General features: G+C 34.4%; 4 protein-coding genes and 1 non-coding gene across 12 annotated transcripts; 1 reads left to right on the forward strand and 4 right to left on the reverse strand.

The window, feature by feature from the left end:
• Window positions 1-623: 623 nt before the first annotated feature.
• Window positions 624-22842, forward strand: Kaz (E3 ubiquitin-protein transferase Katazuke). Of its 2 annotated transcripts, XM_089646615.1 has the most exons (9): window positions 624-829; window positions 5829-5984; window positions 6390-6527; window positions 10078-10155; window positions 13393-13522; window positions 15868-16004; window positions 17277-17415; window positions 18555-18895; window positions 22591-22841. In XM_089646615.1, the coding sequence occupies exons 1-9, from the start codon at window positions 791-793 to the stop codon at window positions 22687-22689; spliced, it is 1257 nt and encodes a 418-aa protein (XP_089502741.1). In that variant the 5' UTR covers window positions 624-790; the 3' UTR covers window positions 22690-22841. The 2 variants fall into 2 exon arrangements, with proteins under 2 accessions (XP_089502741.1, XP_089502742.1); XM_089646616.1 differs by lacking the exon at window positions 10078-10155 and having other exon boundaries at window positions 22591-22842.
• A 1316-nt stretch (window positions 22843-24158) lies between these two features.
• Nelf-A (Negative elongation factor A) lies at window positions 24159-48139 on the reverse strand. Its single transcript, XM_089647026.1, has 8 exons — window positions 47929-48139; window positions 44277-44534; window positions 37159-37336; window positions 36238-36411; window positions 35496-35681; window positions 32177-32880; window positions 31213-31312; window positions 24159-28443 (listed from the first exon to the last, which is right to left on the reverse strand). Exons 1-8 carry the CDS (start codon window positions 48136-48138, stop codon window positions 28235-28237), a joined length of 2019 nt encoding a protein of 672 aa, XP_089503152.1. The 5' UTR covers window position 48139; the 3' UTR covers window positions 24159-28234.
• A 4629-nt stretch (window positions 48140-52768) lies between these two features.
• Window positions 52769-62674, reverse strand: LOC149411542 (cilia- and flagella-associated protein 58-like). Its single transcript, XM_089646677.1, has 6 exons — window positions 62548-62674; window positions 59952-60076; window positions 58696-58853; window positions 54987-55083; window positions 54825-54891; window positions 52769-53049 (listed from the first exon to the last, which is right to left on the reverse strand). Exons 1-6 carry the CDS (start codon window positions 62672-62674, stop codon window positions 52769-52771), a joined length of 855 nt encoding a protein of 284 aa, XP_089502803.1.
• Window positions 62675-64391: 1717 nt separating this feature from the next.
• Window positions 64392-151364, reverse strand: e (nonribosomal peptide synthetase ebony). 7 transcript variants are annotated; one of them, XM_089646885.1, is made up of 16 exons: window positions 150922-151364; window positions 106097-106183; window positions 83971-84103; window positions 83517-83670; window positions 79926-80059; window positions 78803-78970; window positions 74608-74834; window positions 73794-74067; window positions 73160-73327; window positions 72032-72190; window positions 71472-71611; window positions 70248-70338; window positions 69281-69638; window positions 67945-68211; window positions 67360-67543; window positions 64392-65834 (listed from the first exon to the last, which is right to left on the reverse strand). In XM_089646885.1, exons 2-16 carry the CDS (start codon window positions 106142-106144, stop codon window positions 65697-65699), a joined length of 2643 nt encoding a protein of 880 aa, XP_089503011.1. In that variant the 5' UTR covers window positions 106145-106183; window positions 150922-151364; the 3' UTR covers window positions 64392-65696. The 7 variants fall into 7 exon arrangements, with proteins under 7 accessions (XP_089503011.1, XP_089503009.1, XP_089503012.1 ...); XM_089646883.1 differs by having other exon boundaries at window positions 106097-106188; XM_089646886.1 differs by lacking the exon at window positions 150922-151364 and adding an exon at window positions 143887-143918.
• On the reverse strand, window positions 148642-148714 carry TRNAS-CGA (transfer RNA serine (anticodon CGA)). The gene has a single exon. It is a non-coding gene; the product is annotated as a tRNA-Ser (tRNA).
• Window positions 151365-288358: the final 136994 nt, after the last annotated feature.

The following is a 288358-nucleotide window of genomic DNA, read 5'->3' on the forward strand; positions in this document are numbered from 1 at the left end:
CACTTCGCATAGTAATTCATTGCATTAAATAGCGATAATTTAAATTGGAATAGGTAATTTATTATGAAGTATTCTTCTAATATAATGTTAATTCAAATTGTTTAAAGGCGACCAAGGTGAGGAAATATATTTAAGAATGTTTCTGACTAGCATAATGCACACAGTTTTCAGTGTATTGATATTATGCGTAAGATCTTAATATAAAACCGAGACAATTAAATGTTTTAAGTAATTAGACCAATGCAGGGTACGATTGTCAGCATATTACCGAAAATGACCCCAGAACTTGTATTAATGTTATTAATGAAAGATTGGCATGGTTTATATTAAGTAAGTACCTATTTGAAGGCGTTTTTGATTTTTATGACGAAAAAAAAATGTTATAATTTTTATTAATCCATTTTTTGAGATCGTTGCCTTGAGTGTCAAGTAAAAGAATTAATGCAAACACGGCGGTATCTCAGCACCATCAGTGGCGTGTTGTCCCAAACCTCTCTCAAAAAATGAAAAATCATAGTCATAGATTTCAAAGCAGTCAAAGTTAAAACATGTAACTTATTTTAGTTTTTATAGCCATAAAAATATTAAAAAAGAACGAGTAAATATTCGTCAGCTGGAAGGAGCAAATAAATACCTACCAACTCTCGCAGGTTTTGTTTTCTTTATCGAATTTGTGACACATTGTTGGGGACCCCTAATTCATGGATTTGATAACGAAAATTTGATTTGTCTTACTGTGATTACTAGTGATTACTTTCTGAAATTAATCAAGGCAATATTAAGGTCGAAAATGAACGATATAAAGTCACTAGAACATCCAACTCTGAAGGTAATTTTGGTTCCACTCTTTTGTTTCATTATATTTCTCCATATTTTTTAATGGAAAATATTGCTACATTTTTCAGATGGTTTTTTAGGTTGAACCTGTTTTTCAGGTTTTAATTTATCGATTTTCAATTGTTTAAATATAATATTTTCGCAATCTGAGCGACGTAGCCCTTTAGAAATTGATACGATGGCGTATTAAGTATGTTATATACCTACTCATCTTGCCATTAATAACAATTAAACTATAAAATACGATTACATTATTTTATCTATTTCTGTTGTATATCAATGCATATGTACACGATACAATGTCAACATTATATTGTTATAATCTATTATTTCAATCAACTTTGTTATAACTGATAGAACTATCTTTAATTGTTGTTGGGACAAACTATTTGCATAATTATTTGGCAGCTGACCTTAACCCAACTGATATTGATTTACCTTATAGACATTGATGGTTGTAACACATATTTAATCACTGCAAGTCTCCTATGAGAGCAGATTCTATTAGATACAGTAGCATCAGTTGGAGTAATATTACGCTCCTGGTGTAGACATTACTCTGTAAAACGAATATAAATGAAAAACAAGTGAATAATAGTGTTTCATTTGAAAGAATCCATAACAAGACTATTTTACATACTGTCCTTGAGAATAATGTTATAATGTGCGATGATGTTTTTTCTAATTAAATTATTGAGGGGACACTCTTCAATGTTTCTAAAAAAGTTATTCACACATGTCATTCCTGAATCCTGCTACATTCTGAATTAGAAAATATCGTTGAAGTATTGTTGTGATTCAATAATTTATTATTTATTTTAATTTGTTTTCTCAAACTTGAAAAAATATTACTTTCATCTTTTGTGTCTCAATCATAATTGCCAATGAAAAGATTAATTCACCTACAAATAAATCAACAGATATACCTGTATATCCTATATTAGTGTTTTTAATATTAGTTTCACATCTACCAAACCTGGATTACTTAAACTTCGAAATTTAACGCCTGCTAGTTTCAATATCAATAAACAAGTAGTCAACAATGGTGATTTGATTTTTTGAAGTCAGCAAATACTATTATAATTTAGTTCATTTTATTTCAATGGCGTTTGCTTGTGACATACAAATCCCCACATGTGCACCATGCTTCTTACAATATTGCATAATTATCATAATTACACTGATAGCATTTGAAGTTAATTATGTACTTATGGTCCCGTATATTATCTGCCTGTACAATAAATAAATAAATCACAAAATATGTACATTCTAATGCAACATCACATTCATTGATCAAATGAATTGTACACATATTTTTGTAATAGTGATCGTCGAACCAGTGGATGCAATCTGTTAGCCATAAGTTGATTATAGTTTGACTAGTTAATAATAAGATAGATCATTGTAGAAATTTATTATTTGTACAGTGCCCTTAAGGTAATTTTTCTCAAAAACAGCGCTACACAAATCATTAAAATATTATTATTACGTAGGCAGGTTACTTTGGTGCTGCATAAAATCCGCCTCTCGCACATCATTCCACATTTCTGGTATTTTATTTATTTTTATTTCTTCGTCTTACGTCTTTCATTGTTTATGGATCTTTTCCGCACACATCATCATGGGGCACAAATGCTCTCTCTGGCTGCGGTCCTTCGCTATTCGCCTCCAGTCCCCATACCTTCCCATCCTGCTCCAATCCTGTACCATGTAATCCACGTTTGGGCTATTCATTTAGTTATGAATTCGTTCTACATGTCTAGCTAGCCTATCGCAGTCTTTGTGATTGACAGAATCTTACAATATTCCCCTTCCTCAATGAAATTTTCGAGTTATGATTTCTTTTCAAATTCTTTATATGTAATTCATTTTTGAGGGTAGATATAAAATCAACGCTAAAGAGAAATATGTGTATTACGTTTAAATAGTGAAATTTATTTTTTCCATTTTGGGTTTGGCACCATATATCGCAGCTGGTAACCGGACCAAAAAGAACATGATAAAATAATAAGTAATGTTAGATTAGGTTAGGGGGTGCATGGACCAGATCTTCACATTGCTTATGCTCACTGAGAAGTTTCTGGGAAAAAACCAGAAACTTTTCTGTGCCTTTGTAGATCTACAAAAAGCATACGACCGAGTGGACAGGAAAAAGCTATGGAAGGTGTTGTTCAAGTATGGAGTGAATACGAATCTGAATCAGGAAATTGCCTCTCTGTATGAGGGAAGCGTTGCATGTGTTAGGGTGAACGGTGGTTTTGCTGGGTGGTTTGATATCACAAAAGGTGTTAAACAAGGCTGCGTAATGTCACCTCGGTGATTCAATCTATACATGGATAATTATATGCAAGAATTGAAAGAGGTGGGATTGGGCGCGAATTTGAGTAATCTGAAAGTATGTCGCCTGCTGTATGCTGATGATTCGGTGCTGATTGCTAATAGTATGGAAGATCTACAGTCTCTCGTGTATAGGATGAACGAAGTATGTATGAAGAATGAGTTAATGATGAATGTAAGTAAACCTAAAGTAATGGTGTTTGAAAGAGAGAGTACGAAAACAGTGTGCAATATAGTTGTGAATGAGGAATACTTTGAGCAGATGGAATGGTTTGTGTATTTAGGAAGTATGTTTACGAGAGATGGGAAGGCTGACAGAGATATTGAAAGAAGGGTAAATGCAGGTAACTCCATTAATGGAGGACTGAACGCAGTTGGCGCTGACAAAAAATTGTCCAAAGAAGCGAAGTTAGCAGTCCACAATGGAGTGCTGGTACCTAACCTGATGTATGGAAGTGAGGCGTGGAACTGGCAGAGAAAGGATGAAAGCAGACTGAATGCTGTTGAAATGAGATCCCTGAGGCATATGTGTGGTAAAACCATGTATGATCGTGTGAGAAATGTAGAGATCTGCAAAAAGTGGAAGGCTGATGTAAGCGTAATGAGTAAGATTAAAAAGGGACGCTTCGATGGTTTGGGCATGTAGAGCAAATTAGCGAAGCAGAGAGTGTAAGGAGAATATATCGCACCTCCGGTGCTAAACTGTCACTTATGCAAGTTTTGTCAAAATTGATCTAAGTATGAGAAAAAATAACTAATGTACCTCTTTACTTGGTGTGTCATCGTCGTTTGTGTAGTGCGTATAATTTCCATGTGAGGGTAGTTATGTCGTTATGGTTTTGGTGCAAATCTAACCTCCACTGGGAGAAACAACGTTTGATTGGTTAGTTGCGCGCGGCACCCCGCACAAATAGCAGTCTCCTGGAGCTACAACGCCACTAAGGTAATTATGACAATTCATTTTTATGATTTTGGAGCAATAACAACACTTAAGTTGGTGGTGACATGAAATAATAAAGATACTTGTGTACGTAGTGACATTGTTTCCCCAACCCTTATGATTTATGGTATAATTTTCGTTCGATTAACAATTGTGACAATGTTCCTGATTCGTGGGGCGAAGAAGACTGGTAAACCATTTGTTGTAAAAGAAATGAATTACGATGATTTCTTTGATTTGAAGTCACTTGAGGAAAACATGAAGTTCAATATAGCAAAAATTTAAACGGAGATGTAATCAAAACTGGTGATATTAAATGCATTAAATTCACAAAGAATTGTGAAAATTACCAATATCGAACAACTTACAAAACTGAAAACTGGGAGGAAGCAAAAGCTATAATTCAACCAAGAGGAAAAAAATTACGCGGAAGTAGAGGCAACGCCCAAAGAATAGATGACATTCCCTTCAAGCAAGCATACACTTCAAAAATACCAATTACAGAACGCAAAAAACGTGATTTATTGCAATTAGTGGAGGCAAATATCATACCAAGATACTATGAAAGTTTCTATAATGATCTCATTTAATTTTTTGTGCTTCTAACATTCTATAAAGTCACATTTCCACTTGCAGGGAAAACAAGTTTATTGAAACCACATCGTTAAAGACTCCCTGATTTTCCTGGGAATGTGAAAATAAATTTAAGGTTCTTGTTTTTTTAAGAGTACCCAATTAGTACAAAATTAATGCTAATTAAAATAATAATAAGTAAAAGAAATTGTATTTGTTTGATACTGTTGTTAATTGCGTAATTATAGTATTTAAATAAGAACCATACGTGACCAATGACTGATTTAATATGAAACATCGCTGAAAACCGTTCGTAAAATGGTAAGAAGACTGAGATTAAAAAGTCTGATTAATAGTAAAGTTCTATAGGTAGAATTAAGAAAGTTTGTTATACTGCTTTGATATTTTAATTAATAAAACTTTAGAAAAGTATGATATCGTGTTTTGATTGTTATGACACAATTGCCTGGTAAATTGTTTTCTAGTGCCATAATGTCACTTCTGGGAGGGTTGTAAATTTAAAATGTTTATATTTTTTTATTAAAAAGTTGTGAGACGTTTGCTTTTACTTTGATATGAAGTTTAAAGTTGTAGTTTAAATAATTACCAGTTCATTTTTTAGACAAGAAGAACTATACATTATAATAGGATGTCGAATTTTCAAACGCTTCTCCTGAAAAATTACATTATTTGCATAAGTGACAGTTTAGCACCGGAGGTGCGATATGATGCGAATACAAATGGCAGCAGAAGTCGGGGACGCCCGAGGAAGACATGGCACGATCGAGTAAATAAGATACACGAGTCGGGCCATGTCAAGAGTCAGAATAATAGAAGAGTATGTATGAATGTGAATGAGGCAAGAAGTGTGTGCCAAGACCGAGTTGTTTGGTGGTCCGTCCTCTCTGCCTACCCCGAACCGGTGTGATGGTTAGTTAGTTAGGTTTAGTTGAGGTTAAGTCACTGTTTTCTCTTGTCATGGTACCATTGAAACTGAGGGTTGAAGCATCACAAATGTAATGTATAAAATTGGTTGTTTTGTCCTTATTTAAAGTCTGACTATGAGTTGTTTTCTGGGTTTGTCACTTGGTCAGGTTCTAAAATAATGTATTGTAATGTTTGTTTGTTTGTTTATTTACAGGTGCCGTATGAGATATTTAACAAGAAGTACCGGCAGGCCCAGAAGACCCTGGACGGGGAGGTGCGGCAGGTGCAGAATGTGGTCAACGAAATTGAGAGCGGCCTGAACAAGGAAAACCTCCCCGCTGAGGAGATCCAGCGCCTGCTTGGGGGAATGGTAAACCAACCAACCAACTCTTTATTGATTATATACCAATTCACTCCCAATTAAATACATTTTCTATCATTACTACAACATGATCCCTTGCAACCATACATAGTGTGAATGGATCAAGATTCTTTCAGCTCACCTCACAATCCTAAACAAAATACCACCCAATAGTAGAAAGTCCGCTCATGAAATCCCGGACCCGTACGGGCTCCGGTCTTGGTTTGAGATTCCAACGATAGTGCGGGACCTAGTCTTAAGTGGTTTTTCTTTAACCTGTCTCACAACAAAGCCAAAACAGTTGGCTATATACTTTCTCGAGCTATACCGACAGGCGACTGGGGGGCAGTGATTATATTATAATTTGTGCGTTGTTGATGTCCCAGCTTTTATTGTAACAATGATGATCACCAGGTGGAGAAACTGCAGAGCATGAAGCGAAAGGCCTCCGAGGCCATCACGGAGGAGATTCGGGCCGGCTGTGTCTGTAAGAGGAGGCTGGAGCACCTCAAGGAGCATGCAGATACTATCTCCGATCCCAGCATCCCACAGGTTATTCCAAACAATGTACAACTTACATCAGATATCACACCATTATTATAAATTCTTCCTACTTAGAGCATTAGAAACTCTAATAACTAGCTCTAACTTGCAAGTTTATGTGCAAAAAGACATAGTTGAACAGTTCAGTTCTTTTTCTTCATAAACCTTCTGGTCATCGATCTTTAGACATTGGCCTCTCTCAAATGTCTTCAGTTTTGTTGATTCTTGGCAGCTCTCACCCATCAGAGAAGCCAGCAGTTATTTTTAGGTTGTCAGCCCCTCTCACCTGTGGGAAATGTTTGCTTCTTTTCCCCAGCTGAAGATGCCGTTTAAGGATATTGGAATTCCAATGTTCTGTTAGCATTGTTAAATGCCCTGCATAGTTCCACTGGCGACTACGATAGTAATTTCGTTAGTTGCTGTAACAATCGCCCTTGTGTTTACAGCTTTGTAGATATTTACTGCAACTTGGGCAGAAGTAAATAAATTAATATCATTATACCAGTATTTTCATTTAATTGGTGTCACTTGAACTGCCGACTGTTGTTTTGGATTCACCGACCATGACTCATCACCATATGTGATTACTGGTTTGACATTGGTATTATAAATACGAAGCTTTGTACATCTAGCCAAGAGCTATTATGTATTTCTATAAACTGTCTACTGTCAAATCTATTGCTGGAATGTTGGATGCGTAGATAGGCATAACAAGCTGCTTAACCTCTCGGACAAAGACTATTATTTACTTTGTGTTCCTTTGCGATCTGTCAAAACGTGAAAATTTTTGTGATATTTACGAGTTTTGTTAAAAGCTTCATAACTCACGTTTTGGGAAACGTAGCCTCATTCTAAAAGATGTTTTGGAAAGATTATGAAATTCACTATCGTATTGTATTGTTATACGTAAATTTTTGTGTTTCTAAATATACATTTTCTGACAACGTCAAAAATATGTAAAAATCGCTGACCATTATTTCAAAGCTGTGAAAAATGTACTTTTTTCTGAGTATCATAAAGAAATAACACTTTATATATTGAAGAAATATAATTAAAAGCTATTAGTCACCTCAAAATATTGACCGTCCAAACTAAAATATTTTTAATAAATTATTTAGAAACGCAATAAATTATGAACGAACAAGATGACTGATCCAATCGACTTAGATAATGCACCTCTACATTCCATAGATATTCTTTAATACAGACGCGTAGCGTTATTCATTATCGATACTCTGTTTTTTAAATCATGGCAATCCGTATACTAGTGATGGAAATAAATCGATTTTTGTAAAATCTCGCGCGTTTACGTGAAAAGACGTTCTAATGTCTTGACCGCTATTATCATATTTACGTCTTTTGACGTTCTAATGTTCTGAGTGGTTAATTGAAACTGATTTGCGATATTGTTGTTATCCACACATTATCATGTGCTCAATACTTGGAGCTTATTCTGTGATTAAAAACTTTGCTGTGGAGGAGCCTGGATACAAACCAAGAGCTTTGAAACATCCAGCTGCAAAACTACTAAAGTCTCCATCTTTATTTAGGATTTTTTTTCTTTATTTAAATATTGTATTTATTTATTAGTCTTCAAAGGTATTGTCTTGTTAAACTGCAACCAAACAGTTTGTCAACAGAATGTTCAATAACAATGGAAATACAAGGTTAAATAATATTATTATGAACACTAATTATAAATACTATACATACATTAAATATAAACTAAAAATTGATATAACCACCTAGTATAAAGTATCTCTACTTAAGAGCAGCGGTGACTCGTGGCTTTTGGGTGTACTAGAGTGCTAAGTTCTCCTCGGCACAGGATCTCCAAGTGAGGAGGGCTAAGAAATACTCTCCATCTCTTTTATATTTGTGTTTCATATTGTATTGTATCTTGTAAAAATTATATTATATAGCAATTAAATAACATTTATATAAGTTGGTAATTCACAATTTTTGATACTATGTACTTGGTCACATGTTGAATATTTTAGACAGGTTATATTCCAGGGTTCACTGTCCATATTTATTATGATATATATATATTTTTTTTTAATTGCCGGCAACCCAGGCGTTTATTGCAATAACATAATCATATACAAACATGAAAGTAAAATATTGATACAAGCATGCCTTCATTCCCTGCTTTTTCTTATATTCATAAATGACCTTGGCTTGAAATTAAACTGTGATTATGCTTTTTTCGCCGATGATCTTAAAATTTTTCGTAAAATTAAGTCTGTTACCGATCATCTAGTGCTTCAAAAGGATCTCGATACACTAAATAACTGGTGTACTGTCAATGATATGCACTTAAATGTTACATTTTAAACTTTACTCGAAATAAGGTTATAAAGAATTTTTCCTATTTCATTAATAAGATTATTCTTAAGAAAGTGTCTTTTATAAGAGATCTAGGAATTACTATTATTGATTCCAAATTCATATTTGATTTACACATTAATGACATTAAGTCCAGATCACTTAAAATGATGGGATTTATTCACAGAATAACTAAACCTTTCAAAGATCCTCAATCAATTCTAACCCTTTACTATGCCTTAATTAGAAAACTTGAATATGGAAGCACTATTTGGAAACCACATTATTGCAAGTATGAAAACATTATAGAATCGGTTAAAAAAAATGCTTAGACTATTATCTTTCAAATGTGGACTACATGACCATCTTAGATCGTACGACGCACGTCGTGAATACTTTAAGATTGATACACTTAAAATAAGAAGGCAATTGACTGACCTAATATGTTTGCATAAAATTATACAGGGCCATATTGATACCTCATTATGTGTTAGCAATATTGAAATAAATGTCCCGAATTCCCATTGTGACACCACAGCATTTTTCACCTGAATATTTTTAAAAATAATATCACCTATTTTAGTCCTTTGACCCAAATGTGTAGACTGTACAATAAGATTGAATGTGCTGAAGTAGATATTTTTGTTGATAATTTGTATGGATTCAGAAAAAAAATTCTGTTATTGTTAAATAATATGACTGATTATATTGTGTATTACTTGCATCTCTTACTTTTCTGTAATATTTATTTTTGATTTTTTATTTTTATTTGTTTTATATTTTAATCTTTATTTAGGTATATGAGAATTCATGTGCCTTTGTATGTGTATTTGTATTTTAACTGAGTTTTTATAACTGGATTGTTCTCACGTAAGTGAGATCGTCTGTAAAAACCCATTATAAATAAATAAAATTATTATTCCTACAAAACACTTATAATATTGCAAGTATTCAGTCTTCAATTTACTTAACAATAATTCATTTGCGCTAATGTAGGCTACTAGCTGATTTTATATTAAACCTTATTAGTTCAAACAGATAAGACCTATTCTCATTGCCACAGATAATTGTATGGACTTATTGATTTTTTACAATTAGTTTAAATTGGGTTACATGTTATTATTAGGCGAGCTTAAAATTTAACAGATTACTTCATATAATTAGCAGTTGCTTATGAAAAGCATGTGAAAATAATGAGTAGTTTGATGATTTTATTATTTTCTCTTAACAGACCAGCGAAACGGCCCACGAAAGCCTCGGGCTCTGCTGCCTGTCTAAGGACCCTGGCTACATTCCTGGGAGTGAGAGGGTACTTGAATTATTAACTCTATTATTACATCAACTTTTTCATGTTAACACGCACACTGCTGCTAACCCATAAATAATCCATTTATGAGAATTAGGAGAAGATATACGAAACACATTTTTTTTTAACAATCTCGCATTTTGTTTTGAGTAGCGCCTACTATTAAATTATAAAGCTTTTAAGGTCCCACTTCCACGGACCGTCTTATTAGAGTAGCCATACATCGTTGCTGTGAGGAGTTATACCAATTGAGCAAAGATATTATAATACAAGGAGATATGCTGTCAAGTAATTTTACTACGGAACCGTATATCGCCGATTTTGCTAACCAATACTATTGCACTAGAACAGATTCCCGTGCCTACACGTTCCGACAGCGTTCATCATTAGCAATACTTTCAAATGAAGTCGGGTAGGGATTACAAAAATGTACAACATGTAATTACACAAATCGGTATAAAAATCGACATTTCAATTGAATTATTCAATTTTATCTTTCATTTGATAAAGAGTCATGGGGCTTTTACATTGGATAGATTGAAATGAGACAATGAAAGATGATACTTGTTGTGTTGAGTCACAGCGCTTATTTTGAGTCAGTAGTGTTGCGCAGTTGGGAGATGACTCTGGACCGATGACGATGACACCAGGTGTAGGCGGCGATGACTGCGATGGAGTGGTCGAGGCGGTGGTCAGTGAGTCGACACCGCATTGGTTGAGACCGGACTCGTGGATGTGTTCATCACTGGTGAAGATGTGGAGTCTTTTGGGTACTCCAGTGTGAACGAGGTAGCTGAAGGTGCGATGGACCTGTTCGGCAGATGTACGGGAGATGCAGGCCGGCGATGATGTCGCAGGGCTGAGGATCAGACCGGCGAAGTTGTCGCAGGGCTGAGGATCAGACCGGCGATAATGTCGCAGGGCTGAGGAGCGCCGGCCAGGAATTATAGCCAGGGTCAGGGCGCTGATGTGATCCCGAGGAGTCCATATTGATTCGTAGTCCGTGCAGAGCCGGGTGTAGGTAAATAAGGTCCAGTAGCGGCACGGTGAAGTAACAACGGGGCGCGACGCGGGGGGAACCGGCTATAGCGGCCGACTCCTCAGTACGCAGCAAGCAGTCGCAGAGCTCGCTTGTTGGTCACTCGTAAAACTGCCAATTAATGACTGACTTAGTACATCTCGACGCGCCTCATTATATAGCGGCCCGGTGCGTCGAGAACATTCAGACCTTGTAGGTAGAAACGCCGAATTGCATCTACAGTGCTCCCCTACAATGCGTTTTGCATTGGCGATCCTTCCAGAATATTCTCGTTGCATCGCAAAAGATTAAATAAAAAATAATAATTGAAAACTTTTTCAGTTTGAAAATTTTCAGAAATAATATCTTGACATAAAAAAGTATGTTTTGAACTAATAATTATTGGTATATTCATTTGCTAAACTATGTAGACTAATAGTTGGCGAGTTTGCTACATAATTTGTTTGTGAATGGTGACATTGAAATAGGTCCTTGTGCTTAGTGTGTCGAGTAGGTAGTTTCGTGAACTAGCTGAAGTACCCGGCATTGTCTGGGCTTTACAGTTTTTCGAAATCAGAAGCATTTCTCAAACTTTTGTCTGACATATTCATAGGCTTTAAACTAGAATATAATAGATGTGAAGGGTTTGCAAAAGTATTTAGTCCGGCAGTATATTTCGTTTTAACGGTACATCCTGATGTTAGCCTTATATTACACATTGTCAACAGGTCTCTGACTCCACTGTCAGAGCTCTCTAATAACTTGTTGATCTGCATTTATCAGATTTATTTTTTTAATGCATTTATGACATCTGTCATTGATTAAATTTTTTTCTGAAATTGCCTTTCGGTTGCTTAAAGACGTTTTATGTGCAATTTTTAAGATACATTTAAATTTAAAAAAAAAACCAATAATAGTCAATACCAGGTCCCTTTTTTCCCGTTGCGTCAATCCATTTTTCTTTAATTTGTCCTTCCTTTGGAAAACTGAAATAATGATACTATAAGTTTAAAAACTGAGATAAATTATTGTTTACCTAACATAAATAAATAATCACATTTTTTTTCATGTGAATAATGTACAAGAGTCCCAACTGCTCCCATCCTATGGAGACAGTGAGACTGGCATCCCTAATTGGAGTATGTTGTGAGGCCGAAGAGTAAAATTTCTTTACTCTGCCACGCACAAATTATCTAAACAAAAATTTGTTTCAACTTAATTACCACAAGAAGCAACTATTTATGTCCGGAGAGATGGTAAAAGATACATTTAAGTAACATTTTTCATAGGTAAAAAACAAGTTATAGATAATAATATTTAGTATTTGAATAGAAAAGCAATTTTTCTACCACCATCAGCTTGTACAACAAAAATAATACATTTAAAAAACATGTATTATTGTGAAATATCGATAGTCAGTATTTAAACATAATCGCGTCCCATCACTAGCTTTGGGATAACAGCTTGGCTGGCGAGTGCGTGGATTGACGTCAATAAAAAAATCATAGAAAATTGTTATCGTATTCTAATTTTGTACTTTCAGTATGATATTCCATTTGTTTTGAAGTTTACTTGGCGTGACGCATTTTCACAAAGTTACACTGAACAAGACGGCATTTTTAATAAAACGAGGACGAACGAAAATGACGATTAATGAAATCTTTACGTATTGAAATCATGCTCAGTAGACTGTGATCTGCTGACGGTCTGGCGGCCCTTTTAGCATATCTCCTTATATTCTATTATCTTTGGAATTGAGGAATCTCCACCAAAGTCATACAAAATTGTTTTAAATCGAGTACCGCATCAACTCGCCACTGATAGTACAAGTCCTTATGCAGAAAAATACCATTATGTGAAAAATTTAATCTAAGATATTGGCTGTTAAACATTTAATTTTAGTTTAGTGAGCATTTAATTTTAACCGGTCAGTAGCTGAGTTGGCATCGCGTTTAAGTCTCATCTAGGCGTTGTGAGTTCAATTCCTCCTCTGGCTAAGTCCTCCATCACGACACGTGGTGGTAGTAGGAGATTTAAAATATTGTCACCTTATTTGTAACCCGGAAATGTTTGTCTTTCTTTTTAAAAATTAATTATAAACATTGAAAGTCAAATAAATTTATGTGTAACAATGTATTTCAATTAAAAGACAACACGTTTTATATGAATAGTAAAATTTATACAGTACATATTTATTATACGTAACTAAACTGCATTTGTAGGCATCTTTGAACCAGTGGAGGAAGACTCGTCTGGACAGAATGCTGATAGAATACTTTCTTCGTCAGGGTTATTACCAGGCGGCTAATGATCTCGCTGACAAAACCAACCTCAGGGAACTCACCAATGTCGGTAAGTTCTTGTTCACTTTCAACTCATTGATGTACAGTTGACATATTGTAAAAATGGAGTGTTGAAAGGAAAAATAATGTAACTTTAAAAAAGCACTTGGATCGTAGTGCCTTTTAAAAGTTACTTTATAGTGAATATTTTTCACATGCCAAGCGGCCCGCCATGCGATGGCTCACACTACTCGTAATAACTTCTGGACGGTGTGTAACGAGGTTTTAAAACTTACATGGAGCTTCGATACCTCGAGTCCCGCTCGCCCTGGAAATCCGACGGCGGACGAGACTACCCGCCACACGCAAGATTGGGTGAACTCCAGACAAGGCCCGTTCTCATACTTCACCGCGGTGCCATCTGCAGCTCGCAGTCTGGAAGCACCCCGAGAGCCCAGGAGGAAGACAACCGGATGGTTTCCCTCATCGCCCGGCAGTCTACAGCCAAGGACCTTCCGACATTTTCCGAGGACCCGGTTGAGTGGCCGACCTTTCACGCACAATAAATAAATCAATCGCAATAAATCGTAGCGGACGTCACAGCCCACGGACTACCAACTCCCCAAACTCGGGAGAGGGGGATTGCGCAACAAATACGGCGCGCCAGCTTTCAGCAGGTACTCTCCGCCCTGGATCGCCACCAGCTACTATACTCCTGCTCTTCGTGACTGCTTCTTTCCAGATCTCAACTGGATCTTCTTTGACTTGGCTCCCCCCTGGATTCCTGCCTCTGTTTGCCTCTTCCCGCACCGAGATAAAGCAGATTCTTGCCCCGACTTGGCAAGGGTAAAGCAGATTCCTGTACCGACCTGAGCAAGGATAAAGCAGATTCCTGTACCGACTTGAGCAATGCTAAAGTAGATTTCTACCACGGACTGACCGGCCCCCTATAATACAGTCTATGTAAAAGACCTAGCTGGTCGATTACAACTTGATTTTTTAAATTGATGTTCTTGTAAATTGTATTGTCTTACCAGATAATGTCTTTATAATTTATGAAAATCATAAACATGGTTATAACGAGCACGAGGGGACTGACTAAATTTGCTCCTTATAGCCAATACTCAACAGAAACCTGAAATCTTGAATTTCACTGTCAACCCCTTACCCCTCAACGAAAAAAAAAAAAAATCCTCTTGTAGGTCGCGGGCTGTTCGAAAAATAGGCAAAGCGGCCTGTTTGCTGAAAAAGTTGTGCATCACTATCATAAATTTACCCCGAGCAGGGATGTAGGTACTCTTAACTAGGTACCTTCATAAACATAATAACGTAATACAAAAGAAGATGTAAAAAGTGAACAAATTTGCAAAGCTAAAATTACGCACGACTTTTGCAGATTTTATGACAATTTTACATAGTGCTCAATGGATAGCAACGTTTCACATAGCCGAATCTTACACAGGTAGTGCCATAAAAATATGAATCCTTCCCTAACGGGATAGGAAATTTCCACCAGCCACCTTTGTGCGCCGGGCAGCTAACTGCCGCACTATACCGCCCCTTTGTTTGTTACGACTTAACTAGAATAATTCACAATTGTTCTTTTTTTTTTCAGACCAAACGGACCCATTCCATTCAAGTATTCAGAAACTTTTCAGTTAAATAAGTGTAATTCACAATAAACAAAAGGCGTACGAGGCTTTCCTGTGAATAATCACAGTACTATGACTTTAGAAATTGAAAAATTATGATAATTTACTTTCACTTTTCACAGATAAAAAATCAACGTTCGCAAGTGACGAAACGATGAGCTTGAATAACAGAATTACATTATATTGAGATACATTATTTCCTTGCCAAGCGAATAAAATCATATACCGGTCAGTAGCTGAGTTGGCATCGCATTTGGGTCTCACCCAGGCATCGCACATTCAATTCCTCGGCTGGCTAAGTCTTCCATTACAAAACAAGCAATATTTTCTGCTTTCTGTGGTGGTAGTAGGAGAATTTCAAATATTGTCAGGTTATTCGTAACTGGGGAATGTTTGTCTTTCTTTTTAAGTAAAATTAAAAAAATATATAATAAGACATTTATTTTTTAAAACTTGAAAAGCATGGAATTTTTTTTTTGTATTTTTGATATGTAGATTTCAAAGAAGCCATTTATCAGATGTGAAATCAAAACAAAACTATTCAGAATGTTAAGAAAAATATTGAGTTATTCCATTTTTTCAATCTGTCAGAATCGGAAGTCAAACATAACCTCATACATATTTGAATTTACTATAATTTGTTCTAAAATTGTTTGTGTTACTTGGTGTTGCCTTAGTAATAAAAAAATATTTTATTAAATGTGTAGACTTTCTTGACAAATTATAATTCCTCATGTTATTATTTTTAATTATATGATTGTAGACATATTTACGGTGGCCCGAGAGGTGGAAGGTGATTTAGTCAACCATGACACGGTGCGCTGCCTGCAGTGGTGCGCTGACAACAAGTCCAAGCTGAGGAAACTCAAGTCTAACATGGAGTTCAAGATAAGGATACAGGTTAGCACCATTCACTCACTGTGGATATACAAGCATAGCTGAACATAAGGGTTTCAATCTAACTTATTTATCTATTTCATCATGTTTTGTTATTTATTATATACTAACTGACGTGTAACCGGCGTTGCTCGATGTTTTTACTTTCTATAAACATAATATGCATGTATTATGTATATTCTCCGAATAATAGTGAAAACATTATCAAAATCTGTCGCGTAGTTTAGAAGAACCAAAACGCACAAACAGACAAGACGCAGATAGCGACATTATTTTATTACTAGCTTACGTATACCCGGCGTTGCTCGGAGACTTCAAAATGATTTGGGGTTGAAAATGTAGTTTTGGGGTTGTGAGATCCGATTACAATTCCGTAGTACATTATTTTGATGTATCTCGTAAGGTTTAGACAGCGTTAGCAATTTAAGCTCCCAAAAATATAATTTTTAATAATATAATATAATATGCATGTATTATATATATATAAACCTTCCGGAAAAAACATCTAAATGATAGTAAAAATCCTATCAAAATTCGTTGCGCACAAAAAGAAAGACCCGTAGTATAGAGATTTTATTTAATACTATTTGGAGATTTATTATTTGCCTAAGGGCCCGTTCCCACTTCCGTTTTCAAATCAGAGGCGGGTCCCGTTTTAAAAATGGATGCTCTATGGCCCTGTTCACACCTCCGTTTTAAAATCGGAAACTCTTGGAGAGTTTCAATAGAGATATTTTGTCCATGAGGTAATTATAATCAATGTTTTGTACAGGAATATGCAATGTAAATATTGAAAAAGGGAGACCATAACGTAGAGTTATAACTCCAGTTGGAGAGGGTAATGTAACATGATACAGATGCCTAAATTATTGAAGTCTTTTTCAGATCTCAGACATACAAAGGATAGTTTGCTGTCCAGTATAATACCTAGGTCAATAATTTTACTAATGCAATTAAATTTTTTTTATCATTTAATGTATATTCATTATTTATTCAGTACAAATTAATGGATGGACATTTATTTATGTTCAATGCTAATTTGTTGATTATCTCAAGTTAGTTAATCATTGTAAATATAAAAATAATTAAAAAAGTAATGCATTATTATCTCGGATCATTGCTGATGACTAAGAGAGAAAGCATAACCTTACACACATATGCATACTAATATTGCTGTCCATCTTTCTCACGTTGGTTACATTTATTCAGTGTTGAAATAATTCCCGTAACGTTTGAGCGTTTAATGAACATGTGTGTACGGTTGTTGATTTGCAGGAATATATAGAGCTGGTTCGCCAGGACAGGCGCCTGGAGGCTGTGAAGCACGCCAAGAAATTCTTTTCCAATTACGAGGAGGGACAGCTGCCTGAGATACAGCAGTGCATGGGCATGCTGGCATTCAACCCTGACACAGGTACAGACGCTCTCAAGCCTACTCATTAAATTCTTTTCCAATTACGAGGAGGGACAGCTGCCTGAGATACAGCAGTGCATGGGCATGCTGGCATTCAACCCTGACACAGGTACAGACGCTCTCAAGCCTACTCATTAAATTCTTTTCCAATTACGAGGAGGGACAGCTGCCTGAGATACAGCAGTGCATGGGCATGCTGGCATTCAACCCTGACACAGGTACAGACGCTCTCAAGCCTACTCATTAAATTCTTTTCCAATTACGAGGAGGGACAGCTGCCTGAGATACAGCAGTGCATGGGCATGCTGGCATTCAACCCTGACACAGGTACAGACGCTCTCAAGCCTACTCATTAAATTCTTTTCCAATTACGAGGAGGGACAGCTGCCTGAGATACAGCAGTGCATGGGCATGCTGGCATTCAACCCTGACACAGGTACAGACGCTCTCAAGCCTACTCATTAAATTCCATATGTTGAATAAACCAATTAGAGTAGTAGAAAGGTAATGCATGTTAAAGATTAATTAATAGAGCAATTTTAGGAGATATTTCTCCCAGAAGTCAAACACCGTATTTCTCCCAGCCTGATACAAACTCATAAAATTCATCATTTTGTATTACGATGAGATAAATTATACGGTATTAGAATTAGAAAGAGAAAATAACACGCTTTCAGTTTGCAAGCAAAATTTTACCATAGATGATCCTGAATTTTTTTAAATAATTCTATGAAACAACATTTAAGCCTTGCCAAGGTTTGCAAATTTTTTATTAAATATTTTTTATATAAAATGAAAAAAGTGCCAAATGACTTTTATGATACCTTTGTCTAATATAATAGTTTTGTGTTCAGTTTACACATTATCTCCTGAGGCCTCAGCATATTCTGTTAGAAGGTCGGAGAATTTCCGCTTTGGAATAAAATCCAAATAAATTGAGGGGTTAAGAGAAATACACTGCAAAATATCAAAGGATCTAGGGGTTAACAGAACCAAACAAAAAAATAGTGAGAATCTAGTGAAGATAAAGTAAATATGTAGTTATCTTTATGTACCAAGGAGTTCAAAAAGTTTATGAAACTGAATATAAAGAACTACTAACAATAATTGTTTTAATTTGTGCCATGATAATTCCATAGAAATTGAGCCGTACAAACAGCTGTTTCGGCTTGGTCGCTGGCAAGACCTGGTCTTGCAATTCCGCCGCGAGAACTACCGCCTCCTGCAGCTGCCACAGCAGTCCGTCCTGTCGGTAACCCTTCAGGCGGGGCTCAGTGCCCTGAAGACCCCGCAGTGCTACTCCGTCACGGGGCGCGTGGCCTCGTGCCCCGTGTGCAGCGAACCCCTCAACTCCCTGGCCGCCTGCCTGCCGCACGCGCACTGCTCGCAGTCCCGCCTCGTCTGCCGCATATCGGGGGAGCCGCTCAATGAGAACAACCATCCCATGATGCTGCCCAATGGACAGGTGTACGGGGAGAAGGTAATTAACAAGATTCCCAGACTACCCTGTCACAGGGTGCGTGACAGAGTAGTCTGGGAGAATGTAATAATTATAACAATCAACTTCTGAAGGCAACAGCTGATAGCGTGACTGTAACCCCTCTTGCAATTTTCTCATAAATTTTCAAATGCAGAAACAGATCAGATTATCATTAATAATAGACCACTTGCATCACATTTAAACAAAAGTTTCGATTCAGGCAATAATTCTAACTTCATGCGCTCACGAGGCAACTGAAAATGGTTGCCAACTACCTGTGGCAAACCGGTTGTCGAGCTTCTCTCCCTTCTTCTTCTCAATCAAGTGATGATGAAGCAGCCATTATTTTTTTCTTTTCTTAACATAATCAGGAAGCCTTATAGTCGTGGGATAGTCTAAACGCGGGAATTTTTCAACCTCCTGATCAAATTTAATGTTTTCCTGCTCGGCATATAGACAAATGCAAATTTCTTGAACACTGACATATCTATGGGCAACCGAAACGCGCAGGCGATTTGCTAGTGACTGGTTGCGTCGCTGTTGAAAAATGGTTGCACCTTGTGTGGACCGCCATTGAAATACACAGGATAGCAACATGAGTTGCCAACTGGTTTTTTTCAGTTGCACCGTAAGCGGATGGACTAAGTATACTATTTTTTTATTTGTATTTTGGAAACCATGATGATTTTTTGAAAATTTTACTCAAGACAAATTTCACATCATAATATCTGTTGAAAATATCTGTTGAAAATCTGACAGACAAACAGCGGACTCTGTAATTTAATCTGTAATTTTTTTTTAATTGTGTTTTATTGTTTAACCGTTTGGGTGCCAATCGTCGATTTTCGTCGATTCGTGTTTTAGCGAAGATTGCCGATCGTCGATTTCCGTCGATTGCGTCAGTCTTGTTCTGATTCGCGCGTACGTCTGTACGTAAAATTCTCATTTTATCGAAACGCCTGGACTTCGGGATCCTCCTCCGCGTGATTCTAAACCAATATTCTTTAATAAAACACCGAAAAAATCATCGAAATCCTTGAAAATTCAAAGAATTTATGGGGTTTTTAAAAAATATATAGTTTCATAAAAAATAATGTTTTTTTGGTGGCATTTTACAAGCAATTGTATTAATTTTTTTGGCTCTCAAACGGTTAAACATTGATTCAATTACTGCATACTGGTCAGATATTTCTTTGTGCAAAAATACTTCTGCTATCGTGATATTACATTATAATTTTACGTCATGAGCTTGCGAGAGGCCCGATGCGTTATTTTTCGAAAAGTAGCAACCTTAAAGTAAAAAATGATGTCAAATGAAAAACTTCAAAGTCAATGGAACTCTCAGTGTTGCTATATTTAAAAAAAAATCACTGTGTAATTTTATAAAAAATAAATAAAGAAAATTGTAGAATGGACATTTTTATATAGTGTCATGACGAGATAAAAAAAAAACAGATTTATTATTTTTTTATTCAAAAAAAGCATTCATTTATAATTTTTTTTTGGTACCATTTTCGAAATCTTGGTAGAAAGATCTGTCCACACTAGAGGTGGGTGAGTTCTGCATTTTTCCGGAGGCATCCGAGGACTGCTTCCTTTTAAAAGAACTCGAGTTCTTGGAGTGGGTCCCGGGTCCGAGTTCTTGGGTGCGGACTGGGTACTGGGCGACTACCGGGACGCACGGGTCCGGCCAAGGACTCGGCACTCGGACTCGGATAGAACCCGCGAAAGAACTCGGACCCGTAGCAGGACAAGGACCCGCACAAGAACTCGGACCCACACGAGAACACGGAGTCAATCCCGTCACCCATCGCACCCGAGTCGCGAGTTGTGCAGTTTACATTTTGGCGAAGTTCAACGAAATCTATTCGTGTCTTGTCGTGTTCCAGCTGATTGGGCTACGGCTAATGCGAGGCCGTAACGGATGTAGTATTAGGTTCCAAGTTCCAGATGATAATTTTAGCACACGCGTAAGCAGTAATAAATCAAATGTAGTAACATAAATTTCGGTTGTCGTTGAGAATTTGTCGTTTTCATAATCTCTGTCCATCGATATAGATAAAGGTACTTGGTCGAAGCCTCTATCAAATGAAACTCAGTAAAGGCGAGATGTTTTAAAAACAAAGTCAGGAAGTAGTTAGGTACAGCATTGAACTATTAAAATTTTAACAATTAACAACATGTTTTAATATCTATTTATTCTAGTCCATTTTTTTTTACTTTTACAATACATACACACTTTGTTCAATATATTATTGTAGGATTTGTGTATATTATATACTTGATTTGTGTATATTATATACTTGATTTGTATATTTTTCCTTTTGTATTCTTTTCCGTTGTAGTTATTAACAATGACAACAAAAAATACAATATTTACAATGAAGTGTTATGGATATTATAAATAATAGGCAAGATGCTTTTTAGTGGCTTGTGTTTTTTAGAAGATAAATAAAAACATCCACTGGAGCGCTTTTCGTCAAATTTTTGCAAGTATTGCAATATCTTAGTAGCACCTCTAGGTACATCCTAGAGTACTTAGTGAGTCTAAAAATATTGGAAAAATGGTAAAATCTAGGTGAATTCATTGGCTATAAGCCGCAATAATCATTTCTTATTGTTTCAATACTAATATTTTGAGGAATGCTGTTAATTGTATCGAATGGCAGAATTGATTGCTGAAACAGAATTGATTGATAAAACTATCGACAATACTAGGGTAAGAATCAATTTTTTTTAAAGTGAAAACCCCAGTCACAGCCTAATTTTTATACACCTAATTAAATTAAATATTACTTAACTTATTTTTTTTTACATCACTCAAATAATTTATTGCTATTATTGATTTATTAGTACATGTCAGTCGATATTATTATTTAACTAATTAGCTCATCGGTTTAGAAAAGCAACTCATAACCCCAAATAACTCCAATAAGTACTAGATATTAAACAATAAACAAAACATCCACTTACTGTAAAGCAGGTAAACAGAAGATGTCTTCACCACCAGAACTTACCACTCACTGCAGGACTCGCGAGGCCGGTGGTGGAGGGAGGCATTCGGGTTCGAGACCCCGAGTCCGAGTTTTCTGGGAGTTGTTGATTAGAGGCATTCGGGTCCGAGTCCAAGTCCTTAGAGGCATTCTCGGGTCCGGGTTCTCTGGGAGTCGTTGATTGGAGGCATTCGGGTCCGAGTCCCAGACCGAGTTCTCTGGGAGTGGTTGATTACGAAAAGGAGTGGGAGTAGGACCCGCTTCCCGCAAAGGACTCGGGCTCAAGGACTCAATCCGGCTGAACCTACACATCGCTAGTCCACACGATTTTTTCCAAGTCATTATAAAATACACACAAGTGTACTTACTGAAAAGGTAATCTTTTGTCTTTGAACACATTCTGTTGTGGTTACATCGTCAAACCTACTTGTTAAGAGATTTTGGCCCCACAGTTGCTAACTGATGAATTTTGGCACTGTTCCTTCTCGCAACATGATGATTAGGCCGTTCTGACTTTATCTTAGCCATGCGTTTAACCTCATCTTGGTTATTTTTATTTGTTGGTTGTGATCTATCTGTCCATGTCTCTTACATAACATAGAATTGGGACAGCTTTGCAGTAACCTGATATATCAGACATTTGCACTGGCGATGACATATTGATTGTGCATAAAGTTAACATGTTACGTTATCTCATTACAGGCTTTACAAGAGATGATGAAGGAGCAAGGTGCCATAATTTGCCCAAAGACCAAAGAAGTTTTCTGTATAAAGCGGGTGGAGAAAGTCTATGTGATGTAGAAAGATTGTTTGAAAAGAAAAACACATCTTTTTGAAGGCCGTATATTATATTATGAACGTATCCAAGACAACATACGTCAGTTTGTAAACTTTATTTTTTAACTCTTATAAGTAATAGATATTATATTTGATCTGAAATCTAAATCTTTTCTTAATTCTTCCCACACCCCTTTTTAACTCTGTGTTCTGTTGCAACTTTTTTCCAATTTTTCATTACGTAAAGTGTAAAATAAATATGCAAAAAGTTTCTAGTTTTTTAACGTTCAAGAAAATTGGAAAAAATGTCACAGGAAGTGTATAATGTCACAGGAAATGTATAATGTCACAGCAAGTGTATAATAATTTATCAATGATTTTGCAAGGCTCATCATAACAATCAAAATATTTGTGCACTCTGCGCATAGGATTAAGAAAGCCCAGTGCTCTGTCTCACTTACACTGGCCCTGACATTGTAGATCTCCATTCCTTTTTAAATTCATAAAAACTGTTTTGTATTGGAAATTTAAGCTTCGATTAGACAAATATGTGGATCACGAAACACACCCACTATTCTTTATTCTGTGGTTGTGTGGGTACAAACCCACAATGTCCTGACACAGTCACCCACAAGGCATTTATTGTGTTATTCTGTGGCTGTGTGAGTACAAACCCAAAATGTCCTGACACAGTCACCCACAAGGCATTTATTGTGTTATTCTTTATTCTATGGCTGTGTGGGTACAAACCCACAATGTCCTGACACAGTCACCCACAAGGCATTTATTGTGTTATTATTTATTCTATGGCTGTGTGGGTACAAACCCACAATGTCCTGACACAGTCACCCACAAGGCATTTATTGTGTTATTCTTTATTCTATGGCTGTGTGGGTACAAACCCACAATGTCCTGACACAGTCACCCACAAGGCATTTATTGTGTTATTCTTTATTCTATGGCTGTGTGGGTACAAACCCACAATGTCCTGACACAGTCACCCACAAGGCATTTATTGTGTTATTCTTTATTCTTTTGCTGTGTGGGTATCAAACCCACAGTGACCTGACACAAAGTTAAATGCGTGGATTACTCGCTACGGAAGTTGGGTTTGGTAAAAATTTGTTGCCTGAGGAAAAAGGAAATATGTATTGAGCAATTTTTTTCCATCTATTAGTTATTATACATACAGTAGAATCATTTTAAAGAGATTCTTGCTTGTGTAGTGGTGTACTATGTGGTAAGACTACTCTGCAGGGTAAGAGGGGAATGTGGGTTGGTGTTTCAAACAATTTTTTCAATCCAATTTGAACCACCATCGGAGAGTGCACAAGTACATTTAAATGTGCACTCTTTAAAATGATTCGCGTGTACATCATTTGAAAAGGGCATAATAAAACTAATATGTAATTAAAAAATAATTTTGGTTGTCTGAAAATTTTATTCATAACATTACATATTTTAATTTTATATACAATTTTAAATCGGCCAGTGAATATTCCAAAGATTTTAATCTAAACAAAGCAAAATAAAATTTGGTTTGTTTAGTTTTATACGAATAGGTATACACATATTAAATAATCAAAAGAAAATGAGATTAAATCACGATTTGCTATTATAATAAAAATAAGGTGCACATTCCTAATAGCCTTGTAAAATACTGGAATATTTAATAGAAGGCAGAAATAATATATGGTGGATGTAAAACATGTTTTTTTTTTAATCAAAAATATTACTAACATTGCCACAGAACATGTGAAAGATTTTTATCATTAAAATATGATTTTGGAGAATGCAAGATTCAATCAATATTTTTTATTTGAGTTTCACTGCTTCTAAGCCTGAGAGCTTTAAAATAAGGCAAGGGTCAGCAGACCGCAGCTTGCAAGCCAAAATGCGACTCTTTAGACATTGACTCCAATTTCACCTCCACTCAATCAGCCTTATGAAATGATGCCGCCAAACGTACTTTGACTTTACAGTGATGTCAACTATATTTAGCTCTAAATCTAAGTAATCAGCTCAAAAAAATAGATAAAATTAAAATTTTACATATTTCTGTTTCTTGGCTCAACTTGGCTCTTACTTGAAAGTCTGCCGATCCCTAAGATACACTATGGGAGAGATGGTGAGGGCTGCCTATCCAGCATGAATTACTGAACATAGCTAAAATCCATTTCGAGGGCTTAAAATCGAACAACAGTATCTACAAAAAAACATACAAATAATTCTGTAAAACAAAAAACATGCCATTTTTGTAGATAAATTGTTTGACTTTAAGTCCTTGATTTCAATCAATGATTATAAATGGTGTTCTCTCACGAAATACTGTAATAGTGAGACATTGTTTATGATAAATCATTGTTTATGCTAACTTTGTAGACCAGTCAGCTAAGATGCACCAAAGGAGGGTGCCATAATGAAAATCTTTCTACATTGAAATGAAAAGAATTAGGATTTTTTCATTATCACTGTGTATAATATTAATACACAGATGCGCATTGTGTTAAATACAAGTTAATCTAACTTAAAAAGTATAAAACAGTTTAGAAATGGTTATGTTTGTATAATAACATAATAATAGAAAGACTCACATTTCTAAGGCTAACAGAATATAGGTGGGTTTGTGCAATGAAAAGATCATAAGAATTATCGAATTTCCCATCCTATGATTCCTGGCCAGGTTTATCATTGTCACACGGCCTGACTACTGCAATACAGGCCAGTCTACACCTTCAGCTGAAGGGTTTGAATAAGCACCGGAACTATGAGCAGGTTCACATTGGGTCTTAAATGTGTTTTATTTAAATAGCACTATTAGAATTAGTGGGATGCGAAAGACTGTCGGCGACTACACGTTTACCAAAATTTTTGTCACGATTTTACCGTCGGGTACGAATATTATTGGCATAACAACTTGTATTGCACTATTCACGGCAAGACACAATGTGAAAAGCTAGAGTTGACAACCGTCCAACGACGATAGTGTCGGTCCGACCTAATGTGAACCTGCTCAATCGTTAGGTGAAGACGCCACGCCTTGCACATATTATATTGAGGAAGTTTTTGTCAATGATATCAGATATGCCATAAGGTGTAGGTGAACTAATTTTAAACCTTGCCTAAACTTTCCTATCGCAATCCCTTCTGTTGTGGTACCAAAAAATTAATTTACAGTCCACTAAAAATAAAACCTTTCAATTATTTTACTTTAAATTTGGCCATTTTATATTCGCAATAACGTAAAAAAAAATTTTTTCATTGAATATTCAACATTTAATTTAAATTTTGACAGTTAGAAAAAGGGCTGGGTTTTTAAAAGAATTTAATATATAAAACTACGCAGCCATTTTTACAGACAATAAAATGCGACGTGGAGATACTATTCCATAATGTTAAGGGGTACTATACACAATAATTATTCACTTCAATCAAATGGTCACATTCATGCTAGATGCAACCGACTTTTATACATTCAAAAATAAAAATTGTATAGTCACCCCTAAAGTGATAAAACTAATAAAAACATAACACAGACTTAAAAATAACACTAGCATGGCGATACTACACAACTGATGTTTAAAGCAGAATAAAATACACTAACCTAAAATATAACACAGCATTGTTTATGAAAAATTAACGAATTACCCAATCTAATTACATACCTACGTAATGTATGTATGATTGTGAACGGCTCTTTGTCTACCATTTTAGTGTTAGGAGATGAATAATCTTTTTGGCGGCGATGAAACCCATCAGCTTTGAAAAAGAATGAATCTGTTACTTTTATGAAACTAATCAACTTTTGGGTTATGCTATGTTATATTTTCATTTAACCAATTCACCGCTTTTTTACCGCGAGAGTTTTCTTTGCCTCCAGCGCTAAGCGTATTTATTTATGCATTTGTTTTAAAAGAAAACATTATTCCAGCCCTGGCCAACCCGCGGGCCGCATGCGGCCCGCGGCGCCCATACGTGCGGCCCTGTTAAACATGTTGATTACTATAAAAATACATTTTTTGTTTGTTCAATGTGTGTTTTCTTTTCACATCTGGCTGTAGTATTGTTTTCTTCACATTTACCTGATTGTACTTTCAGATTACCTTTGCAACAATGTCTGTACGTGCGGCCCTTTGTAAATTTTAGGTCGTCAATGCGGCCCGGGGTGCAATTTGGGTTGGCCAGGGCTGCGTTATTCTATCAACAAAAATGCCACGCACGCATTCGATTCTAAATACGGACTGCGGTGAAAAGGTTAAATATACAATATTACCGCTTAAAACAATGAGTTATAGTAATCTATATATTTTCCAATAGCTAATAACAATTGAATATAGTCTTTCTAGAATGTGTGTTAGTATGACGTATAGTTAGTACAATACAATCCGATTTTATAAAGTGAGGAAAATTTAAGCCATTTTTTAAAAAGTTTAAATGTATTTTTATACTTAATTTTTAATTTGGCTGTCAAGTGCACCGTGAAACAAATATGATTGTTTTCTTACAAAAGTTTGTAAAAACAAATAAAATACTTTAGAAATACAAGTATTTTACAAGGAACGTACAACAACTAGCGATACATACTCAATATTTTACTTTTAAAAGCTAAGAAATCTAGCAATCCAAAATTTAAAACCCCAATGATATCAGAAATTTAAAGCAATCCAAGAAGTCATGACGTTAAATCCAATCCAAAAAGATGATTATTTAATTTACAATAGATTTTAAACAAATCATTTTGTTAAAAATTGAACATAAGTGGGTAAGTATTAAAGATTTTTTTTTGAGAATGTTTTAATAATTGTGTTGTGTAGGCAAAATAATAACCATTTAAAAAAGGCATACATCGGGGAAATTCAGGCACTAAAATAATATGTATGTAGCAATTTATCAATATATAGCAGAACATCAAAAGATCAGAAGTTCTAGTTTCACTGTTTGGACCCAATAAAATAAAATCTTACAAGACCATACATAACATATTACTTGTAGTTAATGTAAATAGTTTTTTCCACTGCAATACTAAAAACATTTTTTTTAACATCAGATTATTATCCACAGTTTTAAGAGTTGCCGTTAAGTCTTCCCACAGGCAGTATGTAATTTGTTTTTGCAAAAGCAATAACAAATCTCACCAGTTAGGACGGGTTGTTTCACAGAATTTTGAAAAATGTATCAATTTAATTTTTAAGTTATGTTATTATTTCAGTTATCTGAAACAACTGGCCAATAATGATATAATAACAGAACTTCAATAGAGTCAGTCCTTTACAGAACTAGAAAACTAACTTTGAAATTTGATGAATTGTTTAAATTCTGTGAAACAACCCGTCCTTAGTGCTGTCAAATGAACTTTTGTAGTGACAATAATGTTGCATCACATTGGGCTTGAAAAAGAATGAATAATTTTTTTTATATACAAGACTATCTTTTCAAATGGTTTTAAAAAGTAATGAAATATTTATATTTAAACAACAACCTTTTTTAAGCTGAAATTTAAAGATATTTTAGTGGTTTCTGTTAATCTTCACTCACTTTATAAAAAGGAACGGCTATAAGTAGTTGTATTCTAACTGACGTGCTGGGGCACTGGTTGCGGTGTGGCCCCCTCGATGGCGCGGTACTTCTTGATGCGCATCCAGTGGCCGTTGTTGTAGTTCATCTGGAAGTGTGTCTCGCACAGCATCGTGAGGTAAGTGAAGTCTGTCTGGCGGACATTTTCTTGATTCTCCGACAGTTTGATGGTTACGATGTTACCAAGGTTGGGACAGGGGTTTTCTGTAAAACAAATCATGTTTTGAGAAAATCATCTACTTCTTAAATTTTGACAGTATGTACGGCCGTCACAAATGTGATCCATCGGCAGATATCTGCACATGGATGTGGCATATGGTAGTTTCACTAAAACATTGTGTGAAAATGTTTTAGTGAAGGGATAGATTGGGTGATGCAGCCAGCGTCATTAACCTCTCGAATGTCGGAAAATCGTCAAAATACCCCCAACTGTTGCAATTTGCATAACTGCATGAAAATTACCTTGATGAGTTTTGTTCAAATATCGGGATAAAAACAATTTTGTTTTTTTTTACGATTTTTTTCTGTTTATCAGATAATTTATCTTATTTTTCATATATATTTCATAATTATATGGTAGGACATTTCCCAAGCAATTTTAAGCAACTTAAAAAAAAAATGAGATGCTAGGGTGTATACTACATTAACTCGCAAAAACAAGTTTTGACATATGGCACTTTGACTATAAAAACGATATAATTTGTGAAAAATTAAGATTCATCTTTATTTTGAAGTAATATGATTTGAAACAAAATAATGAAAGTTGAAAAATGGTTGGTTACCATTCTTTACACAAACACACAAAACAATTTATGGTATAAAACATATATTTATATTTTCCAAATCTAATTAGTGCAAAAAAGCAAAAAATTATCAGTGCAAAATATACGGTATATACAGTTCTAAAAAGATTTAATTTTTCATCCACAATTAATTAACTGGATCCACGTGAATCACAGAAGATGCAATCGATTGATAACATGACATATCATGAAATAACAACATTTTCAGGCAAACAATAGCATGTGCATGTACATACCAATAAAAAGCATAAAATAAATCAATCAAAGTTGTAGCGTGTAAAAAGTATTCATTGAAAACACTTTATGCTTAATATATATCTTATATACAGGATTTTCCAATAAGAGGTGTTATTTTGATATTTAATCGTAAAATATCAATGGTTTCGTTGGTTGTGTGGCACGTAGCGCCGTCTTGTTGAAAGTAAACGTTGTCCAGATCAATACCATCCAATTCCGGCCATAAAAAATCATTAAGCATCTCTCGATAGCGCAATCCATTCACCTTAACTGTTGCTCCAGCCTCATTTTCGAAAAAGTAAGGTCCAATGACTCTGCCGGACCATAAACCGCAGCAAACTGTCACACGTTGAGGATAGAGAGGCTTTTCAACAATAATTCTTGGGTTTTCCGAGCCCCAGATGCGACAATTTTGCTTGTTGACAAAGCCACCGAGGTGGAAATGGGCCTCATCACTCAAGATGATTTGCATTTGATTCACTTAAGTGAATTTTAATAATTTCAATGCGTTGTTGAAGCGTGTATCGTTCCATTTTTATTAATGGCGTAGTTTCTACTTGTCAAATGTCAAAAAATGACAGCTTCAAAAGTAACATCTACCGAAATAGCGGGCTATTCAAAATAACACCTCTTATTGGAAAACCCTGTATATCCTATAATATATCTTCCTTACTTGAAGAGTTTGGGTTATTCGGGTAGAAAACGTGGAATCTGCTACACTCTCAAAAGAATCCACAGAATTTACAATGTTTGCAATCCATTAATTGTGGTGACACAGAACATGGTATGTGTCGGCCATCCATCAACTTGCATCACTTACCATTCTTTACTTGAAACAGTATGTTGGGTATCATTGAATAATACAGTATGTTGGGTATATTGTTACGTATATAGGTATGTCTGCTGCTATATACACATGTGTGCTTGCATGCACACATATTAAAAATTATATATATGATTATGTACATTTTTACAATCTAATGCTAATTTACTTCTTTCTCCTTTCTAATTTCTATCTTCTACTTTTTATTACAATTTTTCCAAAATTATTAGCTTCATCTATAGTTACTAATTTCAAATGTTTACACTAGATTTCATATTTCATACAAAGTAATTATACTCAATTGGTCACCATGAAACAGGCAGCCGCCTAGTATGGTGATTCATTATATCTACTTTATGTAAATTTCAAAATAATGTAACATGTATTAAATAAATAAAAATAAAATAAATAAATACATATCTCAAATCGTCCGTTAAAACAGCGCTACAAATACGAGAGTGAACTCCAGCGAAAGAAGACATAGATAAACACCGTTGAAAATGTCAAAAAACAAATGTCAGTTAACATGGTCTACACCCGGCAGGTCAAAAAAGGAAACAAAGCCAAGTATCCAATGACAACCCTGGTGAACTTCAAGCAAGGGACTGGATTACTGTCAAAGGTATAAGGTGAAAGATGGGAGATCACAGTGGGCGACAGTGGGCCTGCATGCTTAACCACTTCCAGATTTGTAGATGTTCAGTTTACGAATTGGCCATTCTATTGAATTACAAATATTAATACAGAAACATATGAAACTGCTTACTACGGTTCAAAGCCAATGAATCCACCTAATTTTCACAATTTATTCCATATATTAAGGTTTTATAATATATTTATTTTTTAATACCTAAAATTGATAATTCATAAATATCACCTACCTAAATTTGGGTAGCTATTGCCCGAGTGGTTAAGGACCATGATTTCTATTATTCGATTATATATTTTCAATATCAAACTATTTAAAATTTTTGCTTAGATTTGTGTTGCCAGTAGTTATTTGACTGTTTTCGATCACCGTAATGCTGATTTGTATCGTCGCATCATCAGTATTACGGAAAAAATATTGTGCTTTTGGATCAGGATGAATTAAATAAATAAGCTCAATACCTCTGGATCCTGCCATGAAGCCGAGAATGAGGGCTTTTTCTGGTCTGGTCACCCGATTGGCATTCTTGAACATGTCTTGGGCTTCAACCATTTGGTCTTTCTGCAAAACAAAAAAAAAACAATAAAATCAGCTCTAAATAATGAACAACTTTTGGTAAAGAAATCACCTTTCTATGGTCTTTCACTAAGACCACAGACTAACTGTAGTTATGTTTAGCAGCGGTGTACAGGTACATAATTGTTTAATTGTGAGACTCATTTTATATAATGTATCTATTTAACTTCCGGTGACTCGGTGTCATTAAGTAACTATATAGGAAGGACACCACTCCACCACCCCGGGAACCATTTATTGGATAACCAACACCTCTGCCATAGGTCACCCTGAGTGATTCGCTACGTTTGGTGATTCAGCAGGGGTGCCCGGGTTCATCGGGTGAGGTGTGTTAGCTGTTTGGGGAGATCCTTTGACCTCCAACTGGTCTCTTGACGCATCGCCTTTCGCCGCAGTGGGAGGGATATATTCATACGTCCGTCACTCCTGGACACACTGAAACCTAGATTCCTACCCAACCCTCATACCTCTTTCCTTCTCAGAATTTTCTCTTTTTCCTTTCCCTTAAAACACCCCCAAAGATGACACAGGCCCTCAAGGAAATTTTTTACCTCCAGGCCTCCTGTGTGGAGCTAATGTAAATAAAAAAAAAGTTATGTCCAGCTAAAAAGCAGCGATTCTGACATTTGTCCCAAGAGACATAAATTGTAGCTCTCGTTGTGTGATATATTTTACATTCGTCAACAACAACTGTTCTCATTTTATTCTAAAACATGCCTTTACCTTCCCAGAACTTCCTCTCTTTAGTTTCCTTAAAAAAGACCCTCCACACATCATCCCAAAAGATGATATAGGCCTTGAGAGAAATTATTTTTAATATCCTGTGTGGGGTTAATAAATACAACTAACCGTAAGCGTGAGACTTCTCCTGGGCAGCATTGTGGGTTGCGCAGGTTGTGCCGGCTGCGCCGAAGCGTCCTGCGCCGACTTGAGCACTGTGGCCGCCTTTTGCTGCATCAGCCCCACGGGGGTGGTCATCACCAGCCCAGGCGGGTTCCCGCCTTGCACCTGCTGCGCCTGGATTATTACATTCTGTTGCCCGCTCAGCTGTTGCACCACTCCGGGAGTCATCTGCTTTACATTCGTCAACAGCACGGTCTTGCCGCCTTGCTGCACAATCGTTTGCCCTTGCGCATTCGTCGCCGCTTGTTGCAAAACAGAATTTGACAAGATGACGGGAACTCCGCTCGAAGTCTTCAAGATATTCTGACCAGATAACAAAGTACCACCAGGACCCGCCGTGACAAGCAACGGTTTTTGTCCCGGTTGCCCCGTTATCAAAAGCTTCTGTTGTGTTCCTAGGATGATGGGTTTCTGTCCAGGCGATTGTTGTATCAGTATGGGGTGTTTGGCCGCTGATAGGGGTGTATTTGCCGTGACAGCGGTCAGGGCTGGCGGGGACACCTCGATGGTGGGTGATTTGATAGTTTGCGCTGTGGAGACTATGATGTGAGGACTGTTTGGGGTGGTGGGTGTGGAAGGGTTGGATTGTGTAGAGGTTGGGGTGACGGGGGTGACTGCTGGAGATTGCACGGTCGAAAGAGGAGGTAAAACTGCAAGAAAAAAAACAATTTTATTAAAAACAAACACAAAAATGATATTTAACTAGCGGGCCTGGCCACTGATCAGCCGGCGGGAAGCATCTAAAGTCATCTCATCACGCTTGCCTCTCATGCGAGGGCCATCTTAAGTAATTTATAGGATTAAGTTCTAAATGTATTGGGTATAAGTATGATACAGAACCGAAAATCAGATCTTTAGCGACATCTTTAGAAATATGTTCAATAAATATATTCGTATATATTGGGTAAGGATTTCAAGCGCCCGTTTTCCCCTTCAGCTCGTTTCAAATTTGCAGCATCGGTTTAAACGCTCTCGTTTAGCGCATAGGCGCAATATACGAATAGTGCAATATCAGTGGAACGACGCGCCGCTTGTCATTTTAGGCTGATTGTTAATTTAGGAATTTCTTTTACAATATCATTACGCTAGAATAATAATAAATAATTTAAGAAAATGTTTAGTACAAAAATGTATTAAAGCTAAAAAAATACATTTTAATTTTTGAGATTTGCAACCAGTCTATGTTACGCGGCATCTTGTTTCGCGTATTGGAGAATTTGTGTTGGAACACTATGTGTTTTAATTTAAATATAATATTTTAACTAACATAGTGCCACGACAACTGAATTTAAATTGATTAATATTAAAAAAAAAAAAAACAATACAAGGTTGTTTTTCATTATGAGGGGAATTTTTTTTATCGATATTTAAATAGAGAAAAATATTTGAAAGATTGCATACCATGTAAATAAGTTTATAAACAAATCCTTATTTATTAAAAACGTTCATGATATCAGCGCATATATACATACAGCCCGGCTGGCATTGATAATCAGTAATGCTTTATCTACTTGATTTTCTTAAAATAAAACTTTATGCAGGGTAATATTTCATTGTTTATATAAACATCGACCCAAAATAATTAAGAGTTTTTTTACAATTAGTTAAGATATGGATGCATAATTTGAGCAAGGTTTACACAAAGAATCATCATGGGAAATATTTTTAGTGAAGTTTTAAAAAGTATTCTTGGTCGGCGAGACGAGATGAACAAATGTGTCACATGGAGGTGAAATCACCCATATATTTGAAGATAGCCAATGGGTTAAGAATCAATAGATTAAAGGATTGGTTTTAGTAGACAGATGAAATTAATCTGCAAACGCAATTTATACACTTTTGAGAGCAAATAACTATTTGGTTCAATCTGTTTTTTTGCCGAGTTAGCATTAAGTATATTATGATCATAATTAAAAATTCATTTAACTTAAAAATTTGTGTTCTATATTTTTTACCAGCTGTGGCTCAGTCTGTCTGTGCGGATAGAGAAAAATTAGCGCGTGTTGCTTTAATGTCCAACAGATGGTGCTGTTTTCCAAAAAAGGCATGTTTTTACCTGTCACAGGTGAATTCTAGATAATATAGGTATCTAAAAACATTTTCATATTCAAAAGCAACGTTGTGTCAACATTTCAAAGCAATCGTTGAAGAACTTTGGGAGATTTAAGATTTTGAACAAACAAACATTTACATTTTTATTTATATAGATGCCAAAGTTTAAAAAATAGAAACATATTTAATTTTTCTACTATCCTCGTGCTAGGTTCGAGAGAGTATCAGGGACTGGAATTCAGAATTGCAGCCCCACAAATATGGCCTTTCCCTGTCAGGAGATTTTTCCATCAGTAGCCCCCGTGCTGGCAATAATCAAAATCTAGGAGTAATCATGGCACAATGGAAGAAAGCATGCGGAATGAGACAATCCAAGTGGTCATAGATGGTTCAAACCTCCAGCAAGCCAAGCATGTATTCAATATGGACAAAACGGCCTATTTGGTCGAGGGATGAGGCTCTCGACTTGCAATCTGGAGAACGTGGGTTAAAATCAGGCATGCACAAGTGAATTTTATTTGTTTAATTTGTGTTATTTCCTCATTAAAAATAATAAATAGTTTATTTGAGACACGTTCGAAAGTGGAAGATACTCTTAGTATCACCCTGATGTAAGACCACCATTCAGAATTGAAACATTGCTTGAGACCGGTCGGTGGCCGAGTTGACATCGCGCTTGGGTCCCACCCACGCGTGGTGTGTTCAATTCCTCGGCTGGCTAAGTCCTCTATCACAACACAAGCAACATTTTCCGCTTTCTGTGGTGGTAGTAGAAGATTTTCAAATATTGTCAGGTTATTCGTAACCCAGGAATGTTTGTGTTTTTTGAAAAAAAAAAAAAATGGCTTTAGCCATGTTTGGTGACCAGATTTGAATAGCCAGGTACCTCACCTCCCCACTACCTTCAGTATCACAATGAACTCCGATCGGGGATGCCATAGTCTAACTGGTTCCAGATGGTTGGAGCAGTTGGGACAAAAAAGATCAGATAGTGAAAAACTGGACAATATTTAAAAAACCACTACCATTATTATAAGTGGAAAATGTTGCTTGGGCAATGATGGAGGATTAAGTTAGCACAAAAATTGAACCCACGACACCTGGGAGGGAACCAGGTGAGGGAGCATTTGTTCACTAGCTCACATCGGTCGATAAAGAATTAATCAGGAGTGTTTAAACGATTGGTACCACAATAAGCAGTAATGATTAATACCTTGGTCTTGAGGCGTAGACGGCATGACATAGTTGTTGAGACCTCGGGCGTACTCGGGCAAGGTGGAGGTGGAGGGGGCTGCGGCTCCGGGGGTGGCGGGGGTCGGAGTGGCACCGGCGGCCACGGGGACGCCGGCCGGGGCCACGTCAGCTTCCAGGGCAGCCTTCTTCTGCTGCTCTTCGGCTTCTACATAAGATAATAATAAATAAATAATAATATTTGGAAGATTTGTATAGCGCTGTTTTTGTGCAAAATCACCTCAAGGGCGCTGTACAAACATATAATACATTTATACAGATATAATCATTTTGTGGACTGGCTCTTAATACAATTTATTAACATACATTTTGTGGAAAACTCTAAAATCGCTGTTATGAGAAAACAAGCATTTAAGTTTAGTATTGTACCAACTTCAAACTTTTTAATCAAAATAAACTGCAGTTTGTGTTAATTTATAAAACATGGCTTAACACGATGTGTTCATTTAAGAATATCTTTTTCATTTGCGTCTGTTTGATTTTTAATTACGAATAGTCGGTTTATTTCCAAAATGGTAGTAATTAGTAAAATTTTCCACAACTTTTTGGTCTGGCAAAAAACAACAATAATCAGATACGGGAAAACCAATAATTCATCTATACATTTTAAAGCATAACTTGCAAAAATTGTTTTATTTCCCAAAATAATTCAATTAGCGCCATCTACGAAGTTATACCCTTAAAGGTGGAGATAGAACTCTTACCAAGAAGTTTCCTCCTCTTCTTCTGATGGATGGTGGCGGGCTGGTCTGCGATGTCGAGGATCTTGATGGCCCTGTCTCCGGCTCGAGCCGTGGGTGTGGGCGGCGTGATCCTGGCCGCAGTTCGGATACCACCGCGGCTGATGGACCATCGAGACGGCAGGCCTTTGAGAGGAGCTGGAATATGGGATTCAAACATTTTTCAAGTTACTTTTGAGGTTTGTGTAACACAATAAATAACACGCTAGATTATGATATTATTATTATCAAAATAAGTACACATAAAACTTTGACACATTGTTTGCAGGAAGCTAGTAAACACGTTTTTCGCATAGTTTGTAATTTTGTCATAATTTCAATAATAAAAAATTTAATATAAGGTATAATACTTCAGAAGTAAGGTATAATAGTTATAGAAATTTTACAAAGTGTTAGTTTTGAGTGTTTGAGATGATATATACATGGTGTCCAGAAACTGGTAGTGCAAGCAGGAAACTTGTGAATCATCATATGGTATAACTTTTATTGATTAGTGCTTTCGTTTTCGAGTAAATCAAGTCTGAAGTTTGCATTTTTTAGATCATATTTGAAAAGAATCGGTTGCTAGGGGTTTAATACCAGCTGTTTAATCTATTTTAAAATGCGTTGAAGCGTAGACCCAGCTCGTAAAGTTTTTTTAACCATTAGTTGCAGAAAAAATAAAATTAAAATTAAATGGAAATGCTCAAATTGAAAAAAAAGTTTTTTTGCATTTTCTATGTGACGTAGATTCACCAGTTTCCCACTTGTACTATGAGTTTCTGGACTGGTAAACACTTTCAATTATCTACAACGCCTATGGATGATTGGCTGATGACCTGAAAAGAGCTGGACGTGTGAAGGTCCACAAAGAAAAAAGAGATAGTAAAAAGAATGGAACTGTACTTGTATCAGTCATTTTTCTGGGCATGCCTCGACTGCGCACTGGCACGGTGGGCGCCACGGACTTCTTCATGTTGGACATGGCATCCATGGACTTCTGTAACAGTTCGGCCCGCAGCGCCGCGCTCTTGGGCTTCCGCTTCAGCGTGAAGTGCTTCACAGGGTTGGGCTGCTGGCCAACCTGATGGAAAACATAATAAGCATTCTTAAATATGTGGATTTCCTTTTAATAACTATAATATACTTTTAATAAATATAATAACTATAATACAGCGGAACTTCCGATTGCGAGTAACTTGGTTTGCGAGTGTTTTGCCAGACAAGCTAATTTTTCTTAACAAATTTTACTTGATAAACGAGCAATGCCTTGCTATAAGAGCAATTTTTCTGCCAAATGTAGGAAAGAAAACCAAATGTGGTGGAAATGAAGCAAACGAGTAAGGCTGAAGCAAACGAGTAATTAAGGCGATTATCATGTCAATACTTCTAATTTATTTTTGCTAAGCACCTTATACACTGGTGTTAAGTGGTGTTTGACCCAGGGTACAAATAATAATAATTGTATAAACTTTGTTCGGTAGAACGCGCCAATCTAGGTTAGAATTAATCATCTAGAATGTTTATACTCAATAATCTCAGGTGTGAAAGTTCGCAACCAAGGTCGCGTGTCAGCATCATGATAGTTTCCTTTGTTTTAGGATGGTATCTCAATGTACATAAATAAAAGGCGGTGCATGGATAGATATTACATGTATTAGAAACCTTTTGGACATTTTGCTGATGAGCCCTAGCTCAACAGGTTAACATAATTATATAATTTTGACTTACCCCAAAGACCGACCAGTTTTTAGCTATCTGTATCTAAACTATGGGAGAAGCGACGGAACGTCCCGCACACCCATTCGGCGGCGGACATAACTCCGTAGAAGCGTGATCCGTCTTCTGGAAAGGTGGATATACTCCTCCTGTCCACATCCATGAACTCCAGCTATCTATAAGCGCGTAGCCGTTCCTGGGGATGCTGCAACCCATACATAGGGCTCTTTCTCGGCCCGTCGAACACGTGCGATGTCGGGATTCAAACTCCAGAAATCAAAAAGAACGAAGTTCCCGATTGACAGCCATGCATGGCACAAAATATAAATCGCGTATGATCCAATCCTACACAGGATTGACCGTTACTTTACGGATTCCCGTTCAATCGTATACGGCGGTCGCGTGGTCCGTCCGTAACAACTTCCGTCCAGCGAGATCACTATTACCCATTTCGGGAATGGTTATTTTACGGTCACAAAAACGTTTACCGCCGTGCCCGTAAGCAAGATCGCACTCATCGGCGACAAAAAATAAGGAATTACATTCCGTACAATTAATTATTCAAAAACGAAAAGCACTGCGACCATCGTCTGTACAGTCTACGAACCCACGCGTTGACTGTCCAGCCAAGAAGTGTTTTGTTTTTCTGTTTCCGCCCGGTACAGATTTTAAATTTTAAATTATGATTCGAAATTTTACCAAAACCAATACCAGCGACAATCGCCCAGTTCCTAACTAGGTTAGAGAATCGGCGAGGATAAATGTGATGATGCAGAATAAATTAATGAATAAAATATTAAAACAAAAGGAGTCTAGCCCTGCATCATAACATTACCCCCCTCGCCACCAAATGTTTGCCCTCAAACATATAAAATTGTCGAAATAACCTAACCCTATTCTTTCCAGGTCGGTCCAAGGGTCTACTACAACAGAAGAACAAAGTTAACAATAAATATCAACAGTAGATAATAATCATCAATAGGAAGTATTCAAAGAACAAAAATTAAACCAAAGTGAGAATAGCGAATGGGCGTGCCGCAACTCCGGTCGCACTTCATCGAACGTAAGGCAGGATGAACAGGTTTGCGGTGCAGCCATTCTTACTTAAATAACTATAATATTGTAGGAACTAAACTTAAAAACTTAATCTAAACATAACAACCAATGTTACGTGAACGGGATCCGCCAACACCCACAGCTTGAATATGCTGGGTGAAGACTAATTGACTTAGCGTCATGGACAACCGTTGACGTTACATTTATAACTAACGTAATACCTGAGTGTCTATCACATTCATTTTACACAACCAAATGCAAAAATGCATCACTGTCCCAAAATAGGGTTATAAGCCCGTCAGGCAACACTTTTTAGGGAGCATAGCAACCCTCACTTATCACTGACTCTACTTCTCCATAGGAGATAAGAAAACACTTTGTCGATGTTTCTACCTAATCTACCTAACTAGGTCGTATGGGGGTGCACACAAAAGAACAGAGCAGTTAATGAAAATACACAATCTTATTTCAACAAAGAGTGTTAAGCAGTCAACAACCATCGCATAAGAATGGAGCCAAAGTAATAGAGTATACAGCCATCAATATAGAAGGTGCAATCGTGTTAAGTGATATGCAACTATTATTAGTGCAGTGATCTAGGTATACGTCCAACAGTAACGAAGGCGTAATCGATATTGTTATGAAACAACTTATGGTTTTCTCTTTAAACCGTTGTTCAACAAAGTTGATAATAGTCTCGCAGGACAATACCAACAAGTACGTAATACAAACTTATAATATTCATAATATGAATTCTATAACAATAGTAAAGGAACATCCCAGGTTACTTACATGATAGCAAGATTTAATACAAAAAAAAAACAAAAATTCATAAATTGAAACATTAATTGTAACAAGTAACACCAGTGTATTTACCGACATAACTGATGACAAGTAAATGGATCAACAATAAATAAAATTAACGTTTATCGAGAAAAATTTGACTCAGAACATAAGGAAAGGTCTCAGTACATCTCCCCATGTTCTGGTCTTAAGGTTAAATATAAGAAAATATGATTCAAGGATCAACATATCAACAAAGTGGCTTAAAATGTGGAAGGATCGGTGGTGGGATATCGTTCCACATTATAATTCAGAACCTTACTTATAAAGGAAAACAAGTAAGTTATGTCTCGTTTCATCAGCAATAAAGCGAACAGCTCCATTTTATCACTAGGAGATTAAATGTTCAGTGCACCGCTTGGTGCAGTCTTTAATATATTTTCAGGACCCATCAAGACATTTACTGTAAAACAATGACAAAAATATCCGTTTACATATTAATGATGAAACGAGAACAACCAGTGTTCAAGCACGTAATTTGTAGACAATGCTTCTTTGTTTTCACCATCATGAAACGAAAGAGACAGTGGGAATGTAACTCCTTACATTTCAAGATGTTATATCCTAACACATACTACATGTTAAGGTATATTAGCCAATTTCATTATACAAAATTCATAATATTTTTAAATGAGTGTTCATTTGTTCACTTGAAGTCTGTTGTGTACTTAAGTTTAAGTAAATAAATAAATTATTACTAATAAATAAATACTAAATTAATTATTACTAATTCTAATAAGGTTTATTTCTAGTCCATTCAATTCGAGCATTCATACCGGAGTTGATGGTTAAAATTGAAAATTAGTTACGAGACATTTTTTTGTTAATAGTTTGTATTATTTATGAGAATTGAGATAAAATTATTTTATATATAATAATTTATGTGAGTGCATGGCACGAACTTTTTGATACATATATTAGAATGAATGAGATTTTTTATATAATGAATGTGCTTGACTTTGTTTATGAGTGGCTCTTTTCATGAGCATAACGTACGACAATATAAATGCGTGCATGTTTATAATTTAGACTTGTTATATTTGAGAATAATAGCGTGATTTCCAATAAATCACTACAAATAGTATCGTGTGAAAGAGAACATACAACTCAATTTCAAATAGAGTTTATGAATTTTATGTGTTAAGTGTCGTGTTAGGGTTGATCATCAACCTCCAAGAACAACCCGAACCACTCAAACATATATCTCACTACGAAATACTAACGTACGTACATAGATCAGAGGACAACAGGCCTTTCGCCTCCTGCAGGAAAAACCGTCCACAGGCAACGAATCCCCCGCCTTCCAACTGATGATGCAGTACAGTGTTCCGTACTTGAACCAGCAGCCCAAGTATAATGATAAATTAATGAATAAAATATTAAAACAAAAGGAGTCTAGCCCTGCATAATAACACTGGATCAGCATCTCATAGCATGTTTTTTATGTAATAAGACGGTTTTTGGCACAAAAAAAAACAACAAATACGAGTTTCGGAAGCATAATACACGGTGTCCGGAAACTCCTAGTACAAGCGGGAAACTGGAGAATCTACACCACATGGGGAACCAAAAAAAACATAAAGTTTTTTGATTTGAGCATTTTCAAAAAAAAAAAAAAACCAAAAAAAAATATTTTTCGGCTATTTTAGGGTTAAAGTTTTTTCTGGTGTTTAGGGTTGAATAACAGATGTTTTAACCCTGCAGAGCAGAAATATTTTATGATTACACCGGGTTAAATGAAGGGTGATTTCAAAATAATGCTTCAAATCCGAGTTTCTTCATTTGTTTTACTTTCAAATAGTTTTAATTAGTTGGGTAATTTGATCTTCAGTAATAATTTATAAGAATTTGATTAAAAAAAAAAAAAAAAAAAAAAAAAAATCAACTTCAAACTCGATTTACTCGATAACGAAAGCTCAAATAAAAAAAATATATACTACAAAATCGACTCCAAATGCGATGTAGATTCACCAGTTTCCCGCTTGTACTACGAGTTTCCGGACACCCTGTAGAATGATTTTTAAAGGTCTATTGGACTAACTAAATACAAAAGAACATCAACATCAAATTCCTCACCATCCAATTATTCGTATCATATCATACACCTAATACATATCACTTTTGTCCAAATTCACAAACAGCGGAAATTGCTTCTGAATTTTTCATTTAAAATCACCTCACCCTCCAATTATAAGGAAGCCACCCTAATAGATATCAATTTTATCCAAATTCACCAACAGCGGAAATTGCTTCTGAATGTTTCATTTAAAATCATTATGTATAGAGCTCGGTACTTTAACCTCATGTGCCAACATATATTTTTATATATTATATATTTTATATATTTTTAAGGATATTTTCAAAAAATCATATCTCGTACCGTCCCGCGCCCAAGTGCTCTAAATTGCTGCGCTTCATGTCAATAACATTTAATTATTCGCAAAGGATCTGTTAATTTAGTGTATTATATAGCGGTGTTTAACTTTAAAAACTTGTGTTTCTTTTAATCCAACCTTGATAACGTAGTTAATCATTAATTAGAAGCTACAAGCCAAAAATGTGTATATTCTTGGTATACCTTATATCGTAGGTAATAGGCATGAAAATCGCTTGTCAAACGGAGTCTAGAAAAGTTTGATTTCAAGCAAAAAACTGGTTTTTACTTATTTTGTAAATAATTTTATAAGAAAGCAAAAAAATTAATCAAGTGAACTGTCACAGATAACCTTAGCTATAAAACTGTATTTTTTAAAAGTTGTTTTCTTTATGCGTTCATACATTTCTATTGAAAAAAAAAATTTTTTTAGTGGTTTGCATTTATATTTTTTATCGAGTAATTTATTTTTTTATTTGTATTCTACTCAAGCGAAGCGATAGGAAAACCTTCAATTTAACTAAAGCATATTTTTTGGTTTCATAATGTACACCAATTTGTTATAAACATTAATCAAAATAGTGATTTGGCATTAAGCTTCACTTTATAGACTTACTTGAAAGAACTTCTTTATTCTCATCAAATACTCACTTTTAACATTGTGCTTATTTGTGCGTAATTTTAATTACTATAACAATGTCTGGCTTCACCCACGAAGGTGGCTTCACATTCATTATTAGGTTTATGGGCTACATGATGTAAATTACACATGGAAAATGGACATTTTAAAAATTCCTTTAATTAGTAAAAAGCAATAGTAAGTGATTAATAGTTAAATCATTTTATCCTTCAAAGTGTTACTACATTAGAAAATGTACAAAGAGAACTATATTTTGAATTCGGTTTAAAACATACGAACTGTAGCATAATTGTAAACGTCAAACACTCGACATTATTGTTTACTCACGTTTCAATGGATACGGGCCATTTACAATGTTGCCACCTCGTTCTCGGCAAATTCACAACGAATTTATCAGGTAAGTTTGTCCTCACACTAACGTAGGTATGCCTTTTAGTATGGAAAAAAAAGTTGGAATTTTGGAAAAGGGTATTTATTTTTTTTACCCTTACCACCATGTGGAATCAACCCCCTAAAGTTAGTGCACTTTACCCCCGGACACCCTGAATACTAATTTTATAAATATATAAACCTGATAAGATGATACATTTACAAAAACATCATTTTGCAAAAAAACAAGCAAGCTATTACAAAATATAGCCCATATTAGCCCATGGCGAAAATTAAATGTCAGCGATTTCAATTCAATTCAATTTATTATTTAAATACATTACAAAATTGTTCATTTTAGTGCATTTTTAAATACATTTGCAAAGAAGAACTATTACATAAATATAAACAGCAGGTATATCAACTATACTAGTAGTAACAGAGATTGCCCTTTAAAGGCAGCTTCTTTGATACTAAAAATGTTAGTCAAGAAGTTAACCCCAAGTTTGGGCAGTTGCATTATTTCGTATTGGCATATTGAGGCCGCTAAACCTTCCTCCACGTACTTGGGTAGATTATAGTAAAATAATAAGTGTTCGATACTGCAGAGTAAGAATCCTTTTGAAATATGGAATGTACAGATATCAAAAATAAAAATCAGTATGCAAATAGGTTAGATCTTGCCTGGTAAAACACTGTGTAGACCCTGACCTTAAGGTTGCAATACTGCACTTTGTTTGACTCTGTTACACCTCGGATAATAGCCTCTTCCCTCCTTTGGATATCTGACCTAGCAGCACACAAAAGTCCAACTGGCAAGCACAACAATTGTTCCCCGAAATAATTTTCCTTTATGCAACAGGCTCGATATCTAGTGGCTTTCGGACCAGATCCTCTACAAGCATGGACATAGCAGATACCTCTTACAGTGTATGTGAGGGACAGATATTTCTTAAACTACTAGTAATTGCAAACAATTTGTATAGAAAAGATAAAATAGACCAGCTAGTACACAATCCTTACCACGGAGACCAGCGCCGCCTTATTAAGATAGTGGCACTCGAGCGGCAGCATGTGTAGCTGCTCCTCGTGCTTGCCCAGCAGCTTGCGTAGCTCGCTGACCATGTCGGAAAAGACGGGGCTGGCCGCATCCTCACGGGGACGCTGCGTGTTGAGCGAGCCCGTCTCCGGCAGGGTGCGCATCACCTCGGCCAGCATGGACACCCACAGCTCCGAGTCCAGGGAGGCCATTTCCATGATTTCGTCCAATTCGTGACGCCACTATGGAAAAGTATAATGATTATAGCTAGACCCAAATAAAAGAAGGTTACAACACCAATTATACACGACAGTCAATCATTTGATCAGTAGCATCATCAGCTATCGGAAGGTGGAAATAACTAAAATGCACACCAGAATATAAGATAAATTCTAACTTTGGAGAGAGCACTTTCGGAGTATTGGACCCTAAAGTTTGAAATAGATTGCCACATGATCTTAGACTGAGAAAAGATTCAACAGAATTCAAAGTGAAATTTAAAACTCTTTTTTTAAATAAAATTAAAACTTATTGCAAGCTATTATAGCTAGACCTCAAACAAAATAAGGTACGTGGACACATGTCTCTTGCTATGCGAATTTATTAGAGAGAGCGCGATTTATTAGTAATTCGCTAGCGTTCGTTGGTGGCTTGCCACGCTGCATTTGCCTCCCGCACCGCACTTTATTTTAAACGATGCTAGGCAAGTCTTATGTTTTTGGTCAAACAGTTGTAACATAGTTCTTCAAAAATGTGGAAGCAACTTGTTTTGGTGTATGGCAAGTTTATCGGCGGAGCAAAGAAAAGATGGCGATGGAGGCGATGTTTGGCGAGACTGTAGCCGGATTTTGCCAGGAATATCGACAAAGTTTAAAAGAAGTGTGTTATTTCTTCGTAGTAATGTAATTAGAGGAGTTTTCCAAACGAGTTCGTCTTTTCCCCCGTTGAAGGCGTGATCTCCTGCGTTTTTGTAGTCTAACCATGATAAAAATGGCTGACATGGTTGGTGCGGGCGTCTCCTTTGTTTAGTGCCTGATTGGACTTGAAAAGAAGCCCTGGAAATTATGTCGAGAGCCAGACTATCCTCATAAAGCTCATATGTACGCAGTTGGCTGAGAAAAGATCGGAAACAGATTGCCGCTTGATTCCCGGACACGAGGGATGGACCTCGTTACCTTCATTCCAAAAGAAATCCTGTAAGAACGTGCCTGGAGGAGAATGATGCCTTCAACCAGAAATCATGCATTCGTAAAGTTCCTCTCTTTTTCTCTCTCCCTGGCTTACTATGCCAAATATAGTTATTATTAGAAGAATTTTATCACTACGTTACACAGTATTTGTAAGAGTATTCAATTATGGCTAGTGTCTTGCCCGTTGCACCCAACAGGGGTGATTAAATTTTATTAATAAATCAAAATGTAGACCTGACCCGTCCAAATCCATCAAAACCAGACCCGACCCGACCCGACCCGATCCATCCAGACAATTTGGAGTGTGACAGATTATGAAATTATGGAGTGTTGATATTTTGTATAATACTAGCTGTACCACGCCACGCATTGCTGTGGCTTGAGATAGAGAAACAAGCGCATGTTACTTTTGCGTCCAACAGATGGTGCTGTTTTTAAAAAAAGAGCATGCTTTTACCTGTCATAGGTGATATCTATATAATATAGGTATATAAAAACATAAGCATATTCGAATGCAACGTTGTGTCAAAATTTCAAAGCAATCGATGAAGACCTTTCAGAGATTTAAGATTTTCAACAAATGAATATTTAAATTTTTATTTATATCAATATAATGATATTTTCCTTGTGATTTGAACGACACATTCAATTAAAACACAATTGAGTTTCTCTGAAAGGAAAGAAGAGGTTTATTTTGTTAATCTCACAAGATTTACATAAAGAAACGACATTTAATGTTATTAATTCTTATGTCAATTCCTTAATCACAATCACGATAGCAATTACCAATTATTGAAATTATTCCCATCAATCTGCCTTGTCACAACCCATAGATTATTTTTACTATGTCTTAAACCATAGATTATGAAATATCGAGTCGACTGTGTAGGTACTGTGGCGCACATCCAGCCAGTGACAGTCCACGACACACACAGCCACAATGACGAGACAAGCTCGGCATTGCCTTGAATTAAAGAAAATTATATTTTTCTTTACATAAATAATAACATAAATAGACCTCAGTAGAGCAAAAGTGTAATTATTTAAGTGACACTCTCTATGGGTCACAATCATATCAACTGATGGCCTCCATGGTTGTGTGCTTAAGATCTTTGACTACGAATCCAGAGGTTGCGGATTCAAATCTCGGTGTGCGTAAGGAATTAATATATTTGCATCACGTTCCACATTGGTAGATAGACAGTGATGTCCTTGCCAAACATCACTGAGAAATAATCTTTTGTCTTGCTGACGCCTACTTATTGTTAATAGCGAAAAATGGAAAAATGTAAAGAATCAATGAATTTTAATGTCCAAAAAGATTTTACTGTTATGCGTAAAGTTATACAGCCTTTCCTTTGTATGATAGGTATTAGTCACTAGCTATTAAACTAAGTATAATATATAAATAAGTTAAGTGATAGGCATAGATTAAATGCATAAATTAAGTTGTTAAGTGCCCTTGAGGTGATTATCAGTGATTAGACGCACTACAAATAATCCAATCATTATTAAAAGCGAACTTTTTTCAATTTCTGTAGGTACTTTTATTTTTTGAAGCCGAATAAAAAGTTTGAAACACGCTGTACGTACGAAATGCATCTGGGTGAATACTGTGTTGGTGTCAACTGTTGCTGCGATTCCCGTATAAATTCAATTTTTTTCTATTTCCCGCCTAAACCTCACAATAATATTATATGAATTCAATGTACATATTCAAGAAATATAAGTATAATTCCCAAGAAAGCTTATACAGATAACGTTTTTGAAAAATTCACCTCCATGGGCACATAGGAGGGCCTTTTAGATTTGTTATTATGAACTTGCTTTGATTTTCATAAAAGGGAATCAAATGTGAAATGGCGTAATATTAGCCTGCTGAACTATATCTGTAATATGCGAAATGAATACTTGCTCTAGGCATACTTTTAGCAATCAACTGGTGAATGTAAACAAATTTAACTATCACAAAATAACCTACAATCTGTCACCAGTATACTGCGTCTATTATACTACAACTAAATATAGTGCATGTTGCACCTCAGTAATCCACGTTATATGGATAAACATGGCTTGCATGTGACGTTGAAGCGAAAGGTACGTTAAAGCATAATTTGTTTTAAAAAATAACATTAAAAAAATAATGTGACATTTTAATATTGCTGTCATAAGGAGAAGTCATCGTAATGGTAACTTAGATTATGCATACTATGCTATTGACTGAATATTGTTAACCATATAACATTTTTCTTATTTAGGTAAATAAAAATATATAAAAATGCTAAATATTTTGTGTATCAGAATATTTTTTATACCAACTTCAAATAATATATACAACAGGTCTTATGACGTCGCGACGATCTCTTTTACTCCTGTCTATTTGGCATGGGAGTGAAGAGGAAAGTATGTTTATGTATGGCAAAATGACAACAAACTGAAAAGTTACCTCCTCAACATTTCTGCGCGGGATATGAAAGAAACTCAGCAATAATTTTAGTTTAACTTGGGTTTGTAGTTCGGGAAAACAGTCTTTAATATTTCTCAACACTTCGGTATTCAGTTGGGTGCATATCGAACCACCCGTCCACGAATCGTTTGATGTTCCGAGCTTATTATGAAGCCACAAAGATGTGTCACTGTCTCGTACGTTCGCCATCTTGGAGTTAAAAAATTGTACTGACGACGTAGTGATGCCATGTCAGAAAAACGAAAATTAGTAGCCAGATGTGAAAAATCTACAAATAGCTATAAAAACCTGTAGGTCGGCAACATTTTTTTGTCGATATATTTTATTAGGTACTTACTGATTAGGTCCAAAATTTCCCCAAATTTCACCGATGAATACGTACAAATTTTTTTGTTTACACGAATTATTAGGAACACCCGGCGATGTGAGATAACTCATGATTGATAAATAAATAAATTAACTTCTCACACGAGGCCTAGATAGGAAATAAGTTCCATATGGCGTAATATGTCAGTTTTGGGGATGCCAAGAAAATGGTGCACATTGAGGACACAGGACTCTAAAATATCAAAAGGAAATTAAAATATCAAAATTTTCACAGGGTCCCAAACTTGGAGGGGACGCCGGCTAGGTGCCAACACGATACACATTGAGGACACTAGACATGGAAACAAATATTTCACATTTTTATTTAAGCGGAAAATGTCGCTTGTGCAATGATGGAATTCGATGTATTTGTACACTAGCCGGTTAAGCTGATATGTTTGAAAGTCTTCCATTTTAAACAATACTGAAAGTTTCCATTTAAGAAAATACTGAAAGATTTCCGTCTAAATATTGTTTGGAACGACTTTCCGAAAAACAAAAATCGAAAGCATTTATTGGTTTGCCCTCCGTCCTAGAAAAAAATTCGCCTACTGCTAATAAATAATTCATATTCCAAACCCCCTTCACACAACACATAGGTTCCTCTGGGGTTACCATATGAAAAATTCGCCTGCTGCGCTTTTCTGTATTTATGTCTGTGTCTTTACAGCATTGCGCTCTTAAAATTCTGTTGAAAAAATTACAGCGCATTGGTATCCAGGGCCATCATATATTTAAAAATTTAAATGGTTGGGTCATGGGTTGGGTGGTGATTGGTTTAGTTATGGCTGGGTGGTTATTTAGAAAACAGGAGCCAAAGAGTGCTTATTAACGGTAACCGGATAAATCATCACAATGATAATTCACACATCTCCATTGATTGAATTTATTATGTATTTCTGTTACATTACCTACTTCATACGAATTAACCCTATAAATTTGATTGTCCTGAAATGGGAAACCTTCCTAGTTGGACAGTAAAAGATTCACTATTCTGTAATTGTATTTTTTAGTATCTAATAAATAAATGAAAACAAATCTAATAAATAAATTATGTTAGGCAATGAAAATGTGCCGTATTTCGAATTTTCAAATTTAGGTTTAAAAATCACTAATTTATCGTCAATAATAAAATATTACCTTTCGTGTGTTGTTTTGTTTTCTGGAAAAGGCTGCATTATATTTCGTCACCTAAAGAATTTATTTTTTTTTTTTTTTTCCGACTTTATGTCCGGGTTAAATCTTCCCCATAGGAAAAACTAAACACTTCCACACACTTTTCCACAAATTATAATCTAGTCAATCAACATTATGCAAGTGCATTATATAAGCAAAATAAATACAAAACCATACAAGAACAACACGTTAACTCACCAGAGATCAAATGAGAAAATAATTCACCGACTCCAGATATTTTCATATCAGAGGGTTCGGCTCGGTAGAACTCCCTAACAGGGCCTATCAATCCTACTGATCCCACAACATAAATATTTAAAAATCTTTCGTAATCCTACATGTATTTAAAATGACTGATTTTTGCATTTTTATATATAAATTTTTTGATAAATCTAATATGCCTAAATTTTTAATGAGAGAGCTAGGTATAATACCGGTAGCCAAAATAACAAATGGTAATATTTTTATAGTCTGAGAATGCCAAATTCTTTTTATCTCATTTCTTAAATCTGTGTATTTTCTTATTTTTTCATTAACAGACTTTTGAATATTACAGGAATTAGGAATAGCGACATCAATGATATAAGTTATTTTTTTAATTTTATCATGTAAAACTATATCGGGTCTATTATGACTAATCGTTCGGTCTGTTAGTATAGTTTTATCAAAATATATTTTATAAAATACGCTTTCTAAAAATTAATTAGGTTCGTATTCATAATATGGTATTATATTACGGCAGTCAATCAAGTTTTGTTTAATTACCAAACTTTGAATTATTTTTAAAACTTGATTGTGCCTAAATGTATACTCGGACGGTGCTAATACAGAACATCCCGATATAATATGTTCTATTGGTACCGGAAAAGCCAAACATTTTCTACAAAAATCATCAATTTGATTTGTATCTTTGATTATGTGCTTCCTATAATTTTTAGTATTAATGACTCTATTTTTAGTTTTAATGGCGAGCATAAATCCTTCTATTTCTGCGCTCAACTTTCCAATACTCAACTATTCTTTTGACAAAAATTTGTCAACATACGTTTGGTTGAGTTAATTGAAGTGTTTTGCGTGTGAAATTTTATTTGTACAAGAAACTAATAATTCCTGGTTGGGATTTATAAAAATGTTGGCATTCGTCGTATAAATTTAAAGGTGTAATGTTTCTATCTGCCTTGCAAATTATTTTGTGCATTTCTGAGCTATGAGATTTCCTATGGAAAAAAGTTCTTAGCATTTCTACCTGATTACGATTCAGGGAAGTTATTTTGACTATACAAAATGTAAAAAAGTAATGTTTTTTATGGCAAAATTATTGTTGTTCCTTGTATAATTTGGGAGGTGGTTTGGGTGCCGTCACGGGAACTATTTATTAGATAACCAACACCTCTGCCATAGGTCACCCCGAGTGGTTCACTACGTTTGTTGATTTAGTAGGGGTGCACGGGTTCACCGGGTGAGGTGTGTTCAGGATGATCAGGAGAGGAGAGGCTGATTTGGGGAGACCCTTTGACCTCTCCAACTGGTCTCTCGACCCATCGCCTTGTACCGCAGTGGGAAGGGTATATTCATATGTCCGTCACTCCTGGACACACTGATCCCTAGATTCCTACCTAACCCTCGTACCCTTTACCTTCCCAGAACTTCCTCTCCTTCCATTCCTTAAAAAAGACCCTCCACACAGCATTTCGAAAGATGACATAGGCCCTGAGGGAAATAATTTTCCTCAGGGCCTCCTGTGTGGGGATAATGAAAAACAAAAAAAAAATAATATCGGGCGGGGTATACTTTCTGTAGTTCTCGTTCTCTATACATGCATTAAAAATTGAAAAATGAAAAGTCCTTTCATCTTACTGGTTACACTTTCCTCCTACTTCTATGCAATAAATCTTTTATTGCCTTAGCTGCACGTTGCAGTATTGCTTGTTATTGGAAGAGACAAGAAAAAGCGAGAGGGGGAGAAGATGCAAGAAGCAGGCGAGCCAAGAAGAGCCAAGAAGAGTCAAAAAGAACCATGAAAAGCCAAGAAGAGTGAAATAGAGGTAAGATAAAGAAATTCAATTTCTTTATTCCTGTCCATCGTAAATTCCAATATTGTCTTATTAGGTATACCGGTCGATTGCTCTCCAACCTCCTTCTTATCCTTAGAGCATGTGTTCCAGGTCCTGACAAATCAGTGCCCCCTGATGTACCGGTTCCACGGGGAAGTGCTCTTGGCTGGGGTGGTAGAAGCGTATATGTAGTATCAATCTAGTGCAAGTGGATTGAATAGTGTTTTCAATCCACATTCAATAGTAGGTGGTTCAGTTTGGGGTTTAATCGGGGAAGGTTTTACTATACAAGGTGTCCGGAGGTAAAGTGCGCTAACTTCAGGTAATTCAACATGATGCTAGAAGTAAAAAAAAAAGTAACTTTATCGAAATCCGAATGTTCATTTTCTCATACAAAAATATTTTTCCATAGAAGAATATTTATTTTCCCATGCAAACAATTGATTTTTTTTACATAAAATATACATTAGAATTTCGAAAAAAGTTATTTTTTCTTTTTTACTTCTAAAATCATGTAGAATCATCCCCCAAAGTTAGCGCACTTTACCCCCCCGAAACTCTGTGTAAATGGATTTATAAATATAAACAGTACTACATTTGTTTGAATCCGCTTTATTTAAATAATTATTGCTCTACCGGTTTCTGACGGGACCTTCCTTCATCAGAAGAATATTAAAACTAACTTTCTCCGATTACGTTATATCTAAGGACGGGTTGTTTCTCAGAATTTGAACAGTTCATCAAATTTTCAAGTTTTGAGAAAGTTCTGTGAAGAAACTGGCCCACAATGATATAATAACAGAACTTGAATAGGACTTCCACAGAATTTGAAAATCGATATTGAAATTTGATGAATTGTTCAAATTCTGCGAAAAAACCCATCCTAAATTTTTTAATGGTAATTTTAGCCACAGTTTTTTGTTATTTTCCAGCTTTCCTAAGCCCCCTTGACGTGATATTTCACAAAAAATGGCTTTCGTCTTTTCAATGGTTCACAACGCCTTGGAAAGTGTAAATAAGTGACCAAATAGAAAAAAAAACATTTATTGTAATAAAAGTTGACATATTTACAATTTATATATATATATTTAAAAATAAAAATAATATGATAAATTATAGTTGATTATAAAAAGCTACAAATATTCATCATAAAAATGTTCTAAACAATACAAAATTTCCTAATAAAAATATGAAGTATCTACAAAGATCACTGTGACGTATTTTCAATTAAGATCCAGAACATTTTGAGATTTTGAAGTCTTGGAAACATTTGGAGAAAGTCTATAACCCCCTCCAAAGAATTTGCTCACAGGCTGTTGGGGGGGACGTTCCGTCATGGTTTCCTCATGAGCTACTTGAATCTTAGGCATTATTTCAGCAGAACTGTTTTCCTTCTTGTCCCTCTCGAGGTTGTACAGTTTCTCTTTGAGCTCTTTGATCTCTGATTTAGCTGCTCCCACATCCAGTTTATACTCCGAAAGTTGGCATTCTCTCATACTGAGCTCTGTAGGAAAATAACATAAATAATAATGCAAGTGTAAAATAAATTAAACTTTGAAACACCAGATCCTTTCCAAGGGGCTAGATGCTTAAAATAAAAAATGAACTCTTTGAATGTTAAGAAAAAAATACTAGATAAAAAATAATAAAAAAAAATAAAGAAAATAAACCAATAACCCAAACCAATACTAAATTAATGCAGACACATAGCAGTTTCATTGGTCCTCGTACATTTAACCTTCTACCACTACAAACTCAAATGATAAATAAAAAGATAGAATATATTAAAGAGGTAAAATTATGGCTGAATGAGGCAGATATTGAAACGCTTTTACTATAAATTTATTGATCCTTTCTACAACTCACTTGCTGAAACTTTATAAACTATTGTACATAATGTTTTCTCCTTACTTTTTATAATAACTATAAACAAAAAAAACTTTTTCTACTAATGTATATTTATACTTTAGGTACTTGAAATAAAGTAATCGTTTTATATTACCCACACTCAGGCAATGCCTTAGTGGGTTTTCATTTCTTGTGTATACTATTTGGTATTATATATTGTGTTATTATATACTATCTATTAATATGTATAATATGTGTAAAGAAATGAAAATAAATAAAGTAAAAAAAAAAAAAAATGTGTTTCAAGCGCAAGTGATTCTGTAAATTTTTTTTATGCACTTTCTCATGGCTGGTTTAAATCACATCTCAAAAAATTCAGCTAGGGCGAAATTTCCAATGCCACAATCGGTTTGTCGGCCAGAAAAAATTCTTGTCACTGGTGCACAAACGGTTTTCCAGAGGAATTGTACGAGGAAGATTTTAAATTAAAGTAATGTGTTTGGTACTCGAACATCAACATCGTTGCAGTGCTTTAAGAAGCTCTGCAGCGAATGGTTGCTGACAGCACAGTCAACCGCACAACATCATCATTGATCGAATTTAAAATGAAAGGGACACCTACTTGTGATTATTTTTTATTTTATTTTATCTGTGTATTTTATGTAAATTTAATCCTGAATATATATTTTATTTTATTTTAAAGAAATTTGTATTTTTTTATATTTGATTTATTGAATTAGTTTGAATTTTGATGTTTTATATAAATTATTAATTAAAAATTAAATTAAATTTATTATTGAAAAATTGAATTATTATTATTATTAATTGAAATGTTTTATTTAAATTAAACGATTTATAACACATTATATTAAAGGCACTGCTGAAAACCAGCTACATTCCCGGAGAAATCCGGAATGTACAGCTGAGCAGTTGCCCTTTTGGCAATATAATCATCTAAATGTATGTATAATAACTATATGCAAACATGTAAAAATTATTGTCAAATAAACGTTTTTATTATTATTATTATTATAATGTATTGGGAGCATAAATAAACCACTCACCTTGGGAGTTACCAGAATACTGACAAGAAAGGTAGAAAGTTTTGGATTTTGGTAGGTACCTATCTACTTAACATAATTTATTTTTTTATTGATCCAATTTTAAAAGTACATACATATAAAAAATGTTCAGTTGCCACTGGCCCATTTTGGATAAATGCTTTATTGTTAGTTTACTATTGAATTAAATGCACAAATTGACCGTTAAAATGAAATTCACTGAAATCACTACAAAAAGCCCTTCTTGTTGTTTCATCTAGTTAGTGTATTCACAAGTATTTAATAACTTTTTTTTAAAGTTTTGCTACATGAACCAACTAAATCTTTATTTATTTATATACAGAAGTCAAAGAAAGTTTTCATCACAAACCTCCAATCAATCCTTTGATCTGCTCAGTTTGAGTGAAATTGATTTTCTTCAACTTAACAATCTCCGCCTGAAAGAAAAAGTTTTTCATCGACTTTAACCATTTTCCCCAAAGTCTGAATTCATGTACCTAGTTAAGTACTTTACAATTTTACCCTTCCTAACCTTCAAATCTGGGGCAGGTCCCACAGGCATGTTTTCTTTGAGCGTTTTACACAGTGTTTGGTACTCTGCTACCTTTTGTGATTTATCTAATAATTTCCTGCAACAAATATCATACACAATATTATAAAGATTGATACTCTGTAAATGAAATCGTTACATGTGTTAGAAGAACACACAGAAAAGAAAAAAAGATTATTGGCACATTGGGGAAATGAACTTAGGACCTTCTGCTATTTCTGATATTTGTAGGAAATGAATTCGAGAAATATATGCATCATGTGGGCACAGCGGCTGTGGGAGCACTTTATCTTATCCAGAGACAGTGAGAACCCGGGCTGTATCTCAGTGGGGTCATGTACGAGACGGGCATTTTCATGCCGGCCGATTGCCACTCAACTTTCGGCCAATCTTCTAGTTCTAGAGTGAGAGATAACTGGAGGAGCGTCTCTCCTTCCATTCAGAATGGTTTTTGGGACATCAAGTGGCATGCAGGGTGAGAGACAACATCATCTTGTAGAGGTATTATAAATTAATCCTTATAATTTTTGAGACTTATCTAGCTGTATGAATAATAATCTGATAGTATTATTGTCCCAGCGTCTGGACGGTGTAGGCCCTCTGATTGGTCAAATTAAAATTGTGTGATTCTGATAAATTCTGCATAGGGTGTCTGCAGGCAAAAAATACCAATCTGCCCCTCAATTTTAAGCAACCGTAAGGTTCATTTCGGTTTGCAGGCGACTGGATACAAAAAAAAATAAGACATTAAAAATTAAGACACGATTTCATACTGAAAACGAATCGCCACATGTAATACGATATTCTTCAAAAATATCGTTTCTGCTCATATAATTTTTGGATAATATCGAAGAAAATATGTTTTAGAAAGTTCATAATCAATTGGATTAATTAAATTACAGTGAAAATGATCCACAATTACGTGATTACGTTTGACGTTTGACGAAAAAAGCACGCGTTCATTCAATATGGCCGGCAATAGCTGGCCGATAGAGCGCACCTCTGGCGGTGTAAAAACTAACCAAATAACTGGCGCGAATATTTAAATATGCAAAATTACTTGACCATTAAGCGTTTCATAAGAAGATTTCTTCTGGAAGTTTATTTAAACTTTGCAATGGCATTTTTCATTATTATTTATAATTTGTTTTTGCTTATTAATTATATCTGATTTTATATTGACATGTTTTCTAATTTCTAAAATTTAAAAATTATTTATTTGCGATGCTTTAATCCTGATTGTTTATTTATATCTTAAGAAATAGGGTAAAAATACCGTTTGAAGAGAATATGTTTAATTTTTTTATTCAGTATTTCAACTATCAATTTATTAGAATAACCGTTATTAAATGTTATTTGTCTTATGAATATATTGTTTTATGGTTACATGCTATTTTTTTTCAGGTCTTAAAATACTTCACACAGGATATAAAGCATCGCAAATAAATAATTTAGAAATAAGAGAACATGTTTATAAAAGCAAGATTAACAAGAATTAACAAGAATTTTTTTTATAAACTATCTTTTTAATATTTTCCCACTTAACTGGTCTTTCATATTGTAATTCCTAATTTTATAAACCCAGCCTACTCTTACCCCTCCCCCCCTCCTTCCACTTCTTTTTTCCAATTGTAATCTATATTTAATTTTTGACTTCGGTGTATACTTCGTTCATGAAACATGTATTGGTTGTATATAATAAAGTGATTTAAAAAAAGTTATTTGTTTTTTAATAAAATAAAGTTTAATCGGATAACATTATTTTATCTATTTCCGTTGTATATCAATGCATACGTACATAATAAAATGTAAACATTATATTTATTTATTAATTGGACAATTTGCATGGCGCCGCTTTTGTGAGATATCACCTCAGGGGCGCTATATTGTAATAATCTACCTTTATATATATAGATTTTTATTCTCCTGATGAAGGTGTATATATAATCTAACTTTAAACTTTATTAGATACAGTAACAGTTTTAGGTAAAGAATTACCACCAGTTGGAGTAAAATTGACACCTTTTAATTAAACCGACTGCTAATCTCATCGCACAATTAGATCCTTTTATTCATAAACACGGGTACAATTAATCAATATGTAATAATATATTATTTAAGTCAACTTTGTTATAACTATATTTAATTGTGACAAACTATACGATATTGATTCAACTTATAGACATTGACGGTTGTAACACATATTTAAGCACTGCAAGTCTCCTATGAGCTAATTATATTAGGTACGGTAACAGTTAATATCAGTTGTAGACAATAATAGTAGTCAATAATAGTGTTTCATTTGAAATAATCCATCACAAATACGTAAAATTTCATTTATGTATTTAAACAACTATCATTCTTATTATGCGTAAATTTAGCATGTTATCATACATTAACTCCTTCCTGTTCCGTGTTTTAACTATATATACTGACCCTCTCTCTGTGAATGACCTGATATCTACCTATTATGTAATTGTTGTTAATATCACTTAAAATGGGCGAACTCCAAGCAAGTGCCGCCCGCAGGGCCTAGCAGAAAAAAACCCGCGAAGCGGGTTTTTAACTGCTAGTAAGAATTTATTCCAGAATGTATGCAAGGATAGCGCAATGCAATACATTCCATATTTTGAAATAATATAAAAAATAATTAGAATAAGAAAAATAATAATACATAGATAGGCACAAAAAAAGCAGAATTTAAGTGAAAAATATGTGCAAGCAGCCGTTTAAGGAGGATATTTGGACATCTTCCGTCTCCTGAGGGCCATTAGGGGGGACTTCATTCAGGCAACCACGGCAGTGATGATTGTGTTATTTGATTGGCGTAGTCTGCGCCATAAGTTTTCCACGTGGTGGCGGAGAAGCGCTCTGAAAGAGTGCATTCGTCCCTCCATGAATATATTTCCGTAGCGCTGCAGTATCTCGGTAGGCGGAATAGTTGGCAATAAGCATTAATGTAAGCGACTTTTAGCTTATGCCATTGGGATGCAGTGAAATCCACCCACAGTTCTGACGTATACAGTAAAGTGCAGAATGAGTTGAAGAGTATTTTTTTGACGTTTGTACTGCAAAAGTAAATACGCCTCGACAGCATACCTGCTCTAATGGATATCGCTCTTCTTTTCCTTTCCATATCCTCGATGTTTTTCAGGTCGTCTGTGATAATATGTTCCAGGTATTTGACGCTACGACTAACATCCATTTTCGTTCAGTCTAGCCATACTGAAGGTTTTAGCATGTTTTCGTTTTTACATTTGAAAACCATAACAATTGACTTGGACGTATTATATACAAGGTTATGATTTTTTGTAAAATCTTCACATATTTGGAGTAGTTTCATTAGTACGCTAAGTGACTGTACTAGAAGAACCATATCATCTACATAATTAATATTATTTACACATACTCCTTGAACATGGCAACCTATTTTAGTGTTATTAAGTCTTCGAATTAGTTCATCAGTGTATATATTGAAGAGTGTTAGAGACATGCTTTTTCTTTGCCTTATGCCACTTTTCAACTAAAATGGGTTAGAAAACTCGCTAGACCATTTCACCACATTTTCTTGCTGTGTGTGCCAAATTGAAAGAATCGCTATTATGTGCTGTTCTCGAAAGAATCACTATTATGTGATGTGCATTTTGTGCTGGGTTCATTAGTTAATTTTTGTGATCTCACTGATACGTACTTCTGCATTATCTTCACCTTATCGAGGAGTTCTAGAGTGGTGGGGTCTGTTCCCTGCAACTTCCTCCACCTGTGGATATTGAGCGGAGTGGCTAATGACTCCTCCAATGCCCTGACACGCTGGCGCTCCCGATTCAGGTTCCTCTCCAGGTTGAATACCTATTGATAGACCCATTAAAATACAGCAAGAGATTACTTAATAAATGAATAAGTAACTAACGTTTTTTAAAAATAAATTTAATCCCCGCATTTTCCCAAAAAAATGTTTTTCCCAGGAAAAAACCCAAATCTTGAAAGTCTTAGAGATTCCCTGTAATTTGAGGAATTCTCCACAAATTGGAAACCCTGACGTGGATGTTGTAGCCCATAGATATATTACTAATGTAGACTGGTTGCCATGGATCAGCATGTTCAGTCGTACCAACCAAACAGTGTGTTAATGTAAATGTGTTTTATTCGTTTTTAAATGACGATTTATAAATTCTATGCATAATAAAACTTATATATTCAGAATCAGCATTTGTTGATCTATATTCTATACTATATGAATATATATAATTTTAAGGACGGGTTGTTTCGGAGTATTTGAACAATTCATCAAATTTCAACGTTTATTTCTGGGATCTGTGAAAGTCCAATTCAAGTTCTGTTATTATATCATTATAGGCTAGTTGCTTGACAGAACTGAAATAAAAACAGAACTTGAAAAAATCTTTCACAGAACTTGAAAATGAACGTTGAAATTTGATGAATTGTTCAAATACTCCGAAACAACCCGTCCTTTGCCATAATATTTTCCACTGGAGTTCTTTATTATTTAGGTACAAAGAAATGAAAGATTACTTGAAACAAATAGGTTGCCGCAAATCAGTCCAGATTACGATGTCTGTTGCTTCAGTCGGAATCAGCGAGTCATTTGAAAGGAAAAGAGTTATGCATATAGTTAGAAGTAGGGGGTGTTCATTAATGAACAACCCCAGGCTCTCGGTGGCCCGCGTTGTGACCTGCTAATTTTCTGTAATCTCCTACTTTTTTTTAACAAAATAACTTTATTTTATAATTTCATTCAATAGACTTATTTCATAATTTCCACAAATATTTCTCCAACCCTCTTGTTTTCCTGTCAATAATTCATTCAAGCAGTCAAAATAACTCCTTTACTTTTATAACACTTTAAATCAGTGATGCACAACCTGCGACCCGCAAACTCATTAGTGAAGCCAACGGTCCCATTAAAATATATTATACATGTTTTACCTCAAGACGCATGTCTGTCATATTTTGAATGCCCTTTGCCAGAAGGTTCTTCTCTCGACGCAATCTTTTTATTTCTAATCTTAAAAGCTTGATGTCATCCAACCGCTGGGCATAGGCTTTTTCTCCTGATAATGATAAACAGATTACATTACTATTTTATTTATTCATCAGTTTTAGAAATAAAGATATGTATAAGACATATAAGTTTTACATAAAATTATTTCGTTATCAGTCTTACTAGACAATGTCTCTTCTGAAAAAGGTAACCAATGAAAGAAAACTTCCCATAATATTATGTCACGAGTATAAGAGTTCCCAACCGGTCGATCGCAAAGAGAAATTTGGTCAACCCCAATTACGATTGAATTTTTTTTAAATAACAATTCCATATTTTCATATAAAACTAGTGGATCCCCCAAAATGCTTTGCTATTGCTAATGTCTTTCTCGGGCGCCACCGATTTCATCCACCATTCACTACTGTATACCATAATTTTACCGTTAAAAAACTACATTACATCGACTTTCATTTGACTCTCATGACTTATTTATGTATTTATTTCACGCCTATTAAGGCTATTACATACATATATATAAAAAATATTTACGAAATTATACATGAAAATAGTGCAGGCGACTATTTAAAATAATTGCAGAAAAATAACTATAAAGTCAAAATATCACTGAACTTGATCTACACAGCATGCAGGCACAAAACATAAAAAATCCAAAATATTTTTTTCTGTTTCAGTTGACAAAATTATTATGTGTTAGTCAAATCAAATTAAATACCTTTATTAAAATATTCCACTACTTGATGAAAAAAACTTCAATAGGGTATGCTTACATATTGAAATTGATGTACAAAATATATCAACAACATCGTAGTATTACGATGCAGAGATATTGCGTTAAGTATTCCTCGGGCGTCCCCGACTTCTTCGACTATTTAAATATCTATGAACACTCCTGGCACTTATAACATCAAACTTTGAAATTTTCAGAGATATCGGTCAACAACTTTTCGAGTTATGCAAGCACAAACATACACAGTCTGAATTTTTATATATTAAGATTAGAAACCAGTTGGAATTTAACTCAACCATTTGGAATGCATTTTATAATATAAGATGTTGTCCTGCACAGATCGCCTTCTATGTAGGGAAGTTAAAATTTGTGGATGTATGTATTATTTGTTGTGATGTATTTTGGGAAGAGAAATTTGAAGAAAATTTTTTTTTTTGTTAAATTTTTAGATCTCGACCACAGTGCCATGTATCGAGTTCAAAACTATCCTATATTTCAAGCTGGAACCAACCATACACGTTCACAAAATTTCATTGAAATCGGTTGGGCGGTTTTGAAGATTAGCTTCTACGAACACAGTGACACGTGATTTTTATATGTTAAGATAAATAATATCCCGTTGTAGTTGCTAGATTTGATCGTAGCTGTTGATGAAGTGGTTTAGTGGTCAAAGCAAAGGACCTTCTTGTGCTTCATTTGAATCGATCGCCGTGAAAATTAAGATGAAAAGTAGTTCCCAACTTAAAAAATGTTGGATTCCCTGTCTTAGTATATGAACTTCACTAGCCCTGTTCACACACTGTGATCCTAGCGTTTGAGGCAGTTCCCAAAGAAGAACAAAAATTACAGTCAAAAGGGCAAACGAAATCAATAAGGGACTTTAGTCCAGTTAGGTTACCTATCTGAAAGAATCCTTAAAATCTACATACAAAAAAAATATATATATAATCAGCTACAACAATATCTAGAATGTTGCACTTTTAAATCTTATCACTCTAGCTCACTGCAAAGTCACGAGCCACCCTTGTACGACTGGATAATACAAAATCTGGTTTAATTTCTGGAACCTCTTCTAAAAGCCCAAAAAATGGTAATATGTGTCATTAACAAGCAACCGACAAGATACCCCTCCACTCGACTCCTCATAGAGTATAAGGTCTTAAACATACGACAACTCCACCTAAAATTTTCGCTAATACATTTCCTGTTCAAATATAAAAACAAAACTCTTTTACAACACAACTACACCACCAGAACAATAACCAACGGTCACTACAAAGTACCTTCACTACATACCAGGTCAGATCAAAGACAATTTTTCTTCCTAGCTCCTAAAATCTTTAACCTTATCCCTGAAAACCTAAAAACCGTGAGTCAACCCCATTCCTTTAAAAAACAAATTAGGAAATGGATCCTTACACACGGAATACATTACAACTACAATACCCATTCATTCTACACTCTATCAATTTAATCACCTTTCAGACAAAACATAATATATCCTTATTCCCTAACTTAGCGGTATAGTATATACATAATTAATTAGTGTGATCTATTTACTAATAATTCTTATAATTCTCTATCTTCTCCATTCTCTTCTGGCAACCCAAACTAGCTTTACATCATTTTTCTTTTTCATATTATAGTAATGCATAGATTCTGTTCAAACTGTAAAATTCACCCGCCATAACACAGGGTCATCCATAGCATGGAGGGTGAAATATCACAAAAACCATATGTACCCTCTAAGTCTTGTATTAATAAAATAAAAAAAAAAAATATAAACTAACCTGTGGAGAGTGTGACCAAGAGCATTTTAATTTTCTCATCTTGAAGACAGAGTTCATCATTCTTCTTCACCAGCTGCGTTCCAATGATATCCCTCTCAGCGGTCAGTTGCTCGTACTTCTTATCCATTTTCAACAATTTGGGGTTTTACCGTACTGTATAAAACCCAAATATTATATAAAAATATTTTAATTAAAAGTTAAGAAAATTAAAAATCTTAGCATTATAAAGTGTAATAATGACGTTACCATACAATACTTGCTATTGTCTCACAAACTCAAGAAAATGTGGCAAGTAAGAAACACTATTATGTATTGTATGACAATGATAGACATTTAAAGAATATCTGCGTATGAATGAAATAAATGATAGCGGGTGGCATTTTCATTAAATACTATATTCTACATCACGGGTGTGACTGAGACAACAAGATACGCTTACTCGTTTACCTTATAAGACACACAAAGAATACTGCATGATACGACCTACTGCTATTAGGTTGTCTTTCTTACACTTATGTGTTGCTACGTTCGTTATCTCACTTTAAGCTTGCCCAAATCCGCTGGATGCAAAAGCTCTTTATAAAAACAACACTTGATTTCAACTATTTAGGTCGGTGGTTTAAGTAAACACGCACAATATATGATTTAAGATTTTCACGGCCAAAAGTATTTTTGTTATTTGTTTTTGGGGTATTATGCCGTGTTGCGCTAACTCCTTCTTTAGCCAACGTTTCTTTCCAATAAGACATCTGCCCTGATGATGGACACTGCAATGCTGTCCGAAACGTTGGCTAAAGAAGGAGTTAGCGCAACACGGCATAATACCCCAAAAACAAATAACAAAAAACGCACAATATAGGTTTTTAGGGTTTAGTTTGGGTTATTTTAACAGTTTGTGCGTATTTCCTAACCTTCAAACATAACTTTGAATGAGAAAAAATGGAACTTTAAGGCATCTTTTACCATCTCCCATGACATAAATGGTTATTTCTTGTAGTAATTAAGTTGAAACCAAGTGCTGTTTATAATTTTTTTCATATTAAGCGTGCAGCAGAATTCGATACGATCAGTGTAGGGTTTGCCGAGTAATTAAAACACTTTTCTCATTACACACGAAGGCATTTTCACGCTTTTTCAAGGCAATTTACTTAGAGGTAGCACATGATCTTACGCAACATGTGGCAGCTTAGTAATTAAAACCATAAATAAACCACTCACACTAAAACTAGGAAATCGAAGCACTACAATTGACTTGCTTTTGGCTTGGCACTTTGAGATTTCTACAGCGTGTCTATATATATTAGGTTTGATGTACAAACATGTTAAATATAAATGAAATATTTATGTTATTAAACTTTACCTCTTTAGAGGTATTTTATATAATATAACACATAGCAAGGTTGTTTTGTAAAATGAACCAATTCGCTAGTATAAAGTAATTGAAAACTAATAATTTGAAAAAAGTAATGAGCCTTTGAGTGTTTATTTGTTACCGTGGAAACAAATAAATGAAAATGCATTCACTACCAACACAGAAAAAAATTATCTAAGTACACTATCCTACTTATTTAGAACAGTATTGATCAAACAGAATCATTATTTTATTCTAATATACCCAACAATGACCTTTATGGTGCATTGATTGAGAAAAGGGTTTGATTCTGTGTTAGCTAAACCTTCCATTATTGCACAAGCAACAATTTCATCTTTTTATAATGAGAGCTAGGAAAATTCAAACATTGCCATTTTATTAAAATTCCAGGATTATCAAGTCTCCTAAAAAAAATGTGACAGAAAAATAAACAAACAGCACATTTTATTATCAATTTATATTTATTTCCATAAAATTATTACACTTAGAGTTGCTAAATAAAAATAAATATAGTTTTCTTAACTTACATATTAAGCTAGATGCGTGGATAAAAATAGTAATATTTACAAAATACGATGCGTAAAATAGATTATACTATATTAAACTAGGTACTCACAAACCAAATTATATTACAATACTAGGTACTCACAAACCAAATTATATTACAATACTAGGTACTCACAAACCAAATTATATTACAAAGCTAGGTACTCACAAACCAAATTATATTACAATATAAAATTGCACAAAGATTTCTTACTCTAAATTAGTAAACCAAACTAGGAAAAAAGAGATTTAAGAAACAATCAAATGTTGTATAACTGATCCCAATGCTTATTGTAATACTATATAATACTTGTAATAATAATATAATGATTGTCGAAAAGTATTATAAAATGAAATTATAAGCACAGTATTATATTTGTAATAAACATAGTAATCATTTGAAAATATATCTTTTAAAGAGCATTCATTACTTAAACATATTAAATCACAGCAGCATTCATAATAAACATTAATTTTCTGAAAAATACAGTATTCAACTTCATTCTGGTTTATTTATGTTCTGGAGGGGGCACAGACAAATCCAAATAATTTAAAATTAGTAATGTTTCAATATTAATATACTACAGGCAAATTTAAATATTAAGGTACATTAAAAATGATTGTATTTAATAACGAAATATAACTTAACAGCAATACATAAACGTAATGAATTTTTTAAAATAAATCAATGAAGCAGTAGGTACCTAACCTAAAAAATTGGTTTTATTTTATAATACTTGTAAGTTACGTTATTACGTAATATGTACTTGGCAGTACTTATTTAAAAATATGTACAAAAACATTTAACACCCTACTTACCTACATAAAATTTTAAAAAAAATATTTTCATTCAAATTTTATTAAAATTCTTGACACTCAAAAAGGGAATTTTTATGGGAAAATTTAGATTCCTGATTTTATAGATATTAGCATAATTTATCTTTGAACCAATACAAATATTCAAGATCGTCTTCACATTTCGACGCCAGAATCCCTAAACCTTTTTACAGTCAACGAGAATCACTAAAATGTTGCCATTAGTGAAACAAACGTTGCTATTGGTTAGCTGCTAAAAACTATGATGCTATTTAAACTAGGTTATTATATTTATTTTAATCTAATGATATGTTAAAATGCGCACTGAAAACAAGTAGTGTCGGCTTCACTAAGATTAGCTTAATGTTGGTGAAACGAGATATATATTTTTACTCTCACCAAGCAGTGCAAAAGTCTAATGCATGGGTTTCCAACTGACGATAGCGGTTTGTGAGTCCGGGGCCTGGGCGAAGGGCGCTTTGCCCGCGGCGTTCACAAATTGGTTCACCTGGTAGACGCACATTGCCTCGTAGCCCATGAATTCGGCCAGTTGCTGGAATTTAAAATACACATGAATAGAATCTGGGAGAAAACTGGAAAAATTGCTTTCACTGGGATTCTCCTCTATAAGAAATTATTAACCTTTTCACCACATTCCAGATTTATATAGTGCGACACTGTTTTGTGACATTCATACATTTTGTATGAAAACGAAAACATACACATAGTACAATGCGTTGTCCTGGAGGCATGGTTTATTAGCACATGAATGAATGCGGGTAGCGGTGCATAGAGATTTATCCTTAGTAAAGTGAAGCGCGTTTGTTTATTGGGTGATGCTTTTCTGTAAGTCATCCATCATTTGTAATTGCATTCTGATGATGAGAACACTTCCCCTCCTGTAGGGATACAAATAGTAGTTCTGTGAACAGTAGACTTCGCGTAGTGTTTTTTACTCCAACTTGACAGCTACCAACAGTCGCAATGCTGGCGGAATATACAGGTACTATCTTGAAAGGATTGAATGGACAAGGAATGCACAAACAAATTTAAAGATTGTTGAAAAGTAAAGTGGTCGAGTCAAAACAGGATTTCGCTACTCTCAGTCAATTACGTGAAGCCAATGCACTTTTTCAGAAGATACATCGAGTAATAAGAAAAAGGATGTTGAAACTGGTGCGAAGCTCTATCAGCACTTCGTGTACCAGAACTTTCATTGGGTATTTGGCAATATCTCCTGGTCCCACAACGTGGCTTACCAGGTATCTAAGCCTTCTTCTGGCATCATAGTAGAGTAGGAGTTTTATCATCGTCATCACATTTCCTACAGATATTGGTGCTTTCCACTCTCAAAATCGGCAGTATCTCTGAGATGGCCGTATCCTATTTTGGATCTTTTTGTGCCCTTTAGTACACAGTACACCGTAAGCAGTGGAGTATTCTTGTATACTTTACAGCACAAACTAAAACGGACTTATAAAAATCTTTTATCTCCTTTTGTATTACTAAGACATAGAATTTAAGCAATGTTAGAAAGTCGAAACATCACGTTTTGCATTTGCATCTAAAAGTTTGCGAAAGATTTCATATTTTGTGAATTTTTTATTAATTTGAACTGAACAAGAGTTCCAACTGCCCCCAACCGTCTGGAGCCAGTGAGACTATGGCATTACCAATTGGGGAATGTTGTGAGGTTGAAAGTAGCGGGGAGGGGAAGAGGAAGGTTGTGAAGTACCTGGCTATTCAGATCTGGTCATCAATCACGACCAAAGCCACTTCAAGCAATGTTTCAATTCTGAATGGTGGTCTTATACCAGGGATACTGGGAGTACCTTCTACTCTCAAACGTGCCGCAAATATACTATATATTATTTTAAATGAGTAATTTGCATAATAACACAAATTAATCAAACAAAATTTACTTGCGCACCCCGGGATTCGAACCCGCAACCTCCAGCGTGCTAGTCGAGAGCCTTACACCTCGACCTCGGAGGCCGTCAAAGCTTAAGTCAGTTACTTGGCCGTTTAAGGATTAGTAACTTCTAAGTAGTCTTTTTATAAAAACATTGATATGTTACCTGCGTCAGAGGGCTCGTGTTAGTGGTGAAGATGCCAGCAAATCCTTTCTGTTTGGCCAACCTCACTAGTTCCTCCTCCATGCTCTTGATGACGGAGACATTCTCCTGAGCAGATAATGTGGGGTGGGTCGCCATCATGAAGGAGTGCAGGATCTGGCCAACTCCAGATGGAAGACGTTCCTCTCTGAAGATACACCAAACAAATCTCTAATAATTCATTTATGGTACAATACGGTAGTGATTTTCTCAATGTTAATGAATAAAATATTTAATATTGACCCTGCAAGGTCCAGATCCGGGTAAGATGTTTTTGATTGTGATATTTAATTAATCTTTCAAAAATTAAACACTCACAAAGGTGTAAGCATTCATTTTCTTCAAAGGATAAATTGAATTGACATGTTCTGCAAATCGGTCGTCATTCTAGCTGTTGTAGCTAGTTAGATGGGCTCGAATGAAGTTGTCCGGTCAAAAAAAGAGTTTAGATATTTTTAGTTATCAATCATTTTTCCATGTTTGTTTGTCATTTTTCACTATAATTCTTTACTCCATGTTTAAGATTTAGTGTGTTGGAAAGATTCTCACCTCACTGGCTCCTCCAAAAATTCCAAGAACTCGAAAATAGTGACTAGTTCATTGTTCAGCTCTGGTGAAGGTTCATCTCGAGCATCAAAGTTTAGGGAGACTCCTAGAAATAGTCCGTCTGATTCCCTCCTGACCACAAAACTGAGGTCTTTTTGTAAAAGGTCCTGCCAACCACCATCAATCATCTCGCTGTAGTGTTCCCTTTTGATGGCGGGTTTCAGCCACATTTCCAGATCAGCCTTTTCGTAGAAGCTTGACACAATCGCGCTGAAAAAATTCAATCATTTTGTTAATTTATAGTCTTAATATGCTAACGTCTGTCGTACACACTCGCTCCTTCTGCTCTCTACATACAGAAGTGCTGCCATCTATAATGTGATTGCAAAATTTCAACTATTGAGCTACTCTTAGATATTTTAGATTTAATCGCAGATTATTTTTGACATTATTAATTATTGAAATTATTATGTGCTATTATAATATAATTATTAATATATACTGTAGTCTATTCAAGCATCGCTTTACAATCTTAATACGAATATTTTCAATTCTGCAATCGCTTGGTAAATGTTATTCCAATATTTTTATGGTGGAATAACTTAATGAGTAAAACCCACAAATTGTAAGACAATATTAAGGACTCTCAAACGAAAAATGTGAACCAGAAAAGACAGAAGAAGATTCAGTCACATCTAGGAAATGAACCCAGGACCTCTTCCTTGCCCCCCGGCAAGAGTTTCCACTTCCCCAAGTGCTCCGACAACTGAGATAATTCGACCTATTCAACTTACTGTCATTTTAAAGTGCATCATACTTCGACTAAGAGCTACCAATACTACATATCTTCATTTTCTTAACACACATTTTTTGGCTGCTATCTTTATGAATGGTTGCAAGATTCTACCAGAATCAAATTGAAATCTAGATAGTTTCTGACTAAATAGAAGTGGTCGAATCTTTTTTTGTCGTTTCAGTTTCACATTTTTCATTTGAGAGTCGTCAATGATTAAATGTAATATCCTTCAGAGTAATTCAGATGGGTGATGATGATGTTTGCTCATAAATTTAAATTGCAAATTTTTTTTACATACCTATTACAATGTACAAACATATTATAATAATGTAACAACCATGAGTCTGAAGTCTAGGATGAAAGGGATAACATGAGAGAACATGAAGAAAGAAATATAAAAGAGTGTGATCAATTGTCTAGCATCTCTTCTTCATAAGCTATTATTACGTTGTGTAAATTAGAGTCTATTGACTATTATTCCGCTATTCTATTCATGGTATAATGAATTAATGTTATATAAACATCATCTTCATTAGTACTTACTATTCAACTTCCTGTTTGTGTTTATCATTGAGGGGTTCCATGACGAATTGTTCAGTCTTTCTGTGATTGGTGATCAGCTTCGGATCGGAGGTTATCTTATCGAGGACTTCGCCGAGATTCTCAGCCATGATGAAGTCGGTGATGCCGATCTCGTATCCCTGCTCCTTGAGTTTAGTAATGGTGTAGATGGAGTTGAGGCTGTTTCCCCCGAGGTCGTAGTAGTTGGATGAGATGGACACGGCAGTTCTGGCAGACCTGCCAATGACGGATCCGATGGTCTGGAACAGGGTTTCAGCGGCTTCCATCTTGCTGGCTAGGATACCGGTGTAGTCGATGTCCAGAGCTATGGCGGCATCATCTAAAGAGAAAAATCATATTTTTTATTTATTTTAAAGCTAGTACCATTTTTGAATTCCTTTAAAAATGTGCAGAAGATTTAATGTTTCGTTATTTTGACGTAGAAAATGCCACTGGCTGGTAAGACGGCTGTCACCGACGTTGACCAGTCAACAACGCCATGAACAAAAATGAACATATCGTTTTGGCGGCAGATCAAAAAGAGCACATTTTAAATTGTTATTTTAATTATAAAAACACACTACCTTTTGATCTACATAATTAATTAAAAATACATGCAGGTTCGACAATTGTATTTAACAGATTAAATAAAGTAAATTAATTTTCCAATATTTCATAGTACCGTGTAAAAGCCAATCGAAATCTTGGGAGGCAGTTTTTTTAAAGTGAATACCGCCAGAGAGAGCCAGTAGGATTGGGTACCCTCTTTTGGGAGTGTTGTGATGCAGAATTAAATGGGTGGAAGGTCGAGAAGTATCTGATTGTTCAGATGTCGCTGCTTAGTATAATGAATTTTGTCTACATCAGGGATGATATTATAAGTTTTCATAAATAAATTGGACCATGAAAGTAGTGAGGGAAAAAAACTGTAGAGAGCCTTAAATCTTACCATTATTATTGGTGTTTTCATACATCTTCAGAAGGGTTTGTCTGTCGTTCTTGCCATTTACGAGTAGAGGTATGCTATCTAAGATTATCACCTGAAACATAATAAAATAAACAATTATTTTTTAATGTTTGTTGGATATAACTACATATGTTCATCCTATGTTCAAATGCTGTGCCGTGGACACTGTAACATTTCGCATAGTGTTACAAAGTCCATCATCAGGACAGTTGTGTAGATTGTGAAGTGTGTGTTTATGTCAATCCTCTTAGAGCCAGTATTTTAGTATAATAATTAATCAAATTAATGTGGTTTTCAGCATTAAGTTTTGGTGTAGAAATCAATTACCGCATTCCAAAAACAATTAAGTTATTTTTTATTTGGCCTTGTCGTCTCTGTTAACGGCGATGCACTACGTCATGTAATATTTTAAATTGAGCCCCTATCAATAACAACCCTTACGTAGATGGCAATAAGGTTTAAATTCACGCTTAACACCATCCGCCTGTTTTGATTTATGCAAGAAAAAAGCATGGCCAAAAAGTGCCTTTTATTTTATTTTGTGGATGTTCAGGCATAAATAGTTAATTTTTTTTCGATCATTTAATAAATAACTTAATTTGCCACATTATACAATAAAATCATAACCGAAAATGGGTTCGTAAGTAGAAGATTTTGAACTTTAAAGCAGTTTTCATAGGCATTTACATTATTTATTTCTGGGCTTATAAAAAGACTTATCTAAAAAATGCTCGATTATTTAAAAGGCCAGGATGTATTCTACTCGCAGTATTTAATTGAAGCATCTGAAACATTTCTAGGCGACCAAATTTTCAAACCAAAAACACATGATTTTGCATTACTACGTATGGCATCGCCTTAACGAGGTTTTTGTGGATTTTTATTGCCTCCGGAAGTAGGTGTGCTCGATGCGTAAAGCGTCTTTCCAGACCAAATTCAAATCTTGTTTCAAAATTTCTACCAAAAATAAATCACAATTTTACTTTTGGCTCTGAAAATCTTAAATCATAGACAACGAAAATGATTAGTTCATCACCAGGGCAAACTTCTCCCTGTACATTAACCTCCAGCAGGACAGGGTATCAGAAGTAGAAGAAAAAGAGGATTTATTCATAAAAGGAATGTATTTATAAATATGAAGGGTTTGGGAATAATTTCTCTCTCACATTATTCCTTTTTATTGAATGGGAAGTGTGAATATTTTACCTGGGGAATCATGTAGGCAGCCAATTTATCTTGGAGCTTGCTCTCCACATTCAGTCCAGTCAGCTTGGAGTCTGGAGCGCAAGTCACAAAGGCGAGCAGGGCCTGGTCCATCTCACCTGGCTTATAGCAGAGCACAACACCTAGAAATAATACATTAAACATTATAAACCACAACAGTTTAATCAGTAATAAATTAAGCTTTTCACTTAGATTTATAGAGGGAGCTTTGATAGATAATGCTACTAACCTAATAAGCCGGGTTAGTCAGACAAGCTGCCAATATAATTAAAATTAAGTAGGTATCTATTACTTCAACGTCGTCAGCCTGAGATGATAAATAAACTGCAGAGTGACATAACCGATACTCTGCGGGGAATCCGCTTGCATAGCACAGGTGTAAATTATTGTGCGTTAGATTTAAGAATTTCGATTCCTACATTATTGTGTAAACAATTACAAACACTATTAAACAATATGAGATTACAAAGAATGAATTGATTGCAAACATACAAGAGAAGAAACATGTTTATATCTGTATTATGAATGAATGGGTCTTGTACCTTTGTCGATTCCGTCAATGGTGACGACAGCCTTCTCCACTTCGGTAAGGTCAACTCTGTGTCCTCGAATCTTGATTTGCGAATCAGTCCTTCCCTCGAACACCATAGTTCCCTTTGTGATCCTGGCAAAATCTCCAGTGCGATAGAGTCTTGAGAATTCTGTCGACAAAAAGTTATCATTGTAAAAATTATCTTTATTGGGACTTCGACAACCCTTGGAATGTCCTGGCAGCCTCTAGCAGCCGAGGAAATGCTTCTACCTCCACCGGTCTCCTGCTATCTTGCTTAAGTTTTAAGGAACTCATATTAGCTCATACACTCACACCCTTCTTGAGTGGAAGATACTCTCAGTATAGCCCTCCATTCAGAGTTGAAACGTTGCTTGAAATGGCTTTGACCATGTTTGGTGACCAGTTCTGAATAGCCAGGTACTTCCCACCTTCATCTTCCCCATTACCTTCAGCCTCACAACATACCCCAATTGGGGATGCCTTAGTCTCACTGGCTTCAGACAGTTGGGAGCAGTTGATACTCTTGTAGGGTTTCACATAAAATAAAAAATAAAGTCTCCGAGAGATGGCGCATGTGAAGTCATCCTTCTAGTTTCTTGTATCTTTTTAGTTTTCACACAAGATGCATGAGAAGGAAAAGCTCGATGACGTATGTACGGGCTCTCTCTGAACCTAAGGACGGGTTGTTTCTGTTAAAGATTTATTCAAGTTCTGTTATTATTTCAGTTCGGTCAAGCAACTAGCCTATAGTGATATAATAACAGAACTTGAATAGGATTTTCACAGAACCCGAGAATGAATGTTGTTAATTTGATGAATTGTTCAAATTCTGCAAAACAACCCATCCTAAGAGGTGCCTTTTAATGGGGTTGGCTATCTTCCATCCTTGCAACAGGTCGTGCTCCTATAGTTTTATCTCCAGTTTTATAAATCTTGTTGGGGACTAAGCTTCAAATAATTCTATAGGTTGTTTAATTTATTGTTTTTCAGTTAGATTGAGCTCTTGGAGTTTTGTCATTATTGGGAATATACATGAAATAAAATAGTACGACTAAAGTGGGGATAGGAATACTCTGAGATAAAATATTTAATAAATATTGCAAATGAAAGTTCTTACCTGGACTCTGAGCAAGTGGATTAGAGATGAATCTGTCCACAGACCTCCCATTGACATACCCAGCAGCCAAGTTGCAGCCAGATACCCACAATTCTCCCATTTCTCCAATTGCCACGGGGTGTAGGTCCGCATCCAACAGATACACGGTGGTGTTGAACACAGGGTTGCCTGGAATAAAATAATGTTGTGAATTTAACTTGAAAAAACCACTGAAGCTCAACTGGAAGCATAAAAAAATATACGCAGAATTGTACCTACATAAATCATATATTTTACTTGACAGTGATAGAATTACCTAATGCAAGGCGCTACATATTGACCGTATCGGCTTGGAGAATTCACAAAGACATCTAGTAGGAAGTTAGATAACTGATGCATGTTTTTATTTATTTGGCGCGAGTGTTAGAACAATAATGAATAATATTCGCCATACGAGGTACTGATGTTATCAATTACATTTATTTAATTTTTTTTGTGAAAAAGAACGAATCCAACTGTTGATGCAAATTTTCATCAATGGCGTTGGTTGTTGACACCAGTAGTGTTTTAATAGTGAGTTAACTCACTAACCAAACCCGTTTTTAATGAAGAAGAAGCATTATGTTAGAAGTAAGTCATAGAAAAACTGTTGTACCTATGGGAACGTGATCCATATCATTTAATTCCTCAGCACAGCTCACGCTGTAATATGTCACATCGGCCATAATCTCCGTGCTTCCATAGAAGTTGCACAGCTGCCGGCCGGAACCAAAGTGCTTGAAGAACTCCCTGGCCAGGGTGGCCGAGAGGGCCTCCCCGGAGCTGATCCACAGGCGAAGGGACGAGAGCAGTTGGCTCTCTGGAACTTGGAGGGAGAGATAGAGAAGCATTGAGCGGAGAAGCGATGGGACCAGGGATAGACGTTCAATCTGAAATAAAATAAATAATTTTTGAACTGATTAACCACTCTCCACTAGCAAACTGGAGAATGCGGATTCAAATCTCGGCGATTGCAAATAAATTTTAATTAATATAAATTAAATTTATGTTATTTCACATTTTATTGATTTAAAATAATATAAAGTGTATTTGAAAGATGGAAGATATTTCGTTTAACTCTGAATTCTGTATCACCCTGGCGTAAGACCACCATTTAGAAGTTTTTTGAAATGGATTTGACACTCCCACCCAGAAATCGTTGGTTTAATTCCTTTGCTTGTTCCTCTAACATTTTCCGCTTATAATGATGGTAGTAGAAGATTTGCATTATGCTAGTCTCACACGAGCGCTAAACTCTCATAATATAATGTGGGCTTGGCCTATTTCACTATAGCGCTTTCCATACATTCTCATTGGGAATTGGTATATAATAGGTAATTGACTTGCATTATTGTGAGGTCATTTGTAACTAGGGAATGTTTTTCTTCCTTTTAAATGCAACAACGTAACATCTAAGAAAATGTATTTACCTTATAATCTGTGAGCATTTTCACCAATCTCTCAGGATCCCTGGTGATGTTCTTGGGAACCACCAGAATGGTAAGCCCATGCAATAGGGGAGCCCAAATCTCGCAGATAGAGTCCACAAAGGTCAGGGCCGTCTTGAACACGCAAACCTTCTCCGTCGCCGAGAATGGGAAGGCAACATACTGCCATTGTAGCCGGTTCTGGATGATGTCGTGAGGCAGCCTCACCCCTAAAAATAAATTTAAAAAACTGTTATTGAACTTGAATTGATGGAGAACTTAGTTTGCGATGAGTTTTTAGTAGCGATGCAACGTATAGTGAATTGGCCGGATACCGGATATCTGGCATATGCTTTGACCGGGTATCCGGCCACTACTAAGCGTGAAGTGTGCATGCAAGAAATGATACGTTCAAGGTGAAACTCGTTAGAAAGCACATCCGCGCAAAAGCTTGTCTTTATTCATAATAATTTGCCATTAATGAATTTTGTACTACGTACCTAACCGTTATGGTTATATACTTAGTACACAGAAATACTTAGGTTTGTAATAAATGTTAAAAGAAAGTTAAAATATTTGTTGATAATAATAAATGATGAATAGTAACTGGATATCTTTAGTTTTTGGTTTAAGGCAATCCGCATATGAGAGACTTTAATTGCGGTGACAGTTGGAAACCATTCAAAAATCCATACAAATTCAAAAAAGTCTCGTCGCTTGTGTGCGCACCTCCGTACACAGTAATGGATTTTGACACACGCAACTGTTGCGACATTACAACTAAAGTCTCTTGTGTGTCGATTGCCTAAATCTGAATTCTGTTGAATTTTTTATCACTTTTAGATCATGTGACAGTCTATTCCAAATTTTAGGGTCCAATACATCCGTTTGATAAATTCCCCTATCTTAACAAACGAGTTGCAATCCAAAGCGCAGACGTCACGTGGGAATGCTGTCCTTGTTCTACTGGTATTTCAATGGTAGGTGATCTGAGGAACTAGCGTCATTGATAACATTTTTACACGGTTGACATTAATTTGGTCACATGACGATGGGTCGTTTCTACGACTCATACTTTTTTAAACTTTTAGGCTGTGGAATGATTTGCCGGTATGTGTGTTTTCTTCGTCCTTTAACATGGTTCTTGGAGAGATTAACTCCTTCATTTCCTCAAAAAGAGTTAGTAGGTATCTGGTGTGCATTTTGGTTGTTTGGTTTCTGCAACTTTCCAATAGCTGATGACACTGCTGACCAAAGAGTTTATTGCGCTGAATTATTGTTTTCGAATAGGCACAGTTCCAATTAGTAAACTGGAGCCCTTCTGTTTGGAGTGGCCATCAGCCAACGTAAATATCAAAGTCAAAAGCCATCAGAAAAGATTTGTGACATTTTATTATGCTGTTTCCTGCTGTGCATAATAAATGTTTTCAAGGAATATGAATTAATAAACAATATTGGTTTGATTATGTTTTCACAATGAACATAATATTTTACAATTTTTGTAAAGTTCACTTTTTGTAACCACCAACAGTATGATTGTAAATACATTGCATCTGCATAAATATTTGGAATACCTTTGATGATTTACTACGTTGATAAGTTATTTATTGTTTATAATACATAATTATTGGCCTACTTCCATAAGGTTGTTAACAACGATCTACATAATCAGTACAAATTGACCTTAAGGGAGTAATAGTTGTTTTCAAGCCTTGTGAATTCTTTTATCATCCCCACACAAGAAAATGATGCAATAGGTTCGAAACATACCTTCAGTAATCAAAGGCCTCTTTCAGTCGTTGTTTTGAATGAATAATATTATGTATTTGTAGGGATTAATGTTACTTTACCTCATCTGATAATCACTTTCATGATTTAGTTGTTTCACAGAATTTGAACAATTTTTGTTTATTGTTTATTGTTTAAAGAAACAATGTAAAGACATTGTACCCAAAGATTATACATTGAGAGAACAATATTGTTAAATTAATTTTTCTACAAATTGAGTACCTACATGGTACCTATCAAGCTAATTCCAGCCAATTCATAACAGTATAATGTGGTAAACGTGTAGGGTAACTATATGTTGATAATTTGTTTGTAAAAAAAATATAATTAACTATTTATTTAAAAAGGACCAGAGAGAAGAAAAAAAAGAATTACTTTATAAAAGACAAGGATGAAAAATATACATGTACAACATAAATTATTATGCCATTAATTTAAAAGGAAAAAGATGAAAAAAAATGTTGGCAATCCTCGGCTAGCACAAATAATTTAACATTCTTTTTAAGTACACAATAAATTATACGACTTAATGTGTTCTGGAAGGCTATTAAATAGAAGTGGAGCCTGTTACAAATGATTTCTTTGACCAAATGAAGATTTAGTGTGAATTGCCACAAAGTACTTGCAGTACGAATTTGCTGCGTTCTTTTGGCAATGCCCCTAATGGCGCATTCTCAGCTGATTTATTCTACGTGTCTCTGCGGTCAATTTATAAAACAAAAGTCCAGTCTCCATTTAACTTTGGGTTTCTAAGGAAAAGTCCGTTCTCACTGATCTATTTGATAGATTATAGATTCTATGAAATAGATCATGTGTGAGCCCAGCATAAGAAATTAATTCCTTATAAAGTACATAATCTGTTTATCTGACGCCTCAAGCAGCGTAAAACTGTGATCTCTGTTGTCATTAAATTTGTATTTACTGATTTTTTTGCTTATAATTTCCAGGTCATATTAATTAATTGTAATATTAATTCTATCAACTTTTGAGTAGGTATATAAGGTCCAAAAAGTACGACAAGATGTTATAATTATTGTATATAAAAGCACAGATTTTTCTGCATGGAATTTATAGGTCCAACGCAGCTATTTCCAGCTCGTAATGTTAATTCAATCTTGAGCTATAAAGCTTTTTAATTCATTCAAGTGTGAGAATATAAGTTAAATCAATAATGATAATAATACTTGGATGATTTGTATAGCGCCGTTTTTGTGAAAAATCACCTCAAGAGCGCTGTAAAAATTCATATACATTTTTTCTTAATGCTCTGTCTTATTACTAACAATAGACTAGACAATCTCTGATAAAAACTTTGACTATAACTTATAACGGATTGCATCCACCAGTTCGTCGATCAATAATACAAAAATATAAAAAATTAACATAATAAGGAAGTTGAGTGAAAAATATTTTGACTTATAAAAAATAGGTTCATGTAGATAAAAAAATATCGATTCTAAAAATATAAATATATTTCTATATTATTATTCTTAGAATTAGTTAAACGTTCTTGAAAAAGCATTCAATAGCAATAGACTGTATACGCTCCACGATTGGTCGAAAGAATTCTGACGTCACATGTGTCGTGACTTGTACGTTCAACGGATCACCTATGGTGCATCTCTTTCTATTACATGAGAGATGGTCGGTTTAGATGAGAGAGGTGTATAGGCCAAAGGTTTATTTGGGTTTGTCAAATATATGTACGTATTTGTTGTTATTATTATATGAAATGGATTTCTAAAGATACATATTCGTATAGTGCTTTATAATAATATGTTGTTTATTGCATAACTTAGAAGTTTTTATTATTATACATGTCACATAGCATGTGATACACTTCAGGCCGCCGGCCGCCCAGAAAGGTCTCACAGTGAACTGGGCTGTAAACCGTTATTTTACTTTTGGTCTTTACTTTTCTGCGCAGTGGTCCTGAATTAGCGCGTGGAACGTCAACAAGTAGCGACGGCAATACCGTACAAGTACCGTACCGGGCGGGAAAAGCAAATATTCTAACTTAAAATATTAATTTAACTATGAAATCTTAATCAATTTTCTTTTTTTTTAATAACATCAATTCTAATAGACGGTTAACATTGGTAAAAAAATTACTGGAATTCCTTGTTGAAGAATTAAAATTTTTTCCATACAAAATGCTTGAGCGTCGTGGTTTTCACAGTTCTAATGACGTCACACCACACCCCGCCTCTTACCGCTCGGATTCCGCTCGTTTTGGCGGGCTTAATAAAATTTAAACTTTGAGAATTAATTTAATTATGAAAACAAACTTGCCAATTTTTCTGTTACATATTTTTAAGTGTACAATAAGAAAAAATAATGTTGAAATCTCGGACGAAACCGGGTTGTAAAACTAGTTGTATCTATAAAATGTAAATGAAGTATTTATTACCTTTTGGGATGCCTGTACTGCCAGACGTGTAAAGGACTATGGCAAGATTTTCCGTAGTTTGCTTCAGGCAAAACTTCTCAGGAACGTTTTCAGAAGATTCTTCCAAAGTGTCTTTACAGAGGGCGGCATAGGACAGAGCTTCTGTACCAGCGTACGCGTCTGTTTCAGCTGAAATTGACATCAAGGAAATTATTTATTTATCACAGAATTCTTGTATTTTTATTTAAAGGCCTTTAAAAGTATCGGTAAAGCCGGGTCTCGTACACACAAACATTGGGCCATGGCCATACATTTCTGTGTATAAATACACAGTGTTTTGTTTTCCACGGCACAGGGCCTTGGAAATGACCACAATGATTCATGTTTTCAAAACATTTGATCAATCTTTTGAAAACATTTCTTTGCATGAGATCCGCCTTAACCATTCCTAATAAATGTTGTTTGTTGTTGCTTTTATTTCGTTTTTTTGTTTTGTTTTTGTGTTTTCTTGTTGTTGTTTTTGTTGCTGTCCATGTTTGTTTGTTTGTTTGTTGTTTTGAATAACCTGACTATATTTGATTTGGTCCTAATTCCAACATTATAACAAAAAAATGTTGCTTGTTTAATGTTGAAGGGCATAGCTTGCATAGGATTGAACCCATAACGCCCGGTTGAAGCTCGATGCATTTGTCCACTCAGCTATCAACCAGTTATAAAACGGGTGGGAACTACGATGGTTATCTCTGTCACCAAGAGCACAGACTGTTTTATCTTCCGACCTGCAGGACTTAACTCTCCAATGGTCATGCCGGCCATCTTGTTATTAAATAGAATCATTTCGGATATTGATATATTTAACATCAATGAAGCAGTGTTTAAACGGCAAGTTTTGTTGCTGCTCACATAAAATTTGTTTTAAAAAATATATTTTTTCCAATATTATATTGAAAAAAAAAAGTATTTTGCAATTTTCTTAAATTGATAAAATGTTGGAATAATAAAATTATATTGGAGGATCTGAAAGGAATTAGAGGCCGATTTGATTCAATGGCTTTAGGTGTCTTTGGTGTAAGAAAATGAAAAGGGTGGAGGGGGTCGTGTTAATGATTTCATCATAATGCTGTTTATTAGCAAGAATGCTGACCAGTATCATCATGAATGACGAGTATGGGCTTGGACTCCTTGAGAATGTGTTTGACCCTCTGCTCCGGGAAGGTGGGATCCAGAGGCAGGTAGGCAGTGCCTGATTTCCAGATGGCCAACAGGGTTATCAGCAACCTAAGAGGGAAAATATGAACAATGGTTAGTATCTCCAAATAAAAAATATATTTATACATGAACTGTAACCGCACAAGAAAAAAGAATCTGGCAATTAAGTCTCGGCTGAGACTCGAACTCAGAACCCCTACTCTATCCGGGAATAACATCAGATCTGACAATTAAGTCTCGATTGAGACTCGAACTCAGAACCTCTACTCTATTTGGGAATAACGTCTTTCACTTAAGTCTTGACTGAGACTCGAACTCAGAACCCCTACTCTATCCGGGAATAACATCAGATCTGACAATTAAGTCTCGATTGAGACTCGAACTCAGAACCTCTACTCTATTTGGGAATAACGTCTTTCACTTAAGTCTTGACTGAGACTCGAACTCAGAACCCCTACTCTATCCGGGAATAACATCAGATCTGACAATTAAGTCTCGATTGAGACTCGAACTCAGAACCTCTACTCTATTTGGGAATAACGTCTTTCACTTAAGTCTCGACTGAGACTCGAACTCAGAACCCCTACTCTATCCGGGAATAACATCAGATCTGGCAATTAAGTCTCGATGGAGACTCGAACTCAGAACCTCTACTCTATCGGGGAATATCATCTGCCAATTGAGCATCCGAAACATTTTTGAATTACGTCATTTTATGATTATGTCACTTAAAATTAGAAGGTCTTTAAAATAATTCACGGCCATCTTGATGCTACATTATGTCTTAACAATATTGAAATAAATGTTCCCAATTCCAATTGAGACGCCATAATATGTTTCAAATGTGTCCACTATATAATAAGATATAGTGTGCTGAAGTAGACATTTTCGTCGATAATACCTGACTGTACTACATATAGTACCTACCTACTCCCAAGGCCTGTTTAATGGAAATGATAAGAGATTAAATTCAATAAATGCAAATTTCCTCCTTAATCTGGAATGACGCTTTTACGCGCGGTACCTACACAACAAACTTTTCCTTGAGACCGCTAATTTAATCAAAGCTATCGATTTTTCCTGCACAGGCAGCAAATTATCACAGTAAATATACTTATTACTAAGGTAGGTACATTAATTGTTTACACAAGGGCGTTTCGATAAGTTATTGTACCTTTATTAAAAGTTTTTATAAACATAAATTAATAATTCTAAGGTGTTGTAAATCTTTGTCGGTTGGAGACTTCGATTACAATCCATGAAATGCTCTGTCTATAATTCTGCAATGGGCATTTATATACATAAATAATTTAGTAAATTGGGTAAAGGGCTAAATTAATAACCCTTGTACCTCGTACGCAGCTTTTAACGCGTATCAGAAGAGAGAGAGCATTGTACCTGTCAAAAAATCGCTGCAAGTTCATAATTGTGTATTATTTTTGTCTTTTATTATCCTTATTGACTTCTACGGCAAATCGGTCATTATCTCTAATTCAAAATAAAAAATATAGTCAAATTATTCGTATTTTTGTTAAAAACGGGACTGCAGGCCTTAAACGAAAAAAATCCTAACTAACTGTCGATAAAACACGAATATGTTATTAGAATGTCGGAATAATTTTTTTTTAAACATTTAGTAATTTTCGTCATATCAGGAAAAGGACATCTGAATGAACACGTGTTCCGATATATTCTTAATTGAGTAATATTTTATTAGCAAATGGATTTCAATCAAGTTTTTATTTGGGAGGCGGGTTTGGGTACCGTCGCCCCGGGAACATTTTATTGGATAACCAACACTTCTACCATAGGTCACCCCGAGTGGGTTGTTACGTTTGGTGATTTAGGAGGGGTGTCCTGGTTCATCGGGTAAGATGTGTTCGTGTTCTTGTGTTCTTCGTAGGAGGCACTTGCCCACCAGCTGCGTGGCATGCCAGATCAGGAGAGGCTGGTTTGGGAAGACCCGAGGGATAGATCATTCGTCCCTCACTCCTGAACACACTAATCCCTGGATTCCTGCCCACCCCTCGTACCTTTTTCCTTCCGAGAACTTCCGCTCCTTCCCTTCCTTAAAAAAACCTTCCCTTCCTTAAAAAGACCTTGCCCTTCAGCTGGGCAGTTCGAAATAATCTTTCAAAAACAAAATTAACGAACTTAGCTTTTGTATTTTAAATACTATGAACAATGTTCTTTATTATTGAGTAATAATAATAATAATAATATCTTTATTAAGGAAAGTTTACACATTACAACTATACATGCATATTATGGTGTACATTGATTTGTAACTTTTATATTTAAGGTTATAAAATTAACAAAAATGAAGAACTATTAATACAAACATAATATTGTGAAGGTAAAAAGAAAATAAAAGTACAGTTGTGGTTTCTCAAATACCGCCTCACTAGGCTAGCCTGTGTTGAGGCAGAATTTTTCGTATTAAGATATTAATACTTGTATTAAGATGTATTCGCTCAATAATGTGATGACTTCAATAACTGCGAATTTGGGTGAACGCACCGGTGAAGGCCCTATTCTTATTTTTGATCGAAATTTTTACATTATCTTTGAAATTTTTTTGTGAATCACATTGTTTTATGCTGTCTGGAAGAATGTTGTAGAGTCTTTTCGCAAAGTATTTAAAGTTTCGTTGACCAAACGTAGTATGTGTTATCGGTATTTGTAGTAAGTTTTTGTTGTTGCTTCGAGTACATCGTGTATTTGAACTTTTTACGTAGTAATTATGTATATTTGAGTATAGATGAGTTAGGATAGTTTTTGCATATAGCTGCCGAACATCAAACACATTCATAATATTAAAAATTAGATTCGAAAAATAGTAATTCTATCACTCTTAGTACACGAACATAATCCTACCTTTATAGACAGGCTCCCTATTTATTTTGCGCAATCACACACTTAGCAGTGGTGTCCGGATTCATGGAGGTGAGGTTTTTTCATGTATTGGTAGTGGATGCGCATACCCGCCAGCTACGTGGCGGGCCGGATCGGGAGTGGAACCAACCGACCGACTAATCCGGACTCTCTCGACCCCAACGCCAACGCCTTGCATTGCAGTAGGAGGGATATATTTACACATTGACCCCAGATTCCTACCAACCCCCCTCATTCCCCTTTCTTTCCCAGAACTTCCACTCCTTCCTTCTCTTGAAAAGAATCCAAGCACAGCATCCCAACTATCTGGTAGTTTCGTATAGTAGGCGAGCTGCTGGAACACCCCTTTTAGTCTATCAAAATGTAAGTAGGTTCTTACTTTACGCTGATAAGATTAATATGACTATGGCAGTAATGTCACACATCTTAATCGATATTATTTAATAACTTTGCAGTACTTACGTAAAATTAATTGAAAATCCCGCTGCACCTTTTACAGCATGCATGTCGAGGAAATAACTCTGCCTCCTTTGATCGATTAAAACAAGAGTATTGATGTAATTACTAAAGTTAGTACTCCGTTAATTAATACGTGTAAATTCGATTTAACAAGTGAAGTGTGATTGATTACCTGTCTGACGGCTGCATGCAGACCGCGACGATGAAGTCGCCATCAGAGTTGGGCTGTAAGGTCTGCTCGGAGGCCCTTTGCAGTATGCCTCTAGCCAGCCTGTTGGCTGAAGAGTTGACCTGGCTGTAGGTTGTTTCATTGATGGCACCATTTTCTGCAGAATCAATAAGATTCATTATTTTCAAGGAGACTCTTGTGTGAAGTTATGATAATCAAACGTACTAAATACTAATTACGGTTTTCTCTGCGTGAAATGTGAAATATTCCTATCTGTCCATATGTGCGTTCTGGATTCCGCTCCTATGAACGCAATTTCATATTGTAATAATTATTCATGTTTGTCTTTTTCGTCTTTGATATTGTTTGGAAGTTCACTGCACGTACGCTCCTTAGATAAAACCGCCATCGGAAATTCATTAGGGAACTGAGCATAATTGATTCTTTTTAGATTTACCTTGGAAGATAATGGCCGCAGTGTCCTTAAAGGTTTTGGATTTCAGCCTCTCCTCGAACTCATGGTTAATCCTCTTCTTGTACACATGTCTTCGCTCCCCTTTGACTATGGACAGATCTGGTATAGACCCCATCTGGAAAAGAACAAGAATATCTTTATTAAAATCAAGGAAATTCACAGAAATCTTTTATCGAATCAATTTGGGAATGTATTTGGCCTGTTGTTACACCACTGCAGAAAAAATCATTCAATTCGCTTTCAAGGATAGGTTATTTATAGAATTTGAGAGCAAAATACTGACTTAAGCTGCTGGGATTAAAGATGTGGCAACAAATGAGAATAGCAATACTTGCTTTTGACCTTCATTTATCAAAGAATAGTAACAGATCATTTATCCAGATAAGTGATAAGCAACCTTTTTTTAAGCGGAGGGCCAATTTATCCATTTTAAATTTATTCTCTGGCCGCAGGGGGTCAGGGCCCTATGCAGGCGCAATCGGAGCAGTCCGCTCCGGGCGCCAACTTGCCAAGGCGGCAAGGAGTCAAGGAGCCAAGGGGCTGTAAAAATACAGCCTAATACAGCGACCTTTGGTTTTTCTCAAGGCCGGTCTTGCATACAGTTTGACAAAGGTAGTTGAATTTGCAGGGTAGTAGGTATAGCAAACCTATTTATATTTTGAAAAACCGTATTTTTTCAAATTTATCATTCCGAACATATAAAAAAACTTGCGATTTTGGGCCACTGATTCAAAACAGAGAGAGAACATTTTAAAAATAATAATACTTGAATGATTTGTATAGCGCCGTTTTTATGCAAAATTACCACAAGGGTGCTGTACAAAAATATAGTAGGTATATGTCTACAATGATCTTTCTTATTACTAACTATTTTTTTGCGAAACCCTAAATATCATATTTTGTAGTACAGATTTTGAAAACGTAAAATATTTGATCATAGCACTCGGGAATCCGAAGTCCAAAATAAGAAATATCTAACTCTCTTTTCTCTTATTTAAGTATTTTCGGAAATATGATTTGGCGTAAGCGTACCTATGTATTTGTGAATCTTTGCGTGAAAAAATTATAAAATTCGATTGAAGTAGAAAATCAAAAACAACATTTGATTCATCCAGTCTAGACCGAACCAGAAATTACAATACTTTTTGGTTCCGTGATCATAGTTTACAACTCATTCTAATATCACAACAATGAACATGATAATAGACGCATTTAACATCTGTTTCCGATTTATAAATTAAATACTGTCTGATAGTTATCTGTAACATTTATTGCTTCCGGATTTTATTACAGGATGCAATTTAAAACGCTGATAAAATCGTTAAAAATACCATATTCAAGCGTAAGTAGAGTACTATAATTAACCACGCTCCTACCTTTGTTGCTAAACATCCTCTCAATTACAAATAATTAATAATCGATTTCTTATAATAGCAATTGCAGTAACCTTCCTAAAAAACCGACGCATCTAAATACTTACGAAATGTGATAGACAATTTGATAAAACCAAAGGAAAATACCAAAAATGAATGTTGAAATATTAAATTATTCCACGCCATTAAGTTGGCTGGCTAGCAATATGTATTTATTAGCACCGATTTCAATCTCGGAAAATGAAAACATCCGTTGCAAAGTAGTGACCTAGCATGTACCATTTACTTCAATATTAAATATTAATTGCTTGGTTTTACTCAAGATTTTAAGATAATAGTCTGATGAACTTAACGTGACAATTTACGTATATATTATCAACTATTATTTTATATTTCGTTTGACATACATACAGATCCCGAGGCAGTTGTCTGGATTAACCGGACTGTGGCTTAAGTATTATTTTGCATTTAGTTATACATTATTTATGAATTATTATTATTTATGACAAGTGTACCAGACGGTCATACTGACTGTTTATAGACTGTGTACCAGATTTAGAGCAATATTATGTATTAATTTATAGGTAAATTTGAATAATAACTCGTCTAATTCTAGGTAAACTCTGTCGTCATAACAATTCACAGCTTTTTTGTCTGGAATTTCTAGGTCAACGTATTTTTTAGTTGCCGCGGTTTTTAGTTATTTAGTTAATTGGATTAATAAATTAATAGTATATTACCGTTTAGAAAAAAAAGAGTTAAAACTCAAGCGAATCCGGCTTTCAATATTTATTTATTGAATTATAAACAGCTCTGCTCTTGTAGTCGGTCGGTAACGTCATTATCGTGTAAACGGATTCCTTTTATTTCTCGAATGTACAAATATTGCCTGAAAACAGGCGCCTTCTCGACTATTGATATATAAATTAGTTCATTTTTAAAACTCATATAACGTATGATACTCGTAATTTATAAAGAGTATCCTTCATCGAACATTAGATAAATTTCGCTTAGAAAATTCGGGAAGCTATAGTCTCACTTGAGCGATATTTACACAAAATTACAATCACGTTATTATTAAATAGGTGTCAGTCAATTGTCACCTATGTTAATTCGTTTACTGAACGTTCACATTATAATTTAAAAAATGTCAGTAAATTGTTACCCAATTCTTGTTTTCAAGGCGTCCTTCCCACCAACATATTATTTGAATTAATCTATGCAATAAGTAAATCAAACGTTCCGGTAATATTTGTTTAAGATTTCAGTTTGATTTCATTTCCCGCCCAGTTGGGCTTTTTGATTGACCTGATCTTTAATGATTGTATTGGTTATTCGTATAGTGAACGTATTACTATTAACTAACTTTCCTTCTGGTTTCATTAAATTGTTTTATTTTTGGGGTATTATGCCGTGTTGCGCTACCTCCATCTTTAGCCAACGTTTCGTACAGCATTACAGCGTCCGTCATAAAGGCAGATGTGTAAAGATTATGATAAAGTGTGTGCTTTATGTATGTTTATGTGATACCATATTACCAACTCCAATCCTCTAAGAGCTGGCAATACATTATAATTTAAGACGTTTAGTTTTGGTGTAGCCGTCAATTATCTGGTACCAAGAACTATTGAGCTTAGCTCCGTCATCTTTATAAATGTTATTGAGATATTTTCGAATTTCAATTGCCTCCGTAATTAGGCGTGCTCTATGTGTTTTGGGTCTTCCCTGGATTTCAGGAACAAATTCAAAGTAATGGCCAACTCGGCCACCCTGACAAATCTGAGTTGCTGAGCATTTATATTAGTCATTCAGAATATATCTGAAGACGTGTTGACAGAACATGTGTTCCGACTAACCCATAACATATTCGTGCTTTTCTGATTGTTATGAAACCTGTCAATTGATTAATTAAAGGCCTGCAGTCCCGTTTTTAACAGGAAAACGTAACAGTTATGTTACGTTCCCGTAACAGGAAAACGAATAATTTGTCCAGATTTTTAATACATTAACAATATTTTATATCGGTAAGTTTTCTCCATCTACGATCATTTTACCTAAAATCGATATATTTAACCCTTTCATCTCCAGTGTTAATTCAAATCAACATGAATATTGTGAGTTTTTTTACCGTAACGGTAGCGATTTAGAAATACCATGTTTTTGTTTTATTATAGCTTGTAATCTTTTCTGTGGCGTCTATTTTTTCCGCTCGGTTGAAATCCTTATTCCCGCCACAACAACGATAAATATTTTGACATCTGCTGATTGTGAGTTTCATCGAATTTCTGCCGTCATTGATTACTTCATTTAAGATGAGATATCAATATTTTCTACTCGAATTACAAATATTTTAACGCTAATAATAACATCAGTTCAATTCACTGTTCACAGTGATTTGTCAGAAATAACACTGGTAGTGACGGACATGTTTTCGACTAGTTTAGCGAATTTTTAAAGATTTATTATCCTAGATTATTTCTTTATTTCTGAATGAATTTTAAGTAAAATGTTATTTGTTTGTACATAAGAGATTATCACTATATTATAAATGTGCATTTTTGACATGAAACAGTTATTTGTATTAGGTACTGTTGTGTTATGTTTATTTTACCTTACTATTTAAAAAATACCCTCTGACGTCCAATTTTAATCCAAATTAACACGAATAATTTCTAAAAAAAAAAATTAAATACCAAAAATTTTCAAATAATTTTTGAGGTATTATGAAGCATTCCATATTTTATATATGTGGAAACAATAATGTGGATGTGAAAGGGTTAAGTGTACGTATTCTTAAAACTAAAAATAAAATTTAGTGTGATAGTCCTCAAAGCAGGTGCAGTCTTCAGGGATGTGAAGATTGTAACATTATTATTATTAAATATTGTAACATTATTCTTTCAACAATTTCATTGTTTCTAACTGACATATAATTATACAACTTACTAATGATATATTATATATATTCTGTAATTTTTTGATGAAATAAATAAATTTAAAAAAAAAGAAGCACCACTTGGCATTTTTTGTACATATAAAATGCCACCGCAGACCAAAATTTCATTAATTTTTTTTGTCCAAATAATGTCAGGAATCACTGGTTAGACTATAAATACACTAGTCACCAAGACAGGCTGCGAAGTCAGCAGATAGAATTTGTATGAAAACGTATTAAAGCTGATTCTACTCTAGGCAGCTAGTCAGCCAGTACTACTAGCTAATGTATGTGGTTGCTACACTGGCTACAATCATTGGCTTAAAGCAGAGGCTCCCAAACTTTTTTGCCCCGTAGACCACTTGCCAAAATTTTTTTTTCCGTAGACCCCCTGCCTACCGAATATTGAATTTTTCTAAAACTATTAACGTCCCATGTGATAATCATTTATTTTTTTAGTAAAAAGATTCCCTTCCCTTGCCTGTCAACAACCGGGTGGCGGTATAGTTCCTCTGTCTTTACACTGTGCAGACAGGGGCGCCCTTGTGAGGTATTACACCAAATGAAAATGGAGCAGGATAAGCAACGGGAATTTCTTTCTGTAGCTGGCCCTACAGAACTGCCCCTTAAGTTCTTTGTCAGTGCTTATTCCGGTCAGTTCTTCTTGTCACATGATATCCAATTCTTCAACGTTTCATTTCCATAATCAAAATGTCCTCAAACTTAGTTTTGTAGTCTGTGTGAAGTGCATTTAAATGTTGAACGTCATTATTACCCTGGACGTTTTTCAAAAACAAGTTGGGGAACTAGGAAAACTCGCGGCTTTCAATGTGCAATGTTTTTGCTTGAATATATTAATTCTGACGAGAATAGGAACGTAGACTCTATTTATATACCTCAATTAACAACTTTACGAAATATAAAAATACAAATATCAAATAAGTAATTTCTCAGTCTATTATATTTGTGGTAGGTCTATTGTGTCATTTACGGAACTCCCAAATGTTGACTTGAGGTAAATGGGGGTCCGCTCGTATGTACCCCCATTTGAATCTCGTGGACCCCCAAAGTTTTTTCTCGCTGACATTGACCCCCAGTAAGCCGATATCGACCCCTGGGGGTCCATATAGACCACTTTGGGAACCTCTGGCTTAAAGTCTTGGCTGCCTAGTGTCAACGAACTAAAGTACCTAGATCAGGTACGTCTCTCAACAACCTTTATATTCTAAATTTATTAATATAATTTTATGGCAACACGTACCAGTACGTATATCGTATTTATTGATGTCTTCATTAGGTGTATGTATTTGGAATGCAAGGAATTGTAGTTTTTTAAAGGGAGCAAGTTTTTTTCACGGACTGCTTTCAAGTCCTTGATAATAAGTGCGTGTTTTTTTTGAATTGGGGTTTAAATCATGGCCTTTAAATTGTAGCACGTACATTTAAAAAAGTGTTTTTTTTAAACCTTGTTTTTATATTATTGGAATACCTGGATTTAAAAAAAAAGTTGTACCGAGACCGAAGTATAAGAATTATTAATAACAGAAGGAGCCTAACAAGATAATGTTGAAGCTTAACAAAAATTATTTGTGAATGTAAATTTATGTAATAATAATAAATGTAAATTAGTAATTTGTTTGCATATTACATCACATGGTTTTTTGCTGTATAATAAAAATATGGCGCCACATTAAAAACAGGTTCTACATTTCTAACGTTTTACGCTTACAGTGATGATGGTATGCATACACGGAGAAAAATGAGTATTGCCGATTTATTAAAATCATGTTAAAACGGGACAGCAGACCGTTTCCTAATAAAATTTTAGTACTTTCAGAATATATCGGAATACGTGTTCATGCATCTGAGTTTGCCCTGTTAATATATGCACGTATGTTAATATGTACGTATACGTATGTTAATATAATACACGTGTTCCGATGTCGCGTTAATACAACCCTTTTAACTAAAAGTTTAACATGCAACCTACCAATTCGTTCGTTAAGGGCCTGCAGTCCCGTTTTTAACAGAATTACTAGAAATTTTAAGAGATTTTTAATAAATTAATAATATTTTAAATGAGTAAGTTTTCTCCTTGTATTACTCCCAGCGAGAGATCGTACGTGGCGTCATTGATCTAGCATCTTTTGTCTTTTTGGTTTTCAAACAAGACGCGTGAGAAGGAAGAGGACGAACGTCGATGATGATGCAGGTTTCAAATATTGATAACCTGCATTTTTTAAAGTGCCACAATTCAAGGACGTTTATCCTTTTCGTTTCACTGACATATAAAATATAATCAAATATCCTTGTTTCTACACCTTTTAGAGATATGAATAAATAACAGATTTAAAAAAGACAATTAACTGATATCTTATATAACTTTATAATATAATAATATATATATTTTTTCCGAATTTAGGGTTAATGCTCGTACTTATAGATATCGAATGCGCTTCTGAGAATAATATTAGGTATTGTTAAATAACGGTCAACACATATTGCATCGTAATATGAACTGGTTACTCTAGGTACCTTATGTCATGCTTTAGATTCATTTGTGGATTAGTTTAAACAAATCATAATTAACGAGATGTTCGTATAAAACAGAATCATTGATTCATTTCAAGGTTGTTATAGAACGAAAACTTCATGACGTACATGTTCGTGGATTATTAATAATTGTCTGCAATTCAGCATAATATTATTGTTTTGGTTTTGTTAGTCCTCTGTGATATATACGATTTTGAGAATGCATTTGGCAAGCGTAAAAAATTTAATTAAAACACTAATCAGAGGCGCAATGCAACAGAGAATTCTTAGGTAAGCATTATGACTACTGAAAATGACCGTGAAAACAATATTAAAATTACTTTAATTGTTTATCTGACAACCGGTATTTTATAAAATATGGTAAAATCTGAAGGAACTTGAAGTTCTAATGAATAAAAATCTTGTAAGCTCGCTAAATGGTTGCGACAAAAGAAATTAAGCCTTAATGTAATAAAAACATTAAATTACTTTCGGAAAACTCTAACCTCTCGTGGAACTCCCATGTTGAGAATGTAAAATCCAAAATTTCCCCTTTTAATTTTTTTATAAATTTAATTTAGATTAAATTTGATAATATTATTATTAAGTTCTGCAAGTGTTTTAGTTTTTTATTATTGTGACAGCTGTTTCGGCTTACAAGGCCATTTTCAAACTGTGGTTAGTCCACATTGAGACGACGTTTTTATACTATTTCAAATGTAAATTTTGAAGGTGCATACATTGATTTATTACTGGTTACACCGATGACATGATCTATTGTTGGTTAAACCAATCTATGTTTTCCCCTCAGTATCAAAATTTACATTTGAAATAGTATAAAAACGTCGTCTCAATGTGGACTAACCACAGTTTGAAAATGGCCTTGTAAGCCGAAACAGCTGTCACAATAATAAAAAACTAAAACACTTGCAGAACTTAATAATAATATTATCAAATTTAATCTAAATTAAATTTATAAAAAAATTAAATGGAGTTCTAGTTCTACGAATTAAACACAAAAACAATAAACAAAATTTCCCCAATAACCGGTGTATTCTATCGGCTTCAAGGTGTGCTCCCCACAGTTTTACTGCGTGACACATATTGTGCTATGATCCACTACCACCTGAGTTATTTAGTTAGTATCTGGGGCACCATTACAAAAAAACAGATATATACTCACAGACACAAATACTTCCTTTTACGATTCTGCCAAAATATAACATCACAACTGCCATTCTACAAATAATTCAACACTCCTCACACACCAACACTAATCTAGTCTAATTCCGACATACACAAGTACAAAACACGATCGAAAAATCAAATAAACTTATTGTCATCTTACACGACTAAATTAGGAATTAACTCCTTACAATACATCGCATGTAAGCAATACAACGCATTACCTAGTAACCTAAAACTTCCAGCAACGAACAAAAAGTTTTATTAATTAGTGAGACATTGTTTCTTTGGAACTCGAAAAAACTTCTGTGTTGATTTCTTTTAATGTATTTATGAAATTTATTTATTTATTTATTTATTTTCACATATACGGCACAACATGTGCCATTCACATACTAAATTACAGAGAATAGTACAGCAACATAAGGAATGCAACAATATAAATGTAAGTATAACGGTATAATCAGTAAATAGTAGTAAGGTTAAAAGTATGAAAAAAAAAGAGACATAAATAAAATATAAGTAGCAATCTGTAGTATAGTATTAAGTCAAAGTAAGACATTATATGTAATAATCTATAATAAAGTAGTATAAGCTAGAATGAAGTGCTTATAAAATGTCTGAAAGGCAATAAGAGTTTGTAAAAAATAAAATAAAAAATTAAGTAAGGTATAAACTATTAGAAAATGAAAAGAATAAAATATATACTATTATAATATGAAAAGGAAACAAAAGTAATAAATGGGAGAATCGCGTGTATAATAATAATGTGCGACACATGGAGTACTAGTAGTTTTTAATCTGAAGTACATAAACATTATGATGGTATGGTATTATTCGACAATTTTTGTTTTATGCATCTTTTATATGATAATAGACAATCGGCGTGATCGATGTTGGAATATTCATTGCCTAATCTGTGCAAGCGATGTATTATTGAATTTTGTTCTGCGTTAGTTCCAGTATTGTTGCAATAATAAGGTGACTTGAGTCTAGTTTGTCTACAGGGAACATGGTAGTTTATCAACGAAGTTAATTCAGGGGAGTCAAACCAGTGATTGATTATTTTAAATAAAAAAATTAGATCATTAAGTATTCTTCTATGTTTTAACGATAAGAGATGCATTAATTGTAATAATGAATCGTAATCAATGTCGTCAGAGGGAATTCCTAATTTGAAGTTAATTGTTCTGAGAAATTTATGTTGGATTCTTTCAATGGAGTTTGCATAGTTTTTGTAGGAAGGGTTCCATATAGACGAATTATATTCTAATTGACTTCTGACTAGAGTTGTATAAAGTAATTTTAATGTATGGATATTTTTGAAATCTTTAGATATTCTAGTAATGAAGCCCAACATTTTCATTGCTTTACTAGTAATGACATTTATGTGATTATTAAATGATAATTTACTATCAAAGATTATACCGAGGTCCCTTATTTCAGGTACAGATAATAAAATGTGGTTGTTCAGTGTATAACTATATTTGATGGGGTTTTTTATTCTGAAAAAACTCATAATTTGACATTTTTTAATATTAAGTGTAAGTTTGTTAATGGAACACCACTCTGCAAATTTTTTGAAATTGGATTGTAGGGACAAACAGTCATTGATATTTTTAATGATTTTAAATATTTTCATATCATCAGCAAATAATAATATGTGAACATCAGAGAAAATAGAAGTGACATCGTTTATAAACAGTATAAATAATATTGGTCCTAAGTGTGAACCCTGAGGCACACCGCTAGTGGCTTCGAATTCGTAAGACAAGTGTTCTTTGATACATACAGTCAGTATACGTTTTGATAAGTAATCCTTAATCCAGTGTAATAGTTTACCACTTATTCCAAGTTTTGACAATTTATTTATAAGGATTTTATGACAAACCTTGTCGAACGCTTTACTAAAATCCGTATAAATTGAGTCGACTTGTTGCCTGTTAGCGAGAGCACATGAGATAAAGTTTTCGTATAGTGTAAGATTAGTTAGAGTAGATCGGCCAGAGACAAAACCGTGTTGAAAAGAAGAAATATTAAATTTTACACAAGAACATATTTTATGAAGAATTAACTTTTCAAAAACTTTCGGTATCGACGATTGTATGCATATCGGTCTGTAATTTTCAACAAAAGACTTGTCTCCGCTTTTAAATATTGGAGTAAGAAAGCTGTTTTTCCATATTTGCGGGAACTTACCCGATGAAAGTGATTGTTTAAAGAGTAGGTATAGTGGGTAAGAGACGCTACCTGCACAGTTTTTAAGGAATATGGGGGGAATTTTATCTGGTCCTGAGCAACATTTGGGTTCCAGTAGTTTAATACAAGCCGCTATGTCTTTAATTTCAATATTAATCTGGGATAATTCTAAATTTATATCTGACTCGAAGTTTGGAATTGGTTCGTTAGGTATATCTGCTTCATACACATCTTTAAAAAAATCTGCAAATAAATTGACAATTTCATTAATTTTACAGGAAGTTTTCTGTTTATGGTGCATAGTTTCAGGTATTCCAAGATTATTGTTATTTAGTGATTTATAATACTTAAAAAAATGTTTTACATTATTTCCAATTGAAAGTTCAACATTATTAATATAATTCTTGTAACAAATGTTCGATAGTTTATTGCAATTTTTTCGTAGCATGCTGAAATTTGAATAATCAGAAATGTTTTTAGTATCTTTGTAAATTTTATGTGCTATCTTCTTTTCAATTACTAGGTTGATGAGGTCCTTGTTGAACCAGCTAGGAAAATTAGAGGATGATTTAAAGCTGATTGGGACAAAAGTTTTAATGGCTTTATACAAGTGGTCATAAAAGGCTTTAATATTTCCATCGAGGTCACCTCCCTCTAGTATAGACCAGTCAACGTTATATAGATAATCACGTATTGTGGCATAATTGGCTTTATTAAAGTTTGGATACTGGGTCTTAGTTTCAAGTTGGTATTTCATAGGGCTACATAATATAACAATGTGTAAAGGTGGGTGATGGGAGTCGGGTGCAAGAATCAAATCCAGTGACTCATCAACCTTAGTGGCCGTGTCAGTACAAAAAACAAGATCTAGTAATCTGTTATTGACATTTTTTACATTGTTTAATTGATTAAGGTTGAGGAAATCACATAAATTGACAATTTCTTTTTCTGTTTCGGATAAGTTTGAGTTTTGAGAATCAGTAGAATTATCGCAGGTGCCCCAGTGGATTTTGGGTAAATTGTAATCGCCGATGATAGTGATTTTACTATTTGGAAATTTGTACGACAATTGCTCTATATCCTCAAAATGACTTTTGTATACACTTATATCCGACGATGGCGGAATGTAAACACTGCCAATGATATTTTTTTGGTTTTTACCGTTTAATAAGATGTAAACTTGTTCCACATTACAGTTTTTGGTTTTCAGAAGTTTTGAGCAATGCACCTTGTTGACGGCTATCATGACGCCGCCGCCTCTAGACTTAGAGCTGGTATGTTGACTTCTGTCAGCCCGGTATACGTGATGGTGGGGAAGTCCAAGCTCAGCTGTGTTGATAGATGGTTCTAGCCAGGTTTCTGTTAGTATGATTATGTCGTGGTGCAGAGTTGGGGCATGTACTTTGAAGTCCTTTAGTTTTGTTTTTATTCCTCTGACGTTTTGGTAGTAGCATTTCAGTTGGTAATTATTGTGTCGTTTTTTGGAAGAGTTGCAACAATGGTAGGTTTAGAGTTAATGTATTTAATGGTGAGGTTTGGTTCGCCATTTTCTTGCCGGGACAGCAACTCTCTTCTTAGTTCAATTAAGTGATTCCGCTGGAGAACAGTTAGATCGTTACCAGCTTTGATGCCGTTTTTTAATTTTATGCTGTTACGTAACACAGTTTTTGGTGTGATGTTATCATTAAATTCCAGTTTGATTGGTCTGTTTTTGTTAGGAGTTTTTTTGGCACCCAGTCGGTACATTTTTACATGAAGTAGATCGAGAGATGGGTCAATATTTTTAATGGCAGAAAAAACTTTATCTGTGTCTTCGGCAATGCTTATGACTTTTTCTTCTGACGTGCTCTCCGGCACGTTATATAAGATAATGTTTTTAGATCGATTAGCTCTCTCTTCCATTTCGGTTACTATTTCACACATATTTGTTTCGATCGGCTGACGGTTCGTAGTTTGAGCCATGAGATGCATATTATTTTTAAGTGAATTTAATTCACCTTGCATCACTCCAAAATCGACAACCAATTCACCAATAGTACCCATAAGTTCAGTAGTTTTTGGAATAATTTTAAGAATGTTTTCTTTTGTAAATTTGTTGTTAGGATCATTAACGATCGAAATTAATCCACTAATTATTGAGTTAACTTTGGTGATGTAGTTAGAAGCTTTATCACACAGAGCCATTTTTTATTATTTTTTTATTGATTATTTGTACGAATAAGTATATATTTTTAATTGCGAATAAACAGTTATAAACCCCTGACTTATTGGCAAGGCTCGTGCGAGCTACCGCGGCGGGGAATGACGGGCGGGTGACGGGTACGGGGGGGTTTTAACAGCTGTCACTAGAAACTAATTTGTAAAACACAATTTCCGTACTTTGCAGGCACTATGTACGTTTTTGATAACTTGGCTACTTTACACCAGTTTTAATTAGATATTACACCGTGAATTATCTTGATTTTGTAACTTTTTGATTGTTTATAGGTGATTTTGTTGGGACGAATTTAAATGCGTGTACACTCTCTATATGTTGTTGTTGTAATATAATATGTTTGATTTAACTGTGTTAAGACTGTCTAGTCTGTTTTAAAATATTTATTTATGTCTATTCTTGAATACACGTTTTACAAATGATTACAGTGGTTTATATTGTAGTACAGAGAAAAAAAGTACAGAAAAAACGTATAAAAAATAAAGAACATTGGTTGATATAGGTAAAATTGTGCATGGGTGATATTGTATGTAACGTGAGCACCTCACTAGGAGAACCTGTGCTGAGGTGTTAACGTGTTTGTGATTAAGGGTGACAGGTGTGTTATGCGTTGTAGTAGAAAGCTATTATTATAATTTTTTTTTCACAGACATATATTGAAACATGAAAACACACATTTATATGTGAGTGTATGTATTTTTGGATAATTCTTGAAGAACGTGTAAAACATTTAATTTTACTTATTATATTTTGGTTATGTTTGGTTTGGAATTATAATCTTTTGAATAAAGTGAGTATCTTGATTTTTTATCCAGGATACGATATAATATGATTTAAGATTTTTTTGTTTTGTTGAAACGTTGGCTAAAGAAGGAGTTAGCGCAACACGGCATAACACCCCAAAAACAAATAACAAAAAAAGGATACGATATGTTTTTTGAGAAAGTTTGTAGATGTGTTTGTAGTCAATAATTGTTTCAAAGTAATGGACATACTGTTAAAAAGTTTGGTTGCGTAGTATTGAAAGTGTCTTTGTCCGTGTGTGATGTGTGTTATCGGAATGTTCAGAATATATTATATGTTATAATTATATATGTAAACTGTTCATTAAACTCCCTTTTAAATTCATTGTCTTATGTAAAAATAATTCTTTGTTTTATTAATGTTATCTTTCCCGAAATGAGTTTTTTTTTAAACTCACTTTAAACTTATTGTTATTATTTTGTAATGTATTATCACAAAAAACCAATTGTATATATGTGTTTTATTTGTTTAATTATTTATTGTTATATTATTAAAATTTTCTTCAACTCGCTATGCTACTTCCGAAGCATGTCAATAGGAGAATAAAGATAAAAAACACTAGTTTCTACTACTAGAATCGACACACCCAGGCCACGGGCCCATTGTGGTATATCCAGTTTTAGCTTCCTTATAGTAAGAGAAGTTATGACGGCCGGCGTGGTCTAGTGGTATACGCTTTCGACTACAGATCCGAAGGTCGCGGGTTCGAACCCGGCGTGCGCAAATAAATTTTATTTGATTAATTTGTGTTATTTCACAATTAATTCATTTAAAATAATATATAGTATATTTGCGGCACGTTCCAGAGTGGAAGATACTCTCAGTATCGCCCTGGTGTAAGACCACCATTCAGAATTGAAACTTTGCTTGAAATGGCTTTAGCCGTGTTTGGTGACCAGATCTGAATAGCCAGGTACTTCCCCACCTTCCTCTTCCCCATCTCCCTCCCCTCCCCAATACCCTCAGCCTCACAACATACCCCAATTGGGGATGCCATAGTCTCACTGGCTCCAGACGGGAGCAGTTGGGACTCTTGTGCGGTAATACTGTAAAAAAAAAAAAAAAAAAAAAAACAAAAAAAGTAACCCGGTAACTTTGATAAAGTTAATCGGGTTTCTCTTTGGATATTTGGCTATATCTCCTGGTTCCGCAAGAATGATGCCAATCAAGTGGTATCCCGTTATTAAAATAAAAGGCAAATAGATATCACCAAAGCAACAAATTCAAAACATAGGCTTTAGGCAAAGCCACATCTTCAATATTTGCATAGCGATCGAATATGTTGGCATCGAACAACATTTAAAAAAAAGTAATTTTTAGGCAATGACTAAAGAAAATCAAAGCTATATAATCGGTACGGTATAATGAAGCGTTTGTTTTCCATAATTACTCAAAAAAAATTATATAAAGAAGATTGTTTTATAAAAGTAGTTTTTACTAAGTTATTGTGTTGTTTTAAATTTAAAAAAGATCATTTAACTATAATTCGTATATAATATAATTAAATTTAACTTTGAGTGAATCGCGTACTAGACCACTAATTTAACTTAATTTTTCTTATGTATACTTCTGGCAGAGTTTTTCGAATTCAGAGACAGTAAATTTTTTCTCTTATTTTTAACGTCAAGTGTGCAAAATTTTGATTAAATTTTTGCACACTTGACAAAGGGATGGGAGTGGTTTTTCTTCCTTCCATTTCTTTTCGACCTTCTTCTGATTTTGAAGGTTAAGTGTGCAAAATTTCATCAATCTCGGTATAAAAGTGTCGATTTGTACAAAATCAGATTAACGCTGCCTGCTACAGACACTCACTTTATTAATACCCATGATAATATTAATTATTTATAAATAACTACAATAACGTACTATGCACTCCTCTTCCAAACACAAGCTAACGCTTCTATTAGCCCAGTCAATGAAGGGAAAAAAAGACCCAATGTCGGAACTAATTCCCCGGAAGCTGATTTTTTTACAGATGTTAGAAGACCTTTAGACATGTATTTTTACAAAAGTCCCCGACTTTCCCCCTTGTGCTTCCTTCCCCACCCCCTCTTGAATATATTTTTCAAAGCCTTTCGGAATACGCTAATATCTCCTCAATGGTTTTATAAAATCAGATTATTTATTTTTTGTTTAGTTTCTAATTAGTTATTCTAAAAAATTATATTCTTTCATTTTTGCGAGAAAAGCTATACAATCTCCACAATTTATTAGTAAAGAAAAAATATCAGTTTTTAAAATAGTATTTCAGAATATATTTGCAAATAACTTTTTTCTGAGCCTGTTAACGAAAAAAAATAAATCAACAAAACTTGTAGACAATATTTTTAGCTATAAAATAATGTATATAATGATGGGTTTCAATTTATAATAAGGCACGTAGGCTGTTAATAAGGAGCACGGCGCGCGGGGGCTCGAACGCGCAGCGGCTCGCGGCGCAGCGAGAAATTACAAAAACCTAAGGAAAGTAATGATTAATTCATGTGTTTTTTTTTATAACAAATTCTTCTAACGTTGAAGAGTTTTATTGTTATTTACCAGTTTTAGTTCGGAGGGGAGGGGGGTAATATAAATATTTTCCCCTGCCCAATGAAGCTTTCATTATCCACCAACCGCCGTGCCCCGGTCTGGTTAAACAGTCATATTATGTTGTATGATTGTTTGTAACATATTATTTAAATAAAGTTATGTGAAATAAGCCAAAAATACCTACAACAGCGTGGGACTACCCTTTCACAACATTAAAATATTGCAGACCTTATGTTATGGCGAAGTTCTAAAAATCTTTTGTGGTAATTCTCACTTGTTTTTTTTATGTGCACCTATCAACAATAAAATACCGAAACAACAAATCACTTAAAATAGTGCATAGATCTAAAATGGTTTATTTTCAAACAAGCTACTTAAAATATACCTCAAAAATATTATATTGACAAAACGGTTTGTAAATTATATTATATACTTATCAATATTATCTATGACAAAATTAGGCAAATATTCAAATAATTTTCTAGTTTTTTTTTTTTTTTATATAGTGAATACCTCACAAGAGTCCCAACTGCTCCCGTCTGGAGCCAGTGAGACTATGGCATCCCCAATTGGGGGATGTTGTGAGGCTGGAGGTAAGTGGGGAAGGGAAAGAGGAAGGTGGGGAAGTACCTGGCTATTCAGATCTAGTCACTAAACACGGCTAAAGCCATTTGGAGCAACGTTTCAATTCTGAATGGTGGTCTTACACCAGGGCGATACTGGTAGTATCTTCCACTCTGGAACGTGCCGCAAATATACTATATATTATTTTAATTAATTAATTGTGAAATAACACAAATTAATCAAATAAAATTTATTTGCGCACGCCGGGTTCGAACCCGCGACCTTCGGAATGGCAGTCCAATGCGTTACCACTGGACTATGCCGGCCGTCAAAGTCAAGAGAGTCTTCCATTTATTCGTCATACTGGGGATATACATGATAATCAGACATGACATCGTCAGACATGATAATCCGTTACGGTTGTAGCACATGGCAGAGCAGGTAAATCCAGATTTTCTGCAGCCACAATAATTTTCACATCCAGACTTGCAGGAACAGGACACCAGAGAAAGAAGGTCATCAGGAGCAAATGGTTTCAAAAATTTCTTCTTTCCACCATTTTCATACTTCCATCCCCAGTTTATAGGGTTTAGTTTGTTTCCTAACCAAAACTGTACTTGCAAATAAACTCTCAACAAATGTTGATGACACGATTCTGAAGTCGGTGGTAGTTTTGCCAAGTCAAATTTAGATTTAAAAGCTGATTTTGTCGTTAGTCTGGTAAATTTATAGTATCGAGCTTCGTTTCAATTAGAGTAGCTACCAAGACCATACATGGCGAGAGCGAATTTTTCTCCATTTTGCAACAAGTTCTCCTCAGTTGAATCTTTTTCCAAAAAAACTGAAAAAAATAGATTTTCCTTCAGGAGCAAGACTTACAAGTAATACCAAAATATCACTATCCGTGCCAACAACCATCACTTTTGAGAAGATGTTGAGTTGTTCGATGCCGGTTAGTACAATGTCAATATCGGCATCACCTGCGGCCGTGACTGTTTTCAAACCAGATTCACTAAATTCATGACACAGTGCTTCAATCATTATTTTTCTTGTTTTTCTTATTAGATAAGAAAGCTTCCTTCTTAGTCAAACAACGTGTAGTGAAGTTTAATTCAATATCGCACGATGAGTTGTTAGCCGACCTTCGTTTTTGCTCTTCATATTTTACAGTTGGTTCTTCAGGGTATCCATCGAAAACGACAATAGAATGTTTGCCAAATTTAGTATGGACAAAACGTGATGATTTAATGATGTCTCCGTAAGTAGTTTAAGTTTGCCAAACAACAGAGTGTAGGAGGTATCCCCCATCGATGACTATTGCAGCATTTTCCAAATCAACTTCGTCATGAATACTTTCGCTAAATACTTTAGCCATACATGATTGTGTTCCTTTACGAAGGGAGACTTCATCAAAAATAGAAGGGGTCTTGAAGCCAATTCATTTCCTAAGTAGGTCTTAAGCTTGCTAGGACTATCACTAATGCTAAGTATTCTATTAAATAGCTGCTGGGGGTTTACTGCAACTTGTCTCGTCCTAACAGTTGCGGATTTGAATCTTGCTGGGTAGTCACTATGTCTTTCCTTTTTAGTCGTATATCTCCAAAATGAAATCCTTTCATTTTTTGCATAGCTGCCAGGCCCACCTCATAAACGTTATCACAATTAACACTATTATCTGAAATAAACCCTGAAGATAAAGACACCAGCTCCCCCGAGCGCTTGGTGAACGGGCTGTGCTGTCTTAGCCATAATGTATATTTTCCTATATCTAGCTCATCCCTTTTCTTCCGTGATTCGCGCAGCTCAACATGCTGTTCAGTAAAATTAAATTCTATACCGATGAATTCTTCAATGCTCTCTTGCACTTTCACGAAGTAAGTGGTTCCAAGTTTCCACTTTTCCGCTGTCAGTGATTCCGCGCCCAAGTGTCAAACCTGCTGACTTCATTGGTCGCATGAGACACTGCTCGATGATCATGTCCGTCCAGGTACCGGACCAATATCTGTCGCTTCTTCTTATTGTAAAGTACCCATTTTCAGTGAATATTTTATATTCTTCTTTAGTTATTCTTGATTCGAGTTGCAACATACTTTGAACGTACATATGTGCTGATTTTACGTATGGCAAATGTCCTGCCGGGTGGAAAAATGGAAGCATATCAACAATAGTATTTAGGTGCATTTTCCGATTCCCGGACTTCTCTGCAAATATAAATCTAAGCATGAGGTCGATGCAATGTAGAAGGTAAAGCCACAACTTGGCAGTCCTACTCGATGATTCCTTAATCCTGCCTTCACTTGCTTCAGTATATGGAATCGTCTCTTTTAGATTGTCATCATTATTATCCTCCTCCTCCTTTTTTCCACGTAACTAAATCTTGATACATATTTTCTATTTGTCTTAATTTCCGATCAATATCTTGGTATTCTTCTCTCATTACGTGGACAAGAGACGCTGCTGTTAAAGAGTAGGCTCTGTTTGCCCGAGAATATTCATGTCCATGGAGCATGTGGGTTACTGTTGAGGACGCGTAAACTGATTCAGATAAATTTCTCACACACCTTTATTTAAATAATAAGTAACAAACAATCATACAACATAATATGACTGTTTAGCCAGATAATGAAAGCGCTTCATTGGGCAGGGGAAAATATTTATATTACCCCCCTCCCCTCCGAACTAAAACTGGTAAATAACAATAAAACTCTTCAACGTTAGAAGAATTTGTTATAAAAAAAAAACACATGAATTAATCATTACTTTCCTTAGGTTTTTGTAATTTCTCGCTGCGCCGCGAGCCGCTGCGCGTTCGAGCCCCCGCGCGCCGTGCTCCTTATTAACAGCCTACGTGCCTTATTATAAATTGAAACCCATCATTATATACATTATTTTATAGCTAAAAATATTGTCTACAAGTTTTGTTGATTTATTTTTTTTCGTTAACAGGCTCAGAAAAAAGTTATTTGCAAATATATTCTGAAATACTATTTTAAAAACTGATATTTTTTCTTTACTAATAAATTGTGGAGATTGTATAGCTTTTCTCGCAAAAATGAAAGAATATAATTTTTTAGAATAACTAATTAGAAACTAAACAAAAAATAAATAATCTGATTTTATAAAACCATTGAGGAGATATTAGCGTATTCCGAAAGGCTTTGAAAAATATATTCAAGAGGGGGTGGGGAAGGAAGCACAAGGGGGAAAGTCGGGGACTTTTGTAAAAATACATGTCTAAAGGTCTTCTAACATCTGTGAAAAATTCAGCTTCCGGGGAATTAGTTCCGACACAAAACCTTCATTGACTGGGCTATATGGAATAGTAGTATACAAATCTCTTAAATATGTAAAAAACAAAAATAAAATAAAAATATATATTTATAAATATATCAGAATATGTATTACTACAAATACATGGCAAACAAGCAAAACAGCTATCGCTGTATAAATTACTCATTTGGTCAATTACTACAATTATTATTTTTTTGGTAAACTAATATTTAAGACAACATTTTTTATGCATAGCACAAAGGGTAACAATTATTTTACAAGCAATAATTATTAGCCTGAAACACTCATCCACTTTGAAAAATCTCCTGATAAAAGATACATGACGCCAACGGGACTTGAACCCGTGTCCTTTCGATTTCCGGTCGACAGCTATGACCACTGAGCTATGGCGGCTTATCTCTTATCCGCGAAATAATTCAATATATACTAGTGTTTCATTCAACAATTAATGCTTGTTACATTTTCAAAAATCTTGTCTTAAACATTAGTTTACCAAAAAAATAATAATTAATATTTGACAAGTTCTAGTATCTTCACCAAAAAAATGTAGACAATTTGTCTCGACGCCATCTAATGAGAGAGTTAGCACTTACAATGCCTTTCTCATATAAAATAAAGTTGGTTGTTTCAGGTTTCAGAGCTGTCGACCGGAAATGGAAAGGACACGGGTTCAAGTCCCGTTGGCGTCATGTATCTTTTATCAGGAGATTTTTCAATGTGGATGAGTGTTTCAGGCTAATAATTATTGTTTATAAAATAATTAATAACTACAATGTTTACCAACGGCTTGACCATGGCGTTATGCATCAGCTCTACGCGCTTTGGGTTGGACTTGGTGTACACAAGAGTGTCCCCAGGAAGTGACACGGTATCTTACAGATACTGATTCAATAAGTGCAACAATGCTGACGTCAATTACACGCACACTAGCGTAATAAAGTGCAGTTCCATCACTTTCATCTGCAGTTTACCACCACCTACTACATAGTTTTGTAAATACAGTAATTGAAAGCAAGCAACCTTAGTATGCTGAGTGCAGAAGGCATTGCTACATCGCAAGATAAACCTGTTTTTCAAGTATAACGCACTGCTTAGGGTCCATTGGCTCACGAACATTATTTTCTGCTTCTACTCTACTATTCACTCCACCGTGCATAATTAAATAACATACCGTAAACTTGGCAAAAAAAACAATGGTTTTTCTTTTCGCAACCGAAACCGCATAATTTTCCTAGTAGCAAATGGGCATTTATCACGCCAAGGTTCTTCGAGACACTATTGCTTTTATCTTATCTTCCATCGAATCTCGAAATGTTTTTAATAACCAATTGATTTAATTAATGCTTCCTATTATTGGCTGATTGCCAAAGGTAAAAAAATATTTCATTGCTTTTATTGCTAGTATCAGAGATGAAATTCGAAGATAAGCGATTGGCTATTTTGATATCGATTTTTTGTAGCGCCAAACGTATCTAATATTATTTAATTTGTGTTATTTTAAATAGGTTCTTAGTCATCTATGTCCCAATACAATTCTCATATATGTAGTATTAAAAAAAATACAATAAATCAACCACATAATTTGTAAATTTAAATTTAAATTCGCATTTATCTTCATTGCTCTGTACATCAACCACTTTTGACTGTGTTTTTTTTTCTGAAGAGGAGTCTTATTTCATTTCTTTTTATCGTCTCATGTCTGTGTTTGTGCTTCAGGTTTTCAATTTTTTTTCAGAAATTCCATGACATTATCATCAAATTTTTACAGAAAATCAGGTTGATATTTAACCGTATTTTTCGTCGCGTCGCATTTAAAGTCAGATTTGTCAGATTTCCAAGTCAGCGGGTTTTAATGTTAATGCAAGTTTGCCTAATAATCTTATATTTTACGGGGAGTTTACTGCACAAACACACTTTAGAGAAAACGGCCACTAGTTCTGATGCTAGCCCAGGGTCAAAACAATTTGTCATGTTTATTATTGTGTATATACAAACATTTTGCATTCATGACGCTACATTACTTCAATGGTAATCACGAAGAATATTAAATGCGAATGAAACTAAGAAGAAATAGAAGTTTATAATATATCATTGGCTTAAAGCCAAAACATTGTATCTCCACATTTTGAGAAAATGAGTAAAAAACTAAACTTAGGAGAAACCACTTTTGTGTGTGTAAAAATACGGCATATTTAATATATTTACATGACACCAGTGTTTAGTCCAGTGATTTGACCACACTTGAATCACTTGATCAAAAACTGGCGTCGTGTAAACCACGCATTATCACACACACCACTCTAAAGATATTTACATAAAATTAAAATTTAAAATTGAATTTTGCTCGCAATTCAAATATTAAAATTAAATTTTGTCGAAATTCAAAAAATGCGTTCATTTAAAAATGATGGTTTATGAATATGTAGCTAATATCTTAGCTACCATCGATATAATTACTTCAAAATGTTGATGAATACTTACCATGGTAAATATCTCCTGTTTATACGCAGCACAATACTCAAGTGTCATGGGTATTTAAATATCGCAGGCCTTTTCAGTGAGCGTAACCTGTTCTGAAAGGAGAGTAATACATTATTATGTACCCGCTGAGAGCGTCGAACCCGATCCGTTAGATTACCAGCCGAGCGTCCAACCCACGGGTCACGTACACCACAACCCTCGCAAACGTCCGACCACCTTCATACACACGGGTTGACTCAACTTGATAGAAAATACATAAATCGGAAATGTAGAGAAAACATACTAAAGCTAAAAAACATACATCGGAAAGGTAGAGAAGACATGGTCAAGTTAAAAACATATATCGGAAATGTAGAGAAGACATAGTTAAGCTAAAAACATATACCGGAAATGTAGAGAAGACATGGTCAAGTTAAAAACATATATCGGAAATGTAGGGAAGACATGGTCAAGCTAAAAAACATATATAGGATATGTAGAGAAGACAAAGTCAAGTTAAAAACATATATAGGATATGTAGAGAATACATAGTCAAGCTAAAAAACGTTTTTCCAGATTTAAGGCTTTCGTCGAAATCGTTTGGCTAATAAAATACTCAAGTACCTGACCTTAGAAGGTTTTGTAAAAATTTAATAAGAAAAAGAGATTAAATTTAATAAATACGTAAATGAAGGATAAGTAAAGAGTACGGGTTCTCTTTCGATAATTTTTTTTTAAAGGAAAACATACAGATACAGATAGTAAATAACAAGACAATTTAAAACATTCGGTGGAGAATTCGCCTGTATCCCAACCATTTCTGATATATTAATATTAGCAGCAGACCAATAAACAAATTATTATAAGCAATAATTAGTCACCTGAAATATCCATACAAATTGAAAATATCTCCCGAGTAAAAATAAATGCCACCGACGGGAATTGAACCCGCACCTTCTGATGTCAGTCAGGTGCTCTGGACCACTGAGCTACGTCGGCTTATTTCCAACACGCCAAATAATTCAATATGTACTAGTACTTCAAGCAACCATTACTGCTTATTATATTTTTTCACCTGTAAACAACCAACTTTATTTGTTTCAGGCGACTAATTATTGCTTATAATAATTTGTTATTCTTTGTGCTATCATAAAAAACCTTGTCTTATAAACATTAGTTTATCATAAAAAAATAAGATAAATAAATATTTACATAAATTTAAAGAGATATTTCTAAATAAAAAATATCGTGTTACATAAAAACAATGAGAAAAAGTGCACAGTGTTTGAAGAATTTCATATTTTTACTCGGCCGTTTTGCATTTCGTCTGTCTGTAATTTTTTGTTTTAAAAAATCTGCTGCATTCAGTTTATTGTTCAAGTAAGCCTTACTATCACTAGGTGGCGCATTGGGCATTGTTTCAGAAAAGATTATTTTTCAAATGTCAAAGCGCCGTGTTTATTAGGACATTCTTACTCTCATTTTTTTCAATGTTGTAGCACCTAACTGTCTCAATAAAGTTTGAAAAAAGAATAATTTTCATTGAGATAGTGACCTGTATATAAATTGTATTATATATTATACATGTCACTATATTAAAGTCCTCATAACTTCTTTAAAATTAAGTATTATATACCTATCTATTTATATATTACTAGCTTTTCATTTTAAGTTTGACATTTGAATTCAGAAATACGAAACAAACAATACGGCGTCATCTCTATAACAGTTGCCAATATTTGTTGTTAATTGAGCTAATCATAATAGTTGCGTTGATCTAGTAACTCCAGACGAAACACCTGTGCAAATTTCTTAATGCAGGGAAGTTGAATAACTTTTAAATTAAAATCATATATCCTGAAATTAAATGACTATCTTACTGCATTTAATGCACATGTAAAACACGTTTGCTCTGTACAAATATAATACATGTTGCTTAATGTAAATGAAAATGAAAAGCACAGCACAATGCTAATCTCTTCGTACGATCTAGAGATAATATGCCAAGAATTCAAAGTGATTCACATATGAAACCAGATAAAGAAAAGAGGCGATTTCTCAAGGATTTTTGCACTTCGTGGACGAGTGGATATTTTAAAAGCCTTTGTAGTCTACAATAATAATTAGTACACGGAATGGATACCTCGCATGTAAAAAGAATCACGATATACCTTCGACTACCATAATACGGGCGTGTGTCTAGTGTGGTAGTCGAAAAGCATGTAAAAACTGTACACATTAATATTTCATGAATAAAGAAAAAAAAAAAAAAAAAAAAAAAACCTTTCTGTCAACATTTTATTGACTGAGCACAGCGAAGTCCTGTTATAACTCAACCGTTTGGCATTTAATCTATGTGTAAATATTATTTATTACGTTCCGTTTCTGGTTATATTCAACATGTACCCGGCGTTGCTAAACTTTTCTCTACTTTCTAAAAATATAATATGCATGTATCATATACACAAACTTTTATGAAGAAATTCTCTAAATGGTAGCGAAAACTCTATCAAAATCCATTGCCTAGTTTAGAAGAACTAAGCGCACAAATAGACAGACGCGTATAGCGACGTTGTTGTATACTATTTAGATATTAAGTAAGTAGGTATTTAAGTACCCTTTATGTGCTTTTTTGAACGCGAGGTCTACATTGTTCACAGTAGAGTGAGATTAGTTTTAAGACGAGAAAACAGCCTAAAATAAACCCAGAACCTTAATGACGTAAGTGAAGTAGCCGTGCACAAAAATATGCGATGCAAGGCCCTATGTATTGGATAGACCTGCGATTGAATTTGCTCCATCTCTAAAATAAAGTGAGAAAAAGTGTGTAAAAAGAATATTCTGCGCGCGGTCAGGCGTAATGGATGGACCTACGTTCGTCTTTGCCCTGGCAGGCATTGAAAATCGATCTTTCCGTGGGGTTTATTTTAATTATTTTTGATGAAAGTATTACAAAAATCTCACATGTTTCTAGAGGGATCCCTCGGTAGTTACTAATTCACCGTCAAGAAAAATAAAATCTGGCACTTACAACTAATTTTATAGTTGAAAAACGTTTTATAAATTTTCAAACCTTTTTACATAGAATATTTTAACGGTAAGATCCTGTTTTTATTAATTTTAAATATATATATAACTTTTATCCGTAGAGATCCCTCTAGAAAAAATTGAGATTTTAGCAATACGTTCATCAGAAATAATTAAAATGTGAGCGTCGAGCAAACCCCCGTTATAAGTCTTATAGCGCTTTAACAATAAAAACAAATGCCAAAATATGCTTTAAACCACTTTATTTGAATATTATATTGGTCTACCGGTTTCGGAAGTAACTACCCTTTATCATCAGGGCAATATAAAAATATATATTTTTGTGTCGGATTAGGAGGTGATATTAATTTATTATTATTTTGAAATATCTTTCTGTCGGTAAAAATCGATTACATTCGGGCAGATTATTAATTCTTTTTCTTTCTCATAGTAAATTGCTTGCTTTGTGAAAACTAAATAAATAAAATGTGCAGGATGACGAGTCCAATATTTGTTTCAAATACAAATTAACAAAATAACAAAAGAGTTGGAGAAATGAGATGTGAGGAAGGTATTCAATGAGAATAAGTGAATTTAGAAAACACATAACCTTAAAATTAAAAAAACCGCAATACGACATTTTATGATTAATCAAATTAATTTGTTTTTTTGTTTTCGTTCTATAGATAGGTAGATACGTCGATGTAAAATAATAAACATAAAGCTGTACATTCTTTAATAAGTTAAATAGCTCACTTAAAACACTAATCTTATATATTATAAAAAAGAAATAGGTACAATGAGATACACTGCAAATTCTACGCGGGGTCAAAACAGGCTCACAAAATATCGTCACGTACGCAATGTAAATTTAATAAGTAGGTATGCGAGGATAACAAAAAAACTAGAACAACAACTTTTTTTTCTAATATGTCCAATGTAGGAGATTTTTTATAAGCCATCAAAAATGTTTAACCGACCCCATTTATATGCATTCATTATAGAACGATGAACGAAGTTATTGAGCATGTATTTTAAACAAATGGTATCGTTTAGGTAAGAATGTGTAATAACAAACTCTAAAGTTATAATACTTTATAAAATTAAAACAAACATTTCGAGTCTTTGGTATTATACAATTTAATATGTCATTTTAATCCTTTTATTGTACATAACCATGGTTTATCACTGCCAGATCAATTCTTACCAATCTAAGCATTAATCACAACTATATATTAATGCTAATTGAATCTTCTAGAATGGAAAAATTGCTATCTTAAATATAAAAAGTTGAATGTTAAAATTAAATCTTCCCTATCATATCACTTCATTGCCACGAGTGGTGTTCCACAAGGGTCGCTCCTTGGCCCTATTTTGAATAATATAATTTTTATTACAATTTTCATCATCAGCAAAAAGCTTTTAGCTTAAAGCTTATAAAATTATAAGAATAATAGAAGACTAAGAAGATGTACAGAATAATCTAAAAACCAACAAGACTGGTGTATCAGCAACAAATTGCAGTTTAAATAAATCTCAAACAATTACATTTTATTAAACCAAAAACTCACTTAATGATACTCAACTCAATTCAGACAATGAATAGCCTCCTCAACTTTATTTTTCCCCATTTCCTTTGCCTCAACATTCCCTATTTGGGGTTGTCATAGCCCCACTGGCTCCCAGCACTCAGGTTTCATGTGTAGTGTGGTATTCACATTAAAATACAAATAAATACACCAAGAACAAGCTTTTTAATATTTAATATCTTAAGTAACATTTCTTATTTTTCTGATGTCTGATCAATCTTCATCCTTAAGGCTTTAGTTTGAAATATATCATAAAAACCATCAAAAAATGATATAAGCATGTTCAGTCTCTCTATTATGGGATTGTATTCAAAGCAATAAAAAATACACAGATACAGGTAATAAATCACACAAAAGCTCAGTGAAAAAATTAAGTCAATTAGATCGTTACTCCCGCTAATAACAAAAAAATCGTGCACCAACAACGTTCGCATTCTGCTTACATGAATAATTAATTACGCGGAAGAACTATCGTCTAAAAATAATATAAAACAAAAAACCAGTTTGGCAAGAATTGCGGAAACTGCAGATTTAGAATACATAATAATAATTGACTTCACACGTGTTTTTAGCACTAAAACATAAATGAAGAAACTCGCGTAAAATATTAGAGGATGTGTATCTTGAACATTTGCATGCAAGGATAAGCTTAGGATTGGTTGTTTCGGAGAAATTGAACAATTCTTCAAATTTCAAAGTTAATTTTCAAGTTCTGTGAAAGATTTTTTCAAGTTCTGTTATTATTTCAGTTCTTTCAAGCAACTAGCCTATAATGATATAATAACAGAAGTTGAATAGGACTTTCACAGAACCCGAAAATGAACGATGAAATTTGATGAATTGTTAAAATTCTGTGAAACAACCCATCCATAGTGTAATTGGTATCCGGTGTTATGCGGCTACACCAAAACTATACCCAGAAAAGCAAATTAATAGGATTAACGCGGCAACATAGTATTGCTTCTTCGTCACCACAATCTGTACATCTTTCTCCAGAGTAAGATTTTCTATGGTTTTCCTTATTTCTAAAGGTGAGTGCGAATGAATGAGATTGTCTCATACAACGAAATTTAATTTTTTTAAATAAATAAAGTAGAACATTTCAGTGTCATTAGGACAGAACTTTTGTAAAATTCCGTCAAAATGTTGAATTTTGTGGCTGGCCGAAAAAGATATCACATCATGGCACAAGTGCAACTGTAATGGAGCACTGGATTCGAATTATAAATTGTACTGAATAGTGTTTCGTGTGACGTCAGTAGACGTTTTACCTAAGTTTACTTTGGAAGATCATAACTTCGTCATTTTTGGTAATATCGAAAAACTAATTTTGACTGTCACTAATAACTCTGTAAATATAATACACTTTCATACAAACAATGGAGATAACCTCATTGAAAATAATAGGCGATAGGTGATACCTTTCTTTGCTAAGGTGTTAGAAGAGATTATACTCAATAGGCTTGTCCCACGCCACGAAAAATACAAGACATTGTCTGCTGAGTTGGTATTCCACAAAAAAATAAGGCTTTATAAATGGCACATTTCATTTATTTTGTTTAGTACAATGTCAAGAATTATTTTTTTCTCTCTTACGGAGAACGACATCATCGTATGAATTTCATAACTAATAAATTTATAATATATTTGACATCCTTAAATTTCTCATCTTCAAATTACTATTAGTATTAAAGACGTAGGTACCGCTTATAGTTCCATTGCAATTGTCCCTTTTTTTCATAAAAGAACCTCTCAACGTCACTAGAATGGTTTAATCTTTTGGAAAGAATTCAAGTTTTCCTAATTAAAATTTTCATAAACAGGTACTACACCACTTACCTACGTTATTTATAGTGTTTATGACAGCATTATAGTCTCTACACAATTTTTTTTGTTAAATCCTTTTTCTTGAAATTATATATTGAGTGAGTTTATATTGCAAATTCGTATACAAACGTTTACGAATTAATTAATTAATTAATTTTTAATAAATTATATTTTTATAGAAAGCATAACAACTTTTTCGAAGATTTTTCAATTTATATAGGTATTACGTTTCAGGCTTATAATTATTGCTTATAGTAATTTGTTATCTTTTTTCAATAGCATTCATTTTTCAGACTTTCAGGCATTTCATCATACATTATAGTCCTTTATACATTGAGCAGTTCTGTGACTCCGTTTTTCTCATATGGGGCATTCTAATTCTATTTAAATTTCTGGTTTCATGTATATTATATATAATTATGTATATATTTACATAAAACATTTTCATCCATAAAATATTTTGGCATTTGGTTTTTCATAGTCTCTTTTTTGTCGGAATTCATTTCAACTCTACCTCATTTGATTCATTTTTGCATATTTGTCTTTCCTTAGTATACATACAACTCATAACTCTATTTTATATAATTTCTAGTTTCTTCAAATCTCTTTCATTTGTCAATATACATAATGTAATCTACATGTGGAGCAAGTACAGTTTGAAGTTTCTTACTATTCTAAGAAAAATGATTTTTTTGATTCTTTAGCACATTTTAAAAATTCACTGTGAATGATAGTTTTGAATCCAATATTACACCAAGGTAATTGCAGAATATTATTAGATAGGGTACATGCATACTTTTGCTGCGTCTTCTACAGTATATAAATCTTATAGATTTTTTCGGCTAATTATATATTTTTTATCAATTTCCAAATGAAATGGAATAAATTAATGTTCGATTAAAACCTGACCACAGCCAACAGAACAAGTAAGTTAATTGAGTGGAATAATGTAATATTGCATTATTAGATAATGATAATTATTTTATAATGTTGTGTAATTATCATTACACAACGGTAGAACGCGGAGCTTAAGCTGTAATGCCATTTCTAAAGTTTAATGTCAACATTGCGCATAGACTTCAATAATAATAATAATAATTTATTTATTTCTATATCATATTTACAGTGTTCACATAATTATTTATATTTGTACATGATATATTTCAAACTTATAACTATAATATGTTGTGTGTAAGGTAGGTTTGAGAAGGTGAAACTGTATGTCAGTTATATTGTATGTTTCGTGAACACCTCACTAGGAGAACCTGTGCTGAGGTGTTTACGTGGTTATGTATAGGTGTGACAAGTATTTATGTGTCGCAGAAGAAAGTTTTAATTTTTTATAAGTTAAAATTTTTGTTTTTTTTTGGTTTTTCAAATTGAATATTCATAAAATTTTAATGGTTTTTGTAAATTGAATATTCATAATAAATATGTTAAAAAATATATATTAATATAAATTAACATATATGTAAGTGCATATATTTGTATTGTAAGTGTGAGTATAGTTGGTAAAATCTCGAAAAACGTGTTTATTTATTATACACTTTTTATGGTTTAGTTATGTTTGAATATCAAGTTTATTTATTTATTCAGTTATGTACTCTTTTTATACGGAGCTTTTACTTTAGGTACATTGAAATATATACATTTTTTACTAAGGCATTATAAACTAATTAAAAATAATTTCTTACATTACAGTAGTTTACAACAGAAAAAAAAAAATGAGAAATAATAATCTTGAATTCATTATTTAATATTGTTGGTGGTTCTGTTGTTTGATTGATGAATTTTATTGATATACTAGTACAGACCCGTGAAAAATCACGGGGTATTATAATTGTAGGATTTTGGAAGCTGACAGTATTTATACGAGCTACTGGAGCTCACCTTATGGAGTTGTAGAATAATTAAATTCATTTTTATTTTGCATATTGTTATTTTTTTTTATTAATAAAAAAATATATTTATATTTATTATTGAAAAATTACGATATCATGGGTAGGTACTTTATTGCATGTACAGACATTGTACAAACAAACTGTTCCAATTTCAATTTTATCCGAAGTTAGTTCACCATATGGACTAGAAGAAAAATTAGAAATTTTTATTTTTTTTATTTTGTATACTGTTATAATTTGAAATCTTGTATTATTTTGTAATAAAAAAAATTATAAATATATATTGAAAAGTTACGATGTCATGGGTAGGTCCTTTATTGCATGTTTGTACTTGTAAAAAATAAACTGTTCCAATTTTGATTAAAACCGAAATTAGCATTTCTAGTTATTATTTTTAAAGACCTTCGGATATTGACTACAATGGTCCTTTCTCAAAGTCATTACGAAATAATATTGTGACTGTAGCATTATTAATTTGATATCAATTTTGACAATGTTCAATGTTCAATAGTCACGCAAACATTTTTAATTCGCTAGAAAAATTAATAGACAAATTAATTGTGTTACTAAAAATCAAACTTGAAAAAAGATTGTGTCTTTTTAGACCGGGTTGTTTCATCATACAACTATGATTATGTCACATAAAATTGGCAAAAATTTAAAATAAAGAGGCCGGTGTTCATTACCGTTCAATTAACTTTGTCTAAGCTTTCGCAGAGGCCAGTCAATTTTATGGGCAAACAAAATTTATGGGCTAAAAGATGCAATAAAAAATCTGGAAATAACTATTTTCAGTTTTTCATTGCTTACTACGTACTTAATTACATATTTTATGTAAATAACTTAGTAAATTATGTCACAAGGAAAAAATAATTTTCCTCTATTGCAGATATAGGCTGGGTTCCAATCACGCTCGATCAATATAACCCTATATCAATACGATATTAATTATATCTGTCATCTGTGGTCAGTTGGCGATCTTTGCAAGAGCCGCCACTTTTAGTGCGGCCTCCAAGGTGTCAGATAAACCCTCAGTATATGCAAAATTACTGGCTTAATAAACGGAGGTGAACTAACGAAGCTCTTAGAATTGAAAGAAGTGGTAAACTCGACCAAATAAATCCAATCGAGTTAAGCAATCAATCAATCAAAGACCTCAAGAAGTTATTAACTCCCTTTAATACGTGCTCGTGATATCGATATTGTTGAGCTAAACCCCCCCGGGGTAAATACAATGTATTATTTAAAACTATTTCAACATGCACTGGTAATAAAAAGGCACTATACATAAGTAAGTATAATTATTTGTACAATTTATGTAAATACTTTCGTATAAGTTTTTAGCCCTAAATATTTTGAAAACTCCATATTTTTGAGCATTTCAAATACATGGAACAAAGAATATGACTTTTTTTCATATTTTTTGTTACTTTAACGGTTACACCTTTCCAAAAAAGAAATTTCTTCACTTATTCGAATGAGGATCGGACATTGTTTCGTTCCTTCCCACCTTTTTAAAATTCACGTCCTTGACTTTGACATCCCCAGATTGTACATGCTGTGTCTAGAAGTGGGAACTTTAGATCACATATTTTTTGGCTAAACAAATATCCTCTCTTCTATCAAGCCTTATCTAAAATTGCCCCCCCTTCATTCAACATATCATCTCTTCTAAGTCTGAACTCGACTCCAATTTTCATTATAATTTTGAAATTTGCCTATTTAAATAAAATTTCTCCATAATGTTAAATGATGGCTAAGAACACCCTTGAAGGGTGAAAGCCAGAAAAAAAGAAAAAAAAAACGATACACATTTCAAAACTCCGGTATGGTTAAGTTTAAATGACGTTGCAATTTTAAAATTTTGCAAAAAAATTGCAGAGAGAGAAAAAACTGAAAATCCAAGACGCCAGATCTTTATCAGATAAGTTCGATAGTTTAAAAATGCAGCCTAAATTAACTTAAAAATGTCTTGTCATGTTGAATTATTTATAGAAATTCAATTAAACTCCTGCGAATGCAAATTGACCCTGAATGAGAGAGATTTCTAACAGTAGCCGGTTTGTGTTCATATCTAACTCAAATGTACAATGTTGCTTAAATTAATAACATTGTTATTGTTCAACTTTTTTCTACATCCATTAAACACAATACAATGATGAAATGCTATTTAAATTTTCATGCCTAACTGGTTATGTTGATTGTTTTATACGTTGTTTGGAAGACATATCTGCGGTAAACCCACGTCGATTTATAAAAATACAGTAAAATAGATTAATAAATTAATACTATATTCCGATTGATTTGTTTCCCTCTCCATATGAGTGAGCTATAATAGCGTGACAAATTACAAATAAAAAAAAAATCAACGCGTGTTTTAATACTTAAGGCGAAGCTTGATGTTAAATCAGTATTTTGATTAATCTTTATAACGAATTGATGTACATTATGAATACCAAAAAATATGTTTTAGATAAATTGAAGGTTTTCCTATCGTTTCGCTTGAGTAGAATACAAATAAAAAATAAATTATTCAATAAAAAATATGTTTTCAATAGAAATGTATGAACGCGTAAAGGAAACAACTTTAAAAAAATACAGCTAAGATAATCTGTGACCGTTTCACTCGATTAACTTTTTTGCTTGCTTATAAAATTATAAACAAAATAAATAAAAACCAGTTTTGTGCTTGAAATCAAACGTTTCTAGACACCGTTTGTCAAGCGATTTTAATACCTATTACCTACAATATAAGGTATACCAAGAATATACACATTTTTGGCTTGTAGCTTCTTGTTAAGCTTCTGAATGCAATATACCACATTTACTAAGACGGTAATTTTTGTTGTTGTTCCGAAATAAAAGATTATAATTTTTAAATGCTTTTTTAAATTCAATTTTAGAAGTTAATTTTATAGTTCTCTATTATATCATCATGGACCAGTTGCTTCACAGGACCGAAATAATAACATAACTTAACTTTCACAGAACTTGAACATTCACTTTGAAATTTTATGAAATTCAAATTCTGTGAAACAACCTTTTCTTATGACTTCATCATTCTGAGGAACAAAGTTAAACTAGGTACTTGTTTAAGTATATTTCATTAAAATATTATTTTGATAGTCAATTATAATTATTCGTCACACACGTCACGAAGCACTTTAATTGCAGTGTCAACCATATACAGGGTTTTCCAATAAGAGGTGTTATTATGAATAGCCCGCTATTTCGGTAGATGTTACTTTTGAAGTTATCATTTTTTGACATTTGACAAGTAGAAACTACGCCATTAATAAAAATGGAACGATACACGCTTCAACAACTTGAGTGAATCAAATGCAAATCATCTTGAGTGATGAGGCCCATTTCTACCTCGGTGGCTTCGTCAACAAGCTAAATTGTCGCATCTGGGGTTCGGAAAACCAAAGAGTTATTGTTGAAAAGCCTCTCTATCCTCAACGTGTAACTGTTTGGTGCGGTTTATGGTCCGTCGGAGTCACTGGACCTTACTTTTTCGAAAATGAGGCTGGAGCAACAGTTACGGTGAATGGATTGCGCTATCGAGAGATGATTCATGATTTTTTATGGCTGGAATTGGATGGTATTGATCTGGACAACGTATACTTTCAACAAGACGGCGCTACGTGCCACACAAGCAACGAAACCATTGATCTTTTACGATTGAATAAGGAAGAGAGTATGTAGCGGGCGGCCGGCCTGGTTTAGTTTTTTATACAAATTTACAGTTTTATTCCGAGATTGATGACTTTTTGTACAATTGACCTCAACATCAAGAGGAAGGTCACTGTTTTCAATGTATTTCAAATTAACAAAAAGAAATTAAGTATTTCGAATTAACAAAATTATCTTCAATTAATTTTTGCTATAAATTTGGCTGCTATCTTTTCGAATGATTACATAGACTCCGAGAATTTATTTGTAACCTAAATAGTGTCCAATTTTTAATTATATGTTATACCTTTTGATTGATTTTTTCTAAAATTTAAATTAATATTCAATTATCATTTTTTTTTTATTCTCAATTTAAAATATGAGGTCCCTTTGGCCAGGTGGTTAGAGGCATTGAGACTGTTATCTTTTATTTTTCTGTGTCTTGTTCTGTTTCATGTATTGTTTAGATTTATTAATATTATCTTCTTCTCCAATGATATATTACATTGATTGGTATAACCTTAAAAAATTATTCCAATCAAATTATAATGGATTTGAAATAAAGTCACATGGTCAGATATTGTCACCGTTTGCTCTAGTTTTATACAATCGTTCATTAGTAATGATGTTGCTTTATAAAATAACCTTTCCACCGATGAACAAGGACACTAAAGCTATAAAAAATAAGGATGTCCGAGCGCACACGTGTAGTAAGTGCAGTTTTAAGTAAATCACTTCGAAATAATTTACTTATGTGCGTTTCAAATATCGATCCACGTATAGAAATACGAAAGAAACAAAAAAATCAATTCAAGTCAAATTAATTAATTAAATGACACATCATTCAGTTTATAAGAAGAAAAGAAAACTCTTGATCATAAAAAGGATTTTTTTCTATTTTATCAATATTTCAATTTCACTTATGTTGTCGGTAATGAATGAATGCTAATTTAGGAAGTGGAAATTTACCAAGTTACCGAGATCCGATCGAGCTGAAACTCAGCACATAGACTCGTTGTTGACAACAACGCATCCTATCAACTTTTGGTGTCAATCACGTTCACACATACTCTCTGTTTCTCTGAAGTCAGATGATATTACAAAATAAATGTTGATCCTACCCAATCGGCATTTGGCAAGGTTGGTAGCGCGGTTCACCAGGGAAGGAAGGTACAAACCTCAGCCAAAAATTAAAAAAAAAACATATATATTTTAAAAGTTATAGATGACATTTAAAAATAGATGTATTATAGTTAAAGAAATGTTTTTTCAGGTTGATTTTTTTTTTACATATTGTGACTTGTGAGCCCCATTGCGAGCACCTCTTTACCCGATCGCGACCCCGAGGTTGCGAAATGATTCCTTAGTAATAAAAAATAAAAATATATATTAGCAATGTTAAGTAGTATCTAGTAAAAGATAAAAAAATATTATATTGCTAAAACCTGCATAAATATTTTTATGAATGAATGCGAGCAAATAGGTTATCAAATCGTGTTTTTATGAAAAGATTTCCAATGATTGCGCGTTGTTTCATTTACGCAGGTAAAGTAATTGCAAAATTCTCAACTACCAGTTCAATGATACGGTAATAAAACTAAATAAGGCAAACTAATAAAGCTGTGCAAAAATGTTAATAATGGCCCGTGGTCTTGTGCAGGGATTCCCAACCTTATCTGGCTCACCGCCCACTTTTACGGAAAAATACACGGAAAAAGCGCAGACGAAATATTTTTCAAAAAAAAGTGAATGATACACGTTTACAAGGGAAAGCCATTACACTTATAATATCACGAAAAACAGACAAATTAAAAAAAAAAAATTACCCATTTTTTAATCCGGGAGTTTTGGGTTCGTTCCTCTACTATGTTAGTTCTCCGTCATTGCACAAGACACATTTTACTGAGGTTGTAAGTTTGGTATTTTGAGATTATTTGTAAATGTTGCATTTCTAAATTAGAAAAAAAACTACATACCTACTTATAAATACAAAAATACTGTTAATCCATCAATAATCACTAGCGGTTACTCTACAAGATTCTTGCAATGACTGAACCTACGACTGTGAATGAATGAATGGCATAAAATGTTTTTTTTTTTTTTTAATTTCTTTGTTTCCATTTCAGCCCTTCATCGCTCCCCATTTGCTCTCGAGGCTACCACCACCCCCTGAATCTCACCAACGCCCCCAGGGGGCGGATGGGGGGGGGGGGGGGGGGGAGTGCCGCACCCGTTGTTATTCACTGGTCTAGCCTATAGTGTAGTTACAAGTTACAACACTCTTGGATTGAATTGCATTGAACATATGTAGTGGATAATACCCTTTTAAAGCTCCCTTGGGGTCGTATTTTACAAAAATGGCGCTATGGATTTAATATATTAATTTTGAAGAAACATTTTTGATTCTTAACACGCATACTAGTTTTATCGTAGGTAGGTACCTAACAGGTTCGTTGTACAATCAATAAAACGTTTCTAAAAATGTTTGTTCTGACTTGTAAATAATATACCTGGGCATTGAATACAGGTGTGCCAGTTGAGAATATTTAATCATAATATATTAATAATCTTGTTTATATACTTATTTCTAAATATTTCTCCAATAATTGTTTCATACAGTACTGCCTACTTAGTTTGTAACTGCAAGGTTTACTGAAGTAAATCGCAATGTAATCGACTCAAGCTCAATTATAATAATAAACAATATTAAATCTAAATTGATTTACTCAAACGGATCTGATGATGAAATAGGATTGTTGAGCAAGATATTTGATCTAGTTTCCTTTATGTTTATGGTTATTTTATTACCTTGATACTTGAATGATGGTTATAAATATTACGAAGAATACACGAGGAATTGTCCTTTAAGCCATATCAGTAGGATAATCGATTAATTTTAATTGTATCTGTCACTTCGATCTTGAACGCAGACCTAATGACACCACCAAGAGATTAGTTGCACTAGAAACAAGCTATAGACGTAAAGGTACTAGTGATGAGTTGTTCGTGAAGGAGTCGCACAATTGTACAATTGAGCTAGCTCTTTGGATGAATCGTATTCTCCCGGAAAACCGTACCACGGCTGTATGATACGGTTAAAATAGCGCCATTTAAATGTTCCAATTAACTATTTGGTAGTATAGACAGTTCTGGAAAATCTTATAATATTAGTGAACATCTTTCAACATATGTAGGTGGATTAAGAATACTTTTTTTTTTTTAAATTAACTCCACACAGGAGGCCCTGAAGAAAATAATTTCCCTCAGGGCCTATGTCATCTTTGGGGATGCTGTGTGGAGGGTCTTTTTGTGGAGAGGAAGGAGTGAACATGGGTCTTGAAGAGTCCCATGTTGTAGGAGGGAGGAAACACAGAGGCCGGCAGTTCGTTCCACAGCCGAGCTGTTGAACTTAAGAACGAATCGTAGAAGCGACCCGTTCTCATGTGACAAATGTCAACCATGTACAAATGTTGGGCGCGCATTTGGCGTGTATCTCGACTACGCACCGGTGCCGAAAGGATCAATGACGCTAGTTCCTCAGAGCATCTTCCATTGTAATACCGATAGAACAAGGACAGCATACCTACCTGACGCCTGTGCTCTAAAGATTGCAGTCCGTTTGTTAAGATTGGGGAATCTATCAAACGGACCGCCCGTTTTTGCACAGAGTTAAGGGTTTTTTTCAGGTATTTGGGGGCTCCGGACCAGAGATGGCTGCCAAATTCGACAGTAGGGCGCACTTGCGATTTGTACAGGGTCAGCAGTTGTGTACTATTAAAGTATCTGCGGGCCCTGTACAGTACGCCCAGCTTCTGAGAGGCCAACTTTACTCTGGCTTCGATGGAGCCCCCCGTACCTGAGCTGGTCACTTATAGTTACACCTTATACTTACACTTCTACAAATTACCTAAAATAATGATATCAACATAATCTTATCATGACCATCAACATTTTTAACGGATAGTTTAGCAACTATCCTTTGACGCATGTCACAAAATAGTAAAGCCCCCAGTACTTTTCTCTCTTATAGATATCTCAAATTTGTAATCTTTCCCGCAGTAAATTGGTGTATAACAGTGAAGGTCAGTAACTTTGAGTAACTAAGAGAGGATGTTGGACAACATGTACAGGTGTACCTTCCTAACTACCTACAAACAAATATGCAAATCTATAGGCTAGCGATCAAGATGAAATTAATTACAAAAATAGTACAAATTAGCTGTATAAGGACGGGTTGTTTCGCAGAATTTGAACAATTCACCAAATTTCAATGATGCTCTTCAAGTTCTGTGAAGGTCCTATTCAAGATCTGTTATTATATAATTATTGACCAGTTGTTTCACAAAACTGAAATGATGAAACCAGTGATTCCTGATTATGTGAAGTAAAAAGTGTAAGTGAAATTCTGAAATCCGGGGTAATTTTTGATGTTTTTTTTTTTTAAACTTAAAAAAAGTAGTAAGTAAAATGGGTTGGTCAATCACTAGGCTGAGGGACAAATGAGGGCATGTGGAGGATTATTTTTTTGCTTGGTTTAGGAAAAAAAAAACATAAAAAGTCAAAGGGTTCTAAAATTTCTTTAACATATTTTACTCTAAATAATGTCAGGAATCACTGGTGATAAAATTAAGTCAAGTATATCCCCGTTTTGTTTAGGTATGTCGTGTCTGGAAACTTTTTGAGTAAATAGAGTCCAATGCTGGAATTATTTAGATCAAATGTGAAAAAAGGTGGTTCAGAGTTGAATACCAGTTGTTTAATATCGCTAAGAGTTGAATACCAGTTGTTTAATATCGCTAAGAGTTGAATACCAGTTGTTTAATATCACTAAGAGTTGAATACCAGTTATTTAATGTCGCTAAGAGTTGAATACCAGTTGTTTAATATCGCTAAGAGTTGAATACCAGTTGTTTAATATCACTAAGAGTTGAATACCAGTGGTTTAATATCGCTAAGAGTTGAATACCAGTTGTTTAATATCGCTAAGAGTTGAATACCAGTTGTTTAATATCACTAAGAGTTGAATACCAGTGGTTTAATATCGCTAAGAGTTGAATACCAGTGGTTTAATATCGCTAAGAGTTGAATACCAGTTGTTTAATATCGCTAAGAGTTGAATACCAGTTATTTAATGTCGCTAAGAGTTGAATACCAGTTGTTTAATGTCTTTTAAAATGTGTCGAAGCGTTGACTTGGCTCCAGAAACCGAAAAAAGTTAAAAAAGAATTCCTCAAATTGATAAGTTTTTTTGGTTCTTTGTGTGATATTTTGATTGCACGCGATACCTTCGAGAAAATGACCTATTATTCCATTTGATTGTTCATATGCAATGGCGCGAAACGCCGCTTGCAGTTGATTCGTTCCTTTCCCGTAATTCGTGGTACGATTCGCTTTTCGTTTCGCAAATGTATGCGTACTCTTAGATGCGACTGAATCTTTATCTCTTTTCTGTTTCATATACATCGTTTAAGAGTCGTTAATATTGTTTTCAATGAATAAATATTGCAATTTCAGGCTTTACTCCTTACGTTATTCTACTATAAAAGTAATTATTATCGTATAAAATTATCAATATAAGGTCTGATTGCCAGATCATTAATCTATTTTACAAAACACTGAGAAATCACGGTAATTGATTCAGAATCTCTATTATCAATAGTTTAAAATAAAGTCGCTATCCGCGTCTGTCTGTTTGTGCGCTTAGTTCTTCTAAACTACGCAACAGATTTTGATAGAATTTTTACTATCATTTAAAAAATTTCTTTTGAAATGTTTGTATATATAATACATGCATATTATATTTATAGAAAATAGAGAAAAGTCGATGTTTTGTAATAAAGTCGTAAAAAAATATTTTCGGGCGCTTTCATAGCTAATGCTGGCTAAACCTTATGAGATACATCAAAATTATGTAGTACGGAATTGTATATCTTAATTAGAATAAATATATATATACATATATATTGATAGAAAAGTACGCGACTGACTTTTCTCTATGCTTTTATATCTTCTAAACATAACCCCTAGCAATACCTGGTACACGTCAGCTAGTGCTAAAATAGTCTGTTTGAGCGCTATGTTCTTCAAAACTACGCAACGGATTTTGATAGGGTGTTAGAGAATTTCTTCTGGAAGGTTCTAATATATAATACATGCATATTATATTTATAGAAAGTAGAAAAAAGACTCGTAAAAGAACAAAGATTTTACGAGTCTAATTGCAGACGTCTACCCATATACATATGAACATTATGAATATTATTAGTCGAGAACTTAAAGGCGAGGGGTTAAACCAACAGTTGGGGGACGCAGAGGGGAAAGCTGAATATTCATATGTCTATGCGTCTACCGCAGAAGTTTGAAAGGTGTCTGTCTGGCTCTAAACGTAAACGTATTCAGGTACATAACTAATTCATCATCATGACCTTGTACGTAATACGTTACGTTATAATTTAAATATCTCAATATCTGTGTCATTACCCGCGGCTAACGAATTCGTACCGTGACCAACGACATGAATTACTTTATTGATTTTTTTGTTCCTTCTACTGACGTACAGTCATTTAGTCAGACTGGCCGTTTTACCAAATAATTGGTTTGATATTTTGGGGAAGCCATTGTGTTGTTTTGATAAAATGAATTGAAATTAATTGTACTAATTCTTTGTTTCAAGGATTTTTCTTTGAATCAATTCGTTTCAAAGTGTTATCACGAAGTATTAAAATGTTAAGTTATTTTTATACCTGACAGCAATGTCGCCTTTTGGAAGCATTGTAAATTACGATGGAGCTTTACAAAAATAAGCGCAAATCTTGCAAGATAAAAAAAGAATTTTCGTATAAAAGTTGAAAAAATTTTACATTTATTGAATGTTTTTTTTTAAAATGATAAAAAATACAAAAAGCAGTTTCAAAAGCATTGTTTTATTCTATAAATGAAGTAAAAGAGAGAACGATAACGAGGGAATGCTTAGAAAAATTTAAACAAGTTTAAAAGCAACCCTTTATGATTCTATGCAATCTAAGGACATGTTGTTTCCGAGAATTTGAACATTTCTTCAAATTTAAAAGTTAATTTTCAAGTTCTGTAAAAGTTCTTTTCAAGTTCTGTTATTATTTTTAGTTTTGTCAAGTAACTTGCCTATAATGATATAATAACAGAACTTGAATAGGATATTCACAGAACCCGAAAATGAACGTTTAAATTTGATATTTTTTTTTAAATTCTATGAAACAACAAAAATAAAAATGATGGGAAAGAAATAATGTCATCCGAAGATCTTTAAAAGAAGGAGGAATAATATATCACCTGATGTTTAAATATGCTTAAAATGCGCATACCAATGAAAACAGGTTTCAAAGTTTTGGGAGCAGTATTCACATAAATAAATAACTCTTAAAATCCCTCACAAAAAATGTCTGGAGCTTTTGACCACCATAAATTATGCGCTAAAATACGAAAATAATTTAACAATAACATAAAAAATATTAGTCATAATTCACAATTAATGTGGGCGATGATTAGCGGGTTTTGTACCCCGCAAAAATGTTTTACGTCGTAGAATCGATAAGGAAAAACCCTCATAACAAATAACCGCATGAATAATTCTGGAAAAATGGCCTCGAGACAGTTTTTTCTTAGAACCAATGTAGCGCAATTGGGATCTCCGATTCGAGAAAAAAGTGGTAAAAAAGACTTGAATTAACACCGAAAAAACGTAATTTAATCGAAGGTTGTTTGCTTCAAGACCGTTTCGATACAGTTCGGTTACGATTCTTTTGTTGACACCATGTAGATTACACGTAGTAAAGCGAAGCGGATATTCAACGGTGGAAACATTCTAAAATACATGTAAATGGTGTTAATTGAGTGGTAGTTTTACATGTTCGGTGAAAATGCGGAAAAACGGGCAGAAAAAAGGATCCGCTCAGTTAGCTGTTATAAGTTGATAGTGTCCTTGAAAACCGTTTGAATTGCGGTACTTTTATCTGAGAACAAAAAAACAATCACGAAAGTATAACATTTTGTGGCGTATTTTCCGGTGTACAAAAGAAAAATAATACACATGAAATTTGGCAAGGTTGAATTATGACGGGGGCTAATGTAATATTGCTGTCGAGTTTCAGTATCGGAAAGGTTAATATTATTATAAGGTGCTGTAACATACAATAACGTACTACGGGTAAAATCTAAATTTTATTCGTGTTATTTTTAAGATTGCTTTGTTTTAAAAAACACTATTCACCCAACAAAATTTCGCAGTAAGTGAGCGGAAAATGACACAGAAAAATAATTCAAAGTAACCTCATACAAATATGTTCAATACCATATATATATATAGATTGATTTACTGTATAAATAATTATGGTTTAGCTGGATCCTGTATTTTTATTCGTAACAATTAAATGTTCGAGGTCCGCTAATAATGTAATGCTAGGACCTTTCATTGACTGCACGATGCTTGCTTTAAACGTGAGAGAATGCTAAGATTTACTAATGAGAGATAATTTATTTCTCAGAATGACAGATTATTAATATGTTGAATAAATATATTTTCGTTAATGTATCGAATCTTTGCAAACATTATTAAACATATATATATATAAAAAAAACAATAATGAAAAGAGAAGCAAAGAATAACAGGAGTTTACGACGATAAGAATTAAGGATAGGTAAATACTTCCTGTTCTGTTCGCGAGGCGAAATCTTATAATTAAAGAGAATGGATGCTGTTGGATCGTTTCCGCGATGTATTTAAAAAACATCAAAATCAACGCGTTTAAATCTAAAGATTCGTGTTAAGGCAATCAGTTAGATCTTTTCAATTTTTAATTTTTGACATGCAACAATGCAGATTAGGCTTATTAATAAATGTATATTATATTATCATCGTGTTTATTTTTTTTATTATTTGGTTTTGTATTTCCGTTAAATTTAAAATAAAATATTGGAATGCGGATAATATGGGTCTGTTTATGAAAGAAAATACATAATAAATGATCTCAATAAATGTATATGTACCAATTATTTGTATTTCCATAAAACATTAATAAATATTATATCTCTAAATAGTATAAAATCTGACGCTGACGCGTCTGACTGTTTGTGCGCTTATTTCTTCCAAACTACGCAACAGGTTTTGATAGAAATTTCACCATCATTTAGAAAATTTCTTCCGGAAGGTTTACATAAAAAATACATTTATAGAAAGTAGAGAAAAGTCGATGTTTTATAATCAAGTAGTAAAAATATATTTTCGGGCACTAAATTGTTAACTCTGGCTAAATCTTATGAGATACATCAAAATAATTTACTGTCGGTAAACTAGAAAACCTACCATGGATATTTGAGAGCGGGTCACGATCTTCACCAAAGAGGAACTAGCCCAAGAATAAATTAGAAAATAGAAGCCGATTCAAAGAAATAAATATCGTATAATTATTCTTAAAATTATCTTTTTAATATGTCTATCTATTCGCATTTTTTCTGTCAATAATTTATTTTTTCAATAATTGTCATTAACCAACAAATAATAATTGTCAAACTTGCCTTACGTTTTTTTAGTAGCCCATTTATAATGTATTTATTTATTCTGGGTTTAAAAGATATTCTCACTTACGTGAGAACAATCCGGTTAATATAGAAATAGGTACATACAATTTTAAAAAAAATCTATTCGGTCAAAGGATACATAATATCTACATAAAAATACGAAATTATTTAAAAGCTCATGCATTCAAATGACAAATAATACAATATACACGGCAAGAGATACAGGGAATACAAGAGACACGAGTGATACAAGAGACACAAGGGATACAAGGGACACAAGGGATACAAGAGATACAAGGGATACAAGAGACACAAAGGATACAAGAGATACAAGGGATACAAGAGACACAAGGAATACAAGAGATACAAGGGATACAAGGGACACAAGAGACACAACAGACACAAGATATCCAAAGAAAGATACAAGTCTAGTGACACACAATATTATAATTAGCATAGCATATTATTGAGCGACAGCAAGATATTTTTTCTGAATCCGTATAAATAATTCACGAAAATGTCTACTTCAGCACACTCTATATTATTATACAGTAGAAGCGTTTAGGTCAGAGGGCTAAAACAGGCGATGCTTTTTTTTAAATATATTCAGATGAAACATGCTATGTTGTCTTAAAAAATTGGAATTGGGAACATTATTTAAAACACAAATAAATAAAATAGTTAATATCCGTACTAGATATTTAACATATCTGTATAAAAAAAATCAGTTTCATCTTATATTTTGCCTCAAATCCAAGTTTAAGCTCGCCCAGCCGTTCAACCAATAAACATATATTACGAGTATATCTGTCAACAACAAACCGTTCTGCTTAATTAATTTTATTGTATTACGCTATAACCATTAACCGCTTGACCACAATAGCTTCTTATAATTAAATAATGTTATTTGATACACTAGGAAATCAAGTATGACTTTGTGTGTCGGTAGAGAGGTAACAGGATTATTATTTCCAGTTGATCAAAGCTAATATTAAAAATCTGGTCAAACAAGTTTCGGATAGGCTATGTTATAGTATATTAAGTGAGGTTAGTTAGGCCCTCCAAAAGTACTTCTAAATCAAATATTCTAACGATTTATAAAATAACATGTCCTCTTTCCTACTGAATTAATGTTCGTTTTAAATAAATTATTATGCAGTTTTAATGAATTTAAATAAGAATAACGTGGAAATATATTTATGGCGAATTTTAGACTTTTTGATGTTTCGTTATTGTTTTAGAACAACTATTTCGCTTTTATGAAGGACCGTTTAATTTAGGTTAGTTGTCTTGTTTAGAATAAAAAGCTACGAATTGAAGGTTAAAACCTCAAATTGTCTGGAATAAATGGGATAGTATTAAAAAAACTGTTTTACCCTAAACTATGGCTGGTTGATAATCGATACGTTAAAGCTTAGTCTTAGTGAAAATACTCTTCCAAAAAAAAATTAAAAACAGGCTGGTACACTCATGGTGATTTTCACTGGTCACAGTAAAGAAATGCGTCAATTGGTTATTATAACATGGAAAGTAATAATGTTCTAATGGAGGCCCAGAACATGTTGAATAAACCCTGACAGGTAAAATGCCTAACTGCTCTAACGATACCAGATAACGAATACAAGGTGTACAGCAGGAAACAACAATGAACTGAGGAAAGGCCTATATTCAACACTAACTTGACCAAAAGTGCTCGACTGTAATGATCCAGATTTTAATGAACTCCCTAAAAAACCGATAGCGACACAAAGAGAATAGGAAAAAGCTCTGCTAGCAAAAGAATGTAAAATACATTGGACTAGGCCCATTGGTTGACTCGAGGGTAACAGGTGGACAAGAAGAGATCAAAGACCTGTTAGTATATGACATCAGAGAAGCAGTACGTACAAGGTGAATCAAGACAGGAAGGAGTGGCGATCAAACGAGCAGAGTGTCTAAATGAGCTGGATTTGAGTAATTAGATCCCTAAAATAACTGCTATTGATCTATATATTTACGTGTAACAGAACAGATGTATTTTGGTAAGCTCTTTTATATTGAAATTTTAGAATCAATACGTGGACGACCTTCACAAATTTAACTTACGCATAATTATTATTATTTTATAGCTACTTCTGATAACGGGTTTTTCAGTATTATTTTTTAATAATTGTTTTGTTTGTTTATAAGACAAGGGTTTTTATGCATGGCACAAAGGATAACAAATTATTATAATCAATAATTACTCGCTTGAAATATCCATACAAATTGAATATATCTAACGAGTAAAAATAAATGCCACCGATGGGAATTGAACCCGCACCTTCTGATTGCCGGTCAGGTGCTCTGAACCACTAAGCTACGTCGGCTTGTTTCCATGGAAATAAGGAATAATAATAATTTCAATTAGTATGGATACTTCAGGCGAGTAATTTTTGCTTGTAATAATTTTGGTTTTACAGTGAAAATAACTTATTTTATGAAATATTGGTCTCAGTTTTTAAAATTAATCGATTAGGGGCAGAAATTTATGTTTTCTTGGCAAATGCCAGTACATTAATATATTATTATTGGCCATAGCTTAATATAATTTTTAAAGATTTTTAATAAATATGGATATTCGGTTCGTGAAAGAGCATTAGGTGCACAGTTTACGATATATATGTAAACTGAAAACACTGTATAACATTTGGAAATTATTAATACTTCTAGTTGGAGTAATGTAGATTTATAAATATTTCAAAGAATTCACTTTCAGCAAATTAAAAAATCCTCTATCCCACAAACTATCCACTGCTGAATTACAATCAAAATTGTTTGTATGTACGCTCACAAAACAACAAAACATTGTTTGAATCAATGCAGTGTAATGATTGTGAAAAGTGATATTTAAAGGCGTGGAAGACGATCATCAAGGTATTCGTGAGATTTTAAGAATAATATTGATGTTTGACGGTCAAATATATTAATTTCTAAAGGTGATCTAAGATACAAGGGACGTTTTTTTAAAATTAATCACTTAACTCGGAAATCAATTGAAAAGCCGCCTTCAATAAATGCCTGATTAATAAATCAATTGCAAATGATTGCACTAATGATATTTTTGTATAATCCATTCCTAATCGTTCAATGTTATTTTCTTCATTTGATAGCAGTCACAAATAGCGAGGTGTTATGCGGAACCTGTCTACTACTAATCACTAAGGTGTTCCTGAATTGTCACAGTCAAGTCAAGTCACGACGACATTTATTATAGAGAAATCGAGAGATTTATTGCAAATGTTGTATGATTGTTGAGGAATCATTAATACAGTAATGTCAATCATCATTGCAATTAAATCAAACTACCAAAAAGGAAAAATATGTAAAACAGTTCATTCTACAAATGGATGAAATATTATAATGCGCTGCAGGAAAACATGAAAATTACACCAATTGATAAATTTTAAATAGATTGTGAGAACCATACGCAAGATAGAATGTAACAGAATGTAAGTTATAATTAGTTATTTTTTAAAGATAAATGCCCAAATAAATAAAATGATCTTCTTCTTTGAAAAATCATTAGTATGTACATTATTTTTATGTCTGGTTTAAAACTTCCACGAATAATATCAAATTTTATGTAATTTTTTGTTTTCATTTCATCTCGTCAAAGAAATTTTTTTTTTTTTTTTTTTTAAAGAAAGACAAACATTCCCGGGTCACGAATAACCCAACAATGTTTGAAAATCTCCTACTACCACCACAGAAAGCCGAAAATGTTGCTTGTGTTGTGATGGAGGACTTAGCCAGCCGAGGAATCGAACACGCGACACTCGGGTGAGACCCAAGCGCTATGCCCACTCAACCACTGACCGGTCAAAAATGTACACCTTAATTTTATATTTTATTCTAACCATAGAATTGTGATAATATGTACTATAATACCTAAACTACATTGTGATTTTTTATAACTTTTCATTATGTAAATGTGTATAAAAGAATACATTTTTTAAATGATATAGAGTAGAACCGATGATAAAGTCAATGTTTTTATTACTTGAAACATTTTTTTTAAAATTTATCCGAGATATAAATTACAAACGAATACGTAAAGACAGATAAAGGTTATCTATAAAAGTCCTCCAGTATTGGATTTTCAGCAATTCCTTGCTAAAATAATATATTATGTAGGTTAATTACTTCTCACTGTGATTTGTCAAACCATAATACTTTGAATTGGTAATTAAATTAATTTCGAATTCACGCTGTGCTCTGTCGGTTAGTTATAATAATTTATCAAATATAATCTCAATGCATTTTTAATTTATATCGTAACCGTTCTGTTAGATATATACATATATATGTAAATTATTCATAAAATTAAAATTTTATCAGTCTAGCTAAACAAGTCAAGTCAGTAAAAAATGTTATTCAAGTTATATATTTTTTGTTATCAGTTAAGTATTTTAATATTATGAAATCGTTCTAATTAGTTAAATTCGCTACCAGGCAAAATGGGTTGTTAAAGAGAACAGAAAGGAATATAAACTACCGCATCATAGTAATATTTGGTCGTTAGGATTCGTTTATCGCTTAGAAAATGCGCTAAAACTCCATTATTATCATGGCCATATTTAGATATTACTAGCTGAGGTGTACCCAGCGTTGCCGGGGATTATCCTTAGGCGATAGATATATACCATCGCGTACTTTTCTGCAGTCCTTTTGGAGATATATAATTCCGTAATATATTAATAATAACTAAGCATTTATATAGCGCAGTTTATTGTCATTTCACTTCAAGTACGCTTAACTATAACAAACTTAAAAACGGTAATTTAGTATTAGTGGCCATGTTCTTAAAATTATTCCTACAGTATGCCTTCCCAATACATTATGTTGATGTATCTTATAAGGTTTAGCCAGCGTTAGCAATGTAAGTGCCTGAATTTTTTTTAAACTTTATTACAAAACATCGTCTTTTCTCTACTTTCTATAAAAACATTATGCATGTATTACATACATAAACCTGCCAGAATAAATTCTCTAAAAGATAGTGCAAACCTTATTAAAATCCGTTGTATAGCGACTGTTTTATACTATTTAAAGACATATTAAATTATATTATACATTCATACTTGGATATTAAACATGGAGCATAATGTAGGCGACACATTACGCCTCACGCATCTTGGCTTGGCCTATTTCAGAATATCGCTCACCGTACACTACCAATGGGAATGTATGGCGAGCGATATGCTGAAATACGAAAATATAGCGCGCTTATAGCTTCACACAATTGTACACAGCTTAAACTGCACACGTTTTTAAAATTTATCAATGCTATCGTTTCTAGAGGTTGTAAAAACCAATATTAAAAAAGGGGCACATGTGGAACACCGAAATACATCATTAATGTGTAAATCGGTTTGAATGTTTGTAAATTCAGTATTGGCAAATCACGTTTGTGAATCTTAATAGCCCAGCTACACTACTCGCGAAGTTGATCGAAGTTGACCGAATACGATAGTGTGAGCACGAACTTCGCTTCGCTTCGGGCAACTTCGCTTCGCTTCGCCCGACTTCCGATTGTTGTCGGTAAATGCGCCCGAGTCAAAGGACTCGAAGCGTCACGGCATAAATAAACCAATCACTGACTGGTTGGACTGAGTTACTCGCGAAGTTGCACGAGTGTGTGGGCACGCACTTCGAACTTCGGCTAACTTCGTCGAGGACTTCGTCGAAGCGTCGAAGCGAGTAGTGTAGCGGCCGCTTTAAAATCTGCCCAGTGGCGCCCGTTTTTGTTGTATTCCACGTTCTTAAGAGAAGTACTCAATCAAAATTAATGTTGGTTTGTTTACTTGTTTTAACGGGATACCACAAAAGTCACATTCTTTTCAACAAACGTAAAAAAAATTATAACAAATTGAAAAATTGCTTCATTTAAAATTCAAATAAAAATAAACAACTTTTGTAACCAAACCTTACTAAAAAAAAAGATAAATTGGTACGGCTTCATTTCGGCAGGTAGGTACTGAATATGAAAAAAAAAGTTAATGGTTCATATTGTGCCGTTAAATAAATTACTGGCAATGATGTTTATTGTTGACTAGCTACATACTGTTATTATAATGATTTTATGCCTAATGACTGCGATTTGATTTCTACACCTTAGAATCCACGGAAAAATATTTTTAGGTATAAATCTTTTGAAAAAGGTTAGCTTAATGTGCCTAACAAGTACACTCGTGGTAGATCCTATGCACTTTTTACCCCCCGAAAACGAAGACTACTGCTTATTAAAATGTGCCAATCAACAGAGCGACTCAATTTTTTAACGATTCTTCATAGACCATCGACATTTTCAACGTCACTTACAGACAGTTCAGCTATAAACTATCTTTAAGCGCATGTTACAAAATAGTCCCCCATGATATTTTTAAATTTACATTCACCTCAATTTCTTCTCCGTAATATTATTGGGGTGTAACCGTTTTATGGAGAACATCCGGAGATGAAGTGGAAAATCGGGAGATCTCTTTCGGACACACTCGAAATTCGAGTCTTGTGACGTACTGAAATGCAGGCCTACATCCTGGAAACGCCGGGCCCTGTTCAATTTTGCAGGCTACCGACATCTGTAGTCTAGAAATTTGAAGTTACTACGTTTAACCAAAATGGTGTGAGTCCTTGCTTAGAAAATAGTGTCAATTTGGTCGGTATAGCAGGTTTCATTTTTACTGCTAAACATCACGATGACAAATGTTTTATTTACATGTGGTGGTTTTTTGAAGTCTTTAAAAAGGCTCGCATTATGTGTTTTTTCGTTCTTTTCTCAACAATAACTCGATAATAAACAAGCTCATAAGTCAGAGCGATCGTAGCAGTGTTATTCGCACAGTTTCTTTATAAATATTGTACCTGTTTCAATAGTTTGAAATAAATGTAAAGTGGTATCAAGAAAACCAGTTTTTATTCAAAAAGGATCATCCCCAATTTTTAACATTTGATCCTTCAACCGGATTACGATCAGGAGATTGTATAAAAAAAAAAAACAAAGAACCAGCAGCCAAAAGGATACAAAATTGATTGAAACTGGAAATCATTAAGGAAAGTGGACCACATCGCAAATCTGAGATAAGTATTCAGTGCTTTCCTTCCTATCATCCATTTTATGTTTATTCAGGTCTCATGTAATTTAAACGAGATTAATCTTAAATAGAGTCAATATTATAAATAAAATCACTACCCACTTGAAAATAAGAATATAATATTATTGAATAGTGTTCTCAAATAGTATTGTCAAGATTGTCGTGGTATTCTTTCAAACGGGTGTTTGCTAAAATAAAATAATTGTCAACCGATATTAACAAAATATAATTAAAAATGGAAAATATGAAGTCATTAATAAACAAACGCGGCGTAATCAAAGGAAAACTAACCCGATTCGCGGATTCCTTAAATGCATTGTCGGTAAATGAAATTAAATTAAGATATGAGCGGGTGAAATCATTGTTAGATGAATTCGAAGCAGTTCAGCAGAAAATTGAAATGTTACCGGATTCAGACGAAATTGAAAATTATAGTCAACGAGAAGCTTTCGAAAACCAATATTTCTCAGTTTTGGCAACGGCCAAAGGCGCGATCGAATCCGTCGATCAAAGTAAGGTGGAAATTAAACTACCCAACCTCCAATTACGGGAATTTCATGGCGATCAGAAAAATTGGGTTAATTTCGTCGAAACCTTCAAGACTTTAGTCCATAGCAATAGTAATTTAAGCAACGTACAAAAATTCTTTTATTTGCAATCAACTTTAAAGGGAAACGCATTAAAGATAATTGCTAATCTAGAAATTTCTGAATTAAATTACATTTCCGCTTGGGAATTATTAAATGAACGTTATGCAAATTTAAGAACTACCGTTCATAAACACATCCAAGCTCTATTTTCATTAAAAGACATGAAACAAGAAGAGCCTGTAGCATTGAGGTATCTAATTGATGAAACAAACGTTAGTTTAAAGGCATTACAAAATATCGGGGTCAAGGTAGATCAATGGGATCCATTGGTTATTTATATAATATCAAATAAATTAGACACAGCTACCCGAAAAAATTGGGAACAATATATATTACAAGACGAATTACCGACGTTAAAGGAATTCTTAAAATGTTTATCTGCTAGAGCCCAAGTATTGGAACTGATGAACGCTTCTGAGAAAAAATTTTCTAGCTTACATAAAACACAACTAGGCAACAATAATTGCAAAAAAGATTCATCAGTATTTTTAGCGGTAAAGGCTAACAGCTGCATTTATTGTAACGAGAAAGGTCACCATATTTATTATTGTAAAAAATTTCTGAAATTAAAATTACATGAGAGGATTGATTCTACGAAATCAATCCAAGCTTGTTTTAAATGTTTAAAGGTGGGTCACCAGGCACAGAGTTGCAAGGCAACCTTTTCTTGCAGGCGTTGTGGCAAAGATAATCACAACACCTTACTACACAATGAGGTACCTCTGCGGGAGGCCTCCAATATGGATGCTGATAACGAGGTTTCAGTATCGAATTTTTCTGCATCGGATAAAGCAGAAAAAATAATATTATTGTCAACTGCCAACATAGGAGTTGTGGGTAGTAACAATAAAATTTTTAAAGCCCGCATTCTGATTGATTCAGGGGCCCAGTCAAATTTTATGAGAGCAGAATTTGCTAATAAATTAAATTTACCATGTGAATTGATAAACAAACCCGTTTCTGGGATCCATAATAACATCACTCACATAAAAAAGAGAATTTCAGTGGAGATGAATTCGCTTCATACTGATTATAAAAGTGAAATATCATGTCTGATTTTACAGGAGATTACAACAAATTTACCACAGGTGACAATGGCGAAAAAAGACTTCAAGTTACCACGAGGATTGGAGCTAGCTGACCCGAACTTCAATATAGCTGCACCCATCGACATCCTGTTGGGCGCGGAGAGTTTTTGGGAAATCCTAACCAACGATAGATTGAAACTCGAATCGGGACCAACACTTCAACGTACGCAACTGGGATGGATCATATCAGGACCAATCCACATTTACCCAAAGCAAAGGCCTGTATCAGATTGTTGTAATTTATCTATAAATAAAATAAGTCACCAAATAGAAAAATTTTGGAAATTGGAGGAGATTAATCCCACTAAGATTCTAAATCATGAAGAAAAGGCTTGTGAAGCCAGTTTTGCTAGTACTCATACTAGACAAGACGACGGTAGATACGTAGTAAGTTTACCGCGTCGAGCATGCATTGATCAGCTGGGAAGCTCATTGCTCACTGCTGAAAAAAGATTTAAAAATATAGAAAGAAAATTTGTGTCAAATCCCGAATTGAAGACACAATATATACAATTCATGCGTGAATATGAGGAATTAGGTCATATGGAGGTGTGTGACCAGTCAAAGGGGGATCGTGAATCCTATTTTTTACCTCATCACGCTGTAATAAAAGAATCAAGCACTACTACTAAAGTGAGGGTCGTTTTTGACGGCACCGCCAAAACTTCAAATGGAATTTCTCTCAATGACGCCTTGATGACAGGACCTGTTATACAAAAGGACTTATACACCCAACTATTGCATTTCAGGAAACATCAAGTAGTACTGACGGCTGACATCGAGAAGATGTACCGCCAGATTAATGTGTGTGAAGCGGACCGTGACCTGCAGAAGATAGTGTGGCGCGAGTCGCCGCAGGAGGTGCTCAAGCATTACCGTCTGAAGACAGTCACATATGGTCTGGGGCCTTCCTCTTTCTTAGCCACTAGAAGTCTACGGCAAATTGGTATGGATAACAATATAAATTTTCCTAGAGCTAGTCAGGTCATAGAAAATGACTTCTATATGGATGACTTGTTAACCGGAGGAGATGACATGGAATCCTGTAGAGAGTTAAAAGAGCAATTAATCAACATCTTTTTGTCTGCGGGGATGACCTTGAGGAAATGGAGGTCCAATGTCTTGGAGTTGTCAGCCGAGTCGGGCCAAGCTAAGATTGCCGAATCAGGCAATTCTGAAAAAATTATTACTGACAATCCAAAGACTGAGAAAATATTAGGATTAATATGGAATAATGAATCTGATTATTTTTCTTATGTAATAATGAAACCATCAAGTCGAACCGAGAGTAAAAGACAGATATTATCTTGCATCGCATCAACCTTCGATCCATTAGGTCTTCTAGGACCGATTATAGTTGTAGCCAAATTGATAATGCAGAAGTTATGGCAGTCTAAAGCAGCGTGGGATGATCCATTGCCTAATGAAATATTAGCACCCTGGAGGTCCTACCTTCAAGAATTAATTCAACTAAATGTGTTGAAAATACCAAGAAAAATTATTTGCAGGCAATCTACATATCTACAACTACACGGTTTTTGCGACTCATCTGAGAAAGCTTACGGAGCCTGCGTTTACATGGTGTCGGTGGACCATGTCGGTAAGCGGCATTCACATTTAATAACGTCCAAATCAAGAGTGGCGCCATTGAAGTGTATTTCCCTGCCCAAGTTGGAGCTTTGTAGTGCTGTGCTACTGGCTAAATTAATTAAAAACGTAAAACAAGCGTTAAATATAGTGGAGATCGACACACATTATTGGTGTGACTCCATGATAACGTTGTGCTGGCTGAAAGGTCAACCTACGAGATGGGCTACTTTCGTTGCAAACCGAGTAGCCGAAATACAAGAACTTAGTGATCCAGATCTATGGAGACATGTATCATCAGCCGACAATGCAGCAGATATACTTTCAAGAGGAACCACTACAGATAAATTGATAAATTCTGCAATATGGTGGAATGGACCAAGTTGGTTGACCGAGGGAGTCAACGCTTGGCCTATATCAAATATTTCGTGTTCAAACCCTCCTGAACTCAAAGGCAAAAATATTCTATTATCCACAGATATTCAAGAATGGGAGATATTTGAAAAATTCTCATCATTTATTAAATTGAAAAGAGTTACTGCGTATGTATTGCGATTTGTCAATAACTGCAGAAGTGTTAAGGGTAAAATTTCAGACAATTTAAGTGTGGCTGAATTGGAATCAGGCTTGAAATGTCTATTGAGATCAGCTCAAATACACGCCTTTCAAAAGGAATTGAAAGAATTAAAAAACCATGGCATCGTCAACAAGAAAAGTAATTTAAAATCTCTTAATCCCTTCTTACATGATGGTCTAATATATGTAGGCGGTAGGTTGAATTTGGCTACACATTTATCTTACCAACAAAAACACCCAGTTATCTTGCCGGCTAAACATAAGCTAACTGAATTGATAATACGTCACTACCATTATGTAAACCTACACGCAGGACCTCAAGCTTTGTTAGCTGAAATACGATTAAAATTTTGGCCCATCTTTGGTAAAAATACTATTAAAAAGATATTACATAAATGTGTTGTATGTTTTAGATGTCGTCCCCGAACCGGTCATCAAATCATGGGAAATTTGCCACCCGAAAGAATTACGCCGAGTCGTCCTTTCGCTATCACCGGAATAGATTACGCCGGACCAATTCTGATTAAAAGTGGGACGCTGAGGAAGGCTTCCCTCGCAAAATCGTATTTATGTATCTTTATTTGCTTCTCAACCAAGGCCGTTCACTTGGAATTAGTTTCGGATTTATCTAGCAATGCTTTTTTGAACAGTTTAAAAAGGTTTATATCCCGTAGGGGACAACCTGAAAAGATCTTTTCCGACAATGCTAGTAATTTTAAAGGAGCTAGCAGCAGACTCAAAGAGCTGTACACCAGCTTGAGGGAAAACAACGACAATATTCAAAATTATTTAGTGAACAGAGGTATTGAGTGGAAGTTCATAACCCCTCGAGCCCCTAATCAGGGAGGTTTGTGGGAAGCAGCAGTAAAATCAGCAAAATTCCATTTATATAGAATCACTAACAATTCTTCATTAACATTTGAACTCTTATATACCTTAATTTGTCAGATTGAGGCCTGTTTGAACTCCCGTCCATTAACTTCCTTATCCGACGACATCCATGATTACCAACCTCTTACCCCAAACCATTTCCTTATAGGCACTGAATCCTGTATCATTCCTGAGAGAGACGTCCGGGCGATACCGGACAACAGACTAACTCAATATCAGAGGATCAGTTCGCTAATTCAATCTTTTTGGTCTAGATGGAAGCAAGATTACCTGATGGAACTACAAAAGAGAACTAAATGGCAGACCAGCACTCAACGGGCACTGCAAAAAGACGATCTGGTGATTTTAAAGGAAGATCATTTACCTCCACCTTTATGGAAAATGGCCCGAATTCTGCATACACACCCTGGAGCGGATGGAGTAGTACGAGTTGTTACATTAAAAACACCTCAAGGAGTCTTTGTGAGGCCCATCACAAAGATATGTCTGATGCCCCTGGATTCAGACACTAAACCTGTAATTGACGTCCCGGACCTTACCAAGGATTGATTATGTACATTACACTATGATGCTTATCTTCTCGACTCCACCTTGGATGGATCAAGCAGAAGACCTGAGAAGAAAGAAAAAAAAAAGGAACAATAATTGTGTTGTGTTCAGTGTGAACTATATTATTTGTGTTATTGAACTATTTAAATATGTAAAAATTAGTATGCAGACGTGTGTAATTTAGTCATTTTTGAATTTTTTTTGGTTATTTAATAGGATTAATAATTTTCTAGTTATCTTTAGTTTATTAATAGAGTAATTCAACAGCATTTATACGGTTAAATTTATAAGTTTACCAGCAGGGCATAAAAAAAAGGGGGTTTTATTTTGTTAATTTCTGCTATTTTGAATTATTTTGTTAGTATTTTTGTGGTATATTTAGATTAAGAATTTTTAGTTTATTCTGTTTGGTTTATAGTTTATTTTTAAATAGATTATCATTCAAAAATTTAGTGCAATTTTTGAATCCCGCCCCCTGGCAATATGTTCAATTTTGCAGGCTACCGACATCTGTAGTCTAGAAATTTGAAGTTACTACGTTTAACCAAAATGGTGTGAGTCCTTGCTTAGAAAATAGTGTCAATTTGGTCGGTATAGCAGGTTTCATTTTTACTGCTAAACATCACGATGACAAATGTTTTATTTACATGTGGTGGTTTTTTGAAGTCTTTAAAAAGGCTCGCATTATGTGTTTTTTCGTTCTTTTCTCAACAATAACTCGATAATAAACAAGCTCATAAGTCAGAGCGATCGTAGCAGTGTTATTCGCACAGTTTCTTTATAAATATTGTACCTGTTTCAATAGTTTGAAATAAATGTAAAGTGGTATCAAGAAAACCAGTTTTTATTCAAAAAGGATCATCCCCAATTTTTAACAGGCCCTTCAGCAAGTTTTCTTATTTATTTTTTCTATTTATGTAAAGAAGAGTGTCTGTGACATGTAGCGAGCGGGCGGTGTAGATTTAATTTGTAAAAAAATCCATTTCGTTATTGTTTAATAAGTTTTATTACGAGGTTGATTTGACCTTCAAAACAAGAAGAAGACCACTGTCTACATCAAATTTAGAAAAAGCAACAAACAAATATAAGTACAGGGTTTTCCAATAAGAGGTGTTATTTTGAATAGCCCGTTATTTCGGTAGATGTTACTTTTGAAGCTGTCATTTTTTAACATTTGACAAGTAGAAACTACGCCATTGATAAAAATGGAACGATACACGCTTCAACAACGCATTGAAATTATTAAAATTCACTTGAGTGAATCAAATGCAAATCATCTTTAGTGATGAGGCCCATTTCCGCCTCGTTGGCTTCGTCAGCAAGCAAAATTGTCGCATTTGGGGCTCGGAAAACCCAAGAGTTATTGTTGAAAAGCCTCTCTATTCTCAACGTGTGACTGTTTGGTGCGGTTTATGGTCCGGCGGAGTCATTGGACCTTACTTTTTCGAAAATGAGGCTGGATCAACAGTTACGGTGAATGGATTGCGCTATTGAGAGATGATTATTGATTTTTTATGGCCGGAATTGGATGATATTGATCTGAACAACGTTTAATTTCAACAAAACGGCGCTACAAAACCATTGATCTTTTACGATTGAATATCAAAATAACACCTCTTATTGGAAAACCCTGTATAACTTCCAGAATTTCTGTACAATTTTATTTATTTCATATGTTGGCAATCCGCTCCATGAATACTTCTTTATTAGTAAGATCCGTATAAATACACAAGTACAATACTATAATTTCAATGTTTAAATTGTCTCTTGTCTAACAATCTGCTTGTGAATTGCGCAATGTTTGAATTGCACCTGTTCGTTGCATAACTCCGCTGCGGGTGCTGTGAATGCTCGATGCAGATGAATGAATGCATTGCAAAAGGAACTAATGAGGTTCAAAAATGCACGAATTGCAAATCGTTTTATGAACCCAGTCACATTAATACGTCAGATTAGCACGAATTCGATGCGGAAATAAATAATTGTGAAGGTTCGAATGCATCGCCAGTACCTTGGTGTGCTGTATACTTATGTATTTATTGAGACACACATTGAGCTTTAACTATACATACTTTATAAAAAGTAGTGCAGTTTTACTGATAGGTAAGAACAGTGAAGTTATAAAATATATGGACGCGTTGTAGAAATGTTAAAGTGGCAAGCTAAAATCTGGTCAATTGTAGTGCTTTCGATTTTGTAGTTTAAGTACTGTACTCCCTCGCGTAAGGTCGTGTGCTACCGCAATGTAAATTGCTTTGAAAAAGTGCCAAAACGCCTTCGATTTTTTAGGGTATTTGATAAGATAAGGAATAGGATAGGATCATTAAAAAAATTAAGTATGATTTGGCATTTTTTATGGATCTTCTCTCTCACTCGGCTACAAATTGTTCTCGAATTGATCCTGGGCTTTAGAACGTAGTATTCGACGAAAGAAAAAAAAATTCACACAGACATATTTTTTGAATGCTGTCTTTGTCATACATGAACAACGTTTGAATTAAGAATTTACTGAAAACATACGAGTGTTTCTTACTTGTCACTTTTTATCTTGAGTTTGTGAGACAATAGCAAGTCTAGATGACAATACATTGTATTGTAACGTCATTGGGTAAAGGACTTGCAATATAAATAATGATATATAACTGTATATTGCATTATCGCAACAAAACGTGAAACAAATATTGGGAAGAAATCTGCAGATTTCTTGTTTAATACTTTCAAGGTTATAAAACAAAATGTGGTCGCTGTCAAAACCAAAGCATTTCGTAAATGTAAATGGCAATAAACTATTATTAAAGTTGATTTTGAGAGTACCTAATCACGATTCTCATTTTAAAATATTATTCATAACTCTTCTAAGGAGATACAGACATAATTATTCGTTTTTTGTTTTTAATGAGTTTTTATTATTCACAATGTACATTTGTTACGTATAAATTTTTTTTTTATAAAATTAGCGATAGCTAATTTTATAAAAAAAAAAAATTTATACGTAACAAATGTACATTGTGAATAATAAAAACTCATTAAAAACAAAAAATGTCTAGAAATTGTTACATAGTGAATGCCAAAGAAATACAAATAATTATTCGTGTTTATATTAGTTTCAATAGTTAAAAAAATAGTTTAAAATAAACGAATTGTTAAAATAAATAGCCCACACAATAAAGAAAAATGCACAGAACATTTGGTCAAATATATCATTTTTTCATATCAGAAATAAACCTTTGAGGATGAACGTCCAGGGCCAATTAATGTTTAACAGAACTTGAACAATTAATTATTCAACAAATTTCAAAATTAATAAGTTCCGTGAAGTTTTTTTACTTTAGTTCTGTTATTATTCCATTGAGTTACAGTTATTTCAAAGAACTTTCATAGAAATTGAATACAAACTTTAAAAGTTGATGAAATGTTGAAATTTATAAGATCATTTTTAAGTTCTGTAAAAATCCTGTTCAAGTTATTTTATTATAAGGCTTGTAAGATATAGTAACAACACTCGATTAGAACTTTTACAGAATTTGAAAACAAAATTTGAAATTTGATGAATTGTTCAAAGTTTGTGAAACAACCCGTCCACACAATACGTTTTTAAAACAAACTTGCAAAAACGCCTAAAGTAAAAAAAGCAACACTTAATTTTAATTATTTACGAAGGTTCTACTTCGTCTAGCCCTTGGAGAAGCATGATCAGACTGAAGGTTACATTGGATGCCAATGACAGCTTGTTGTACCTACGTGTAATGTAGTGTAAGATAATAGATAATAATTACTTACTTACGTGTTCAATAACTCTATTGTATGTTTACACACCTCTATAAAATACCTTCCTCGATACAGCCTCCAAAATAACAAAAAAATAACGTCTACCTTTTACCAATATTTATCGTCAACTGTTTCCAACTAAAAGCTTTTATTTTTGATAAAATAAATGTGCAGCTGTGTAGGTATGGAAGAAGTTAAGCGCTCAAGGATGTGAAATGTAAAAATGCGCTAAATATTTCCTCAATGTTTTTTTGTGCAATCACCGCATATATTATTGTGTCCGGAAGAACAATCATGATATTTTTTGTTTATTGTTTTATGTCAATATTAACATCCAAACAGCAATTTTGTACGTTTATGGATACTTCTTGAGTCCTCAAATATGTTAAATTGTTGAAACATATGTTTTTGTTTATTGTTTAATAATACAAATGTTAAAATAGTAGTGAGCTTTTTGGTCTATCCAAAATAATTCAATTAACTCTTCCACCCAGGGCTGGTTCTGGGCAGGCGCAATAGGAGCAGCCCGCTCCGGGCGCTAACTTGCCAAGGAGCCAAGGAGTCAAAGAGCTTATAATAACTAACCTAACTCTGATTCCTTAAGGCGATGCCATACGTAGTAATGCAAAATCATGTGTTTTTGGTTTGAAAATTTGATCGCCTAGAAATGTTTCAGATGCTTTAATTAAATACTGCGAGTAGAATACATCATGGCCTTTGAAATAATCGAGTATTTTTTAGATAAGTCTTTTTATAAGCCCAGAAAAAATAATGTAAAGGCTTATGAAAACTGCTTTAAAGTTCAAAATCTCCTACTTACGAACCCATTTTCGGTTATGATTTTATTGTATAATGTGGCAAATTAAGTTATTTATAAAATGATTGATAAAAAAATTAATATTTATGCCTGAATATACACAAAATAAAATAAAAGGCACTTTTTGGCCATGTTTCTTTCTTGCATAAATCAAAACAGGCGGATAGTGTTAAGCGGGAATTTAAACCTTATCGCCATCTACGTAAGGGTTGTTATTGATAGCGGCTCAATTTAAAATATTACACGACATAGTGCATCGCCTTAAGGTTTTAACTAGTGCCAGGCGCGGTTTGGCTTAGGGTCGGCCCTGCTTCCGCCCCCCTCCAATTCCGCAAGGCTTTTGAAGGCTTCAAAATTTCTCAAAAGGGGGTGCAAAAACTCGTTTGACCTTGGACAGTTCAGACATGTGAGGGGACCCGTAAACAAACTAGAATTTCTGGTTCGATGAGCTCATATTAAAAAAGAAGCTGGTTGATTTGCTTCGTAAAAAATATGTGCCAATGTTATTGTAAACATTAACAACCATTCCATGCTTAAATTTAAACCTATCAAATTAAAAAAAAAATACTTATGTAGCTTAACTATTATAACTATTTATACTATACTAGTAGCCGGCGTTGCTGGGGGTTATCCTTAGGAGATAGACATATACATATATACATATATAGTAGTGAAAATCTTATCAAAATCCGTTCCGTAGTTTAGGAGAACTGAGCGAACAAACAGACAGACAGCAACTTTATTTTATTAGTCAATGTTTTTAAAAACACTAACACTATCAAATATGAATGTATACAGTTTGTTTATAACAAAACCTTTTTTGATATAGTAAAATTTGGTTAGTTTCGTACTAGAAGATTAATTGTCTGAAAAATACCCATGGACATGGACTAATATGACCTTTAAACTTCTGCTACTGACAGATATCAGTAATAAAACATGTATGCATAATATTACAATCTACAGCAGTAGTTTTGACAATCGCTAAGGAAACGACAGCTTACATTCTGAATTGATGGATTATTAATGTATTAAAAACGGCGTAGAAACCTTGACAAGAACTGAACCAAATGCCAATCATTTCAGCGATGAATACTTATTATTATTTCTCAATAAAATGCGGAAAAAATGTAATTGCCATAAAGGGCATAGGTGGTGCGGCATGCAACGCCGTGCATCGTTCAAGGGGCCTGACCTAGTAACTGGTACACAGAGGAATATGCAGTGTCCGTTGAGAAGAAACTAAAATAAATAAACACTAGCTTTACCATCCGACTACTTAAAATTTTCCACGCACATTTTTATTGAACCATGGAAAGAACAAACTATTCTGCGTCTTGTTTTATTTTTTGAGTGTTGAAATTGAAGTTCTGTAAATACCACACATAAAAAGCAGTGCAAAGTTTGTAAGACCAAGTCACCGATTTACTCAGAGCCAGAATGTTAAAAACTGACGTTAACTCAAATTTATTACAAATAGACTGCTATGATTCCAGAGACATCACATTAATATTTTTAATATAATATTTTTATCGGTTTATATTTATGTATTTTTAAGACACAATCCACGTTGAAAAATGTTGATCACTTGGTAACCCATGTAGAGACGTTCTCGAGGAGCGCAATAGCACAATACCAAATTGAGACATTTTAAGTTAAATAATTAATAAACTTTTGTAGAAAACCCGTTAAAACCCGTTTAACCTGAAAAGCCGTTGTCACCAGCGAGAACGGCTGAATCGAGTGTCCCCGCATAGGAATAAACAAGCATTGACTGCTGACATAGTCACCATCGGAATAAGAATTCAGCCGTTGTCACCAGCGACAACGGCTGAATCGAGCGTCCCGCAAGGAATAAACAAGGATTGACTGCTGGCATGGTCACCATAGGAATAAGAATTCAGCCGTTGTCACCAGCGACAACGGCTGAATCGAGCGTCCCGCAAGGAATAAACAAGGATTGACTGCTGGCATGGTCACCATAGGAATAAGAATTCAGCCGTTGTCACCAGCGACAACGGCTGAATCGAGCGTTTCAGATTACCCAGATTTTGTGCTTTATACTCCTTAGTTTTGATATAAAAGTAGCATCTGACTGACAGTACCTAATCTAACACGTCATGTTGAGGACAGTGTCAAAGTATTGAACAACCCAATTAGGAAAGATAACCTATATGTTTATTTTCGTTGATAGCAACCACTTAGGGCAATACAAAAAAGGCTCATTTTTTTAAAACCAACATTTGACTTCATCAACTGATGCAAGGTTAATTAAGCGTTTAGATTATTATTTTTTAAATCATCATCTTTTTCTTTCCCATATGGTTTGTAGGGATTTTATAAACATAATTTCATCTAATAAAGCATGTCAGGTCTAACTAAAAAATGTAGTATAGTCGAAAATTGAATTTTGTACATAAATGCTAGTAATACATGCTATACTAAAAAAACTAAACCAAGAAAAGGAAAAAACCCAACGTAAAAGAATTTTCGAAATTATAAAATAATTTAATTTTTCCGCCTTTCAAAATAGACGAGTACTTCTGTGAACAATAGACCTCGCGTTCAAAACATCATGTTTCTAATTTTATAATTTAAAAAAAAATTATCTTATTAATTAATCATTACTTATTTTATTAATGTTATTAATTAATTAAAACCAAATTATTCTCGAATTTATAAGATTTCAATGTAAATACTACTTAATTGTAAACAATAATAATATTTATAAGGTTACATTTAAAAAAAAAACAAATAGGGAATTATACAATGTGTACAAAAAACGTTAATATCTCAATAACATATCTTTTTTCAAACTTTCTTTAGGCGGGCGGGAAGGTACTATAATACTGAAAAATGGGTTCACATAAATTGTAAGATTTCAAATTTGAAAAGAGAATCTTTACTGAACCTTTTTGAAACCAAACAAATAAACAAATTTAGAGACAGACAAAATGCAAATCAACCGGGACTATAATATTATATTTATACATATGAAAACGTATCAATGATTTAACAATAACATGTTAAAATTACTTAACCGAATTGAAATAACACGATAAAAGCATTATACTCGTAATTAGAAATCCCATGTGCCTTGTGAAATGCACACACATAAATTAATATATCAATTATTATTATTTATTTATCAACTAAGGCTAACAACTTTTTACACTGTGTGACAATTTTGAAATATTGAACGAACTAATAATATTAATAATAAATTGTTCTTGAAACTTTCGAAATCCCACAACTGGAATGATATTTCAACTTAATATCTAATGAAAGGTAACTAAATATGAAATATTGTATTCCTTCACATAAATATTATAGTGATAATATTTTGTTGAATAATGAAATATTTGGACAAATATCTGAAGACCAAATAAGCGTAATGGTCGTATTTGACTCGGTAGATTACGGGTTTGATTCCCGACGAAGTTTGCACAATAGTTAGTGTTGTGACGGTTACTATCAGCTATCGTGATTGATTCACTCTAAATTGCGTCTTCTTCTACTAACATTCTGAATGGCGTAGCGCTAACAGGTTGACTTTGTATCCGAAGGTTTCAACGACTTTTGCGAAAACGCGTTTATTATTACACCTCCGCAAATAATATCCAAATATGACATATGCCGCGAGGAAAATAATATCCTCGTAGTTTATATTACTTTTAAAAAGTATATATTTTAAACAAATTAATACAATTGAAGTTTGTTTATAACAAACTTCAATTAATTTGTTGGTACATAATACATCGACTTATAAATTTATATTATATTATGTTGAATTTTGAAAAGACTGAGTACATTATTATTATTTTTTAATGATAAACTAATGTGTATAAGACAAGGTTTTTATGCACAGCACAAATGATAATAAATTATTATAAGCAATAATTAGTCGCCTGTAATATCAATACAAATTGAAAGTATCTCCCGAGTAAAAATAAATGCCGCTGACGGGAATTGAACCCGCGCCCTCTGATGTCGGGTCAGACGCTCTGGACCACTGAACCACGTCGGCTTTTTTCCAACCCGCCAAATAATTCAATATGTACTAGTACTTTAATCAACAATTACATTAATTTGTAATTTATAGAATTTTATTCTTGATTCTAAGTGACTAATTTAATTGATTGTGATAAATCCAACTACTTTTGTAAATTAAACTTAGTTGTCATCATACTTTGGAATAACATAATTTAATATATTTAAATAAAAATGAACATGTTCGTTTGTTCAAGTCTTAAATCTTCGAAAGTTAAAAATAAAAATAAATAATGTAATTATACAATATCTATATATTACGTATTATTTATAACGGATGTGTATAAATAATACTTAACATTCTAAAAAGTGTACGTAATTCTAAAATTTAGAAAAAGCGTATTAATCAAAAATAGTGTAAAAATACCTCCTAAGTAGTTGATCGAGGTTCGATTCTCGGCGTGGCATTTAAAAAAATATATTATTTTAAATATTTTCATATTTAGGTAAGTAAACACTTTTATTTAAAAAAAAATTAAGGAAAAATCTTTATATTTCCTGATTTTTCACGGGTCTGCTCTAGTTAGAAATAAAATTTGAAAGATAAAATCGTTTTAGTCACTTTTTGTAAATAAATAATGTAAAATAGTAATAAGTTTTTGAATAGAATAAGTGTAAAACTTCATGGCACTTGTTTCGTTTATCTTATATTATGAAAACTTTAATAAATGTAAACATTATAATATGTACAATTGTGAGTGTTTTAAATCACTTGGAGGCCTTCGATTAAAATAATAATCGAACAAACTCTCGATGATGAAAAACGCTCCAGTCGAGATTCTTGCGGGTGACCTTGCTTGCATACAGAATGCAAGCCCTCTCTTTCAAGGGCATTAAACTTTTAATTTACGACGAAACAAAAAAATGTTTAGAGGCGTTCAGAATAGAAGCGACTTTGAGAATAAAGGCGTTTAAAAAATTCAGTCGAACTTTCATTTGTGAGATTCTTCCCAGAAATATAAATATTTTTGGCAAGTGCTTTGTTCTTAACACTATGTTAAGTTTAACTAATTTGATGCTTTTCTAATTTTTGGGATGTAATGTTTTTTTCAAATATCACCTCAAAGTGTTAATACTTTTGGCAACTTTTGAACACCACTACCACTTAAGCCAAATCCTTATTGGATGGTACCGAAATTTATTCGTATATTAACTGCTGTAAAGTTTTATAATATTATCCAATTTTAGAGATGTGAATGTGTTTGCCTGAGTGGCAAATAAAAGTTGACAGAATGTATTGTCATCGACAACAAGTCTATCTGCGTTTCAGCTCAATCGGATTTCGAGAGGTGGGTTAAATTCCGCTTTCAAAATTCCATTATTCATTCAAGAAAACCAAATTGAAATTCCAATTAAAAGAGAAGGAAAATAATGATTTTTTTTTCCTCAATAATATTGTGAAACGCGTCGGACAAACTCAAATAAACCATATTTTATGTCCAGTATAACATCATTAATAAAAATATATGCATATAGGAAGGTACAATGTACATAGCTTATTTAACTTAAAACAAAAAACAAACAATTGTGGAAATTTGAGTAAAACGTTAATCTCTTGTTTTATTTAGGCAAAAGTATTAGGATGTTGTGAAAATCCTTGCGCGTATTCAAGCTCTAAAAAAGTAAATTACAAAATGTGAAAAATATGTATTTTTTGTTTGTTATTTATTTGTAATCTTAAAAGAAATTTTAAACAAGCGTACACAAGCGAAAAATGAATATAATTATTTTAATAATATTATACATATTACTGTTTTTAGGAATGCGCGATAAAGTTAATCTGTTAATTATTGTCTGTTATGTGAAAAAAATATTATTATGCACACAAGTAAACGTTATTTTAAGTCGTTGTTCACATTAAAAACATACGTAAAATATTTTTCAATCCACAATACGTAATGTAAATTTTATTGTAATGTAAACTATTTTACCAGCGACAATATTGTAACTTCTTTGAGGAAGCTAAATTTATTTCCCATTGACTGCAATGGTTGATTTATTTAATTTTAAATGAAATGTCACCTCGAATTTTTGGGGTAATTGTCGTTAATATTGTGGAGTTTTAAACTATTTTCATATATTTTTTTAATAACAGAAAAATGAATCTTTAAACACTATTAATCAGGAATTTTAGCTGTAAAATATTGCTTACAGTAAATAAATAATAACATTATTTTGGCCTACCTCTTTATCGTCGATGTTGGCGTCTGTTCACTGACGAAAGAAGTTCAAATTTGTCGATAACAAACAAACACTCAATTAATGTTTTCAAATTTTTTACACTAATTGCCCGATTAGCACAATAGTTGGTGTTAAATAATGAATTATTACCGTAGTGCAAATAATGAACCTAGAAGGTGTTATTCACGAGGGCGCGAACTTTTTCAAACTGAATCGATTGCTAGGAGAACCAGCGGTTAAATAGATGCCATAACAAGGAAACTGTTACAATAATTTTTTTCTCCTTCGGAGCGCTTTGATGTGTCTTAGGTTGTATCATGAAGTGACTCTTGGGATATGTTCCAGCGCTTTGTCACTTGTTGTGACTGCGTTAACTGCATGTACTGTTCGTAATATTTTCGTATTTATATTATAAAATTCAGCCGGTTCGAAATACACTCGCTCTCTTCGTTAGGCGACTAGTGCGCTGCCCGACAAATGTGCCAACAATTTATACACTCTGCAATAATTGTTAATCTACCACAGATTAGGTTCGCAATTGCAAGGACACCGCAAAGCGCCTGGCAAATCAAAGGCTAGTCATTGAAAATGCACGACCGTATCCCGGTATCTTCGTCCACACAAAGTATGTAATTCACTCCCTTTTCAGATGCATCAATTTTGAATTCACCCGCGGACCGAAATATTTAAACCTCGGTTTAACTCGACTGACTGCATGTCCGCGAAAGATTAATCTCGGCAACCAATTAAACACATCGATTTTCAGGAGTTCAACTGGGGTTTGTGTTTAAACCTCGGTTCAAACGATAGTACTGAAAGGATTTTAAGTGTTTTCGCTTGTAGAAATGTTCCCGCTGAGCCGTGCCATGATTAATGAGCAGGAATAAATCCTTTGCATTTTTTATGTGAGGCTTAAATTCAAACAAGGGCATGCATTATTTTACCCGGAAAAATAAATCTCTCATTAAATTTTATATCCTTTTTAGATTTTTTTTATCAATTCATTTTAAATTTAAGAACAGTAATTGGTTTGTGACCGCAAGATAATTCGCAAAAAAAACATTATTTTTAAAGTTGTTTCAAAATTACCTGAAATTTTGAAGAATTGTTCAAATTCTGTGGAACAACTGGATCTTTTGAAAAAATTACATTTAATAAAACTCTATCTAATAATATTGATTGATAACCCAAGATGATATTAAAAATTATAAGAAAAAATGAATATCTATGTGTAGTGATTCCTGCCATTATTTAGTAGTATCTACCCATGCACCTAAAAGGACCTGGATGGAGATATTCAAGGACAATTTGAAGCCACTGTGTGAGGGAGAGGGGGGGGGGTGTATGAAAATAACAAAACCTACCTAATTTTTTTAATCACATATCCCATTCCTTTATATAACTTCATTAACAGCCCAAAACTAAAATTTTAATAGTTCATTATGCACCACAACAAATCACTTCAAAATTTGTCATACAAGATGGCTGCCAGGCAATTTCCTCTCACCTTAGATTTGGCTTCAATGCCATTCAAAGAAAATCTTTCCGGCCTTTCGAAGAAAAAGTACTTATTTCGAGGTAAAACAAAAATTAGTCTAGTCTAGTCTAGTCTAGTCTAGTCTAGTCTAGTCTAGTCTAGTCTAGTCTAGTCTAGTCTAGTCTAGTCTAGTCTAGTCTACCTGTCTAGTCTACTAGTCTCCCTGCAACTCGCGTTCAAAAATGAATGTTTCTGATTTTCTCTTATTTAATAAATCAAAACCAAAATTTCGTTTGTAATCGTAAGATTTGTAAGTAGGTACTTAAATTCTTAGCTTTTTAATTATAAACTATAACAGCCTAACTGATAAAAAAAAACACTTCCCGACCGTTAAACAGTGTTTTAGATACACAATGACTAAAGACTACAATTTATGTTTCGAATTCTTATTGATAAAATATGTATTTAACTAGCTGCCATAGAGCTGGCAACGTCACATTTTAGCGGACTGACACAAGCGGTTCCCAAAAAAGTTAGTTCATTATTGAAAAAAGTAGGTTATTCCTAATTTAAGAAGAATTCCATGAGAGTGATGTTTTTTTAATAACAGCGCCTTTGAAGTGATTTTTCACGAAAACGGCGCTATATAAATTAGCCAAATATTATTATTATAAATGCCTTATTTATGTGTATATAAATCAATTTCGTAAACAACGAATCCTTAATGACAATTTTTTAGATTATTCTCATGGAATTACTAGCATAATTTTTCAATTTTATAAACGAGATACAAAGTTGTGACAGATTGCAGATTGTCTAAACAAAACAGTAAAATATATGTGATTTTTTTCGTGTTTGCAATTAAAGTATTCCAATTTATAAATATTATATTTGTTTTTACGACATATTAAAAATGAAGAAATACTTGTCTAGCACATTTAAAATACCTTGAAAATATTCCGAAATGCGATGAGAAATTTCTAGTTTCAAAATATACTACAAATTAACTATACTCTTGTGTATAACTCAATGTGTATGGCTTTTATGGCTGTTAAATATCAGTTAAGTCAATTTTAGTTAATTATTAAGGTTTTCACATACACGGTTGTTTATCAATTGTATAAAATTTAGCCCACTTTATTAGTAACATTTTTTTTCATGTAGGGAAATAAACAAGTTATCCAAAGAAATGACGCGATCTGACAGACAATTATTCTTTTTACATTTTTTCAGGCTATTAGGTACCATAATATTGATTATTCCGATTTAAAAGCTCGTAGTAGTTAGTATTCGAACTCTAGCTGGATAAAAAGGTAGTATCCAACACGGCTACCATCTCGAACTGGAACCGGAACGTAAAAAATAAATTTACAAGCACATGAAATCCAAAATGGTCGCTGAGCTCAGTCCCCAATACAACATATAATTTTCCCACGCGGATTTTGAAATCGGGACCACTCGGTTCAGAATCAACCACTGACCTTTTAACTCAGCCACATAGGTCGTCATATTCTGTGTATCATGATGAAATAAATAACAACACTATGTAACAATAAAATAACCAATTTACTCAATGCTAATTCTTAGGAAATACTTTTGACGCGAGAAAGTTTTATTATTATTGGTGCAAACCATGTTTTTCAGCACTACCACTGTGACAGCACATAATAATTCTGTAGTCATTAGTACTAAAGGGGGATACCCTACGGTACTCAATGATTCACATGTGGCCACTCGCTCATTCAATAGACTATTCCGTTTAAACTGATTTACATATATACTTCACGGAGTAAATAGTACACGCATATCAGAATAGAGACTACGTCACGATCTTGCGTGGATAGAGGAATGGATGCCATGTTACATCTTTACTTAGGTCTCTTTGGTTCATTACTATTATGGATAACTTGGGGAAAGCTCATACAAACACCCACTGGTACACAAACATACCATAAGATTTAAAGAAGGAAAAGGCATAAAAACTCCTCGAATATTAAATAAATACGTAAGCCGTACTCATTATTTATAAAATCCATAAAAAATTTAAATTTGAAAAAAATGAGAGACTGTGCCTTAAAATGATAAAGCTGTAGCTAATGTATAAAAATTTCATGTATCCTTGAATTTTATTAATGTATCTGCCTAAATAACTTGTTTTTAGTAGAATACAGACAAGCTGCCATATGACAGCTTTATGGGACTACCACAAATTTGTACAAATTGTTTTTATTTACTTAATAAATATTGAAAAAAAACACTGTTGCCTTACCATGTTGATGTTTTGGGATTTCCTAAATCGCGTAATCCGGGAGAAATTAAAAATTCGAAGAAGAAATTTATTAAACAGTTGAAATATGTATAGAAACTTACTGTACACATTTATAGGGTAATCAGTAATGATTCGTAGTATTTTGTGGCCCCAGTCAGCGCGGTTTGTGTTTTCCCAAGAGTTGTATGCGGTGTATGTCAAATGATCATAAGTTTTTCAAGCAGCATTTGTAAAAGTCCAATCAAAATGAATTTATGAAAATGACCTGGAATTGCTTGAACAATAAATTTACAAATAGAGACATTCATGCTGACGTATTTACTATTAGTTACTATCGTTACAGAAGTTCACTGTATCATATGTGGGCGTTGTCATCAGGAGTCAGGATCCTACCCAGGCATCTGAGTTCAATTCTTCGACTGACTAAGTCCTACATCACGATCCAAGCAACATTTTCCGTTTACTGTGATGGTATTAGGAGGTTATCAAATTATGGTCATGTTGTTCTTAAGAAGGGAATGTTTGTCCAGCCGAGGAATTGAACACACTACGCCTGGGTGGGACCCAAACGCGATGTCAACTCGGCCACCGACCGGTCTATATATTGGTCGTTGCTTGCGTTGGCATCCAACGTTCGCCGCCAATTTGTCCGGCCAACCGATTATTGTCGGTTTTTTTACAGCGTTTACACTTTGGCGGGTTGGTGCCAACGTTGGCCCAACATGCATTATGGGCTTTACCATACTGCTGGAACGAAACGGAATGTGTATCACGTGACCCGCGCTGGCTGTACCCAATTACTGTTAACTGTTACCGTTACTGCAACGTGTGATCGATACTATATTTTTCGTTTTTAATTGAAAAAAATGTTCATTTGAAATCAAAATGACATTTACATTTTTTATCCATAAAAATGCTCAGGAATCACCATATATATTTAAGTCTATATCAATTATTTAAAATGGGTTGTTTCAAAGATTTTTAAATATTCATCAAATTTCAAAGTTAATAAATATGCAAGTTCTTTGAAAGTCATATTCAAGTTATATTACTATCCAAATACTGTGAAAATGATCGGCTCAAATAAAAGAGAAATAATAACGGAGTTTGAATAGAACACACACAGAACTTGAATTTTAACTTCGAAATTTTTCAAATTCACATTAAACGACACGTAAGTTTTATATTTCTTAATAATCAAACAATCTGTGAACTTAATAATTGGTTAGTTTTTTTAATCAATCTCTTCTCTGTATCTTATACCTGTTAGTATTAACATGTTAACCGGGCGGTACGTATAAATACGTCAAACGTAAACAGTATCGGGTACGGGTAGGACACGTGAATACGTCCTTGAAATATATGTTGCGCCCTGGAACGAGCGGGACGTATATTTCCGAGCATATTACACGGAAATTGAGTTTTTAATTTTTACATATTATAATTTTTTAAACTCAATGTTTTTCTTTTATCTGTGTGCTTTTGTTTATTGTTCTCTAATTAAAATCTTTTTTATATTTTTTGTAATCTCTATAATTGTTTGTAAAATTTCTAGTTTTTTAATTCGATGTTTTTATTTTTACAATGCATAAATGAAAAAAAATAATAATATGAAATTACGTCCTCCGGGCGTGACGTACTAATACGTCCTAGTGAAGGAGTTCGCGCCCGTTATATGCTGCGTAATTCCCCGGTTAACAGGTTAAGACTGTCTAATGTTCTAGAAATAAATAAATAATAATTTAATATTCGTAGCTAGGTGGCTCAAACAATGTGGTCGCGGTGTAGTTATAATATAGAGAGATTTTCAAGATCACGAGTAATCCACTTCAAATAACAAATTTCATTAAAAAAATTTAGGGAGTTTTAAAACATTCACATATAAAAATAACATTTTTTGGTAGTTTCACATACATGCAACTAAGCATTTTAACCACTAGCGTGCCAAGAAATCCACCGTGGATTTCTGACTTGTACCTCATACCTGATGAGTCGGCAGGAAAATCCGTAGCAGATTTGCTGGTACCTCACCGCACTAGCCTCTATTTTATCGTATTTGAACCTTAAAAAATACTCGTCGCATACTGAAATATATTTTATTCGCTTGGCAAGGAAATAATATATCTTATTATTATTCTAGCTTATCGTTTCGTCACTTCCAAATATATTTATTTTGTTTGTGAAAAAGCGCGTAGCAAAATTCCGTATGAAATATCACAATTTCGATTTACTGTCATAGTACTGTATTCATTTACAGGAAAGCCTCATATAGCAAAAAAATATATAAAAAATAAATTATATAACAACAGCTCAAGATTATTATAATAGACTATTTTTGTATGTCTTCATTAGACTATATTTTTTAATAACATTGGAAAAAAATATCTATGAATATAAGTAGATATCCTGGGGAACTACATGGGATAGATGTATATAACATATATTTTATAAATATATAAAAAAATTATCTGATAAGAATGAAAAATATACAAAAATAAAATTTATATACAAAAATAAAAGTTTTTACTAAAATAATCAGCTAGCGTACGGCGGCCGATTGGTATTTATCCCTAGAACACTAAGGAGTAATGGGTTTGACAGATTACGGTATTGGCATCATGGCTAACAGTTTATTTTTATTATTATTGAATTTTGATATGCTGATATCGGCCAAGCCACGAGAATATAGCGCGATTATAGCGTGATGTATCACAGGCTTAAGTACTAGGTCGCGGTAAGGCATTCCAAGGGTTAAAACACTTATTGTCGATTCTAGATAATTAATTATATAAAGAAAAAATATAATTATGTATATCTGACATCATCTCATAGCCAAATGAGGTTGAACTGGAGAATGTCTAAGACGCATAATATTGTTTTTATTTATTTATTAGCACACTTTTATTTTTATTATACTTTTATAGTGACGTATTGCCCATCTCACTAGGTGTGGAACGCCTGTGTTGAGATGGCAATTTACATAGTGGTTGTTAATAACATAAAATCAGTATTTTTTGTTTTTTTTTTTTAAATTATACAATTCAAGAATAAATATTCAATTCAATAATAATTTTTAGTAATTAATTAATAAAGTTTCTGTTTGACCAAAAGGCGTATTATACATACATACACAGTAGGCACAATTTTTAGTATGTTATGAAATAGTTCAATGTAAATTTTTATTGGAGGTAATCAATGATTTTATTTTTAAATAAAGTTTTGATTTGTGTATTTCTAATGTCAATAGGTAGAGAATTGAATAGGTTAATAGCATTGTATTTGAAGATTTTTTGTCCATAAGAAGTTTGACAAACTGGGATGTTAAAAGATTTTACATCTGAATATCTCAAGGCTCTAGTGCTTGTTCGTTCTTCAAACATATGGGTATTTTTAAATTGATGAAGCTGGATATTTTTTGAATATACTTTTTTCAGGTTTGGAACATTAAGGACGGGTTGTTTCGGAGAATTTGAATAATTCATCAAATTTCAACGTTCATTTTCGGGTTCTGTGAAAAACTTATTCAAATTCTGTTATTATATCATTGTAGGCTAGTTGCTTGACAAGACTGAAATAAAAACAGAACTTGAAAAAATCTTTCACAGAACTTGAAAATGAACGTTGAAATTTGATGAATTGTTCAAATTCTCCGAAACATCCCGTCCTTAGTGTCTTAAAAATAAAATCAGTATTTGTTCTTAATGGGACTTTTAGAATAACCTTCAGAATTATTTTTTGAATCTTTGCTAATGGCTCCAGACAAGTATGTGTGGCACTACCCCAACTGACAATACCATATTCAAGAGACGATTGAACAAGAGCACAGTAAACTTGTTTCAGTTGTTTTTTTATTTAAAATATCCCAAACATTTTTAAAGAAATATTTGAGTTTCCTCAGTTTTGTCGTTAGGTTTGCAATATGTACATTCCATTTAAGAAGATCGTCTATTTGAATACCAAGATATTTAATAGTATCAACTCTACTTATAGAAGGACAAGTACATGGGGTTATTACGGGGTTGCAGCTGTGCAGTTTGAGGCTTTGTTGCGACGGTATGAGCTTATTTGATATTCGAAATGTTAAAAATTATGTTTTGTCTGTATTCAAGGTTAGTATGTGAGCATCAAGCCAATTTTTAACAATACGAAGGCCATTTTCTGCCGTTTTACAGACTTCATCCCAAGATTTAGCATAAAATAGCAAAACAGTATCATTGGCAAAAGTTGTGATTTGTCCACAAATTTGTAGGTTGCATAGATTATTAATATATATTAAGAATAATAGGGGTCCTAAAATGCTACCTTGTGGGACGCCACAGACCGTTTTTTGAGGACGACTATAGGTACTGTTTATTTTAACGCATTGCGTTCGATCTGTTAGATAACTACAGAATAATTGCAGGACTGAGTCTGATAATCCTATCCTCTTAAGTTTATCTAAAAGTATTTTATGATTCACAGTGTCAAACGCCTTTGCAACATCTACGAAAATTGCTAAACATTTATTTCCTTTGTCTACATTACTTATTATGAAGTCTGTAACGTTGGTGATGGCATCGGAGGTTGATAAATTTTTGCGAAAACCAAACTGGTTTGCTGATAATATTTTACTAGAGTCAATGTAAGTAGTCAGTTGATCTCTTAGTAGTCCTTCAACAATTTTTGAGAGTGCACTTAGAACACAAATTGGTCTATAATTAGTAATTTCAGTTTTTTTTCCACCTTTAAAAATTGGAGTGATAATACCTTGCTTTAATACATTAGGGAAACAACCTTGAGAGAAGCTCTTATTGATTAGAAATTTAAGGGGAAAGGCTATATGAGATTTCAGCGATTTTAATAGTTGGCTTGGAATTTTGTCATCTCCAGGTGATGTCCTCCCTTTCGGTGAGTCTATTTCTTTAATTATATCCTCGATTAATACCTCTTTTAGAGAGAATTTTTTCAAAGTTTCTTTTGGGAGATCATCTGATGATGGCATTTTAAAGCTGCAGTTGATGTTTTCTTTCATTTTACCAGCTAGTTTCGATCCAACGTTTGTAAAAAAAGTATTTGCATGATCGGCAATTGTCTTCGGGTCCGAGTCAAAAGTCACACTCTGAGTATCAATTGTGAGTTCCTCAATTTGACCTTTAAATTGTTTTGCATAAGTTATCTCATTAAGAATTTGCCAAATCTTTCTGGAGTCATTATTACATTGCATAATTTTTCTTGAGTAGTATTTATTCTTTGCATGTTTAATTAGTTTAGTACATATATTTCTATATTTCTTGTAGAATGTAGTAAGTAAGTAATTATTTGGATCATTTCTGACTTCTTTGTGTATGGCGTCTCTTTTCCTAATACATTTTAATAGTCCAGGTGTAATCCATGGTTTTGTGATTGTATTTTTTTTCTTCGGTAGCTCTATGAGATTGGTGTGTAGATTTATTTGGTTTTGAATAAAATTGGTGAAATAATTCCATGCCGTATCACTATCGGTAATTGTGTACAAATGTTCCCATTTTTCTTCTTTTATGTTGAGTACAATTGTATTCCAGTCGATTCTTTTTTTTATGATTGGTACATTCACGGTTTCACTTTTTCTTCTATTTTCATTTCCGACTTCCAATATTGTAGAGTAGTGGTCTGTTACTGTGGATTCATATAATATAGTATTTATGGGTAGTTTAGTTCTACCTATTATATGGTCGATGCAAGAAAGAGTTTCTTCAGTGACTCTAGTAGGTTTGTTGATGTAACTAACAAGACCGTAGTAGCTTATTGTATTAAGGTAATCATCTCTTTGAGGATGACCATTTTCTAGAATATTTATGTTTGTGTCTCCAATTACAAACAGCGTACTACAGTGTTTTAGTTTAAATAACAAAGTTTCTAGTGCAGTAAGGACGTTAGTAATATTGGGTGCGGATGGGGATCTATAAATAGCTAATATATTAATCCCTGAAGTAGTTTTTAAGTGTAGACAATTGGATTCATTGATTTTAATTTCTTTGGTAGTAGTTTTCAGATTGTTTTTAACGTAAACTATAATTCCATCATTTTGTTTAATATTATATGAAGTATTGATGCAATAGTAGCCTTCTATATTTTTTGGCGTGTAAACATTTTTAATCCAACATTCTGTTAGGATCATAATATCAAATTCAATGTTTAATTGTTTTATGTTTATAAGAAATCCTTCGAAGTTTTTATTGATGCTTCTTATATTTTGGTGTATTATTTTCAAGTTATTTTTTAGACATAGTTTTATGTTGCTCGTGTTTGTAGTGACAGTTTCATTTTCAAGTAGATGGTTTGTGAATTTATCCAGATCGGTATCCATTTTGAGTAAATTATGTATGTCGATGATAAAGTAAGGTTTTAAATTGTTAATAAATCTCTTTCGTGTTTTACGTTTATTATTTTAGATTCGGTTGTCTTCCTTGTAAAAACTTTCCCATTTTTGAACCAGGTATATTGGTGGTTATATTATGAATTTATATATTAGTTATATTATATTATGCATTCGAACAATTCATTTTTGGAAAACAGAGTTTCCCAAACATTAGAACATCGCAATATTATATTTATTTGTGAAAATGTTATATTTTTTAGATAAATTTTTGAAATGCTATGATTGTATTATACTAACGCAGACCCGTGATAAAACACGGGATAAAAAATTCCACGGTTAAGCATCGAACCTCGATTTACCGCTTAGAAAGCAACTATGCTGACCATTACACCACCAAATATTGTAAGAAATGTGGCATAAATTCATTGTAATATATGTACTGTACGTATTTTAACATTTTAGAATGTTAGGTATACCGGAACTTTTAAAGATTTCAATTATCATCGAAATGCCATTTTTGAATATATTTTTTATTATATAACATTAAAACTAATGTCGTCAATTTATACAAGACCTTTCGACTCCTAGGCTTCAGACAGTCCAATAAATAGTTCGATAAATTTTGCACGAAGTACCTACGTGGAATCATTTCAACGATATTATTTCGTTTGTAGTGGTGTATCGTATCATACCACTACTGCGAAGTAAGAGGGGACTTCAGGTGGGCGTTCTAAACTATTTCTAATCAATTTTAACCACTATCGGTATGCACAAATACATTCAAACATAGCCCTTCAAAATGTTTTTTTTTCGTATAATTTTTATTTTATTTTAGATGAAGTGTATTCGCCAAGCTCAGAATTCACTTGTGTTTTGTAGGACAATTTACAAGGTTTTCCGGTACAGAAAGTATCCCATTTCTACCGATCTTTTTGGTGTTTTCTCTTTCTGAATGTTCTATCCTCTGAGAGCTACCAAATGTTACTTAAAAATTAATTCGAAAAAAAATTAATCCGTAAGAAACAAAGTTTTTTTTACCATAATAAATTATTTTTTTACTAAAAAATTATTTAAAAAAAATATATATGGGTTTGACTGAAGATTGAACCTTCCCCCCAGAGACTAGCTCTTAACTGAGGTGAAATTTTAAAATGTTTTCAAAACTATTTTTCTTTTTCGTTTTTACTGAGGATTGAACCTTCCTCTTCAGAGACTGGAGTCAACCGCGACAACAGCTTTGATAAATCCCGATTGGGTAGGACTGGTTATTTCTGATATTAACTGCTGTAATGTCATCCAATTTTAGATAAATGCGTATATGGCTCCGCGTGAACGCGTGATTTCCACCAAAACAGATAATAGAATGCATTGTCATCAACAAAGAGTCTATCTACCGAGTTAAAGCCTTATCGGATATCTTAAAGTTCATTAATTTCCGCTTCCAAGATTTGGATTAACTCATTACCGAAAACAAAAGTGAAATTCAAATAAATGTATTTAATAATAAATATTCGATATCTAATATTCTTACATTAATTAATTAAAATAGACGTATTTAATAATAAATTTTCGATATCTAATAGATGTATTTAATAATTAATGTTCAATATCTAATATTTTTGAATTCATTCATTCAAATAAATGTTTGATATCTAATATTCTTAAATTCATCCATTCAAATGGATGTATTTAATAATAAATGTTCGATTTCTAATATTTTTGCATTAATTCATTCAAATAGATGTATTTAATAATAGATGTTCGATTTCTAATATTTTTTCATTTATTCATTCAAATAGATGTATTTAATAATAAATGTTCGATTTCTAATATTCTTTCATTCATTGATTAAAATAGATGTATTTAATAATAAATGTTCGATATCTAATATTTCTGTATTCATCCATTCAAATAGATGTATTTAATAATAAATGTTCGATTTCTAATATTTCTGCATTCATTGATTAAAATAGATGTATTTAATAATAAATGTTCGATATTTAATATTTCTGCATTCATTCATTCAAATGGATGTATTTAATAATAAATGTTCGATATCTAATATTCTTAAATTCATTGATTAAAATAGATGTATTTAATAATAAATGTTCGATATCTAATATTTCTGCATTCATTCATTCAAATAGATGTATTTAATAATAAATGTTCGATATCTAATATTTCTGTATTCATCCATTCAAATAGATGTATTTGATAATAAATGTTCGATTTCTAATATTTTTGCATTAATTCATTCAAATAGATGTATTTAATAATAGATGTTCGATTTTAATATTTTTTCATTAATTCATTCATATAGATCATTGATGTATTATACTAGATTAGCCTTGTCTAGTTAAATCCTTTTTAAAAATGACACCACATAGCGTACGTCACAAATATGGAGATGAACTTAACAACCCAACTCTGTTTAAACTCCTTGTACAAGCGTTCAAACTCGTAAACGAAACGAAGGAACAGCGTTCATTTGTTACCGAGGTGTTGTTGTAATTTGAATACGAAGCCGTCACAAAACCAACATTTTTTTGCTAAACCAGGTCTGAATCAGGTAAAGGACTAATAAATAACTTTTATGATTTTTATTATATTATATTATTATATACAAAATGATTTTTATTTTCACATTTTAAGTTTTGGATTCTGTACACACATTTCGTATTGAACCAAAACGGGAAACGTACACATATTTACTATTGAGCAGAAGTTTTATGAAATTACAAAATTAGTTGTATAAAATAGTATATAATTATCAAAGAAAGCGTTTACTTTGTGGCTTGACACTTTAATCAAATGAAAAGTTATTTTGTTTTTAACCGCTTCGTTAGGTTTATAAGACAGCATTATTAAAAACTAGTCTAGAAACTTATAAATAATGTATAAAATATAATATCAAAATAAAGCGAGAGAAATCATATTAGACGAGGACAGAGCTTCAGAGAGGGTGTGGTGGGGTGGGACAAGGTAGGGTGGGGGTTACATGGTAATAATATCAATTTATTTATGCCCATTAAATAACCTTTTAAATTTTTACATTGTGTTTGTCTCCTTTTTTAATATAGGCACAACTTTACATATCTACGGAAAAAAAAATGATTGTACCTTCCTTCCCAAGGATTGGAGTGAACCGCGCCAACAACCTTGCCAAATGCATGCCGATCGGACCGACATTTATTTCGTATATTAACTGCTGTAATGTCATACGATTTCAGAGAAATGCCTATTCGGTTTATTTTTGTAGTACCATTTTTGTGAAATATATAAATGGTGCTTAATCAAAGCTAGACAATAACAACCAGTAATTAAAATAACCTTTCTCAGATTAAGAAACGATACCTAATATAATGGGTATATTACATTCTCTCCACACATAATGCTCAAAGATTATAAAGGACCTGAAGGAAATTGCAGTCTAAACGTTTGGGATGAAAATGATTTGAGCACAAATAGCTTCCTGATGATGGTACGGTCAACGTGTTCCGATATCGTGATAATTAATGTATTCGAAATTTACTAACAATTTAACAGGAAACCTGTTTATTCGTTCGTTAAAGGCCCGCAATCCGCTTTTTTTTAAATAAATTAGCAAATACTATTTTTTTCCGTATTTGTAAATATTTATTTACTTATTTTGTAAGAAACAAACAGCTTTTATATAATATACAATGATAGATATAAATATACAAGTTAACTGAAGTGAAGCCACGGAAGTTTCTTATGTTAAAGTTCATTGGAAATGAAGTTTTAATATCTTAAAATTAATTTGGTGTTAAAGGAAGGGGAGAGGAAGAGGAAAATAGGAAGAGGATAGGAGATGCTCCTGATACATTCCATACTCTCAGATTAATAATCGATCGTACGCATTCCTTCATATCGATATTTCTTTAGGTTATTACCAAAAATGTCAATGCTGTAAAATTTTGTATTAGATTGTGCACATATACGAGGAATTGGGGAATTTTTTCGAATGTTATATATAATAAATATTACCTAGTTATTTTCACAAAATTGAATCCGGATTGCTTATATCCATTTCTCAATTTTTCTCTGTTTGTGGGGAAACCTAAGCGAAAATAAGACATTTTAAGAATAATTATCGGAATGTATATAGAAAATATTTATTCCTGTACCTAACATTTTAAGCCTACATGAACGTTCCTTTTAATGTAACATATCTTCCACCACCTTCATCACCGCTACAGCAATAGTTATAATAAAAATGGTAAGTGTAATATATATCTATAAATACTTTGTAATATATATTTTTTCAATGAAAAGAAAAATGTAATTAAAATAGTAAGCACAAAATAAATTTCTCAACGACGCCATATTTTCATATAATTTAACACCCAAATAATTGTGGACTGAATACAACCCTGAATCAGAGACAGACTAAAAAATAACCAATACTTCTAAAGTTTTTTGCGAGCATCAAGTAAAAACGCGTGATTTTAACGAACACATCAATAATTATCATGTGGCAAGCTCGTGCCATGTACTATTGTTTATATGTATTCGTTAAAAGCGTATAACACACTGCATGACGTCATGATAGTGACTAGTTTGAAAGATGACGTCAGAAAATTTACTTGTCTTTAGTGAAATTCTATTAATTTCTGATATTTGTTAATGCGTTTCCTTAAATCTATCGATAAGGTACTTATATTTTTTTTTATTCAGATAGCTGATTACATTTTCTAAAATAAAGTCCGCGAAAGGTACAATCTAAAATATTTGGAACTGGGTTATTTTTGTGATTGAAAAAATGAACTTGCCCAGCATAGCTGACAAGCAAAATAGCTTAACTCTAGACCAAGGCTGCCCAACCCCAGGCCCGCGGGCCACAATGTGGCCCGCGAACGAATTACAAGTGGCCCGCGTAAACATTTTCAAAAATCCCGCCAATCCGCCAATTTGAAAAAGTGTCGCGGGCCTGCGGTAAAACAAACAATGCAGCTTGCGCGCGGTCACCAGTGTTTTTTATTTATTTATTTATTTATTTACACATATACGGCACAACACGTGCCATTAACATAATTGACATACTTATAATAGTACAACAACATGAAGAATAACAGTATAATGTTAGTAAAATTTAAGAAAATAGGTAAAAAGTAAGGTAATAAGTAGTGTATAAAAACTATAATGTATAAAAGTAAATTGTAAAGTGTTGCCAACGACGGCGATTTATCGCTATTTAGGCTTACTTTTGAAACAAAAATACACCGGTTTTCGCCATAATATTTTTTGCGTCGAAATGGAATCCTGTAGCCACCCCCCCCCCATGGAATTCGAAAAATTGCTGTGGGATATCACATATGATGTTCGGGTGTGCGGAATTTTCTCAGCGAAGTTCCGTAACAACCCCCCCCCCCATGGATTTCAAATATTTTTTGGGGAGCACCTATTTAGATTTTCTTTTTGTGGGGAATTATGTTTTATAGAAATTCTCTAACAACCCCCCCCCCCATGGAAATAGGAACCGTCAGGTATTCAGTGGCCCGCCAGTGATTCAAAATCGTCAATTTCGCTAAAAAGGTTGGGCAGCCTTGCTCTAGACCAACAAAAGGTAAAACGCAATGCACAGTGCCCATTTCACATTGCGACACAATGCGTGCGCCTTTTCATAAATGTGCACGTGAACCAAACCAAAATTGAGTTGAGGTTATTTTTCAATGGTTACACGGCTTGTCTAGTTGTATTTAGTCTATGATATAGTAAGTCGGGACAGTCAATAATGTTGTTACAGATTTTATACAGAGTCATGAGATCAAGGTATGTTCGCCGGTTAGATAGAGTGGAGAATTTATAACTCGAGAGCATATTTATGTACCCGCGTTTGGGTGCGCTCATTCTGTAATTGAGGCATCGCAGAAATTTATTTTGAATACTTTCAATATTTTCTTTATAGATATCGTAAAGTGGATTCCATATGGAGGTGCAGTATTCAAGTTGAGAACGGACCAGAGTGTGGTAAAGAAGAAGATATGTTTCAGGTTTTCGAAATTCACGGCTGTTTCTGATGACAAATCCTAGCATGCTGTAAGCTTTATTCACAATACTTGTTCTACTTACTGACTTAGGAAATGAATTTGATATCATTGTACTGTCAGAGTGCTGGATTAGCGCTAATTACATCCCGAAAGTAATAAACAACTACTCTGTGTACAACACGTCTCACCACAGGTCAAAATCTGACGGGGTCATAGTTTATGCCAAATCTAACCTAACACATACAGTATCTGAAATTTCACTCGACCATGCAAATTGCCTTAATATCTCAATCGACAACTTAAATATTCTTGCCATATATCGCTCCCCTGAGTCCAACAATGTCACCCCTTTTCTATACTCTCTAGAAAAACTTATTAATGAAAAAAACCAATGATCTCATCATAATCGAGGACATCAATATAGACATCCTAAATGAATCCAGCCCCCACACTACAAATTACTTAAACCTAATGGCACTACATGGCCTTATACCCTACATCAACACACCTACACGAGTCACCCTCACTACTAAGCATGGATAGATCACATTATGGTTAGATCAAAGCGAACTGCTAACTCAGCTGTATTCGAATCCACTGTAACTGATCATTACTCTAACATTCTTAAACTACACAACACTAAATCATCTCCCCCTAAGCCAAGTAATCCTTCCCATAAAACTGTTGTAATGGATCATCTGATGAAGAATCTTAAAGAAGAAAAATGGGAATCTATCCTGCTTTCTGAAAACGTCAATGAAGCCCTAGAAAATTTCTCTGCATCACTAACTGCTCACATTAATCACGCTACTTTCCCCATTATAACGGCATCCAACAAAAAAAAAAGAAATTAAAACCATGGATTACAAATGGTCTTATCTTCTGTATACGCAAAAGAGACAGACTCCACAGACAAGCCCTAAACAACCCAGACCCCCAACTCTCGCGCTTCTATAAAAAGTATCGTAACATTTGCAATAATCTAATAATTCAGTTAACAATACAACAATAAACAGTGTATACCACGATATTTGCTCTACCGATAAAATCATAAAATCTATATTTAAAACCGTCATATTGAAAATTAAATGTATTGGAGGTGATTCCTTGGGTCACATTTAGTGTACAAACTTCAAACTTGGTTATAATTCATTAATTCTACAGCGATTACAAGTGTCTTAATTTTCGATCAAGTGACATTTGACAGTGACAGTTCAATCCAGTGTTTATCTGTGCTAAGAACTGTGACTGCTTATAGCAAAACTTTTACTGCCTATTACAAATAACGTAAAATAACAGTGAAACATCATCAACATATCATACATCATCAAAATGAATAATACCTGTCAAAAATGTTCCGAACCAACACTTTCAGACGAGTCTATTTTTGTGTGCGTAACCTGCAAGGAGACATTCCATCTGCAATGTGGAGGTGTGACGGAAAATACCTACCGTCGCCTCTCTAAGGAGCGGCGTGCCCTCATAAAATGTAAACAATGCATTTGTGTCACACCGACTGTCAAACTCAGTGGCAGTTCACTTATTGATAGTGAACTACTCGCCAAACTACTCGAACAAAGCACGCAAATTCTTTCCACTCTAGCGGGGATGAGCAAGCAATATGAGGACATTCTTCTTCGCGTCCACGAGCTTGAGGACACTAATAACAAGCTTGAGAAAAAGAACACCGGCCTCGAAGCAAGAATTGAAGTATTAGAAAACCAAATGGAGCAAATAGACAGGCTAAATAGGTCTAAAAACGCTGAAATCAGGGGGATCCCGGAAAATAATGGGGAAAACTTAAATAACCTCATATTCAACATCCAAAAAACTACTAATTCAAACGTGCAAATGAACAGGATTGACGCAGCTTACCGCATCTCCCAAAAATACCTAAAGACCAATGTAGGCCCATAATCATATCATTTAAAACCAGTATTGACCGTGATGTTTTCCTGTCAGACATAAAAAAGTTCAACAAACAAGCTAACAATAGAGAGGAAAAACTCAACACCACCCTCGTCGGAATTGCAGGACCTCGCTCTCACATATACGTCTCGGAACACCTGACGTTTCGTGCGAAACACTTGTGGTTCCTTGCACGTAAGGCTACACGGGAAAACTTATATAAATTCGCCTGGACCCGTGGAGGGCAAGTGTACGTCCGTAGAGATATTGGAACACCAGTCATTATTATCAATGACAAAAACAAACACATCTTATCTCACACACCCAATAACTTGTAAAAGAACTGTAACTATTGTATTTATGTTGATAAAATATTTTTTACTTTACTCAAAATTCATTAACATCACTATTTTAACTATTAATCTCAACCTATTATATGAAACAGAAGGGCACAGGTATATGGTTACAGGGGAATTTAAATTATTTAATTTGTATTTCTCTAGTTTTCTTTTATCTCTTTACCCAAACACTACATTTAGTTTTAGCATTAACCAATATAAATCTTGTACTATGTATCTTCAATTCATAGTTACACTATATGCCTGCTATAATTATGTAAAATACTTACAACAACTAAATCCCTATAACACCTGTGTACTTTACATGCTTATGCTTTTGTTTTATTTTCTCTATATACTTATGTTCTATATGCTTTATATGCTTATGCTTTATATGCTCGTGATATATACTCGCAACAACTATATGCATACTCTGTATACTTATGCCAATGTTATGCATACTTTTCACGCTTATGTTAAATATCCGCAACAACCAAATCCATATATCACTGGTATACTTTATATGCTTATGTTTTATTTTCTTTATATGCTTATGTTTTTTAATCTCTTTAAGCTCATGTTTTATTTTCTCTTTATGCTTATATTTTATATTATTTATATGCTTATGTTATGTATTATTTATATGCTCATGTTATACATTCGCAACAGATATAAGTACACTTTATTCACTAATAGACACGATACCGATATAATTATAATAACGGAGCGTAATTCTTTTAATTTAATTCTTCATAGTTTTGGCAAGCTTATGGATGTATGTGCTATCAATTGCTCTAAATGAATTAAAATTAATTTTAAATGGATGATTTTATAGCTAGCCAAATAGAAAATTTCTACAAAATCCATGAATACGAATGTGCAAGCACAGAGACATGTAATGAATTTTTCCCACACAAATTTAACGGTTTATTCATATTACACCAAAATATTCGTAGTATGTTTCAAAATTTTGATGAATTTATTATTAAAATCAATAATCTAATATTACAACCAGACTGTATAATATTAACAGAGACATTTACAAATGATGAGTCACCAGCTTTTCAGCTTCCTAACTATACATACATCCCAACTAAAATAAATATCAATAAAAATAGTGGAATCGCAATATTCGTTCACACCAAATTCAGTATTGTCACGACTTTAGAACACCCAATATTACTGACTAACTGTATTCAAATCGAAATTAAACTCGATAAATATATTTATCACATAATTGCCATTTACAGAACACACGAATCAAATATTTCACATTTTATAACTCAACTGAAAAATATATTACTACCGCTTAAAAATAAAACCTGTTTTATCGCGGGTGATTTTAATATTAACATTAACGAAAAATCAGAAAATATTTTCCAAAATGAGTTCCTAAATTGTATGACTGAATTAGATTTTAAATCATGCATAAACAAAAATACTAGAGAAATGCACGGACAAAAATCGTCTTGCTTAGATCATATTTGGATAAACATAAAATTACAAAACCTATATAAAATCAAAACAATGATTTGGCAAACGAATATTACTGACCACCACACTTGCTTATTATTGTATGATAATGAAATAAAATCACAAATTAAGGCTCCAATTACTATTAAAAAAACCACAAATATTGCCACTTTAGAGAAAAAATTGAAAGCAGAAACTTGGTGTACGATACTACAATCTAACGATGTCGAACAATGCTCAAATATGTTTGAAAAACAAATTATGGATCATATTGAAACCTCCACAACAGAGGTCTCATTATACACGAATTCAAAATTCAGACGTATAAAACCGTGGATCACTTGTGGCCTAATAAAATCTATCAGAGAAAAAGAAAGGCTATATAAAAATACAATTAAAAATCCACACGATGAAAATGCTAAGATAGTTCTCAAAAAATATAGAAATAAATTAACAGCTTTAATTAAAAAAAGTAAAGATGACTACTTTAAAAAAATAATCTCTACTTCAGAAAACAATCTAAAAGTTATTTGGAAAACGGTAAATTATGCAATTGAAAATAAGAAAAAAAAAATAATTCAATAAAATATTTAAAACATGAAAATAATATCATAGATGTATCCAAAGACCCAAAACTAACAGCAAACATTTTTAATTCTTATTTCTCTAAAGTAGGAAACAATCTCGCTGATAAAATCACTAAATCTGTACACACACCAAAAACTATAACAACTAATACCCAAAAACAAAATACACTATCCACTTTTAAAAAAACTACCGAAACTGAAATACAACTTGTAATAGAAAGCATGAAAGACGGATCCTCTCCAGGTTTTGACCACATTTCTGTGAAAATTCTTAAAGAAATGAAAATGTATCTACTGAAACCACTAAACCACCTTATCAATCTCAGTCTAACTAAAGGCATATTCCCAACAAATTATAAAAAATCTATAATATCCCCTATCTTTAAAACCGGCGACCCGCAAAATGTTTCAAATTATCGACCGATATCACTAATATCGAATATAGCAAAAATATTTGAAAAGATTGTGAAAAAAAGGGTTGTTGATTTTCTAGAAAACAATAAAATATTACATTCCAATCAATTCGGATTCTTAAAAACAAAAAGCACACAAGATGCAATAGCAAATGTAACATCATTTATATACTCTGCACTTGATGAAGGAAATAAATGCGCAGGAATATTCATAGACCTAAGAAAAGCATTCGATAGTATCTCACACGCAAAGCTTATCAAAAAACTGAAATTAAATAAAATCAATGATAAAGCCGTCCAATGGATAGAAAGTTATTTGAACAATCGTGCACAATTTGTTAAAATAAATGACCAAACTAGCGACCAAGAAACATCAAATTTTGGTATCCCACAGGGCACCGTGCTTGGACCAATATTGTTCATTTTGTATGTAAACGACATATTTATTCAACCATTGCATGGCCAAATTATCTCTTACGCTGATGATACAGTCCTTATAATAAAAGAAAAAACTTGGGAAAAAATTAATCTAAAAGCTACAGAAGACATAAATAATCTAAAAATATGGTTTGACAATAACCTCTTGTCGTTAAATAGTGATAAAACATATGTCATTCCTTTCGAAATTAACACTAACATTGTACCTCCAAATCTTCAAATATTCTTACATAATCATTCTCTCGCACAACACGATACTAATCACTGCCAGCAAAAATGTTCACTTTCTGAAAATAGCGGATAAAATTACATATCTTGGAATAATCATAGATAAAAACCTAAAATGGAAAGATCACATCGACCATACAATAAAAAGAGTTAGGAAGTTAATTCATATATTCTTACGAATACGAAACTTCTTATCAACGAAAAACCTATACTCAATATACTACGCATTAGTACAGTCTATTCTTCAGTATGCCATTATCAGTTGGGGAGCAGCTTACAAAACTAATCTGACCCCCATAGAAATTGTTCAAAAACTAATAATAAAAATTATACTAAAAAAACCTCCAGACTTCCCAACTGACAGCATATTCGAAGAATTCAAAGTTCCAACATTTAAAAACTTATTTATAAATTCAATTCAATTCAATTCAATTATACAAATTATAAAAGAAAAAGATAAATACGCATTCATAACTGAAAATCGTACTAGACTTAAACATGTATTTGTGTGCCCCAAATTAAACACTTCTTTTGCACAACACCATTATACTCACCAAGGAAAATTCTTTTTCAATAACCTACCAATAGAAATCAGAAGCATTAGGAACAAAATTCAATTTTTGAACTCCATCAAAAAGTATTTTAGAGAATGTCACACTAAAAATCTTACTTGTTTTTCTTCTTACTGAATACATATATGTTTACATATTTTAGTTAACGGGTCTGATTGCCATGTGTCTATATTACCTACACATACATATATATTGAAATACATGATTATAGTAAATAGTAATTGTAATTATATGAAATGTATTAACTGTATTAACTGCATTGTATTAACTGTACACGTGACTTTATTTGTACATAATATGTGAAATGTTAACTCTTCTTCCATCCACAAGCTAAGGCTTTTAATGGAAGACCAGTAAAATTATAATATATTATGTTGTTTATTGCATTAAAAAAAAAAAATAATAACCAAGCAAATATATTGTAAAAAAAAAAAATTGAAGAATCAGGATATGACAGTAAAGTAATCTGGAACATAGTCAATGACATCTCAGAAAACAAAAAAACCTCACTCAAAATTCAATCACTCGTTATTAATGGGGAAAACATCCAAATCCATGATGACCCAAAAACCCTAGCCGATCATTCCAATCATTTTTTCAGTAACATCGGTACGAACTTAGCCAACAACATCCTGAAAGTGACCAACAAAACACAAAAACTCTTTTCCCAACGGGTAAGACAACAGAACTCTCTTCACCCCGAATTCCCTCTAGCCCCAACCTCCACTAAAGAAATCGTTGACACAATCCTCACCATTAAAACAAACAGTGCTGCTGGTAATGACAATATTTCTCCCTACATAATAAAACACATAGTTCACTTGATTACCAAGCCGCTAAAACATATCGTTAATCTAAGCTTTAAAAACGGTTCCTTCCCTCACCAACTTAAACATGCAATGGTTATCCCAATACATAAAGGTGGTGACAAACAAATATAGAAAACTATAGACCCATTTCCTTGCTAAGTGTCTTGTCGAAAATCATTGAAAAAATCGTTGAAAGTAGGCTTGTCTCCCATTTAGAAACCCAGAAGATTCTCTCGCCTAATCAGTTTGGATTTCAAAACAACCTAAACACAGAATCCGTAATTTTAGACTTGACTGATAAGATCACTAACTGCCTGGATGAAGGCGATTCATGCTTAGCCATATTCTTAGATTTAGCCAAAGCTTTTGACACGGTTTCCCACCCCATACTTCTAAAAAGGCTAACTCAAATAGGTATTCGAGGTAGAACTCTTAACTGGTTCTCATCATACCTAACTGATAGATCGCAAACGGTGAAAATCAACATAGCTGTAAGTAACCCTTTACCTATCCAATTCGGAGTCCCACAAGGAAGTGTCCTAGGCCCTATGCTGTTCCTCATTTATATAAATAAACTCTGTAACCTTCCCATAACCGGAAAACTAATATCTTTTGCAGATGACACTGTGCTTATATCCCGACACAAAAACTGGAAAAGAGCATTCGAAATAGCTCAAAACGACATAGACCTTATAAAAAAATGGTTAGATGATAATCTCCTTACACTTAATGCTGGAAAAACAAAATTCTTAACCTTCAGTCTGTCAGCTGCAACCCACCCTACCAACAACCAGAAGATAATAATTCACTCCTGTCTGAGAACTTGCTATTCCTGTAATTGCCCAGCTCTGGAACAAGTCACTCACATAAGATACTTGGGGGTCATCATTGACCAACATCTTCGTTGGGATCACCACTTGGCCAGTATAATCCCACGCATCCGCAAGCTCTCTTATGCTTTTCGAAATCTAAGAAATATCCTTACTACCTCAATTCTTAAAACTGTATACTACGCTCTCTGCCAATCCCTACTAGCTTACGGCATTATAACCTGGGGTGGTTGTACACAATCTACCGTCGAACCTCTTCTAAAAGCCCAAAAAATGGTAATACGTGTCATTAACAAGCGACCGACAAGATACCCCTCCGCTCGACTCCTCATAGAGTATAAGGTCTTAAATATACGACAACTCCACCTAAAATTTTCGCTAATACCTTTCCTGTTCAAACATAAAAACAAAACTCTTTTACAACACAACTACACCACCAGAACAATAACCAACGGTCACTACATAGTACTTTCACTACAACCCACGTTAGCTCAAATACAATTTTTCTTCCTAGCTCCTAAAATCTTTAACCTTATCCTTGAAAACCTAAAAACCGTTAGTCAACCCCATTCCTTTAAAAAACAAATTACGAAATGGATCCTCACACACGGAATACATTACAATTACAATACCCATTCATTCTACACTCTATCAATTTAATCACCTTTCAGACAAAACATAACTTATTATAACACATAAAACATAATCATATAATACATAATTAACATATAATACATAACATAACATAATCCTTATTCCCTAACTTAGCGGTATAGTATGTAAATAAATAATTAGTCTGATCTATTTACTAATAATTTGAGTAATTCTTATAATCCTCTAACTTCTCCATTCTCTTCTTGCAACCCTAACTAGCTCTTCATCATTTTTATTATTTTTCTTTTTCATATCATAGTAATGTATAGATTCTGTTCAAACTGTAAAATTCACCAGCCATAACACAGGGTCATCCCTAGCATGGAGGGTGAAATATCACAAAAACCATATGTACCCTCTAAATCTTGTATTAATAAAATAAATAAATAAATAATCACCAAAGTGAATGATTCATGTAAAAATAACTCTTTTATACCAATAATCAAATTCAAATAATCTAAAGTAAGTAGGATGTATTCCTATTACCCAGTCCCTGTGAGGCACATAAGCGTCCACACTTCAATGGTCGATGTTCAATTAATGACCCAATGCGAACCACCAGTATTATAAATAATCTACACCTCTCCCTTACACAAATAGTAGTGGACAAATAATCCATTATCAATATAATATTCTTTACACGAATAAGAAACGGAGATGGCAGTGGAATAATATATAAAGTACAGATGGAAGACAATTACAAGTGTTACAAGACAATTACAATTACATGAAGAAGATTTAAAAATTACACATTTCACAGGCTTACACCAAAAAATTCAATGCTTTGACTACTTGACGGTGAGTTTATAAGTCTCCACATTCTGGACAAAGAAGAATGGAAACCATAATTAGAGGAATGCTGATTGAGGAACAGCATTTAATTATTTCGGAGTCTACGGGACATCTACGATGAGCCGCAACAAAGCGGGTATGTCAGTAATACTGTTGATAATTTTGAATATGCAAATCCGATCAGAGTCCTTTGCAAATATAACCCGGCCAAATATCAGGCGAGAGATTGCAATACTGAGGGAATACTAGTACAAGAAGGCGCTGCGAAAAAGTGCAACACCTTTGCATAATGATGTCTTCTCTCTCCCTGCAAGCCGCTTGAAGTCCCGAACAACCTTCTGGATGGTAGAGAGAGGTTTCTGCGAATATCTCACACTCCAAAATATAGGCGGAAACTTGAGTGGCAATCGGCCGGCATGAGAAATGGTCATCTTGTGCACGACCCCACTGAGAGACCCCACTGCCTCGTAAACTCTGGTCCGCCATCCATAAGGTAAGGTACTCTCACAGCCTCTGTGCCCATATGATGCAAAAGTAGGGCCTTAAGGCGAAGCTTAATGCCAAATCACTATTTTGATTAATCTTTATAACGAATTGGTGTACATTATGTATACCAAAAAATATGCTGTAGATAAATTGAAGGTTTTCCTATCGTTTCGCTTGAATATAAATACAAATAAAACAATAAATTACTCAATAAAGAATATAAAAGTAAACTACTAATAAAAATATTTTATCTATAGAAATGTATGAACGCATAAAGGAAACAACTTTTAAAAATACAGTATTATAGCAAAGATTATCTGTGACACTTTCACTTGAATAACTTTTTTCTTTCTTATAAAATTATTTACAAAATAAATAAAAACCAGTTTTGTGCTTGAAATCGAACTTTTCTAGACTCCATTTGTCAAGCAATTTTAAAGCCTTTTACCTACACTATAAGGAATACCAAGAATATACGCATTTTTGGCTTGTAGCTTCCTCTTAAAAAGTCGGTAAATGCGGTGCAGTGCAGTTTGGGTTGCCAGATGGTCAATATAAAAAAACGAACATTTTTTATCAAAGGGATCCCTACGATTTTTTTTGGTACAATTTTTTCGAAAATCAAAAGGTCGTTTCTCCCACCCGCCAGAATCGCTCACGTATTTTGCTCTGTAAATTATCTCGTTACGTATATACGTCACATATTAAAAAAAAAACGCACATTCTATTGTCCGGTTTTCCAAAATTTTCTAGACCGGACAGCCGTTCAAAAAACCGTACTGTCCGGTCCAAAACCGGACATCTGGCAACCCTAAGTGCAGTCCACCAAACTTGTGGTCAAATAATGCAGCAGGATGCAGAATGCAGAATGCCTGCTGAATTATTGGATTTGCGACAATAAAACATATTTCAAAAGTATAGTCTGAACATTTTTGACTTTTATGACAATTAACACGGTGCAGATAAATAAACGGGCATCAAACATGGAGATATTCAATTAGAGGCGCTATCGCATATTAATAATAACTCTCCGAAACCACTATTAGAACGAGATAAGCGGTGCGCACAGACCGAATTCGGTAGTGTTTGTTAGAGCCTTGGGAGCGTTGGATGTCAGTTGGAGATAAAAAAAGTAGAACCTATTTTTTCGCGTCATATTTCATCTAAATATAAAACATCAATGGCCTCAAATTGAAAAGGCGATAGTAATAAATAGAATTTATTTATCGTAATTTAGTGATTGCCTCAATTCCGTTTTATTCTAAATAGCTTACCCGCTTAGCGAAGTGTCGTTATCGATATTTTGTTTATTCATTTTTAACAGTAATTTAAGTCACCTCAAAGGAATGCGTGTCGTTGATAATATTATACTTTATAATTCAATTTATTATAAACTCGTCATGCTAGACTAGACTTAATGGTTTACGAATTTGCATTATAAATTAATCTGGGAAAGATTATTGATTTTACTTAACACGTGTCGAATATGCATTTAATTTATCTATAAACTCTCTGTGTAATATTTTATTTGTTGGTTTGATAAAGTTGTCGAATTTAGCCTCACGCTTAGTGCGCAAAAAAATATAAAGTTTTCGGGATCTGGTGAGGAGGCACGAAATGAAAGGTGTTGTGAAGGTCACAGTGTTTTATTTGAGTCAGGTTGCCGTATATGAGATGACTTGAGGACCGATGATGAAGACTCCGGATGCAGGCGGTGAAGTGCTGGTCAATGTGCGGGTCAGTGAGTCGACGCCGCTGCTGGTGACCGGACTCGTGGGCGTATCAGGTACTGGTGAAGAGCGTGGGTCTTCCGGGTGCTCCAGTGGACCTGGTCAGCGATTGTGTGGGAGGTGTGTAGACCGGCGAGGATGCCGCATGGTCTAGGTGCGTGGATGTAGCGCTGGTCAGATGTGCTGGAACCAGGGCGCTGTGATCCGGTGTAGCGCTGGCCAGGAACGATGGCCGGGGCCAGGGCGCTGTGATTATCCCGATGGAGTCCACTGGAAGAAAATCGAAACTTCTAAAATGACATTCGAATCAAGTAGTGGCGTACCACTACAAAGTAAAACATGATTTCAATTTCATTACTTTTGGAAACTACTCTTTTAGTATGGGTTATTAGGTTCTTAGTTTGGGTTAATTAATTTTGAATAGCCCGCTATTTCGGTAGATGTTACTTTGAAGCTGTCATTTTTTGACATTTGACAAGTAGAAACTACGCCATTTATAAAAATGGAACGATACACGCTTGAGTGATGAGGCCCATTTCCACCTCTGTGGCTTCGTCAACAAGTAAAATTGTCGCATCTGGGGTTCGGAAAACCCAAGATTTATTGTTGAAAAGCCTCTCTACCTCAAGGTGTGACTGTTTGGTGCGGTTTATGGTCCGGCGGAGTCATTGGACCTTACTTTTTCGAAAATGAGGCTGGAGCAACAGTTACGATGAATGGATTGCGCTATCGAGAGATGATTAATAATTTTTTATGGCCGGAATTGGATGGTATTGATCTGGACAACGTTTCATTTAAACAAAACGGCGCTACGTGCCACACAAGCAACGAAACCATTGATCTTTTACGATTGAATATTACGATGAGATAGGGACACATCGAGTTCTTTTAAAAACTCAGGTGGTGGAGTTCTAATAGCCATAAAGAAAGAAATGACATCTATCACAGTCCCAACACACAGCTCAAAATTTACAGAAGATTTATGGATTAAATTTAAATTGCATGAAACATCTAGGCAAACCATCAACTTATGTTTGGCGTATTTGCCGCCAGATATACCAATCGAAAATCTCACAGATTTTTTCGAAAAGTGTCAAACAACATATAATAATTTATCATCAGAGGATGTAAAAATAATAATGGGTGATTTTAATGTACCATCTATTCAATGCCCACTAAATGTCAATGAAATTCACAACAGACCAGTCATATATAATAGCCAAAAATCAATATCCCTACTAGACTTTCATGTAGAAAGCCTATGTAGATTCAATAGAAAATTCTCTCCCTAACAGGGAGCCTCATTAAATCGAAAAGAGTTTCTAATTCTCTCCCAAAAATCATGCATCTTCACGACAAATCAGCAACAAATGGCAAAGAAACATGCGAACTCTTTTCTACTTACTTCTCTTCTGTATTTAGCTCACCATCTAATTCTAAAAGTGATTTTAAACTTTCTTTCCCACTCTATATATAATTATCCACTATCTCATATCAAAATAAGCCTAGATGAGGTCAAGGTGAAGTTGAACACTCTCGATATCAATAAGGGTTCCGGTCCAGATGGTATTCCTCCACTATTCATTCGAAATTGTGCAGATCAACTTGCAGCACCTTTACACAAATTATTCGTCAAAAGTCTGAACGAAGGGGTATTTCCAGATCTGTGGAAAGTTGCCCACGTCATTCCGATCCATAAGTCTGGCAGTAAAAACGATGTAAAGAACTACCGTCCTATCAGCCTTTTATCTTGTTTTGGCAAAATATTTGGGTCCATTGTATATAAAGACATATTTAATCACGTAACACACATACTTAGCCCTTTTCAACATGGCTTTGTAGCTAAATGATCCACAAACACTAATTTGATCGAGTATATGGACTTTCTTTGTAAATCAATGAATAAAAAAACACAAGTAGATGCCGTATACACCGATTTCAGTAAGGCTTTCGACAAAGTTAGTCACCCTATCTTAATGAATAAACTGGATAAAATCGGCATACACGGAAATCTGCTTCGTTGGTTAGAATCATATTTATCAAATAGAAGTCAATTAGTTACTGTTAACGGTTTTAACTCTTCCCCAATCTTAGTTACGTCGGGCGTTTCACAAGGATCACACCTTGGACCCTTGCTTTTCTTAATCTTCATTGACGACCTTACATGTAAACTCCACTGTAATTTTTCTCTATACGCTGACGAACTCAAGATATATAAAGCAATTAAATCTATGGAAGATTGTGAACTCTTACAACAAGACCTTAACACATTATCTGCCTGGTGTATTGACAATGAAATGGAATTGAATATAGCTAAGTGCAAAGTTATAAATTTCACCAAGAACACCAACAAAACTCTATACTCATATAGCATATGTGGTCACAATCTGGAAACAGTTGAATCGATCAAAGATTTAGGAATTATATTCGTTAACAAACTAACGTTCAACCAACACATAGAATACATTGTAAATAAATCTAATAAAGTACTAGGTTTTATTGTAAGATCAACTAAACTGTTCAAGAACTCTAATAGCCTAATAATTCTATTCGATTCGTTAATCCATAGTGTTCTTGAGTACGGGTCAACAGTCTGGAATCCGCATTACATTACACAGGTATCCAGACTTGAATCTGTCCAAAGAAAATTTTCACGGATTTTGTCTTATCGATCAGGTGTCTACCATCTTCTAAATGGGTATGAACAAAGACTTACATATTTCAAACTAGAGAGTTTAGTTAAAAGACGAAATATAAATGACCTCTTAATGCTTTACAAAATTGTGAATAATCGTGTAAATAGTAACTTAGTCAATCAAATCAATTTTTACGCCAGGCCCAAATATACTAGAAATATGAATATATTTTGGACCGAAATTTTTGCCAATAACACTGGATACTTTAATCCCATGTCTAGAATGTCTCGATCATACAATGATCTTGCTAAAACACACACTGTCATAGATATTTTTGCAAATAATATAACTTGTTTCAAGAAATATCTCCACGATTTCTGTACTTAGATATGATAAATTTTTTATTAAAAAAAATGTTACCGGACAGCAAAGCGCCCGTGACATTTTTTACTCCAAATGTGCTGAGGAATAGCTGGTTTAAGTTTGTCGGGTAATTGCCGATACACTTTGTATAAATACTGTCATTGTTTTACATGTTTGCTTATGTGCATGTGCAAATGTGATTGCTGCAGACACATTAGTCTAGGGATATTTATAGTTGTATTTAATTTTATTTTGTAATTCATAATTAATGTTTTTGTAAATATCCTGTTTGTGTCTCGAATAAATAAAAAATAAAAAAATAACACCTCTTATTGGAAAACTCTGTATATACTTACCTTTTCATAATGTTATTCTATTTTATAATCTAACTCGCCAAGCCCAAGAACCAGTTTCTTATTTGGTGAGATTGCGATTATAAATATATTTTGTAACCATATATAATTTATATAACAACACTGTACTCAACTATATGTATTAAAAAAATATATTAAAAATATGAAACTAATTATTGCGGTTTAAAACCAAAAAAATCACCAAAATTTCGCGGACTTTTCCTTTTTTTTCTATTCTGTATTTATTTTATTTTCTTTATTTATTTCTATACATACATTACAGTGTCTACCAAATATTTACATTTGTATATAATACATAAATTTAGAACTGTTGTTAATATGGTGTTTTTTTTTATGCTGTTTCTGAGGTAGGTTTGAGTAGGTGACACTGTGGTGGGTAATGTTATATGTTTCGTGAACACCTCACTGGGAGAACCTGTGCTGAGGTGTTTCGTGGTTATGATAAAATGGTACATGTATTTATGTGTATTGGTTAAATTTTCTTATATAAGTGTAAGTTGGGATTTCCTTATATATAAATTTGGTACATTCTGACAAGCGATCTTTAAAAACTTTTTTCCAAAATGGCAAAATATGCCGAAAAACACTCCAGCGGTTACCCAAGTTAATCAGCCATTTAGTAAACATAGTGTTAATTTGATCTAAATATAAATTCCATTCGATAATAGTCCTTGTGAAGATTCCTGACATTATTTCAAAGAATGTCCATCATTAGGTATGATTTGAGATTTTCACCGCCAAAAGTATTATAGTGATTTGTTTTTGGGGTATTAATTATTGGCCAATCTCCAAAAGGATATCTGAACACTTCAGAGCTTGTAAACTCGGGCACCCTGACAAATCGGCAATTGCCGAGCATTTGATTGAAACCGATCATTACTTTGGATTTGTTCCTGAAGTCCTGGGGAGACCCAAAACTTACAGAGCACGGCTGATTACGGAGGCCATTGAAATTCACAAAAATTCCGTAAATATTAATAGAGACAATAGAGCTAAGCTCAGTAGTTCTTGATATCCGGTAATTGACGGCTACACTAGAATCAGAGAAAACCACATTAAAATATACATTAATATCTTAGACTTCTTAGAGGGTTGGAGCTGGCAACACGGTATCATATCTTCATACATAAGCACACATTTCACCACAACCTTAAATTACACATCTGCCCTGATGATGGACACTGCAATGCTGTCCGAAGCGTTGGCTAAAGAAGGAGTTAGCGCAACATGGCATAATACCCAAAAAATTACTATATAAGTCCATCATTGCTTCTTAACCTCAAATAAATAATAACATTGGTAAACATTTTAGTTCAACCTTTCGGATAGATTAGTAATTGGCAGCTTAGCGTAGTTTTTTTTTATTCCCAGTCAATTAATGATTCTCCTTGAGCCTGCAGTCAAACAATGTATTTAATGCTCTTTATTGTGATATTAAACAGTATTTCTTACAAACTGAATTAATTAATTAACATCCATTAATATTTACATATCTGATCTCTTTAGATTTATTCATTCTAGACAGGCAATTGTAATTAGTATTCAGAAAGTAATCAGTACTTTTTTTAAATGTGGATATTAATCTATGTAAACCCTATCTGGGTATTGTAAAAAGTTTTTTTATGTGATATATTTTACGTGACATAACACAAGGTCCCGGTGTGGCCCAGAAAACGGAAGCATGAAAGTGATAAAATCGAAAGATGGAAAAATATTGACGAATGAAGAAAAAATAAAAGAAAGATGGATGAAGTATTTCGAGGAAGTCTTCAAAAGCGAAGTGAGTGACAGTGATTCCAGCGGCGAATCAGATATGAATGATGATGGAGTGAATGTTACCGAAATTAGCATGGATGAGATAGAAAGATCAATTAAGTGTATGAAGAATGGTAAGGCTGTCGGTTTCGACAATATTGCTGCTGAGTATTTTAAAGGAGGTAGCCGTATAATTCTCACATGGTTGTGCAATCTTTTTAACCAATGTTTAAAGGAGGCTTAGACGGCTTGACGGCCGGCATAGTCCAGTGGTAACGCATTGGACAGCCATTCCGAAGGTCGCGGGTTCGAACCCGGCGTGCGCAAATAAATTTTATTTGATTAATTTGTGTTATTTCACAATTAATTAATTAAAATAATATATAGTATATTTGCGGCACGTTCCAGAGTGGAAGATACTACCAGTATCGCCCTGGTGTAAGACCACCATTCAGAATTGAAACGTTGCTCCAAATGGCTTTAGCCGTGTTTAGTGACTAGATCTGAATAGCCAGGTACTTCCCCACCTTCCTCTTTCACTTCCCCACTTACCTTCAGCCTCACAAAATCCCCCAATTGGGGATGCCATAGTCTCACTGGCTCCAGACGGGAGCACTATAAAAAATAAAAAAAAAACACGCCTTTAGATTGGAGAAGGGCAGTGATCAATGATCATTCCATTATACAAAGGTAAAGGATCACGTATGGAATGTGGGAATCATAGGGCTATGCCTGCTAAGTTCAGTTGGCAAGCTGTATGGTAGAATTTTGATTGAAAGGGTAAGAAAGGAAACAAAGGATAAAATATGGGATGTGCATATGTGCAAGGTGCTTTTATGAGTGGAAGGGGGTGCATGGACCAGATCATCTCATTGCGTATGCTCACCGAAAAGTTTCTGGCAAAAAACCAGAAAATTTTCTTTTGATCTACAAAAAGCATACGACCGAGTCGACAGGAAAAAGCTATGGAAGGTGTTGTCCAAGTATGGAGTGAATACGAATCTGACTCAGGCAATTGCGTCTCTGTATGAGGGAAGCGTTGCATGTGTTAGGGTGAACGGTGATTTTACGGGGTGGTTTGATATCACAAAAGGTGTTAAACAAGGTTGCGTAATGTCACCATGGTTATTCAATCTATACATGGATAATTGTATGCAAGAATTGAAAGAGGTGGGATTGGGGCGAATTTGAGTAATTTGAAAGTATTTTGTCTCTTGCATGCTGATGATGCGGTGCTGATTGCTAATAGTATGGATGATCTGCAGTCTCTCGTGTCTAGGCTGAACGAAGTATGCATGAAGAATGAGTTAATGATGAATGTAAGTAAGTCTAAAGTAATGGTGTTTGAAAGAGAGAGTACGAAAACAGTGTGCAATATAGCTGTGAATGAGGAATACATGGAGCAGGTGGATGAGTTTGTATATTTAGGAAGCATGTTTACGAGAGATGGGAAGGCTGACAGAGATATTGAAAGAAGAGTAAATGCAGGTAACTCCATTAATGGAGGACTGAACGCAGTTAGCGCTAACAAAAAATTGTCCAAAGAAGCGAAGTTAGCAGTCCTCAATGGAGTGCTGGTACCTACCTTGATGTATGGAAGTGAGGCATGGAACTGGCAAAGAAAGGATGAAAGTAGACTGAATGCTGTTGAAATGAGATCCCTGAGGCGTATGTGTGGTAAAACCATGTTTAATCGTGTGAGGAATGTGGAGATCCGCAAAGAGTGCAAGGCTGATGTAAGCGTAATGAGTAAGATCAAGAAAGGGACGCTTAGATGGTTTGGGCATGTAGAGCGAATGAGCGAAGAAAGGAGTGTAAGGAGAATATAAGATGCAAATGTGAATGTGTTGTGTATAAAGCTTCGGGCTTTTAGACACAGATGGCAGTGCTCTTAGTTTTAGCCTCCGACGACAGAGGGCGTCTCAGCTTCAGGTTAGGTTTCATTTGGAATCCCTCTGGCAGACTGAATCTAGCTAGTACCGATAAAGGTTGACCAACGCGGTTATATTGTACACGCGATATTCTAATAAACCAGTTAATAACAAGAAACCTATGTATTACTGAAAGAGGTATCTTCCATCCAAGGAGTGTTGGAAGTCTGTGGCAAGAAGTCCACGGCTGACTACCCTGAAGGGTAGAACATCACATAATGCTTGCAGAAGTCGGGGACGCCCGAGGAAGACATGGCATGACCAAGTGAATCAGATACTTGAGTCGGGCCATGTCAAGAGTCAGAACAATAGAAGAGTATGTATGAGACGATGTATGAATGTGAATGAGGCAAGGAGTGTGTGCCAAGACCGAGTTGTTTGGCGGTCCGTCCTCTCTGCCTACCCCTGCGGGGAAACGGCGTTATGGTTAGTTAGTTAGTTAGTTAGTTAGTTAGTTAACACACTTTTTTACTTCATTGAATCACGAATTTATTAATATACAAATCACTCAACGTTTATAATAAGAAAACGGCTAGTCTGATAGCAAATTGCTTGTAATTATTATCAGCTTCTAGTTATCCCCTGTTCTTTTTCAAAAAAACTTTGTATTGTAAACATAAGTTTATCTTTAATAAAATAATAAATTTGATAAAAATGCTTCTGAACGCAACCGTTCTTAAGAGGAAGCTACAAGCCAAATATGTGTATATTCTTGGTATACCTTAAATCGTAGGTAATAGGCATTAAAATGGCTTGACAAACGGAGTCTAGAACCGTTCGATTTCAAGCAAAAAACTGGTTTTTACTTTTTTTGTAAATTATTTTATAAGAAAGCAAAAAAGTCAATCAAGTGAAACTGTCACGGATAATCTTAGCTATAATACTGTATTTTTTAAAAGTTGTTTTTTATGCGTTCATACATTTCCATTGAAAAAATATTTTTTGTAGTAGTTTGTATTTATATTTTTTATTAGGTAATTTATTTTTTTATTTGTATTCTACTCAAGCGAAGCGATAGGAAAACCTTCAATTTAACTAAAGCATATTTTTTGGTTTTCATAATGTACACCAATTCGTTAAAAAGATTAATCAAAATAGTGATTTGGCGTTTTTCTTTTATATATTAAATTTATTAATTAAATGTTACTTTACATAAATCTCGTTTTTTTCTCACAAAAATTAACCTCACTGGGACAAAGCCTGTATCGAGGTTAATAATTTATATTTGAGTGAAGCAATCATAGAGTAATCACAAACATAAAGTAATACTACATACAAACATAAAATATTTCAAAAAGAAAAGAAAAAAAAAATTTTGATGAGTTTTTATTTTTTATTTTAATTTTATTATTTTTATTTTATTTGGAAAACCAACAGTTATAATTATTACAAGGTATGATGTAGTAAGTGTTAATTATTTAACCAATAATAGGTTTTCACTTAGGTATGTATGTATCTAAGATAATAGATAATTTGATAGTATATTGTAACAATAACTAATTATTAATCATTATTCCCAAGAAGAAACAAGTAGATAATAAAGGCAGTCAGAGTGTTCAGTATTCAGTTTTTAGCAAATGGGAAATTAAAATCAAAATTCAATAATATTATTATTCAATTTATAATTGTTTTTCTTATAAGCAAGTTCTGTTGTGTAATTATTACTACCCGTGACAGCTGTTTCGCCTTCTAAAGGCATTATCAACCTGTCTATTTTAATAATGAAACATTTTCGTAATGCCTTCAGAAGTCCACACAGCTGTGACGCGTGATAATAATTGGACAGCAGAAATTGTTTATAAATAAATTCTTAAAATTGAAATTGAACTCTACAAATTAAACTTGATAACAATAAAATTTTAAACTCATATATATACAGGACGTGTCCATATGTTGGTGTCATTTTGCTATCAGATTATTTATATTTTCGACATACATGATCAAGAATCGCTGTTTAAAATCCTCGTACGTTTAAAATCTTCGGGGCAAGATAAATCTATCTATCTTCTACCTATACCTATAAATAAAAAACGTAAATGTTCGTTTGTTCAAAATCTTAAATATCCGAAAAAATCTTAAATATTCTTCACCGATTTTTTGGAATTTTGACGTTGCATTCGAATGCACGAGTGTTTTTTTTATATAGATGTCACCTGTAAAAAATGTTTTTTTTATTTTTTTTTTTAATAAATAAAAACAGCGCCATCTGTTGGACGTGAAAGCAACACAACAGCCTTTTTTCCCGTTGACTTGGAATTGCGGGAATTAATAATTTTAGAAAAAAATAATTGAAGATAATATGGGCCCAAGAACTACTTCTTTCTCTTTCGTAAATAGTTCGAAAGTGTGTTTCAATGAATTATATTTATAAATTTTGCCATTCAATGGTAGGTATACGTGATTTTTTTAAGGCTTTTATGCTGAAAGCTCTGCCGTTCCTTTATTTTCAAAATAACGATTTAATAAGGAATTACAATTATTTTTTATATTATCTCCATACAGGAGGCCTTGAGTAAAAATAATTTCCCTCTAATTGTCGTCTTCAGGGATGCTGTGTGGAGGGTTTTCAAGGAAATAAATAAGAAAAAGTTCTGAAAGGGAAACAGGTATGAAGAGCGTGTAGGATTCTGGGGTCAGTGTGTCCAGGAGTTACGGACGTATGAATCCATTTCTCCCACTGCACTAGGATTCTGGGGGTCAGTGTGTCCAGGAGTTACGGACGTATGAATCCATTTCTCCCACTGCCGTGCAAGGCGATGGGTCGATAGATGATGGAAGGGTCAAAGTTTCTCCTTCAATTGTCTCCCAATTCGGCCAAGACCTAGAAAAACCTCAACCCATACACGCGCAATTTGAGCAACGCAACGCAACGGAGGCGGGTAACGGGAGCGATTTATTGGATAAACAACACAACTACTATAGGTCACACCAAGTGGTTCGTTACGTCTGGTGACTTAGCAGGGGTGCCCGGGTTCATCGGGTGAGGTGTGTCCAGGTCTTGCCAGCTGAGAGGCCGGCTTGGGGAGACCCTTTGATCTCTCCAGGGGGTTTCTTTCCGAATTCTTGGATTCATACCACTGTCGCTCTAAGACACACTGACCCCCAGATTAGTATCCCTCTCTCATACCATTTTTCTTCAAAGAACTTTCTCTCCTTTCTGTCTTGAAAAAGATCCTTCACACAGCATCTTCAAAGATGACATAGACAGAAATAGGAAATTATTTTCACCACCGCTTAGTTACGTAATCACCTACAATTATTCTGATTCTCGTATTGAATATGCGATTACAGGATAGGGATCTACTGTATCTAAGTATATACATAACCTGAACACAACTCAAAAAGGAATCATAAAGACCATACTGAAAGTACTCCTTCGATTGATATTGTCAATAGTTTTGATATACCAAATGTACAACAAAAATATGCTAAAAATATAATATTGAAACTATTCAAACTATACGCGTCTTCATCAAACTATGTCAAATCACAATGACATCAAAAATACTGAATCCTCTACAATACCGCGTATTCATCAAACTATGTCAAATCACAATGACATCAAAAATACTGAATCCTCTACAATACCGCGTATTCATCAAACTTTGTCAAATCACAATGACATCAAAAATACTGAATCCTCTACAATACCGCGTATTCATCAAACTTTGTCAAATCACAATGACATCAAAAATACTGAATCCTCTACAATACCGCGTATTCATCAAACTTTGTCAAATCTCAATGACATTCAAAATACTGAATCCTCTACAATTCCGCGTATTCAAACTTTGTCAAATCACAATGACATCAAAAATACTGAATCCTCTACAATACCGCGTATTCATCAAACTTTGTCAAATCACAATGACATTCAAAATACTGAATCCTCTACAATAACCGCGTATTCATAATTCCAGGTCATATAACCACATTCGGACAATGAAATTATAATATAAAAACTCTACAACATCCTTCCCCCAGATATAAAGCGATTAGAAAATTTAAATCTGGCTGAAAGTGGTTAACGAAAAAAGTCTGAAAAAAAAACATTAAAAATGAATAACTTTAGACCGCCTCATCACAGGTCACCCTAGTGAAGAGGACTAAGAAATACAATTTACTATGCATATATTCACTATCATATTTTTTATGTAAAATGTTTAAATAGTTGCTATAATAAAACACAAAAAGTGTGCATTGAAAATGGTGACCGGATTTTCTCGTTAATCCAGTTGACCCTCAATGGAAAATTATTTATTTATTTATTTAGCCACACACAGTACATTTTATTACCAGTTGAAAAGGTAGATATTTTAAATTTTACAATGTTAGAGTACAGACAATATCTTAGTAATTTTGAATGGTATGAAAATAGTTCTTAACCTTAACTAATGAATGAGTATTAACAACAAAAATAAATAATAAATAGTAAGAAAGTGTGTGGAGGGATGAAGAGAAATGTTGAAAGTAATTGGCTTTTAATAAAAAATAAAGAATATTAATTGTAAGTAGTTTTAACCCTAGAAAGATAATCTACGTCCGCGGGACGTAGAAGTTTTTAATATTGCTGTCTCATTTTAATTACAACACGTAGCGTCTTGTTTGTCTCAGTGAATTCAGTGTTGGGCCGGAGCTAACGTAAGATGGCTGTGTCGCAACGCTAAGTACTCTAGATACCTAGGTATAGCTATGATGCGAGTCTACGAGACGTATAATTATCTTTATTGAATCTTTTGCGAAACACGTAGTTTGTGTAATAAATGTGTATAGTATCATTATATTATTTTGGTAATACAAGAATTCTGATAATTACAGAATTTGAACAAGTAATAATGTAAAGTGCCAAAAAGTAATAAACAAAGACTAAGGATGGGTTGTTTCATAGAATTTGAACAATTCATCAAATTTCAAAGTCGATTTTCAAATTCTATGAAGATTCTGTTCAAGTTATTTCATCAATTCAGTTTTGTGAAACAACTAGCTAATAATTATATGATAACAAAACTTGAATAGAACCTTCACAGAACATGAAAATCAACTTTGAAATTGTTATGTGAAAGTTCTAATCAGGTTGTGTTACTATTTCACTTTTGAGAAATAACTGGCCAATAGTAATATAAAAATGGAACTTGAATAGAACCTTCACACAACTTGAAAACCAGCTTTGAAATTTGATGAATTGTCAAATTCTCTTAAACAACTCATCCTAATAGTTTTTTAAAATTGTTTTATTATAAATATAGAAGATTGTATGTTGATTTATTAGAATGTTTTATATTTGGAGGTAAAATTTTCTAACTAATAAATATAATTACAAAACATGGGTTTAATACATTACAACAATACATAAACTAATGCGTAAAACCTAAAATATACTAAAAAGTACATGTTATTTTACATTATATACTAATATCGTTGCAAACGTCTCTGGGACGTACGCTTATCTTTAACGCCATTCAGTATACGATTATCTTTTCAGGGTTAAAATAATTTACATAACGCTGAAAAATATCATGAAAATATGTTGTGATCGCGCGAGTAATTATTGGTGAGTTATTATGCTAAATTATTGGTGCTAGCATGTGAAGATGTAGACTCTTACTGAAACATCGGGAACAGCACTGACAAAAATATATTTTTCGTAAACACTTTTAAATTAATAAAGCAAAGAGAATAATTATACCTTCGATACTGTCGGTACATTTTTCTTTTCAGTACACGTTACTCCACAATCGTTTTTTGGTGAGATTTAGAAAAACTCGTATTTTTTTAAATTTTGGTTTACCTCTTTTTCTATTTGGCCAATGTTAGACGAATTCTATTAGATCAATGTAATCACTTAAACATTTTGATGATAATTCTTTACACTTTTTTCGCAATTTAGTAAAAGTTACGTAATTGTTAGGATTTCTGGTATGTTTATATATTCTGTGGATATATTTTTCGAGAATCATATTTTTTTTATTCGGCTGTAAAGCATTTGGGATAGTAAAATGGTGTGAAGTTGACCCTGTTCCCTATGAAATATTTATTATTATTTTTTTTATTTACGTATTATGCAATACCATGAAACCAATAAACTAACCGTTAATAGTGACAGGATGTCAATTAGGACAAAATAATTAGTTAATTAAATACATTTTGACACAATAAATAGTCAAGTAATTGCACAATCACAATCAGATAAACTAGAGTTAATTACACAGATATTATGTCCTGCGAATGGAGACACTAACTTGAATTTTTTGATTCATAATGGGTGTGTTTTAGTGCAGTGCAGGGTAAAACATCCGTACTCCACTTAAAATTCAAATAAAAACCTGAATTTCATTATTGAAAGAAACAACTATTTACGTTAAATAATTATAAGCAATAATTAGTCATCCGAAATACTTATAAAAATTGAAAATATATCCCGAGTAAAAATAAATGCCGCCAACGGGAATTGAACCCGGAAGACTAATAATTGCTTACTATTATTACTATTTCGGATGACTAATTATTGCTTATAATTATTTGTTATCCTTTATGCTATGCATAAAACCTAGTCTTATAAACGTTAAGTTTATCATTAAAAATAATAATATTTGACAAATCAAAAATTATTTCACCAATAAATGAAGATATCATATGTCTCGACGCCATCTAGTGAGAAATTTAGCACTAACAAAGCCTTTCCTACAAAAATAAAGTTGGTTGTTTACAGGTGAAAAAATATAGTGAGCAATAATTGTTGATTGAGGTACTAGTACATATTGAATCATTTAGCGGGTTGGAAATAAGCCGACACAGCTCAGTGGATACAGAGCACCCGACCGGACATCAGAGGGCACGGGTTCAATTCCCGTTGGCGGCATTTATTTTTACTCGGGATATATTTTCAATTTGTATTAGTATTTCGGATGACTAATTATTGCTTATAATTATTTGTTATCCTTTATGCTATGCATAAAACCTTGTCTTATAAACGTTTAGTTTATCATTAAAAAATAATTTACGTTAAAGTTCCATTTCAAACAAATTTCAAATTTTTCCATATTAAAACCAATGACATTCGCCATGTTTGATTTTGTTAGTACGATGTGACTTAATATGCACACATTAATTAAATAACCCAAACTAAGAACCTAAAAACCATTATGTGTGTGTGTTTTCCATCTCCTCCGACGTATCTGTTGCACTAATTGAGTTGAAACGAAGTTTCAAAACGTACATCGGAACAGGTACCTAATAACATATTCTATAAAGTTTGTACGACGTACGTCGGAACAGGTACCTGATAATATACTATATAAAGTTTGTACGGCGTACGTCGGAACTGGTATCTACATATTTTGAAATGATGTAGCCTGCAATTATGAGATTAATAACTTTTATGGAAAAAACGATAATTTAATTTATTTATTTGTGGTTATTTGCTTAAATAGTTTCACAGTTACCTATGTCCTAATATAATCCTTTTACATATTTTATTTTTAAAATAATTTTTTAGTATGAATCAATCACATATTTAAGCTATTTAAGGATATACGCTTATAATTTCTTCTAATTTTATTTCCTTTTGTAATTTACCAAATGTCTTAATTTCTCCGTACATCAAGGACTTTTGATTCTGAAGGGGTACCTTATTTAATATTTTACATAGTCTAGAGGTTTTCTATTTCTCTTAGAAATTCAATTGATGTATGACCATGAATTATTTCTAATATTGAAAATATAGCACTGAAGTAAATAATTTGTTTAAGATTTTCGTATTTCTATTTTTCTTCAGTTTGATTCTCATGGCTTTATTTTGTGGTATTGTCAATTGTTTGAGAGCAGAACGCTGCTGCAGTAATTAAAGTGTGGTAGCGTGATTTCGCTGTATAAGTTTTTACTGGGGAATGTGTTCAGATGTTAATACGTCAATGATATTCATACAATATGCATAAGTAAAACGAACAATACAATACAATAAGAATTTCATTCTGGTTGCACGCAAATGTTTTTATTTTCATTTCTACAATTTTTCTATTTAAATCTCACTTACGCTTCATAATGCCTACACTCTAGACGGAAAGTGCATATTGTATCAGATGCATAGCCATCTTGTTCAAATACATCCAGTGGCGTAGCTAGGTAACCAAGGGCCCTGGGGCAAATTAAACAATGGGGCCCCACTGCTATGTAAACTGATTAGGTTTTATCAAATAAAAATATGAAATATACAAACACTTTAAAAATGCTAAGCTACTTAAGCTATTTTTTGTGCACTGCAGACTGCAGGGCAGGTAATAAAAATATTAAACAGTAACAACATAAATTACAATTAATACTTGGTGTAGGTTTGGCTAATAAAACTAAATAGAGAAGATTCAAGGGTTTATTATATAAAGGTCGGGCCTACCAACTGACTAAATAACTATTATGTTTACAATTTTTTCCGAGCTTTAGTTTTCGCAAAAGTATCAATGACTTCGTTTAAATCCAGGCTTGATGCGGTTTTGTTTTCAATTGCTATTAGCGATAAATGTGTTTGGCCCATCTTATTTCTTAAACAATTTTTTATTATTTTTAATTTGCTAAATGACCTTTCAGCTGCTGCAGAAGTGACAGGAATTGTAAAGAATAATAACATTGCTGTAAATACTTCCGTTAGGTCGCATTCTAGCACTCCATATTTGCTCATTATTTCCTTACATAATTGGTGAACAGTCCATGCTTGAGTTAGTTGAGGTAAAACTAGATGGTAAATATTAATAAATTGAAGTGAAAAACTAGGGCCTATTATATCTGAATATTTTCTCTGGAATTCGTCACACTTTTGTAGTAAAGTTGCTTCATCAACATGTAATAAAAATGTTGGTGTTAGAAAATCGAATATATGACAGACTGCACTCATTCCAATAAAACGTGCATCTAATTGAGATATTACTGTGTCTAGTACATTATTGAAAATCTCAATTTTAAATATTTTTTCACGGCTTGGAAATCGGTGATCAGCAGCTAATTCATCAAAATGTTTTAAACTTTTCTTTGCCTTTTTTCTTGAAAATGGGTATCAATACCATATTTTCTTGCAGTTTCACTGGCTTTGCACTTGAATAATTCGAAATCATTTCTATAAATTTGCAACTTTGCTTTGGTCTCTGCTAAAACTTTACTCGCCTAGCCCAAATTGATGTGCGTGAATTTGCCAAGCAACACGAACTCGAAATTTAGCATTTTTGTTTTAATACTCTCTGCTTCACCACGCTCATCTTTATTAGGACTTTTTAGAACTATTTCTGATAATGCTTTGATAATATCAAAATAACGAAGTTTTATTGCAGATATCGTATTGACCCTACTGGACCATCTAGTCGGATTTAGTTTTTTTAGAGTGGTGTCCGATTCGCCAGTGAATTTTGACAGTAGATCCCAACGTTTGATGCTGTTTCCTGAATTTAGGGGAATTCCCTAGGCATAACTTTTGAATTTCTCTCAATGGAGGTCGTGATTAAAGTGGGGTTGCAAGTTGAAACCTGTCATATTTATTTTGAAAATGGGAGAAATTTCCAAAAGTTCAGTTCGATCGATATTTCTGGTAAGGATTCGAGGGCCCCCCGAGCTTGAGGGCCCCGGGGCACTGCCCCGCGTAGCCCCTAGGTAGCTACGCCGCTGAATACATCTGGAATTTATTTAACAAAGTAAAATTATTATTCGTTAAGTTTACAGTGGGTGACTTGTCAAGCTACCTTCATTCTAGTGTGCTAATTTTTGCTATGGTTTTATCGTGAAGTTGTTTATCTACCATAATGTCATATTTGTCAATAACGAATATCGGAAAAATACGCATTTCACCAATATTTCGGGGTTTTACAGTGATTCGTTCAGAGAAATAAGTATTCATTCATACATTATTTCACACATATTTCAGGTACAGAGGAAAACGTATGCATTCATACATTATTTCACAAATATTTCAGGTTTTTTCAGTGATTCGTTCAGAGGAAAAAGTATTCATTCATACATTATTTCACAAATATTTCAGGTTTTTACAGCGATTCGTTCAACGATTTTGTAGAATTTGTAATTTAATCAGGTCGGGGCTCCTCTTACCCACGTCAACATGACGTCCATAAACATGTTGAAAAATTGTCATTGTCACTGGTTTTTAGAATCCAGCGACTACTGAGAAACGAAGGAATTTTATTAAAATTGACCAAGAGGGGTCCGTATACATCTAAATACTTAAAAACCCAAACCTAACAGCAAATCCAAGTCAACAACCCTGCGTAAAAAAATATGTCTAACTAGCGGACTTATAAGTTTTAATAATGATAATAACGGAAAAATTGATTCGTTATTATTAGATCCGAATGTGAAAATAGGTCTCAGACAAGGATGCCTAATCTAAACAATAGGTCTCAGACAAAGATGTCTAATCTCAACAATTCTGTCGCACATATTTCTGGACAAAACTCAACTGTAATAGCCGAACATTGGATATTTCAAAAGCTGTTGGTTGATCAGAAATCGGTCCGATATAATTTGCGAATGATTTTGCAAGACTAAATTCCACGCAGAGGGCAGACAACTCACAAAACTGGATAAGGTACACAGTTATAAAGAGATAATGATACCAACTACTTCTAAAATGGAGTAATACTTATAATAAACACGAATTTAAAATATAAGACATCTAATACAAACTAGACAACTTCTGCCACACGAGAAACAATCAAAACGGATTGTCAAGTTTAGGTATGTGATAGAGAATTATTATCTAGCGATGGCTGGTTAATCGGGAGAATTGAAAATTTTAATTATCTACCTTTGTGCTAAATTTTCTATTGACAAGAATAGAAATACACTTTTTTTACTCTAGCCTTGACAATGGTTTTTGATAAAGTAGGTGGTACCTCAGAGAGCAGCTCATTTCTGATGCGTGATGCTTGCGATGAATAGATTGAATGATTCATTTAACTGCCAAGGTAACTGTCAACTGACCCCCAGGTGAGAAAAAATTGTGAACACATTAAATAGGAAAGTGATTTTTTTCAATGGATAGAATAAATTCCTAATTATAATTTAAACACCGTTGTGCATAATTTAAACACCTAATTATAATTTAAACACCGTTGTGTATAATTTAAACATGTAATTATAATTTAAGCACAAAGTTAGTATTGTATACCTATATCATAAATAATGACGCAAGAAGTGTTTTGTGGGCGTGTTTTTACAAGTATTGTCACTTGAGAAAAGGAAGCCCTTCGCCCAAGCAAATTTATACTAATATAAGTGGGTTCGTTAATGTTGAAGGACACGATTAGTGTAATATATGTATGTATGTATTTTATCCATCAGCAAAAACAATCGTCGATTTTATGTTGGTTAGTTACCTACTCATTTTTTGTCTTCACCTTTCGGAATCATGCAGCATAATAATACACTTCTTTACCATGTTCCGCGTTGCATGAAACAACATTTATTTTTATTTTTTATATCTATTCTCATGTCTATTCTCTTACTTACAGTTTACATGATTAGTCAAATTAATTATCAGTATCTATATGGGTTATTAGTTATGTTTTGTTTAGTGTTGAAAACCTCCCTAGGAGAACCTGTGGTGAGGTGTCGCATGTTTTAGGTTAAGTGTTTTTGTGCCGTCATAATTAAAAACACAGAATCGTCTTGAGATTCTTAATGAGGATTCTGTGGTTCCTCAACTACAAGAAGATTAATTTAGTAGCAGTTGAAGTACATTATAATAGTACATAGTCACAATGTAATAACAATTTAGTGAACAGAAAAGGATACTACATGAAGTATACCTAATGATCCTTTTAACACGAAAAGAGAATAAAACAAAACAAAAGTAGATGATAATTAATTAATTATCACAACAATAATTTATTTAGTATAAAAAAACCCATAATATACATGCTAAATTAATTGACATATGTTTGGTTTGTGGTGAATAAATAGGTTTTGGAAAATTTGTGTACTTTTAATTTTTATCCATTCTGCGATCTGTTTTTTGTTGTTGTTTGTTTGTGTATTAGTGAATTATTAGCATTTGATTATAATTTGTGAATAAATGCAACCTGAATACAAACTTGGTACAAGTTTTTGCACCAGTGAATGACTGTACATTAAGGTGGAGCGGTCTAGTATGGAGAATTTTTTTTTTCGTAATATAGAATTCGACATACGCGGGATTGATGCTCCGTTATGTATTTATCTTAAATAAAAAATATTTATTTATAATTACGACATCGCCACCACTTTGAATTTTTGATAAAAACACTGAAAACACCAATAATGTTCTCCCGATTCTTAGAAATGCTTATAATTATGTAAAAAAAATTGAGTGTTTATTTATTACCTTTGATATAATTACATTATTATTTTATAATATAATTATAAAGTAGGACTGTCGGAACAGTTAAACAATTCGCAAGGAACGAATCCTTCTACCCCAAACGCGTATCAAACAGAGTGCAGTGTATCGCGTATCATCTTGGCGAAGTTTCCGATCCGCTAGACATTATCTAGTAGATCGGGTTACTGACGCTATTCCTTCTTGTAATTTAAACTTTAGACTCTAAAAAAATGTGCTTCGTCTTCAATCCCTCAAGAAATAATTCAAGGTGAAGCACAACCAAATTATTCTCACCATGAGGTGAAAGATTTCCCTGTTGTGGCCAGAACACTAGACATATATTGTATTTCAGATCGAACAGGAGCTGCAATTGTTTTCGCTGTATTACAAGATGTTGGTTTAATTTCACAGAACGATACATCTCGCGTTGTGGATAGGAGTAAAATTCGTCGAGCTCGAATGAAGAAAAGAACTGCCCTTACTAGTAAGCCGTTAGTAATCGATTCAAATCAATTTGGTTTATACTTCGATGGACGGAAGGACAAAACTTTAAGCACGGAGGACAACCGGCGAAAAATAATAACTGAAGAACACGTTAGTTTAGTAAAAGAACCAGGTAGTGGGTGCATGGGACAAATTTCATTAAAAACCGGAAAATCTGAATCAAAAAGTAATGGAATTATTTCATTACTGTCTTCGAAAGATATTGCTTTGGAAAAAATTGTTGCAATTGGATGCGACGGAACTGCAGTTAATACGGGGTACAAAGGAGGTGTTATTCGGCGCCTTGAATCACATCTCAAACGGCCTTTACAGTGGACTGTCTGTCAATTACAAGCAAACGAACTCATTTTGCGACATCTCTTTGAGAACATCGACGGAACCACGACTGGACCGCAAAGTTTCACTGGAATTATTGGTAAATCTTTAAATAAGTGTGAACAACTTCCTGTCGTGAAATTTAAAATCATTTAATGTTCATTACCAAGTATGACGAATATACAAGATTTAAGTACAGATCAGCTGTATCTATTGAAAATGTGTAAAACTATTGACTCCGGATTCTGCAATGAAAATTTATCAAAAACAAATCCCGGTAAAATTGTACAATCCAGGTGGCTAAACTACAGCGAATCGGATTTTTCGACTTGAAATTTTTACCCTAAAACCATAAAAAAATATGGTAACTTTAACGACATTTGTATTAACAGTTTACGCACCTATGTGGTTCAACATTAAGACCAAACCATTAAGTATTTTCGGTGCAAGGCATTTACATGAAACAATAGTGCTTTCACGGTATTTGCCCAGTGATTTAAAAGATATTATTGATCCAGTAATCCAGCGTTATGGCTTTTTTGGGCATCACGAAAATATATTGTTAGCCATGTTAAACGACAACCGAAAATACGTAAGAGAGTTGGCGTGGAGAAGAATATTGAAAGCTCGGCAAATGAAAATGCAAACAGACTTTATTCGTACCTTCAAAGTGCCTGTTTTTGATTTTTCAGCAGATGATTATATTGATGTTATAAAGTGGTAAAATATAACCGAGACACCACTAACCAAATTTGTAAGTGACGAGACAATTTTACAAGTCATTACCGATCACACGATAATTGAGGATGTCATACTACCAATGATAAAGAATTTTCCTTGCCACACTCAAGCTACAGAGAGATGTGTGAAAATTGTAACAGAAGCCTTAGCCGTTGTTTGTGGACCCTTGAGGCGAGATGGATTAATAAAAACAAGGTTAGAGTCACGACACCTGATGCCTATTTTTAATACCAAAATGCAGTACCGTTCATAGTAACTTTTGTAATTTTCAAGTTTTTCAATGCGGTAAATAATATATGTACATTTTTTATTTCCACTATTTGTTTCATTCTGACAATCAACGAATGTATTATCTGTAAAATAAATGGTAAAATACAAATTTTATGTGTGTTTTATTTCTCGTACATGAGCTATAAATACTTAGGTAAAATCGTGAAAATGATAGAATATAAAGCTTTGGCGATGTCCAGGTATTGTGAATATATTTTTTTAATTATTTTTGTTGTAATTGTTAATATATGGAGCATCTTTCCCAACTATTTCGATTTCGAAATTCTCAAAAAAAAAAATTTCACTCCACCTTACTGTACATCCCTGACAATGAGCTTGCTCTCCGCGAAGGTTCAACATATCAGACCTTTCGGATCATAAATATGGTCAACTGGAAAGGAAACTGGATTTTGCAAAGGTCTATAACCTTTCCTCACTGCAATTATTGGTTGATACTGGAAAGAAGACGACGCGAAGAGATTGAACAAATCGTTTCACCTAAATTTTAATTGGCTGCCAAATATACAGATTACGCAAGAATAGTTATTACAATTAGGGTCTTGAATATATGTAATTGGTTGCCAAATGTACAGGTTACGCAAAAATAGTTATTACAATTAGGGTCTTGAATATATGTAATTGGTTGCCAAATGTACAGGTTACGCAAGAATAGTTATTACAATTAGGGTCTCGAATATATGCAATTGGCTGCCAAATGTTCAGGTTACGCAAGAATAGTTATTACAATTAGGGTCTTGAATATTTGTAATTGGTTGCCAAATGTACAGGTTACGCAAGAATAGTTACAATAAGGGACCTGAATATATGAAGTTTTTTTATTACCTACCGCACAAGAGTTCCAACTGCCATATTGCCTAATATTATTATAATTTACTGTCGGTTTTTACAATAATTAATTTTTAATAACAAACTTGATTTTGTTAAAGTACGATGACCGGTTAGCGTAGAAAAAATTATTTTATGCTTTTCCACGGTGAGGTGCAGTCCAAAAGGTCTGTTGCTTATTTATTGAGAATGTCAAATTGCCGGTAATTCAATATTACAACGAAAATTCCTTGTATCGTCATTACATATTATCAAGGCAAATAGATAAAACATTTTAAAATTGATCTTTTATTTTTTATACAAGTTATACTGAGGGCAATAGTCGATTTCTTTCAATATATACAGGGGATATCAATTAATCATAAACAACATTATTTCAATTTGTGAGGCAGGTATGGGTACCGCCGCCCCGGGAACCATTTATTTGATAACTAAAACCCCTGCCATAGGTCACCCTAAGTGGATCGCAACGTTTGTTGAATTAGGAGGGCTGCCCGGGTTCACGGGGAGAAGTTTGTCTAGGTCTTGGCGGCGGATACGTTTCGCAACCTACTGCGTGGCGGGACGGATCGGGAGACTGGTTGAGGGAGAAATTTTGACCTCTTCAGCAGGATTCTCGCGGAACATCGCATTGTGCCGCAGTGGGAGGGTTGGATTCATACCAGTCTCCCACTCCTGGACACATTGATCCCAGATTCCTACCCACTCCTATTGCGTTTTTCCTTCCCAAAACTTTCTCTCCTTCCTTTTCCTAAAAACACCCTCCACACAGAATCCCCACAGATGACATACGCCCCGAGGGAATTTTTTTTACCTCCATGCCTCTGTATTTTTTCTACAGCGAGGAGCAGTCCGTAATAATTGTGAAAAAAGTTTGCTTTTGAATTACAAAATAACTCCCACAATGCACACTGTTTACTTCCGTACATATTTTTATTTTTTTTGGGGGGTCTCATCCGTCCCAGGCCCGGGTGCTCCGCTGAGCAATGGATGAATTTGCATATTTTTATGTAAAGAAAGATTTATTTATTTATTTAATATCAACGGTATAAATATACCATAAACAATGATAACATGTCACAGTTAAAATCGTAGAAATATTTTTAAAAAAATAATTACAAATATATGTGGCATTTGATTGTGAAATGACATTAGAGAGTAAGTAAGTAAGTAAACAAGAGATACAAGTACATAAGTTTCTATAGTGCAAATAAGGTAGAATTAGATTAAATTAATATTGATTGAAAAGATTTGATAGCATAGCCCTCTTGTACCTACCTTGCGTACAGTTAAATAGATCTGCCACATCTGCGTATCTATTACTAACTTCATGCAACCTAGGTACAAGCGAGTGTTTGGAATACTCAGTCCTGATATTGTTGCATTTAAACAAAATTTTAGAACGAGTAGCTCTCGTGGGTATATGAAATTCAATGAGGTTAATTAAATCAGGACTGTCTATACTACCATTTACAATTTTGAACATAAATATTAAGTCGGATATAATTCTTCGATCTGAGAGTTTTAATAAATTTAGATTTTTCATCAAGTAATTATAGTTTATATTTTCAATGGGAATACCGAGTTATAATTAATGTGTCTTAGGAATTTATGTTGAATTTTTTCGATTGAATCTGAATGTAATTTGTAGTGGGGGGACCAGATCGAGGAGTTATATTCGACTTGACTACGAACCAGGGATGTATACAAAATTTTTAATGTTGAAATATTCTTGAAACCTCTGGAATTTCGAAGAATGAAGCCTAGCATTTTCATTCCTTTATTATTAATATTATTTATATGTGATATAAAGTTTAAAGTTAGAGTCGAAAGTTATTCCCAGGTCATTAATTTCTTCGACAGAGGTAAGGATTGAGTTATTGAGTTTATATATATTTATAGTTTATATTGGTTGATTTATTCTGTAAAATATTAACTAGATAAAATTAACCTAAAAATGTTCGAATTCCCCGTGGAGAAAAATATGTATGGTTGATTCATTAAAATCCTGTTAAAAACGCGATGGCAAGCCATTATCTAATAAAATTCATTCAGAGTATATCAGAACACATGTTCAAGCAGCTTTGCTTTTACTGATAAATATAATGAAGAAATGGGACCATATTAGAATTTTTATTAACGCTTGTTCCAATATCCTCATAACACATTCGTGTTTTACTGATAGTTAGTTAGGAAATCTGTCAATTCATTGGTTAAAACCTGTAGTCCCGTTTTTAATAGGTATACAAATTATTTGACCAGATTTTTAATAAATTATATTTTATATCAGCAAGATTTCCCCGTGCCACAACTTTGATAATAAAATGCGAAAATTGTTGCTTGCTTGTACAATTATATAGAATTGATTGGGTAAAAGAAAGTTGATAGGGACACAGACACGAGAGTATATATGTTTATATATGTAAGAGAGATTCAATTACCGAAGGACTAAATTTATTTTGAAGCGCACTCTGTATTGAGTATGATAATAATTGTGTACCACATATAGTACGCGGCGCGGCAACTCGTGACTTGAGTTTTTAAATTATTTTTGAACACGAAATTATTGATATTGTTGCAGCCGAAAAAATATTAAAACATATTTTTAGACTTCAATCTGCAGATTGAAGTATATAATCATATTAAAACAGATATTTTTGGCTTCTTATGTATCTACCCAACATTCATTGTCTGAGCGTAGCGAAGTCCTGTTTTAACTCGACCATTTGAACTGATTTAATCTGTCTATGAATTTGTTTCCGGTTTTGAAAATATGCTGCATCAGATTTATTATTCAAGTTCGACTTATTGTAGTGTTATTAGTAATGAGTGAGATAAAGAAAGGGACCCTTAGATGGTTTAGGCATGTAGAGCGAATGAAAGGAGTATAAGGAGAATATATGACGCAATTGTGAATGGTAGCCGAAGCCGGGGGACTCCCTAGGAAGACATGGCACGATCAAGTGAATATGAGACGATGTATGAATGTGAATGAGGCAAGGAGTCTGTGTCAAGACCGAGTTGTTTGGCGGTCCGTCCTCTCTGCCTACACCTGTGGGGAAACGGCGTGATGGTCAGTTAGTTAGTTAGATTTATTCAACAAGATAAGTAATTTAGATGCGTACTTTATTTTTGTGACAAATGGTAGTACCGCCAGAATGGGTTTGGGGATCCCTTTGCAACCACTAAACCTGACCCAAGGTAGATAACTTTTGATTTTTCCTCATTCATTCCGGTTTGTAGTAAACAACATGATAAGTAATAGAAATTACTTATTTACACAGATACAAATTGATATGAAACATGATATTCCGAAAAACATAAAACCTTCATGGGAATACGAACTGCTTTTTCTCATAATGTGTAAACTCTGGTGTTTTTTCTTATTAATGATTTATGTACTTAACTTAACTGCTTATAACTTTTCATCTTATTCAAAGGACTAATACAAAGAACTATCTCATCGAAACCGTGGTTTCAATAATTCACCCATTTCTACAAAACAAATTCTTCACTTATTCGAATGAGGATTGGATATTGTTTTGTTCCTTCCTCACATTTTCAAAATTAACGTGCTTGACTCCTCATATTGTACATTCTGTGGTCTAGAAGTGGGAACTTTAGATCATATATGTGTAGGTTGTCCCTCTCTAAACAAATATCCTCTCTTCCATCAAGCCTTATCTAAAATTGCCTCCCCTCCATTCAACATTTCATCTCTTCTATGTCTGATTCGACTCCAATCTTCAATATAATTTTGAAATTTGTCCATTTAAACAAAATAGTTATATTAATTCACCTTCCCTCTCTCCATAATTTGAAATAATGGTCTAGTACACCCTTGAAGAGTAAAAGCCAGAAACAATTGGGGGAAAAAAGCAGTTGGGTTCAACCCGCGGTCCAATTTACTAAATATAATGTGAAAAATGTTTGGTCACTCGAGTGAAAACTCTATAAAATGTTTGGTCCCTCAAGTGAGAACTCTATAAAATGTTTGATCACTCAAGTGAAAACTCTATAAAATGTTTGATCAGCAAGTGAAAACTCTATAAAATGTTTGGTCACTCAAGTGAGAACTCTATAAAATGTTTGATCACTCAAGTGAAAACTCTATAAATTGTTTGATCACTCAAGTGAAAACTCTATAAAATTTTTGATCACTCAAGTGAAAACTCTATACAACGATTAAAAATGACTGAAAGGGAAAGGTACAGTTAACATGTTTGTAATATATATTTTTTTAATCCGGGTAATAACATTTTTTTCTGTATTTTCATTTTAATCATTATTGTAAAATAATGATTAAACTGAAATTAAATTTTAATAAACTAAACTAATAAGTCAGTGCCCCCTGGTGTACTGGCTATATCTAAATATTAGTTTTCATCCTCGCTACATATAATCCTGGCTAATTCTAAGATTTTCAAACAATTTGAAAAATTGGATCAACAAATTCTTAAGTCGAGAGATAATAATTATTTTCCACTTACAGGTGTACAGTTTGGGAGGCGGATTTGGGTACCGCCGCCCCGGGAACCATTTATTGGATATCCAACACCCGTGCCATAGGTCATCCCAAGTGGTTCGCTACGTTTGGTGACTTAGCAGGGGTGCCCCGGTTCATGGGGTGCGGTTTGTCTCCTAATGTGTGGCGGGCCGAATCAGAAGGGACTGATTGAGGAAGACCTTTTGACCTCTACAGCCGGACCATGTCAACCCAACGCCTTGCACCGCAGTGGGAGGGATGGATTCGTAAGTCCATCAATCCTGGACACTTTGACCCCCAGATTCCTACTCACCCCTCATACCTTTTTCCTTTCCAAAACTTTCTCTCCTTCTTTTCTCTAAAAACACCCCCACTTAGCATCCCCAAAGATAACACAGGCACCGAAGAATTTTTTTCCCTCCAGGCCTCCTGTGTGGAGCTAATGAAAAAAAAATTCTGTCCAGCTAAAGTAGCGATTCTTACGTTTGTCCGAAGAGACATAAATTATAGGTATCGTTGTGATATATTTTACTTTCGTTAACAACTCGCTTTATTCTAAAACAGGCTTTGTTTCCTATATGCTATATTGGGTGTTGTTTTAAAGGTGACTATTAATAGCTACGTATAAATAGAAACGAACGTAGTTCCAATTAATTGATAGTTATTTAAGCATGCCCAAGAGAATGGAATACAATAATTAGATCTGTCAAAGATAATCGTACAATACAAATAAACATTTATTCAAATAATATGTGGCACTTGAAGTTACTAATTTAACCTTCATAGCAGGCCATACAACGATAACAGGCCCTTAGATTTTAATTATGAAAGAAAAAAAAAGTTGTATTGCGCAGTAAATACTTGATTGATTGTAGGTACTTTCTCGTTTCAAACAGAAAAATTGTCTCACTTAAGATCCTGTAGTAAGCTTTCAAAGATAGTTTCAAAGGGAGATTGAAGCGAAAATGGTGAAAATATTTGATGAAACATGATGGATAAGCTGCGAATTTTTTCATGCCTATAACATATTAAATAATGGAACAAAAGGTGTTTTTAATATTTTTCGGAGCTAACTTTGCGATTTTTTTTCTATCCAGGGAATTTCATATAATTAACGTTTCGTCATAACAAATGTACAAAAATAACATTTTTTTGGAACAGTCAACTAGAAACTTGTTTTAAATCCGTAAAAATTGCATGGCATTTAAGAAGGTTAAATTGTTAATTAAAATAAATTTCCAGACGCCATACTGCTTTGTGTTTGTGCAATCGAGCAGTTAGAAAAAAAAATTAGCACTTCGCCTTTTTTGCGCCATAAATTTTTCCCGCGAAATCTAAGAGAACATTAATTAATTTATTTTATCACTGGCAGTACTGGATGATATTTAATAGCCTTTTTACAGTCTGCTAAACTATAAAATATAAAAAACGAAATGCGACCTAAAGGAATGCTCTAATATATAAATGATATAAGAATTACTAGGTGTGCCTTTTGCCTAAAATAAGTCCAATGGTGAAATTGTGCCTACTCCTTCGGTTATAAAGTGGATAACACATCTTTTGCATAGCTCTATTGATTGGCACACCAAAGGTTCCGTTATTAGAAATAGAAGATCGATGGTAAAAAATTATTATAAACTTGATTCTTTTAGAATTTGTTCAATTCTGACCGTGCTAATCCAAAACCACCTTCCCCCACGCGAGGAAACTGAATCAAAGGTGTGATGACCTCGGCCTGGACCGAAGGAATGATATTTGTTTTCCTACTAAAGGAATTAATAAATTCTGAATTTGGCAATCAAAATGTGTATAGGGGTGACATCTAGTGGAAATTCAAAGAATCAAAGGGAGGAGTGATTTTAAAAAAATATTAGTATCTACGCCTGGAAGATAGATTGACAGGCAGGGCACTCCGACGTATCTGAATTATGATCGTGAGATGAGAAGTCGAACGCAGTTCTCACAAAAATTCGCCTCAATCGACATTCCAAGACGCCCAATGTACAATGATGTAAACGCAAAAACTAGGAACACGCACAGGAAACACTTATAGACCTACATGCGAAGAAATACAAAAAATCGTACACCGACTAAAAATTAGCAAATTCATAGAATAGTGACGTCAGATGAGATTGCGAAGGCCGGACTGGACAATAAAACCCCTAGATAAGTTATTGACGAATTTGATTAATTCAGCTAATTAAAAGAAAAGTGCTAGGCTAGATGATACATAAAAAAAGGTACGTTATCTTACTAAAGATTTCGATGAATTGCAACTAGTCAGGATGAGGTTGCAGATCGGCCAACTCAGATCTAATAATTAATATCACGCACGGAGAGTTTAAAACCCTCTTTCAGGGCACTTGAGCCAGTAATAAATATATGGAATAATCCACTACAAATTGTGGTGGATGGTGTTTAAATCCATCAATTACATCTCTGAACTATGCGTCCCGGAAAACACTGGTCTGAGCCAGTCAACTCTTAGATCAGCAACATCAGCAGCTGTAGGCAGACTGATAGAACCTAAGCAAGCAAACAAAATCGGAAGAAACTCCCTCCGGAACAAAGATGCATAACAAGCCCAACAGAAGAATTCAGGTTTTTTTTTATTTAAAAAGAAAGACAAACATTCCCAGGTTACGAATAACCCAACAATGTTTGAAAATCTCCTACTACCACCACAGAAAGCCGAAAATGTTGCTTGTGTTGTGATGGAGGACTTAGCCAGCCGAGGAATCGAACACGCGACGCTCGGGTGAGACCCAAGCGCTATGCCCACTCAACCACTGACCGGTACAAACTAAAAACTTTTAAAAACCTTTAAATTAAATATACCTGCCTGAGGGTAGCATACTTGTATTGCCTATAATACATCGTAATCACACTTTTCTTATTGGATTTATATTATTCGAAATCTGTCTTATACCGAGGGACGAATCAAATTTAGGATGATAAATTCTGATAAAATCCTTGTACTGTTTTACCGCCGAACATAAATTTAGCTTTTCCTCTCCTAAACATTGTTGGGTTATTCGTAACCTGGGAATGTTTGTCTTTCTTTATAAAAAAAAAATAATAAAAATAAAAAATAAAATAAAAAAAATGTTCTTTAAATGTTCTTTAAAAATGTTCTTCCATTAAAGAACATTTTTTTTATTTTATTTTTTATTTTTATTATTTTTTTTTTATAAAGAAAGACAAACATTCCCAGGTTACGAATAACCCAACAATGTTTGAAAATCTCCTACTACTACCACAGAAAGCCGAAAATGTTGCTTGTGTTGTGATGGAGGACTTAGCCAGCCAAGGAATCGAACACGCGACGCTCGTGTGAGACCCAAGCACTATGCCCACTCAACCACTGACCGGTCTAATACACGTATTATTAAAATAAACACCGGAATTAATAGTGGCATTTCCAATTACATATGTTCCAAGTATGTCCTTTGCGTGTGAACTGTATCTTATACTTTATACGCATTGTATTCCAAATACTGACCTCAGACTAGAAGGACGATAAAATGTGTATAACAATGATTTATATCCTAATATAACAATTAATTATTTCAACGTCACTCACTTCTCTGCGAGCGTGTCATATTTTATTTCCTTCTATCAAATACTACATTTTAGTAATCATTAGCATTTAACCTTATAAAAGTAATTTAATGAAATGACTAAATATGATTAAATATTTAAAACAGCTTTTGATGATTGATTCACTAAACGGTTGTTTATAAAGTTAACCAATTAAAAGTAAGTTTCTATTTTTTCTTATTTTTTAAATCCAAATCAAAATAAATTTTTAAGTCATCAGATTTGAATTTGGAATTTTTATTTATAATTTTTTTTTTCAATTTAGAACCACACTTTATATTTTATTTTTATCTTTAATGAAAAAACTTTTTTCACATGATAAAAATGTTGTATACGCTGACGATAGTGACCGGATAACTCCTCAAAATGACAATTCAACACACCTATAAAAAGTACTATAAAGTTATAAAAAGTGTTGAAAAAAAACTAAACAATAGGTTACATATGAAACTATTTAAAGTAGTTTTTGTTTCATCACTTTTTATAACTTTATAGCACTTTTTATAGTGTGTTAAATTGTCATTTTGAGGAGTTATCATAGAACCGCTGACGATATGGCTCTAGTAATTTCTGACGAACAATCATCCGTTGCTATTAAATGTATGCAACAAGACTTAATACAATGTCCCTAATAAAATGGTCATTTGACGCGGGCCCAATCATAAATATCAAAAAACCTAATTAATGCACATACAATCTCCACATGCTTCAGTTTTGATTACACCTGAAATAATATGTATTCTTCAAAGCATTTTGCAGCCCTTCAAATGCGAACAAATTGAAATAGTACATGAATACGTTTATTTGAGAGTGACTGTTGATTTCCATCGTAAATGGGATATTCAAATAAAAAAATATATTTGTACAAGACTCGAAGATAGTGGGTAGAATATATCAACTGAAATGTTTTGTTCCTGTGAATATTTAAAAAATCATTTACCTATCGCTCGCAGAATTAACTCTACGATATGGAATTACTACTTGGGGACATTATTGCAAAACTAATTTAAATTACCTACAATCAGTACAAAATTATATGGTTAAATTACTAGTTTGTAAAATATTTTTTCTCAGTGACGTAATATTTATATATTGCCTGTGCAGGCCTTACAATGGGACTGTACCGGACGGTGTGTACCGCTCTCGGCGGCCGACATTTCATAATGGTCGAAGCACCGAGCGGTAGCTTGGTTTTAGAACTTACGTGGGGCTTCGATACCTCGAGTCCCGCTCGCCCCCGCATCGCTTCCCCTCGCCGCCAGCGCCCGGCTGGCCCAGGCAACCGCCCGGGACCAATCAACGCGCCCGTAAGCAAAGCTGTACGGGGAAATAGTTTGAATTGACTATGTATTGAAATATTTAGACTAAGTTTGAGAGAGTTCGGCCGTAGATATTACGAAATAAAATACATTGATAAAACGGCCGGACTCTCCTTAGCATAACTAGATAATAAGAATTTGTGTAAAATTAAATATAGGAAAATTAATTACGATTTCCCCTGAATATGTTGGGCCGGGGACCCCACACTGAATGAATGTATGTACAACTGATTGATAAATAAAAATGCTAGGGAGGAGTGGTTAGGATCGATTAAAAGAGCATAAAGAGTAGAGTAGTTCTAAAGGTTGTGACCTCCGCTAATTAAATCTTAGCGGACGTCACAGCCCGCGGATCATCAACAACCCGCGAATGAAGGCAGCGCGTCGACCCCGCCCTCCCTAAAGTCGGGAGAGGGGGATTGCGCAATAAATACGGCGCGCCAGCCTTCAGCTCTCTCTCTCTGCCTTGGACCGCCACCAGCTACTCTACTCTGCTCTTCCCGACCACTTCTCTCTGGATCTGAACTTGGATACTTCTTTGACTTGGCTCCCCCCTGGATTTCTGCCCCTGCCTGCCTCCTCCCGCTCCGAGGATAAAGCAGATTCCGGCCCCGAACTGAGCAAGGATAAAGAAGATTCCTGTACCGACCGGAGCAAGGATAAAAGCAGATTCCTGTACCGACCGGAGCAAGGGATAAAGTAGATTCCTTTACCGACCCGAGCAAGGGTAAAGCAGATGTCTACCCGGACCTAGCGGCCATCTACGGACTGACCGGCCCCCTATTTTACAGTCTGTGTAAAAGACCCAACTGGTCGATTACATAGTGGTCCTTCGAGCCGGATCTAGTCACCAGCCGCTACGATGTCCCGGTCGCTCCGCTCTGGCAAGGGCGCCCGTGAGGAGGGCGCTCCCGAACGAGATGACATACGCCGCGGCCCCGAAGTGCCCGGCCCAACCCCCGCAGCAGCCCCCGGCCCAGATCATGCCGGACCTGCTGCACATCAAGCTGAACTGGCTAGAGCACGAGCTGCCCCGGCAGCGGCTCTGGCCACCGCACCCGCCCCTACCGCAGTCTCCGCGGATGAGCGCCTCACATCAGATAGCGAGGCTTCCACAGAAAACACTCTCCGCCAGCTGCAACGAGAACTGCGGGCCGAGAGAAAACGCTCCCGGGACTCCGCCCGGCAGATCGAGCAACTAATTGCCGCGCTCGGAGCTTCAAGGCTGCCGCTCGAGACACCGCAGCCGCTCGATTCATCGCGGCTGCCCGAGACGTCACAGCATGCCGTCAAGCCGACCGCAGCATGCGAGCCGCCCCGCCTGGAGGCCCAACCCCGTGCGTTCGAAGCACATCTCCCGCCAACCACGCCAGATCTTACAACCCTGGCAGGAGGCGGGCCATTCCCTGGAAACCCGATGGCGGATGAGACTGCCCGCCACACGCAAGATTGGGTAAACTCCAGACAAGACCCGTTCGCACACTTCACCGCGGCTGTGGTAGACGCTATCCGCAGCTCGCAGTCTGGAAGTACCCCGAGAGCCCAGGAAGAAGACAATCGTATGGTTTCCCTCATCGCCCGGCAATCTACAGCCAAGGACCTGCCGACATTTTCCGGGGACCCGGTAGAGTGGCCAACCTTTCACGCACAATACCAACAATCGACAACGACATGCGGGATGACGGCTGCTGAGAATCTAATAAGATTACAGCGCGCGCTGCGCGGAAAAGCGCGCGATGCCGTCAACCCTCTCCTAATGGACCCCGCTCAGGTCCCGGAAATTATCGACGTGCTGAAGCACCGTTTCGGCGGCGCACACGCAATTGCCGCCATGATGTACGATAAAGTGAAGAAATTGCCGCTCTTACCTGAAGATGCCTCCAACGAAGCTATAGTGGAATTTTCGGGAACTGTTCAAAATGTCGTTGCCTCGCTAGGTAACTTGTCGGACAATTACCTAAGCAACCCGGCACTACTCAGCGAGGTGGCGTCGAAAATGCCGCTGGCCCTACGCATCGCGTGGCTCGACAAGGTCGCGGACAGTGCCGCCGCTGCCGATATCCACCAGTTCGCAGCGTTCCTGAAGCGGCTGGCAAATGCCGTCCCGAGGTCGGGTCTCGTTGACCCCTCCCGGATTTCCCGGACCCGTCGCGACCAAGTGCACGTGCAAAGTACTTCGGCGGTGAGAAGTGAGAAGATCGCGGCAAACAGTGAAAATTGCGCAAAATGCAACAGTTTGCACAAATTACGGGAGTGCCCGAAGTTTGCCGCGATTGACATTCCCGCCCGGTGGGACTTGGTAAAAAGTGCGCGCGTGTGTCACAAGTGCTTGGACAAAGGACATTACACGCGGGTGTGTAAATTTCATACGAGCTGCGGCGTAGGCACGTGCCGCCTGTCACATCACAAATTACTACACGAAACCGCGAGGTACAATACAGCTCCCTTCGTCGCAAGTGAGACCGTGAACGCGACTTGGATCGGGCAAAGTTCGGTTTTGCTTAAAGTAGTCACGGTAAAAATATGTGGCCCGAAGGGGCAAGTGTCTACCCACGCGCTGCTCGACGAGGGGTCAACCGTGACCCTCATCGACGCCGAACTTGCGGACATGGTCGGGGTGCGCGGACCACCACGTGGACTCCGTATACATGGTGCCAACGGGATGTTCTCATCAAATAGCGCATCCCAGCGTGTTAAACTTTCCGTGCGTGGTGACGTGGCCGAATACCCCACTATCGCAAACACAGTGACGGACCTAGATCTCCCGCGACAAACAGTGGCCGGCCACGGGCTAGTGAAACCACGGTTATTGATCGGCCAGGACAATGTGCATTTGATCGTGTCTCGGGAGGTCCAGGAAGAAGATGGCGGCCGCATGACGTCACGAACCGCGCTCGGCTGGATCAAACACGGAGGTACCCGGCGTGACGTAGACAGCGGCACCACAACGCGCCCCCTGAGTACGGGCCGGTGGGAGACCGGCCTACTATGGCGGGATAATAACGCGTGGCTGCCTAGAGCGCGGGTACGCCGACCCCGCCATGCCGCGCAACAGCTGGCCCAGAGGGCGAGCGATCGAAGCCACGCCGGCGGCCGACGGCCAAGTACGAGCAGTCCGGGTACGAACCAGTACCGGAGAATACATACGGCCGGCGGTAAAAATCATCGTCCTCTCGTCAGCCGCACCACCGGATCCTGCAGCGGCATCCACAGTGGCATCCACCTCGCATCCACATCAAGGCGCCAACCATCGCGGACGCCGGCGCCAACAACCCCGTCCTAGCTGAATGGGGCGCAGACACCGCTGCGCCGGGGGGAGTGTACCGGACGGTGTGTACCGCTCTCGGCGGCCGACATTTCATAATGGTCGAAGCACCGAGCGGTAGCTTGGTTTTAGAACTTACGTGGGGCTTCGATACCTCGAGTCCCGCTCGCCCCCGCATCGCTTCCCCTCGCCGCCAGCGCCCGGCTGGCCCAGGCAACCGCCCGGGACCAATCAACGCGCCCGTAAGCAAAGCTGTACGGGGAAATAGTTTGAATTGACTATGTATTGAAATATTTAGACTAAGTTTGAGAGAGTTCGGCCGTAGATATTACGAAATAAAATACATTGATAAAACGGCCGGACTCTCCTTAGCATAACTAGATAATAAGAATTTGTGTAAAATTAAATATAGGAAAATTAATTACGATTTCCCCTGAATATGTTGGGCCGGGGACCCCACACTGAATGAATGTATGTACAACTGATTGATAAATAAAAATGCTAGGGAGGAGTGGTTAGGGTCGATTAAAAGAGCATAAAGAGTAGAGTAGTTCTAAAGGTTGTGACCTCCGCTAATTAAATCTTAGCGGACGTCACAGCCCGCGGATCATCAACAACCCGCGAATGAAGGCAGCGCGTCGACCCCGCCCTCCCTAAAGTCGGGAGAGGGGGATTGCGCAATAAATACGGCGCGCCAGCCTTCAGCTCTCTCTCTCTGCCTTGGACCGCCACCAGCTACTCTACTCTGCTCTTCCCGACCACTTCTCTCTGGATCTGAACTTGGATACTTCTTTGACTTGGCTCCCCCCTGGATTTCTGCCCCTGCCTGCCTCCTCCCGCTCCGAGGATAAAGCAGATTCCGGCCCCGAACTGAGCAAGGATAAAGAAGATTCCTGTACCGACCGGAGCAAGGATAAAAGCAGATTCCTGTACCGACCGGAGCAAGGGATAAAGTAGATTCCTTTACCGACCCGAGCAAGGGTAAAGCAGATGTCTACCCGGACCTAGCGGCCATCTACGGACTGACCGGCCCCCTATTTTACAGTCTGTGTAAAAGACCCAACTGGTCGATTACAGGGACAAAATATTGATTCGGCATATATCTGACTCTGCATATAAAAATAAATTAGAACATGAACACAACACCAGGTTCACAAAGAATGAAGGCATGCTTGTTCCAAAATTTGACAATAAATACGGACAGCAAACCCTAAAATGTTCAACACGTTACTAAGTAACATAACAAATTGAAAATTCCCAAATAGATTCAGATACATGCTGAAAACATGGCTCATAAGTAGAAATACTATATACTAATCATCACATCAATCAATAGTTGTTATTCATTAGGTGGTAGATTTACTGTTATTTTAGATTATATGTTCCAATAATAATAATCTGAATATATTATAAGTAGTAACAATATTATGTACATTTATAATTAGTAATCATATTTTGTATCCATAATATATTTACATCGAAATCGAATAAAATAATAATACATTAAAATATAACAATAAAACATATATAACTCTTCTTAAAAAGAGTTTTTTTAGGTTCTCTTTGGTTTAGTGATCTGGCATGGTAGATGTGGTTTTGGATTACCGCTGTCAGAGTTGAACATGGTCTAAACTACATGAATCATGCGAATGTTCTGCTAATTGAGTAACTCGCATCGAATGCCTTTGAACATGTTCTAAACTAAGAATTGAACATGTTATAAACTTCATGAATCATGCGAATGTTCTGCTAATTGAGTAACTCGCATCGAATGCCTTTGCCACACGAAGCGATTTCAACGCTACCATTCAAATAGCAGCGTCGAAATCGCTCCGAGAGAGTGACCGCGAAGTACAAAAATCACCAGGCGATTGCGAATAAAGTTTAAATAATGTCATACGTCATATCCATTTAAATATATGTTTCTTATCACATGCGAAATGATCGTGTCCGCGAACATTACGACTTTTGATCAACGCTGAGATATTAGAGAGCCAGAATGCTTTATAAGATAATTCTCAATTTTATTGATAGACACTGATTTTATAGATATTGACATATTACAAAATATTCATTTCAGATGTCCGTTAAGAGTTACTCAATCTCCAGGCACTAAGAGCAATACTAATTATCTTGTAAATGTATTTATAAGAAGAAGCTTTGGCACGTTCAATAGATTATACTCAGACATCGATTTGTTTAACACGAACCTCACTAAATCCATAACATTCTATGGAATATGTCAGAAAACTTGTTTTTTTATTGATTTTTTTCCATCACATCTCCTACTTTTTCCTGTTCTGATTTCAGTTTGAACTGACAAATATAAGTTTGAGTAACAGAATAACAGCGCTTTCTCTTATTGTTATTGTTGCGTACCGACTATTGTTATTGGCGAATGGACTGTAATTTTTAACGAGTAAATAAGATCAAACGATCGTGTTTATCATCATGAAAATAGGAGTGGGAAAAGGAGGCCTTTTCCTTGTGAATGATCTTGCTTTATTTGAAAGTTCTGATGTTTTCATGAAAGTTCTATGGGCACTATAGTTTATAGATGTACATTTAGTATTGTTTTATGACACGAAATATTTTTTGATTACACACTACAATATACAATATTAATTCGAGGGGGTGATAAATATGCTGCTCAGAAATTTCAACACAAAAACAAATGAAACTTCACAAATCATAATCTTCTTGCTTGCTTTCTTCGAAGGTAAGTCCTTTAGTAAATGGAAAAAAGCAAGGGAGAGGGCTATTTAGGTATTTAAGTTTTATATTATATTTAAGTGTTTCAATATTAAACATTTATTATTGATACCCACTCATTTTAAATGTTAACCCAGAAAACGTACATAAAAACTTTTTTTGCACTTTATCTGAACTGCTTATATTATACAGGGTGTCCGGAAACTCGTAGTACAAGCGGGAAACTGGTGAATCTACATCACATTTGGAGTCGATTTTGTAGTATATTTTTTTTTATTTGAGCTTTCGTTATCGAGTAAATCGAGTTTGTAGTTGATTTTTTTTTTTTTTTTTTTTTAATCAAATTCTTATAAATTATTACTGAAGATCAAAGTACCCAACTAAATTAAACTATTTGATGGTAAAACAAATGAAGAAACTCGGATTTGAAGCATTATTTTGAAATCACCTTTCATTTAACCCGGTGTAATCATAAAATATTTCTGCTCTGCAGGGTTAAAACATCTGTTATTCAACCCTAAACACCAGAAAAAACTTTAACCCTAAAATAGCCGAAAAATATTTTTTTTGGTTTTTTTTTTTTTTTTTGAAAATGCTCAAATCAAAAAACTTTATGTTTTTTTGGGTTCCCCATGTGGTGTAGATTCTCCAGTTTCCCGCTTGTACTACGAGTTTCCGGACACCGTGTATAATTATATTTTTTTATTTGATTTTAAATTTTTAATGTCGCTATTTTATTGGTCAATGAATAAAAAACAATTCATATCACTGTAAAATATGAATGTATAATGATGGTTTATAACGCAAATAATAATAAAAAATAACCGATAACCATTATCATCTCAGAAAGACTCCCCGTCTTACAACAATAATTTAAGCACTGTTTTGAGAAAAAAAGGAACGTAAGGCTGATACCTTTACAATACATTAATTTACTTTAATTCCAAATACACCTTGTGAATGATAAGGCAAAATAGTGAAATATTTATTATGTTCGAATAAAATTAATAATAATTATTATTTGGCGTGTCATGTTATGACTCCAGACAAATTAGCGAGCCCAAAAAATAACGTTTTCTTCGCTGTGAATGCGTAGGACGTAGGTATATAGGAAATAGACAATTTAATCATTATAGTATATAAGAGCAGTCCCTTGGGCCAGGTATATTTTAAAGCCTGCAACCTCACTAGAGAAATCCTTGAAACCTTTTAGCAGGACGTTTGTTTCAAGGTAGTCCGGCTAGTACGAAATGGGATAGTTAATTGAATAATTCTGCACTACATACACGCTGGGAGTGGAAGGTTGTAGCCAAGTGGAAGTTTTTGAACCCAGAGTCAGTAAAGGTTGAATTGGCAGTAACGTTAAACTACCCACATAAAACTGTTCGCAAACCAGGAAACTCTGATACCGGTGTTTAAGCTGATACAAATTATTTGCTTTAATTGTACGTATACATTTGCGAACTTAAACGCGAACCGAGCCACGAATTACTGGAAAAGAACGAAGCAACTGCAAGCGGCGTTTCGCGCGATTTGCGGTTGCTTCGTTCCTATCCCATAAGTTGAGGTTCAGTTCGTCAGTTCAGCTCACGTATGTATACGTAGCATAAGAATTCCTGGTAGGCATTGTTTATTTTATATATTGCAACCAATACAGTCAGTCTACTAGTAGTAGGTATACAAAAATGTAGGACGTTGCCATCGTTTAAATGTTTTTAAATTGGCATCACGAAGATGGATGAAAAGTAAAATAATGTATATTTATAAACACTACGGTTCAAGTTAACATTTTGCACATCGATATCAAACGGTGTTCAGAAATTAGTGTTACTTCTTGGAAGAAGATGATTCTACATCATTTTCTAAGAAAATTAGCTCTTCGAAATTTGTAATTATTTTTTAAAATGGTAACATTTGAATTTGTGTTTTTGAAATGTTCATACAGAAGGAGCCATTTAATAGGTGTAAAAATAACTATTTGAAAAACCAGAACCAGAAGTATACATATATACACACAATGTGGTGTATATATGTATATATACCTAATGGAACTTACTTTTTTTATCGAAAATAACAGAACTTGAATAGAACCTTCACAGATATGAATATCAACTTCGAAATTTGATGGATTGTTCAAATTCTCTGAAATAACCAATCCTTAGTTATTTATACTGATGATTAGATAATTCAAAAGAGATTTTAATAATTTTATTATAAAAAATTATTAAAATCTCTAACTGTGTTCTTACACACTAATCTCCGAAACCGCCCAACCGATTTAAATGAAATTTTGTGAATGTGTATGGTTGGTTCCAGCTTGAAATATAAGATAGTTTTGGATTCAAAAATCTTTTTTTATATTTGTGAATACGCGTGAGTTTCTATATATCCTATATTATATAGATTTCATATGTGACAGGAAAAATATGTTTTTTTTAAACAGCGCTATCTGCACAAACGGACTGAGCCACAGCAAAGCATGGCGGGGTACAGCTAGTATGTAATCAAACCTATATATTCAGAATCGGCGTTTGTTGACCTATATGAATAAAACAAAATTATCCTGGTGTATTTATTATTTTTCACTAGTTTTCTTCATTGTCAGATTTGTCACGGACTCATAAAAAATTCCACAACGGGACTTTATCAGTTAAATTGTTTTACGACTCATAACTTTATTTGCCTGTCTGTTGGGTTATCGCTGTTGCACTTCTAAGATGTTGGGTCGAGGAGAAGGAGGAGTTGAACACATCCGCTCTGATGATGAACCCTGCAAGGATGTCCGAAATGTAGGCACGATAAGGGAGACAACACGGAAGCACAACACGGTTCAATACTCCAAAGTCAAATAACGTTACATTATTATCTGCATTGAAACCGTCATATATCCGAATAATGTTCCGCATTTGATCAAAAATTGTTTTGCTTACAAAGCGACTTGACCTTCGCATTTTGAAGTTCCATTTTACCATGGTCTTACTCAAGTGTCTCCAATAATGAGATTGCAGAATAAAGCCATGTAAAAATCATTATTAGATTTGGCGGGCATTTCTAGGTACCGAGATTATTTGTTTTGGACCTTCAATTACATAAAGTTAAAAATAACTTCTTATTGTTCGATATTGTTAGTTAGGCTCAAAGTTTGACTATTATTTAATAGCAAACGTAGTGAACATCAACCTGTAAATATATATTGTTCGATATTGTTGGTTAGGCTCAATGTTTGACCATTATTTAACAGCAAACATACTGAACATCTACCTGTAAATATGTATTGTTCGATTTTATTGGTTATGCACAATGTTTGACTATTAAATAATTGTTTAATAACAGCAAACATAGTGAACACAGACCTGTAAATATATATTGTTCGATATTATTGGTTACGCTCAATGTTTGACCATTATTTAACAGCAAACATACTGAACATCTACCTGTAAATATGTATTGTTCGATTTTATTGGTTGCGCTCAATGTTTGACTATTATTTAATAGGAAACATAGTGAACATCGACCTGTAAATATATATAACGCACGAAAATATTTGAGAGTAATATCGATGTGTCCAGGAATATATCTCTCCCAGTGCGGGGCAAGGCGATGGGTCGAAAGACCAGTTCAGTCAGAGAGGTCAAAGGGTTTCCCTAAACCAGCCTCTCCCGATCTGGCACGCCACAAAACTGGTGGACAGAAGCATCCTGAACACACCTCACTCGATAAACCCTTGCACCCCTTCCAAATCAACAAACGTAGCGAACCACTTGGAGTAACCTATAGCAGAAGTGTTGATTATCCAATTAATGGTTCCCGGGGCGGCGGAACTAAACACACCTCCCAAGTTTGTAGTATTTCTTGCGTTTGCAGACTATAAAATGTTTTTGATATTGTATATTTACTTTATTCGAATGCCAAAAGGGCTTTTACACACAATGCTGTAAATACAGGGTTTTCCAATACGAGGTGTTATTTTGAATAGCCCGCCATTAGATGTTACTTTTGAAGATGTCATTTTTTGAAATTTGACAAGTAGAAACTACGCCATTAATAAAAACGGAACGATACACGCTTCAACAACCCATTGAAATTATTAAAATTCACTTGAGTGAATCAAATGCAAATCATCTTGAGTGATGGGGCACATTTCCACCTCGGTGGCTTCGTCAACAAGCAAAATTGTCGCATCTGGGGCTCGGAAAACCCAAGAGTTATTGTTGAAAAGCCTCTCTTTCTTCAACGTGTGACTGTTTGGTGCGGTTTATGGTCCGGCGGAGTCATTGGACCTTACTTTTTCGAAAATGAGGCTGGAGCAACAGTTACGGTGAATGGATCGCTATCGAGAGATGATTAATGATTTTTTATGGCCGGAATTGGATGGTATTGATCTGTTTATTGATCAACGGTTACTTTCAACAAAACGGCGTTACGTGCCACACAAGCAACGAAACCATTGATCTTTTACGATTGAATATCAAAATAACACGTCTTATTGGAAAACCCTGTATTATTTTAAAAATTACAATGAAAAAATTTAAGTAAAATAATAAGTATAGGTATCATAAAATATAAATAAGTAATATAAAAATAAATAATCTGCCAATGTCCTTCAAACAATGATAATATTAATAAAACCGTATAAAATTATTGTTAGCAATAATTTTTACTAGGTAGAAATAGGTATGATTTGAGATTTTCATGGCCAAAAGTATTATAGTGATTTGTTTTGGGGTATGATGGACACTGCAATGCTGTCCGAAACGTTGGCTAAACAAGGAGGTGGCGCAACACGGCATAATACCCCAAAAACAAATCACTATAATAGGTAGAAATAGATCGTACATACGGTGTTTCAATTTGCCTATTTCAAATTGTTGCCAAATACATCCATATATATGATCAATATCATTTAAATATTTATTACCAAGCCTATGTTAACCTTGCATTGGGAAATGAAAATTATAGTTGGAATTAGATGTTAATGTTTTGCCTAGTTGTTCGTATAGTTACACGTATAATTATTATATACAATCACAACAATCTAATTTAGAGTTTAACCATTTTAATAAAAAAGGCTAAGTCGTTTATTTTTCTAAAGATGATATGTTAAAAATATTCTTAAATTTCTATACTTGGGTGCTAACCGTAAACCAGACTTCAGCATGACACAGTTATTTGTTTTTTTTTTAAATTTAGGTTAGATTATTTGGACTTCTTCAGTATATTTGTTTGTCATTATATTTCTGAACAGCACAGAAATACCTATTCTATATTAATTAACACGACTCAGCTGTGATACGAATAATTGACACCTGATTGATTTCCGATCGCGTTTATGTTTTCAGATTGGTAAAATAGATAAGGCAATTCTTTACCGTTATTATCTCTCTGGACAATATGTCTATGGAAACAGAAATAACCTTCGGATATAAACAATTAAGCGTTCAGAAATACTTAGCCATGAAACAAATTCAAAAGTTAGGCCTACTCTCAGAAGACTGAACAAAATTATGGATCCGGAAGAGTAGTCAAAGTTAATTGAAGTCAAATGAGCGATTAGTTAAAAAAAATATGTTCAACGTATAACTTAAATATCAGATATGTTTTTTCTTTTAAACAATTTATCACTATACAATATTTTAAAAATTAAAATTAAAAAAACGGTTAATCGAAAAAAAATGTTGAATCGGGATCAGGTTACTTAGGTCCATTGGAGAGAACTCACCCTTTCTTAACTGCTGTCTGAGGAAACTGATCGCTTAACCTTTTAGACAGAAAACAACAGAACTAAACTTCAAGTAGAAAAATATGTTAATTTGCAGTCAGTTATTTATTACTGCCTTAATAGACCTAACTGGGGTTAGTTGATACAAATTATTAATTTGTGGGTTTCAGCTAGAAAAATAATGTTTAATAAATTGAATTTATTATTTTCACTTTGTTTTTACGGGTTTATTTTTAAAAAATATACTACACCATATTATATGGACACAGACCTATACAATTAGAGGCTCTATTGCGTACAAATATCTTGTTGAGATGCTTGTGCACTGCGCTTAGAACGGATTGTGTAGTTTCCTGTCGTTGAGCGTTGGGAGCGTTGGAGGCCAAATCGGACTAATGGAACGTAAAGCTGGGTCAATCGATCGTTTTACATGCTCAGAACCCACTGACGCCGTGAGCGGGTCACAAAAACCAGCTATTTGATCGGGTTTTACGGGCGTGCTGCCGGGAGCCGAGCCAGGATCGATCGAGCCAGGATCGCAGATCGGATCGATTGAGCTTTGGTTTTTGTGGTTTGTGATACAACCACAGAAGTCTTTTTGTCTGGCTTGAGTCATCAGCCAGGCCCCGTTACTTTTGCCGGCCGGAGGAATCCCGCCGGCCCACCGAGCAGTCGCTCGCGCCCCCAACTGCCTTTATTAAGGCAACACTTTTTAGCGCAAAATACTAAAACAACGCAGATTCACGCTGGCCCCCACAAACCGCCCGCAAGCACCCGAGACGTGCTCCCTTTTTAAGAGGAGTCACCGATCTACACAGATGACCATGTTCCCGACCAGGATGCTCCCCATTGACCACGAGGACTCCCCGGTCGTGGTACCGCCCGGCGCCCATCAGATAGCGCTCAGCAGGAAGACCGGGACCGTGCGCCTTACGGTCCCCGCACCACAGCCCCGCCCCGAGGACCCAAGGACCCGGAGACCATCCACCACCACGGCTCCCACGACGCCCGACGTCACCGAGATAGAGCCCGTAGCAGGCCCCTCTTGGGCAACAGGACCCAGTCCTGCCCCCAGGCGCCCCCCGATAGGCCCAGCGTCAGCCTACGTGGCGCCCCCGAGGCCGCAGCAGCCGATGGAGACGGCTGCCCCCCAGGATGGAGGCTGGACGAGGTTGTCCAACCCCGTGAAGAGACCTATGTCCCCACGGGGACCACAACCGCTCCAGTGTGGCAACCGATTCCAAGAGTTGCCCGAGGTAAGCGAAGGCGCTGGCGCGCCGCGTATTAAGCGTGCCAATACTAATCATACTTTCTCCCCCGCAGGTGCCGGCAGGAGAGACCGCGTTCCCCCGGTGGTGATAACCCTGGGGAGCATGACGCATTCCCAGATAACAGCCACGGTTCAAGGACATCTGGGGGCTGGCAAGCTTTTTACTTTTAAGTACAACAGGGGCGGCACTGCCAACATCTTCGTGCGCACGATGGAGGACAATCGCGCCCTTACCAACGAGCTGCGAGCGGAGGCTCGCGGCTTCCACACGTTCACGGCCGAAGCCCGAAAAATTTAAAAGGCGGTAATCAAGGGCCTGCCGCTCGTAGAAGTGGAAGACATCGCGGCGGACCTGGAATCTCAGGGATTCCCAGCTGTGAAGGTGGTTAAGATGACCGCCTCAATTGAGTATCCTTTGTACCTCGCACACTTCAGTAAGGAAGTTAACATGGGACAGCTGCGCGCGGCCGTCAAATACCTGTGCCACTGCCGCATTCGACTCCAGAAGCACAGGAGCAATCATCTTCAGCACGGCACCCAGTGCTACAGGTGCCAAGACTTCGGGCATGGGTCCCGAAACTGTTCACACACAGCAAGGTGTGTTAAATGCTTACTGGAGCATGCTTCGGAAGAATGCCCCAAAAAGACGAGAGACGAGCCCGCCGCATGCTGCAACTGCTCAGGCCCGCATCCCGCCAACTACCGAGGCTGCCCCAAGCGGGTAGCGTACGTCGCCTCGATACAGCATCGACCTGCCAGAAGGGCCCAACGCCCGCCGGCAGAACAGAACCCCAGCAGGCCACCTCCTCAGCCGAGGACGGATGGACGCACATGGGCCGACGTAGCCGGAGGCTCCGCCCCCGCCCAACAGCAGCGCCAGTCCGCGCCGCCCCCACAGCCCCGCCCCCAGCCCCGCCCACAGCAGGAGCCCGTGCGCGCGTCCACCTCCTCAGAGGACAACCTGGATATCATGGCGCTGCTCCAAGGCCTCCTGAGGATGTGATCGCAGCTCGCCCGCTGCACATCAAGGGCAGATAAGCTCGTCGTCCTGATGGAGCTTCTAGAGACCCTCGATGTCTAACACCGAGATGGTGAAAGTCCTCGTATGGAACGCATTTAGCGTGCGCTACAAGACAGACGAACTGCTCGCCCTGGCAAATGAATCAAACACCGACATTATTCTCTTATCAGAATCCCACTTGAATCCAAGCGTACCGCTGAGAGTGCCAGGCTTCGAGATTTATCGAGACGACCGACGGGAAAGATCAGGCGGAGGAACCGCAATATTCGTTCGACAATCTATGACATCCACAAGAATCCCCACTCCGAAGTTGAAGCACGCAGAAGCCACGATTATCGAAGTCACCATAGAGGGTAGAGCGCACACCATCATCGCCGTATACTGCTCCCAAAGAAACCTAGTGAGAGAAGACCTCAATAAATTGCTCAATCTGGGACCAATTGTTGTGATCGGAGGCGATTTGAACGCCAAACACAACTACTGGAATAACTACAGAGGTAATGCTAACGGAAATACGCTCTTTACACACATGCAGACAAATACCTATTCGATAATGGCGCCCGACAGACCTACTCACTACTCGCAGCACTCTAGATATCCGAGTACATTGGATATCGTACTCGAGAAAAATGTAAATACAATATCTCCACTGCGCACGCTAGACGAGCTGTCATCGGACCACCTAGCACCTGCCCGTGAGCTTTACTATAGGAGGCACAACTTCAAGGACCCCTAGAAAACAGCGCAATTATAAGGATGCAGACTGGGAAGGATTCAAAAAGGAAGTCAACGAACGAATTCATCTCACTTCGGGAACTCTGCGCTCGCCACAAGAAATCGACGCAGCTACAAGCACTCTCACAGAGATTCTTCAAACAGCACAAGACACACATATTCCTCTCAAAGAAGTACATTCATACACGATCAAGCATCCCGAACACGTCTTATCACTCATCAAGGACAAAAATCGCCTGCGACGCATGTTCCACCGCACGCGCGACGAATATTTAAAGACAGCGTACAACTGCCTGCAGAGGGAAATCAAGACCAAAATCGCAGAACTCAAGCGCGAACTTTCGAAAAAAAAGTCGCGTCGCTCACGCCGAAGGATAATTCCCTATGGAAAATGGCAAGCGCGCTGAGACATAAAGACTTCACGATTCCACCTCTAGCGAAATTGAACGACGCAGGGACGGCGCTGTCGCTACAAGAGAAAGCAGACACACTCGCCGACGGGTTCGAGAGAGCCTATGCCGCTACAGACAGCCTTTTCGACCCGGTTACGGACCGGATCGTGGCTGACTCTCTACGAGACTTGATCGAAGCAGAGCAGACAAACGCTGAAGATATTCATTTTGCTACGCCGAGCGAGATTGCAATCACAATCAAGCGACTCAGAACGAACAAGGCGCCGGGAAGCGATGAAATTCACAACATTCTACTCAAACATCTCCCTCAAAAGCCATCATCTACACAAAAAAATTGTTCAATGCCTGCCTCATGACCGGGCATTTTCCCCAGATTTGGAAATCGGCGACCGTGCTGCCATTTGCGAAGCCGAATAAAGATAGAACGCAGCCGACAAGTTACCGGCCGATTAGCCTATTATCTACGCTGAGCAAGGTATTTGAACAAATTATACTCAACAGGCTTGTCCCATACCACGACGACAACAAGACTTTGCCAGACGAGCAGTTCGGCTTCAGAAAGAGGCACTCCACAACCCACCAACTAACCAGAGTAGCGGAATTCATCGCAAGAAAATTCAACGAACATCGCTTCACCGCCGCTGCGCTCATCGACCTAGAGAAGGCATTCGACACCGTTTGGATAGACGGGCTCGTGCACAAGCTGCACCGCACTAACACGCCCATATAACTTACGAGGCTGGTACAGGAATACCTAAAGAATAGATCCTTCAGAGTGTTCATAAGGAACGTGCTATCTTCAACGCGTGAGATTCCAAAAGGCGTGCCACAAGGAAGTTTACTGGGACCATTCCTCTTCATTCTGTTCACCTATGACATTCCCCGAGACGAGAGATGCAATCTGTCTATCTACGCAGATGACGTCAAACTTTACGTTTCCTCGCTGAAAGCGAATATGGCCGCTATTTACCTACAGAGGGCGCTCGACGCGCTCGTAGAGTACTACAAAAAATGGCGCCTGAAACTGAACGATGCGAAAACCGAAGCCATCATGTTCACGAGAAAACTTGTAAATAGAACACCTGACTTAAACATCGAAATGGGAGGACACAGCATTGAATGGAAAGATGAAGTGATATATCTGGGCCTGACCATGGACTCCCGCCTCAACTGGAAATCTCACCAAGCCAAGATGCACACGCGCACGCGACAAGCGATCGGCATGATGAAGCCAATTTTCAACAGACGAAGCCCGCTACTTCCCAAAACCAAACTCCTGATCTACTACTCGCTTATTCGCCCGGTAATGTCTTATGCGATTCCCGTATGGAGCAGTATCTCACACTCAGACCACACGAAACTACAGACACTTCAAAATCTCTGTATTAAAATCACATACAACACGAGAATCAGAACTAACCTGAAGAGATTACACGAACGAGAAAAAATTCCAACTCTATACGAATTCACACACAGACTGACTGAACGCTTTTACAAATCACTCAGACTTAGCAAAAACACACTCATACGAGACATAGGACAATACAATGCACCGAGCGACCTGACATTCAGATACTCACATAGACTACCTAAACACATCCCCATGGACCATGACCACATATGGTAGAACCAGAATCAGACGCGGACGAATAGCGAGCAGTAGGTATATCCTAAACTCCCGACTTCCTTCCTAAATATATAATGTTTATATATCTATTTATATATTTATATAATATTTTATAATTTGTATGTATATGTATGTTTATTTTCTATCTTCCCATAAGTATATATTAACATAAAAAAGACACACACACACACACACCACAAAATGCAGGACATCCTATACCGATGTTACTGAAAGCCGTATACGTTTCAAGTTGACTATCGGCTGCTCCTTCCTGGGTAAGGTTTTCTGCGGTTTCCCTTACTCCCAAAGGCAAATGCGGAAGGATTCCAACAATAGGACGCAGCCGAATTTCCTCCCCGATCCCAACACAACACAAACAGACACGTATGTAGTATATGGCCGCTGTAGGTCGCTGCTGGTGCTGATGCTGAATAATACATGCAATTTTAGTAGGGTTTTTAGGTAACAAATTTTTTCCCTACCGAGAAAATACAAGGCCTCTAAGTCTAAGCCAGCTAAAAGCCAGGTAATATAATAAACCCATATGAGGTAAAAATTGTGAGGCGCATATGACGCCGTTCTATTTGTATAAAGAACATTAACTTTAAATTCAGTAAATTTAAATGATTCACCACTTCATGGAATATAAGATCTAGAAAATCAAAAAAAAAAAAAAAGGGCGTGCTGCCGGCCGCCGTACCAGGTCATAAGACCAAAACCCGATTATCCGTCACCCAGCTACTTTCAATTTTGTAGACGTATGACGTATGAAGTATGACGTGTGATCTATGAAGAATGCGCCGTTTGACGTAGATAGGTTACCATAGATGTGAAATTGTGTAGACCGGGCGTCTCAAGTGACTCAATTCCAATTCTCACAACACAGAAATAGAAAAAAATGAAACTGAAACGAATTCTCACTGCGGTGTCACTTTCCAGTTACCGGATTTACATGCACATAGCTTATTATGATTACCATGATTATTTTAATACTATGATACGAGTACAAGAGGGAGTACAAAATAAATATTGTATTACATCATTTTAATTTTATTTTACGGTTTCAGAATTTTTACTCTTAGGTTACATAATATTTTAAGAAAGTTATATTTATATTTAGATCGCAGTGTTTAAACGTCAGTGAGAACATGTAAATCATATTAAAGAAAATTTAAATTCAATATACATACATAATACAGAAAAGATTCTAAAGAAATGAATAATTTAAAGATTACATAGTAAAGAAAATAGCAGAAGAAAATAACTTACGCTCGCTCACTTATACATGTATCTATGGTCGCTCGCCTAGCCACACCGACATTCGCGACCCGGGTGCCGATAATAACATAACCCGCTCGCTCTTTAGTGGCGGGTTTCAAAGAGCGGGTCATTCACACGGAGAAAACTTCATGATAAAAAATATTGCTACTTTAATAAGATTTTTTTCAAATTATTCGTATTCCTGTTAAAAACAGGATTGTAGGCCAATGACGTATGAATTGATAGGTATGCTGAAAAACACGTCACGATGTCCGAATACGTGTTCATAAAAATCCTAACATTTTTGTATTTCGATAAACATTTCTCACTTCGACAATCATTTTTGATAAACACGTGTTCCGATATTATTATGAATTTACTAACACTATCAGGAAGCGGCTTGCAGTCCCGTTTTTAATAGGATTAACAACAATTTGAAGAGATTTTGAAAAAATCAGCATTACTCATTATTCTCCATGTGTTTTTTCACTGAAAATTTCATTGAAATCGATTAGGCTGTACGAACACAGTGACACGTGATTTTTATACATAGTGACTATATATTTTTAAACATAGTGACTATATATTTTTATACATAGTGACTATATATTTTTATACATAGTGACTATATATCTTTCAACGTGTTTTTTGATCTTTTAAACATATCTGACATTTTATAGAACTGAGTAACATATTCTATGTAATTATTTCGTCATCTACTTCAGTTGAACTAATAACATTGATCTAGAAATGTAATTAATGAAGACTATTTTTTTCTTTTCATATATAAATACGACCTCTGGCAATAGGTCAGAACATTGAACTGCATTTGATTTAAACATTGGTATATTATTTGAATGTTAACGGTTTTTTATGTTGTCGAAATTACGGAGTAATGTTAGTTTTAATAATTGTTATTTCGCGTGGCGGCCTTTTCAACATGCATTATAAATTGATTAATAATTGGTTGTCGCACGATGTAATAAAAGACATGCCGCATAAATGAAAATCGGTAGGTTGTCAAATATTTATAGCGGCTAACCGAGAAATTTCCTGTTAAAAAAAATATTAATTTATTAAAAATCTCTTCAAATTATTCGTATTACCGTTAAAAACGGGATTGTAGACCAATATAACTAATGAATTGATAGGTATCCGGGTAAACTATAAGTAAAATACCAATGTTTTGTCACGATGTACGAGCACATGTTCATACGTAGCATAACATTTTTGCATTTCATCATGATGTATTACTAAGGACGGGTTGTTTCGGAGAATTTGAACAATTCTTCAAATTTCAAAGTTAATTTTCCAGTTCTGTGAAAGATTTTTTCAAGTTCTGTTATTATTTCAGTTCTGGCATGCAACTAGCCTATGATGATATAATAACAGAACTTGAATAAGACTTTCACAGTACCCAGAAATGAACGTTGAAATTTGATGAATTGTTCAAATTCTCCGAAACCACCCGTCCTAAGACAAACGCAGGTGAATGAACACGTGTTACCGATATTATTATGAATTTAATAACACATTATTAGAAAATTTATATGAGACTTTATGGCTAGAGAACTTCAGAGAGAAAACTTTCCCCGGAATATTTCCCGGCAATGCCATCACTATCTTCGTCACCAAAGTCACCATATAGTGATATCTCGAACTTCTTGACTAAATTCGTATATGGTACATAAAATAGGTTATTTATTCGCAAATATTGATTGAACAAGGAATTATTTAAAATAGGTATTAAAAATAATGTACTTAGGTAAAGAGAATTGTTCTTCTTTACGAACAAAGAAAGTTTATTTTAAATTGAGAATTTAAAAAAAATATTTTTTGAAGAATATAGGAAGGTTTATTTAAAATTAAGTAGCCAGAAATAATATAGGTATATATTTTTCTATAACATCCGGAACAAAATCACGTCCGCTTGAAGATGCCATACCACGGAGGAATCTTTATTGTCCGACTTGCAGTAAGGTCTGTCTCTATGTTTGAATTCATATTGAGCGGATTTTGGCTCGGGGATTGCACACACACGACGAAGCCGGCAATTCGATGTTTCGGGGTTTGTCACATGCGTCCGAGCCGACCCACAGCCTCATGGTTCGGATCGATGGTGTACTGGACACCTACGCCATTGACATCGACTGTAAAATGCCGGTTTCCTCTCGGGGGTATCTTGGGTAAGGGTTTTCAATGAAACACAACGCGAATGTCGTAGGACAACTGACACACACGATGATTTTTGGCTCAGCGCGGGGCTATTTGGTTTTCTGGCTCTACCATGTGTGTCCAGTTTAATAGTTTTTTAGGTGTTTGCATTTTGGAGGTGTTTTTATGAAAAAATTATTTTGGATAAAATTAGTTTTAAATTAAATGGGATTATAACAAGGTTTCAACACGGTTTCATGAAGAATAGATCAACTCTGACAAATCTAATAATATATGAAAACTTTATAGCGAATGCCTTTGCAGATAAATGTCAAGTAGATTCGATATAAACTGACTTCAGCAAGGCGTTCGATAAAGTTTATCATAAAATATTGATAAATAAATTAAGGAGTATGGGTATAACCGGGAACTTTCTTAAATGGGTAGAGAGTTATTTAAAAAAAAAAAAACTTTTTGTAAAGTTAAATGACGTAATATCGGATGCCTTTTCTGCCACTAGTGGTGTGCCACAGGGCTCCCATTTAGGACCAATACTGTTTATTTTATTTATTAATGACATTGTAGACGTTTTTTCCGATGTTGATATCCTGTTATTTGCTGATGATTTAAAATTATATAAAAAAATTAAAAATATTTCTGATTGCATAATTTTACAAAAAAAATTAAACAACTTGTTTAATTGGTGTATATGCAATAAACTGGCACTTAACATTAGTAAATGTCAAATAATAAGATTTTATAAAATAAAGAAACCGACAATTTATGAATACAATCTTGACAAAATTATATTAAACTCAGTAGAAAAAATAAATGATCTAGGTATTATTTTTAACTCAAAACTTACATTTATTAGCCATATAACTAATAGTATTAATAGATCAATGAAGATTTTAGGATTTATTATTAGAATAACCAAACAATTTTGTAACATTGATACTATTCGCATTTTATACATAACGCTACTGAGAAGCATTTTGGAATATAACTCTACGATTTGGGCTCCACATTACAATATCCATATTCAAGCGATTGAAAAAGTCCAGCATAGATTCCTTAGATATATTAATTTTAAATTAGGTATTCCAAGAGAATCCGTAGACTATAATTTGTTATTGAACTGGACTAATCTCGTAAATTTATCAGATCGCAGAAAAATCTGTGATCTATTAATATTATATAAAATAATTCACTCGGTCCTGGGTACCCCTGATTTAATAGAACTAATACGATTTCATTGCCCTGGTCGCGCTAACAATAGACTGACTCTACCGTTCTACTATATAACACACATACATTATCACATTATTACTCACCAATCAGTCGATTACACATTTTGGGAAATGAACATGCCAACATCGGCGACATTTATTTCTTAAAATTAGCGCAATATAACCATTCACTCAAAAATTATTTTTCCATAATGTAACTTTAAATACGCAATATGGACATGTTGAAATGAAATGATGATATTTCTGATTGTTCTTTTTTTGTTATTTTTGGTTGTGATACACAAAATAATTGTATGTTATTTTTAAGTTTAAAACTACTATAATGTAATAATATTATTTTTTTTACTTTTGTACTCTATTATATGTATATTTATAAAAGGCAGTATAGCCCTTTATGTATTTAAAATAAAAAAATAAAATAAAATAAATCAAAACCAAAAATTCCTCCGAAATCATAAGATTTATAAATACATACCTTTTAATTTTTAACCTTGTATTTTATGTTAAAATATATTTCAAATAAGGAATTATACAATTTGTCCAAATAAACGTCTCCAACACAATTATTTTCTCAAACTTTCAAAAAATAAATAAAAGAAAGCGTAATGAGTAATTATAACCAATAAGTACATTAACAAACAAAAATATGAAATTTCTATTTCTATCAAATGAAAAGGCGATATACGATGTCAGGCAGTGTAAGAGAAATATGAAGCGATTGCTAAATAGGCTGGAACCAAATTGTAAACTAGTCCCAGCGGGAGCTCGTAAGGACGTCATTCGTCCTCTTCGCGTGTCTTGTTTGAAAACGAAAAAGGCAGAAGATACTAAAACGATGACGTCACTTACTATCTCTCGCAATGACTAGTACACCTTTTGGTTGGTAAATCAGTGGCGAAATCGGTTACCATTCAAATCTACAAAAAGACGTTTCTAGTGCATATTCAGTGCATAAGACGTTTTTTCATAATCTTGTTAGACTGGGTAATTTTTTTTTACTCCGTTCACTTATCTTGTAATTTATTCGGCGTGCAAAGTCAATAGTTGTCATTTGGAATGTATAACTGGATACCTACTTGTTGGCCATTGGCTACTGCATGTTATGAAATATTTTTTGTAAATTATGTAACATTATTTTTGTCAATAAATATTTGTTTTGAAATTATCAAGTTTGATAATGCTTTGAGTAGACGAAACAGCTGTCACGCGTAATAATAATTAGACAGCAGAACTTTTCTATAAATAAATGGTTTTCATAAATTGAATAATAATTATATTATTTATTACAAAGGCATTGATACTTCTGTACTGCAGTGATAAGTAGTTAAGCTGCGTTTACACCAAAGTCTTCCACTAAGTTTTCCACAAGTTGCGGCAATTTGTTGCTTTTTCTACAAAATACAGCAACTTTTTTCTTTCTTCCACTTGTGGAGAGACAAATCTTCCACTAAATTTTGGTTTCCCGCGGAGTGTCGGTAAAGATCAAAGAAAGTTGACAACTAAAAGTGGAAGATTTCTTGCTGCGCGCTTTGCGCTAGCAACTTGTAGGAAACTAGTGGAGAAATGTTCCCCCTCCACGCAAACTTACAAAATTCAATAAAAAACAGTGAATTGGTTGATTTTGAGATTTTAAACAAGTAACCGAGACTTGTGTACGAATCACCAGTAGCCAAAAAACGTAATGTAACTACTAGCTTTTCTTGGACACGTATTGCTTTCATGTATTTTGTGTCACGTTTATAGTTTTTATATCCGATCATTGAAATCAAATACTCAAAGTCACTCCTGGTCATTCTCAGTGCAGTTTTTGACACTCCCGTCGCACCTCAGCTCACCACTCAACGGATCGACGTAATCTTCTCGGAGATAATGCCTAATTCTTGACACTACTGCCTTTTGCGCCAATTTTTTGGCAAAAAGTTTTCCATTTGTTGTTCTAAATTTGAGAAGAGCAACTTTTAGTTGACAACTTTTAGTTTTCACCTAAAAGTTGAAAACAATGTTTTGTCAACTTTGGTGTAAACGCGGCTTTAGGTGACTCATTTGCAAACTGACGAGCATACATATTCCATTATAAACGTTGCAATATTTCATTTGTGATTCAGGCGTTGGAATGACTTTGATCTTATCGATATAAAAAAGATAACCGTCCTTAAATATTCCACTCTAGGTATTAATTTAATATGATATCACGGCGCACAATTCTGGTAGGTACTTAATAACAATAAATAATCTACTAGAATATTGTAAATTAAAAAGTGAACCGCCAGAGAGCCTCGATAATAAACATGTCAAAAAAATTGTATTTGATATATTTACTGCATGTGTGTGCATTTGTGGTTTTGACTAGCGTTTCAGAATTGACTCATCTGACAAGCAGGGTTGCCGATGCATGATGCCGATGTACGGTTGCCGATACGATCTAAATACCTACAATAGTTGCTCAAAATCCCCAAATTGGTGAGAACATAATAACAACTCCCCACTATTTCCCCACACGTTCCTATTTGTTATTTAATATATTCGCAGGAAATCCGATAACAAACCAGTAGTTAATATCCAAATTATAATATAATAATATTGCGTAATTTGTATAGCGCGGTTTTCGTAAAAAATCACCTCAGGAGCGGTAATATTATAAATCTGGGGTTTAGGATCACATGGGCCTGTCTACAAAAACATTGTTTGAACGGCCGGTGGCTGAGTTCATATTGCGTTTGGATCCCATCTAGGTGTAGTGTGTTTAATATTAAGGCAGTTGTACATAATAAAGACTCCCTGTAAATTTTTCAACAACGTTGATACTGCCAAAAGAGCACAGCATGTTTGCAACACTAGATAAGGTTCTTCTTTAATATATCAGCCGGTGAATACAAGAACCTTCTTTGGACAAAGATATTTTTCTTTAAAAGCTCCGTTGCTTTATAATATGCTTTATAAATATAAAAAACTATAGGTTCGTTGAATCTATTCAAGGAAATGGTAAAAAATTCCATACTGGCTGAGAGTGGTGATTTTGAATTGCTCATGTCGTGGCTTCTGTCATAAATCACCTTAGGAGCCCCATATTCGTGGTGATACTTTTGTGTATGTGTTATGTGATTTACTGATTTAATTGTAAAGCTGATCATCTTGACATAGGAATTCCCTAGTGAGATGAGCAGGAAAAAATATGAGCAAGCCCCACTGATATGACCAAATGCTGTGTTCGATATAGAGCTTTGTGTCACTAATAAATATGATTATGGCACTACCGAATTACCGAGCTAAACTCAAACAACTAGTTTTTGTAGTTAGGCCCCTGTGATCCTAAATCCGAAGCCCCCGAAATACGAGTATATATATATTTTTTTTAAGTTAACGTTTCACACGACTAAATTTGCAATTAACTCCTTTCAATACATCGGCAAAAATATATTTCCTCGGCAGATTCATTAACCAGTGAAACGATCCTTATTTGGAATTCCAAAATTTGTTTCTAAGGCTAGCTTTAGACTTGTAAGTTTTTTCGTAAATTTACGACTTCTAGCCAATGGGCATATTGGATTTTCAAAATGCCAAAATGTGGTAAAACTGCATTTTCAATGTTTTGTAATTTTTAACTTTATATCTTGTATCAAATCGTAATTGCGTATTTCTTTCTCCCGAGAATTGGGTCACTTATGTGCCTACTTTTGTCAAAACCACAAATGCACACACATGCAGTATGTAATATCAAATATTATTTTTATGTCATGTTTCTTATCGAGGCTTCTGACGGTTCACTTTTTTATTTTACAATAATATCCTAATAGAATAACTGTTGTTATTAAGTATCTACCATAACAAACAATTAATATCTACAGCATAGTATTGAAGAACGGTTATCTTTTTATATCAAATATATCAATGTCATTCCAACACCTGAATCACGAATTCAATATTGCAACGTTTAAAATGTAATGGCGAATTAAAGTTAATTGAATACGTTTTCACAATTAATTTGTAGGCGAGGCAATAACATTCGTGGTGATAAAACCATTTATTAATATGATTAGTGTGGTTACTGAACTTGATTGTGATTTGAGATGGAGAAAAAAAAGTGTAATATTGTTAAATGTCCGCACGAACTATATATAGTAAGAATTTAAGCGAAGCTTTCATTTGTAATCTTTGTAATTTGTTATTCGAAAATGTATTTAAAGTTATCCATCAATGTAGTGCACAAAGAGTACTTTTGGAAGATATTTATCCCAACCTGACAAGAATTCTTAAAAGTCGTGCTATCTCATTTTTTATTACGGTGAGATATATGATTTTAGGAGTCTTAGAAAGAGCTTCACTTTGTATTTTCATTTAAAAGTTTACAATAAACGCTTCCGAAAACTTTGAAATATTTCTGTGAAACAGCATTTAAGGCGAAGCTTAATGCCAAATCACTATTTTGATTAATCTTTATAACGAATTGGTGTACATTATGAAAACCAAAAAATATGCTTTAGATAAATTGAAGGTTTTTTTATCGTTTCGCTTGAGTAGAATACAAATAAAATAATAAATTACTAAATAAAAAATATAAATGTAAGCTACTAATTTTTTTTTTCAATAGAATGAACGCGCGAAGGAAACAACTTTCGAAAAATACAGTATTATAGCTAAGATTATCTGTGACAGTTTCACTTGATCAACTTTTTTGCTTTCTTATAAAATTATTTACAAAATAAATGAAAACCAGTTTTGTGCATGAAATCGAACGTTTCTAGATTCCGTTTGTCAAGCGATTTTAATGCCTATTACCTACAATATAACGTATACCATGAATATACACATTTTTGGCTTGTAGCTTCCTCTTAACATTTGAAAAATATTTGCCATGGTTTGGTAATTTTATAATAAATATTTTTATATAAAAATACAAAAAAATTAAGACATAAAGTCACAATAACTTTTATAATATCTTTGTTTAGTTAAAAAATGTTTTTACTGCGCGGTAATTATAGTTTATACAACAACAAAAAACATTAGTAAGAGGCATTAAAAACTTTATCTAGGTTTGCGTTCAAATTTTGAATTGCGTGTGATGATTTGCAATACTATCTGAACTCTAAAAAATCTTTATTTTGATTTCAAAAATAGTCTATCTATTTGCAATTGAACGTCAAGCGGTGTCAATTTTTTTAAAACTCATTAGTTGCCGAAAAGTTTAAAAAATCGAAATGCTCAGATTGAAAACAAAGTTTTTTTGGGTTCTCTATGACGTGGTGTTAGAGATTCAGCAGTTTCCAACTTGTAGTACGAGATTTATGTTACTGTCGTGTCATTCAGTTTTCTTTGTGCCCATTTAAAGCTGCGTTTACACCAAAGTCCTCCACTAAGTTTTCAACAAGTTGCGGCAATTTGTTACTTTTTCTACAAAATACAGCAACTTTTTCTGTCTTCCACTTGTGGAGAGACAAATCTTCCACTAAATTTTGGTGTCGGTAAAGATCAAAGAAAGTTGACAACTAAAAGTGGAAGATTTGTTGCTGCGCGCTTTGCGCTAGCAACTTGTAGGAAACTAGTAGAGAACTGTTACCCCTCCACGCAAACTCACAAACTTCAATAACAAACAGTGAAATGGTTGATTTTGAGATTTTAAACAAATAACCGAGACTTGTGTACGAATCACCAGTAGCCCAAAAACGTAATGTAACTTCTAGCTTTTCTTGGACATGTACTGCTTTCCTGTAGTTTGTGTCACGTTTCTTGATTTTATGTCCGACCATTGAAATCAAATACTCAAAGTCACTCCTGGTCATTCTCAGTGCAGTTTTTGACACTCCCGTCGCACCTCCGCTCACCACTCAACGGATCGACGTCATCTTCTCGGAGATAATGCCTAATTTCACGCCAATTCTTTGGCAACAAGTTTTCCATTTGTTGTTCTAAATTTGAGAAGAGCAACTTTTAATTGACAACAATGTTTTGTCAACTTTTAGTTGTCAATTTTGGTGTAAACGCGGCTTTAATTGCTCGTGGTGAAGGAATCGCCGAATAAAATAAATTAAATTTGAAAGTATCGTGACACTAGTATGAATATATTATCACCTTTGCAGGACTGTCCACCAATCGGCGTGCAATTGCGCTTTGACGTGAGTAAATTTATTTTATTGCCAATTTTCCTAATTAGTCAACATTTCCTGTCTGTCTACCAATAGTAATTTACTGTACATTTATTTGATTCCGTTTTTACACGACTTATGCATATGTTTAAATTAAAAGATCAATCTTACACAAAAAATGTTCTAATCTTGTTTTCCTTCTCCAATTACTTATTTCTTTTAGAACCAAGGAGGTCACTTTTAAGACCCCTCATTCCAAATTTTTGCCGAAAGGTAACACACTTGTGTTAGACAGAGTCATTAACAACTTAATTGATAGCTCTGACATCGTTACCAAATTAATCACTAAATTTCAAGGACGGACTAGACAAAATGTAACATTCTACTGCAATACATACACAACCAACTATCAGACACACTCACTAACCAATAGGATGCAAGATCTGGGCAACAAGTATGGGTGTAGTATTGATATATTTACTGACTTCATTTATAGAACTAAGCGTAATCTATACCGGCATTTTGTTGAATCCTAGAAATTATAGTAGCGTTGGTAATGTAGTTTTAGTGATTAGTATTATTATGGTTTCTATATTACTTTATGTTACTGTTAAATGTTTTACTAATATTGTTTCATATTCAGTTTATCATTTTAACGTTATTTCATGCCTTAAAATTTTTGTGTATAATTTTCGATAGCTCACTAGAAATTATATTCCTAAAATCCATGTAAAAGCCCGACTCGACGTATGGCAAAAAAATACTTCCCTTGAAATCTTCAAATTTATAAGCTCTTAAAAATGGTACTTTTAAGTCGAAGCTTAGTGCTAAATCACTATTTTGATTAATCTTTAGAACAAATTGGTATACATGATGAATACAAAATATATGCTATAGATAAATTAAAGGTTTGTCTATCGTTTCGCTTGAGTAGAATACAAATAAACAACAAATTACTCAATAATTTATTTTTTTTAAAGAGAAATGTATGAACGCTTAAAGGAAACAACTTTTAAAAAATACATCATCACATCTTCGGATCTACCGGATCTGCCCTGATGATGGACACTGCAACGCTGTCCGAAACGTCGGCTAAAGAAGGAGTTAGCGCAACACGGCATAACACCCCAAAAACAAACAACAAAAATACATTATTATAGCTAAAATTATCTGTGACAGTTTGACTTGGTTAACTTTTTTGCTTTATTATTATAAAATTATTTACAAAATAAATAAAAACCAATTTTGTGCTTCAAATCGAACGATTCCAAACTCCGTTTGTCAAGCGATTTTAATACCTATTACCTACAATATAAGGTATACCAAGAATATACACATTTTTGGCTTGTAGCTTCCTCTTAAGATAATTTATTTATTTCACGCCTATTAAGGCTTTTACATACATATATATAAAAAATATTTACGAAATTATACATGAAAATAGTGCAGGAAAAGAGTATTTAAAACAATTGCAGAAAAATAAATATAAAGTCAAAATATCACTGAACTTGATCTACACAGTATGTAGGTACAAAACATAAAAAATCCAAAATATTTTTTTCTGTTTCAGTTGACAAAATTATTTTGTGTTAGTCAAATCAAATAAAATACCTTTATTAAAATATTCCACTAGTCGATGAAAAAAACTTCAATAGGGTATGCTTATATATTGAAATTGATGTACTAAATATATCAGCAACATCGTAGTATTTGTTTCCTAGCTGTTGAATCCGTCGCATAGGAGTGTGATATTGGGATGTTAATATAGAATTGCTACAATAATATGGTAGGTACTGTATTGTTACCGACCTGCTTGGACATTGCTTGGAGTATGAAAAGAGATTACATATAATAAATCAGGGGTATCAAACATTGCTTTAATGATTTTATACAAACAGGTTAAATCGGAAATAATTCTGCGATCAGATAATTTTATTAAATTTAATGAACAAAGTACGTTATCGTAATTTAGGTTTTCTCTAGGAATGCCCATTTTAAAAATTACATATCTTAAAAAATTATTTTGGATTCTTTCAATTGCATGTGAATGAACCTCATAATTTGGGGACCAAACCGTGGAATTATATTCTACATGACTCCTTACTAGTGACATATATAATTTTTTTACAGTATTTACATTATTAAAATCACTAGATATCCTTAAAATAAATTCCAACATTTTCAAAGCTTTATTGGTTATTATTTCAATGTGCTTGATAAAGTTAAGTTTCGTGTCAAACCAAATGCCTAAGTCATTAATTTCCGAGACAGATACTAACGACATATTGTTAATGGAATAATAAAAAAAGATTGGATACTTTATTCCATGAAACCTCATAATTTGGCATTTGCTTATGTTAAGTTGCAAGCGGTTATCACGACACCATATAATTGATCTTGACAAGTTATTTGATAATATATGGCGATCGTTAATGTTTCTGATTGCTTTGAATAATTTCAGGTCATCTGCAAACATTAACACTTGAACATCATTGAAAATGTACATTACATCATTGACAAATAATAAAAACAGTATTGGACCTAAATATGAACCCTGGGGAACACCACTCGTAGCAGCGAATTTGTATGAACATGTGCCATCAATTTTAACAGCCAGTAATCTTTTGGTCAAGTAACTATTAAACCACTTATATAGTGAACCACCTACACCCAATTTATGGAGTTTATTCAGCAATAACTCATGATTGACTTCCGATTGAATCGAACGCCTTGCTAAAATCGGTATAAATAGAGTCAACTTGACATTTACTAGACATGGAATCAGATATATAGTTTTGATAGGTTAACAAGTTAGTAAGAGTAGATTTTACAGTAGAGAAACCATGTTGTTTAGGAGAAATGACGTGGTTTAATCGGAAAATAACTTTTTTAAGAAGAATTATTTCAAAAACTTTAGTAATCGTTGATAAAAGGCTCACCGGTCTGTAATTAATCACCTCGTGTTTATCGCCTTTTTAAAAAATAGGCGTAAGGAAGCTGAATTTCCATTTAGTAGGAAAACATCCTGTTCGTAAAGACTGATTAAACAGCAAATATAAAGGATACGCCAGATTGGCAGCACAATTATTCAAAAATACAGGAGGTATTTTATCTGGTCCCTCTTTTATTTGCCGACTTGATAATAGCGAAATTCTGTCGACGTAAAAAAAGTATGCTCCGCAAATTTAATTGAAAAACAATCTTCTTCTCTTATTTAATATGTCATAGATATAAACAAATTTAAATTAGTATCTCTTTAAACGTCACTTAAATAAGTCACTCTCTTTTAAATAGGTTATGCTCTATTAAATATTTTTGCTGATACCCATTATTTATAATAGTTTTTTTTTAAATATTGTTCAATTTTGCAGGCTACCGACATCTGTAGTCTAGAAATTTGAAGTTACTACGTTTAACCAAAATGGTGTGAGTCCTTGCTTAGAAAATAGTGTCAATTTGGTCGGTATAGCAGGTTTCATTTTTACTGCTAGACATCACAATGACAAGTGTTTTATTTACATGTAGTGGGTTTTGAAGTCTTTAAAAAGGCTCGCATTATGTGTTTTTTGGTTCTTTTCTCAACAATAACTCGATAATAAACAAGCTCATAAGTCAGAGCGATCGTAGCAGTGTTATTCGCACAGTTTCCTTATAAATATTGTACCTGTTTCAATAGTTTGAAATAAATGTAAAGTGGTATCAAGAAAACCAGTTTTTATTCAAAAAGGATCATCCCCAATTTTTAACATTTGATCCTTCAACCGGATTACGATCAGGAGATTGTATGTAAAAAAAACAAAGAACCAGCAGCCAAAAGGATACAAAATTGATTGAAACTGGAAATCATTAAGGAAAGTGGACCACATCGCAAATCTGAGATAAGTATTCAGTGCTTTCCTTCCTATCATCCATTTTATGTTTATTCAGGTCTCATGTAATTTAAACGAGATTAATCTTAAATAGAGTCAATATTATAAATAAAATCACTACCCACTTGAAAATAAGAATATAATATTATTGAATAGTGTTCTCAAATAGTATTGTCAAGATTGTCGTGGTATTCTTTCAAACGGGTGTTTGCTAAAATAAAATAATTGTCAACCGATATTAACAAAATATAATTAAAAATGGAAAATATGAAGTCATTAATAAACAAACGCGGCGTAATCAAAGGAAAACTAACCCGATTCGCGGATTCCTTAAATGCATTGTCGGTAAATGAAATTAAATTAAGATATGAGCGGGTGAAATCATTGTTAGATGAATTCGAAGCAGTTCAACAGAAAATTGAAATGTTACCGGATTCAGACGAAATTGAAAATTATAGTCAACGAGAAGCTTTCGAAAACCAATATTTCTCAGTTTTGGCAACGGCCAAAGGCGCGATCGAATCCGTCGATCAAAGTAAGGTGGAAATTAAACTACCCAACCTCCAATTACGGGAATTTCATGGCGATCAGAAAAATTGGGTTAATTTCGTCGAAACCTTCAAGACTTTAGTCCATAGCAATAGTAATTTAAGCAACGTACAAAAATTCTTTTATTTGCAATCAACTTTAAAGGGAAACGCATTAAAGATAATTGCTAATCTAGAAATTTCTGAATTAAATTACATTTCCGCTTGGGAATTATTAAATGAACGTTATGCAAATTTAAGAACTACCGTTCATAAACACATCCAAGCTCTATTTTCATTAAAAGACATGAAACAAGAAGAGCCTGTAGCATTGAGGTATCTAATTGATGAAACAAACGTTAGTTTAAAAGCATTACAAAATATCGGGGTCAAGGTAGATCAATGGGATCCATTGGTTATTTATATAATATCAAATAAATTAGACACAGCTACCCGAAAAAATTGGGAACAATATATATTACAAGACGAATTACCGACGTTAAAGGAATTCTTAAAATGTTTATCTGCTAGAGCCCAAGTATTGGAACTGATGAACGCTTCTGAGAAAAAATTTTCTAGCTTACATAAAACACAACTAGGCAACAATAATTGCAAAAAAGATTCATCAGTATTTTTAGCAGTAAAGGCTAACAACTGCATTTATTGTAACGAGAAAGGTCACCATATTTATTATTGTAAAAAATTTCTAAAATTAAAATTACATGAGAGGATTGATGCTACGAAATCAATCCAAGCTTGTTTTAAATGTTTAAAGGTGGGTCACCAGGCACAGAGTTGCAAGGCAACCTTTTCTTGCAGGCGTTGTGGCAAAGATAATCACAACACCTTACTACACAATGAGGTACCTCTGCGGGAGGCCTCCAATATGGATGCTGATAACGAGGTTTCAGTATCGAATTTTTCTGCATCGGATAAAGCAGAAAAAATAATATTATTGTCAACTGCCAACATAGGAGTTGTGGGTAGTAACAATAAAATTTTTAAAGCCCGCATTCTGATTGATTCAGGGGCCCAGTCAAATTTTATGAGAGCAGAATTTGCTAATAAATTAAATTTACCATGTAAATTGATAAACAAACCCGTTTCTGGGATCCATAATAACATCACTCACATAAAAAAGAGAATTTCAGTGGAGATGAATTCGCTTCATACTGATTATAAAAGTGAAATATCATGTCTGATTTTACAGGAGATTACAACAAATTTACCACAAGTGACAATGGCGAAAAAAGACTTCAAGTTACCACGAGGATTGGAGCTAGCTGACCCGAACTTCAATATAGCTGCACCCATCGACATCCTGTTGGGCGCGGAGAGCTTTTGGGAAATCCTAACCAACGATAGATTGAAACTCGAATCGGGACCAACACTTCAACGTACGCAACTGGGATGGATCATATCAGGACCAATCCACATGTACCCAAAGCAAAGGCCTGTATCAGATTGTTGTAATTTATCTATAAATAAAATAAGTCACCAAATAGAAAAATTTTGGAAATTGGAGGAGATTAATCCCACTAAGATTCTAAATCATGAAGAAAAGGCTTGTGAAGCCAGTTTTGCTAGTACTCATACTAGACAAGACGACGGTAGATACGTAGTAAGTTTACCGCGTCGAGCATGCATTGATCAGCTGGGAAGTTCATTGCTCACTGCTGAAAAAAGATTTAAAAATATAGAAAGAAAATTTGTGTCAATTCCCGAATTGAAGACACAATATATACAATTCATGCGTGAATATGAGGAATTAGGTCATATGGAGGTGTGTGACCAGTCAAAGGGGGATCGTGAATCCTATTTTTTACCTCATCACGCTGTAATAAAAGAATCAAGCACTACTACTAAAGTGAGGGTCGTTTTTGACGGCTCCGCCAAAACTTCAAATGGAATTTCTCTCAATGACGCCTTGATGACAGGACCTGTTATACAAAAGTACTTATACACCCAACTATTGCATTTCAGGAAACATCAAGTAGTACTGACGGCTGACATCGAGAAGATGTACCGCCAGATTAATGTGTGTGAAGCGGACCGTGACCTGCAGAAGATAGTGTGGCGCGAGTCGCCGCAGGAGGTGCTCAAGCATTACCGTCTGAAGACAGTCACATATGGTCTGGGGCCTTCCTCTTTCTTAGCCACTAGAAGTCTACGGCAAATTGGTATGGATAACAATATAAATTTTCCTAGAGCTAGTCAGGTCATAGAAAATGACTTCTATATGGATGACTTGTTAACCGGAGGAGATGACATGGAATCCTGTAGAGAGTTAAAAGAGCAACTAATCAACATCTTTTTGTCTGCGGGGATGACCTTGAGGAAATGGAGGTCCAATGTCTTGGAGTTGTCAGCCGAGTCGGGCCAAGCTAAGATTGCCGAATCAGGCAATTCTGAAAAAATTATTACTGACAATCCAAGGACTGAGAAAATATTAGGATTAATATGGAATAATGAATCTGATTATTTTTCTTATGTAATAATGAAACCATCAAGTCGAACCGAGAGTAAAAGACAGATATTATCTTGCATCGCATCAACCTTCGATCCATTAGGTCTTCTAGGACCGATTATAGTTGTAGCCAAATTGATAATGCAGAAGTTATGGCAGTCTAAAGCAGCGTGGGATGATCCATTGCCTAATGAAATATTAGCACCCTGGAGGTCCTACCTTCAAGAATTAATTCAACTAAATGTGTTGAAAATACCAAGAAAAATTATTTGCAGGCAATCTACATATCTACAACTACACGGTTTTTGCGACTCATCTGAGAAAGCTTACGGAGCCTGCGTTTACATGGTGTCGGTGGACCATGTCGGTAAGCGGCATTCACATTTAATAACGTCCAAATCAAGAGTGGCGCCATTGAAGTGTATTTCCCTGCCCAAGTTGGAGCTTTGTAGTGCTGTGCTACTGGCGAAATTAATAAAAAATATAAAACAAGCGCTAAATATAGTGGAGATCGACACACATTATTGGTGTGACTCCATGATAACGTTGTGCTGGCTGAAAGGTCAACCTACGAGATGGGCTACTTTCGTTGCAAACCGAGTAGCTGAAATACGATTAAAATTTTGGCCCATCTTTGGTAAAAATACTATTAAAAAGATATTACATAAATGTGTTGTATGTTTTAGATGTCGTCCCCGAACCGGTCATCAAATCATGGGAAATTTGCCACCCGAAAGAATTACGCCGAGTCGTCCTTTCGCTATCACCGGAATAGATTACGCCGGACCAATTCTGATTAAAAGTGGGACGCTGAGGAAGGCTTCCCTCGCAAAATCGTATTTATGTATCTTTATTTGCTTCTCAACCAAGGCCGTTCACTTGGAATTAGTTTCGGATTTATCTAGCAATGCTTTTTTGAACAGTTTAAAAAGGTTTATATCCCGTAGGGGACAACCTGAAAAGATCTTTTCCGACAATGCTAGTAATTTTAAAGGAGCTAGCAGCAGACTCAAAGAGCTGTACACCAGCTTGAGGGAAAACAACGACAATATTCAAAATTATTTAGTGAACAGAGGTATTGAGTGGAAGTTCATAACCCCTCGAGCCCCTAATCAGGGAGGTTTGTGGGAAGCAGCAGTAAAATCAGCAAAACTCCATTTATATAGAATCACTAACAATTCTTCATTAACATTTGAACTCTTATATACCTTAATTTGTCAGATTGAGGCCTGTTTGAACTCCCGTCCATTAACTTCCTTATCCGACGACATCCATGATTACCAACCTCTTACCCCAAACCATTTCCTTATAGGCACTGAATCCTGTATCATTCCTGAGAGAGACGTCCGGGCGATACCGGACAACAGACTAACTCAATATCAGAGGATCAGTTCGCTAATTCAATCTTTTTGGTCTAGATGGAAGCAAGATTACCTGATGGAACTACAAAAGAGAACTAAATGGCAGACCAGCACTCAACGGGCACTGCAAAAAGACGATCTGGTGATTTTAAAGGAAGATCATTTACCTCCACCTTTATGGAAAATGGCCCGAATTCTGCATACACACCCTGGAGCGGATGGAGTAGTACGAGTTGTTACACTAAAAACACCTCAAGGAGTCTTTGTGAGACCCATCACAAAGATATGTCTGATGCCCCTGGATTCAGACACTAAACCTGTAATTGACGTCCCGGACCTTACCAAGGATTGATTATGTACATTACACTATGATGCTTATCTTCTCGACTCCACCTTGGATGGATCAAGCAGAAGACCTGAGAAGAAAGAAGAAAAAAAAAGGAACAATAATTGTGTTGTGTTCAGTGTAAACTATATTATTTGTGTTATTGAACTATTTAAATATGTAAAAATTAGTATGCAGACGTGTGTAATTTAGTCATTTTTGAATTTTTTTTGGTTATTTAATAGGATTAATAATTTTCTAGTTATTTTTAGTTAATTAATAGAGTAATTCAACAGCATTTATACAGTTAAATTTATAAGTTTACCAGTAGGGCATAAAAAAAGGGGGTTTTATTTTGTTAATTTCTGCTATTTTGAATTATTTTGTTAGTATTTTTGCGGTATATTTAGATTAAGAATTTTTAGTTTATTCTGTTTGGTTTATAGTTTATTTTTAAATAGATTATCATTCAAAAATTTAGTGCAATTTTTGAATCCCGCCCCCTGGCAATATGTTCAATTTTGCAGGCTACCGACATCTGTAGTCTAGAAATTTGAAGTTACTACGTTTAACCAAAATGGTGTGAGTCCTTGCTTAGAAAATAGTGTCAATTTGGTCGGTATAGCAGGTTTCATTTTTACTGCTAGACATCACAATGACAAGTGTTTTATTTACATGTAGTGGGTTTTGAAGTCTTTAAAAAGGCTCGCATTATGTGTTTTTTGGTTCTTTTCTCAACAATAACTCGATAATAAACAAGCTCATAAGTCAGAGCGATCGTAGCAGTGTTATTCGCACAGTTTCCTTATAAATATTGTACCTGTTTCAATAGTTTGAAATAAATGTAAAGTGGTATCAAGAAAACCAGTTTTTATTCAAAAAGGATCATCCCCAATTTTTAACAAATATATCCATTCGTATTTACATATCGACCCTTTAAAACATCTTCTTCCTCTTTTTGAACGCTTACTACGGAGCCTTAAAATATGTTTTATGTTCAAATTCAAATAAAAATAAAAATAAAACATTTATTGCACAAAAATACAGAGTACAAAGGGTACAGCTTATGGGATACATCCTATATTTTCCAGCTAACCCAACAAATACATAATATATTACATAACCCAATAATTACATGTTAACAAATATATATGAATAAAAAAAAACAGAGGTATTTTATTTATGTAAGGTATTCATTTAAAGTGTAGTGACATTTGTTTAAAATAATTTTTTTTAGTGATGATTTAAATTTGAGTATGTCGGTTATTTGTTTGATGCTACGTGGAAGGTTGTTATATACTTTAATGGCCATGTAGTGTGGTCCTTTTTGAAATACAGTTTTGTTATGGTTATGTTATAGTTATGTTAATTATGTTATAGTTTTGTTATAGATAGATAATTTTATGAATTAGTACATATCCTTTGCAGGTTGTTTCAGTGAGGTAGGCATGTCAAGTCTTTGTCGCAAACTAATACTAAAAACAAAACAAGCGAAAAAACACGCATGTCTGCCAAATTATCAATTCAAATTTATTGATAACATATGCTTTAATTAAGTTGGTACGCCTTACTTTGATCTATATTTTTTATGTTCCTAAACGAACCGGCTTCCTTGTTTTTTGTAGTACCGTTCTGTACGCAATCAAATATAATTATTGCATGCTCTTGAAAATGGTTTAAAATAAAGATGTTTAGCTATACGGAAGTCACAATTGTGTGCTGAAAATTGTTTGAAGCCGTGAAGGTGAAATGCTGAAAGTGGACAGTAATAGCAACATACAAACAACACTTACCGAATGGTTGCTATTAGAGATATACATACCAGGCGCTTCGACATAATACATCAATGGCTTCGACCCATATAAGCTTTGGATGCTGCACATCCATTGTGTTGTAGAGTGATTAAATAATAATAATAATAACTAGCACAAGTTACAACCGTCAATGTCTGTAAGTTGAATCAATATCGTATAGTTTGTCACAACAATTAAAGATAGTTATAACAAAGTTGACTGAAATAATAGATTATTACATATTGATTAATTGTACCCGTGTTTATGAATAAAGGAGGGTAATTGTGCGATGAGATTAGCAGTCGGTTTACTTAAATGGTGTTAATTTTACTCCAACTGGTGGTAATTCTTTACCTACAACTGTTACTGTATCTAATAAAGTTTAAAATTAGATTATATATACACCTTCATCAGTAAAAATCTACATATAAAGGTAGATTATTATAATATAGCGCCCCTGAGGTGATATCTCACAAAAGCGGCGCTATGCAAATTGTCCAATAAATAAATAAGTATAATGTTTACATTTTATTGTTTACATATGCATTGATATACAACGGAAATAGATAAAATAATGTTAACCGATTAAACTTTATTTTATTAAAAAAACAAATAACTTTGTTAACATCACTTTATTATATACAACCAATACATGTTTCATCAACAAAGTTCACCTAATGAGGAGTAAGTATACACCGAAGTCAAAAATTAAATATAGATTACAATTGGAAAGAAGAAGTGGAAGGAGGGGGGAGGGGTAAGAGTAGGCTGGGTTTATAAGAATTAGGAATTACAATATCGTTAGACGGGAAAGACCAGTTAAGTGGGAAAATATTTAAAAGAGAGTTTATAAAAAAAATTCTTGTTAATTATATCTGCTTTAATATTAACTTTTATTTCTAATTTCTAAAATTTCAAAATTATTTATTTGCGATGCTTTATATCCTGTGTGAAGTATTTTAAGACCTGAAAAAAACAAATAGCATATAACCATAAAACAATATATTCATAAGACAAATATCATTTAATAACGGTTATTCTAATAAATTGATAGTCGAAATACTAAATAAAAAAATTAAACATATTCTCTTCAAACGGTTTATTTACCCTATTTCTAAAGATACAAATAAACAATGGCGTAGAATTCTGTTTGTGGATAGCGATATTTCTAAAATTATATATAAAAACATTCCTGGTACTATTCAACCGGCGTTTTACACTAATAACAATGAAGAAATATATTCTTAATAATAAAGATAGCGAAAATCAAACAAAAAAATCAGGAGTTTATAAACTCAATTGGGATGATTTTAATTTCTTTTACAAAGGTAGAACCAATAGAAACTTTGAAGTCAGAACCAAAGAACATCTCAGGGCTCTAAATGGAAATAGTGAATCTGAGTTTGCAAATCATCTTTTGAATAATGATCACACTTTCGATAAAAATTCCGGTCTTAAAATACTTCACTCAGGATATAAAGCATCGCAAATAAATAATTTTGAAATTTTAGAAATTATAAAACATGTCAATATAAAATCAAATATAATTAATAAGCAAAAAAAAACATAAATAATAATGTAAAATGCCATTACAAAGTGATAAGCTTCCAGAAGAAATCTTCTTATTAAACGCTTGTTCATGGTCAAGTAATTTCGCATAACTATGTGTATTGTGAGCTGCATATTTAAATATTCGCGCCAGTCATTTGGTTCGTTCTTATACCGCCAGAGGTGCGCTCTGTCGGCCATCTATAGCCGCCGTGCTTATCGGCCATATTGAAGGAACGCGTGATTTTTATGAACGTTTAACACAATCACGTAATTGTAGATAATTTTCATTGTAATGTAATTAATCCAATGGATTATGAACTTTCTAAAACATATTTTCTTCGATATTATCCAAAAAAATGTGAGCAGAAACGATTTTTTGAAGAAAACTCGTATTTCATGAACCGAAATTGAGGGGCAGAGTAATTGTTTGTTGCCAGACCCCCCATGCGGAATTTACCCGAAACACACAATTTGAATTTGACCAATCAGAGGGCCTGCATCGTCCAGACGCTAGGGTAATAATACTATCAGATATTTTTTTATTTATTCTGAATAATAAGCTTTCGATTTCGTTTTTCTTTCCTGTAACATCACAGCTAGAGAACCTAACCTAACAAACACAACGACCAAGTAGTATACTTTCATTCTCAATGCTAAAATTTACAGACGCCAAAATGAATGTATTCGAGCACGCGCATTTAGTCCCGTCTGCCTCGGTCTTTGAATTAAAATACGCATCTGACATTACCATACGACGTCAAAAAACCTATATTGGTATATAGTTTAGATTTACCCTATTAGAATCGAGTGGATTGTTACTGACGATTACCTACTGACACTTTAGCTTGAATGACCGATGTCGAATTCTTTATGCATTATTGTATTATTGTTTTATTTGGATTTGTAATTCTTACTTTTGCTAATTTTAGCACTATTGTTGTCAGTAATTGCATCTTATTCGTTAGCCTATAGATTTGCATATTTGATAGTAGGTAGTTAGGTAGTCATAGTTATAGGTATTGTCCAGCATCTTTTCTACAAAAAGTTACCGACCGCCACTGACACATGCGTGATACATCTTCTTGCCCTTGTCTTTTTTCGGTCGGGGACCCCATCGCATCGCGTCGTATCTTCGTTTCTCCTCGTACAGCCTGTGGAGTTGTTTTTTTCCAACTATGTCTGGGGCGGCACACTGAACATCTTTACTCTGGATTCCTTCGTGATTTTCTATAATTCTTTAGATCAGTGGTTCTCAAGAATCTATGTTTTTCACTGGTGATCCGCGGAACACTGGTGCTCCGTGAGGTTGCCACAAGCATTGAATCATAAATAATCCACTCACTATATCGATAACTTCGGGTTATTTGTATGAGATAAATTGGTTATTTATGCCAATATCAATACAGTATAATTCTCAATCGGAGCCCACTTATTATACTAAAAAAAAAAATTGAAATGTAAAATATTACCTCACGACAGGAACGAACTACTCGGCCTTTTGCTACCGTTTGAAAAATGAGAGTCACAAACTGACGAACATCTCGCTACTATTGGATAAAAACAAAAATAGATGTGGCAGCATTCAATTTGACACAACATAGGTAGATGAGAAATCATTAAATTTAATCCAGCATAAGTAGATGAGGCAGTATTCAATTTAACCCATCATACCTATGCTGGGTTAAATTGAATACAACATGATTCCTCATCTACCTAGATGTGGAATCATGTAATTTAATCCAACATAAGCAGTTGATGAGCCAGCATTAAATTTCGGCTTTCATCATTGTTGTGTAAACATTTCCATGACATAAATTGTCTATGTCTAGCCGGAAACGCACACTCTCTGTAAATATGTCAATAAGTGACCTTCTTAGTAAATCATAATTAAGTGTTTTAATGCAAATAACAAACATTTAAATCATTTCGCGGGGCACTTGCGACCAATGACTGAAGAAAATACCTTAATAGAGGATTTGCATACTAATAAAAAAAATCTGTCCAAACGGTAGTACAAAAATGGCTGCATAGATGGCGGCAACGCCAGACCGTTTTCATGGCTATTATTCAGTGGCTTGACATTTTATTGACATTTGGGGGAAACAAAAATAATTTCTTATGTATCATAGCCAATTCCATTGAAATAAAACGCATTTGTACAATACTGTACTGAAGTTTAATATTTTTTCTGGCAAGCCTAGAATGTCAAGGCAATCATAGTAATAATCAATTTTCTAAACGTGGATATAAAATTTTTCAATCTACTTATTTAATTTTTATTTTTACTACGGCGGGCGGCACTTACTTAGAATTCGCCCATTTTAAGTGATATTAACAACAGTAACATAATAGATAGATATCAAGTCATTCACAGAGAGAGGGTCAGTATATATAGTTAAACGGACCAGGAAGGAGTTAATGTATAATAATATGCTAAATTTACGCATAATAAGAATGACAGTTGTTTAAATAAATGAAATTTTACGTATTTGTGATGGATTATTTCAAATGAAACACTATTATTGACTACTATTATTGTCTACAACTGATATTAACTGTTACCGTGCCTAATATAATTAGCTCATAGGAGACTTGCAGTGCTTAAATATGTGTTACAACCGTCAATGTCTATAAGTTGAATCAATATCGTATAGTTTGTAACAATTAAATATAGTTATAACAAAGTTGACTATAATAATAGATTATTACATATTGATTAATTGTACCCGTGTTTATGAATAAAAGGAGGGTAATTATGCGATGAGATTAGCAGTCGGTTTAATTAAAAGGTGTCAATTTTACTCCAAGTGGTGGTAATTCTTTACCTAAAACTGTTACTGTATCTAATAAATTTTAAAGTTAGATTATATATACACCTTCATCAGGAGAGTAAAAATCTATATATAAAGGTAGATTATTACAATATAGCACCCCTGAGGTGATATCTCACAAAAACGGCGCTATGCAAAGTGTCCAATTAATAAATAAATATAATGTTTACATTTTATTATATACGTATGCATTGATATACAACGGAAATAGATAAAATAATGTTATCCGATTAAACTTTATTTTATTAAAAAACAAATAACTTTTTTAAAATCACTTTATTATATACAACCACTACATGTTTCATGAACGAAGTATACACCGAAGTCAAAAATTAAATATAGATTAAAATTGGAAAAAAGAAGTGGAAGGAGGGGGGGAGGGGTAAGAGTAGGCTGGGTTTATAAGAATTCGGAATTACAATATGAAAGCCCAGTTAAGTGGGAAAATATTTAAAAGATAGTTTATAAAAAAAAATCTTGTTAATTATATCTGCTTTTATAAACATGTTCTCTTATTTCTAAAATTTCTAAACTATTTATTTGCGATGCTTTATATCCTGTGTGAAGTATTTTAAGACATGAAAAAAAATAGCATGTAACCATAAAACAATATATTCATAAGACAAATAACATTTATTAACGGTTATTCTAATAAATTGATAGTTGAAATACTAAATAAAAAAATTAAACATATTCTCTTCAAACGGTATTTTTACCCTATTTCTTAGGATATAAATAAACAATCAGGATTAAAGCATCGCAAATAAATAATTTTTAAATTTTAGAACTTAGAAAACATGTCAATAAAAAATCAGATATAATTTATAAACAAAAAAAATTATAAATAATAAAGAAAAATGCCATTGCAAAGTTTAAATAAACTTCCAGAAGAAATCTTCTTATGAAACGCTTAATGGTCAAATATTTTTGCATATTTAAATATTCGCGCCAGTTATTTGGTTAGTTCTTACACCGCCAGAGGTGCGCTCTGTCGGCCAGCTATTGCCGTGGCCATATTGAATGAACGCGTGCTTTTTTCGTCAAACGTAATCACGTAATTGTGGATAATTTTCACCGTAATGTAATTAATCCAATGGATTATGAACTTTCTAAAACATATTTTCTTCGATATTATCCAAAAATTGTATGAGAATACGATATTTTTGAAGAAATATCGTATTACATGTGGCGATTCTTTTTCAGTATGAAATCGTCTCTTTATTTTTAATGTCTCTTTTTTTTGTATCCAGTCGCCTGCAAACCGAAATGAACCTTACGGTTGCTTAAAATTGAGGGGCAGATTGGTATTTTTTGCCTGCAGACCCCCTATGCAGAATTTATCAGAATCACACAATTTTAATTTGACCAATCAGAGGGCTTACATCGTCCAGACGCTGGGATATTAATACTATCAGATTATAACGCCCCCTAATGTCGTGGGCACTGCTTCATCCATGTACAGGGATTTCCAATAACAGGTGTTATTTTGATATTCAATCGTAAAAGATCAATGGTTTCGTTGCTTGTGTGGCACGTAGCGCCGTCTTGTTTAAAATAAAACTTGTCCAGATCAATACCATCCAATTCCGGCCATGCAAAATCATTAATCATCTCTTGATAGCGCAATCCATTCACGGTAACTGTTGCTCCAGCCTCATTTTCGAAAAAGTAAGATGACTCCAATGACTCCGCCGGACCGTAAACCGCACCAAACAGTAACACGTCGAGGATAGAGAGGCTTTTCAACAATAAATCTTGGGTTTTCCGAGCCCCAGATGCGACAATTTTGCTTGTTGACGAAGCCACCGAGGTGGAAATGGACCTTATCACTCAAGATGACTTGCATTTGATTCACTCAAGTGAATTTTAATAATTTCGATGCGTTGTTGAAGCGTGTATCGTTCCATTTTTATTATTGGCGTAGTTTCTACTTGTCAAATGTCAAAAAATGACAGCTTCAAAAGTAACATCTACTGAAATAGCGTGCTATTCAAAATAACACCCCTTATTGGAAAACCCTATAGTTTCATTCAATGATAAAAAATATTTACATTCAATGTTTTGCTGACGAAACGTTCTTCAAAATGTTTTGAACACAGAAGAGTTCTTAGTTCCTCAAGTCAGGTAGCATAGCTTTAAAACACCCTCTTTTCGCTGCTACGGGCACCGCTTGGAAACCTGAAAAGTGTATTTATATCACAAACATGTTATACATTTACCAATGAAAATGGAAGGTATTAAACAAAACAAATTATCACGCAACTTGAGTAGGAACTTTCACTAACAGTTCTAATAATGATTTCCTAATATTCCATTCTTAAAGTGCAACAAAGAAATGAAAATAATTTCCTTTGTTTAGCTATTGTCTTAAATATTAATCGCCGGTGTATGATAAATCATATTATCATTGATATAATTCAAAATAAATTGTTTACACATAATAAATTAGCCCCGGGCTGAGCCACTGTATTTTCACTGTGCAATGCAAATATTTGCAAGTTAAATTAATGTAATATATATTTGGCTGGTTTTATTGTCCTAAAGAATAAGCTTCGCAGTGAATACAATATTAACGAACAACATACTAGTACGCTAAAACAGTCTAAATGATCAAATAAATTGATTGTTTTTTACAGGATTGCTTCCTTAAAATTTCATTTACCTAGAAATGATATTTCTGTCGTTTTTTTATTGGAAAAGCTATTAAAATCGTTTGCTTAACCCTTATGCGACATCTTGAATGTTTATTAAATATACTTATTTATTTTAAATTATATTGTTTCTAAGCTAATATTTCATAATTATTCATTTACTTATGTTGGATTAAATATAATGATTCTTCATCTGCTTATGCTAGGTTAAATTGAATACTGTCTCATCTACTTATGCTATCTCATCTACTAATGCTGGATTGAATTTAATGATTTCTCATCTACCTATGCTGGGTTAAATTGAATGCTGCCTCATTTGCTTATTATGGATTGAATTTAATGCCGCCACATCTACTTATGCTGTCTCATCTACTTATGCTGGATTATTCAAACCTCGCAGTGTGCGTACAAGCATGGTTATTTAACTGTACAAATTGTGGCTAGATGACACCACTTGCGTTCGCAAGGAGTACATGGAGGCTCTAATAGATTATAAAAGGATGTTACGAAACGTACATGACTTACTTTAACTAGTGATTACCGACGTTATTTGAACTAAAACATGTAGATGAAATTTTTGTCTCTCTTTCTTTGGTGATTTTTTTTCAATTTAAAACGTAAAGATCAGTAGGCATTGGACAGCTAGGGTCGGTGGGGGGATTGGAAGATTGGAAGAATTCTTTCAGACGACCAGACGTCTGAAAGAATTTTGGTTGTTATTTGTTATTTAAAAAAAAAATTCTATGAAAATATTATGTGAAGCCGTTTTCTTTCTAATGGATTCCGGTGCTACGTAATTTTTGTTGTTGTTCATTGAATTCTGATTCCTGGCTTCAAAAAATTAAGAACCACTTTTTAAATACATAACCAAGCTAGCTCAATTGCGACAGGGGTTCGATGTTTATCTCATCTTGGATTGTCGAGCTTGTTATAGTTAGCAGATGCCAGGGCTTTGATTAGAAAACGATATTAATAATGTAGATAAAATAAGTTTAGACCAGAGGTTTCCAAAGTGGTCTATATGGACCCCCAGGGGTCGATATGGCTTGTCTATGTCAGCGAGAAAAAAAATTGGGGGTCCATGAGATTCAAATGGGGGTACATACGAGCGGACCCCCATTTATCTCAAGTCAACATTTAGAAGTACCGTAAATGACACAATAGACCTAACACAAATATAATAGACTGAGAAATTACTTATTTGATATTTGTATTTTTATATTTCGTAAAGTTGTTAATTGAGGTATATAAATAGAGTCTACGTTCCTTTTCTCGTCAGAATTAATATATTCATTATGAAGCGAATTTTCCTAGTTCCCCAACTTGTTTTTGAAAAACGTCCAGGGTAATAATGACGTTCAACATTTAAATGCTTTTCACACAGACTTCAAAACTAAGTTTGAGGACATTTTGACTATGGAAATGGAACGTTGAAGAATCAGATATCAGGTGACAAGAAGAACTGACCGGAATAAGCATTGACAAAGAACTTAAGGGGCAGTTCTGTAGGGCCAGCTACAGAAATAAATTACCGTTGCTTATCCTGCTTCATTTTCATTTGGTGTAATACCTCACAAGGGCGCCCCTGTCTGCACAATGTAAAGACAGAGGAACTATATCGCCAGCAGGTTGTTGGGCAGGCAAGGGAAGGGAATCTTTTTACGAAAAAAATAAATGATTTTCACTTGGGACATTAATAGTTTTAGAAAAATTCAATATTCGGCAGGCAGGGGTGTACGGAAAAAAAAATTGGCAAGTGGTCTACGGGGAAAAAAAGTTTGGGAACCTTTGGTTTAGACCTTATTTCAGGGCTAGCCCAAGCACTTGTTGAGTTTGAGTGGAACGATTTCGTCGAGAATCGAGGTCCATTACTCACATTTAAGTCATGATTTATTTTCTAAGGGATCTTTAACCCCTTCAGCGTTTGAGGGTCATATATGACCGGGCGTCCATGTTTTACAAAAAAAAAAAAAAATTTTTCTATCATGCGAAAATGCGCAATTTTTGACGTTAGAAAGAGAAATAAAAATTCTTTCCAGTTTGCCCCAAATTTTTGATATACCTCATATTGTAGGTAATAGGCATTAAAATCGCTTGACGTTCGATTTCAAGCACAAAACTGGTTTTTATTTATTTGTAAATAATTTTATAAAAAAGCAAAAAAGTTATTCAAGTGAAACTGTCACAGATAATCTTAGCTATAATACTGTAATTTCTGAAAGTTGTTTCCTTTATGCGTTCATATTACTATTTATAATATTTTATTTAGTAGTTTTCATTTATATTTTTTATTCAGTAATTTATTTTTTGTACGGTATATTTTTCTGAAATGTTCGTGCAGTCATCCACTTTTGAACGTAATTGGTTACCTACTGAATATGTCCACAAAAGTAGAGCAACATAAAAAATCGAACATGCAGCCATTATCTCCAAGGCAGAACTGTAAGATCCTTGACTCTGGGCAAATATATTTTTTTTCCTTTTCATTCTGATGTAGAATTTAATTAGTTTAAAATTTTGGAATTTATGCACCTTGTTCCAGAGTGAAACACAGCCTTACTAATAAACGTTGTTTAAATTTTATTCAATTTATAAAAAACCATGAACCTATTTAAAAACCTTATTAAGGCGATGCACTACGTCGTGTAATATTTTAAATTGAGCCGCTATCAATAACAACCCTTACGTAGATGACGATAAGGTTTAAATTCCCGCTTAACACCATCCACCTGTTTTGATTTATACAAGAAAAAAACATAGCCAAAAAGTGCCTTTTATTCTATTTTGTGGATTTTCATGCAAAAATATTTAAAAAAAAATCGATCATTTTATAAATAACTTAATTTGCCACATTATACAATAAAATCATAACCGAAAATGGGTTCGTAAGAAGGAGATTTTGAAATTTAAAGCAGTTTTCATAGGCCTTTACATTATTTTTTTCTGGGCTTATAAAAATATTTATCTAAAAAATACTCGATTATTTCAAAGGTCAAGATGTATTCTACTTGCAGTATTTAATTCAAGCATTTGAAACATTTCTAGGCGACCAAATTTTCAAACCAAAAACACATGATTTTGCATTAGGCTGGCCGCATACATACGTTTTCCGTATTCGATTTCCGAATTCGTTTTCCGTATTCAGACATCCGAATGCACGGAATCAGTAGAAAATACATTAATTGCCGCACACGTTCGTTTTAGTTCCGAACGGAACGAATTCCTTACGCACGTTCCGAATGCGAGCCGGCGCGTTCGGACAAACCGAATGGAAAAAACCTAATGACGTCACGTGGAACGCAGCTCTTGCATACACTTTGTTTGTGCCGACGCAAACGTTCGGAAATTTACGTTCAGTAATTCAGTGTTGCCAACGGATCTTGACCTAATATCGCCGTTTCTCATACATAAGGTAGCGTAAAGTAGCCGAATTTGCTGTTAGGTGGGACATGTTTAAAATTGATGTTTTTACGTGAAAATAAAAATTTCGTGGGGGGGGGGTGACTAGAGTATTTCAAAAAAATAAAATTTGTCCCCTGAAAATAAAAAAATTCATGGGGGGGTTGGTAGAGAATTTCAAGAAAATATAAAATTTGTCCCCAGAAAAATAAATTTCATGGGGGGGGGGGGGGGTGGCTAGAGAATTTCGGGACAATCGCCCTTGTTGGCAACACTGGTTCTGACGTTTATACATTCCGAATGAAGAAAAACGAACGTTTGCGCTAGTCTCACGGAATTCCGAATACGGAAAACGAATTCGGAAATCGAATACGGAAAACGTATGTATGCGGCCAGCCTTAATAAACTTAATTTGACTACACCCTTAACAGCCATACAAAGTTATAGCAAAACCATTTAAGAAATTAGATAAAATAACATTTTAGATGATTGTAGTTGAAATATATTACAGGTAAATTAATATATATATAAATTAGAATATTTTTATTTCAAACACGAAAAAAGTTGAAACAAAACCACGCCAAACATTTATTTTTAGAAATTTACCAAACACATTCCTTTTATTTAGGGAATCTGCAAAAAAACTGTCATATCACTTTTTATCCCAGAGAATAACAAAAAAATTACTTTGTGCCTGTTTGCAAAATATAATAATAATTTCTTGGGTTTATATTTACCTACTCGTGCATATGGAATTTATGTATAAAAAACGCCACTTTCATGTAAATATTTTTAAATTCACGCGGTAAATTAAATAGAATTCTAACTGTCAATTTGAAACGTCAAAAATAACCTCACTTTTTCAAGACGAGAATCTCATGCGTCAGTCTGTCATAATGCGACGTTGTCAGTTCTTTCACAGCATAGTTAAAAACATTTTTTATTAGTACGAAATCAAAACAGAGCTTTGCTTATTAAATTTGTTCAGTATTTTTCAAAAATTCCAAAATTTCTGTCAGAACGATACATGAGAATGACAACCTCATTGTACGAAAATCAATAGAAGTTACTTGTAATTTTAAAAAGGTTACTTATACAATTTTAAAAACTTTTACAAAAATACTGAATTATTACACATATATAATATTATCACTGATTCTTCTTTTTCTTCTTTTTTCGTATGGTGGGGAGGTCGTAGGGGAACATCTAGGTCAGTGAGCCAGATAGGGCCTCACGCGTCGCTCCGTGGACCTCATTAATCCCCCGGGGAATTAATGCAGCGGGCATTCTCTGACCACATGTTCGGTGGTGTGCGAGCACCGTATTCACACATCGTCGATTCTTTAAGGCTCCACCTTTGCATCATGTGGGCACAGAGGCTGTGAGAGGACCTTATCCTATTGATGGTGGACCAGAGTTTACGAGGCAGTCATCCACGAGATGGGCATTTTTCACGTCTGCCGATTACCACTCAAATTCCACCTTCTCTTCTGGAGTGGGAGGTATTCGGTGGAGCCTTTCTCCTTCTATCCAAAAGGGTTTTCAGGACTTTAAGTAGCATGCAGGGAGAGAGACGACATCATTGTGCAAAAGTATTGTGCTTTTTTGCAGCGCCTTCTTGTATTCCCTCAGTGTTGCAATCTCTTACCTGATATTTGGTGAGGTTATATTTGTATTGAGAGATGTAGATCTTAAATTCCCGCTGATGGTTCGCATTATGGCATTAAGTTGAACATCGACCATGGAATAGTGGGCGCGTCTAGCCCATAATCGAGCACGGTATTCAGTATGCTTTGTCTAGTTTACAATATTTTATTTACACTGCAAGCCTATTCATATATGTAAAGCATTTAAGCATTAAAATAAATCATCAATATTAAAAAGTGTTTTTTTCAACTTTGAGGATTTAAAAAAAATCGCAAGTTGCGCCACAATACGAAGTATGTCAAAAAAATAGTAGTATATCTGTGTGTAAGGATATAATGGCGAACCTTATGATTCCAAAGATAACCTCATTTTTAATGTCAGTGCCATACAAATTTTTTTCTTAAAAAAATGATAACTCCTTAATTTGAACACGCAATTACTTCGTACGAAATTTTATAGCATAGTTATGATCAGCAGAATCCATTTCTAGCCAATAAATACCCTTAAAATTTCAAGTCTCTATGTCCATGAAAGGCGATTTTTAGCCCACTGTGCGTCGGTTTCACGATAACTCAACACAATGACAATTTAACACACCTTTAAAACGTGGTTAAATAGTTACCTACTTAACCTATTTAAACTAGTTTTGTTTAATCACTTTTCATGACTTTATATCACTTTTTAAAAGTCTGTTAACATTTATTAATTAATTAACACCACACCGTGTCGTAGGTCACAGAGAGATCACATATTACTGATAATGCTGCATTACATTTATAATTTGAATCGGGTAGAAAACCTTCGGAAAAAAGACATTCACGTGATATAGATAGTGAGAATGCAATGCATTTTTCATTACGATAAAAGTGAACTCCTTTCTGTGTTATTTAGGTAGAGATAACCTCCGAGTTGGCAATAAGCATAATGGTAATAATATGGAATTCCGATAATGCATTATCAATATAAATTGAATTGAATAAGTTTTTTTAAGATTTTTAAATTAATTTTTAAACGTTTTAATATCCTAGTTCTTACTTGTATTGGTTTGCATTCACTTTATATTTCGTACTAACGAAAATGCTTTCGCTAAAGTGGTAATCAATAATTTCAATGACGTATGTTCAAAAAGTAAAAATAATTTACCAAATGCATCGTTTTTAGCAACCTGACAAGCAATTTTATAAGGTAGCTTGACACAATATATCATCACTAGCAGTTAAAAACCGCGGGTTTTTTTCTGCTAGGCCCTGCGGGCGGCACTTGGTTGGGCTTCGCTCAGTTTAAGTGATACTAACAACAGTTATATTGAAAAGGTAGATATTAGGTCATTCACATAGAGAGGGTGAGTATATATTGTTACAACACGGAACAGGAAGGAGTTAATGAATAATAACATGCTAAATTTAGGCATGATAAGAATGACAGTTGTTTGAATTAATGAAATTTTACGTATTTGTGATGGATTATTTCAAATGAAACACTATTATTGACTACATGTCTACAACTGATATTAACTGTTATCGTATCTAATATAATTTGCTCATAGGAGACTTGCAGTGCTTAGATATGTGTTACAACCGTCAGTTGAATCAATATCGTAATTTACCAAATGTATCGTTTTTAGCAACCTGACAAGCAATTTTATAAGATAGCTTGACAAAATATATCATCATGATGAAAAATACCCCTGCTGTGAACAAGCAAAAACTTTAATAATTGAAAAGCAGTATGAATGTAATATTAATAATCATAAATCAGTTAGACATTGATTTTATGACTCATAAATATAAAATTAACAATAAAATTGCTTAAATTCACTGTAGGGTACATGGAGAAAAAAATTTAATAGTATTGCCAATTTATTAAAAAATCTCTTTATATTATTGATAATCCGGTTGAAAACAGCCGTATCTTGATATTTTTTTAGTAAATTCGAAATACATCAGAACACGTGTTCATGCACCTGTCTCTGCCTTGATAATATACAATGACGAAATCCAGAAATATTAGGATTTTTATGAAGACGTTTTCCGACATCGTGATAATATATTCGTATTTTACTAAAAGTTTATAAGGAAAGATATCAACTCATTCGTTTTTAACCGGATTACGAATAATTTGAAGAGATTCTTAATAAATTAGTAATACTTTTTATCAGTAAGTTTTCTCCGTGTAGCACGGTCGATCAATTAAACACTAAATCACTACGATATTTACTAAACTTAGGTACTGGCTTATTAATGAACGGAGGTGAACTAACGAAGATCTTAGAATTGAAATAAGTCATAAACACGATCAATCGAATCCGTTCGAGCTTGGAGAAACGAAAGTTGTTCAAATATAACAAGTGACTATAAACCTGATTAACTAATGGACCTACAATCCCGTTTTTAATCAAAAAGCGAATAATTTGAAGAGATTATTAATATTCAATTATTGAAAACAATATTAGCTATTCTTAAACGAAAATTTGAAAAAGAAAAACAAAAATAGATCACATCTAGGACACGTGCTACCTCCTTCGATCACATTGAACTGTATCATACTTTGAATAAGAACTACGAACATTATCTTCATTTTCTCACCGCACATTTTTTTGGCTGCTATCTTTCTGTAAGATCGCAAATGATCTAGACAGTATCTTGGATAAATATGTCCAAGATGTGACCGTATCGTTTAAAAATCGTTAATAATTAAATATTACAATTTGAAGTTTTACTCATTACGTTATTCCAAAAAATAAAAGATTTTTAATAAATTAAATATTCAATATTAGTCATTTTAGTCCGTTTATAAATATATATAACAGTATAAATGAACATTTAAATCAATACATTCGTAGATATAGGGAGGTACTTGAGGTATATTGGAGGTTGCCCACCAATTAATTACCTACGGCGTTCTAAGGAAAATATATTTCCTCCTTCACCGTACACGTTAAGACTCTATTTTTTTTTATTTATAAAGGAAACTACTTTTTATAAGAACGACTCTAGACCCGCAATGTCCTGGCATACACTGTTAGCAGGCAGTATACGAGTGCGTACATGTTGTTAGTCAAGTTAGTTACTAAAGGTATAATAAAATTACGTTACGATGTGAATTCTAATTAGCAATAGAAGGGCTTCAGTAGGGCGTCAAATCTCTTAGTCACTAACTCTATTAGATTATATTTCACTTTAGCGGTTTCAATTATATTATTTTTAACTAGCTGACAAGTACCTGGCGTTGCTAGGGGTTATCCTTAGAAAATAGACATATACCATGTCTTACTTTTCTATAGACCTTTTTAAGATGTACAATTCCGTAGTACATTATTTTGGAGTTTAAAATTTTTTTGTTACGACTATATACGGATAAATGATATTGAAAACCCAATCAAAATCCGTTGCGTAGTACGCGGATAGCCACTTTATTTTATACTATTTAGAGATTATTGTCATTGGTTATTTATTTAATATTTAGGGTACAATATAGTTTAGGGTTGTTTCACCGTATTTATTGGTACATTTCAGAATCTTATATTACGTTCACGGTAAACTCCTTCCCTGCACAAGGATCAGACAATATAACTAGTTGGCTTACAATATTACACCGCAATAATATTCCCCTAATAGGTAATAACACATTGAGAGACTTGTATATCAATGTAATGTTACAACTGTGTGTGCATTAGTATATTTTGTAATACTCTTTGTACCTACTTAGTGAAAATTGTAGAAACTAGCAACTGATGAAATTTTATTAAAATCGTATAGGTTAGTCAAGACATCAATACCGACAATTCACTCATGTGCACTCAATCTTATTTGTCAGATTCAAACACAATCGAAGCGTCCGTCCCGTACGTATTTAAAAAACATTATTACGTTTAGGAATAAAAATCTTGATGTCCGTACAGCTCGGGAAGTTTTGAGACAAAAAGTTGTCCACTACATCAAGAAGGTTTGTGCCTCGGGTAAGGCCAACCTGGTCAGTTTCAACTTCTCAAAAACCCAAGCGTGTCTTACTACGTAGCCACTTTTGAGCTGGCTCCCAAATTAGCCCCACGATACTTGATAAACCTTTGATTGACAATCCATTCTTAACAGGCCGATTACCATGTCCAATGCACAGACGCAATGTGGGCATGCTGAGTCTGTTCTACAGGTATTTTAATGATGCCTGCTCTAAGGAGCTAGCAGCATTGATCCCCGGTGCACCTGTGCACGTGCTTGAAACTCGACGTAAACGAGTGGAACACCCGTTCGCAGTTGATGTTGGCTTCATGAGAACGGGCCGCTTCTTCGACTCCTTTTTGTGTAAGACGGCTCGTATGTGGATCGAGTTACCAGCATCTGTTTTTCCTCCTATCTTAACTCGCCTCACGACGCTGTCCAACAGGGTGGCGCCATAGCTCCAGTTATATAAACGATAATGACGTTGTAGGGAATGGTACGTATGTAAATTATACGTTAAAACACTACTAAACTACATTTTTAACAAAAAAATAAATTTCAACATACACAAAATAACACTAACAGACCAGTTAGACAAGCGTACAAAGAAAACATTAAAACTCCAACAGTAAATTCAACATTTGGACAAAGACACTACCAATACCATGCTATAAAAGCTTTCAACAGTCTAAAAATTGAAATTAAAATTGAGGAAAATAAAAATAAATTCACACACAAAATTACAAAATGGATTAAACAACAAAAAAGACAATAATACCAAAATGTCATAGCATAAAATAAAAATAAAACCTACACGTAACACACAAAACCAACATAAACACACATCACTCACAAACACACAAGATTATTTTCATTGTATTATTTTTTTAATTTTAAATGTATTATTATGTATTTTTATTTTTAATTTTAAATTTATTATTTTCTTTTCAAATTTACTATCTTCTCTTTAAATGTAATATGTAGATAAGATTTTCATATTATAAAATGAAGGCCTCAGCACGGGCAAGCCACCCAGTGAGGCCTACATTACTGGAAAACATAAATTGTAACAAAATAATGTACCAAATAAAAAAATAAAAAAATAAAAAAATAAAAAAATAACAGAATCGTCGTACCACCTACCATCGAAAGTTTTCAAAGTTCTTAATACTTCTATACACATCTTGACCTAATGACCTTGTACAAAATCTGTAACAACTTTATCGACTGTCCTAGCTTACTCAATCTAATAAACTTTAAAATACCATCCAGAACGATTAGCCGGACGTGCACAAATGCTGGTGTCAGGGATCCAATCAGAAGAATGTGGGATTTGTACAATAAAAACCAAAACCTGAAGGGTTCCAACATATTTTTTGATACATGTTGTACTTTTGGTAGAAAACTGTTTTCCTATAAAAAAAAGAAAATTTGTATATACTTCATTCGCTATACTCCTTAAGTACTTTTATTAAATAAACTCCTGTCCAATATTAATTATGATTTATCTATAAACTTGTATAAAAAATATGTGTACACTTTTATTTGACATTGAGCAATGTCTATATACGAAATAATTATCTTAAATACTTTTTCCCTATTTACATGTAAAAAGTATTTTAAATTGTTATCTACCAAGTCACTCGGTGAGAAATAGTTAGGATGCTTGCAAATTCTCAAGTTATTATGTTATAAAATAATCTTTTAATTACTGCCTGTATCTGTGTTTGTTCCTTTAAAAAAAATCATTCCAAAATAATTGTACGATAATAACATTATGGTCCCGGGTTTTGGCGGCTGATGCGACCTCCCGCCAACTGAGCTTGGTTCAGGAAGACCTTTTGACCTTTCCAGCAGGATTCTCTCCACAGCATCCCAAAAGATGAAATAGGCCTTGAGGGGAATATTTTCTTCGGCCTCCCCCGGGGGGAAAATAATAAAATAATTGTTTTTTGTGCCAGACGTAAAATTGCCAATATTGTCTTAGGCAATTGACTAATTAAACAAGCACTATTTACGATACATCGGATAGTATCTACGAAAAAATTGCAGAACAGTAAAAAGTTGTAGAACAATAAAAAAAGTTGTACAACAATAAAAATTTGTACAACAATAAAAAAGTTGTACAACAATAAAAATCAATAATAAATACACACATAATTTATTAATCATTTGCACAGTTATGGCAATGAAACGTCTCGAAATGATTAAATTTGTCTAGGTATAGCCTATACTTCCGTTTATCGAATCTATCAAATGAGCCATAAATTAATTACCCGTGGGTAATTTGATAAGCTAGGTAACTTTCGTGGAGTTACTATTCATCAGGCCCATGACCGAGGATGACGGACACCTGCACCAGTCATTGACACAGATTTCGTAGTAAAAAACAAGAAATGAATCGATTCTTTTATCCGAGGTGATATAAAGTCAATTATTTGTTCAAGGCCGTAACGCTAAATTATAATAGATGGTATTAAGAAAATGAGAAATAATATGTATGCAAGATGTAGTTGTAGTTTATTGCTTAAGTTAATATTTTAATTGAACTTAATGATTTATAAACTATATGCATTAGTTACAGTACTTTTAGAATCAGAAGAAATATTATGTTTCCGTGTTAATTTATTACTTCGATTTCCAAGCTTTTATAAATCTCTTACAAAACAAGATTAAGAAAATTAAACGAACTAAGATTTAATGTAGACCAACTAGTCAATGAGACCAACATATAATATGAAGTGTAATAAGTGTGTGCAAGGTGTTAATTTAACCAGTGATGCCTGGCATTTATTGGAAATAAAATTTCTTTTGAAGTCTGTTCACGTTTTTATTTTTTTTTCTTCGAAACCAAACGATATAAAAACCTATCCCGCTTCCATCTGTCCAAAACATACAATTTTTTCAATTTCTACATCTATTTAAATTTCACTTTTGTTTACTTTAATGAATGTCTGAAAGAAGTGGAAATTAACACATTTCTCGAAATCTGATCGAGCTAAAATTCGGCAGATGGACTCGTTGTTGATGACAGTAAATTCTAAAATTTGGTGGCAATCACAAATGCACACTCAGACATATACGCATTTCTCTGAAATTGGATGACATTACAGCATTTAATATACGATATAAGTGTCGGTCCTTCCCGATTGGGATTTGGCTTGTTAACGCGATTGACTCCAGTCCTTAGGGAATAAGTTTCAAACTTCATTCAAAACTAAAAAAAAAATTATACTTATTTTTGAATAGATCTGTTAATAAAAATAGAAAATAGATAATATATTTTAGATTTATAGAAATATTGTTAATCAATCTATACATGGATAACTTCATGCAAGAATTGAAAGCGGTGGGATTGGGCGCGAATTTGAGTAATCTGAAAGTATGTTGCCTGATGTAATGCTGATGTTTCGGTGCTGATTGCTAATAGTATGGAAGATCTACAGACTCTCGTGTCTAAGATGAACGAAGTATGTATGAAGAATGAGTTAATGATGAATGTAAGTAAGTCTAAAGTAATGGTGTTTGAAAGAGAGAGAGTACGAAAATAGTGTGCAGATGTGCAGTGTGAAATGAATGCAGTTGGCGTTAGCAAAAAATTGTCCAAAGAAGCGAAGTTAGCAGTCCACAATGGAGTGCTGGTACCTACCCTGATGTATGAAAGTGAGGCATGGAACTGGCAGAGAAAGGATGAAAGTAGACTGAATCCTGTTGAAATGAGATCCCTGAGGCGCATGTGTGGTAAAACCATGTGTGGTCGTGTGAGAAATGTGGAGGTTAGTTAGTTTTATATTATAGTAAAAAAAAAACTGTTTTTACGGTTTGATTGTTTTATGTTTTAAGTTTTTTTTAAATGAACAAATTTCAACGTTCATTTTGAAGTTCTGTGAAAGTCCTATTCATGTTCTGTTATTATATCATTTATAGCCTAATTAATTTGAAAAAATTTTCAATTTCTCTGAAACAACTCGTCCTTATTTTAATTGCGAAAATTGCTTATTTAGCTGAAAATATAATAAAACCCAATGATATTATCGTATTTGTTCAATATTTAATATATTTTTATAACATTCAAGAAAAAAAAACAATTCTGTGAATATAATTATCTATCCTGAAGAAACTACATTACGACGATGACGACAAAAAACACATTACTTTGTACGACGGTACAAATCACAAAAACGTAATTTTTCAAAAAAAAATTTTTTGCAGCTTGACATTTTCGCCCGACACACAGCGGGAGTCTTGGTATACCTTACATTGTAGGTAATAAGCATTAAAATCGCTTGACATACGGAATCTAGAAACGTTCGATTTCATGCACAAAACTGGTTTTTATTTATTTTGTAAATAATTTTATAAGAAAGCAAAAAAGTTAATCAAGTAAAACTGTCACAGAAAATCTTAGCTATAATACTGTATTTTTTTAAAGTTGTTTCCTTTACGCGTTCATACATTTCTATTGAAAAAATATTTTTTTTAATACCTTACATTTATATTTTTTATCGAGTAATTTATTTTTTTATTTGTATTCTACTCAACCGAAACAATAGGAAAACCTTCAATTTATCTAAAGCACATTTTTGGTATTCATAATGTACCTATACCAATTCGTAAATAAAGATTAATCAAAATAGTGATTTAGTACTAAGCTTCACCTTAAAATAAAGAATTATTTTTTCAAACTAAATCATCACACCCTTGTTATGTTTTTTGGGCATGATAAGATATATATATACTAATTTTATATATATATAAAAGATTAGTTCCACCTGTGAATTAAACAGGAATATGATGCAACACTCATGAATAAATCTGGAATGAGATTTCAATAAGAATACGTGAACCAAAGCTATTCCGATGAGAAGATATTTTAAACGAGTTTTTTTTCCGCTGTTTAAAAATAAACAATTCAGAAACGATGCGATGAATCTATATAAGTTGTTATCTTTCTTAATTTTTTATTAGTTCGCCAGGGAATATGATAAGCAAAATATGACGCAACATTCAGAACAGATTAGTAATACACGAATCAGTCAAAAACTAGAGCACATTTATGGTTAAGAAAATTTCTCACATTATCGTTAAAAATGCACAAAAAATATAACTACACCTTTGTAAAGTCTCTAATTTTAATATTAATAAATTGAAATAAATTTAATCTTCAGAGATTTACCACACAAGAGTCCCAACCGCTCCCGACCATCCGCAGCCGGTGATACAGTGGCATTCCCAGTTTTATGTAGGGATTTTACCTCTTAAATATGTACTATAAATTAAAGTCTCTGTCGTATTTATTTTACACTCGTTCGCCGTAGAGCGAGTTTTCCTTGTACCGCAGCGTTGAAATTTTTCCACTAATATTTTTTTTCTGCCGTAAATATAAGTATCATGTACAGATTTGGGAGGCGGGTTTGGACACCGCCGCCCCGGGAACCATTTATTGAATAACCAACACCTCTGCCATAGGTCACTTATCAGAGGTGCCCGGGTTCATCACCCACGACCTTACTTACTTACTAAAAAAACCCTTTACATAGCATCCCCAAAGATGACATAGACCCCAGAGGGAATTATTATTTTTCTCAGGACCTCCTATGTGGGGTTAATTTAAAAAAGAAAACACTCTAAATCCTTTGCGTAATTTAGAAGAACTAAGCACACAAACCGACAGACGCGAATAGCGACTTTATTTTATAGTACAAGATTTTCCAATAAGAGTTGTTATTTTTAATAGCCCGCTATTTCGGTAGATGTTACTTTTGAAGCTGTCATTTTTTAACATTTGACAAGTAGAAACTACGTCATTAATAAAAATGGAACGATACACGCTTCAACAACGAATTGAAATTATTAAAATTCACTTGAGTGAATCAAATGCAAATCATCTTGAGTGATGAGGCTCATTTCCACCTCGGTGGCTTCGTCAACAAGCAAAATTGTCGCATCTGGGGCTCGGAAAACCCAAGAGTTATTGTTGAAAAACCTTTTTATCCTCAACGTGTGACTGTTTGGTGCAGTTTATGGTCCGGCGGAGTCATTGGACCTTACTTTTTCGAAAATGAGGCTGGAGCAACAGTTACGGTGAATGGATTGCGCTATCGAGAGATGATTAATGATTTTTTATAGCTAAAATTGGATAGTATTGATTTGTACAACGTTTGATTTCAACAAGAAAGCGCTAAGTGCCACACAAGTAACGAAACCATTGATCTTTTACGATTGAATATCAAAATAACACCTCTTATTGGAAAACCCTGTATTTAGAGAGGATGCGTGCTGTCTAATGACCAGTGAGAGTGCATTTTATAGCTTTTTTAAGTATCTAAAATTTGATAATCCACCTTCTATTTTATGCGTCGATCGCGATATCATTTCGTAATACTTCTTTATACATGTAACGTTTTGTTTTCATTTTATCTAACACATTTTCCTGCTCTATTGTTGTTATGAGTTGTGTTCGTAAAAAATAAAGACGTATAACCGCAATAGTAGCGCTTGACAGGCGCAATTACCGGTCTGATATCTGTCTAAGATTACGCAACAATGATAACAGCGGATAAATCAATCGTATCGCCTATAACCATTATTCAGTTATTTCATTACGTTTGATTATGGCCGGCGCGCGCATGGCGTGGGCTAGAAAGAGTTTGAATACACATATTTTTCGATTTTTACTAATTGAGGGTGTTTGATACGATCCATTCTAGAGATATACTATGTGATGTTTTGAATATCCACATAAATAAACGATAAATAATAAACGAACGTGCTCTAAAAATTTTTTTGTCTAGACTAGCAACATGGGATAGATTATAGGCCTTGAGTAAACACATTCCGACAGAAAGGGATAAAATAGGGGCAGTCGGTCTTTGAACTTGAGTACGTTGACAGCTCCGAGAAGTCAATGCAAGTCAGAAGTGATATGTGAAATTACAGTTAATTATTGAATTCAAATGGTATTGGAGAGTATTGTGGAATATTGAATTAAAGAGAAATATGATTGATCCGGTATTTGTGTGAAGTGAAGGTGTGTTGGATTAAGCGTGATTTCGTAAATATGTGGTTCAAGCTAAGTGACTTGTCTTAAAAACATGGAAATGATAAAAATAAACGAAATGAGTATATTTAAAACAAAAGTCAAAACATGGCTTAGAGATCAAAGTAACAATCAACTTACAAACATTATGAAGACAATGTAAAGACAATTCAAAACTAAATACAAAAATTTAAGAAAAACTACAGGCCGCCTCAGAACAGGAAACCCTAGTGAGGAGGACTGTGAAAAAAATACAAAAAATATACTTATATTATACTTTAAACCTACATAATGTACAAATTTTGCTATTGATATTAATAAAAAAAAAAAAAATAAAAAAAAAAAAAAATAAAAAAAAAAATGATTGCGTTTTTAAAACAGAGTGAACGTATAAAGGCAGGAAGTGTTTAATCGGGCTAGGTTATTGATTTGGCGAGATGGCATTCTATCCACGGAGACCGAAAACCAGAGAATCAAATAAATTATTAACTGTGGGTTCGAATCCTGACAGATTGGGGAGGTACAATTTTGTTTACAGGAATATTTAATTGCCCTTTTATAGGCGTAGGGAGGAGGTCGAAAATTGAAGTGATTTGGCTATATAGTGTGACCAGGTAAGCTTCACGCTGAGAATGAGAGATGACTAACTGGGTGAGTTTTTTTATATTATTTATTAAATTTCAGAGGACCCTGTTAAAAGACGGATACAACCGAGATACAGGAACCGAGTTTGCAACGCCTGCAACCCAAATAATCTTCCCATAAAAAGGAATACGCTAGACGCATTGTCAATCAGCTGTGAGTGGGAGACAGGCCAATGACCTTTTCATATATAGGCCGAGAGGCGCGGTGTACAGTCAGTTAAAGGGGAAGTTTTGCTAGCGTATGACCTCCCGAATTGAAAGCGATCGGATGCAACCAGACGGAACAAAATGAAAACTTTTCTTCTGTTATTTGACTTTCTAATTTAATACTTTTCATCTATTGTTTGACTTTCTAAGTTACGAATTGGGATGCACAAAAACAAATCTAGAGGCAAAAGAGGGAGATGGTAATCTCCGAAATAAAACTACCAACCGAACAACTTTTCTCAACAGGTACCTTTCGAGAGGTAGGCAGCCTCTTTAAATTAAATGCAAAAATCAAACCAATTATCCGTTTATACCTACCTGAGAGGATAGGTATTCAGTAGAAGTTACCCATACCTAATACACGAGGGTGCTAGTAACCTCATAAAATAAATACTGGAACCAAATATTAAAATACAGACAGTCCTCATCCTAAATTTGGCATTTCGAGTAGACCTTACATATATCTCACATGATAATTGGCTGAATGGGTAGGCACACAACCTATCGCTAAAAAGCAGGCTAAATGTCGACAAGATTGTCGTGTTTTAGCTATGTTATTGACCTAGAAAGGGATGTAAATCCCCGACGACGAGGGAGTTACAACGTTTTCTAGAGGTGGCACGTAACTTAGGACCTTACGTGTCACATTTTCGCGACTAGATTCGTGACAAGGGATGTCATGGTTTTCCCCTTCTACACTCAGTAAAGTAGATTTCCTGGAGGTGTATGAGATTGGGGCAATTCTGAAATTGGTGATGAGACCTGGTTTTCTTTATTCTGGCGTGACGGTTGCCGATTTGGAACAAAGGGAGACCCGGCCGGTTGTGATATCCAGACACGCAGATATCGATCGCCTTGTTCAAATTATCATCCATCGGTTTTGTTTGGTGAAGAGGAGTAGCCAATCTTAACTTGAAAAAATTTCATTTCCTTTCCTCTCCTTCTCCTCCCAAAATATATACATGGATGGCGCCGACAACTAACACCATAAATTTATCGTATGTATATCACATATATAAAATCTAACACTTTATTATATTCACATTACCCTACGATAGGTAGAATCGCGTAGCTAGTGGGGGGGGAGCAGGCGACTTAGAAGATAAGGTTTATAAAATGGCTTTAAAACACAGCGGTAATGGATTCAACTCACTCTATCTCAAAAGAACCAAGGGATACCACACATACATAGATAACTAGGTTTCTAAACCGAGAAACAAAAAACCAACACAACGTTCGGTGAAGCCTTTTTATACTGAACCGTCACGTGAAATGAGTACGTTCAAGGTCGTACGTCACGTAGACAAACTAGGATGTACACACTTGAAGGGGTGTGTAATAAAGAAAAGACGGCAGGGAGGACCTTCCTACCCCGGATATATATATAACCATAGCCTTATGGAAAGGTTACCTACGGGACTTAAGGAAAATTTATCGTAGAAAGAAGAGAAGGAAAAGCTTGATGAAAAGGTGAAACATTACAACTATCAAACGATTTTTCTAGGTCTTTGAAAATTCCGATGAATTTCAATGATTTACCTAATGAATTATGAACAAGGCTAATTAATGTTTTTTTTTTAATGTTATTTATATTTTTACTCGTGTGATAATTGTATATATTATATCTCATGTAATATGGCAGACGGGAATAGCTGTATCCTCACAATCCTACTGGAATAAAAACAATAACTGTACGAATAACCCTACAAACAATAAAACTTATAAATATGATTTAAGATTTTCACGGCCAAAAGTATTTTTGTGATTTGTTTTTGGGGTGTTATGCCGTGTTGCGCTAACTCCTTCTTTAGCCAATGTTTCGGACAGCATTGCAGTGTCCATCATCAGGGCAGATGTGTTATTTGAGGTTGTGTTAAAACATGGTATCACAACCTCATACATAAGCTCACATTTTAACACAACCTCAAATAAGACATCTGCCCTGATGATGGACACTGCAATGCTGTCCGAAACGTTGGCTAAAGAAGGAGTTAGCGCAACACGGCATAACACCCCAAAAATAAATCACAAAAATAAAACTTATATGTTATTTATTTTTTTATATTTTATTTATTCATTTTCGGTAAATCGACAGTTTACGTTTAATCAATTTGTACATAAGTATTGTATGGTGAAATAAAACCAATTATGGATTTTCTCCTTGTGACTTTAACTGAGACAGCATCATATGGAATAAGTTATTTAAATTTGTGAGAAAGGAATATGAATTAAAAAATTTATACAAAACAAAGATTATATAAAACGAAAAATTTACAAAACAATCCATTTATAGCCATGGAGAGAGGTTGTAGATATAAATCAAATCATATAGAGATATAAACAATAGAGACATAAACATTATTCACAAATCATCTTAAGTTAAAAACTAAGTTTGTTGTTTCGAATGTATCTTTCATTGGAGATCTTTATTAAATATTATGTATTGAGATTCAAAATGATTATACTTACATACATGGTACAACTATCTAAAAAGCTTATTTTTTTGCTGGTAAAACCCCCTGATTTTCCACATCTGGTGTTTTGCCTCCTTCTGGTAAACTTTCTCACTTATTCGTTGGATAATTCTGGGTACTGATCTAATGAATGTTTCCTCAGATATTTGTCTTGTTTTTTGATTTTTTACAGAAGAGCGGTCAACTACCCGCGACGACTGTGCACACTTCCACGAAATATTTTACATAATTTATCAAAATCAAGGCCAGCCATCCAGAAGCTATTGTGCGAAGTTTATAAACCTGTTTTCAACGCATTTTGGTAATTCCGTCGACGAACAAAAACAAAAATAATCAAATTTACAAAAAATCTGTCTTCATAAGTGTTATGTATGGCCATGTTGGCAGTCCTGATGCGTCACGTGGGAGATTATAACGAGTGTGCGCAGTGTCAATAAACGTCATAGGTCTGAGTCAACAGTCTTTTATTTTTAATAATCCCCGATATAATAATTGGCGACGAGGATAATCGAAAAAGTTAAATTAATAACGAGTAATATTAAGTCCAGTGTAAAACAGTGATTTCGTCTTTGTTTTTTCAATCATTTTAACATGTCTACGAGTACTTTGCCAGTGCCGCAATACGAGTCGAGTTGTGAAACCTTCGGAATGTTTTTAGAACGTGTTCAAATTTATTTAAAAGTAATTAATATTACGGACAAAGAGAAAATTGGATATCTTTGTATGATTATTGGTGCGGAAAAATATAAAATTTTAAAAGAAACAGTTCATCCGAAAAATATTGAAGAGTTAACTTATAACGAGATTGTAACAACACTTCAAAATAAATATGAAGAAAAAAAATGTACGATCGCCCAAAGATATAAATTTTATAATCGTCAGCAACAGTCGAACGAGGGAATTGATGATTACATTTCAGAAATAAAAAGTCTGTCAATATCATGTAATTTTGGAGCATTTCTGGATGAAGCCTTGAGGGATAAATTGGTGTGCGGTGTGAAAAATGAAGCCATGACTATAAGATTACTGTCTGAAGATGAATCGCTGAGTTTCGAAAAAGCAAAAAAAATTGTGAAGAATATGGAGACAGTAAGTTGTTCTGCAGAAATATTACACAAAGAAGATCTTTCATCGGGAGTTTTCGAAGTAAAGCCGAAAACGTCACGTCAAAGGAGTACTAGTCCGCAACAAGGTCAAAGGAGTTCAATGTCATCAAGTCGTCTTTCATCTCCATCACGTGGAAATCCCAGAAAAAGATGCGAGAAGTGTTTTATCAGTCATCAACCAGAGTCATGTCCGTCAAGGAATTGGAAATGTTACAAGTGTAATACATACGGTCATACGTCAAAATTTTGTTCTAGTGTAAAATCAATTGTTATTAATCATGTAAAATGTGTGGGTAATATAAATGTTTTAAATATGTCCGTGTCTGAAACAGCTAATATTGATTTGTTTGTAAACGGTAGGAAAATGTCCTTCATGATTGACACAGGGAGTTCATCGACCTTGATAAGTCACAAAATGTACATAAAATTTTTCAAAACTTGTAAATTAAGTCAGTTCTATGGTAATTTGTTTATAGCAAATAGTCAAAATTTATATTGTTTTGGATTTTTTATTGCAAAAGTAAGTGTAAAAGATGATTCTAAATTGGTCGTGGATTTACCAGTATTAGTTATTAAAAATCTATCGTCTGAAGCTATTCTTGGTAGGAATTGGATAAATGTTTTGAATCCGTCTTAGGAAAATACATTTATAAATTCTTTTATGTCAAATATTGGTAATGATAATATTGTAAATTCAGTGTCTGTCAGTGGAAAAAATAAATCAAACATTGTCGAAAAATTGTCACAAAAATATTTAAATTCTTTTTCTAAAACGAATAACGACATACCAATTAAAGAGTTTTCGGTAAATTTAAGTTTAAAAAATAATTCAACTCCTGTTTTCCACAAAGCATATGAGGTCCCTTATGCACTGCGTGCAGAAGTATGCCAAGAGCTAGATCGTCTTGAAAGCGAAGGCATAATTTCTAAAGTTAAATATAGTACTTGGTCTTCTCCAATAGTTTGTGTACCAAAACAAAATGGAAAAATACGTTTATGTGCAGATTTAAAATCTACAGTCAATCCACAATTGAGAATTGATCAATATCCTATTCCACGTCCAGAGGATATTTTTAATAAATTTTCAGGTTGTCAAGTATTTTGTAAATTAGACTTAACAAATGCATATTTACAGTTGTCTGTGTCAGATTCTAGTAAAGAATTACTTACAATTTATACATGTAATGGTTTATATGTTTACAATCGTTTACCTTTTGGGTTGTCATCGGCTCCTGCCACATTTCAAATGGTCATTGATACAGTCTTGGGAGGCATAAAAAACTGTGCTGCATACATTGATGATATTTGTGTAGGTGGTAAAGATGAAACGGAGTGTTGTAATACTTTAGAAAAAGTTTTGTCAAAGTTAAATGAGTTTAATATAAAAATTAATGTGTCAAAAAGTGAATTTTTTGTATCTTCTTTTGAATTTTTAGGTTTTACTTTGTCAGGTCAAGGCAAAAGTCCGTCTTTGTCGAAAGTTGAGAAAATTAAGTCTACTGGGTGTCCAGAAAATGTTACTCAACTAAAATCGTATTTGTCAATGTTGAATTTTTATAGGAATTTTATTCCTATGTGTCCTACTGTACTAGAACCACTCCATAATTTATTAAGAAAGAATGTAGAATGGTGTTGGTCTGATGAATGCGAAAAAGCATTTATAAATAGTAAGTCTCTCTTGTCAGATAAAACTATGTTAGTTTTATTTGATCCGTCAAAACCATTGTGTCTTACAGTCGACTCCAGTGCATACGGTGTCGGATGTGTCTTAAGTCATGTCGTAAAGAATCAAAAATTTCCTATAGCTTTTGAGTCTGCGACGTTAAATTCAGCTCAAAGAAATTATAGCCAATTGCACAAGGAAGCCCTTGCTGTTATTTTTGGAATCAAGAAATTTCATAAATATTTAATTGGTCGTCATTTTACTATATATATACTGATCATGCTCCATTGTTGTCTTTATTTGCCAAAGATAAAAAAGTCCCCGTTTTAGCTGCATCACGTATCATAAGATGGTCTATAATATTGTCCGCGTACAATTATAAATTAGTTTTTAAAAATGGACTGAAAATTCCTCAAGCTGATGTGATGTCACGTTTGCCAAGTGAACAACAATTTAATGTAGAGGAATGTAATTTTGTATACATGTCAACACCCTTAATTCCATTTTCAGAAGTTGAAAGTCATTCTGAAAAAGATGAAATGTTATCTAAAGTCATTAAGTATGTTTCAATCGGTTGGATTGAAAACTTGTCAAGTCCAGAAATTAAAAAATATTTCAAGTTCAGAAATTTACTGTCGGTCAAGGGAAAATGTCTTTTATTTGGTGACAGAATTGTAATACCAGAATCTCTTAAGTCTAAAGTCTTAAATTTAATACATTATGGTCATCCTGGTATAGTCAGATCAAAAATTCTTGCTCGTTCTTATGTTTGGTGGTTAGGTATGAATCAAGATATTATTTCTAGATGTGAAATGTGTCAGTCGGTACAAAAAGCTAACAAAAATGTGCGTCATAATTGGCCTATTGCTGAAAGTCCATGGGAAAGAGTCCATTTGGATTTTTTTGACTTAAAAGGTTCCAAATACTTGTTAGTTTGTGATTCATATTCAAAGTGGATAGAATGTTTTTATATGAAAAATACTAAATATTCGGATTTGTTATCAAAATTAAGTGAAGTTTTTTCCAGATTTGCGTTTCCGAAAACTATTGTTTGTGATAACGGTCCTCCATTTTCATGTAAAGAATTTTCTATTTTTTGTAAAGAAAAATCTATTAAATTATTATTTTCTCCACCATATAATCCCGAGTCAAATGGATTAGCAGAACGATCTGTTCAAACATTCAAAAAGATTTTAATTAAATTTATGTTTTCAAAAAATTCTAAATTTTTGTCACCAGCTCAACGTCTAATAGATTGTTTGTATACTTATCGTTCCACCCCTACTTCTGTCACGGGTTTGTCTCCTATGGCTAAAATATTTTCGTATGAGCCACGTACACCTCTTCATGTTTTGACAGAAGAAAATAATGTAAATAAAAGTAAGCAATCAAGTAAAAATGCATTGACAGAGTATGAGGAAAATGATAATGTATTGGTATACTTAAGACATTTGAAAGGTCCTATGAAATGGGTTCAGGGAACTATTAAGTTAAAATTAAGTTCATGGGTGTATTTAATTCTTTTAATCGGAGGAGACGTAAAAAAGGTCCATGTTAACCAAATAAAAAAAAGTTGCATTAAGTTAAAATCAAATTATGAAAATCCCGATAAATGGTATGACTTGGGAAGTCAAGAAAATAAAAATGATAGTGAGCCTTTACCCAGCACTAGTGGGAAAACTGATGTAGTAACTAGGGCTGGCAGATTGGTGAAACCTCCTGTCAGATTTAGTCATAGTGATTATGTTTAAGTTTTATTTGGTATTGTAAATTGTTTGAAAATAAAAAAAAATAAAGGAGGAAAGGATGTTATGTATGGCCATGTTGGCAGTCCTGATGCGTCACGTGGGAGATTATAACGAGTGTGCGCAGTGTCAATAAACGTCATAGGTCTGAGTCAACAGTCTTTTATTTTTAATAATCCCCGATATAATAATAAGGTTTCTGACATTTCTCCGACTCTCAAGTGTGCTAGCGTGAAAATATTTATAATTTTCCGTTGTGGACCAAAATCGGTAAAATATTGACTAGATGGTTAACTTAAGCTATGTAGCCAACTTTAACTGTGGTTCAGTGTTAAGTTTATTTTTTCAACTGTCATATTTATTTGGACTTTCTCATTCCCATTTTTTCATTATTATAGTACGTAGTTACCTGACCGAAGAAAGTATGAAAAATAATTGTCTTTGGGACAGTGGCAGTGACATTATTTGGAAAAATTGTATAATACTTTACTAACATTAATTTGTAAAAATATATTACATAAAATATATGGCTCATAATTTAGTAGATATTTGTGGCTGCTTACAAATTTTATGATTTCACAGGAAATTTTGGTTTTGAGAAAGAAATAAGAGACAACTAGAAATTTAATTGTTGAACGCGATTTCTACTTAAACTTCTAGTTATAACGTATTGCAAAATGAGGAATACCATAATTTGTTTTACAATATTTAGTTGCTGTAATGAGTGTTTTTTTTAACTAACTAGGTACATAATATTTAAAATTAAATAAATTATCTTAAAAACGTTCCGATTCGAAATATTAAGTGGTGCTTTGTCACATTGTTGTCAATCTCTCCGGGATGGCGTCCCGGGGATCACCGAATGACGTGAGAGCCTTTATCACATTGTTGTCAATCTTTCCGCGATGGCGTCCCGGGGATCATCGAATGACGTGAAAGCCTTTATCACATTGTTGTCAATCTTTCCGCGATGGCGTCCCGGGGATCACCGAATGACGTGAGAGCCTTTATCACATTGTTGTCAATCTTTCCGCGATGGCGTCCCGGGGATCACCGAATGACGTGAGAGCCTTTATCACACTGTTGTCAATCTTTCCGCGATGGCGTCCCGGGGATCACCGAATGACGTGAGAGCCTTTATCACACTGTTATCAATCTTTCCGCGATGGCGTCCCGGGGATCACCGAATGACGTGAGAGCCTTTATCACATTGTTGTCAATCTCTCCGGGATGGCGTCCCGGGGATCACCGAATAACGTGAGAGCCTTTATCACATTGTTGTCAATCTTTCCGCGATGGCGTCCCGGGGATCACCGAATGACGTGAGAGCCTTTATCACATTGTTGTCAATCTTTCCGCGATGGCATCCCGGGGATCACCGAATGACGTGAGAGCCTTTATCACACTGTTGTCAATCTTTCCGCGATGGCGTCCCGGGGATCACCGAATGACGTGAGAGCCTTTATCACATTGTTGTCAATCTTTCCGCGATGGCGTCCCGGGGATCACCGAATGACGTGAGAGCCTTTATCACATTGTTGTAAATCTTTCCGCGATGGCGTCCCGGGGTTCACCGAATGACTTGAGAGCCTTTATCACATTGTTGTCAATCTTTCCGCGATGGCGTCCCGGGGATCACCGAATGACGTGAGAGCCTTTATCACATTGTTGTCAATCTCTCCGGGATGGCGTCCCGGGGACCACCGAATGACGTGAGAGCCTTTATCACATTGTTGTCAATCTTTCCGCGATGGCGTCCCGGGGATCACCGAATGACGTGAAAGCCTTTATCACATTATTGTCAATCTTTCCGCGATGGCGTCCCGGGGATCACCGAATGACGTGAGAGCCTTTATCACATTGTTGTCAATCTTTCCGCGATGGCGTCCCGGGGATCGCCGAATGACGTGAGAGCCTTTATCACATTGTTGTCAATCTCTCCGGGATGGCGTCCCGGGGATCACCGAATGACGTGAGAGCCTTTATCACATTGTTGTCAATCTTTCCGCGATGGCGTCCCGGGGATCACCGAATGACATGAGAGCCTTTATCACATTGTTGTCAATCTTTCCGCGATGGCGTCCCGGGGATCACCGAATGACGTGAGAGCCTTTATCACATTGTTGTCAATCTCTCCGGGATGGCGTCCCGGGGATCACCGAATGACGTGAGAGCCTTTATCACATTGTTGTCAATCTTTCCGCGATGGCGTCCCGGGGATCACCGAATGACGTGAGAGCCTTTATCACATTGTTGTCAATCTCTCCGGGATGGCGTCCCGGGGATCACCGAATGACGTGAGAGCCTTTATCACATTGTTGTCAATCTTTCCGCGATGGCGTCCCGGGGATCACGAATGACGTGAGAGCCTTTATCACATTATTGTCAATCTTTCCGCAATGGCGTCCCGGGGATCACCGATTGACGTGAGAGCCTTTATCACATTGTTGTCAATCCGGGATGGCGTCCCGGGGATCACCGAATGACGTGAGAGCCTTTATCACATTGTTGTCAATCTTTCCGCGATGGCGTCCCGGGGATCACCGAATGACTTGAGAGCCTTTATCACATTGTTGTCAATCTTTCCGCGATGGCGTCCCGGGGATCACCGAATGACGTGAGAGCCTTTATCACATTGTTGTCAATCTTTCCGCGATGGCGTCCCGGGGGTCACCGAATGACGTGAGAGCCTTTATCACATTGTTGTCAATCTTTCCGCGATGGCGTCCCGGGGATCACCGAATGACGTGAGAGCCTTTATCACATTGTTGACAATCTTTCCGCGATGGCGTCCCGGGGGTCACCGAATGACGTGAGAGCCTTTATCACATTGTTGTCAATCTTTCCGCGATGGCGTCCCGGGGGTCACCGAATGACGTGAGAGCCTTTATCACATTGTTGTCAATCTCTCCGAGATGGCGTCCCGGGGATCACCGAATGACGTGAGAGCCTTTATCACATTGTTGTCAATCTTTCCGCGATGGCGTCCCGGGGGTCACCGAATGACGTGAGAGCCTTTATCACATTGTTGTCAATCTTTCCGCGATGGCGTCCCGGGGGTCACCGAATGACGTGAGAGCCTTTATCACATTGTTGTCAATCTTTCCGCGATGGCGTCCCGGGGGTCACCGAATGACGTGAGAGTCTTTAGCACATTGTTTTCAATCTTTCCGCGATGGCGTCCCGGGGGTCACCGAATGACGTGAGAGCCTTTATGACATTGTTGTCAAGCTTTCCGCGATGGCGTCCTGGCGGACATCGGATGACGTGAGAGCCTATTCGAAGCGTTCAGTATAAAAGTAGGTATACACTCAGAAGCTCTGAATCGCGTTTGTCGTTTTATTTATTTAATTATTTATTAAATATACACTCAGGTGTCGCACATTCAATTCCTCGGCTGGCTAAGTCCTCCATCACAACACAAGCAATATTTTCCGCTTAATGTGGTATTAGGAGATTTTAAAATATTGTCATGTTATTCGTAACGCGGTAATGTTTGTTTTTATTAAAAAAAATATTTTTTTAATGAAGAATACTGTAATACACGGAAAAATCTAACTGATATAAAATACTGATAATTTTTTAAAAACCTGCTCAAATTATTCGTTTTCCTGTTAAAAATGGGTCTGCGGGCCTATAACAAATGAATTGAAAGAGTTCCTAACAAAGTATCACTCAAAAGCGAATATTTTACGTGACGGCGGAACACGTGTTCATACAAATACTGATATTGTCGCAGTGTATGTTCTCGATATATTGTGAATGACTAATATTTTATCAGAATGTTGGCAAGCTGTCACTTTTTTAACAGGATCATTTATATCCGTGTACAATCCCCCAATCTCTCACTAATCCGCTACCCAAAAACCGGGCATGTGTCCAATTAATGAAAGCGGCGGATTTAAGTGCGTACATATTCAATTTAAAAAAATAAAATAAAAGTTTTTTAGTAAAACAAATAGGATAAAAGGAATACAGTGCGTCGGCAAGGCGCCACGCGGATCATTTTGTTATAATTGCCCCTGCATTAGATTGTATCTAAATATACCGAACCGCTTTTAATTATAATTGAACAATATTTAAATCAAATTGTTTTCAACTCAGTTAAATACTTTCACTCTTTACTCGCCTTAAATTAATAAACTTGTCAATCAAGATATGGCTGTACTAATATTTACAAGAGAGATTAACTCTCAATGGCTTCGCATGTCATTAGCATTGTTTTAAATTAATTACCAATGAGTCGGTAATATTTGTATTTTTAAAATGTTTTTTTCTCTGCTGTTGCACTCTTATAACGTATTATTATTATAGGCCAGTCATCCAGCTAATTTATTGTACCCACCTTAGAACAAGTGCGATCGTTTACACCACAGAATAGTTTTCCTATAGAGGTGTGTTATATCTGTCTTACTTTGCAGATTTAAGGGTTGGGAACTCTTTGTTAAAAAGTAAAAGGTTCTACTTATAATTGCGTTTATTTACGTTATAAATAATAGGTCTGGATTTAGCTACACTGTTCATTGTCCGAGGGTTGGTAATTCTCTGGTTCGAGAAGCTTGTTGCCTGTCAATAACATCCCACAGGTAATTAATTGCTACACTCTAGCGACATCTGTCGGACTCTGGAGTAAGCTTAATGACTAGCGCCATCTATCGCTTAAATATTCAACTTATTACCATACATCACAAGGTGTTAACGAAACACTGTAATAATATATAGAGTGTCCGGGGGTAAAGTGCGCTCAATTCTACATGATGGTACAAGTAAAAAAAAATAATAAAAACTTCTTTCCAAGGTTTTAATGTAGTTTTCTGGTAAAGAAGTTTAATTTTTCTATAGAAATAACAATGGAATTTCTAAAAAAGTGATTAATAATTTTTTACTTCTACCATCGTGTAGAATCACCTCCCAAAGTTTGTGCACTCTAAATTTTTAAAGATCGCAATTGAAAATATCCACTTTTGATATTACGTTATTGTAATTATTACATAATCTGTTCAAGCAAGAACTTTGCATATAATTTGTTTTGTATTGATCTACTTTGAACAGGCCGGAAGAGCGTATGGAAGGTGCAGGTACATTTAATTGAATCTCTTTTCGTAACTCTGGGCATTGAATGTTATTGTTAACTAATTTATACATGAATAATGCAAATCAATTTTAAAGTATGAATCTCTACAATCTACACTCAATGAATCAATTTTAAAGTAGCAATCTCTACACTCTATACTCATGAATTAATTTTAAAGTAGGAATCATTACACTCTACACTCAATGAATTAATTGTAAAGTATAAAGCTGCCTCTAAATAATTCTCAAATCTTACAAATGGCTTGTAACAAAGATATTTTAAACAATTGTTTTGAATATCTTCTATTTTGATACATTAGAAGATATATCCTTTTATTATTTTATTATGGAGGCACTGCTGAAAACCAGCTGCATTCCCGTAGAGATCCGGAATGCATAGCTGAGCAGTGACCTTTTTGTCAATAGAATTTATGTTAAAAAATATGTAAAATTTATCTTTTGGCAAATAAATGTTTTTATTTATATATTTATTATTTATATATTAGAAGATATGTATATACACATTAATTTGCATTCTTTTCGGATTTCCTCATTCGAAGTACATAAACAGCAGAACATGGTTGTACCAATCATACTAGCAGTTACTTCTTCAACCACAAACCGCAGATTTATATTATGAAACGCACTTTAAAATGGTATGAAGAACATACTTGATTGCAGTCAAAAGTTAAATCGTAACTCAATCAACAGAATAATTGGCAGGAACTTCTTTTTCTGGCGCCCTCTCCTATCTGATGTTACCTTTCATCAGGGCAATATTCAGGCTACAGAATTTAGCACAACTTATCGGAAAGCACTATATTAAGAAAGATTTCAAACCAATAAAGTGTGGCGTCTTTCTGTAGTACGACTTCTGGATTAACAAATTATGAACCGACGGCCTTCGTGGTTGAGCGGTTACTGTCAGAAAAAAATTGTTTTGCTATATCTAGTTATAGATTGTTTGAAATAATATTGTCTGTTTTCTCTAAAGTTCTCGAATTGTCCAGGATTAATGAACCTAATCCATTCATTTGCCGGAGGGATTGATGAGGACCACTTGGCGACGCCTGAGGCCCTAGACTGGCTCGCAGACTTAGATGTCCCCCTCTGACCCCCCCACCATACGAAAGAAGAAGAATTAATCCTGAATCTTGTGGATATGATTGTTGGCAATCTAAGATGATTGACGAAGATGGGTTGATAACACGCCAATGAGAATCTGGTAGTGGATGCTTTAACGATAAATGCATGTGATGAATTCAATTAAAAGTGCCTATAAACCAAAAAACACACATTACAATATCCCCCAATTCAACACTAACTCAAAACAAAACGCGTTCATTAATCGCTCCTCATAAATTTTTAACACCCCATAAGTGAATTCAATTTATTCAACTCGGCACCTCGCAACTTCAAATCTAAATTCAATAAATAACACTCACACAATACATATTACTCAACAGAGACTAGATCCATACCCTTCCCATAGCAAGAGTGCAAGACGGGACGACACTCTTCCAAAAAAGTAAAAAACATCCAAATAATAAACACTGTGAAAAAATATTTTATGGACAAACTTTAAAAAAAATAAAATTGTTTCCAATTGAATTAATCTTAAGAATAACTCATCTCAATTAGTAACTTACTTCAGTAACATCTTACTTCAGTAACATTCCATTCTTCAAATATGTTTAAAATCATTTTATTTTTAATTACTTACTGTAATAAAACAATGTACACTCCTCTTCCAGCCACAAGCAAATGCTTCTATGGAAGAGGGGTCTTGAAATATTTGATCATATATTGTAACAAATAAACAAAAATGTACTTATATAATAAAAAAGGTGCTTCTTTCGGCCAGTCTCGTGACTCGTTCGCTTTTTCCGCCCGGCCACCAAAACTCTGTGCTGTATATTTGCTACTGTTCTCACTAAAATTGACAATAGATCGGTTTTAAATGATAATGCTTTTTTAATTTGCGATATTTAATTTTCATTCCTTCGATAAACATCAATTTCGATATTTGATATCTGCCATCGTCCCGAGATGACTATTTTTTTTTAATTCTTTTATAATCACTAATAATTAAGAAAAATTATTGAAAACCTTTCATTAGTTCAGTTATTACATATATTTAACCACACCAAAATGAAAACAGTTGGTTTATCAAAAAAAAATAGTTGTTGCTTTTCACAGCGAGTTAGGTGGCTTGTAATTTTCGTAGAATAAAAGTTATGTGAATGTTTATAAAGTTGACATAATACATTGAAACCATAGAAAAGGTAAAAACATGCCTTGCGTTATTTAAAGATTTAAGATACTTATCTAATGATTACATTTACACTGAGTAATTCTACTACAAATGTTTTTTTTTTTTGGTTTTAGGCATTTCACCCTGAAAAGAGACTACAAAGGTTCAGCCACACGCTGGGTTAAACTAAAATGATTGAAACAAAGAATGACAATGAAATAAAAAACTTAAATTATTTTGCAATGAAACTAAACTACTACAAATTGCATGGCTACAAATTATTTGTTTACATCTCCTTTAAGTGCAAACCAATAAATTACATCTTACTCAGTTAATTCGCGTGATTTCGCCTTATTAAATGGAGGTTACTAATTACTGCGTCTGCATAAGAAGTACTAGAGCTTGAAACTGCGTGACACCATCTTTAGAATAAAAATTAGTGTTGCAACGATTCTCATTTAAACGATTGAAATTATTCAATAAGATTTAATAAAATCGTAAACAGACAATAAGGCGGTCTAATCGGAGATAGACAATACAGTCTGACAAATAATAGTAGAAAACAATTGCGGGCCATGCCTTTAGTATTTGATCTAATTTAAATTCAGATTCCCATTATTACAAAAATAATCTCGTTCTAACGTAATTAAAGATTTAAAAAAAAAAATACTTTACGTTTTGGACATTTTATTGAAATTGTGGTGATTCTGGGAACAATTCGTATGGTCTCACAGAAATCGCTGCGTCTTCCTTACTCTTGTGGTGAGAAGAATGGTCTAAACGGTATTAGAAAGAGAAAACACCACGCTTTATATTAAAATCTAGAAGTTCATCACCACCTCAGCATCACTTTTACCCTTCAAGGCCATTTCCTAACAAATTATTAGTAGGCACATTCAGAACATATCTGAACACGTTTTCATGCTGCTGTGTTTATCCTAATAATAAATTAGAAAATATTAGTATTTTTATGAACACTTGAATTTTTAGGAAACCGAACGATTCATTATTTAAAGGCCCTTCAATTTGACCAGATTTTTAATAAATTGGCAATATTTTATATCGGTAAGTTTTCTCCGTAAGCGAAACGCCCCTAAGTCAATCCTCTAACTGACGCGCCACTGCCCTGTGGAGCCCTGATTCACCTAATTGAATAATTATCCTTGCCTCTATTCATTTAAACATGCATGTAACTAGACCTGGGATAATTGGAACAGCAATTGCTATGATTACCGATTATTTAATTTGTCGACTGTTATTATGTTATTAAATAATTGTTCGGCATCCTAGAATGATTAACCTATTGACCTGTAACTTGAATTGTTTTACAGAGATGTGTGTACATGAGATACGATTTTTTTTTAATTTTTCTTTTTTTTAGTGACATGGTTATTACAATTATTAGGTATGTTTAGACCACCAAGCTAGACACATGCCCGTGTTGTGGTGGTTGATTGTATATAGAGTATATTAAAATAATAAATCAAGTATGAAATATAGAGGAAATTAAAATAATAAATCAAGTATGAAAAATAGAGGAAATTAAAATAAGTATAAAAATACTATCATTTAACAGAAAATAAGGGGTATAGAGTTTAAGAGAAAATATGTAGCATACAATTTAAAAATATATAGGTATAAATTCAATTTACGAAATCAATGTACTAACAAGAAGAAAATTAACTGCTGATATTTTATATGTGTGAGTTTTATATCAAAAGATTGAAATTTAAATGAATTTAAAAAGTATAGAATATAAGACATAGTAAGAAGAAAAAAAATATACAAGAAGTTTTTTAAAATTAATTTAAATATATACCTAGTATTTATGTATGTATTGTTTGACCCGTTTACAAAGTTTTAACAATTAATACGTCAATGAAATTGCAACACTCAACACAAATACAATACACACATTGGAAGACAGGTGTAAAATAAACGACTACTTTTTTATTCAAAATTTTAAACTCTAAATTCGACATTTTGGAAACTTCTGCAACTCATAAACTTGCGAATACCTACAATAACAACACGAGAAAATACGCTATTCCACTGCAGAACATATAAGCGCAATTACATTGCGAACTCCCCAATACAACTGTTTACGCCAAATAATGGCTAATTGTCGTGTAATTGCGAATTGTTTATGGCAATGAATTTTGTTCCTGAACCCCATTTTCCTCTCCTTCATACCTCTCCTCTTTGTCCGGGAATCAGTCAGTGCAAAACCAACCGCCGTGACGCGAAGGGAACATCATTACCCATAACGTATCTTATCGCAAGAAACAATCAAAATCATCTTAACGCATCGCAATAAATAATATTTCGCTAAAACCAAAATTACAGTGGAATCCAAGTGAATCAGTGAATCCCAACAAGTGAATGTTCCTCTACATCCGTAAGTACCCTTATACCCTTATAAATTCATTGCCAATGAATAATTGATTGTGTTATAAAAGGTCCACAGCTTAAACATTTGGTCAATTCGAGCCACATACATTATTATGTAGAGATATGAACCAGCGC

Source organism: Hesperophylax consimilis, chromosome 25, assembly GCF_061612785.1.
Source record: "Hesperophylax consimilis isolate HC1 chromosome 25, BYU_Hcon_1.0, whole genome shotgun sequence".
Lineage (NCBI taxonomy): Eukaryota > Metazoa > Arthropoda > Insecta > Trichoptera > Limnephilidae > Hesperophylax > Hesperophylax consimilis.

Coding starts and splice junctions, on each gene's coding strand:
- Kaz (XM_089646615.1), top strand. CDS start 791: ATGAACGATATAAAGTCACTAGAACATCCAACTCTGAAG. Junction 10,156..13,392: donor ACATTCCTGGGAGTGAGAGG/GTACTTGAATTA, acceptor CTGCATTTGTAG/GCATCTTTGAACCAGTGGAG. Junction 18,896..22,590: donor GACAGGTGTACGGGGAGAAG/GTAATTAACAAG, acceptor ATCTCATTACAG/GCTTTACAAGAGATGATGAA.
- Nelf-A (XM_089647026.1), bottom strand. CDS start 48,138: ATGGCGAACGTACGAGACAGTGACACATCTTTGTGGCTTCATAATAAG. Junction 32,881..35,495: donor GTCTACGCCTCAAGACCAAG/GTATTAATCATT, acceptor TTTTTCTTGCAG/TTTTACCTCCTCTTTCGACC. Junction 31,313..32,176: donor GGAGAAGTCTCACGCTTACG/GTTAGTTGTATT, acceptor TTTGTTTTGCAG/AAAGACCAAATGGTTGAAGC.
- LOC149411542 (XM_089646677.1), bottom strand. CDS start 62,674: ATGGATAAGAAGTACGAGCAACTGACCGCTGAGAGGGATATCATTGGA. Junction 60,077..62,547: donor CTTGGTCACACTCTCCACAG/GTTAGTTTATAT, acceptor TATCATTATCAG/GAGAAAAAGCCTATGCCCAG. Junction 54,892..54,986: donor GACCTGCCCCAGATTTGAAG/GTTAGGAAGGGT, acceptor TTTTTCTTTCAG/GCGGAGATTGTTAAGTTGAA.
- e (XM_089646885.1), bottom strand. CDS start 106,144: ATGACACTTGAGTATTGTGCTGCGTATAAACAGGAGATATTTACCATG. Junction 71,612..72,031: donor CATTGACGGAATCGACAAAG/GTACAAGACCCA, acceptor TATTATTTCTAG/GTGTTGTGCTCTGCTATAAG. Junction 65,835..67,359: donor ACACGAGCCCTCTGACGCAG/GTAACATATCAA, acceptor TTTAAATTCCAG/CAACTGGCCGAATTCATGGG.